At 42.9% G+C, this 246,875-nt stretch overlaps 2 protein-coding genes, 2 long non-coding RNA genes and 1 pseudogene across 12 annotated transcripts; 3 read left to right on the forward strand and 2 right to left on the reverse strand.

The window, feature by feature from the left end:
- Positions 1-47,339: 47,339 nt before the first annotated feature.
- On the forward strand, positions 47,340-49,651 carry LOC145528463 (nucleolar RNA helicase 2-like; annotated as a pseudogene). Its single transcript, XR_014070444.1, has 2 exons — positions 47,340-48,726; positions 48,889-49,651. The product of XR_014070444.1 is annotated as a nucleolar RNA helicase 2-like (transcript).
- A 72,253-nt stretch (positions 49,652-121,904) lies between these two features.
- Positions 121,905-181,399, reverse strand: LOC145528465 (uncharacterized). Its single transcript, XM_081546822.1, has 6 exons — positions 181,296-181,399; positions 180,603-180,807; positions 165,342-165,451; positions 164,624-164,739; positions 155,155-155,264; positions 121,905-122,155 (listed from the first exon to the last, which is right to left on the reverse strand). The coding sequence occupies exons 2-6, from the start codon at positions 180,804-180,806 to the stop codon at positions 122,123-122,125; spliced, it is 573 nt and encodes a 190-aa protein (XP_081402948.1). The 5' UTR covers position 180,807; positions 181,296-181,399; the 3' UTR covers positions 121,905-122,122.
- A 13,156-nt stretch (positions 181,400-194,555) lies between these two features.
- LOC145528464 (ADAMTS-like protein 3) lies at positions 194,556-233,671 on the forward strand. 8 transcript variants are annotated; one of them, XR_014070445.1, is made up of 7 exons: positions 194,556-194,663; positions 205,948-206,136; positions 206,647-206,830; positions 210,506-210,710; positions 211,028-211,132; positions 214,649-214,783; positions 214,890-215,201. XR_014070445.1 is itself a non-coding variant. In XM_081546820.1 (7 exons), the coding sequence occupies exons 4-7, from the start codon at positions 206,688-206,690 to the stop codon at positions 214,685-214,687; spliced, it is 492 nt and encodes a 163-aa protein (XP_081402946.1). In that variant the 5' UTR covers positions 194,556-194,697; positions 194,846-195,029; positions 199,066-199,236; positions 206,647-206,687; the 3' UTR covers positions 214,688-214,830. The 8 variants fall into 8 exon arrangements, 3 of the variants coding, with proteins under 3 accessions (XP_081402946.1, XP_081402944.1, XP_081402945.1); XM_081546820.1 differs by lacking the exons at positions 205,948-206,136; positions 214,890-215,201 and adding exons at positions 194,846-195,029; positions 199,066-199,236 and having other exon boundaries at positions 194,556-194,697; positions 214,649-214,830; XM_081546818.1 differs by lacking the exons at positions 205,948-206,136; positions 214,649-214,783 and adding an exon at positions 194,846-195,029 and having other exon boundaries at positions 194,631-194,697; positions 214,890-216,917.
- On the reverse strand, positions 214,173-220,410 carry LOC145528466 (uncharacterized). Its single transcript, XR_014070450.1, has 2 exons — positions 220,314-220,410; positions 214,173-219,445 (listed from the first exon to the last, which is right to left on the reverse strand). It is a non-coding gene; the product is annotated as an uncharacterized LOC145528466 (long non-coding RNA).
- LOC145528467 (uncharacterized) lies at positions 220,490-222,041 on the forward strand. Its single transcript, XR_014070451.1, has 2 exons — positions 220,490-220,603; positions 221,989-222,041. It is a non-coding gene; the product is annotated as an uncharacterized LOC145528467 (long non-coding RNA).
- Positions 233,672-246,875: the final 13,204 nt, after the last annotated feature.

Genomic DNA, 246,875 nt, shown 5'->3' on the forward strand with positions numbered 1-246,875 from the left:
GAAACCAATTTGGGCTCAACATCAGTTAAGAGTCAAGTCTTACCAAGATTGGATTCTGAGTTAGATGGTATAGCTTAGATATGTTCATTGAGATCCAGGTCAGAATCACAAAATTGACAGACTTCTTCTAAAACTGTGTATAGATAGATAGATAGGTATAGATGATATAGATACAGATAGGGGCTTCCCAGGTGGCTCAGTGATAAAGAATCTGCCTGCTAATCAGGAGACATAGCTTCCATCCCTGGGTCGGGAAGATCCCCTGGAGAAGATAATGGCAGCCCACTCCAGTATTCTTGCCTGGACGATTTCATGGACAGAGGTGCCCTGGGGTTGCAAAATGTCAGACATGACTTAGTGACTAAACAGCAACAACATAGGTATGTATGTGTAGATACAGATATAGCTTTCTCATTTGTAGGTTAGTGTTTATGCACACAGAATTTGGTGTCAGATAAATTTGAATTTAAATTCTAAATACTAACCGTTGGCAAGTTGTTTAATTGTATCAGAGAAGGAAGGGCATCATAGATGTATCTAATTTACAAGGTTGTTAAGGAGATTAAATGCACAGAAAGCAGTAGGAAATAGTGAAGATCTCAATGGATATTATCTGTGATTAATTTATCACTATCTTTGAATACCAAATATGCTAAGCATTTTAACCTACATCTTATTTGGTCTTTGTAATAACTGTCAAATTATGCCAAATCACTTTAACATTCAGTGAACCAGGCTTAATTTGTTAAATAAATCCTCTATTATTCAGCTAGGAAATTGGGGGATCACAGTTTAAATCTGGGTCTATTTGATTCAGAAACCATTGGGAATTTTCACTACATGTGGCTGAATTATATTTCAGGTCATCCAGAGAATTTATTTCAAAATGAAGCAGTGCCTAGATATGGATTAATTTTATTAAGTACTGAGTTCAATTTTTGTCTGAGTATTGTTTTTCCTGCTTTAATAAAGATGTGAGTTTTTAAAGGAAATGTGAAAAATCAGGAATGAAAGGAACAAACTTCATGGATTAATAAACAAGTGAATGGAACTTACTCTTTAAAATATAGTTTTATTATAAAAGCTTTCATATATTCAAATGATACGGAGAATGTGTGTGTGTGTTAGTTGCTCAGTTGTGTCCAATAGTTGCTCAGTCATGTCCGACTCTTTGCAGCCCCATGGACTGTAGCTCACCAGGCTCCTCTGTCCAAGGAATTCTCCAGGCAAGAGTACTGGAGTGAGGCGCCATTCCCTTCTCCTGGGAATCTTCTTGACCGAAGGGTCAAACCCAGGTCTCCTGAATTTCAGGAGGATTCTTTACCATCTGAGCCTCCAGGGAAGCCCATGATACAGAGAATAGTACTTGACACATGTCAACAATTTTCCATATTTTTTAAGAAGCAAAGCATCACTGATAGAGTTGAACCTTTAATCTCATTGTCCATTTCACCTTTCTTTCCCAGGAGTAATGACCCCATCTTGAAGCTGGTATATATCTTTGTCCAGCTTCTCTTTGTAGAAATAATTGTTTCCTTGACTTTAAATTTCATATAAACTATCAGACTGTACATATTCTATAACTTGCTTTCATTTGTCCAATATCTGTTATAGTTGATATATGTTTTATATATAATTGTAATGCATTCATTTTTTACTGTGTTATACTATCCATACAAAATGTAGTATATCTGCACATTTTGCTACAAATTAGCTTGTTCTACTATTGTTGGGCCTTGGAGCTGTTTCCAGTTTTTGTGTTGTAACAGTGACAGTGCACACCTTGGCAAGCGTCTCCTTTAATATGTGTCTCTAACTGTGGGGTGCTAGGGTCCTAGTGCATTTCCTTCTTCGGGTGAACTGAGTATCTCCTGGATATTGTAACTTTGTTCCAAATTTTAACCCTTATAATGAGAGTCAGTGATGTATACTTTTGTATTCTTTTCCCATGACTTTCTTAATTGGTTTACTTGTTTTTCCCCTACCTCCTAACTCCTTCCCAACTCTGTCGGTTTTCAAACTCCTTCCCAACTCTGTCGGTTTTCAGTTGCTAAGTCATGTCCAACTCTTTGTGACTAAAAAAGCAATTATTTGTAGGGACTTGCTCCAACATTATTGAATATTAAATAACCTATACTTTCCCACAGTAGGCAAAGTGAAGCTACTCCACTACTTTTTTATGATGACATTTAATAAATATGTAAATTTTGCTGCACCCTGTAATCTAACTCAGAAAGAGGAGAGTACACAGCGGTGACCAGGTGGTCCAGTGTCCTTTTAAGAGATGCCCTCTACTCCATCTTCTCACTGAAGCTGTCCTGTACTCTGTATTTCCTGGAAAGAACACTCAATCTTGTAAACTTGAGAAACATTGCCATGTTTCATTTCACCAAGATAGTGAGTCTTCAGGTAGTCACATGAAATTTAATCTGGAGGAGAACAAAAATCTCTCCAATGCATTTTATGTCTGGTGTGTAAGGAAGTCAGAACGTGCACACTTTTTCCTGAGCCTTCACCATCTGTGTGTTATGAACATAATCTAAGAGGAGAAATCATGCCAAAGTTACAAGGCTTTTCCTCAAAGTAAATTTTTCTGTCACAGGTGGTCTGACGACTTCATTTCCAGCACTGTGAAATCTTCTAGTTTTTCCTGAAGTCAGCCAACCAAGCTTTTATCCTGTTCATGTGTACTTTCAACTTTATTAACAAGGAGGACTTATACCAAATAAAGCTTTTCAAAAGCAGCAAAATCAATGATTTTCCTTCACTCTGACTCTTGGAGGATGAAAAAAATGGAGCCTGATTAATCATGTTCCTACCACGTGTATTTCTTGGAAAGCTAGGCATGGGCGTGTGAGCTTTAAAAATGGTTATTAAGAAAAGCTAGTGCACATTTTCATCTGCATACATAATTTATGCTAATGGAATATATTTTCCATGGGTATGAACAAAAATCTAGCACGTTGAATCATGTTAGTGGATAGATAAAATCAGGACCTTGTGTCCAGGGCATTTTCCTCTCCTGCAATTTCAAATTTGTAATAGAAAACCCAGAATGACTGAACAATGACTATAAATGCGTGCTACATGGCAGAGATAACTGCTTTTTCACTTTGTCTGTTATTTGCTAGCATAATCTTCTCTCAATGTGGATTTCTTCCCAAATGACTTCCAAATGGGTATTTAAAGTCACCGTTTACAACTCACCACAAGCTCCCACTTCACTGCAGTCAGGCAATATTAGAATACTTTATGCACTGGCATTTCTCAAATTCTGTGTGGAAAGAAACAAGTCTTTTTCCACCCAATGTATCACTGACCAATCATCTTGAAAAAGATAACAAAAGTGAATTGTTATAGAGATGAAATTTAAAAGATACAAAATAGGGACTTCCCTGGTTGGTCCAATGGTTGAGGCTTCATTTTCCAATGCTGGAGATGTCGGTTCAATACATGGTCGGGGAGGGAGCTCAGATCTCACATGCCTCATGGCCAAAACACCAAAAACCATAAAAAACAGAAGCAAAAATTGTAACAAAATTCAATAAAGACTTTAAAAATGGTCCACATAAAAAAAGTCTTCCAAAAAAAAGGTACAAAACATAATCCTCAGAGATTTGTTTTAATGTTTAAATTAAATAGACATCACTCACTCTGTCAGATTACTGTTAAAGTTCTAACAATTACTTCCAATTCCTATATTTATCTCACTGCAGGTCAGTGACAAATATTTCAGGAGGGGCTCGTATTCCAAAGCCCTATTTTGAGAAGCACTGCCCTAGATAATGACTGATAAAAGAACACGTGTGACTTTCAAGGTCTACTCTGTTGGGCGATGTTTAGAAAGTTAATAAAAATGTCCCCATCTTTATCTAAACCATGAAAGCTTATATGAGCTGTTAATTTGCCCTTGACTCTATTTCTGATGCGCTAGCTAAGATCAGAAAGCCACTAGGTTCAGGATATTTTTTCCAAATCATGTTTGGATAACCATATGAGGATGTAAATGCATTTCTTTGAGATCTTGTTAAAGAAGCAGAATTTAGGAAAAAAACTTTCTGAGACTGGGTGTTCTCCAAGTATAAGTCGTTGTTGCTGTTTACTCGCTAAGTCATGTTCAACTTTTTGCGACCCCATGGGCTGTAGCCTGCCAAGCTTCTCTGTCCATGGGATGTCCCAGGCAAGAATACTGGAGTGGGTTGCCATTTTCATCTTCCTGAAGATCCCCTGGAGAAGGAAATGGCAACCCACTCCAGTATTCTTGTCTGGGACATCCCATAGACAGAGGAGCCTGGCGGGCTATAGTCCATAAGAGTCACAGAAGAGTCAGATACAACTTAGTGACTAAACAATAACATATAGGATATTATAGGAGCAGAGAGATGAGCACAGTTCCTATTTTTCTGGGGGGACTGGCAAGCATTAGTAAAGATGATACATGTCATCTGCCCTTGAAGAGGGAGCCTGTTTCTCTAGCAGATATGCTAAAGCGCAGCATGGCCCTGACCCGGCCCTCTGATCTCAGCGCCCCTGGCGTCTTTTTCCTTCCTAAATGTGTGCCTCAGTTAGGTGAGGGAGTAAAGATTACATTTCACTCTTGGCTACAAAAATCAGAGAAACAGCCTTTTAAAAGGCTTCTGAGGAATTCAACACTACAATGGACTACATCTAATGCTGGGGTGAGAATCTAAACTCAGTGCAAAAGGTTAAAAGAAAAAGTATGCAGCCAAATACACCCTAGGGGGGCAAAAAAAAAATTGTCTCCTTCAAATTATTAGATATCAGGCCCTTGAAGTTCAAAAGACATGATTTACTTTTTCCTTTATTGTTCTGTACATTTAAAGTGATGCCTTTCTTCTCCTTCTAGCATTTGGGGAAAAGTCCTTGGGAAGGCAAATGAGCAGATAAAAGGATTCTCTCAGCCTCTTTCTCTCCAGTCTCAGAGATGAATTTGCCTGAACTGGATACTCAAGTGATGTGATTTCACTCCCATCACTTGCAAAAATAAAGCAAGTAATTGAAAACATTTAAAGAATTTAAAGCAAAAAAGAAGACAAAAATATATATTAATACCATGAACCAAAATACAAACCAAAGGGAACTATGAAACACATAAGTCATATGAAGTCATATGAAAGGAAATACAACAGATATCAGCATATGAACACATTTAAATATAATTATACATTGTATATTTGCATATGCATAAACAGAAAATCCACTGTAATCCAAAGTGTTAACAGTGCCTATATCTGTGGAATATAAACAGAAAGAAAAATAGAAGAGCATTCATTTTTAACTGTATCTAGTATCATATTATCTGAGTTTAAAAGCATGGCTTACATCCTCAGGTTAAGTAATTATTTAAAATACGAACACTTAGTGTAAGCTTTTAAATAGTTCTGTATTTGTTTTCAGTGCATCTTTGCTCTTTGTTTTTGTTTTAGAAATATTGCTTTATTTAAGAAACTTACTTCCAAATTACTTTTATGTGTTTTAAAAACTCTCAAAGACAACCTAAGAAGGATGCTCTGTCCCTCACATTCATGTAAGTGGGTATAGATGGAATCTGAAAGATTAACCATTTAACCAAAAGAAAAGGGAATATGCATGAAATTTTATAAAGTTCATAACTTGCCTCCAGCAATTCAGTGAAAGTGGGGGAGCCAGAAAAACTAGATAAAAACTAAAATTAAATTTTTTCACTGCAAATCCGATTATAATTGAGTAGAGACCTAATATACATATATATCTACCTAACCAAACTTTTCAAAAGATATCAGAATAACAAATGTAAATAGATGAAAGCATTTATGTAAAAGACAACCTCATAGACTACGTGAAAAATGTAAACCTAAGTTTATACTATTTAAAAAAGAATATTTAAAAACAAGGGAAACAAATGGATTTGTATTAGACGGATGAGTATTACATTTGAAAATAAAGGTGAAAAGCATTTAATGATATAAAAGAAGTAATTTATTGGAAAGAGATTAATTGAAATGAGAAACTATCTATTGTCATAAACTTTTATGCAGTGAATAATATATCCTCAAAGTAAATAAAGCAATTTTTAAAATTTTATTAAAAAATTCACAGCAAAGTGTGATTGATGTCTTGATTTTATTTTTCTTCCTGAAAAAAAAAAAATTCCCAAAAGTATGTTTCTATCATGACACTTGCATGCTATTTGTTTATTTATACCCTGGAATGTTTTGTCGTTTCCGCCTTTGGTCCTTAAATGTGTGTAGCCTTATATTCTCCCCCTCAGAGCTGAGGCTCTCCCTATAGATAACCAGACCCTATTCCATCTGACCAGTCCCAGGACTTCCCTGGAGGTCCAGTGGTTAAGACTCTGCTCTTGCAATGCAAGGGGCACAGGTTCGATCCCTAGTCAGGGAACTAAAATCCCACATGCTGCAGAGTGAGGCCAGAAAAAAACAGATTCTGTTCACATTTGACTGGCCCTGAGGGAGGAGATGGACCTGAAGCCCATGGGAACCCCTGTAATAGCCCTTCTCTTGGGCAGAATTTCCCTCACTTTTGGCCTGTGCTTTCTGCTCTGCCTGATATGGCAGGGCCTCCTTCCTGGTGCAGCAATAGTCTCACACTATCTTGGACTTTTTACACAAGCTGTCAAACTTTGCCATGGAAAAGGAGTCTCTTTGAAAGCCATTCTCTAGAGTCATTGCTGTGGCTTTAGCTAGTTCTATAATCATCTGCAGTCAGAGTCCTCAGACCTAATTCATAATAACAAATGAAAACGAATCAAAGTACAAGGCAAAACTTCACAGAATTTAAAATTCATACATAATTTAGAGGGGACATTTTTAAGCCTTTTACTGGAGAACATGAAAGACTTAGGGGAAAAAAAGAAAATATTTTATATATGGAAAGACACACCATGTTCCTATATGCAGAAAGTCAACATCCTTCTTAATCAATTATTGTTCTTCTAAAAAATAATATATTCATTTAATGCAACTCCTGTCATATTTCCAGCTATTTTGGGGGGGTATGGGGATGGGAATGGGGGTGGAGGCAAAAATGTAAGAAGGTTGGATACAAAAGTTTTTTTAACACAAAAAAATTATGGCATTTTTCTCAAAGCAATAAAAACACAGTATTGTAGAGCAATTATCCTTCAATTAAAAATAAGTGAATTTTTAAAAAGGAAAAAATAGAAAATTTAAAGGAATTTAGAAAGTTTTCATAAACAAATATAAATTTAATTTATAAAATAAAATTAAGGGTAAGCCCAGCAATATAATGCTAATAAAAAGATTTCAAGAGAAAAGGCACTGAATGAAACAAGAAGGTGATATTAATTTTCTAAGATAAACTTGGAAATGAAGATGTAATTTTTATGACTCTTTGAATTAAATAAAATCATTTTCATGTTTTACCCTCCTGAAGATTACTCTCCATCTTGATTGGAGTTGTGGATGTCTCTCAAATTCACATCATGGGAACACGGGTAAGCTTTGGGCTTGATCCCTCAGATGACTAATTATAATCCGTGTGCCTGTGTGGCTCTTATCGATTTATATCCAAGTGTTGGAGAGGACTTTTATTTCCCCCTCCAGATAATGACAACAGGTGTCAAAGTATGTACTGGTTTTTTGAAATGTGATTTCCCTGTCATTGTTGTTTAATTGCTAAGTGGTGTCCAACTTCTTTGAGATCCCATAGACTTTAGCCCTCTCCTCTGTCCATGGAATTCTTCAGCAAGAATACTGGAGTAGGTTGTCATTTCCTTCTCCAGGGGATCTTCTGGACCCAGGGATTGAACCTGCATCTCCTGCGTCGGCAGGTGGATCCTTTACCACTGAGACACTGAAGCTCTTTACCACTTTACCACTGAAGCCTCAAGGTTGCCCTAGATGGACTTAATCAATCAATTTTTGAATAGTGTAAGCCAGGCTTCACATCCTCTGTGTTATTTTTCTGAATAGGAAGAAAGACGGTAATAAGGAAGAATTGTTGGGTCTGTGGTTCACTTCCAATGAGGTGACACTGTTAGATAGTTATATCAGAATACCACTGAGATGAGTCAGAAGGAATCAAAGAAAGAAACAAAGAATCATGGTAGATTCATGATGCGGTGGACAGGGGATGGAGGCAGCTGGATCATCTTGTAGAAGACATACATTGCTTTCAGGACTTGCCACAAACATAATCCTCGTTTACATCATTGAAACATGTTCAGACCTTAGTTATTGCAGATGTATTTTGCAATAGTAGCAGAAACTGCTACAGGAAATAAAAACCTTGAAAAGAGAATTTAAAAAGCCATATCTAGGTTAGATGAGCATTTCGTTTTCCGTACAAAAAAGTCCAGAACAGCGAAAGAAGCCTGCTGGCTTTTTCATCTTTTTTTCTGCTGCATTGATTCAAGCATCTCTGAGAGTTATTTCAAGAACTATTTTCACACATTCACTGATTTTTGTTTCTTTTTTTAAGCTTTCTGGAAGCAAAATCCAAGCTGTCAGTTGCAGCCATGGAGATAAACAGAGATCTGAAAGCTATCATTTTGAAGTCTTCGTCTCTTTTAACTATTTGTAATAGGATGAAGCTACCCTGGCTGCCTGAGAGGTCACCTGGAGAGTTTTTCAAAAACCCCAGATGCTCAGAAAACATTCAAGGCCAATTAAATCAGAACCTTTGAGGTGTGCGTGAGGCATGGTAGGAGTAGACACCTCCTGGTAGCAACATTCACTTGGGACCCAGATTCAGGGATATTTTCTAGGTCATCTTAATAAGCCCTTCTGCTGGAATAGCTTTCCCTTCTCTCACAAATATTATCTCATTTAATCCTCACCACAAGCTGTGCAGTAGGTCATACTCCCCAGTTTTACAAATGAGATTAAAGTTCAAATGAACTTGTAAGCATCAGACTCAAGCGTGTAACCCAGTGACCTAAATCTAAGGGAAAACTAAATCTTCCTGACCTTTCCCTGGTGACTTTATTCTCACAATCCTGGCTTCCCAGGTGGCTCAGCAGTAAAGAATCCTCCTGCATGCCAGAGGCTCGAGTTTGATCCTGAGGTCAGGAAGATCCCCTGGAGAAGGCAATGGCAACCCACTCCAGTATTCTTGCCTGGAAAATCCCATGGACAGAAAAGCCTGGTGGGTTACAGTCCATGGAGTCGCAAGAGTCAGATATGACTTAGCAACTAAACCACCACCACCACCACACATTGCTGGTGGGAATGTAATACAGTTGCTTTAAAAACCAAGTGAGGCAGTTCTTCAAATGGTTAAATACAGAGTTCTAGGGACATTCCTGGCGGTCCAGTGGTTAAGACTTCACCTTCCAGTGAAGGGGCTGTGGGTTCGATCCCTGGTCAGGGAGCTGAGATCCCACATGCCTCAGTGCTAAAAAAAAAAAACAGAACAGGAAGCAACAGACACAATATTATAACAAGTTCAGTGAGGACTTTAAAATGGCCCACACCAAAAAACAAAAATCTTTAAAAATAAATAAATAAATATAGAGTTCCATATGATCCAGCACTTCCACACTTTAGCTCCTACCTAAGAGAAATGTAAATGTATATGTATGCAGAAACTTGCATGCAAAGGCTTATAGCAGCATTATTCCTAGTATCCCCCAAAGTGGGAACAACCCAAATGCCCATCACCTCATGAATGGATAAGTACAATGTGGTATATCCTTACAATGCAATGTTACTCAGTCACAGAAAGAAATCAAGTTCTAATATACACTGTAAAGTGAGTTACCTTGAAAATGGTATATGAAGCGAAAGAAGCCAGATACCAAAGTCACATACTGTATGATTCCTTTTATATCCAGGAATATCCAGAAGAGGCAAATCCACAAGGACAGAAGGTGGATTAGTAATTGCCAGGAGCTGGGGGAAATGAGAAACAGGGAGTGACTGCTAATGGGTATGGCTTCCCAGGTGGTTCAGTGGTAAAGAACCCATCCGCCAATGCAGAAGGCACAGGAGACTCAGGTTCGATCCCTGGGTGGGGAAGATCCCCTGGAGAAGGGAACGGCAACCCACTCCAGTATTCTTGCCTGGAGAATCCCATGGACAGAGGAGGCTGGCGGCAGGCTAAAGCCCATGGGGTCATAAAGAGTCGGACGTGACTGAACACACACAACACACTAACGGATGTAGGATTTCTTTGGGGGAAAATGTTCTGGAATTCGTGATGATGGCCTGAACAACTTTGAAATGATACTAAAAACCACTGACTTGTACACTTTAAATAGATTAATTTTATGTCATCTGTATTATTTCTCAATTTTTTAAAAAAGGGAACAATTTGTGTTGAGCAGAAGTATACAAACAAAAAAAATCCCATTTAAATAAAATTTAAAAGACAAAGCTAAACTACAGGGTCAAGGAATACATACATAGGTAGTAAACCATAAAAAAACTATTTTAAGTGATTATCATAAAATTCAGACTAATGATTATCTTAGACTTTAGAAGTTTGGGGTTTGGAGGGAATATATGAAGAGAATTAATGAGGTGCTGGTAGTGTTTCATTTTCTGGTGTAGTTGGTAGATATCTGGCTGTTCATTTTATGATAATTCAGTAAATTGCAGCACATTTATATAGTGTACACTTCTCTATTATGTGCTATGTTTCACAATACATGTTCTTTTTGATTTGTTAGGGGAAAAAAAAAACAGAATTAGATGCTCTACAATTTACTTAATCATTCCCATATTGTTGACATTTCGATTGCTTCCAATTTTTCATTATTCTTAACAACACTGCAATTAACATTTTTGGGCAAAAATCTCCTCCCATGTTTTTTATTACTAACTGGGGATAGATTTACATATGTGGGCCTGCAGAGACAAAGGATTCAAATATTTTGCAATGGATACTATGAGCCCTCAGATGTAGTTTTCCTTTTTTGTGTGACATGTGGTTTCTTTCAGCTCAATGTTCCAGTTTTCCAAGGCCTTTCTGAATTCTGATTCTGTCCTCAGCTATTGAGCTATCCTCTCTCCCTGCAAGGCGTTTCTATCTTCCTCTCAAGTGGGCTCTCAATCTCTCATTGCAAGCCCAGGTTCTGCAGTGAGCTTGGTTCTGCCTCCTCCCAGTTACTTACATCAATATTCATGACCAATGGCAGAGCACTTCTGATAATGGAGATGCTCTCCTGTATCGAGATCTGTAGCCCGTGGTTTCTAGGCTAACTCTGCTCTGCAAAGGACTCTTCAAATCATGATGCAATACCATCTGCATGTAAAATGACAGCGTTTGCGACTCTCATACAAATATAGAAGGACCATGTGCCAGATATTTTTTTAACTTAATTCATGAGAGACCAGTAAGATGGTGAAACTGGTTTATAGAACAATTCAAAGACTGAAGATTGATGGAGTCAGTCAGTCCAAGAAAGGCTGGAATGAATTTGCTAATAGATATAAAACTATGTAGGCTTCCCAGGTAGATCAGTGGTAAAAAAATCCTCCTGCCAATGCAGGGGATGAGGGAGAAGCAGGTCTGATTTCTGGGTCTGGAAGATCCCCTGCAGTAGTAAATGGCAACCCGCTCTAGTATTATTGCCTGCACAACCCTATGAACAGAGGAGAATGGCAGGCTACAGTCCATGAGGTCGCAAAGAACTGGACACAGCTGAGCACACACACACACACACAAAACTATGTAGAACTGTACAGACTAATCAAACAAAAGTAATCTTTAGAACTGTCTTTTTACCAGAGGCAGAAATACACAGGTCAGCATGTAACTTCACAGTGTGTGGATTCTATTTAAGGGGTAACAAGGTCAAATTTAGGTGTATTTTGCTAGATGATAAATCACCTTTAGGGGAAAGATTGTGAAACAGTGTCCTAGGATGACATTTAAAGGACTCGAAGCCATCCTCTGTCTTTATTTACAAGTGTTGGATAATTTTCTAACCACATTTTTTCAGTGGCCCTGAAAATAATTACTGGGTCTGTCTTTTGCTATTTCAAAAATGCTGAAAGACTTGGGTAGATTACATTGTAAAATCTAAGTCACTACATAGAAAAAAATTTTTTTTCTTTCTAAGGCCAGCTCAGTTCATTTTGCATTATCTGAAAGCCCACAAAAAACCAGTTCTGTTTTGTTGAAGTCATCAATGTTTTGCAAGATGTAAGAAACCTCACATCTTCAAGTGTCGATGGAGGGGGCATATACCCATGAGTCTCCTGAAACTGTGTTCAGATTATTGGTATAGGCACACGTATGCATTTTGCTTAAAAAGGAAGCAAATTTCCATGATCTCAGAGGGTTAAGAAACACTGCCAAGTACAGCTTCTGCAACTAGTATTTCCATGGAATTAGCCACCTTATTGCAGGGTGCATTTTCTTCATGCATGTCCTATTTCCTTCTTTAGAATCACTGGTTATAAACGCTGCTTTTAGTCACATCCCTCCCACCCACCAGCCTGTGAGCAGCTCCATCCTTCCTATGGGGAAAAAAAAAGGCATCCATGATGCTCTGCTGCTGTACCAACCCAGACATGCGCAGAGCAACATCTCTAAAGACACACAAAGGTAACATATTCTTGGCTGTTACATTTTGCAAAACAAACCAGCCAATCAACCAATAGCCCAGCTGCTAATGAAGCACTGCTCATTTGTTACTGTAATTTCTTCTCTTCTAAATTTTATTTGCAGCCTTGTTAAGAATTCAAATGTACTCTATCATTTGCATTTATGTGAACATATATTTAACATAAAGCTATTTCAATATACCAAGTGTAATGGATGGTAAGGTTAGATTTCCTATGTAAGCTATTAAATAACAGTCCAAACTCCATCTCAAGGCAGGAACAATCCATCAGCCTGCTGCTTGTATAGGATAGCCACGTTGTCCTTTGGTCAATCCCAAACAAGTACCTCAGAAAAGTCATTAAAGGCTTCTTTCAACTCACAAATTTTATTTTAATTAGAGACTAGAGTTGGTTATTAAATGAATTGTGCCTATAGTAAGTTTTATATTTAAATACACTCTGATACGCTATTTTTACCATGTTTACTATTTTTTAAATTTGAGAAAGAGGATTAGCATTACAGGTACCCAGAAGATAGGCGATAGGAAAGATAAAAGTGACAAAAAGCAAGATTTCAATTTCTCTCCAGTGATGGATAAATAACATTTCACAGTGTAGCAAAAATAATAGCAGGTACTGTTTACTGGACACTTAATATATGGCAGTCATTGTGCTCTGTGCCTGACATATATTTAGTCATTTATTTATTTAATTGTCTATTAAATGCTTAATAAATATGTGCCTTAGCCTATAAAATACAGTTTCTGCCTCATAGTATTTATATGCTATAGAGAGGAGAGACCATGAACACAGAAAGAAATACAAATACACACACACACACACACACACACACACACTTTTTAAGACCACTTTATTAGTCCTGAATATTCACTGAAAGGACTGAAGCTAAAGCTGAAGCTCCAATACTTTAACCACCTGATGCAAAAAACTAACTCATTGGGAAAGACCCTGATGCTGGGAAAGATTGAAGGCAGGAGAAGAAGGGGATGACAGAGGATGAGATGTTTGGATGGCATCACTGACTCGATGGACATGAGTTTGAGCAAGCTCCAGGATTTGGTGATAGACAGGGAAGCCTGGGTGCTGAAGTCCATGGGGTCACAAAGAGACAGACATGACTTAGCAACTCAGCTGAACTGATTTGAGTGTATAATTGACGTACAAAACACTGTACCTACTTAGTGTATACAATTGGGTGAATTTGAAGATAAGCATATACCCACAAAACTATCACCACAATCCATGCCATAAATATATCCATCACCTTCAAAAAGTTTCCTCCTGTCATTATTATTATTATTATTAGTGATAAAATGGTTAACATAAGATCTACCTTCTTAACAAAATTTTAAGTAGATATTACTAACAATACTAGTGTTGTTAACTACAGGCACAATGCTGAGCAGGAAATCTCTAGGAATTTTTCATCTTACATCACTGAAGGCTTATACCTTTTGACTATGCGTTCATGCTCAGTCGCTTCAGCTGTGTCCGAGTCTTTGCTACTATAGCTATGGACTATAGCCTGCCAGGCTCCTCCATCCATGGGGATTGTCCAAGCAAGAACACTGGAGTGGGCTGCCATGCCCTCCTCCAGGGGATCTTCCTGACCCAAGGATAGAACCCACGTCTCTCAGCTCTCCTGCATTGGCAGGTGAGTTCTTTACCACTAATGCCACCTCCCAATTACCTCTCTCCCCAGTACAGCATTCTACTCTCTGCTTTTGTGGGTTTGACTATTTTAGATTACTCATGTAAGTGAGATCTGGGCTTTCCAGGTGGCGCTAGTGGTAAAGAACACACCTGACAATGTAAGAGACATCAGAGACATGGGTTCTGGAAGATTTGTAATGATATATATCAGAATTAACTAATGCTTAAGGAATCACCCTCACATCCCAATAGTAAAATGTAAAAGAAACCAAATACTCTAAAGGGAGATTTGAAATTTTATTTTCAATCACCTTCACAATATACACTTTGGGATTGGAATGAAAACTGACTTTTTCCAGTCCTGTGGCCACTGCTGAGTTTTCCAAATTTGCTGACATATTGAGTGCAGCATTTTCACAGCATCATCATTTAGGATTTGAAATAGTTCAACTAGAATTCCATCATCTTCACTAGCTTTGTTCATAGTGATGTCTTCTAAGGCCCCCCTGACTTCGCATTCCAGGATGTCTGGCTCTAGGTGAGTGATCACACCATGGTGATTATCTGGGTCATGAAGATCTTTTTTGTATAGTTCGTCTGTGAATTCTTGCCACCTCTTCTTAATATCTTCTGCTTCTGTTAGGTCCATACTTTTTCTCTCCTTTATTGTGCCCATCTTTGTATGAAATGTTCCCTTGGTATCTCTAATTTTCTTGAAGAGACTCTAGTCTTTCCTATTATATTGTTTTCCTCTATTTCTTTGCACTGATCACTGAGGAAGGCTTTCTTATCTCTCCTTGCTATTCTTTGGAACTCTGTGTTCAAATGGGTATATCTTTCCTTTTCCCCTTTGCTTTTTGCTTCTCTTCTTTTTCACAGCTATTTGTAAGGCCTCCTCAGACAACCATTTTGCCTTTTTGCATTTCTTTTTCTTAGGGATGGTCTTGATCCCTGTCTCCTGTACAATGTCATGAACTTCCATCCATAGTTCTTCAGACACTCTGTCTATCAGATCTAATCCCTTGAATCTATTTCTCACTTCCACTGTATAATCATAAGGGATTTGATTTAGGTCATACCTGAATGGTCTAGTGGTTTTCCCTACTTTCTTCAATTTAAGTCTGAATTTTGCATAAAGAGTTCATGATCCAAGCCACAGTCAGCTCCGGGTCTTGTTTTTGCTGACTGTATAGAGCGTCTCCATCTTTGGCTGCAAAGAATATAATCAGGATGATTTTGATATAGACCATCTGGTGATGTCCATGTGTAGAGTCTTCTCTTGCATTGTTGGAAGAGGTTGTTTGCTATGACCATTGCGTTTGCTTAGCAAAACTCTATTAGGCTTTGCCCTGTTTCATTCTGTACTCCAAGGTCAAATTTGCCTGTTACTCCAGGTGTTTCTTGACTTCCTACTTTTGCATTCCAGTCCCCTATAATGAAAATGACATCTTTTGGGAGTGTTCATTGTAGAAGGTCTTGTAGGTCTTCATAGAACCTTTCAACTTCAGCTTCTTCAGCATTACTGGTCAGGGCATAGACTTGGATTACTGTGATATTGAATGGTTTGCCAAAGAAAGGCAATGCCAATGAATGCTCAAACTACCACACAATTGCACTCATCTCACACACTAGCAAAGTAATGCTCAAAATTCTCCAAGCCAGGCTTTAACAGTACATGAACCATGAACTTCCAGATGTTCAAGATGGATTTAGAAAAGGCAGAGGAACCAGAGATCAAATTGCCAACATCCACCGGATTATTGAAAAAGCAAGAGAGTTCCAGAAAAACATCTATTTCTGCTTTATTGACTATGCCAAAGCCTTTGACTGTGTGGATCACAATAAACGGTGGGAAATTCTTAAAGAGATGGGAATACCAGACCACCTGATCTGCCTCCTGAGAAATCTGTATGCAAGTCAGGAAGCATCAGTTAGAACTGGACATGGAACAACAGACTGGTTCCAAATCAGGAAAGGGGTATGTCAAGGTTGTATATTGTCACCCTGCTTATTTAACTTATATTCAGAGTACATCATGGGAAACGCTGGGCTGGATGAAGCACAAGCTAAAATCAAGATTGCTGGGAGAAATATCAATAACCTCAGAGATGCAGATGACACCACCCTTATGGCAGAAAGTGAAGAAGAACTAAAGAGCCTCTTGATGAAAGTGAAAGAGGAGAGTCAAAAAGTTGGCTTAAAACTCAACATTCAGAAAACTAAGATCATGGCATCTGGTCCCATTACTTCATGGCAAATAGATGGAGAAACAATGGAAACAGTGAGAGACTTAATTTTTTGGGTCTCCAAAATCACTGCAGATGGTGACCGCAGCCATGAAGTTAAAAGATACTTGCTCCTTGGAAGAAAAGTTACAACCAACCTAGACAGCATATTAAAAAGTAGAGACATTACTTTGTCAACAAAGGTCCGTCTAGTCAAAGCTATTGTTTTTCCAGTAGCCATGTATGGATGTGAGAGTTGGACTATAAAGAATGCTGAGTGCCAAAGAATTGATGCTTTTGAACTGTGGTGTTGGAGAAGACTCTTGAGAGTCCCTTGGACTGCAAGGAGATTCAACCAGTCCATCCTAAAGGAAATCAGTCTTGAATATTCATTGGAAGGACTGATGTTGAAGCTGAAACTCCAATACTTTGGCCAACCGATGTGAAGAGCTGACTCATTTGAAAAGACCCTGATGCTGGGAAAGATTGAACATGGGAGGAGAAGGGGACAACAGAGGATGAGATGGTTGGATGGCATCACCGACTCAATGGACATGAGTTTGAGTCAACTCCGGGAGTTGGTGATGGACAGGGAGGCCTGGTGTGCTGCAGTCCATGGGGCTGTAAAGAGTCCAACACGACTGAGCGACTGAACTGAACTGAATATACACTTTCTCCAGCAATTCTGTCTCTTGGGAAATATTCTAGAAAAATCATCAAATATGAGATAGCTGTACATTCAAAAATCATTCATTGCTATAATAATAAAGGAAACTTAGAAACAATTTAAATATTCAATAATAGCAAAAGTGGTTTAAAAATATTATGATACAAACATTTATGTGGTCATTACAATCATATTTTGTAACAATTTTTGTAATTATAAAATGATTGTGATGTAAATAATAAGTTCAAAAAGCATGATAAAAAATTTTACATGCACTGTGACTTCCCTGGTGGTCCAGTGTTTAAGATATCACCTTCCAATGCAATGGGTGCAGACTCAATCCCTGGTTGGGGAACTAAGATCCCACATGCCTCATGGCCGAAAAACCAAAACAGAAAACAGAAACAATATTGTAACAAGTAAAGACTTTTAAAATGGTTCCACACAACAGCAATGACAACAGAAACTTCACATACATGAACATGTCTATGCCCACAAATAACAGGAAGTAGAAAGCTAACGGGTTACTAATGGCTTTCTCCAAGAGGTCAGATGATAGCTGATCATTTTCAAAATATCCACAGTGAATATGTATTCCTGTTTTCCCCCAGCTTTACTGAAGTATGACTGACAAATAATAATTATATGTACTTCAGGTGTACAGTGTGATGTTTTGATATATGTGTACACTGTGACATGATGGAGTGTTATCATCCCAAATTGTACAACCCTCAAGAAATCCAGGGATATTTCTGGGTTGCGATATCATGACACTTGCTTTCAAACAAAGCCTGGCAATTTCCATGGACCCCTGAGGATAGTGCTTCTGCCTGAGTCTGTCTCTCTAATCTCAGGGAAGTTGGCAGGGATCTCCAGGGAGACCCTCACATCCACTCTTGTGCTGGATTCTCTTTCCCATGTGACTTACGTGTATTGACTGGCTTTTCCCTTCAACTGACCTTGGCTGCAAAAATTGTGCTGAAATGTCTTGGAGGCGTGCTTCCCTGTGGCTCATGCTGGTAGAACACTTCCCTTCTTATGTGCTGTTCCTGATTTAAGTGGAAACACGTGAGAGGTGGAATCAATTCGCTGAGTCCATTTGCCTATGGTGCCCTAGTACCCAGGCCTCTCCATATCTCCTATCTGCCAAGTTCCCTCATGTACCAGCAGGAGAACAGGGGAGAAAGAGCAGAGAGCCATTTTATGAGGATTCAGGACACTTGTTTTTGCTACTCTCTCTACTTCTATCTCACCAAATCAGGGTGCCTTTATTTTCTAATATGTGTAAAGCTGAGAAACCAATGAAACCAAAGATACACTACAAACATCTTTTGTCACAACAGCCACATCTAGCCAGCTGCAGAAGTGTATATACAATTGATTCTTTGGTGTCCAAACACACAATAGAAACCAAATTTTCAACCTATTTTGGATGCATGTGTTATTTAGTGGCTAAGTCTTATCCAACTCTTTGAGACCGCACGGACTGTAGCCTGCCAGGCTTCTCTGTCCATGGGATTTTGCAGGCAAAAATACTGGTGTGGGTTGCTATTTCCTCCTCCAGGGGATTTTCCTGACCCAGATACAGAACCTGCACCTCCTGCATTGCAGGCAGATTCTTTACCAATGAGCCATCTGGGAACAGTCTGACTTAAAGGATCATGAGGGTAAATCAGTAAGTTTTCCCAGGATGATCACACCTAATGATTGCAATGTTCCTTGTATCAATTCTACAATTTTACTTAATTTTATTTTATTAAAGCCTTTTGTGAACAACTTTCCTTGCATGATCATGACAGCTCATGTGGGTTTTGGAGGAGGAGTGATACCATGAAAAGGTGGTTGCTGAAGGGTAATTTAGTCAGCAGTCTCATAAATTACACATGTTTTCTGTCTGATTTGCCAAGAAGGAAATGTCTCAGGACACAAAGAGTGTCCTCCATATTTTAGTTTGATTTCCAGGCCTAATTATGTTTGCTTAAACTCAACACACTTGTGATTCCACAAGGAGGATATTGTTGTATGATGTTATTTCAGCTTTTAAAAATGTCTAAAGTTGATTTCCTTTCCTGAAAATTGAACTCCTACTGTCATCCAAAGATATATGCATCTAAGGGAACCTACTTTGATCACATATGAAAGAAAAGATTCTGTCTTACAGAGTGAAGTAGGTCAGAAAGAGAAAAACAAATCTCGTATGTTAATACATACATGTGGAATCTGGGAAAATGGTACTAATGAACCTATTTACAAAGCAGAAATAGAGACAGGGACATAGAGAACAAATGTATTCACATCCAGGGAGGAAGAGAAGGTGAGATAAATGGGGAGATTGGGATTGATGTATATACACTACTATGTATAAGAAAGATAACTAATGAGAACCTACTGTAAGCACAGGGAACTCTACTCAGTGCTCTGTGGTGACCTGAATGGGGAGGAAATCCAAAACAGAGGAGATTCACAAAGTGAATAGCTGGTTTGCCTGGTGTACAGCAGAAACTAACAAAACATTGTAGAGAAACTATATGTCAATAACAATTGATTAAAAATAAAAAGTAAGATTAATACTCCAAGAATGAGACCAAAAAAAGAAAAGATTTAATGTGAAGTTGATCAATTTAACCATACCCTTTTTCAAAAAATTATAATGGAATATGTAACTAGAATTACCAAATAAGAGCAATAGATGAAAAAGGGCCAACTCTGCCAGTCCTTTCACATACACTAGCTTACACCTCCTCCCAAAAGGCACCAGTTATCACTAAAGGTTTTCAAATCCTGTCAATTTCTTTTGAACTGCATTGCACAATTTCTCAGACCTTTTCATTACCAAATTCTATATCAAACCTTCAGTATTTTTTGCAAGCTTGAACTATTACAGCGTCTTGTATCTCCTCTGTCTAGTCTCTCACCTATTAATCTATCCAACTCCTAAATCCTCACTTTTGATATTTAAGTTACCTAATTAAAATATCCATCATCATCTTCCCAGTAAAAATCTTCTCAACATTGGTTAATTCCAGTGTACCAGATCCACAACTGAGGAAGTAATGTGACGATGGGTGATGGAGCATTTGCAAGAAAACAGACAGGGTCTCCATTTTCCGTGAGGAGAGGAAACTGCCTGAACTCTGAGCTGCAGGCCCTCAGGAACCAATGCTTCATTTTCTTGGTCTTGGTCATGTTCAGAAATATGAATTCAAACTCCAGGAACTGCCCCGCTGAGATCATTCTAAGAGTCAAAGAGTAAGGAGAGGTCACAGTAACCAGAGGCTCATGTTACAGTTTGAAGCCAAAAGTTAAACAAAAAAGGCAGATTAGCGGAGTAAAGCCTTTTTCTTGCATCTCCCAGATATGCCCAACCAGGAGGGTATAGGGTAATGCTATTTTTGAAATCACATCCAAGGAAATAAGGGTTAAATAGGACCTACTACAGCACTTGCTGGTGCCCTTTCTTTCTTAGAAAGTGGACAAGAAAATATTTAATTTTTCAACGAGACTACATATGGAAACCACCTGGAAAACTGGGACATATGCTTACTTAGTGTGAGTCAGCTGGGGCTGCCACAGCAGAATTCCACACATGGGGTGGCTTAAAAAGCAGAGATTTATTTTTCACAATTCTGGAGGCTGTGAATCAGATTGAGGTGTTGGGCAGGTTTCATTTCTTCCAAGCCCCCTCTCCTTGGTTTGCCAATGCAGGAGATGCAGATGTGGTTTTGATCCCTGAGTCGGGAAGATCCCCTGTAACAAGAAATGGCACCCCACTCCAGGATGCTTGCCTGGGAAATCCCATGGGCAAAGGAGCCTGGCGGGCTACAGTCCATAGGGTTGCCAAGAGGTGGACATGACTGAGCAACTGAGCACTCAGCACGCACAGCTTCTCGCTATATCCTCACATGGTTTGTGGGTATGTGTGTCCTACTCTCTTTTTATTTTTTACTTTATTTATTAGACTTTTTAGTTTGTATTGGTGTATAGCCAACTGACAGTGCTGTGATAGTTTCAAGTGAACAGCGAAGGGACTCAGTCATACATATGCATGTATCCATTCTTTATCAAATTCCCCTCCCATCCAGGCTGCCACGTGACATTGAGCAGAGCTCCCTGTGCTATACAGGTCCTTGTTGGTTATTCTTTTTTATTTTTTAATTGAAGGATAATTGCTTCACAGAATTTTTTTGTTTTCTGTCAAACCTATCAGCCATAGGTATACATATACCCCCTCCCTTTTGAACCTCCGTCCCATCTCCCTTCCCATCCCACCCCTCTAGTTTGATACAGAGCCCCTGTTTGAGTTTCCTGAGCCATACAGCAAATTCCCATTGGCTATGTGTTTTACATATGGTAATGTACGTTTCCGTGTTACTCTTTCCATACATCTCCCCCTCTCTTCCCCTCTTCCCATGTCCATACGTCTATTCTCTATGTCTGTTTCTCCATTGCTGCCCTGTAAATAAGTTCTTCAGTACCATTTTTCTAGATTCCATATATATTTCTTAGAATACGATATTTATCTTTCTCTTTCTGACTTACTTCACTCTATATAATAGGTTCTAGGTTCATCCTCCTCATTAGAACTGACTCAAATGCATTCCTTTTTATGGTTGAGTAATATTCCATTGAGAGTCCTTTGGACTGCAAGAAGATCCAACCTGTCCATCCTAAAGGAGATCAGTCCTGGGTGTTCATTGGAAGGACTGATATTGAAGCTGAAACTCCAATACTTTGGCCACCTCATGCGAAGAGTTGACTCATTGGAAAAGACCCTAATGCTGGGTAGGATTGGCGGCAGGAGGAGAAGGGGACGACAGAGTATGAAATGGTTGGATGGCATCACCGACTCAGTGGACATGGGTTTGGGTAGACTCCGGGAGTTGGTGATGGACAGGGAGGCCTGGCGTGCTGCGATTCATGGGGTCGCAAAGAGTCGGACACAACTGAGCAACTGAACTGAATATTCCGTTGTGTATATGTACCACAACTTCTTTATCCATTCATCTGTCGATGAACATCTAGGGTGCTTCTACGTTCTAGCTATTGTAGATAGCTAATGAACAGTGCTGCAATGAACAATGGGATATATGTGTCTTTTTCAGTTTTGGTTTCCTCGGGGTATATGCCTAGGAGTGGGATTGCTGGTTATTCATTTTAAATAGAGCAGTGTGCACATGTCCATCCCAGACTCTCTTAACTATCCCTTCTCTCACCCTTCTTCCCAACAAATTGTTTCCATGGCTTTACAATTTTATCGGGTAGATGACAAATGACATCAGAGAGGAGAAAAATCTCAGATCCCTCATACCAGTATTTCAGGAGTCAAATCTTACACCTGTTAGGGTGAACAGTAACTTCTCATTAGTTACCAGTTTAAACATAGTATCACTAGTGTACATGGGTCAATCCCAGTATCCCAGTTCATCCTCCCCACTCTTGGTGTCCATATGTTTGTTCTCTACATCTGTGTCTCTATTTCTGTTTTTATGAGGACATCAATAGGGTTAGGTTAGGGTCCACACTAATGGCCTCTTCTCATTTTACTTTTATTGCGCCTATAAATGTCTTATCTCCAAATACAGCCACATTGTAAGGTGTTGGGGGTTAAGACTTCAGCATACAAACTTGGAGAGGATACAAATCAGCCCATATCATGAAGTTAGAGGTGGTACTATCAGAGCTGGTATCCTGAAATAAAAATCATGCCAAGATGGGCATCAGTTCATGATAAAACAGACTCAGCTTGAAGCAGTCAAGCCTTGAAGGATGTGTCCCTAAGATTTGCCTAAATTGTCCCAATCTGTTTTTATTTTCATAATCTCAGAGGCTAAATAATCAAAATGTCATATGGTAATATGATTGAAGTGTCTTTATTAGCCTTCAAAGCTAATGCGTTTATAGAATTCCATTTGGGGGTATTTGATGCATGTGTTTTTAAATTCCTAAGCACATGATGCATATTTCATTATCGTTGTGTTATTACTGTCAAGTTTCATTGTACTATGATGACACAATGTGTCCTGTATGAAAATAATTATTTTAACTATGTTGAGGCTTGCTTTATGGCTTAGGACTTATCTGAATTTTGTAACTGTTCCATGTGTATTTGAGAAAAATTGTATTCTTTGTCAGATGCTAAATATGTCCATTGAAATATACCTGATTAACTGTGTTAGCAAAGTATTCAATTTGGGTGATGTATGGATGTCTATGTGTGTCTGTGTGTTTGGCTTACAATTATTACTGATACGGGCAGTGAAATGTCCTAATATAATGATGAATTGGTCACCATTTCCTTATAATTAGTTTTAAATCAGGGAGAGATAATTCTAAGCACAATCAAAAAATATATATTTTGATGCAATTTTAGGTGATAGTGTTTAAAATTATCTCTCTCTCATGAAGTGACATTTTTTGTCATTCATTAGTAATATTCCACACTTACTGACATTTTGTCTTAAAACCTTTTTTGTTTGATATTAGTAGACATCAGCTCTCTTTTGGTTAACATTTGCCTGGGGTATCTCTTTCCACCCTTTACTTTTGCTATTTCTGTCATTTCAATGTCCTTATGTGGTATTTTAACCTCTTATAGTCAGCAGATAGCTAAACTTGGTGTCTTTTTAATCTTATAGCACAGTTTGTGCCTTTTAACATATGGGTTTAGATCATTCATCTTTTTTTAATTTTTAGTTATTTATTTTTGGCTGTGCTGGGTCTTCATTGCTGCACAGGCTTTTCTCTAGTTGCAGTGAGTGGGGGCTACTCTCCAGTTGTAGTGTATGGGCTTCTCATCTCGGTGGCTTCTCTTGCTGCGGAGCTCGGGGTCTAGGGCATGTGGACTTCAGTAGTTGCAGCTCCAGAGCTCTAGAGCACATAGTTGTGATGCACGGAATTAGTTGCTCCATGGCATGTGGGATCTTCCCAGATTAGGGATGGAACCTGTGTCTCCTGCTTTGGCAGGTGGATTCTTTACCAGGGAAGCCCAAGACCCTTCATCTTTTTATGTTACTAACTATTTAGTTGTATTTGTCTGAAAATATTTTGTTATGCTAATATTTTTGTATTCTTTTCTCTTTTTGCTTTCATTCCATTCATTGCCCACATGACCATCTTTTGTCTGTGTGCTATATTCAGTCTCTCAGTTGTGTCTGACTGTTTAAGATCCCATGGATTGTAGCCCACTAGGCTCCTCTGTCCATGGGGATTCTCCAGGCAGAATACTAGAGTGAGTTGCCACGTTCTCAATACTGGAGTGGGTTTGCATGTCCTCCTCCAGGGGATCTTCCCAACCCAGGGATCGAACCTAGGTTTCCCACATTGCAGGCAGATTCTTTATCGTCTGAGCCACCAGGGAAGCACAAGAATACTGGGGTGGGTAGCCTATCCCTTCTCCAGGGGATCTCCCTGACCCAGGAATCGAACCAGGGTCTCCTGCATTGTAGGCAGATTCTTTACCAGCTGAGCTACCAGGGAAGCCCCATCTTTTGTCTACTCTTGGAAAATGTATACACTATTTTTATTCTTTTAAGAGTTCTGCCAATCCTCAAATTGATAGCAGTTGGTTTGGCACCTATTTTTTGTTTCTGAGGTTGTTCTTGGCTAAATGTATCCTCTGGGAACCCCAAGGGCTCTGAGTGGAGAATCCTTTTCTCCAGAGAGGATCTGCCTTCGCTTCTGTTTAGTGTCAAGGCCACTACCAACCCGATACCATTGTAATTTCATTTTCTTAGCTGGGAATTGTCATGGCCCTGCCGGCAGCAACTATTCACACCCCAAGTTCCAATGAGGTCTCTCTTCGGGTTACAGTTTTTTTGAGTGGAAAAGGTTGTTTTGTTTTGAGTTTTGATTTCTTGTCTGTCTGTTTGTTCTCTGTCATCCAGAGCCTTGTGGAGATGAGCAGATTTCCTCATTGATGCTCTGCAACAGCAGGCATAGAGGTTTTCAGTCCCTTTTTGAGGGACTATCCCTTTGAAGGACCCTAATGTCTCAGGTTCATCTCCCTTCCTCTTCGTGCAATGTGTTAATCTCTTGTTCTCCCCTTAGCTGTCCTCAGGGATTCTCCTAGATCTGTGCATTCTTATATCCTGGATTCAGTCTCCACTAGGGAAGTTTAACCCTTTAGTTTCTGGAAAGTTCAGCAGTGCTTGTACAATATGCTCATTCTCATTTATCCAACAACTAGTTTATTTTGCAATAGCAGAAGTTTTCTAGGTTCTAGACCACCATACTGATGGAGGCAGAAGTATAAGAAGCAGACTTTTTTGATGATGGATTCATGCTGATGTATGGCAGAAACCAACACAAGATCGTAAAGTAATTATCCTCCAATTAAAAGTAAATACTTTTTAAATTAAAAAAAAACAGAAGTGTAAGAAGCACTTTTCATCAGGTTTGATACTAAATCTGATCAAATGCCTTTTCATCCTCTATTGAGAGAAGTTTCCTCCCTTTCCATCGACTAATTAATTATTAATAGCAAATTAATAATTAATTATTCATTAATAATATTTATAGAGAATTTACAATGTGCAAGGCACTGTGCATTGTGGTTTATGTGATCTATCCTATCTAATCTTCAGATCCTCAAAACCTTGAAAGGCTGTCACAGATCATTACTCTCCAGAGATGAGACTGGCTTCCAGGCATTTCTTGATCAAGACCTTTTATTTCCACAATAATCCACACAACTCAGTGAAGGAGAAATGCAGAATGAGATGGCCTAGGAACGAGTAAGAATCTGAGAAAGCTTCCTTGAGATACTGACAGATGATTGTTTCCAGCTCATCTGGAAGGCTGTTAGAATGCAATCTGCAATGTACAAGACTGTAAATACAGACAGAATCCACGGCGTTTCCCACCCTTTCTTGATTGGTGAGTTAGTGGAGGTTCCGTGTGGTTGTTCAACTCTAGATAAAATAGCAAAATAAACCTGAGACTGTGACAACCTGACTCTGCTCTTATTGAGCCCAGATATACTTATTTTGGGGCTTCCCTGGTGGTCCAGACAGTAAAGAATCTGCCTGCAATGCAGGCGACCTGGGTTCGGCCCCTGGGTTGGGAAAATCCCTTGGAGAAGGACATGGCAACCCACTCCAGCATTCTTGCCTAGAGAATCCCCATGGACAGAGGACCCTGGCAGGCTACAGCTAATGGGATCGCAAAGTGTCAGACATGACTGAGTGACCAAGTACATACTTATTTGCATAGGAATGTACACGCTTTTGTGCAACTGTTCATCAGCAGGAGTCTTATGCATTTGGATTCTCTTTTTTTATCACTGTTCAAAAAATGTTCCATGGCTCCATTGCCAGAGAAAATATATTCTTTTAGGTTATTGACAATCCCCTCTTGTTGCACGCTATCTTTTGCTAAGGCAGAATTCAGTTATTTATGTGGATATTTATTCTCTGGCAATGGCTTTGATCCCAGACCATGTTTTAATCCAATTTCATAGCCGGAAGAAGATAAAGAAGTGAACCAGCCTATCATTCACTCCTTTATTCAATCCACCCTGAGCCCTCTTCAACATGTCCAGGCTGGAAATACAGGAGGAGGCAGACTGAAGTGTTCCTGCCTGCTGCAACCATAAACTCTAGGAATATGAGGCAGACACACATAAAATGAGATTTTTTTTACTTTGCAAAGGGCTAGATGAAAACAAGAAGGGAATGAACCTAGAGAGTGTCATGTGCTAAGTCGATTCAGTTGTGTGTTCTTTGCGACCCTATGGACTGTAGCCTGCCAGGCTCTTCTGTCCATGGGATTTCCCAGGCAGAAATACCGGAGTGAGTTGCCATGCCCTCCTCCAGTGGATGTTCGTGACCCAGGGATCGAACCTACATCTCTTACGTCTCCTGCATTGGCAGGTGGGTTGTTTACCAGGAACGCCACCTGGGTCAAGTAAGTCAGAAAGAGAAAAACAAATGTTGTATAATAACGTGTATATATGGAATCTAGAAAAATAGTACGGATGAACTTACCTGCAAAACAGAAATAGAGACACAGACGTAGAGAACAGGAGTATGGATACTGGGGGAAGCAGGTAGGATGAACTGGGAGACGGAGACTGACCTACATACACGACTGATGTGTGCTCGTACCTGCTCAGTTGTCTCAGCCACGTCTGACTCTTTGCGACCCCATGGACTGTACCTCTCCAGGCTCCTCTGCCCATGGGATTCTCCAGGCAAGAATATTGGGATGGGTTGCCATGCCCTTCTCCAACACTATTAATACTATGTATAAAACAGATAACTAATGAGAACCTGCTGTATAGCACAGGAAACTCTACTCAGTGCTCTGTGGTGACCTAAATGAGAGGGAAATCCAAAAACGAGGGGATATATGTGTACCAAGAGCTGATTCATTTTGTTGCACAGCAGAAACTAACATAACATTGTACAGAAACTATACTCCAATAAAAATTAATTTAAAACACACGTACACACAAAGAAAATAAGAAGGGAGACTGAGAGAGTACTGGAAATCATTTTAGAGAGAACAGTCAGGAGCGATCCCTCCAGTGAGGTGACCTGTGAACTGAGAGATGAGACGGAGCCAGGAGGCAAGCCAGAGATGGCAGCTTCCAGGAAGGTCTTCCCTTGCATGCTGGGGTCTGGCTATAACAAGTGTCTCAGTGTTACAGTGTTCAACAATGCATGTAGGATCAAAGGTGCTCATGCTGCTGAGCAGTGGAGGGGAACTTTGACTGTATCCGTGAGTCCCTAGCATATGACTTCCTCACGGAAGGCTAGATGTGCAGTATAGCAGGGGTGGGGTGCAGGTGGGGGTGCCTCTTTGGTTTCTTTGGGTAGAACCCATGTCTGCAAGTTCAGCTAATAACAGGGACTTCCCTGGTGGTCCAAGAACTCCAAGCTCCCAATGCAGGGGGCCCGGGTTCAATCCCTGTTCAGGGAACTAGATCCCACTTGTTGCAACTAAGAGCTCATATGTCACAACTAAAGATCCCACACGCCACAACTGAAAAAAAATACAAAAATCCACATGCCACAATGAAAATCGAAGACCTTGGGTGTGGCAATGCCCAGCACGCTCAGTGGATTCAGTTGTGTCTGACTCTCTGCAACCCCTTGGAATGCAGCTCACCAGTCTCCTCTACCCCTGGGGTTTTTCAGGCAAGAATACTGGAGAATACATGTCCTCAATACTGGAGTGAGTTGCCATGTCCTCCTTCCGGGGATCTTCCTGACCCAGGAACTGAACCCAGGTCTCCCACACTGCAGGCAGATTCTTTACCTTCTGAGCCACCAGGGAAGACCCAAGACCCAGCACAGCCAAATAAATAAAATAAAATATTTAAAATATCAGCTAATGACAGATGGAGGATGGGAAGGTAGGAAGCAACTATTGGTGGGAGCTGCCAGTTTCCCTGTCCGCTCAGCCAGGCCTTTTCCTTCGTGGGCTTAGGAGACAGTGTGCAGGTCTCTGAGACAGAGTGTGTGCCCGTTGATGCAATCAAATTCACCCTGCAGTTAGTGAATCATCCGCCAGACTTGTCACCACCTTCAGTTTTCAATCTGGTCTTTTTCCGCCATATGATAAACACCATAGCGGGACTTGTTATCTCAAAAGAGAAGAAATCACAGGAAGTCTAAATTCACGCAGACCTTTTGTGTTCCTGCTTTTCTAGCAGATGTTTTTGGAGATCTGACTACCTTGCAACAAGAATGTCCATAAGTCAGCTCTGCAGTGACAGATCTCTGAGCACTTCCCCAAGTGTGATTCGAAGAGAGTAGAGAGAATCCACCTCTAGAGGTTAGGGTTGGGGTTTTTTGTTTGTTGGTTTTTGTAATAACACATCAATCTTTATTGAAAACTGCAGCATTAATGGCTTCCATGGTAGCTCAGTGGTAACAAATCCACCTGCCGAGGCAGGAGACGCGTGCTCAATCGCTGGGTCAGGAAGATCCCCTGGAGGAGGAAATGGCAACCCGCTCCAGTACTCTTGCCTGGGAAATCCTATGGACAGGGGAGCCTAGAGGACAACAACCCATGTGGTTGTTGTCGGCAAAGAGTCGACATGTCTGAGCGACTGGGCACACAGGCACGCAGTATTAATGGATACATTTCTTGTTACAATAAACATGCTTTTAAGAATTTTAAGTCTGAGCTCATCTACTTCTCAGACTGCATAAAATATTTAAATTGCATGAATTTACACATAATGGAATTGGCTCAGGATGGTCGTTCCATTTCTTTATATTGACTGACACCTTAAGTTCAATGCAGAGGTGAAGCGTGCCTTTAAAACTGAAGACAATGCTGACTTAAGAACTAAGACAAGATTTTTTCAGTTTCCTGATTTGGGTGAAGTGCGGAGCTCAGTGATGATTTCTTCTTCAAGAAATGTACATCCTAGTTCCTGCACAAGGGTGAGCCCCCTGTCCAATGATGAGAGACCCTGCCTGTGTGTAACCTGTGCCTCCTGGGAGACCAGGCCTAACTAGTTTGAACCCCACCAAGTTCCGTCTACATGGTAGATTTAGACCTAAGTCCTGTCTACACTGATGCTGTTTAGACGAGACTATGCGCTTTCTGCAATGAGAACATTCAGACCTGACCTCGTGCTCTGTGCACTAGGACATGGAGACCTGGGTAGAGACCTAGCCTGGCCTCTGTCTGGAAAACTCTGTGCCTGTGTCTGAATGTCAGTGCTCAGATGTCTGGGGTCTGGGGCTAAGGTGGGCTTCTCTGGGTAACCGTGCTCCTCTCTGAGCGGGGCTCCATGGTCCTCCCGGGGGTCAGTGCTGCGGTCGGGCTTCTAGTCTGTCCCCCTGCCAGGTTCACCTTCCCTGGGGCTCCTGCAGACCCCTCAGGTGGGCTACCTGGTAATCATTCCAATGTTCCAGCACATTCAGGTTGAGTAGGGAGGCAGGTTCACCTGGTGAATTGGTTCCAGGTTCAGGGATCAGGCAAAAAGTCAATGGGCAGCAGGTGAGGCTGCGGCTGTGCTCTCCTTCCAGTCGACTCTCTCCTCCGAAGAGAACAGAGCTGCCCCTCATCTCCCAGCCCAGCTCTCCTGTTTTCTCAGCGCCTCAGCGGGACAAGAAAGACAGAGCCTGCCAGAACCGAGGTAGTGTGTTCACCTCTAGCATGAGCTTTCAAACCAGCAAAAAGTCACACAGAACCAGAGTGAAAACAGACAGGAGGGGCCTGACTTCTCAGGTACAGCTGAGGGGAGAGGAGACCAACCCTAGACTCCTTTCTGGGATCCCCAGAGGTCCCAGGGACCTGGCTTGTTTACACATTGGGGGCCGGCTGACCACACCCATGGTTTCCTTGTCCTGACTGAGGGGACACATGACCCCAGGTGGGGGCTCTGGGGACTGTGTGAGTCTCACCCCTTCTGCATGGGTCAGGATCACATGTACAGGGAGACCACACACACACACACACACAAAGCTAAGAAAAAGGGAAGAATACATGAGAGCATCACTGGTGTTTAGGAATTAATGCTTTACAGTGTTCACTTTATACAGGCCTGTGCCTGTTTGCCTCTTCACCCCCGAGAGGTTCACCCTCCCTGGGGCTCCTGGAGACTCCTCAGGTGGCCACCTGGTAAGTTTCCCATTTTCCAGCACGAGCCTGGCGGGAAGGGAGGCAGGTTCACCTGGTGAGTTGGTTGCAGGGCACACAGATCAGGCAAAGAGCCAACGGGCAGCAGGTGAGGTTGCTGCTGTGATCTCCTTCCAGTTGACCGTCCCTCCTCAGCAGAGACCAGACCTGCCCCTGGTCTCCCAGCCCTGCCTCTGGCATGCTTTCTCCACACCTCAGTGGAATAAGAAAGAACCAAGCATGCCAGATCCAAGGTAGTGTTCAACATTTATCATGACAGCTGTAAAAACAATTAATATCACATAGAACCAAAGGGAAAAGAGGAGGGCTTCCCTGTGACAAGAGTGGGGAGAAGAAACCGACCCTACACTTCTATCGACCATCCCAGAAGGAACCCACTTGCTTCCACCTTAGGGGCCCAACCAGCAGAGGCCTGGTGTCCTAACCAAAGGTCGTGGGACCCCAGGTGCAGGGTCTGGGGATTGTGTGGGTCTCACATGGGTCAGGATCCTGTACCTGGAGACCACATATCTGCTCTTTACCTGCAGTGTGTCTTGTCGCCTCTGAGACTTCCAACAACATCTGAATTGAGGGTTTTCCCTGATTAACCTGTGGTCCTTTTTCTTCTGTTCACATTGTCACATTCACAGGAGGTCAGGCACCTTTGGGTGGGTTGCTGCTCTGTGTTCTGCTGAGTGACAACTTTTGGAGGTGTCATATTAATATCATAACATATCACATGTCTAATTCACAGGGTCACCACTGTCTGGTTTCCCCTACACCAAGCTCAGGTAATTTAATTTGTAATTTAATCTTTATTTTATAGTGAAGTAGAGTTGATTTCCATTGTTTTGTTGGTTTTAGGTGTACATAAATTTGATTTTTACATAGAAGTATGTCTATTCTTTTTCTGTTTTTTTCCTCATATAGGTTACTACAGTTTTTTCAGAAGAGTTCCCTGTTCTATTATTCAGTAGGTTCTATTTGATTATCAATTTGATAAATATTAGTGTTTATATATTAATCAAAATTCTTAATTTATCCCTCCCTTCTAATTTTCTTTTGATAATCAGAATTTGTTTTTCTCAGTCTGTGAGTCTGGTTATGTTTTGTAAATTAATTCATTGGTATGAATTTATAGATCTCACCTGTATATGATATCTTAGGATGTTTGTCTTTTTCTCTCTGATTTACCTCACTTGGTTTGAAAATTTCTCAGTCCATCCATGCTGCTGCCAATATCATTATTTTATTCTCTTTAATGGCTGAGTAGTACTCCAGTGTATAGATATACCATGCAGTCTTCATTTTCTGTCAGTGGGTAATTTTTGTGGATTCTATGTCTTGGCTATTGTAAACAGCGCTAGCCTGAAAATTGGGGTGCACATGTCATTTCGAATGATGAATTTCTCCATATCTAAACCCGGGAGTGGGATTTCAGGACCATATGCTGCACATATGTTCAAGGAAACTGTGTTCAAGGAAACTGCATGCTGTTTTCAATAGTGGTTTCACCAATTACATTCCCACCAAGACTGTGGGATCCCCTTTCCAAGATCCCTTTTCTGTACGTCCTCTGCAGTACTTATTCTTTGTAGATCTTTTCATTGATGGCCATTGTGACCATTGTGAAGTGATACTTCACTGTAGTTTTGATTGGCATTGATTTAATAATTACTGATGTGGAGTATGTTTTCGTGTGCTTTTGTTTTTTTATACCTTGTGAGTACAATTTACTTCTTGAATCTGCTTTCCTGAAATTGGCCCTGTTTGGAATTCTTTTCTGATGATTTACCCCAGAACATTTCTTGAGGGCGGGTATCATTGACAGCCCTTTCAGACTTGTGACTATTAAGACCCCTTCAGCATGTTTTTTTATGGTATATATATTAACCTGAACCAGCTAATTGCTCTCTGCCCCCTCAGCTTTCTTCTTTGGTAACCATAAGTTTCTTTTTTAAGTCTCTGAGGCTGATTCTCTTTTGTAAAAAGTTCATTTGTGTCCATTTTTAGGTTCCACCAGAAATGATATCCTGTGATTACCTGTCTTTCCTTGTCTCACTTAGTTCACTTAGTATGATCATCTCTAGTTTCTTCCCTGTAGCTGGAAATGGCATTATCTCATCCCTCTTTATTTCTGAGTATTAGTGCATTGTGTACATGTACCCCATCTTCTGTATCCATTCATCTGTCCTTGAACACTTAAGTTGCTTCCCTGTCTTTGCTGTTGTACCTAGTGCTGCTGTGATCATTAGGGTGCCAGGTGTCTTTTAAAATTTTGGTTTTCTCTAGATCTATGCCTAGGTATAGAATTGCTGGGTCACCTGGTACTTCTCTGTTTTGTTTTTATGTTTAGTTTTTAAAAGAACCTCCATAATGTTCTCCCTAGTGGATGTATCCATTTGCATTCCCACTAATGGTGGGAGGGTTTTCTTCTCTCCACAACTTCTGCAGAATTTATTGTAGATTTTTGAGATGGTCATTCTGATCGATGTGAAGTGACATCTCATTAGACAACTGACTTGCCTTTCTCAAAGAACTAATGATGCTAGAATCTTTTCCTGTACTTTATGGCCATCTCCATGTCTTCTGTGGAGAAATGTGCATTTAGATCTTTGGCCAATTTTTTATTAGATTGTTTGTTTTTGATATTGAGCTGTACAAGTTGTTTGTATGTGTAGGGAGAAATTCCCTGTGGCTATCTTCATTTAAACGAATTTTTTCCATTCTTGGTTGTCTTTTTTTCTTTCACTGATAGTTTCCTTTGTTGTGCACATGCTTTTAACATCTATTAGGTCCCATTTGTTTATTTTTGTGTTTTATGTCCTGATTCTTAGAGGTGGATCAAAAAAAGATCTTCCTGCATTTTATGTCAAAGTGTGTTCTGCTTTTTTCCTCAAGAGTTCCACTGTATCTATCCTTTTATTTAGACCTTTAATCTACTTTCAGTTTATTTTTGTGTATGGTGTTAGGGAATCATCTAATTTCAATCTCATTTTCACGCCAGGGAAGCTGCCTGGTGTCCTCCACAGTGGCTGCTCCCAATTTCCATTCCCAGCATCAGTGTAGGAGGGTTCTCTTTGCTCTTCACCTTCGCCAGGATTTACTGTTTGTAGAGTTTCTGCTTATCGCCATTGTGACTGGTGTGAGGAGATACCTTGTTGAAGCTTTGATTTGCACTTCCCTCATACTTAGTGATGTTGGCATCTTTGCATGTGATTTTTTAAAACTGTGAGTTAAACTCACTCAAACTGGCTTCTTGAATGACTTCCTTGCTTTAGTATTTTTCCAGTGACCTCCCCTAGGACATTTCTTGAGGGCAGGTGTTTTTTTACTTACAGCCCCTCGGGCCTTGAGAATGTTAAGTGCCCATGAGCACTGGTTTCAAAGTTGTTGTTACGGAAATAGCCACAAGGTGGCAGCATGTCTTTATGCCCAATTCTGGTTGCTGGGGGAACCACCAGAGCCTTGGGAAAATCCTGTTCCTGGACTGCCAGTTAGACTGGAATATGCCAGAAAAAGCACTTAAAGCTTGTGGCCCATTCCTTCTTCCTTCCTTACCCCTGTCCCCTGGGCAAATCACAGTTCCTGCAACACCACTCTGGGGAGGGTGCTTTCATCCATAGGTGGGGTGACCCTAAGAAAGGAGGTTGGAGGCGGAAACCCCAATACCAGGAGACATGGAGCCCACGGGGCTTTTCAGAGTTCTTCCAGCCCAGAGGTTCCACATCCTTTGGATGCAGTAGACGTAGCTTCACTGCAAGAGGATCTGCCTGCATCTGGAGGCTGGAGGCTGATGCAGAGGGGAAGAGGCTCACCAGGTCCATGGGGCAGGGCTCATGGGCTGGCACATCCTTCCCAGCTCCGTCAGCCCCATGACAGTCCATCCTTGGGAAACAAGCCTGCCCAGGCTTCAGGGATGTGACAGCAGCCCAGGTCACCAAGGCCTGAGAAGAATAGAATTGACATTCACTCTTCGTAATTTGTATCTTGTATTGGTATATAAGTGACTTACAATGTTGTAGGGTGTTTTTGTTTTTTGTTTTAGGTGGACAGCAACATAATTCACTTATGCATAGACGTGTACATGTCATTTTTTGGATTCTCTCCCATATAGTTTATTATGCAGGGTTGAGTAGGGGTCCTCATTGGTTATTATAAAGAGTTCTGTGTATATGTTCATCAGCACCTGCTCATTTCTCATCGCCCACCATCTTTCCCTTTTGGTAACTATAAGGTTCTTTGCTATGTTGTGAGGCCATTACTGCTTGGTAAAGAAGTTCATTTGTATCCTTTGTTAGAATTTACCACCAAGTGATATCATGTGATACTTGTCTTTGTCTCACTTCACTTACTATGATCGTCTCTACTTCCTTCCTTGTTGCTGGACATGGCATGATGTCACCCTTAGTATGGTGAGTAATACAGAACTGTGTATGTGCGTTTACCCCATCTTGTTTATCCATTCATCTGCCCTTATCCATTTAAGTTGCTTCCATGTCTTGGCTGTTGTACACGGTGCTGTCATGAACGTCACATGCACTTGTATTTTAAAATAATGGTTTTCTCTGAATCTATGCCCAGGAATGGGATTGCCGGGTCCTATGGTACTTCTCTGTTTAGTTTTTAATGAACCTTTGTTCTGTTCTCCTTCATGGATTTCCTACTTTCATTCCCACCAACAGGGAGGAGGGTTCCTTTTCCTCTAAATCCTCTCCAGCATTTATTGTTGTAGATTGTTTTGTGCTGATCATTCTGGCCGTGTGCGGCGACACCACATTGTTCTTCTTGTTCATTTTTCTCTAATACTTACAGGTGCTGAGCATCTTTTCATGCACTTCATGGCCACCTTTATGTCTTCATCAGAGAAATGTCCATTTAAATCTTGTACCCCTATTTGATTGGATTTTTTCTTTGATACGGAGGTACATAAGCTGTTTGTACATCTTGGAGATAAATTCCTTGTTGGTGTCTTTGCAAATATTAGTTCCATCATGAGGGCTGTCTTTTTGTTGTGTTTATGGTTTCCTCTGCTGTTACAACGCTTTTAAGGGTAATTAGGTCCCATTTATTTTTGTTTTATGCTTCATGATTCTAAGAGGTGGGTCAGAAAAGGACTTGCTGCATTTTATGTCAAAGCGTGTTCTGCTCTTTTCCTCAAGACTTTGATTATATCCATCTTTTTATTTAGGTCTTTACTGTATTTGGAGTTTATTTTTGTGGATCCATCAGGGACTATTCCAATTTCATTCTCATTATCATTTCTTTAAAAACCACACCATTCTCCACAGTGCCTGTTGCTAATTTGCCTTTTCACTAAGAGTGTAGGAGGGTTCCCTTTTTTCCACACTTTTTCTAGCATTTATTGTTTGTCAACTTTTGGACAATGGTGATCGTGAATCATGTGAGGAAATACCTCATTGGAGTTTTGATTTGCATTTATTTAATATTTAGCAATGGTGACATCTTTTAATGTGATTTTTTTAAAGGGTGTGAATTAAACTTACCACCTGAAATCGGCCACTTGAACACCTGCCTTGGTTTGAATTCTTTATCAATGACCACTCCTATGACATCCCTCAAGTGTATGTGTTTTTTCTTTTTTTTTAATTTATTTATTTTAATTGGAGGCTAATTACTTTGCAATATTATAGTGGTTTTTGCCATACATTCACATGAATCAGCCACGGGTGTACATGTGTTCCCCATCCTGAACCCCCCACCTCCCTCCCCATCCCATCCCTCAGGGTCGTCCCAGGGTACCAGCCCTGAGTGTCCTGTCTCATGCATCAAACCTAGACTGGAAATCTATTTCACATATGGCAATATACCTGTTTCAATGTTATTCTCTCAAATCATCCCACCCTCGCCTTCTCCCACAGAGTCCAAAGTCTGTTTTTTACATCTGTGTCTCTTTTGCTGTCTCTTATATAGGGTCATCGTTACCATCTTTCTAAATTCCATATATATGCGTTAATATACTGTATGGGTGCTTTTCTTTCTGACTTACTTCACCCTGTATAATAGGCTCCAGTTTCATCCACCTCATTAGAACTGCTTCAGATGCATTCTTCTAAATAGCTGAGTAATATTCCATTGTGTATATGTACCACAGCTTCCTTATCCATTTGTCTGCTGATAGACATCTAGGTTGCTTCCATGTCCTGGTTATTGTCAACAGTGCTGCAATGAACATTGAGGTACACGTGTCTCTTTCGTTTCTGGTTTCATCAGTGTGTATGCCCAGCGGTGGGATTGCTGGGTCGTAAGGCAGTTCTATTTCCAGTTTTTTAAGGAATCTTCACACTGTTCTCCATGGTGGCTGTACTAGCTTGCATTCTCACCAACAGTGTAAAAGGAATCCTTGTGAATATTACGTGCCGACAGCACAACTCTTCATTATGTAATTGCAGAACATGGCCACAAGGTGGCAGCACTTCTTTATGCCACACGGTTTTTTGGGTTTGGTTTTTTTGGTTGGTTTTTTATTGTAATTTCCTTGCTATTTTATATTGGAATAGACTCGATTTCTGATATGGTACTTGTTTCCAGTGTACAGGAATTCAATTTAGTTATATATAGACGTTTCAGTTCAGTTCAGTTGCTCAGTCGTGTCTGACTCTTTGCGACCCCATGAATCGCAGCACGCCAGGCCTCCCTGTCCATAACCAACTCCCGGAGTTTACCCAAACTCATGTCCATCGAGTCGGTGATGCCATCCAGCCATCTCATCCTCTGTCGTCCCCTTCTCCTCCTGCCCCCAATCCTTCCCAACATCAGAGCCTTTTCCAGTGAGTCAGCTCTTTGCATCAGGTGGCCAAACGATTGGAGTTTCAGCTTCAACGTCAGTCGTTCCAATGAACACCCAGGACTGATCTCCTTTAGGATGGACTGGTTGGATCTCCTTGCAGTCCAAGGGACTGTCAAGAGTCTTCTCCAACACCACAGTTCAAAAGCATCAATTCTTTGGCGCTCAGCTTTCTTCACAGTCCAATTCTCACATCCATCTAGACGTTTATCTATCCTCTTTTAGGTTCTTTTTTGCATATAGGTGATTACAGTGTGTTCAATAAACTTCCCTCTGCTTTTCAGTAGTTCCTTTTGGATCATCTCTTTGATACAAATGTGTATATGTTAATTCTAAACTGTTAATTTCTCGCGCCTGTATCTGGAGGCGCTGCAGAGGGCAAAGGCACTCCAGGCCCACTGTGGAGGCACACTGCCTGCCACATGCTCGGAGCTCCCTCAGCCCTGGGCCGCTCCAGCCTTGGGACCCAAGCCAGTCAGGCTCCGGGGATGTGACCACAGCCTAGGTCACTATGACCTGAGGGGAACAGAGTCAGCGTTTCTTTTTATTTTTCTTTTGATGTTTTTAACCTATAATTTGAACTGGAGTATATAGGTGAATTACAATCATGTGGGTCGTTATTTTTTTTCTTCCTTTTCAATCCATGATAACTTGATTCACTTCTACATAGATGTATATACATTATTTTTCAGGGGAGAGGGTTTCATGTAGGTAATCACACAGTGTTGCGTATGTTTACCTGAGTTACACAGTAGGTTCTGATGACTTTATAAATAGTAGTGTGTATATATTAGTCTGAAGCAGCTCATTTCTCCCTCATCCATAGCCTTCTATGTTGGAGAGCATTTGTTTCTTTTCTGTGAGGCTATGTCTCTTTAAGAAAGAAGTTCGTTTTCATCCGGTTTAGATTACACCTAGAAGGGATATCATATGATGCTTGTCTGTCCCTGTCTCCCTTACTTCACTTCTAATAATCATATTAACTTTCTTTACTGTGACTGGATTTGGCATTATTTCCTACTTCTTCATGGTTGAGAAATATTCCATTGTGTATATGTACCCCATTGTGTATCCATTCATCTGAAATTTCTGCAATTAGCTTGCTTCCCAGACTTGGCTGTTGCAACTTGTGGGCCAAGACTGCAGGGGTGTCTTTTACAGTTTTTATTTTCTCTGGACTTATACCCAGGTGTTGGATTGCTGGGTCCTAAAGTACTTCTGTGTTATTTTTCAAATGAACCTCCTTACTGTTCTCCCTACTGGATGAACCTATGTACATTGTGATCAACAGTGCAGGAGGGCTTCCTTGTCCCTACACCCTCTCCAGCGTTTACTATTTTCTAAGCAATTTTATTTAATGATTATTCCTTGGTTGCAGAAATCCAGCTCTCTCTGTCTGCAGTGAGCAGGGGCCACTCTCCAGTTTTACTGTCACAGTGAGGCTTCTCATTGTGGTGGCTTCTGGCTGCAGAACGCGGGCTCTAGAGCACAGGCTCCGTAGTTGTGGCACATATGGGCTTAGTGGCCCCACCTATGTGGAATCTTCTGAGACCATGGTTCCAATCCGTGTCTCCTGCATTGGCAGGCATATTCTTCACACAACACCACCAAGGAAGTCCTAGAATTTATTCTTTAAGATGTTTTAAGATAACCATTCTGACCAATGTGAATGCTTAGCTCATTGGACTTTGATTTGTGTTTTTCTAATAATTAGTGATGCTGAGAATAGTTTCATGTGCCTAAGTGCAATCTGTAGGCCTTCCCAAGATAAATAACCATCTCAATCTTTGCCCCATTTTGTTTTTGGTTGTATGTATTGTTGACATTAAGTTGCGCAAGCTGTTCGTATGTTTTGGAGATGAATCCTTTCTGGGTATCTTCCTTGGCAAATATTTTTTCCTATTTCAAATATTTATTCCTGATCTCAAAAATGGCAGAATGATCTCTGTTTGTTTCTAAGGCAAATCATTCAGTATCACAGTAATCCAAGTCTATGCCCCAACCAGTAATGCTGAAGAAGCTGAAGTTGAACATTTCTATGAAGACCTACAAGACCTTTTAGAACTAACACCCAAAAAAGATGTCCTTTTCATTATAGGGGACTGGAATGCAAAAGTAGGAAGTCGACAGATACCTGGAGTAACAGGCAAGCTTGGGCTTGGAGTAAAAATGAAACAGGTCAAAAGCTAACAGAGTTTTGCCAAGAGAACACCCTGGTCATAGCAAATACCCTCTTCCAACACACAAGAGAAGACTCTACACATGGACATCACCAGATGGTCAATACCAAAATCAGATTGATTATATTCTTTGCAGCCAAAGATGGAGAAGCTCTCTACAGTCAGCAAAAACAAGACCGGGAGCTGATTGTGGCTCAGATCATGAACTCTTTATTGCTACATTCAGACTTAAATTGAAGAAAGTAGGGGAAAACCACTAGACCATATAGGTATGACCTAAATCAAATCCCCTATGATTATACAGTGGAAGTGACAAATGGATTCACGGGTTTAGATCTGACAGAGGACCTGAAGAACTATGGATGGAGGTTTGTGACACTGTACAGGAGGCAGTGATCAAGACCATCCCCAAGAAAAAGAAATGCAAAAAGGCAAAATGGTTGTCTGAGGAGGCCTTACAAATAACTGAGAAAAGAAGAAAAGTGAAAGGCAAAGGAGAAAAGGAAAGATATACCCATTTGAATGCAGAGTTCCAAAGAATAGCAAGGAGAAAGAAGAAAGCTTTCCCCAATGATCAATGCAAAGAAATGGAGGAAAACAATAGAATGGGAAAGACTAGATATCTCTTCAAGAAAATTAGAGATACCAAGGGAACATTTCATGCAAAGATGGGCACAATAAAGGACAGAAATGGTATGGACCTAACAGAAGCAGAAGTTAAGAAGAGGTGGCAAGAATACACAAAAGAACTATACAAAAAAGATCTTCAAGATCCAGAATACCACGATGGTGTGATCACTCACCCAGAGCCAGACATCCTGGAATGCAAAGTCAAGGGGGCCTTAGGAAGCATCGCTATGAACAAAGCTAGTGGAAGTGATGGCATTCCAGTTGAGCTATTTCAAATCCTGAAAGATGATGCTGTGAAAGTGCTGCACTCAATATGCCAGCAAATTTGGAAAACTCAGCAGTGGCCACAGGACTGGAAAAGGTCCGTTTGCATTCCAATCCCAAAGAAAGGCAATGACAAAGAATGTTCAAACTACTGCACAATTGTACTCATCTCACACACTAGCAAAGTAATGCTTAAAATTCTCCATGAGGCTTCAACAGTACGTGAACCATGAAATTCCAGATGTTCAAGCTGAATTTAGAAAAGGCAGAGGAACCAGAGATCAAATTTCCAACATCCGTTGGATCATCGAAAAAGCAAGAGAGTTCCAGAAAAACATCTACTTTTGCTTTATTGACTATGCCAGAGCCTTTGACTGTGTGGATCAAAACAAACTGTGGAAAATCCTTAAAGAGATGTGAATACCAGACCACCTGATCTGCCTCCTGAGAAATCTGTATGCAGGTCAAGAAGCAACAGACTGGTTCCAAATCGGGAAAGGAGTACGTCAAGGCTGAATATTGTCACCCTGCTTATTTAACGTATATGCAGTGTACATCATGAGAAACGCTGGGCTGGATGAAGTACAAGCTGGAATCAAGATTGCTGGGAGAAATATCAATAACCTCAGATATGCAGATGATACCACCCTTATGGCATAAAGCAAAGAACTAAAGAGCCTCTTGATGAAGGTGAAAGACGACAGTCAAAAAATTGGCTTAAAACTCAACATTCAGAGTACTAAAATCACGGCATCTGGTCCCATCACTTCATGGCAAATAGATAGAGAAACAATGGAAACAGTGAGAGACTTTATTTTGGGGGGCTCCAAAATCACTGCAGATGTGATGTGACTGCAGCCATGAAATTAAAAGATGCTTGCTCCTTGGAAGAAAAGCTATGACCAACCAAGACAGCATATTAAAAAGCAGAGACATTACTTTGCCAACAAAGGTCGGTCTAATCAAAGCTATGGCTTTTCCAGTAGTCATGGATGGATGTGAGAGTTGGACTATAAGGAAAGCTGAGCACCAAAGAATTGATGCTTTTGAACTGTGGTGTTGGGGAAGACTCTTGAGAGTCCCTTGGACTGCAAGGAGATCCAACCAGTCCATCCTCAAGGAAATCAGTCCTGAGTGTTCATTGGAAGGACTGATGCTGAAGCTGAAACTCCAATTCTTTGGCTACCTAATGCAAAGAACTGACTCCTTGGAAAAGACACCGATGCTGGGAAAGATTGAAGGCAGGAAGAGCAGGGGATGACAGAGGATGAGATGGTTAGATGGCATCACCGATTCGATGGACATGAGTTTGAGTAAGCTCCAGGACTTGGTGATGGACGGGGAGGCCTGGCACGCTGCAGTCCATGGGTTCGCAAAGAGTCAGACACGACTGAGCGACTGAACTGAACTGATTTTGAGGATTATCCTTGTCTTTCCTTGAGGATTTCCTTTAGGTGTGCAAATACTTTTAAGGTTAATTCAGTCCCACTTTCTGATTTGTGGTTTATTTTTCATTATTCTAGGAGGTGGGCCCATAAAGAACTTGCTGCATTTTATGTCAGATTGTGTCCTGTTTATATTTTTCTCAAGAATTTCATAGCTCCTATCATTACATTTAGATATTTGTGCACTCTGGGGTTTATTTTGTGTTTGGTGTTGGGATGTTTTCTAATTTCATTCTCATTTTCATGGATGAAGGAATCCTCACAGTGTCCTCCAGAGTGGGTGTTCCCCATTTACATCCCAAGCAACCGTGGAGGAGGGATCCCTTGTCTGCACACCCTCTCAGCACTAATTGTTTGCAGAGTGTTTGGCAACGGCCATTCCTCCTGGTGTGATGTGATATTTCATTGTAGTTTAGAATTGCATTTCTCTAAAGTTTAGTGATGTTGACATCTTTTCATGTGATTTTTTAAAAACCCTGTGATTTAAACTTACAACTTGAAATTGGCTTCTTTAACGCCCGCCTCGTTTTGGATTCTCTTTGGATGACAAAGAACATTTCTGGAGGGCAAGTTTTTACTTATAGCCCCTGGATCCTTGTGAATGTTAAATTTCCACAGCACAGCTCTGCATGGTGTTATTACAGAAAATGGCCACAAGGCGGCAGCAGTACTTCATGCCGATTCTTTTTTTCTTTTTTTTTTTTGGTCTGTAAATTCCTTGTTATTTTCTGTTGGAATACAGTGGATTTCCAATGTTGTGTTTGCTTCATGTTACAGGAACTCGATTCAGTTACACATCGACATTTATCTATTCTCTTTAGGGTTCTTTTTCGCATATAGGTGATTATAGTGTGTTCAATAAACTTTCCCATGCTATTCATGGGTACTTTAAATCGTCTATTTGATATATATTAATATGTATATGTTAATTCCAATCTCTTAATTTATCTCACCTGTATCTGGAGTCTGGGGGCTCTCCTGGCCCCGCAGACCTTGTGAATTGGAGGTGCAGGTAAGCACAAAGATTGAGTTGTAGTTTCAGGAAATGTCCAGAAGGAGGCAGCAGTTTTTCATGCCGAACTCTAGCTCCATCCGCGACCAGAGCCTTAGGGAAGGTTGGTTTCCTGGCCCAGTGAATTAGAGTGACATATGTCTGAGCAAACACCCAAGTGCTTGAGTCTCACTACTTCTTTCCCCTAAAGCTTTACCCCTCCCCTCAAGGTTCATGCCTGCCTGGGGTACCACTCCCTGCTGAGGTGCCTAGGAAGCTGCCCTCTCAGGAAGGAGGTTTCAGCAGGGGACCCCAGTGCCAGGGCCCTGGATACTTGGTGGCTTTACCCTGTATCCTCGAGGCCAGTGGACTATGTCAGTATCGTTGGGTGCAATAGGGATGCTTGCCCCAGCCAGAAAAAGCCAGACAGTACAGGTTTAAGAGGCATCTCTATGAAGGGCACCCTGCTGGGCTGTCTTGACCCCATCCCAGTGCAGCCCTGGGACACCAGTCTACTCAGGGCCCAGGGAGGGGATAGCAGCACAAGTCAGTGAGGCCGGAGGGGATATAATAGGCATTACTTTTCTGTTTTCTCTAATCTCATGCCAATGCTATGTTGAAGTATAGTCAATTTGCAGTTTTGTGATTCTCAGCGTACAGTCCACTGATTCAGTTAAGACATATATATATACAGTGTATCTGTTCTTTTTATCAATTCTTTTGCCATAGAGGTTATTGAACAAGGTTGAATAGAATTCCTGTGCTGAAAATCAGGTCCTTGTGGATTATCTATTACAGATATAGATTTCTGTATATAAGGTAGTAGTAACCTCCTAACATGTACTTGGCTCTTTCTTTCTTTCTTTTTAAACAGTTCTTTGTGTTTGATCTGAGTCTATTTTTATGTTGTAAATTGCTTCCTTTGTATGTCTTTTTTTTCAACTTTGCCCTCCAGGGACTTCATCTGCTATTTTCTTCCTCTGTTGCTGACTTCACTTAGTGTATTTTCTCCATGGTCCATGCTTGTGGGGACCACTGACATAGTTTCATAATTTCAGTGGTGATGTTTGAAGTCTGAGTAATAGCTCCTTATATATATGTACCACATTTCTTTAAGAGTTTATCTGTCAGTGGACTTTTTCTTGGGTCTGTGTCTTGGCAGTTGGAGGTACCACTACCGTGAAAGTTGAGGTGCATGTGTAATTTTGAATGAAGGTTTTTCATAATGTAGGCCCAGGTATGGGTATTATAATTTTAGCTTTAGTTCTCTTGACTGTTTTGTTTAGGCCTGTGCAGGCTGTCCCTTCAAAGGGCTGTTGCTAGTGTCTGTTTTCAGGGAACACGAAGGGGGTTTCCATCATCTCCCGGCTCTCTCCTCCATGTACTATTCGCAGACAGTTAGGATGGCCATTCTGTCAGATGATATTTGATTTCTTGTTGATTTCTTGTTGTCATTTTGATCGGCATCACTCCTGTAATGATTCAAGATGCTGAGCATCTTGTCCCGTGGTTGTTTGGGTTCTTTTTTCTTTCCTTAAAGGGTATTAGGAAAATTAACCTTTGAAATTGGTTTCTTGTAAGCTGATTGTGTTTGGAATTTATCTCTAATACCTGCCGCAGGACCTTTCTGAGGGCAGCTGGCCTTAACAGCCCCATAGGCCTTCCTAATTGCAGGTGCCAGTCTGCACTGGTGGGCAAGTTGTTCTTACAGGAAATTTCCACAAGGGGGCAGCACTTCGTCATGCTCAACTCTGGTTCCACCTGCAACCGGAGCCTTAGGGAAAGTCGACTTCCTGGGCTGTGAGTTAGAGTGGAGTGTGCCTGAGCAAACACCCAAGCCCTTCTATCTCACCACCTCTTACCCCCTGAAGTTTCACCCCTCCCCTCTAGCTTCATGCCTACCTGGGGCAGTGCTCCCTGCTGGGGTGCCTAAGAGGCCGCACTCTCAAGAAGGAGTCTTGAGCTGAGGACCCCAGCACGGGGAAACCTGGGATCTGGGCAGTTTTCTGTGTTCCTCCAAGTCAGAGGGTCGGGCCATCAGGATTTCAGTTCACTAAGGATTCTGGTCCCAGCCAGGGCAAACCTGCTCGGCTATCTCGACACCATCCCCTTCCATGCCTGGTTTAAGCCTACTCAGCTACCAAGATTCGGATAGCATCCTAAGTTAAACAGATTGGAGGAAATAAACTAGACATTACTTTTCTTTCTTTTACTTCATGCCAATGCTATGTTGAAGTCCAGTCTATTTGCAGTTTTGTCTTTGTCTGCAGTGTACAATGGACTGATTCATCTAGGACACATATATTATGGGCTTTAGTACTTTTTATTGATTATTTTGCCATACCGTTTATTGAACAAGGTTGAGTAAAGTACTCTGTGCTGAACATCAGGTCCCTGTGGAACATTTATTAGAGGTACAGTTTCCTTGTACATGTGCAAGAAATGAAGGAAGGAGATAGTCCTTCCTTTAATTGGGTGGGTGTTCAATTACAGCTACAGATTTCTTTGTATATGTTAGAGATAAATATTTCTCTAGATATGTGCACAGAAGGAAGGATGAAAGGTGAAAAATAACCCTTGTTGCTTAGCTAATACCAATACATATCTCCACGGGTATATTAGAAATCCTGGAGAAGGAAATGGCAACCCATTCCAGTATACTTGCCTGGGTAATGCCATGGGCAGAGGAACCTGGCAGGCTACCATCCAAGGAGTTTGCAAATTTTCTGACACAACTTAGCCACCAAACAACAACAATGTTAGAGGTATACATTTCAGCGCATGTGTGGAAGGAAGGAAGGAGATAATTCTTGTGTATAATCTATTACAGATACAGATTTCTGTGTATATGGTAGTAACAACCTCCTAATTCATCCCTGGAACTTTCTTTTTTTTTGGAATATTTGTGTTTGAATCTCAGTCTCATTTTATGATGCAAATTATTTTCTCTGTATGTCTTCTGTTCAATTTTGCCCTCCAGGGACATCATCTGCTATTTTCTTCCTCTGTTGATGACTTCACTTAGTGTATTTTCCTCCAAGGTCCATGCTTGTGGGACCATTGGCATAGTTTCATAATTTTATTGGTGATATTTGAAGTCTGAGTAATAGCCCCTTGTATATATGTACAACATTTCCTTAAGATTTAATCTGTCAGCGGACCTTTTCTTGGGTCTGTGTCTTGGCAGTTGAGGTTCATGTGTCATTTTGAATGATGTTTTTTCGTAATGTAGGCCCAGGTGTGGGTATTAGAATCCTAGGTTTAGTTTTCTTGACCTGTTTGTTCTGCCCTGTGCAGGCTGTCCCTTCAAGAGACTTGCCAATGTCTGTTCCCAGGGAACATGAAGGGGGGTTTCCATCATCTCCCAGCTCTCTCCTCCATTTACTGTTTGCAGACAGTTAGGATGGCCATTCTGTCCAATGGGGTTTGATTTCTTGTTGTCATTTTGATCAGCATCACTCCTGTAATACTTCAGGATGCTGAGCATCTTGGCCTGTGGCTATTTGGGTTCTTTTCCTCTCTTTTCTTTTTCTCTTTCCTTAAAGGGTGTGAGGAAAATTGACCTTTGAAATTGGCTTCTTGAACATAGGTTGTGTTTGGTGTTCATTTCTGCAGTACCTGCCTCAGGACCTTTTCTGAGGGCAGCTGTCAACTGCCCCACAGGCCTTTTGAACTGGAGGTGCCAGTCAGCACTGGTGGGCAAGTGTAGTTATAGGAAATGTCCACAAGGGGGCAGCACTTCTTCATGCTCAACTCTGCCCTGCACCCAAAGCCTTAGGGAAAGTCGACTTCCTGGCTTTGAATTAGAGTGGAAGGTGCCTGAGCAAACACCCAAGGGCTGAGTCTCCCTACTTCTTCCCCCTAAAGCTTCACCCCTCCCCTCCAGACTCATGCCTACCTTGGGCACCACTCCCTGCTGAGGTGCCTAGGAGGCTGCACTCTCGGGAAGGAGGCTTCAGCTGGGGACCCCAGCACCAGGGCCCTGGATACTTGGTGACTTTACCCTGTATCCTCGAGGCCAGAGGGTCAGCCACCATCATTGGAGGCACTAGGGATTCTGGCTCCAGCCAGAGAAAACCAGACAGCACAGGCTTAAGAGGAGTCTCAAAGCAGGGCACCCTGCCTGGCTGTGTCAGCCCCACACCAGTGCAGCCCTGGGACTGAGTCTACTCAGGGTAGCAGCACAAGTCACAGAGGTCGGAGGGCATTAACTAACATTATATCTCTTTCCTTTCCTTTTGTCTCGTGCCAGTGCTATGTTGAAGTCTAGTCAATTTGCTGTTTTGTGCTTGTCCTCAGTGAGCAACTGAGACTGGTCGGCCTACACAGCTTGTGTGAGTGATGTCAGGGAAACTTCTTAGTGACGCATATTTGGAGTCAGACTCAGCCGTGGCAAAAGTGGAAATGCCACGAAAGCAAAATGAGAAGAAAGGTAAAAAAGAGAAGCCAAAATCTAGTAAGACCTAAGAGGAAGCAGAAGAAAAGGAAGAAATGATTTCTCCCAAAGCTAAAAAGGTCAAAAAGAAAGTAGAGTCTTCTGAATTCTCCTAAATCTAAAAAGTCAAAAAAGAAAAAGGAGCCATCTCGAGATGACATTATTTCTCCTAAAACCAAAAGTTTGAAAAAATCAAAGGAGGCTTGTGAAAAGACAATTGTTTCTCTTAAAACCAAAAAAGTTATAAAAACTGAAGAGCCTTCTGAGGAAGAATTGGGTACACCTAAGCCCAAAAAGATGAAGGAAGAAAAAGAAATAAAAGGAGAAATTTGAAAGAAAAGCCCCAACCTCAAGAATGGATTCCCTGATTCTGGACCTGACTCCAACTCCAAGGAAGCTGCCAGTGAGGAAAACAGTGAGTTAGAGCAGGAAATGACTGTGGAGCAAAAAGAAGGAGCTTTCTCTAATTTCCCTATGTCTGAAGAAACTGTTAAACTTCTCAGAGCCCATGGGGTGACCTTCCTGGTTTCCTATACAAGTAAAGACTTTCACCATGTCTATAGTGGGAAGGATTTGATTGCACAGGCGCAGACAGGAACTGGAAAAACATTCTCCTTTGCTATCCCTTTGGTTGAGAAATTCTTGGAGAGCTGCAAGACTGGAAGAGAGGTCATGCCCCTCACATACTGGTTCTTGCACCCACAAGGGAGTTGGCAAGTCAAGTAAGCAGAGACTTCAATGACATCACAAAAAAGCTGGCAGTGGCTTGTTTTTATGGTGAAACACCTTATGGAGGACAAATTGAATGGATGCAGAATGGGATTGATATCTTGGTTGGGACACCAGGTCATATCAAAGACCACCTGCAGAATGGCAAGCTAGATCTCACCAAACTTAAGCATGTTGTTCTGGATGAAGTTGACCAGATGTTGGATATGGGCTTTGCTGATCAAGTGGAAGAGATTTTATGTATGGCATACAAGAAAGATTCAGAAGACAATCCCCAAACATTGCTTTTCTCTGCAACTTGCCCCTACTGGGTGTATAATGTTGCTAAGAAATACATGAAATCTATATATGAACAAGTGGACTTGACTGGTAAAAAGACGCGGAAAATGGCAATAACTGTAGAGCATCTGGCTATCAAGTGCCACTGGACTCAGAGGACAGCAGTTATTGGAGACGTGATCGAGTGTACAGTGGTTTTCAAGGGCGCACTATCATATTTTGTGAAACAAAAAAATAAGCCCAGGAGTTGTCACAGAATGTGGCTGTAAGACAGGATTCCCAGTCATTACACAGAGACATTCCACAGAAGCAAAGGGAAATTACCCTGAAAGGTTTTAGAAATGGTGATTTTGGAGTTTGGGTTGCAACCAATGTTCTTGCACGTGGGTTAGACATCCCCGAGGTTGATCTGGTTGTTCAAAATTCTCCACCAAAGGATGTGGTAACCTACATTCATCGTTATGGGCGAACAGGTAGAGCTGAGAAGATCGGGGTTTCCATCTGCTTTTACCAGCGCAAAGAAGATTACCAGTTAGCCCAAGTGGAGCAAAAAACGGGTATTAAATTTAAACGAATAGGTGTTCCTTCTGCAACAGAGATAATAAAAGCTTCTAGCAAAGATGCCATCAGGCTCTTGGACTCTGTGCCTCCCACTGCAAATGGTCACTTCAAGCAGTCAGCTGAGAAGCTGATTGCGGAGAAGGGAGCTGTGGAAGCCCTGGCAGCCGCCCTGGCCCACACTTCCAGTGCCACATCGGTAGACCAGCACTCCTTGATCAACTCCAAAGTGGGCTCTGTGACCATGATCTTGTGGTGCTCAACTGAAATGCCAAACATTAGTTATGCTTGGAAAGAACTTAAAGAGCAGCTGGGTGAGGATGTTGATTCCAAAGTGAAGGGAATGGTCTTTCTCAGAGGAAAGCAGGGTGTTTGCTTTGATAGCCCTACTGCATCAGTAACAGAAGTACAGGAGAAGTGCCGTGATTCACGGCGCTGGCAGCTTTCTGTGGCCACAGAGCAACCAGAGCTAGAAGGTCCACGGGAAGGATATTGCAACTTCTGAGGACAGCGGGAAGGCAATTGAGGCTTCAGGGAACAGTGGGAAAGAAGTAGGAGCTTCAGAGGACAGTGAGCAGGAAGTGGTAACAAGAGTAACAGATTCCAAAACAAAGGCCAGAAGTAGAGTTTTAATAATGCATTTGGACAGTAATTTGAAGTAGAGGATTTATTTGGCAAAAACAAAACTATGTTCAGCAACTTGGGACTGAACATTATTTTTCATACAAAGTTAAAAGCACATTGTGTTTCCTTCCTGACCACTTGCCCAGTCCCCATCTCTTCGAGAGAGAAAAGCTTCATCTAAATTATTTCATCTGATTGATGACTGTCATTTATAACTTCATTGCTACTTCTGTCTTGGTATTCTTTTGGAAAAGGTGTATGGATTCATTACATATTCATTACATTCAATATAATGTATTGTCTATAGATTATAAGATAAAGTCAAGCATGTATCTGCTGATACTTTTTAAGTTGACCTGTCTTTATACTTAGAAATATCTCTTAATAGTAGGCTTCCCTGGTGGCTCAGATGGTAAAGACTCTCCAGCAATGCAGGATCCCTGGATTGGGAAGATCCCCTGGTAAAGGAAATGGCAACCCACTCCAGTAATCTTGCCTGGAGAATTCCATGGACAGAGGAGCCTAGCAGGCTACAATCCATGGGGTTGCAAAGAGTCAGGCATGACTGAGCAACTATCATTCACTCAGTGAGCAACAGACTGATTTACTTATGACAGATACATACAACGTATTTGTACTTTTAAAAAAAATTTTTCCCAGAAACTTTATTAAACAAAGTTTATAAACTTCTCTGTGCTGAATATCAGGTCCCTGTGGACTCTTCATTAGAAATACAGATTTTTTGTATATGTGCAAGGAAAAAAAGGAGATAGTCCTTGCCGATTATCTATTACAGCCACAGATTTCTATGTATATGTTAGAGAGAAATGTTTCCCTGTATATGAGCATAAAAGGAAGAAAGTAAGGAAGGAGATAATCCTTGTGGATTAGCTAATGCAGATACAGGTTTCTGTGTATACACCAGTACCGACCTCCTAATTCATCCCTAGCCCTTTCCTTTTTATCCCCCTGCAATTCTTTGATTGTGTATGAATCTGAGTCTCCTTTTGTGTTGTAAATTACTTCCACTGTATCTCTCTCTCTCTCTTTTTTTTTACTTTGCCTAGAAGGGACATCATCTGCTGTTTTCTTCCTCTGTTGCTGAATCCACTTACTGTATGATCCTCCAAGGTCCATCCTTGTGACCAGTGGTATAGTTTCATAATTTCAGTGGCAATTTTTTTATATCTGAGTGACAGCCCGTTGTATATATGTACCACATTTCTTTAAAATTTAATCTGTCGATGATATTTTGTTGAGTCTGTCTTGGCTATTGGAAGTAGCACTGTGGTGAACATTGGGGTGCATTTGTCTTTTTGAATGATGATTCTCTCAGGATTTAGGTTCACATGTGGGAAATCAATATCCTAGGCTTAGTTTTCTGGAAAAGTTGTTTTTTCTGGCATGGGGAAGCTGTCCTTTCTAGCGGCTGTTGCCAATGTCCATTCCAATGTCCATTCCATGTCCTCCCACACAGGGAGGTTCCTTCGTCTCCCAGCTCTCTCCCACATTTATTATTTGTCGACTTATGAGGATGGCCATTCTGACAGGTGGAATTTGATTTCTTGTTGTCGTTTTGATTGGCATTCCTCCGGTAATATTTGGGGATGTGGAGCATCTTGTCCTGTGGCCATCTGGGGTTTTGGTGTTTTTTTTTTTTCTTTTCTAAAGGGTGTGAGGAAGATTAACCTGTTGCAAGCTGCTTCTTGAAAGTCAGTTATGTTCAGGATTGATTTCTGCAATATCCGCCCCAGGACCTTTCCAGGGGGCAGCGGTCATTAACAGCCCCACAGGTGCCCGTAAACACCAGTGGGCTAGTTGTAGTTACAGGAAACGTCCACATGGTGGCAGCACTTCGTCATGCCCAACTCCGGTTCCAACTGCAGCCAGGGCCTTAGGGAAGGTCGGCTCCCTGAGCCATAAATTTGAGTGGAATGCGACTGAGCAAACACCCAAGACCCTGTGTCTCATTGCTTCTTCCCCGGAAAGCTTCACCTCTCCCCTCCAGGCTCATGCCTACTTGGGGCACTGCTCCCAGCTGAGGTGCCTAGGAGGCTGCACTCTCAGGAAGGAGGCTTCAGCTGTGGACCCCAGCACCAGGGCCCTGGATACTTGGTGACTTTACCCTTGCCCTTAAGTCCAGAGGGTCAGGCCACCATTAATAGGTTGCACTAGGGATTCTGGTCCCAGCTAGAGAAAACCAGACAGTACAGGATTGAAACAGATCTCAATGAAGGGCATCCTGCCTAGCTGTCTAGACCCCACCCTAGCCCAGCCCTGGAATTCAAGCCTAACCATGTTCCTGGGATCAATAGCATCCCGAGTCCAGCAGGTCAGAGGGAATAAACTAGACATTACTTTTCTTCCCTTTTCTTTACTCTCATGCCAATGCTACGTTGAAGTCTAGTTGATTTGCAGTTGTGTGCTTGTCCTCAGTGTGTTGCTGGACAAAATCTTGGCCTCTCTGCCCACTGAAGCCGAATGAAAAATACGGAGATAGAGTTTGGAGGAAATAGAAAGGTGGCTTTAATTCTCAGCCGGCAGAGAGCGGACCGCAGTAGTCTCGTGTCTCAAGGACTGTGCCCCCGCTCCATGAGGAGTCTAGGGGCGCATATAAGATGAGGGACAAAGGTGTGAGTTAGCATCTTGATTTCTTCCTCGTGCACCCTTTTGTCGACTAAAAAATATAGTCACAACCTGAAAGTAGTTATTTTGTTTAGTGGGAATGTTTAGGACTCCAAACCCAGGAGACAACATCTCAGTAGCTCTGAGAAAACTGCTCCAAGGAGGCAGAGGGTAAGTCAGGCTATATACAAGTTTGCAACAAAGAGAGTATGCAGTCTGCACATCAAAGATCAGGTATCAGGTTGTGGAATTTAGCATTCTATGTATGGGAAGATGCAAGCCTCTGGGCTCACTGAATTCATTCCTTTCACATGCACCTCAGCTACCTGGGGCCAATCCTGTTTCCTTGTTCACCTTGCTTCTTGCATCCTCCCAGCTCTTCAGCAGTCGCCATGGGAGGGGGGTGGCAACACCCCCTGGATCGCAGTTTGGGGAGCCCTCATTCACATTTGGAGGCCAGGAATCACTGATGGTGGTGATATTTCTTGTTTATTAATATGGCAGGAGATGTTTTCATTTAACGGTTTCAAAGACAGTCACCGGCTGGCGTCAGTAACTCAGTAATTTTGTCTGGCAGTTCAGTGGCTCTGTGGCCTACTTTCTGATGTATAACTACAAGGGAAAGGGTGTTGTAAGCAGATAGGAGATGTATTTAACATAGAGTCAAAAGAAAAAATGTGAATTGTAGCTCCTGCAGAACTAGGGAGGAGAAAAGCAAACTTAGTTACAGACCTGCAAAGTTAGGAGCAGTTAAATTAAAAAAAAAAAAACCAAAAAACGAATATTCAGGCAGGCCTGCTCACTGTTCTCTTTATCTTCTTTGTTCTCAGGAAAGGGAAAGAGAAAAACCTATTCCTCCTTTTCCCCTTTCATTGCACTGTGTACAATGGACTGATTCAGTTATGACATAATCATACAGCATATTTGTACTTTTTATTGATTCTTTTGCCATAGAGTTTATTGACCAAGGTGGAGTAAAATTCTCTATGGTGAACATGAGGTTCCTGTGGAGTAACCATTAGAGATACAAATTTTTTTGTATGTGCAAGGAACGAAGGAAGGAGATATTCCTTGTGGATTATCTATTACGGTGACAGGTATTTATTTATATGTGAGAGATAAGTGTGTATGTAAATGGAAGAAAGGCAAAAAGGAAGGAAGGCAGGCAGGAGATAACCCTTGTGGATTAGCTAATACAGATACAGATTTCTGTGCATACATTAGTACCAACCTCCTAATTTATCCCTAGCCCTTCGCTTTTTTTCCCCCCTCAATTCTTTTTTGTGTTTGAAGCCGAGTCTCCTTTGGTATTGTAAATTACTTCCGGTGTATCTCTTTGTCTACCTTTCCCGAGCAGGGGCGTCACCTGCTGTTTCCTTCCTCTGTTGCTGACTCCACTTAGTGTTTGCTGCTCCAGGGTTCAGCCCTGTGGTGACCAGTGGCATAATTTCAGTGGCGGTTTTCATGTCTGAGTAATGGCCCACTGAATATATACACCACATTTCTTTAAGATTTAATCTATTGTAAGTAGTGGTACAATGAAGGCGGTGGTGCACATGCCTGTTTGGATGATGGTTTTCTCAGGACATTGACCAGGTGTGGGAACGTCAGATCCTAGGGTTAGCTGTCTCAAGGGGCTGTCTCTACCCCACCCTAGTCCTTCTTCCTTCCTTGTTTATTATCTATTTACCTTTTTCCCCAGGTTTGTGTTTCGATCCTTACCAAATTTTAATGGAGCTGTTTGGTATAATTTGAGTCTAGATCCTTTATCTGATATGTGTTTTGGAAATAGTCTGTTTCAGTTTGTGGTTCATTATTTGAGTTACTGAGCAAGATGTTTCATAGAGTAAAAGTTTTTAATTTTATAAATAATCTTATAAGTTTTATTTTTCTGAGGAAATTTTTAATTTTCTGGGGAGGTTTTTAGTCGTATGAAAGTGAGTAATTGTATGGAAGTGAGTAATATGAAAACTAAGATCATGGCATCCAGTCCCATCACTTCATGGCAAATACATGGGGGAAAAAATGGAAACAGTGAGAGACTTTATATTGGGGGGCTCCAAAATCACTGCAGATGGTGACTGCAGTCATGAAATTAAAAGACACTTGCTTCTTGGAAGTAAAGCTATGATCAACCTAGACAGCATATTAAAAAGCAGAGACATTACTTTGCCAACAAAGGTCTGTCTAGTCAAAGCTACGGTATTTTCAGTAGTCAGATATGGATATGAGAGTTGGACTATAAAGAAAGCTGAGTGCTGAAGAATTGATGCTTTTGAACTGTGAGATTGGAGAAGACTTTTGAGAGTCCCTTGGACTTCAAGGAGATCCAACCAGTCCATCCTAAAGGAAATCAGTCCTGAATATTCATTGAAAGGACTGACGCTGAAGTTGAAGCTCCAATACTTTGGCCACCTGAAATGAAGAACTGACTCATTTGAAAAGACCCTGATGCTGGGAAAGATTGAAGGCAGGACAAGAAGGGGCTGACAGAGGATGAAATGGTTGGATGGTATCACCGACTCGATGGACATGAGTTTGAGTAAATTCCAGGAGTTGGTGATGAACAGGGATGTCTGACGTGCTACAGTCCATGGGGTCATGAAGAGTTGGACATGACTGAGTGACTGAACTGAACTGAGTAATATGAATGTTATTAATTGTATGAAAGTTATTAATTGTATGAAAGTTATTCAATTTATGCCAGTTATTCAGTTTATGAAAGTTATTTTTATGGAAGTTTTAATTTTATGGAATATCTATCTACATATATATATATATATATATATATATATATATTTATCTACCGAGAGATATAAATATCTACCCACAGATGTTAAAAATCTACACAGAGATATAAAAATTATATCTTGATAAAAATATCTCTGTACATATCTGTTTGTATTCTTTGGCTAGGTGTGTTTTTCAGTCTTTACCAAATGTAAATGGGGCTGTTTGGTCTAATTTGAGTACAGATCCTTTATTTGACATGTGTTTTGGAAATGATTTCTTCCAGTCTGTGGTTCATCTTTTGGTTTTCTGAATAAGGTGTCTCATGGAGTAGAAATTTTTAATTTTATAAATAATTTTATAATTTCAGTATTATGAGGAAGTTTTTAATTTGATGAAGTAGTTTTTAATTTCATGAAGTTTTAAATTTTCAGAAACTTGTTCATTTTATGAAAGTTTTTCATTTTATGAACCTTTTTAATTCTTTGTTGCTGTTGTTCAGTTGCTAAGATGTGTCCAACTCTTTGTAACCCCATGGACTGCAGCATGCCAGTCTTCTCTGTCCTTCACCCTCTCCTGGAGTTTGCTCAAACTCATGTCCATTGAGTCAGTGATGCCTTCCAACCATCATGTCCTCTGTCGCCCTCTTCTCCTCCTGCCCTCAATCTTTCCCAGCATCAGGGTCTTTTCAAATGAGTCAGTTCTTCTCATCAGGTGGCCAAAGTATTGGAGCTTCAACTTCAGATTCAGTCCTTCCAATGAATACTCAGGGTTGATTTCCTTTAGGATTGACTGGTTTGATCTCCATGCTGTCCAAGGATCTCTCAAGAGTCTTCTCCAGCACCACAGTTCAAAAGCATCAGTTCTTCCGTGCTCAGCCTTCTTTATGGTCCAACTCTCACATCCATTCATGACTGCTGGAAAAACCATAGCTTTGATTATACAGACTTTTTCAGCAAAGTGATGTCTCTGCTTTATAATATGCTGTCTAGGTTTGTCATAGCTTTTCTTCAAAAGAGCAAATGTCTTTTAATTTCATGCTGCAGTCACCATGAAATTTGAAGCACGGTGATTTGGGGGCCCAAGAAAAGAAAATCTGCCACTGTTTGCATTTTCCCCCATCTATTTTCCATGATGTGATAGGACTGGATGCCATGATTTTAAGTTGAGTATGAAGTCAGTTTTTTCACTCTCCTCTTCCACCCTCATCAAGAGGCTCTTTAGTTCTTCTTATTTTTCTGCCATTAGGGTGGTATCATCTGCATATCTGAGGTTGTTAATATTTCTCCCAGCAGTCTTGATTCCAGCTTGTGATTCATCCAGCCAGGCATTTAGCAAGATGTACTCTGCATATGGCCTTCTATATAGTTCATGAGGTTCTCAGGGCAAGTATACTGGGGTGGTTTTCCATTCCTTCCTCCAATGGATCATGTTTTGTCAGAACTCCCTGATATGACCCATCCATCTTGGGTGGCTTTGCATGGCATGGCTCATAGTTTCATTGAGTTATACAAACCCCTTTGCCACAACAAGGCAGTGATCCATGAAGGGGATTCTTCATGTTGTTGACCCTTTTTCAACAACACAAGGGATGATTTTACACATGGAACTCACCAAATGGTCATTACTGAAATCAAATTGATTACATTCTTAGTAGCTGAAGATGGAGGAACGGTAGACAGTCAGCAAAAACAAGACCTGGAGCTGACTGTGGCTCATATCATCGGATTCTCACAGCACAATTCAGGCTTAAACTAAAGAAAACCTGGGAAAAACACTAGGCCAGCCAGATATGACTTAAATCAAATGCCATATGGATTCACAGTAGAAGTAATGAATAGATTCAAGGGACTAGATCTAGTTAAGAGTGTGCCTGAAAAACTATGGACAGAGGTCTGTAATATTGTATAGGCGGTGGCAAACAAAACCATCCCAAAGAAAAAGAAAAGCAGGAAGGTAAAGTGATTATCTGAGGAGGCTTTACAAATAGTGGAAGAATGAAGAGAATCAAAAAGCAAGGGAGAGAGGGAAACATACATCCAATTAAACACAGAGTTCCAAAGAACAGCTAGGAGAGATAAGAAGGCCTTCTTCAATGAACAGTGCATAAAACTAGAAGAAAACAGAAGGGGGAAGACTAGAGATCTCTTCAGGAAAATTGGAAACATCAAGGGCGCATTCCACCCAAAGATGGGCACAATAAAGGATAAAAATGGTAGAGACCTAGTAGACAGTGAAGAGATCAAGAAGAGATGAAAAGAATACATGGAAGAACTGTATAAAAAAGACGTTAATGAACTGCATCACTACGATGATGTGGTTAGTCACCCAGAGCCAGACATTTGGGGGTGTGAAGTCAAGTGGGCCTTAAGAAGCACTGCTGTTAATAATGCTAGTGGATACAAAGAAATTCCAGCAGAATTATTCAAATCCCTAAAGGATGATGCCATCAAGATTTTGCATTCATTATGTCAGCAAATCTGGAAACCCAGCAGCGGCCACAGGACTGGGAAAGGTCAATCCTCATCCCAGTTCCCAAGAAGGGTAGTACCAAAGAATGTGCTAACGATCTGACAGTTGCACTCATGTCCCATGCTAGTAAAGTCATGCTTAAAATCTTGCATGCTAGGCTTCAGCATTATGCGAACCAAGAACTTCCAGGTGTCCATGCTGGGTTTAGAAATAGAAGAGAAACTGGAGATCAAATTGCCAACATTTGCTGGATTATAGAGAAAGCAAGGGAATTTCAGGAAAACATCTATCTCTGTTTCATTGACAACACTAAAGCCTTTGACTATGTGGATCATGACAAACTGTGGAAAGTTCTTAAAGAGATGGGAATACAAGACCATCTTATCTGTCTCCTGAGAAACCTGTGTGCAGGTCAAGAAGCAACAGTTAGAATCCTGTATGGAACAACTGACTGGTTCAAGATCGAGAAAGGAGTACAACAGGGCTGTCTGCTGTCACCCTGTTTGCTTAACCTGTACTCCGAGCACATCATGAGAAAGGCTGGGCTGGATGAGTTACAAGCTGGAATAAAGATAGATGGGAGAAACAACAGCCTCAGATATGTGAATGATACCACTCTAATGGCAGAATGTGAAGAACTAAAGAGCTTCTTGATGAGCGTGAAGGAGAGTTAATGAGCCAGCTTAAGACTAAATATTAAAAAAACTAAGATCATGGCTTCCAGCCGTATTACTGCATGGCAAATAGAAGGGAAAATTGGAAGTAGTGACAGATTTCCCCTTCTTGAGCTCGAAAATCACTGCAGTCAGTGACTGCAGCCATGAAATCAGAAGACAATTGTTTTGGTAGGAAAGCAATGACAAACCTAGACAGTGTGTTGAAAAGCAGAGACATTAATTCTGCCAACAAAGGTCCATATAGTCAAGGCTATGGTCTTCCCATTGATCATGTATGGTTTTAACAGCTGGACTATAAAGAAGGCAAAACGCCAAAGAATTGATGCCTTCAAACTGTGGTGTTCGAGAAGACTCTTGAAAGTCCCTTGGACAGCAAGGAGATCAACCCTGAATAGTCACTGGAAGGACTGATGCCGAAGATGAAGCTCCAGGATTTTGATTATCTGATACAAACAGATGACTCAATGGAAAAGTCCCTGATGCTGGGAAAGATTGAGGGTAGAAAGAGAAGGCGTCAGAGGATGAGATGGCTGGCTGGCATCACTGATGTGATGAACATGAACTTGGGCAAACTCCAGGAGATGGTGAGGCACAGGGGGGCCTGGTGCGCTGCAGTCCACAGAGTCACAAAGAATCAGACACAAATGGGCAACTGAACAACAACACCACTGCATATAAGTTAAATAAGCAGGGTGACAATATACAGCCTTGATATACTCCTTTCCCAACTGGAACCAGTCCATTGTTCCATGTCCCATTCTAATTGTTGCTTCTTGACTTGTATCCAGGTTACTTAGGAGGCAGATAAGGTGGTCTAGCATTACTATCTCTTTAAGAATTTTCCACAGTTTGTTGTGAGCCACGCAATGAAAGGCTTTAGTTGTTTGAAAATGTTTAATTTATGAAAGTTTTTAATTTTATGAAAGTTAAATTTCATGATATAAAAATATATACCTCTATTTTCATATATGAGATATGTACATATATTGTCAAAAAATATACCAATATTTTCGTAAGACATACATATCTATATTGCCATATATGAAATATATATAGAATATTACTCAGCAAAATAGCAAAATAAAAGTGGAAGATCTTTAAAAATATAAGATTCTATTAGGAAACTAATTTTGATGAGAATTTTTAAAAATCACATAAAGTAGTTTTCCTCTTAATTTTTTCTTTACAAAGAATTTCAGTCAACTGTAGCCAATGAATCTAATTACAGGATCAGTTCTGTTCAGTTCAGTTGCTCAGTTGTTTTCGACTCTTTGCAACCCCATGGACTGCAGCACACCAGGCTTCCCAGTCCATCACCAACTCCTAGAGCTTACTCAAACTCATGTCCACTGAGTCGGTGATACAATACAACCATCTCATCCTCTGTCATCCCCTTCTCCTCCTACCCTCAATCTTTCCCAGCATCAGGGTCTTTTCTAACGAGTCAGTTCTTCACATCAGGTGGCCAAAGCATTAGAGTTTCAGCTTCAGTCCTTCCAATGAATATTCAGGACTGATTTCCTTTACGATGGACCGATTGGATCTCCTTGCAGTCCAAGGGACTCTCAACAGTCTTCTCCAGTACCACAGTTGAAAAGCATCAATTCCAGCACTCAGCTTTCTTTATAGTCCAACTCTCACATCCATACGTGACTACTGGAAAAACCATAGCTTTGACTAGATGGACCTTTGTCAGCAAAGTAATGTCTCTGCTTTTTTTTTTTTTTTGTCTCTGCTTTTTAATATATTGTCTACGTTGGTCATAGCTTTTCTTCTAAGGAGCAAGCATCTTTTAATTTCATGGCTGCAGTCACCATATGATCCAGCAATCCCACTCCTAGCCATACATCCAGACAAAGCTATAATTTGAAAAGATACATGCAACATTCTAAAAGAATGTGTGCATACCAGCTGCATATCTGACAGGTAACCTTTACTCTCACATCTGAGATATCAAATTTGTCTTCACATATTGCCCGCTATATGTAGACTATTGGTTCATACTCTATGTAATCACACACTGTCATAATTAAATCCTATTTGAATTTTAGCTTTATTTTTAGGATGTGCTTTCCCTGTAACAGCATAGGAGCATTCCTTCTTCTCCAGGCCCTGTTTCCTTGGTGTATGACATTTCAACCCTCAAAAATGTTACCTGTTGATATGAATATCAATTGCATCCTAGCTCCCTTTGAACAGAGAAGCAAAAAATCAGGGGGCCTATGTTTTTTGTTTTCTTCGTGGAGAAAAATGAAACTGCAAGAAGAAAAAGTACCTGTAGCTCATGTGCTCCTTGAATCAGTAATTGTTGGCAGGGACTTTCTTTTATTTTTAAGTGTGACCCTTCATTCATAATGTAACAAATAACAGAATTAGATGAAAGTAGTTTGGAATGATGGCTTGCTTCTACCCAGAAAATCTGAAACAAAGGAAACAATGGAAACCTCAAAGATGAGGGTGCTAAGCTTTTAAGGACGTTTTAGGTTTGCAAGTAGTAACTAGTATGCTTGAAATTTCAACAATATATTTTTATACTGATAAAGAAAGTATTTTCCAGAAAACTTCCAGAGTAGTCACCTCCTGCTGGAAGCCTGGGATGCTGGAATCAGGCCACTTCCTGTCTGTCTTTACAGGACACTGGGCTGCACGCTGAGAGATCCCTGGATCCTGACCATCATGTGACCAGAGAAATTGCTAACATTGTTGTTTTGCTTCTTAAAATGTTTAATGACACAGATTCTTTCAGTTTCCTGATGTGAATGAAGTGAGGAGTCACGTGATTTCTTCAAAAAATGTACATCCTAGTTCCCACACGAGGGTGAGCCCCTATCCAACAATGAGAGACCCTGCATGTGTGTGACCTGTGCCTCCTAGAGAGCAGCTTTATGCTAGTCTAAACCCGACCAAGTTCTGTCTACGTGGTAGATTTAGACCTCTCCAAGTCCTGTCTACACTGATGCTGTTCAGACGAGACTGTGTGCTTTCTGCAATGAGAACATGTAGACCTGACCTTGTGCTCTGTGCACTAGGACATGGAGACCTGGGTAGAGACCTGGCCTGGCCTCTGCCCTGGAAAACTCCGTGCCTGTGTCTGAATGTCAGTGCTCAGATGTCTGGGGTCTGGGGCTGAGGTGGGCTTCTCTGGGTGACCATGCTCTTCTCTGAGCGGGGCTCCATGGCCCTCCCGGGGGTCAGTGCTGCAGGAGGGCTCTTATTCTTTCTCTTCACCTTCCCTGGGGAGCCTGGAGACCCCTCAGGTGGGCTAACTGGTAATCATTCCAATTTTCCAGCACATTCAGGTTGAGTAGGGAGGCAGGTTCCCCTGGTGAATTGGTTCCAGGTTCAGGGATCAGACAAAAAGTCAATGGGCAGCAAGTGAGGCTGTGGCTGTGCTCTCCTTCCAGTCGACTCTCGCCTCCGAAGAAAACAGAGCTGCCCCTGGTCTCCCAGCCCAGCTCTCCTGTTTTCTCAGCGCCTTAGCGGGACGAGAAAGACAGAGCCTGCCAGAACCGAGGTAGTGTGTTCACCTCTAGCATGAGCTTTCAAACCAGCAAAAATCACACAGAACCATAGTGAAAACAAGAGGGGCCTCACTTCTCAGGGACAATTGAGGGGAGAGGAGATAGACCCTACACTTCCTTCTAGGGTCCCCGGAGGTCCCAGGGACCGGGCTTGTTTACACCTTGGAGGTTGGCTGACCACAGCCATGGTGTCCTGACTGAGGGGATGTGTGACCTCAGGTGGGGAGTCTGGGGACTGTGTGAGTCTCACCCCATCTGCATGGGTTAGGATCACGGGTTAGACCACAAACAAAGTTAAGAAAAAGGGAAGAATATATGAGAGCGTCACTTGTGTTTAGAAATTAATGCTTTACGGTGTTCACTTTATACAGGCCTGTGCCTGTTTGCCTCTTTACCCCCGCGAGATTCACCCTCCCTGGGGCTCCTGGAGACTCCTCAGGTGGCCACGTGGTAAGTTTTCCATTTTCTAGTACGAGCACAGCGGGAAGGGAGGCAGGTTCACCTGGTGAGTTGGTTGCAGGGCACACAGATCAGGCCAAGAGCTAATGGGCAGCAGGTGAGGTTGCTGCTGTGATCTCCTTCCAGTCGACCGTCCCTCCTCAGCAGAGAGCAGACCTGCCCCTCGTCTCCCAGCCCTGCCTCTGGGGTGCTTTTTCAACACCTCACTGGAACAAGAAAGGACCGAGCCTGCCAGGACCAAGGTAGTGTGTTCAACATCATCATGACAGCTGTAAAAACAGTAACTATCACACAGACCCAAAGGGAAAAGAGGAGGACTTCTCTGGGACCAGTGTGGGGAGAGGAGACCGACCCTACCTCTTTCTAGCATCCCAGCAGGTTACAGGAACCCACTCGTTTCCACCTTAGGGGTCCAAACAACAGAGACCTGGTGTCCTAACCAAGGGTCGTGGGACCCCAGGTGCAGGGTCTGGGGATTGTGTGGGTCTCACCCCATCCACCATGTGTCAGGATCCTGTGTCCACAGAGCCCACATATCTGCTCGTTACCTGCAGTGGGTCTTGTCCCCTCTGAGATTCTCAACATCTCAATTGTGGATGTTGCCCTGATTAACCTGTAGTCCTTTTTCTTCATCTTGTCACATTCATAAGAGATCAGGCACCTTTGAGTGGGTTGCTGCTCTGTGTTCTGCTGAGTGAAAACCTTTGGAGGTGTCATATTAATATCATAACATATCCCATATCCAATTCATAGGGTCACCACTGTCTGGTTTCCCCTACATCAAGCTCAGGGAATTTAATTGTTATTTTATATTGGAGTAGAGTTGCTTTCAGCTGTTTTTGTTTGTTTTGGATGTACATGAACTTGATTCAGTTATATGTAAACATATATCTGTTCTTTTACTTTTTTCCCCCTCATTTGTGTTGTTACAATTTTTTCAGTACTGTTTCTTGTTCTATTCAGAAAACTTAATATATTATCAATTTGATATATATTAGTGTGTATATTTTCATCCCAAACTCCCTTCTAACTTTCTTTATTGATAATTGGAATTTGGTTTTCTCAGGCTGTGAGTCTGTTCGGTATATTAGCTCACTGGTATGAATTTATATATTCCACCTACACATATCACATATTTGTCTCTGACTTACCTCACATAGAACTATAATTTCTTGGTTCATCCATGCCACGGCCAATATCATCATTTCATTTTGTTTTATGGCTGAGTAGTACTCCGGTGTGTAGATGTACCACATAGCCTTCATATTTCTGTCAATGGACACTTTGGTGGATTCTATGTCTTGGTTATTGTAAATAGTGCTGCCCTGAATATCAAGGTGCATGCGACATTTTGAATGATGATTTTGTTTGGAATCTAAGTCCAGGAATGAGATTGCAGGATCATATGATACCTCTATGTTTAGTGTTTCAAGGAGCCTCCATGCTGGTTTTCATAGTAGCTTCACCATTTACACTCCCACCAAGATGGTAGGAGGGTTTCTTTTTCCGTATGTTCTCTACAGTGTTTATTCTTTGTCGATCTTCTCAGTGATGGCCACTGTGACTAGTGTAAGGTGATACCTTATTGAGGTTTTGATTGGCATTGATTGAATAATTATTGATGAGAATCTTTCCATGTGTTTTGATTATTTTACACATTGTGAGTACAGTTTACCTCTTGAAACTGGCTTCTAGAAACTTGACCCTGTTTGGAATTCCTTTGCGATGACTTACCCCAGGACATTTCTTGAGGGCAGGTGTCATTTAAAGCCCTATGGAACATTTAAGAGCCCTGCACCCCATGTTTTACGGCTTCCCTGCTGGCTCAGTGGGAAGGGATCCGCCTACAATGCAGGACACTTGCAGGAGACATGGATTTGATCCCTGGGTGGGGAAGATCCCCTGGGGGAGGAAATGGCAACCGACTCCAGTGTTCTTGCTGGAAAACCCCATAACAGAGGAGCCTGGCAAGCTACAGTCCACGGAGTTGTAGAGTCGGACACAACTGAGTGACTAAACAACAGCACCTGTTTTAATGTGTATGTATTGATCTGAACCAGCTAATTACTCCCTGCCCCCGACCACATTTCTTTTTTGGTAAACTCAATTTCTTTTATTAGTCTATGAACCTGTTTCTCTTTTGTAATGAAGTTCATTTGTATCCGTTTCTAGATTCCGCCGGAAGTGATATCCTATGACTCTTTTCTTTCCCTGCCTCACTTCACTTAGTATGATCGCCTCTGGTGTTTTCGCTGTAACTGGAAATGTCCTCGTTTCACCCTCATTTCTGAGTTATGCTGCACTGTGCGCATGCGCCCCGTCTTCTGGGTCCATTCCTCTGCTTCGTGCACTTAACGTTGCTTCTGTGTCTTTCCTCCTGCACCCAGTGCTGCCATGATCTTTGGGATGCAGGTGTCTTTTTAAAGTTTGCTTTTCCCTGGATCTACGCCTAGGTATGGTATTGCTGGATCACTTGGTACTTCGATGCTTAGTTTTCTAAGAACCATAATGCTCTCCCTCGTGGGTGTACTAATCTACATTCCCACCAACAGTGTAGGAGGGTTCCCTTCTCTCAGAGCCTCTGCAGAATTTACTGTGGTAGGATTTTTGATGTGGCCGTTTTGATCAATGTGAGGTGATACCTCATTGTATATCTGATTTGCTTTTCTCTAAGAACTCGTGAGGCTGAGCATCTTTTTACCTGCTTTATAGCCATCTCTACACCACTTTGGAGAAACATGCATTTAGACCTTTGGTTGATTTTTTGTTGGATTGTTTGTTTTTTGATATTGCACTGTACATGTTGTTTGTATGTGTTGGAGATAAACTCCTTGTGGGTATCTTTGCAAGAATTTTTTTTTTCCATTCTGAGGGTTGTCTCTTTTCTTTCACTTGTGATTTCCTTTGCTGTGCAATTTTTAACATTTATTAGGTCCCATTTGTTTATTTTTGTTTTATTTTTCCTGATTCTGAGAGATGGATCACAAATGCTACATTTTATGTCAAGGTTTGTTCTGACTTTTTCTTCAATAGTTTCATAATATCTGTCCTTTTATTTAGATCTTTAACCTATTTGCAGCTTATGTCTGTGTATGGTGTTAGGGAGTCTAATTTCCTTCTCACTTTCATGCTAAGGAACCTGCCCCGTGTCCTCCACAGTGGCTGCTCCCAATTTCCAGTCCCAGCATCAGTGTGGGAGGGTTCCGTGTGCTCTACACTCGCTCCAGCATTTATTGTTTGTAGAGTTTCTGCCTCTGGCCATTCTGATCAGTGTGAGGTGATACCTCATTGAAGTTTTGATTTGCCTTTCTCTCATATTTAGTGATGTTGACATCTTTTCACGTGTTTTTTTATAAACAGCGTGAGTTAAACGTACTTATTCAAGTTGGCTTCTTGAATAAATATTCAAAACATTTTCCCTGTTTTGAATATTCTGATGACCTCCCCTAGGACATTTCTTGAGGGCAGGTATTTTTTACTCACAGCCCTGCAGGCCTTGGGAATATTCAGTGCCCCTGAGCAATGGTTTCAAAGTTGTTGTTATGGGAAATGGCCACAAGGTGGCAGCATGTCTTTATGCTCATCTCTGATTACTGGGGGAACCAGAGCCTCGGGGAAAGTCCTGTTCCTGGATTGACAATTAAGCACTTAAAGCTTGTGTCCCATTCCTTCTTCCTTCCTTACCCCTGTTCCCTGGCCAAATCCCAGTTCCTGCAACACCACTCTGGGGAGAGTGCTTTCACCCACAGGTGCAACGACCCTAAGGAAGGAGACTGGAGGTGGAAATACAACCACCAGGAGACATGGAGCCCACGGGGCTTTTCAAAGCTCTTTCAGCCCAGAGACTCCACATCCTTTGGCTGCAGTAGGCATAGTTTCACTGCAGGAGAACCCTCCTGGATCTGGAGGTTGTGGGCTCATGCAGAGGGGAGTAGGCTAGCCAGGCTCATGGCGCAGGGCTCATTGGCTGGCACATCCTTCCCAGCTCCGTCACAGCCCCGTGACAGTCCATCCTTGGGAAACAAGGCTGCCCAGGCTTCAGGGATGTGACAGCAGCCCAGGTCACTATGGCCAGAATGGAATAGAGTCAGCATCTTTTGTTGTTTATTCTGTTTTTATCCTGTCATTTGAACACTCCGTTTTCAATTCAAACTTCATCCCAGTTTTTCTAGTGGTGTATGCATTTTTTGATACTGAGTGGCCAGGGCTGTTTGTATATTTTGGAGATGAATTCCTTGTGTTCATGTTTCATTTTTTATTTCCTTTTGTATTCAAGTGCTTTTAAAGCTGATCAGTCCCTTTTTCTGGTTTATAGCTTATTGTTCATTATCCTAAGATATGGATCCACAAAGAATTTGCTGTAATGTATGTCAAATCATGTCCTGTTTATATTTTTCTCAAGAATTTCCTAGTATCCGTCCTTGTCCTTAGATACACTATTTGGAATTTTTTTTTTTTTTTAATAAATTTATGTATTTTAGTTGGGGGCTAATTACTTTACAATATTGTAATAGTTTTTGCCATACATTGACATGAATCAGCCATGGGTTTACATGTGTTCCCCTTCCTGGACCCCCCACCCACCTCCCTCCCCATCCCATCCCTCTGGGTCATCCCATTGCCCCGGCCCTGAGCCCTTGTCTCATGCATCGAACATGGAATGGTGTTCTGTTTCACATATGATAATATACATGTTTCAGTGCTATTCTCCCAGAACGTCCCACCCTCACCTTCTCCCTCAGAGTCCATAAAATTGTTCTATTTTTGAGTATGGTGTCAGGGAGTATTCTAACCTTACTCCCATCTTTATGGCTGAAGAAACCTTCCGAGTGTCCTTCATAGTGGCTGCTACCAGTTTACATCCCAGGCATCAGTGGAGAAGGGTTCCCTTCGTCTCCACACCCCCTGCAGCACTTGTTGATTTTAGAGTGTTTGACAAGGGCCATTCCTCCCGGTGTGATGTGATACCTCGCTGCAGCTTAGATTTGCATCTCTCTTTATTCTGGGATGTTTCCATCTTTTCACGTGATTTTTTTTAAAGGGTGTGAATTAGCTCTTGGAGTTGGGTCTTGAACGCCGTCCTCTTTTGAATTCTTTTTCAGTGACCACTTTTAGGGCATTTCTCAGGGGCAGGCGTTTTTTGCTTCCAGCCCCTGGATCTTTGTGAGTATTAAATACCCGGCAGCACAGCTCTGCATGGTGTTGTTACGGAAAATGACCACACGGCGGCAGCACTTCTCCAAACTACAATCTTTCCTTTTTTTTTATTCTGTAATTTCCTTGTAATTTTATGTCGGAATATAGTTGATTTCTGATGTTTTTGTTTCAGGTGTACAGGAACTCGATTCAATTATGCATAGATGTTTATCTATTGTCTTTCAGGTCCTTTTTCGCATTTAGGTGATTACAATGCGTTCAATAAACTTCCCTCTGTTTTTTGGTAGTTACTTCTGGATCAACTATCTGACACGTACTAATGTGTATATGTTAACTCCAAGCTCTTAATTTCTCCTGCCTGTATCTGGAGGTTGGGGGCTCTGCAGAGTATTTAAATAAATACTCTATTTAATTATCACAAAATATTGGCTTTATCTCAGTCTGCTGTATACTATGTCATATTAGTTTATTTTACAGATAGCAGTGTGCATCTCTTATTCCCCTACCCCTATCTTGCCCCCCCACCTCCCTCTCTGCACTGATAACTGTTAGTTCTCTATATCAGTGAGTTGGTTTCTGTTTCATAGATAAATTCATTTGCATCGTATATTAGATTCCACATATAAGTGAAATCATATGGTATTTGTCATTGTCTTTCTGACTTACTTAGTAGAATAATCTCTAGGTCCATGTTGCTGAAAATGGCATTATGTTAATATTTTCTATATTTCATATATGAAATTTTGTGTGCATATTTCATCTCTGAAAAGGGAATTTTCTATATTTCATATGAAAATAGAGGTCCATATATCATATATGAAAGTGGTGGAATTTTCTATATTTCATATATGAAAATAGGCACAAATTGAAAAGTAAAATTTTCTATATTTTATATATGAAATGAGAGCTGCATATTTCATCGATGAAAGTGGCAGAATTTTCTCTATTTCATATATGAACAAGGAAGTGCATATTTCATATATGAAATTGGTAGGATTTCTTTTACTTCATATATGAAGTGTATATATACATATATATATAGTCTACGCTGATTATGTTTGGATGAGAGCGTGTGTTTTGTGCAATGAAAACATTTAGACCTGACTAATCTGTGTGCACTAGGACATGGAGACCTGGCCTGTGCCCTGGAAAACTCCATGCCTGCGTCTGAATGTCACTGCTCAGATGTCTGGGGTCTGGGGCTGAGGTGGGCTTCTCTGGGTAGCCGTGCTCTTCTCTGAGTGGGGCTCCATGGCCCTCCCAGGGGTGAGTGCTGCGGTTGGGCTCTTAGTCTTTCCCCCTGCCAGGTTCACCTTCCCTGGGGCTCCTGGAGATTCTTTAGGTGGGCTGCTGCTGTTGCTAAGTCGCTTCAGTCGTGTCCGACTCTGTGTGACCCCATAGACGGCAGCCCACCAGGCTCCCCTGTCCCTGGGATTCTCCAGGCAAGAACACTGGAGTGGGTTGCCATTTCCTTCTCCATTAGGTGGGCTACCTGGTAATCATTCCAATGTTCCAGCACATTCAGGTTGAGTAGGGAGGCAGGTTCCCCTGGTGAATTGGTTCCAGGGCACAGGGATCGGACAAAAAGTCAATGGGCAGCAGGTGAGCCTGCGGCTGTGCTCTCCTTCCAGTCGACTCTCTCCTCCGAGGAGAACAGAGCTGCCCCTCGTCTCCCAGCCCAGCTCTCCTGTTTTCTCAGCACCTCAGCAGGACGAGAAAGACAGAGCCTGCCAGAACCAAGGTAGTGTGTTCACCTCTAGCATGAGCTTTCAAACCATCAAAAAAATCACACAGAACCAAAAGAAAAAGAGGAGGACTTCTCTAAAACAACTGAGGGGAGAGGAGACAGACCCTACACTTCTTCCTACCATACCAGGAGTTTACAGGAACCCATTCATTTCCACTTTAGGGGTCTAACCAGCAGAGACCTGGTGTCATAACCAAGGGTCATGCAACCCCAGGTGCAGGGTCTGGGGAGGTGGTGTCACCTTGGAGACTGTGGATGTGTGTCCCCAGGTGCAGGCTCTGGGGATTGTGTGGGTCTCCCCCCCGTCCATGTGGGTCAGGATCCTGTGTCCACAGAGACCACATATCTGCTCTTTACCTGCAGTGTGTCCTGTCTCCTCGGAGACTCCCAACATCTGAACTGAGGGTGTTTCCCTGACTAACCTGTGGCCCTTTTTCTTCTCTTCATCTTGCCACACTCGCCTGAGGTCAGGCACCTTTGAGTGGGCTGCTGCTCTGTGTTTTGCTGAGTGAAAACCTTTGGTTGTATCATATTAATATCACAGCATATCACATGCTGATTCACAGGGTCACAACTGTCTGGTTTCCCCTAGACCAAGCTAAGGTGATTTAGCTTGTAATTGAATTGTTATTTTATATTCGAGTAGAGTTGATTTCCGATGTTTAGTTTTAGGTGTACATGAACTTGATTCAGTTATACGTGGATGTATATATATTCTTTTTCTGTTTTTTTCTCATATAGGTTATTATAGTTTGTCGGGAGAGTTCCCTGTTCTCTTCAGTAGGTCCTTTTTCATTATCAGCTTGACATTTTTCATGTGTATATTTCCATCCCAAACTCCTAATTTATCCCTCCCTTCTAACTTTCTTTTGATCAGAATTTCTTTTTCTCAGGCTGTTTCTGTTTTGTACATTAGTTCAATGGTGTGAATTTATATATTCTAACTGTACATGATATCTTAAGATGTTTGTCTTTTTAACTTACCTCACATAGAATTATAATGTCTTGGTTCATCCATTGCTGCTGCCGATATGATTATTTCATTCTGTTTTAAGGCTGAGTAGTATTTTAGTACATAGATGTACAATGTAGTCTTCATAATTGTGTCAGTGGACATTTTGGTGGATTCTAAGTCTTAGTTATTGTAAACAGTGCTGCTCTGAAAATCGAGGTACACGTGTCATTTTGAATGATGATTTTCTTTGAATCTAAGCCCAGGAATGGGATTGCAGTATCATATGATACCTCTATGTTTAATGTTTCAAGGAACACCCATGCTGCTTTCCATCATGACTTCAGCAGTTACATTCCCACCAAGGTTGTAGGAAGATTCTATTTTCTGTACATTATCTACAGTATGTATTCTTTGTAGATCTTTTTGATGATGGCCATTGTCACTAGTGCAAGGTGATAGCTTATTGAAGTTTTGATTGGCATTGATTTAATAATTGTTAATGTGGAGTATCTTCCCATGTGCTTTTATTATTTTATACCTTGTGAGTACAATTTACCTCTTGAAAGTGGCTTCTTGAAACTTGGCCCTGTTTGGAACTATTTTGCAATGATTTTTCCCAGGACATCTCTTGAGGACGGGTGTCATTTAAAGCCCTGTTGGACTTGTGACTGTTAAGAGCCCTTCAGCACCTGTTCTATGGCTTCCCTGATGGCTCAGTGACTGAGAATCCACCTGCAGTGCAGGAGACATGGGTTTGATCCCTGGGTCAGAAAGCTCCCCTGATGGAGGAAATGGCAACCCACTCCAGTATTCTTGCCTGGGAATTCCCATGGACAGAGGAGCCTGATGGGCTACAGTCCACGGGGTCGCACAGAGTCAGACATGCCTGACTAAACAACAGTAGCACGTGTTCTAACGTGTACACATTGATCTGAGCCAGTTAATTATTCCCCGCCCCCTCCACATTTCTTTTTTAGTAACCGTAAGTTTCTTAGATTCTAAGTCTGTGAATCTGTTTCTCTTTTGTAAAGAAGTTCATTTGCATCCATTTTTAGATTATATCTAGGAGTGATATATGATACTTGTCTGTCCCTGTATCCCTTACTTCACTTGAAATGATCACCTTGACCTTCTTTTCTGTGGCTGGACTTGGAATTATCTCCTACTTCTTTATGGTTGAGAAATATTGCATTGTGTGTATGAACCCCACTGTGTATCCATTCATCTGTACTTTCATCAATTAGCTTGCTTCCCAGACTTGGCTGTTGTACCTTCTGGGGCCAAGATCGGAGGGGTTCCTGTAACTTTTAAAATTTTTATTTTCTCCAGATTTATGCGCAGACGTGGGATTGCTGGGTCCTGAGATACTTGTATGTTATTTTTTAAATGAACCTCCATGTGTTCTCCCCCCTGGATGAGCCTGTGTACATTGCGATCAACGGTGCAGGAGGGTTCCCTTGTCTCCATACCCCCTCTAGCATTGATTCTTTTTAAAATAATTTTATTTATGCATTTATCTTTGGTTGCACTGAGTCTTAGTTGCTGAGCATAGGTTTTCTCTATCTGCAGCAAGCGGGGGCTACTCTCTAGTTTCACTGTGCAGCTTCTCGTTGTGGTGGCTTCTGCTTACAGAATGTGGGCTGTAGAGCACCAGGCTTCAGGAGTTGCATTGTGAGGGCTCAACAGTTGTGGTTCAAGGGCTCTAGAGCACAGGCTCCACAGTTTTGGGCCATGGGCTTAGTTGTCCCACATATGTGGAATCTTCTCAGACCAGGGATCAAACCCGTGTCTCCTGCATTTGCAGGCTGATTCCTAATCACTACACCACCACGGAAGTCCTAGCATTTATTCTTTAAGATGTTGTGAAATGGCCATTCTGACCAATGTGAGTGCTTAGCTCACTGGACTTTTCATTTGCGTCTCTCTAATAATAGCTCAGTTGGTAAAGAATCCACCTGCAATGCAGGAGACCCTGGTTCCATTTCTGGGTCAGGAAGATCCCCTGGAGAAGGGACAGGCTACCCACTCCAATATTCTTGGGCTTCCCTTGTGGCTCAGCTGGTAAAGAATCCACCTGCAATGCGAGAGACCTGGGTTTGATCCCAGGGTTGGAGTATTCTGGCCTGGAGAATTCCATGGGCTGTATAGTCCATGGGGTCACAAAGAGTTGGACATGACTGAGTGAATTTCACTTTAGGGCTTCCCTTGTAGCTCAGTTGTTAAAAAGTCTGCCTGTGGTGCAGGAGACCTGGGTTCAATCCCTGGGTCGGGAGGATCCCCTGGAGAAGGAAATGGCAACCCACACCAGTATTCTTGCCTGGAGAATCCCATGGACAGAGGAGCCTGGCATGCTACAGTCCATGTGGTTGCAAGAGTCGGACATGATTTAGCGACTAAAGAGAGAGAGAGAATAATTAGTAATTCTGAGTATCTTTTCACGTGCCTAACTCCAATCTGTAGGCCTTCCTCAGAGAAATAACCGTTTCAATCTTTGGCCCATTTTGTTCTTGGGTTGTATTTATTTTTGATATTGATTTGCATGAGCTGTTTGTGTGTTTTGGAGATGAATTCCTTTTGGGTGTTTTTGTTTGCAAATCTTTCTTCCTGTTCTGAGGGTTGTGCTTGTCTCTCATTTAGGGTATCCTTAGGTAGGCAAATGATTTTCAGGTTAATGAGGTCTCATTTTCTGATTTGTGGTTTATTGTTCATTATTCTGAGAGGTAGATCCACAGCAGACTTGCTGCATTTATCTCAAATCATGTTCTATTTATATTTTTCTCAAGAATTTCATAGTATCCATCATTACCTTTAGACCTTTGTACTATTTGGAGCTTATTTTGTGTATGGTTTTAGGAAGTTTTCTAATTTCATTCTCATTTTCATGTCTGAAGGAACCCTCGCTGTGTCCTCCATTGTGGCTGTTACAATTACATCCCAAACACCAATAGAGGAGGGTTCCCTTGTCTGCACACCCTTTCTAGCACTTACTGTTTGTAGAGTGTTTGGCAGTGGCCATTCTGACCAGTGTGATGTGATGCCTTGCTGTAGTTTAGATTTGCATTTCTCTGATGTTTAGTGATGTTGACATCAATTCATGTGATTTTTTTAAAAGGGTATGAGTTAAACTTATATCGTGACATTGGCTTCTTTAATGCCTACCTTGTTTTGAACTCTATTTTCATGACCACCCATAAGACATTTCTTGAGGGCATGTGTTTAATTTTTTAGAGCCCCTTGATCCTTGTGAATATTAAATAACAGCAGCACAGCTCTTCATGGTGTTATTATAGGACGTGGCCACAAGATGGCAGCACTGCTTCATGTCCAGCTCTGGTTCTTCAGGCAAACTGAGCCTTTGGGAAAGTTGGCTTCCAGGGCTGTGAATAAGAGTGGAACGTGCCTAAGCAAACACCCAAGAACTTGTCTCACTACTTCTTCCCCTTAAGGCTTCACCCCTCCCTTTCAGACTCATCCCAGCCTGGGACACTGCTCCCTGCTGAGGTGCCTAGGAGGCTGCACTCTCAGGAAGGAGGCTTCAGCTGGGGACCCCAGCACCAGGGGACCTGGAGGATAGTGACTTTACCAAGGTCCTTGTTGCCAGAGGGTTGAGCCACCATCCTTTGGGTGCGCTAGGGTCTATGGTCCCAGCCAAGGCAAAACCTGTAACTACAACTTGTTGATGTAGTTACTTAAGATCAGGCTCAATTAAGGGCACCCAGTCTGGCTGTCTCAACCCCTCTCCTGCCCAATCATGGGACTCAGCCTGGTCAGGTTACAGATGTGGCGAGCGGCCCAAGTCAGGGAGATTAGAGGAAATAAAATAGACATTAATCTTTTCTTTTCTTTTCTTTAATCTCATGCCTATACAATGTTGACCTGTATTTGATTTGCAGTTTTGTGCTTGTCAGTGTAAGGGCTCCTGATTCTGTTACGACATATACATACAGCATATCTGTTCTTTTCTCACTTCTTTGCCATAGAGGTCATTGAACAAAGTTGCTGGGGTCCCAAATTCAAGGCCCTTTGAAGGGAGTGCAGCCTTCTAGGCCCCTCACCAGGGGCTGTGGCCAAGCCTGGGATGAGTCTGCAGAGGAAGGGAGAAGCTTAGAAGTAGTGAGACATAAGCCTTTGAGTGTTTGCTCAGGCACATTCCACTCTAAATCACAGGCCAGGAGACCCGCTGCCCCTAAGGCTCTGGCTGCCCCAGGACCAGAGTTAGGCATGAAGATGTGCTGCCCCCTTGTGGACATTCCCTGTAACTACAACTTGTATACCTGTGCTTACTGGTACCTCCATTCACAAGGCCTGTGGGGCTGCTAATGACAGCTGCCCTCAGGAAAAGGTCCTGGGCGGGTATTGCAGAAATAAATTCCAAACACAACCGACTCAAGAAGCCAAGTGCGACAGGTAACTCTCCCCAAATCCTTTAGGGAAAAAAAGAAAAAATGGCCACAGGACAAGCCGTTCAGCATCTAACTATTGCAGGAGGAATGATATACTAGGTCCAGCTTGTCCGAAAGGTTTTTTCCCTTTGGCTTGTGCAGACTGTCTTTTCTAAGGGCTACTGGCAATGTCCATGCTCACCAACCATGTAGTGGGGTTCAACCATCTCCTGGCTCTCTCCTACCTTTACTGTTTGTAGACATGTGGCGATGTCCGTTCTGACTGATGGGATTTGATTTCTTGTTATTCTGATTGTCATTTCCCTCACTGATCATCATGTCCTGTGGTTGTTTGGTTTTTTTTTTTTCCACAATGAATTTCAGCTCTTTAACTGTCATAGTGGCTGTTTGAATGTCGATTCTGTTTGGAATGTTTCTGCAACACCTGCCCAGATCTTTCCTGAGGGCAACATGTCATTAACGGCCCCCCAAGAATTGTGAATTGGAGGGGCAAGTGCACACTGCTGGTCAAGTTGTAATTACAGGAAATGTCCACGAGGCAATAGCAGCTCTGCATGCCCAACTCTTGTTCCCCTTGTGAGGAGGTCCTTATGGAAAAGCAGCTTCCTGGGTGGTGAATTATAGTGGAAAGTGCCTGAGGAGACACTCAAGGGCATGGTCTCAGTACTTCTTCCCCCTAAATCTTCACCCCTCCCCTCTAGCCTCCTCCCAGCCTGGGCCACAGCACCCTGCCGAGGGGCCGAGGAGGCTCCACTGTCAGGAAGGAGGCTTGAATTGGGCACCCGAGCACCAGGAGACCTAGAGTCTGGGTGGTTTTCCAAGGTCCTGGAGGTCAGAGGGTTGGGCCACCATCCTTTAGGTGCCCTGGGACATTGTTCCCAGCCACGCAAACCAGACAGTACAGTTTTGGAGGGGGGTAGCTCTATTACTAGCACCCTGCCTGCTGTCTGTACCCCAACCAGTCCAGCATGGGCACCCACGCCTGCTCAGGATCCAGGGATGGGATAGCAGCCCTAGTCAGGGAGGTTGGAGGGAACAAATGGGCATTCCTTTTCCTTCTTTTCATTTAAGTAACTCAGTCGTGTCCAACTCTTTGCAACCCCATGGACTGCAGCACGCCAGGCTTCCGTGTCCTTCACCAACTCCTGGAGTTTACTCAAACTCATATCCATCAGTGATGCCATCCAACCATCTCATCCTCTGTCAGCCCCTTCTCCTCCTGCCTTCAATCTTTGCCAGCATTGGGGTCTTTTCAAATGAGTCAGTTCTTCACATCAGGTGGCCAAAGCATTAGAGTTTCAGCTTCAGTCCTTCCAATGAATATTCAGGACTGATTTCCTTTACGATGGACCGATTGGATCTCCTTGCAGTCCAGGGGACTCTCAAGAGTCTTCTCCAGTACCACAGTTGAAAAGCATCAATTCCAGCACTCAGCTTTCTTTATAGTCCAACTCTCACATCCATACGTGACTACTGGAAAAACCATAGCTTTGACTAGATGGACCTTTGTCAGCAAAGTAACGTCTCTGCTTTTTAATATATTGTCTACGTTGGTCATAGCTTTTCTTCTAAGGAGCAAGCATCTTTTAATTTCATGGCTGCAGTCACCATATGATCCAGCAATCCCACTCCTAGCCATACATCCAGACAAAGCTATAATTTGAAAAGATACATGCAACATTCTAAAAGAATGTGTGCATACCAGCTGCATATCTGACAGGTAACCTTTACTCTCACATCTGAGATATCAAATTTGTCTTCACATATTGCCTGCTATATGTAGACTATTGGTTCATACTCTATGTAATCACACACTGTCATAATTAAATCCTATTTGAATTTTAGCTTTATTTTTAGGATGTGCTTTCCCTGTAACAGCATAGGAGCATTCCTTCTTCTCCAGGCCCTGTTTCCTTGGTGTATGACATTTCAACCCTCAAAAATGTTACCTGTTGATATGAATATCAATTGCATCCTAGCTCCCTTTGAACAGAGAAGCAAAAAATCAGGGGGCCTATGTTTTTTGTTTTCTTCGTGGAGAAAAATGAAACTGCAAGAAGAAAAAGTACCTGTAGCTCATGTGCTCCTTGAATCAGTAATTGTTGGCAGGGACTTTCTTTTATTTTTAAGTGTGACCCTTCATTCATAATGTAACAAATAACAGAATTAGATGAAAGTAGTTTGGAATGATGGCTTGCTTCTACCCAGAAAATCTGAAACAAAGGAAACAATGGAAACCTCAAAGATGAGGGTGCTAAGCTTTTAAGGACGTTTTAGGTTTGCAAGTAGTAACTAGTATGCTTGAAATTTCAACAATATATTTTTATACTGATAAAGAAAGTATTTTCCAGAAAACTTCCAGAGTAGTCACCTCCTGCTGGAAGCCTGGGATGCTGGAATCAGGCCACTTCCTGTCTGTCTTTACAGGACACTGGGCTGCACGCTGAGAGATCCCTGGATCCTGACCATCATGTGACCAGAGAAATTGCTAACATTGTTGTTTTGCTTCTTAAAATGTTTAATGACACAGATTCTTTCAGTTTCCTGATGTGAATGAAGTGTGGAGTCACGTGATTTCTTCAAAAAATGTACATCCTAGTTCCCACACGAGGGTGAGCCCCTATCCAACAATGAGAGACCCTGCATGTGTGTGACCTGTGCCTCCTAGAGAGCAGCTTTATGCTAGTCTAAACCCGACCAAGTTCTGTCTACGTGGTAGATTTAGACCTCTCCAAGTCCTGTCTACACTGATGCTGTTCAGACGAGACTGTGTGCTCTCTGCAATGAGAACATGTAGACCTGACCTTGTGCTCTGTGCACTAGGACATGGAGACCTGGGTAGAGACCTGGCCTGGCCTCTGCCCTGGAAAACTCCGTGCCTGTGTCTGAATGTCAGTGCTCAGATGTCTGGGGTCTGGAGCTGAGGTGGGCTTCTCTGGGTGACCATGCTCTTCTCTGAGCGGGGCTCCATGGCCCTCCCGGGGGTCAGTGCTGCAGGAGGGCTCTTATTCTTTCTCTTCACCTTCCCTGGGGAGCCTGGAGACCCCTCAGGTGGGCTAACTGGTAATCATTCCAATTTTCCAGCACATTCAGGTTGAGTAGGGAGGCAGGTTCCCCTGGTGAATTGGTTCCAGGTTCAGGGATCAGACAAAAGGTCAATGGGCAGCAGGTGAGGCTGCGGCTGTGCTCTCCTTCCAGTCGACTCTCTCCTCCGAAGAGAACAGAGCTGCCCCTCGTCTCCCAGCCCAGCTCTCCTGTTTTCTCAGCGCCTTAGCGGGACAAGAAAGACAGAGCCTGCCAGAACCGAGGTAGTGTGTTCACCTCTAGCATGAGCTTTCAAACCAGCAAAAAATCACACAGAACCAGAGTGAAAACAAGAGGGGCCTCACTTCTCAGGGACAATTGAGGGGAGAGGAGATAGACCCTACACTTCCTTCTAGGGTCCCCGGAGGTCCCAGGGACCGGGCTTGTTTACACCTTGGAGGTTGGCTGACCACAGCCATGGTGTCCTGACTGAGGGGATGTGTGACCTCAGGTGGGGAGTCTGGGGACTGTGTGAGTCTCACCCCGTCTGCATGGGTTAGGATCACGGGTTAGACCACAAACAAAGTTAAGAAAAAGGGAAGAATATATGAGAGCGTCACTTGTGTTTAGAAATTAATGCTTTACGGTGTTCACTTTATACAGGCCTGTGCCTGTTTGCCTCTTTACCCCCGCGAGATTCACCCTCCCTGGGGCTCCTGGAGACTCCTCAGGTGGCCACGTGGTAAGTTTTCCATTTTCTAGTACGAGCACAGCGGGAAGGGAGGCAGGTTCACCTGGTGAGTTGGTTGCAGGGCACACAGATCAGGCCAAGAGCTAATGGGCAGCAGGTGAGGTTGCTGCTGTGATCTCCTTCCAGTCGACCGTCCCTCCTCAGCAGAGAGCAGACCTGCCCCTCGTCTCCCAGCCCTGCCTCTGGGGTGCTTTTTCAACACCTCACTGGAACAAGAAAGGACCGAGCCTGCCAGGACCAAGGTAGTGTGTTCAACATCATCATGACAGCTGTAAAAACAGTAACTATCACACAGACCCAAAGGGAAAAGAGGAGGACTTCTCTGGGACCAGTGTGGGGAGAGGAGACCGACCCTACCTCTTTCTAGCATCCCAGCAGGTTACAGGAACCCACTCGTTTCCACCTTAGGGGTCCAAACAACAGAGACCTGGTGTCCTAACCAAGGGTCGTGGGACCCCAGGTGCAGGGTCTGGGGATTGTGTGGGTCTCACCCCATCCACCATGTGTCAGGATCCTGTGTCCACAGAGCCCACATATCTGCTCGTTACCTGCAGTGGGTCTTGTCCCCTCTGAGATTCTCAACATCTCAATTGTGGATGTTGCCCTGATTAACCTGTAGTCCTTTTTCTTCATCTTGTCACATTCATAAGAGATCAGGCACCTTTGAGTGGGTTGCTGCTCTGTGTTCTGCTGAGTGAAAACCTTTGGAGGTGTCATATTAATATCATAACATATCCCATATCCAATTCATAGGGTCACCACTGTCTGGTTTCCCCTACATCAAGCTCAGGGAATTTAATTGTTATTTTATATTGGAGTAGAGTTGCTTTCAGCTGTTTTTGTTTGTTTTGGATGTACATGAACTTGATTCAGTTATATGTAAACATATATCTATTCTTTTACTTTTCCCCCCTCATTTATGTTGTTACAATTTTTTCAGTACTGTTTCTTGTTCTATTCAGAAAACTTAATATATTATCAATTTGATATATATTAGTGTGTATATTTTCATCCCAAACTCCCTTCTAACTTTCTTTATTGATAATTGGAATTTGGTTTTCTCAGGCTGTGAGTCTGTTCGGTATATTAGCTCACTGGTATGAATTTATATATTCCACCTACACATATCACATATTTGTCTCTGACTTACCTCACATAGAACTATAATTTCTTGGTTCATCCATGCCACGGCCAATATCATCATTTCATTTTGTTTTATGGCTGAGTAGTACTCCGGTGTGTAGATGTACCACATAGCCTTCATATTTCTGTCAATGGACACTTTGGTGGATTCTATGTCTTGGTTATTGTAAATAGTGCTGCCCTGAATATCAAGGTGCATGCGACATTTTGAATGATGATTTTGTTCGGAACCTAAGTCCAGGAATGAGATTGCAGGATCATATGATACCTCTATGTTTAGTGTTTCAAGGAGCCTCCATGCTGGTTTTCATAGTAGCTTCACCATTTACACTCCCACCAAGATGGTAGGAGGGTTTCTTTTTCCGTATGTTCTCTACAGTGTTTATTCTTTGTCGATCTTCTCAGTGATGGCCACTGTGACTAGTGTAAGGTGATACCTTATTGAGGTTTTGATTGGCATTGATTGAATAATTATTGATGAGAATCTTTCCATGTGTTTTGATTATTTTACACATTGTGAGTACAGTTTACCTCTTGAAACTGGCTTCTAGAAACTTGACCCTGTTTGGAATTCCTTTGCGATGACTTACCCCAGGACATTTCTTGAGGGCAGGTGTCATTTAAAGCCCTATGGAACATTTAAGAGCCCTGCACCCCATGTTTTACGGCTTCCCTGCTGGCTCAGTGGGAAGGGATCCGCCTACAATGCAGGACACTTGCAGGAGACATGGATTTGATCCCTGGGTGGGGAAGATCCCCTGGGGGAGGAAATGGCAACCGACTCCAGTGTTCTTGCTGGAAAACCCCATAACAGAGGAGCCTGGCAAGCTACAGTCCACGGAGTTGTAGAGTCGGACACAACTGAGTGACTAAACAACAGCACCTGTTTTAATGTGTATGTATTGATCTGAACCAGCTAATTACTCCCTGCCCCCGACCACATTTCTTTTTTGGTAAACTCAATTTCTTTTATTAGTCTATGAACCTGTTTCTCTTTTGTAATGAAGTTCATTTGTATCCGTTTCTAGATTCCGCCGGAAGTGATATCCTATAACTCTTGTCTTTCCCTGCCTCACTTCACTTAGTATGATCGCCTCTGGTGTTTTCGCTGTAACTGGAAATGTCCTCGTTTCACCCTCATTTCTGAGTTATGCTGCACTGTGCGCATGCGCCCCGTCTTCTGTGTCCATTCCTCTGCTTCGTGCACTTACGTTGCTTCTGTGTCTTTCCTCCTGCACCCAGTGCTGCCATGATCTTTGGGATGCAGGTGTCTTTTTAAATTTTGCTTTTCCCTGGATATACGCCAAGGTATGGTATTGCTGGATCACTTGGTACTTCGATGCTTAGTTTTCTAAGAACCATAATGCTCTCCCTCGTGGGTGTACTAATCTACATTCCCACCAACAGTGTAGGAGGGTTCCCTTCTCTCAGAGCCTCTGCAGAATTTACTGTGGTAGGATTTTTGATGTGGCCGTTTTGATCAATGTGAGGTGATACCTCATTGTATATCTGATTTGCTTTTCTCTAAGAACTCGTGAGGCTGAGCATCTTTTTACCTGCTTTATAGCCATCTCTACACCACTTTGGAGAAACATGCATTTAGACCTTTGGTTGATTTTTTGTTGGATTGTTTGTTTTTTGATATTGCACTGTACATGTTGTTTGTATGTGTTGGAGATAAACTCCTTGTGGGTATCTTTGCAAGAATTTTTTTTTTCCATTCTGAGGGTTGTCTCTTTTCTTTCACTTGTGATTTCCTTTGCTGTGCAATTTTTAACATTTATTAGGTCCCATTTGTTTATTTTTGTTTTATTTTTCCTGATTCTGAGAGATGGATCACAAATGCTACATTTTATGTCAAGGTTTGTTCTGACTTTTTCTTCAATAGTTTCATAATATCTGTCCTTTTATTTAGATCTTTAACCTATTTGCAGCTTATGTCTGTGTATGGTGTTAGGGAGTCTAATTTCCTTCTCACTTTCATGCTAAGGAACCTGCCCCGTGTCCTCCACAGTGGCTGCTCCCAATTTCCAGTCCCAGCATCAGTGTGGGAGGGTTCCGTGTGCTCTACACTCGCTCCAGCATTTATTGTTTGTAGAGTTTCTGCCTCTGGCCATTCTGATCAGTGTGAGGTGATACCTCATTGAAGTTTTGATTTGCCTTTCTCTCATATTTAGTGATGTTGACATCTTTTCACGTGTTTTTTTATAAACAGCGTGAGTTAAACGTACTTATTCAAGTTGGCTTCTTGAATAAATATTCAAAACATTTTCCCTGTTTTGAATATTCTGATGACCTCCCCTAGGACATTTCTTGAGGGCAGGTATTTTTTACTCACAGCCCTGCAGGCCTTGGGAATATTCAGTGCCCCTGAGCAATGGTTTCAAAGTTGTTGTTATGGGAAATGGCCACAAGGTGGCAGCATGTCTTTATGCTCATCTCTGATTACTGGGGGAACCAGAGCCTCGGGGAAAGTCCTGTTCCTGGATTGACAATTAAGCACTTAAAGCTTGTGTCCCATTCCTTCTTCCTTCCTTACCCCTGTTCCCTGGCCAAATCCCAGTTCCTGCAACACCACTCTGGGGAGAGTGCTTTCACCCACAGGTGCAACGACCCTAAGGAAGGAGACTGGAGGTGGAAATACAACCACCAGGAGACATGGAGCCCACGGGGCTTTTCAAAGCTCTTTCAGCCCAGAGACTCCACATCCTTTGGCTGCAGTAGGCATAGTTTCACTGCAGGAGAACCCTCCTGGATCTGGAGGTTGTGGGCTCATGCAGAGGGGAGTAGGCTAGCCAGGCTCATGGCGCAGGGCTCATTGGCTGGCACATCCTTCCCAGCTCCGTCACAGCCCCGTGACAGTCCATCCTTGGGAAACAAGGCTGCCCAGGCTTCAGGGATGTGACAGCAGCCCAGGTCACTATGGCCAGAATGGAATAGAGTCAGCATCTTTTGTTGTTTATTCTGTTTTTATCCTGTCATTTGAACACTCCGTTTTCAATTCAAACTTCATCCCAGTTTTTCTAGTGGTGTATGCATTTTTTGATACTGAGTGGCCAGGGCTGTTTGTATATTTTGGAGATGAATTCCTTGTGTTCATGTTTCATTTTTTATTTCCTTTTGTATTCAAGTGCTTTTAAAGCTGATCAGTCCCTTTTTCTGGTTTATAGCTTATTGTTCATTATCCTAAGATATGGATCCACAAAGAATTTGCTGTAATGTATGTCAAATCATGTCCTGTTTATATTTTTCTCAAGAATTTCCTAGTATCCGTCCTTGTCCTTAGATACACTATTTGGAATTTTTTTTTTTTTTTAATAAATTTATGTATTTTAGTTGGGGGCTAATTACTTTACAATATTGTAATAGTTTTTGCCATACATTGACATGAATCAGCCATGGGTTTACATGTGTTCCCCTTCCTGGACCCCCCACCCACCTCCCTCCCCATCCCATCCCTCTGGGTCATCCCATTGCCCCGGCCCTGAGCCCTTGTCTCATGCATCGAACATGGAATGGTGTTCTGTTTCACATATGATAATATACATGTTTCAGTGCTATTCTCCCAGAACGTCCCACCCTCACCTTCTCCCTCAGAGTCCATAAAATTGTTCTATTTTTGAGTATGGTGTCAGGGAGTATTCTAACCTTACTCCCATCTTTATGGCTGAAGAAACCTTCCGAGTGTCCTTCATAGTGGCTGCTACCAGTTTACATCCCAGGCATCAGTGGAGAAGGGTTCCCTTCGTCTCCACACCCCCTGCAGCACTTGTTGATTTTAGAGTGTTTGACAAGGGCCATTCCTCCCGGTGTGATGTGATACCTCGCTGCAGCTTAGATTTGCATCTCTCTTTATTCTGGGATGTTTCCATCTTTTCACGTGATTTTTTTTAAAGGGTGTGAATTAGCTCTTGGAGTTGGGTCTTGAACGCCGTCCTCTTTTGAATTCTTTTTCAGTGACCACTTTTAGGGCATTTCTCAGGGGCAGGCGTTTTTTGCTTCCAGCCCCTGGATCTTTGTGAGTATTAAATACCCGGCAGCACAGCTCTGCATGGTGTTGTTACGGAAAATGACCACACGGCGGCAGCACTTCTCCAAACTACAATCTTTCCTTTTTTTTTATTCTGTAATTTCCTTGTAATTTTATGTCGGAATATAGTTGATTTCTGATGTTTTTGTTTCAGGTGTACAGGAACTCGATTCAATTATGCATAGATGTTTATCTATTGTCTTTCAGGTCCTTTTTCGCATTTAGGTGATTACAATGCGTTCAATAAACTTCCCTCTGTTTTTTGGTAGTTACTTCTGGATCAACTATCTGACACGTACTAATGTGTATATGTTAACTCCAAGCTCTTAATTTCTCCTGCCTGTATCTGGAGGTTGGGGGCTCTGCAGAGTATTTAAATAAATACTCTATTTAATTATCACAAAATATTGGCTTTATCTCAGTCTGCTGTATACTATGTCATATTAGTTTATTTTACAGATAGCAGTGTGCATCTCTTATTCCCCTACCCCTATCTTGCCCCCCCACCTCCCTCTCTGCACTGATAACTGTTAGTTCTCTATATCAGTGAGTTGGTTTCTGTTTCATAGATAAATTCATTTGCATCGTATATTAGATTCCACATATAAGTGAAATCATATGGTATTTGTCATTGTCTTTCTGACTTACTTAGTAGAATAATCTCTAGGTCCATGTTGCTGAAAATGGCATTATGTTAATATTTTCTATATTTCATATATGAAATTTTGTGTGCATATTTCATCTCTGAAAAGGGAATTTTCTATATTTCATATGAAAATAGAGGTCCATATATCATATATGAAAGTGGTGGAATTTTCTATATTTCATATATGAAAATAGGCACAAATTGAAAAGTAAAATTTTCTATATTTTATATATGAAATGAGAGCTGCATATTTCATCGATGAAAGTGGCAGAATTTTCTCTATTTCATATATGAACAAGGAAGTGCATATTTCATATATGAAATTGGTAGGATTTCTTTTACTTCATATATGAAGTGTATATATACATATATATATAGTCTACGCTGATTATGTTTGGATGAGAGCGTGTGTTTTGTGCAATGAAAACATTTAGACCTGACTAATCTGTGTGCACTAGGACATGGAGACCTGGCCTGTGCCCTGGAAAACTCCATGCCTGCGTCTGAATGTCACTGCTCAGATGTCTGGGGTCTGGGGCTGAGGTGGGCTTCTCTGGGTAGCCGTGCTCTTCTCTGAGTGGGGCTCCATGGCCCTCCCAGGGGTGAGTGCTGCGGTTGGGCTCTTAGTCTTTCCCCCTGCCAGGTTCACCTTCCCTGGGGCTCCTGGAGATTCTTTAGGTGGGCTGCTGCTGTTGCTAAGTCGCTTCAGTCGTGTCCGACTCTGTGTGACCCCATAGACGGCAGCCCACCAGGCTCCCCTGTCCCTGGGATTCTCCAGGCAAGAACACTGGAGTGGGTTGCCATTTCCTTCTCCATTAGGTGGGCTACCTGGTAATCATTCCAATGTTCCAGCACATTCAGGTTGAGTAGGGAGGCAGGTTCCCCTGGTGAATTGGTTCCAGGGCACAGGGATCGGACAAAAAGTCAATGGGCAGCAGGTGAGCCTGCGGCTGTGCTCTCCTTCCAGTCGACTCTCTCCTCCGAGGAGAACAGAGCTGCCCCTCGTCTCCCAGCCCAGCTCTCCTGTTTTCTCAGCACCTCAGCAGGACGAGAAAGACAGAGCCTGCCAGAACCAAGGTAGTGTGTTCACCTCTAGCATGAGCTTTCAAACCATCAAAAAAATCACACAGAACCAAAAGAAAAAGAGGAGGACTTCTCTAAAACAACTGAGGGGAGAGGAGACAGACCCTACACTTCTTCCTACCATACCAGGAGTTTACAGGAACCCATTCATTTCCACTTTAGGGGTCTAACCAGCAGAGACCTGGTGTCATAACCAAGGGTCATGCAACCCCAGGTGCAGGGTCTGGGGAGGTGGTGTCACCTTGGAGACTGTGGATGTGTGTCCCCAGGTGCAGGCTCTGGGGATTGTGTGGGTCTCCCCCCCGTCCATGTGGGTCAGGATCCTGTGTCCACAGAGACCACATATCTGCTCTTTACCTGCAGTGTGTCCTGTCTCCTCGGAGACTCCCAACATCTGAACTGAGGGTGTTTCCCTGACTAACCTGTGGCCCTTTTTCTTCTCTTCATCTTGCCACACTCGCCTGAGGTCAGGCACCTTTGAGTGGGCTGCTGCTCTGTGTTTTGCTGAGTGAAAACCTTTGGTTGTATCATATTAATATCACAGCATATCACATGCTGATTCACAGGGTCACAACTGTCTGGTTTCCCCTAGACCAAGCTAAGGTGATTTAGCTTGTAATTGAATTGTTATTTTATATTCGAGTAGAGTTGATTTCCGATGTTTAGTTTTAGGTGTACATGAACTTGATTCAGTTATACGTGGATGTATATATATTCTTTTTCTGTTTTTTTCTCATATAGGTTATTATAGTTTGTCGGGAGAGTTCCCTGTTCTCTTCAGTAGGTCCTTTTTCATTATCAGCTTGACATTTTTCATGTGTATATTTCCATCCCAAACTCCTAATTTATCCCTCCCTTCTAACTTTCTTTTGATCAGAATTTCTTTTTCTCAGGCTGTTTCTGTTTTGTACATTAGTTCAATGGTGTGAATTTATATATTCTAACTGTACATGATATCTTAAGATGTTTGTCTTTTTAACTTACCTCACATAGAATTATAATGTCTTGGTTCATCCATTGCTGCTGCCGATATGATTATTTCATTCTGTTTTAAGGCTGAGTAGTATTTTAGTACATAGATGTACAATGTAGTCTTCATAATTGTGTCAGTGGACATTTTGGTGGATTCTAAGTCTTAGTTATTGTAAACAGTGCTGCTCTGAAAATCGAGGTACACGTGTCATTTTGAATGATGATTTTCTTTGAATCTAAGCCCAGGAATGGGATTGCAGTATCATATGATACCTCTATGTTTAATGTTTCAAGGAACACCCATGCTGCTTTCCATCATGACTTCAGCAGTTACATTCCCACCAAGGTTGTAGGAAGATTCTATTTTCTGTACATTATCTACAGTATGTATTCTTTGTAGATCTTTTTGATGATGGCCATTGTCACTAGTGCAAGGTGATAGCTTATTGAAGTTTTGATTGGCATTGATTTAATAATTGTTAATGTGGAGTATCTTCCCATGTGCTTTTATTATTTTATACCTTGTGAGTACAATTTACCTCTTGAAAGTGGCTTCTTGAAACTTGGCCCTGTTTGGAACTATTTTGCAATGATTTTTCCCAGGACATCTCTTGAGGACGGGTGTCATTTAAAGCCCTGTTGGACTTGTGACTGTTAAGAGCCCTTCAGCACCTGTTCTATGGCTTCCCTGATGGCTCAGTGACTGAGAATCCACCTGCAGTGCAGGAGACATGGGTTTGATCCCTGGGTCAGAAAGCTCCCCTGATGGAGGAAATGGCAACCCACTCCAGTATTCTTGCCTGGGAATTCCCATGGACAGAGGAGCCTGATGGGCTACAGTCCACGGGGTCGCACAGAGTCAGACATGCCTGACTAAACAACAGTAGCACGTGTTCTAACGTGTACACATTGATCTGAGCCAGTTAATTATTCCCCGCCCCCTCCACATTTCTTTTTTAGTAACCGTAAGTTTCTTAGATTCTAAGTCTGTGAATCTGTTTCTCTTTTGTAAAGAAGTTCATTTGCATCCATTTTTAGATTATATCTAGGAGTGATATATGATACTTGTCTGTCCCTGTATCCCTTACTTCACTTGAAATGATCACCTTGACCTTCTTTTCTGTGGCTGGACTTGGAATTATCTCCTACTTCTTTATGGTTGAGAAATATTGCATTGTGTGTATGAACCCCACTGTGTATCCATTCATCTGTACTTTCATCAATTAGCTTGCTTCCCAGACTTGGCTGTTGTACCTTCTGGGGCCAAGATCGGAGGGGTTCCTGTAACTTTTAAAATTTTTATTTTCTCCAGATTTATGCGCAGACGTGGGATTGCTGGGTCCTGAGATACTTGTATGTTATTTTTTAAATGAACCTCCATGTGTTCTCCCCCCTGGATGAGCCTGTGTACATTGCGATCAACGGTGCAGGAGGGTTCCCTTGTCTCCATACCCCCTCTAGCATTGATTCTTTTTAAAATAATTTTATTTATGCATTTATCTTTGGTTGCACTGAGTCTTAGTTGCTGAGCATAGGTTTTCTCTATCTGCAGCAAGCGGGGGCTACTCTCTAGTTTCACTGTGCAGCTTCTCGTTGTGGTGGCTTCTGCTTACAGAATGTGGGCTGTAGAGCACCAGGCTTCAGGAGTTGCATTGTGAGGGCTCAACAGTTGTGGTTCAAGGGCTCTAGAGCACAGGCTCCACAGTTTTGGGCCATGGGCTTAGTTGTCCCACATATGTGGAATCTTCTCAGACCAGGGATCAAACCCGTGTCTCCTGCATTTGCAGGCTGATTCCTAATCACTACACCACCACGGAAGTCCTAGCATTTATTCTTTAAGATGTTGTGAAATGGCCATTCTGACCAATGTGAGTGCTTAGCTCACTGGACTTTTCATTTGCGTCTCTCTAATAATAGCTCAGTTGGTAAAGAATCCACCTGCAATGCAGGAGACCCTGGTTCCATTTCTGGGTCAGGAAGATCCCCTGGAGAAGGGACAGGCTACCCACTCCAATATTCTTGGGCTTCCCTTGTGGCTCAGCTGGTAAAGAATCCACCTGCAATGCGAGAGACCTGGGTTTGATCCCAGGGTTGGAGTATTCTGGCCTGGAGAATTCCATGGGCTGTATAGTCCATGGGGTCACAAAGAGTTGGACATGACTGAGTGAATTTCACTTTAGGGCTTCCCTTGTAGCTCAGTTGTTAAAAAGTCTGCCTGTGGTGCAGGAGACCTGGGTTCAATCCCTGGGTCGGGAGGATCCCCTGGAGAAGGAAATGGCAACCCACACCAGTATTCTTGCCTGGAGAATCCCATGGACAGAGGAGCCTGGCATGCTACAGTCCATGTGGTTGCAAGAGTCGGACATGATTTAGCGACTAAAGAGAGAGAGAGAATAATTAGTAATTCTGAGTATCTTTTCACGTGCCTAACTCCAATCTGTAGGCCTTCCTCAGAGAAATAACCGTTTCAATCTTTGGCCCATTTTGTTCTTGGGTTGTATTTATTTTTGATATTGATTTGCATGAGCTGTTTGTGTGTTTTGGAGATGAATTCCTTTTGGGTGTTTTTGTTTGCAAATCTTTCTTCCTGTTCTGAGGGTTGTGCTTGTCTCTCATTTAGGGTATCCTTAGGTAGGCAAATGATTTTCAGGTTAATGAGGTCTCATTTTCTGATTTGTGGTTTATTGTTCATTATTCTGAGAGGTAGATCCACAGCAGACTTGCTGCATTTATCTCAAATCATGTTCTATTTATATTTTTCTCAAGAATTTCATAGTATCCATCATTACCTTTAGACCTTTGTACTATTTGGAGCTTATTTTGTGTATGGTTTTAGGAAGTTTTCTAATTTCATTCTCATTTTCATGTCTGAAGGAACCCTCGCTGTGTCCTCCATTGTGGCTGTTACAATTACATCCCAAACACCAATAGAGGAGGGTTCCCTTGTCTGCACACCCTTTCTAGCACTTACTGTTTGTAGAGTGTTTGGCAGTGGCCATTCTGACCAGTGTGATGTGATGCCTTGCTGTAGTTTAGATTTGCATTTCTCTGATGTTTAGTGATGTTGACATCAATTCATGTGATTTTTTTAAAAGGGTATGAGTTAAACTTATATCGTGACATTGGCTTCTTTAATGCCTACCTTGTTTTGAACTCTATTTTCATGACCACCCATAAGACATTTCTTGAGGGCATGTGTTTAATTTTTTAGAGCCCCTTGATCCTTGTGAATATTAAATAACAGCAGCACAGCTCTTCATGGTGTTATTATAGGACGTGGCCACAAGATGGCAGCACTGCTTCATGTCCAGCTCTGGTTCTTCAGGCAAACTGAGCCTTTGGGAAAGTTGGCTTCCAGGGCTGTGAATAAGAGTGGAACGTGCCTAAGCAAACACCCAAGAACTTGTCTCACTACTTCTTCCCCTTAAGGCTTCACCCCTCCCTTTCAGACTCATCCCAGCCTGGGACACTGCTCCCTGCTGAGGTGCCTAGGAGGCTGCACTCTCAGGAAGGAGGCTTCAGCTGGGGACCCCAGCACCAGGGGACCTGGAGGATAGTGACTTTACCAAGGTCCTTGTTGCCAGAGGGTTGAGCCACCATCCTTTGGGTGCGCTAGGGTCTATGGTCCCAGCCAAGGCAAAACCTGTAACTACAACTTGTTGATGTAGTTACTTAAGATCAGGCTCAATTAAGGGCACCCAGTCTGGCTGTCTCAACCCCTCTCCTGCCCAATCATGGGACTCAGCCTGGTCAGGTTACAGATGTGGCGAGCGGCCCAAGTCAGGGAGATTAGAGGAAATAAAATAGACATTAATCTTTTCTTTTCTTTTCTTTAATCTCATGCCTATACAATGTTGACCTGTATTTGATTTGCAGTTTTGTGCTTGTCAGTGTAAGGGCTCCTGATTCTGTTACGACATATACATACAGCATATCTGTTCTTTTCTCACTTCTTTGCCATAGAGGTCATTGAACAAAGTTGCTGGGGTCCCAAATTCAAGGCCCTTTGAAGGGAGTGCAGCCTTCTAGGCCCCTCACCAGGGGCTGTGGCCAAGCCTGGGATGAGTCTGCAGAGGAAGGGAGAAGCTTAGAAGTAGTGAGACATAAGCCTTTGAGTGTTTGCTCAGGCACATTCCACTCTAAATCACAGGCCAGGAGACCCGCTGCCCCTAAGGCTCTGGCTGCCCCAGGACCAGAGTTAGGCATGAAGATGTGCTGCCCCCTTGTGGACATTCCCTGTAACTACAACTTGTATACCTGTGCTTACTGGTACCTCCATTCACAAGGCCTGTGGGGCTGCTAATGACAGCTGCCCTCAGGAAAAGGTCCTGGGCGGGTATTGCAGAAATAAATTCCAAACACAACCGACTCAAGAAGCCAAGTGCGACAGGTAACTCTCCCCAAATCCTTTAGGGAAAAAAAGAAAAAATGGCCACAGGACAAGCCGTTCAGCATCTAACTATTGCAGGAGGAATGATATACTAGGTCCAGCTTGTCCGAAAGGTTTTTTCCCTTTGGCTTGTGCAGACTGTCTTTTCTAAGGGCTACTGGCAATGTCCATGCTCACCAACCATGTAGTGGGGTTCAACCATCTCCTGGCTCTCTCCTACCTTTACTGTTTGTAGACATGTGGCGATGTCCGTTCTGACTGATGGGATTTGATTTCTTGTTATTCTGATTGTCATTTCCCTCACTGATCATCATGTCCTGTGGTTGTTTGGTTTTTTTTTTTTCCACAATGAATTTCAGCTCTTTAACTGTCATAGTGGCTGTTTGAATGTCGATTCTGTTTGGAATGTTTCTGCAACACCTGCCCAGATCTTTCCTGAGGGCAACATGTCATTAACGGCCCCCCAAGAATTGTGAATTGGAGGGGCAAGTGCACACTGCTGGTCAAGTTGTAATTACAGGAAATGTCCACGAGGCAATAGCAGCTCTGCATGCCCAACTCTTGTTCCCCTTGTGAGGAGGTCCTTATGGAAAAGCAGCTTCCTGGGTGGTGAATTATAGTGGAAAGTGCCTGAGGAGACACTCAAGGGCATGGTCTCAGTACTTCTTCCCCCTAAATCTTCACCCCTCCCCTCTAGCCTCCTCCCAGCCTGGGCCACAGCACCCTGCCGAGGGGCCGAGGAGGCTCCACTGTCAGGAAGGAGGCTTGAATTGGGCACCCGAGCACCAGGAGACCTAGAGTCTGGGTGGTTTTCCAAGGTCCTGGAGGTCAGAGGGTTGGGCCACCATCCTTTAGGTGCCCTGGGACATTGTTCCCAGCCACGCAAACCAGACAGTACAGTTTTGGAGGGGGGTAGCTCTATTACTAGCACCCTGCCTGCTGTCTGTACCCCAACCAGTCCAGCATGGGCACCCACGCCTGCTCAGGATCCAGGGATGGGATAGCAGCCCTAGTCAGGGAGGTTGGAGGGAACAAATGGGCATTCCTTTTCCTTCTTTTCATTTAAGTAACTCAGTCGTGTCCAACTCTTTGCAACCCCATGGACTGCAGCACGCCAGGCTTCCGTGTCCTTCACCAACTCCTGGAGTTTACTCAAACTCATATCCATCAGTGATGCCATCCAACCATCTCATCCTCTGTCAGCCCCTTCTCCTCCTGCCTTCAATCTTTGCCAGCATTGGGGTCTTTTCAAATGAGTCAGTTCTTCACATCAGGTGGCCAAAGCATTAGAGTTTCAGCTTCAGTCCTTCCAATGAATATTCAGGACTGATTTCCTTTACGATGGACCGATTGGATCTCCTTGCAGTCCAGGGGACTCTCAAGAGTCTTCTCCAGTACCACAGTTGAAAAGCATCAATTCCAGCACTCAGCTTTCTTTATAGTCCAACTCTCACATCCATACGTGACTACTGGAAAAACCATAGCTTTGACTAGATGGACCTTTGTCAGCAAAGTAACGTCTCTGCTTTTTAATATATTGTCTACGTTGGTCATAGCTTTTCTTCTAAGGAGCAAGCATCTTTTAATTTCATGGCTGCAGTCACCATATGATCCAGCAATCCCACTCCTAGCCATACATCCAGACAAAGCTATAATTTGAAAAGATACATGCAACATTCTAAAAGAATGTGTGCATACCAGCTGCATATCTGACAGGTAACCTTTACTCTCACATCTGAGATATCAAATTTGTCTTCACATATTGCCTGCTATATGTAGACTATTGGTTCATACTCTATGTAATCACACACTGTCATAATTAAATCCTATTTGAATTTTAGCTTTATTTTTAGGATGTGCTTTCCCTGTAACAGCATAGGAGCATTCCTTCTTCTCCAGGCCCTGTTTCCTTGGTGTATGACATTTCAACCCTCAAAAATGTTACCTGTTGATATGAATATCAATTGCATCCTAGCTCCCTTTGAACAGAGAAGCAAAAAATCAGGGGGCCTATGTTTTTTGTTTTCTTCGTGGAGAAAAATGAAACTGCAAGAAGAAAAAGTACCTGTAGCTCATGTGCTCCTTGAATCAGTAATTGTTGGCAGGGACTTTCTTTTATTTTTAAGTGTGACCCTTCATTCATAATGTAACAAATAACAGAATTAGATGAAAGTAGTTTGGAATGATGGCTTGCTTCTACCCAGAAAATCTGAAACAAAGGAAACAATGGAAACCTCAAAGATGAGGGTGCTAAGCTTTTAAGGACGTTTTAGGTTTGCAAGTAGTAACTAGTATGCTTGAAATTTCAACAATATATTTTTATACTGATAAAGAAAGTATTTTCCAGAAAACTTCCAGAGTAGTCACCTCCTGCTGGAAGCCTGGGATGCTGGAATCAGGCCACTTCCTGTCTGTCTTTACAGGACACTGGGCTGCACGCTGAGAGATCCCTGGATCCTGACCATCATGTGACCAGAGAAATTGCTAACATTGTTGTTTTGCTTCTTAAAATGTTTAATGACACAGATTCTTTCAGTTTCCTGATGTGAATGAAGTGTGGAGTCACGTGATTTCTTCAAAAAATGTACATCCTAGTTCCCACACGAGGGTGAGCCCCTATCCAACAATGAGAGACCCTGCATGTGTGTGACCTGTGCCTCCTAGAGAGCAGCTTTATGCTAGTCTAAACCCGACCAAGTTCTGTCTACGTGGTAGATTTAGACCTCTCCAAGTCCTGTCTACACTGATGCTGTTCAGACGAGACTGTGTGCTCTCTGCAATGAGAACATGTAGACCTGACCTTGTGCTCTGTGCACTAGGACATGGAGACCTGGGTAGAGACCTGGCCTGGCCTCTGCCCTGGAAAACTCCGTGCCTGTGTCTGAATGTCAGTGCTCAGATGTCTGGGGTCTGGAGCTGAGGTGGGCTTCTCTGGGTGACCATGCTCTTCTCTGAGCGGGGCTCCATGGCCCTCCCGGGGGTCAGTGCTGCAGGAGGGCTCTTATTCTTTCTCTTCACCTTCCCTGGGGAGCCTGGAGACCCCTCAGGTGGGCTAACTGGTAATCATTCCAATTTTCCAGCACATTCAGGTTGAGTAGGGAGGCAGGTTCCCCTGGTGAATTGGTTCCAGGTTCAGGGATCAGACAAAAGGTCAATGGGCAGCAGGTGAGGCTGCGGCTGTGCTCTCCTTCCAGTCGACTCTCTCCTCCGAAGAGAACAGAGCTGCCCCTCGTCTCCCAGCCCAGCTCTCCTGTTTTCTCAGCGCCTTAGCGGGACAAGAAAGACAGAGCCTGCCAGAACCGAGGTAGTGTGTTCACCTCTAGCATGAGCTTTCAAACCAGCAAAAAATCACACAGAACCAGAGTGAAAACAAGAGGGGCCTCACTTCTCAGGGACAATTGAGGGGAGAGGAGATAGACCCTACACTTCCTTCTAGGGTCCCCGGAGGTCCCAGGGACCGGGCTTGTTTACACCTTGGAGGTTGGCTGACCACAGCCATGGTGTCCTGACTGAGGGGATGTGTGACCTCAGGTGGGGAGTCTGGGGACTGTGTGAGTCTCACCCCGTCTGCATGGGTTAGGATCACGGGTTAGACCACAAACAAAGTTAAGAAAAAGGGAAGAATATATGAGAGCGTCACTTGTGTTTAGAAATTAATGCTTTACGGTGTTCACTTTATACAGGCCTGTGCCTGTTTGCCTCTTTACCCCCGCGAGATTCACCCTCCCTGGGGCTCCTGGAGACTCCTCAGGTGGCCACGTGGTAAGTTTTCCATTTTCTAGTACGAGCACAGCGGGAAGGGAGGCAGGTTCACCTGGTGAGTTGGTTGCAGGGCACACAGATCAGGCCAAGAGCTAATGGGCAGCAGGTGAGGTTGCTGCTGTGATCTCCTTCCAGTCGACCGTCCCTCCTCAGCAGAGAGCAGACCTGCCCCTCGTCTCCCAGCCCTGCCTCTGGGGTGCTTTTTCAACACCTCACTGGAACAAGAAAGGACCGAGCCTGCCAGGACCAAGGTAGTGTGTTCAACATCATCATGACAGCTGTAAAAACAGTAACTATCACACAGACCCAAAGGGAAAAGAGGAGGACTTCTCTGGGACCAGTGTGGGGAGAGGAGACCGACCCTACCTCTTTCTAGCATCCCAGCAGGTTACAGGAACCCACTCGTTTCCACCTTAGGGGTCCAAACAACAGAGACCTGGTGTCCTAACCAAGGGTCGTGGGACCCCAGGTGCAGGGTCTGGGGATTGTGTGGGTCTCACCCCATCCACCATGTGTCAGGATCCTGTGTCCACAGAGCCCACATATCTGCTCGTTACCTGCAGTGGGTCTTGTCCCCTCTGAGATTCTCAACATCTCAATTGTGGATGTTGCCCTGATTAACCTGTAGTCCTTTTTCTTCATCTTGTCACATTCATAAGAGATCAGGCACCTTTGAGTGGGTTGCTGCTCTGTGTTCTGCTGAGTGAAAACCTTTGGAGGTGTCATATTAATATCATAACATATCCCATATCCAATTCATAGGGTCACCACTGTCTGGTTTCCCCTACATCAAGCTCAGGGAATTTAATTGTTATTTTATATTGGAGTAGAGTTGCTTTCAGCTGTTTTTGTTTGTTTTGGATGTACATGAACTTGATTCAGTTATATGTAAACATATATCTATTCTTTTACTTTTCCCCCCTCATTTATGTTGTTACAATTTTTTCAGTACTGTTTCTTGTTCTATTCAGAAAACTTAATATATTATCAATTTGATATATATTAGTGTGTATATTTTCATCCCAAACTCCCTTCTAACTTTCTTTATTGATAATTGGAATTTGGTTTTCTCAGGCTGTGAGTCTGTTCGGTATATTAGCTCACTGGTATGAATTTATATATTCCACCTACACATATCACATATTTGTCTCTGACTTACCTCACATAGAACTATAATTTCTTGGTTCATCCATGCCACGGCCAATATCATCATTTCATTTTGTTTTATGGCTGAGTAGTACTCCGGTGTGTAGATGTACCACATAGCCTTCATATTTCTGTCAATGGACACTTTGGTGGATTCTATGTCTTGGTTATTGTAAATAGTGCTGCCCTGAATATCAAGGTGCATGCGACATTTTGAATGATGATTTTGTTCGGAACCTAAGTCCAGGAATGAGATTGCAGGATCATATGATACCTCTATGTTTAGTGTTTCAAGGAGCCTCCATGCTGGTTTTCATAGTAGCTTCACCATTTACACTCCCACCAAGATGGTAGGAGGGTTTCTTTTTCCGTATGTTCTCTACAGTGTTTATTCTTTGTCGATCTTCTCAGTGATGGCCACTGTGACTAGTGTAAGGTGATACCTTATTGAGGTTTTGATTGGCATTGATTGAATAATTATTGATGAGAATCTTTCCATGTGTTTTGATTATTTTACACATTGTGAGTACAGTTTACCTCTTGAAACTGGCTTCTAGAAACTTGACCCTGTTTGGAATTCCTTTGCGATGACTTACCCCAGGACATTTCTTGAGGGCAGGTGTCATTTAAAGCCCTATGGAACATTTAAGAGCCCTGCACCCCATGTTTTACGGCTTCCCTGCTGGCTCAGTGGGAAGGGATCCGCCTACAATGCAGGACACTTGCAGGAGACATGGATTTGATCCCTGGGTGGGGAAGATCCCCTGGGGGAGGAAATGGCAACCGACTCCAGTGTTCTTGCTGGAAAACCCCATAACAGAGGAGCCTGGCAAGCTACAGTCCACGGAGTTGTAGAGTCGGACACAACTGAGTGACTAAACAACAGCACCTGTTTTAATGTGTATGTATTGATCTGAACCAGCTAATTACTCCCTGCCCCCGACCACATTTCTTTTTTGGTAAACTCAATTTCTTTTATTAGTCTATGAACCTGTTTCTCTTTTGTAATGAAGTTCATTTGTATCCGTTTCTAGATTCCGCCGGAAGTGATATCCTATAACTCTTGTCTTTCCCTGCCTCACTTCACTTAGTATGATCGCCTCTGGTGTTTTCGCTGTAACTGGAAATGTCCTCGTTTCACCCTCATTTCTGAGTTATGCTGCACTGTGCGCATGCGCCCCGTCTTCTGTGTCCATTCCTCTGCTTCGTGCACTTACGTTGCTTCTGTGTCTTTCCTCCTGCACCCAGTGCTGCCATGATCTTTGGGATGCAGGTGTCTTTTTAAATTTTGCTTTTCCCTGGATATACGCCAAGGTATGGTATTGCTGGATCACTTGGTACTTCGATGCTTAGTTTTCTAAGAACCATAATGCTCTCCCTCGTGGGTGTACTAATCTACATTCCCACCAACAGTGTAGGAGGGTTCCCTTCTCTCAGAGCCTCTGCAGAATTTACTGTGGTAGGATTTTTGATGTGGCCGTTTTGATCAATGTGAGGTGATACCTCATTGTATATCTGATTTGCTTTTCTCTAAGAACTCGTGAGGCTGAGCATCTTTTTACCTGCTTTATAGCCATCTCTACACCACTTTGGAGAAACATGCATTTAGACCTTTGGTTGATTTTTTGTTGGATTGTTTGTTTTTTGATATTGCACTGTACATGTTGTTTGTATGTGTTGGAGATAAACTCCTTGTGGGTATCTTTGCAAGAATTTTTTTTTTCCATTCTGAGGGTTGTCTCTTTTCTTTCACTTGTGATTTCCTTTGCTGTGCAATTTTTAACATTTATTAGGTCCCATTTGTTTATTTTTGTTTTATTTTTCCTGATTCTGAGAGATGGATCACAAATGCTACATTTTATGTCAAGGTTTGTTCTGACTTTTTCTTCAATAGTTTCATAATATCTGTCCTTTTATTTAGATCTTTAACCTATTTGCAGCTTATGTCTGTGTATGGTGTTAGGGAGTCTAATTTCCTTCTCACTTTCATGCTAAGGAACCTGCCCCGTGTCCTCCACAGTGGCTGCTCCCAATTTCCAGTCCCAGCATCAGTGTGGGAGGGTTCCGTGTGCTCTACACTCGCTCCAGCATTTATTGTTTGTAGAGTTTCTGCCTCTGGCCATTCTGATCAGTGTGAGGTGATACCTCATTGAAGTTTTGATTTGCCTTTCTCTCATATTTAGTGATGTTGACATCTTTTCACGTGTTTTTTTATAAACAGCGTGAGTTAAACGTACTTATTCAAGTTGGCTTCTTGAATAAATATTCAAAACATTTTCCCTGTTTTGAATATTCTGATGACCTCCCCTAGGACATTTCTTGAGGGCAGGTATTTTTTACTCACAGCCCTGCAGGCCTTGGGAATATTCAGTGCCCCTGAGCAATGGTTTCAAAGTTGTTGTTATGGGAAATGGCCACAAGGTGGCAGCATGTCTTTATGCTCATCTCTGATTACTGGGGGAACCAGAGCCTCGGGGAAAGTCCTGTTCCTGGATTGACAATTAAGCACTTAAAGCTTGTGTCCCATTCCTTCTTCCTTCCTTACCCCTGTTCCCTGGCCAAATCCCAGTTCCTGCAACACCACTCTGGGGAGAGTGCTTTCACCCACAGGTGCAACGACCCTAAGGAAGGAGACTGGAGGTGGAAATACAACCACCAGGAGACATGGAGCCCACGGGGCTTTTCAAAGCTCTTTCAGCCCAGAGACTCCACATCCTTTGGCTGCAGTAGGCATAGTTTCACTGCAGGAGAACCCTCCTGGATCTGGAGGTTGTGGGCTCATGCAGAGGGGAGTAGGCTAGCCAGGCTCATGGCGCAGGGCTCATTGGCTGGCACATCCTTCCCAGCTCCGTCACAGCCCCGTGACAGTCCATCCTTGGGAAACAAGGCTGCCCAGGCTTCAGGGATGTGACAGCAGCCCAGGTCACTATGGCCAGAATGGAATAGAGTCAGCATCTTTTGTTGTTTATTCTGTTTTTATCCTGTCATTTGAACACTCCGTTTTCAATTCAAACTTCATCCCAGTTTTTCTAGTGGTGTATGCATTTTTTGATACTGAGTGGCCAGGGCTGTTTGTATATTTTGGAGATGAATTCCTTGTGTTCATGTTTCATTTTTTATTTCCTTTTGTATTCAAGTGCTTTTAAAGCTGATCAGTCCCTTTTTCTGGTTTATAGCTTATTGTTCATTATCCTAAGATATGGATCCACAAAGAATTTGCTGTAATGTATGTCAAATCATGTCCTGTTTATATTTTTCTCAAGAATTTCCTAGTATCCGTCCTTGTCCTTAGATACACTATTTGGAATTTTTTTTTTTTTTTAATAAATTTATGTATTTTAGTTGGGGGCTAATTACTTTACAATATTGTAATAGTTTTTGCCATACATTGACATGAATCAGCCATGGGTTTACATGTGTTCCCCTTCCTGGACCCCCCACCCACCTCCCTCCCCATCCCATCCCTCTGGGTCATCCCATTGCCCCGGCCCTGAGCCCTTGTCTCATGCATCGAACATGGAATGGTGTTCTGTTTCACATATGATAATATACATGTTTCAGTGCTATTCTCCCAGAACGTCCCACCCTCACCTTCTCCCTCAGAGTCCATAAAATTGTTCTATTTTTGAGTATGGTGTCAGGGAGTATTCTAACCTTACTCCCATCTTTATGGCTGAAGAAACCTTCCGAGTGTCCTTCATAGTGGCTGCTACCAGTTTACATCCCAGGCATCAGTGGAGAAGGGTTCCCTTCGTCTCCACACCCCCTGCAGCACTTGTTGATTTTAGAGTGTTTGACAAGGGCCATTCCTCCCGGTGTGATGTGATACCTCGCTGCAGCTTAGATTTGCATCTCTCTTTATTCTGGGATGTTTCCATCTTTTCACGTGATTTTTTTTAAAGGGTGTGAATTAGCTCTTGGAGTTGGGTCTTGAACGCCGTCCTCTTTTGAATTCTTTTTCAGTGACCACTTTTAGGGCATTTCTCAGGGGCAGGCGTTTTTTGCTTCCAGCCCCTGGATCTTTGTGAGTATTAAATACCCGGCAGCACAGCTCTGCATGGTGTTGTTACGGAAAATGACCACACGGCGGCAGCACTTCTCCAAACTACAATCTTTCCTTTTTTTTTATTCTGTAATTTCCTTGTAATTTTATGTCGGAATATAGTTGATTTCTGATGTTTTTGTTTCAGGTGTACAGGAACTCGATTCAATTATGCATAGATGTTTATCTATTGTCTTTCAGGTCCTTTTTCGCATTTAGGTGATTACAATGCGTTCAATAAACTTCCCTCTGTTTTTTGGTAGTTACTTCTGGATCAACTATCTGACACGTACTAATGTGTATATGTTAACTCCAAGCTCTTAATTTCTCCTGCCTGTATCTGGAGGTTGGGGGCTCTGCAGAGTATTTAAATAAATACTCTATTTAATTATCACAAAATATTGGCTTTATCTCAGTCTGCTGTATACTATGTCATATTAGTTTATTTTACAGATAGCAGTGTGCATCTCTTATTCCCCTACCCCTATCTTGCCCCCCCACCTCCCTCTCTGCACTGATAACTGTTAGTTCTCTATATCAGTGAGTTGGTTTCTGTTTCATAGATAAATTCATTTGCATCGTATATTAGATTCCACATATAAGTGAAATCATATGGTATTTGTCATTGTCTTTCTGACTTACTTAGTAGAATAATCTCTAGGTCCATGTTGCTGAAAATGGCATTATGTTAATATTTTCTATATTTCATATATGAAATTTTGTGTGCATATTTCATCTCTGAAAAGGGAATTTTCTATATTTCATATGAAAATAGAGGTCCATATATCATATATGAAAGTGGTGGAATTTTCTATATTTCATATATGAAAATAGGCACAAATTGAAAAGTAAAATTTTCTATATTTTATATATGAAATGAGAGCTGCATATTTCATCGATGAAAGTGGCAGAATTTTCTCTATTTCATATATGAACAAGGAAGTGCATATTTCATATATGAAATTGGTAGGATTTCTTTTACTTCATATATGAAGTGTATATATACATATATATATAGTCTACGCTGATTATGTTTGGATGAGAGCGTGTGTTTTGTGCAATGAAAACATTTAGACCTGACTAATCTGTGTGCACTAGGACATGGAGACCTGGCCTGTGCCCTGGAAAACTCCATGCCTGCGTCTGAATGTCACTGCTCAGATGTCTGGGGTCTGGGGCTGAGGTGGGCTTCTCTGGGTAGCCGTGCTCTTCTCTGAGTGGGGCTCCATGGCCCTCCCAGGGGTGAGTGCTGCGGTTGGGCTCTTAGTCTTTCCCCCTGCCAGGTTCACCTTCCCTGGGGCTCCTGGAGATTCTTTAGGTGGGCTGCTGCTGTTGCTAAGTCGCTTCAGTCGTGTCCGACTCTGTGTGACCCCATAGACGGCAGCCCACCAGGCTCCCCTGTCCCTGGGATTCTCCAGGCAAGAACACTGGAGTGGGTTGCCATTTCCTTCTCCATTAGGTGGGCTACCTGGTAATCATTCCAATGTTCCAGCACATTCAGGTTGAGTAGGGAGGCAGGTTCCCCTGGTGAATTGGTTCCAGGGCACAGGGATCGGACAAAAAGTCAATGGGCAGCAGGTGAGCCTGCGGCTGTGCTCTCCTTCCAGTCGACTCTCTCCTCCGAGGAGAACAGAGCTGCCCCTCGTCTCCCAGCCCAGCTCTCCTGTTTTCTCAGCACCTCAGCAGGACGAGAAAGACAGAGCCTGCCAGAACCAAGGTAGTGTGTTCACCTCTAGCATGAGCTTTCAAACCATCAAAAAAATCACACAGAACCAAAAGAAAAAGAGGAGGACTTCTCTAAAACAACTGAGGGGAGAGGAGACAGACCCTACACTTCTTCCTACCATACCAGGAGTTTACAGGAACCCATTCATTTCCACTTTAGGGGTCTAACCAGCAGAGACCTGGTGTCATAACCAAGGGTCATGCAACCCCAGGTGCAGGGTCTGGGGAGGTGGTGTCACCTTGGAGACTGTGGATGTGTGTCCCCAGGTGCAGGCTCTGGGGATTGTGTGGGTCTCCCCCCCGTCCATGTGGGTCAGGATCCTGTGTCCACAGAGACCACATATCTGCTCTTTACCTGCAGTGTGTCCTGTCTCCTCGGAGACTCCCAACATCTGAACTGAGGGTGTTTCCCTGACTAACCTGTGGCCCTTTTTCTTCTCTTCATCTTGCCACACTCGCCTGAGGTCAGGCACCTTTGAGTGGGCTGCTGCTCTGTGTTTTGCTGAGTGAAAACCTTTGGTTGTATCATATTAATATCACAGCATATCACATGCTGATTCACAGGGTCACAACTGTCTGGTTTCCCCTAGACCAAGCTAAGGTGATTTAGCTTGTAATTGAATTGTTATTTTATATTCGAGTAGAGTTGATTTCCGATGTTTAGTTTTAGGTGTACATGAACTTGATTCAGTTATACGTGGATGTATATATATTCTTTTTCTGTTTTTTTCTCATATAGGTTATTATAGTTTGTCGGGAGAGTTCCCTGTTCTCTTCAGTAGGTCCTTTTTCATTATCAGCTTGACATTTTTCATGTGTATATTTCCATCCCAAACTCCTAATTTATCCCTCCCTTCTAACTTTCTTTTGATCAGAATTTCTTTTTCTCAGGCTGTTTCTGTTTTGTACATTAGTTCAATGGTGTGAATTTATATATTCTAACTGTACATGATATCTTAAGATGTTTGTCTTTTTAACTTACCTCACATAGAATTATAATGTCTTGGTTCATCCATTGCTGCTGCCGATATGATTATTTCATTCTGTTTTAAGGCTGAGTAGTATTTTAGTACATAGATGTACAATGTAGTCTTCATAATTGTGTCAGTGGACATTTTGGTGGATTCTAAGTCTTAGTTATTGTAAACAGTGCTGCTCTGAAAATCGAGGTACACGTGTCATTTTGAATGATGATTTTCTTTGAATCTAAGCCCAGGAATGGGATTGCAGTATCATATGATACCTCTATGTTTAATGTTTCAAGGAACACCCATGCTGCTTTCCATCATGACTTCAGCAGTTACATTCCCACCAAGGTTGTAGGAAGATTCTATTTTCTGTACATTATCTACAGTATGTATTCTTTGTAGATCTTTTTGATGATGGCCATTGTCACTAGTGCAAGGTGATAGCTTATTGAAGTTTTGATTGGCATTGATTTAATAATTGTTAATGTGGAGTATCTTCCCATGTGCTTTTATTATTTTATACCTTGTGAGTACAATTTACCTCTTGAAAGTGGCTTCTTGAAACTTGGCCCTGTTTGGAACTATTTTGCAATGATTTTTCCCAGGACATCTCTTGAGGACGGGTGTCATTTAAAGCCCTGTTGGACTTGTGACTGTTAAGAGCCCTTCAGCACCTGTTCTATGGCTTCCCTGATGGCTCAGTGACTGAGAATCCACCTGCAGTGCAGGAGACATGGGTTTGATCCCTGGGTCAGAAAGCTCCCCTGATGGAGGAAATGGCAACCCACTCCAGTATTCTTGCCTGGGAATTCCCATGGACAGAGGAGCCTGATGGGCTACAGTCCACGGGGTCGCACAGAGTCAGACATGCCTGACTAAACAACAGTAGCACGTGTTCTAACGTGTACACATTGATCTGAGCCAGTTAATTATTCCCCGCCCCCTCCACATTTCTTTTTTAGTAACCGTAAGTTTCTTAGATTCTAAGTCTGTGAATCTGTTTCTCTTTTGTAAAGAAGTTCATTTGCATCCATTTTTAGATTATATCTAGGAGTGATATATGATACTTGTCTGTCCCTGTATCCCTTACTTCACTTGAAATGATCACCTTGACCTTCTTTTCTGTGGCTGGACTTGGAATTATCTCCTACTTCTTTATGGTTGAGAAATATTGCATTGTGTGTATGAACCCCACTGTGTATCCATTCATCTGTACTTTCATCAATTAGCTTGCTTCCCAGACTTGGCTGTTGTACCTTCTGGGGCCAAGATCGGAGGGGTTCCTGTAACTTTTAAAATTTTTATTTTCTCCAGATTTATGCGCAGACGTGGGATTGCTGGGTCCTGAGATACTTGTATGTTATTTTTTAAATGAACCTCCATGTGTTCTCCCCCCTGGATGAGCCTGTGTACATTGCGATCAACGGTGCAGGAGGGTTCCCTTGTCTCCATACCCCCTCTAGCATTGATTCTTTTTAAAATAATTTTATTTATGCATTTATCTTTGGTTGCACTGAGTCTTAGTTGCTGAGCATAGGTTTTCTCTATCTGCAGCAAGCGGGGGCTACTCTCTAGTTTCACTGTGCAGCTTCTCGTTGTGGTGGCTTCTGCTTACAGAATGTGGGCTGTAGAGCACCAGGCTTCAGGAGTTGCATTGTGAGGGCTCAACAGTTGTGGTTCAAGGGCTCTAGAGCACAGGCTCCACAGTTTTGGGCCATGGGCTTAGTTGTCCCACATATGTGGAATCTTCTCAGACCAGGGATCAAACCCGTGTCTCCTGCATTTGCAGGCTGATTCCTAATCACTACACCACCACGGAAGTCCTAGCATTTATTCTTTAAGATGTTGTGAAATGGCCATTCTGACCAATGTGAGTGCTTAGCTCACTGGACTTTTCATTTGCGTCTCTCTAATAATAGCTCAGTTGGTAAAGAATCCACCTGCAATGCAGGAGACCCTGGTTCCATTTCTGGGTCAGGAAGATCCCCTGGAGAAGGGACAGGCTACCCACTCCAATATTCTTGGGCTTCCCTTGTGGCTCAGCTGGTAAAGAATCCACCTGCAATGCGAGAGACCTGGGTTTGATCCCAGGGTTGGAGTATTCTGGCCTGGAGAATTCCATGGGCTGTATAGTCCATGGGGTCACAAAGAGTTGGACATGACTGAGTGAATTTCACTTTAGGGCTTCCCTTGTAGCTCAGTTGTTAAAAAGTCTGCCTGTGGTGCAGGAGACCTGGGTTCAATCCCTGGGTCGGGAGGATCCCCTGGAGAAGGAAATGGCAACCCACACCAGTATTCTTGCCTGGAGAATCCCATGGACAGAGGAGCCTGGCATGCTACAGTCCATGTGGTTGCAAGAGTCGGACATGATTTAGCGACTAAAGAGAGAGAGAGAATAATTAGTAATTCTGAGTATCTTTTCACGTGCCTAACTCCAATCTGTAGGCCTTCCTCAGAGAAATAACCGTTTCAATCTTTGGCCCATTTTGTTCTTGGGTTGTATTTATTTTTGATATTGATTTGCATGAGCTGTTTGTGTGTTTTGGAGATGAATTCCTTTTGGGTGTTTTTGTTTGCAAATCTTTCTTCCTGTTCTGAGGGTTGTGCTTGTCTCTCATTTAGGGTATCCTTAGGTAGGCAAATGATTTTCAGGTTAATGAGGTCTCATTTTCTGATTTGTGGTTTATTGTTCATTATTCTGAGAGGTAGATCCACAGCAGACTTGCTGCATTTATCTCAAATCATGTTCTATTTATATTTTTCTCAAGAATTTCATAGTATCCATCATTACCTTTAGACCTTTGTACTATTTGGAGCTTATTTTGTGTATGGTTTTAGGAAGTTTTCTAATTTCATTCTCATTTTCATGTCTGAAGGAACCCTCGCTGTGTCCTCCATTGTGGCTGTTACAATTACATCCCAAACACCAATAGAGGAGGGTTCCCTTGTCTGCACACCCTTTCTAGCACTTACTGTTTGTAGAGTGTTTGGCAGTGGCCATTCTGACCAGTGTGATGTGATGCCTTGCTGTAGTTTAGATTTGCATTTCTCTGATGTTTAGTGATGTTGACATCAATTCATGTGATTTTTTTAAAAGGGTATGAGTTAAACTTATATCGTGACATTGGCTTCTTTAATGCCTACCTTGTTTTGAACTCTATTTTCATGACCACCCATAAGACATTTCTTGAGGGCATGTGTTTAATTTTTTAGAGCCCCTTGATCCTTGTGAATATTAAATAACAGCAGCACAGCTCTTCATGGTGTTATTATAGGACGTGGCCACAAGATGGCAGCACTGCTTCATGTCCAGCTCTGGTTCTTCAGGCAAACTGAGCCTTTGGGAAAGTTGGCTTCCAGGGCTGTGAATAAGAGTGGAACGTGCCTAAGCAAACACCCAAGAACTTGTCTCACTACTTCTTCCCCTTAAGGCTTCACCCCTCCCTTTCAGACTCATCCCAGCCTGGGACACTGCTCCCTGCTGAGGTGCCTAGGAGGCTGCACTCTCAGGAAGGAGGCTTCAGCTGGGGACCCCAGCACCAGGGGACCTGGAGGATAGTGACTTTACCAAGGTCCTTGTTGCCAGAGGGTTGAGCCACCATCCTTTGGGTGCGCTAGGGTCTATGGTCCCAGCCAAGGCAAAACCTGTAACTACAACTTGTTGATGTAGTTACTTAAGATCAGGCTCAATTAAGGGCACCCAGTCTGGCTGTCTCAACCCCTCTCCTGCCCAATCATGGGACTCAGCCTGGTCAGGTTACAGATGTGGCGAGCGGCCCAAGTCAGGGAGATTAGAGGAAATAAAATAGACATTAATCTTTTCTTTTCTTTTCTTTAATCTCATGCCTATACAATGTTGACCTGTATTTGATTTGCAGTTTTGTGCTTGTCAGTGTAAGGGCTCCTGATTCTGTTACGACATATACATACAGCATATCTGTTCTTTTCTCACTTCTTTGCCATAGAGGTCATTGAACAAAGTTGCTGGGGTCCCAAATTCAAGGCCCTTTGAAGGGAGTGCAGCCTTCTAGGCCCCTCACCAGGGGCTGTGGCCAAGCCTGGGATGAGTCTGCAGAGGAAGGGAGAAGCTTAGAAGTAGTGAGACATAAGCCTTTGAGTGTTTGCTCAGGCACATTCCACTCTAAATCACAGGCCAGGAGACCCGCTGCCCCTAAGGCTCTGGCTGCCCCAGGACCAGAGTTAGGCATGAAGATGTGCTGCCCCCTTGTGGACATTCCCTGTAACTACAACTTGTATACCTGTGCTTACTGGTACCTCCATTCACAAGGCCTGTGGGGCTGCTAATGACAGCTGCCCTCAGGAAAAGGTCCTGGGCGGGTATTGCAGAAATAAATTCCAAACACAACCGACTCAAGAAGCCAAGTGCGACAGGTAACTCTCCCCAAATCCTTTAGGGAAAAAAAGAAAAAATGGCCACAGGACAAGCCGTTCAGCATCTAACTATTGCAGGAGGAATGATATACTAGGTCCAGCTTGTCCGAAAGGTTTTTTCCCTTTGGCTTGTGCAGACTGTCTTTTCTAAGGGCTACTGGCAATGTCCATGCTCACCAACCATGTAGTGGGGTTCAACCATCTCCTGGCTCTCTCCTACCTTTACTGTTTGTAGACATGTGGCGATGTCCGTTCTGACTGATGGGATTTGATTTCTTGTTATTCTGATTGTCATTTCCCTCACTGATCATCATGTCCTGTGGTTGTTTGGTTTTTTTTTTTTCCACAATGAATTTCAGCTCTTTAACTGTCATAGTGGCTGTTTGAATGTCGATTCTGTTTGGAATGTTTCTGCAACACCTGCCCAGATCTTTCCTGAGGGCAACATGTCATTAACGGCCCCCCAAGAATTGTGAATTGGAGGGGCAAGTGCACACTGCTGGTCAAGTTGTAATTACAGGAAATGTCCACGAGGCAATAGCAGCTCTGCATGCCCAACTCTTGTTCCCCTTGTGAGGAGGTCCTTATGGAAAAGCAGCTTCCTGGGTGGTGAATTATAGTGGAAAGTGCCTGAGGAGACACTCAAGGGCATGGTCTCAGTACTTCTTCCCCCTAAATCTTCACCCCTCCCCTCTAGCCTCCTCCCAGCCTGGGCCACAGCACCCTGCCGAGGGGCCGAGGAGGCTCCACTGTCAGGAAGGAGGCTTGAATTGGGCACCCGAGCACCAGGAGACCTAGAGTCTGGGTGGTTTTCCAAGGTCCTGGAGGTCAGAGGGTTGGGCCACCATCCTTTAGGTGCCCTGGGACATTGTTCCCAGCCACGCAAACCAGACAGTACAGTTTTGGAGGGGGGTAGCTCTATTACTAGCACCCTGCCTGCTGTCTGTACCCCAACCAGTCCAGCATGGGCACCCACGCCTGCTCAGGATCCAGGGATGGGATAGCAGCCCTAGTCAGGGAGGTTGGAGGGAACAAATGGGCATTCCTTTTCCTTCTTTTCATTTAAGTAACTCAGTCGTGTCCAACTCTTTGCAACCCCATGGACTGCAGCACGCCAGGCTTCCGTGTCCTTCACCAACTCCTGGAGTTTACTCAAACTCATATCCATCAGTGATGCCATCCAACCATCTCATCCTCTGTCAGCCCCTTCTCCTCCTGCCTTCAATCTTTGCCAGCATTGGGGTCTTTTCAAATGAGTCAGTTCTTCACATCAGGTGGCCAAAGCATTAGAGTTTCAGCTTCAGTCCTTCCAATGAATATTCAGGACTGATTTCCTTTACGATGGACCGATTGGATCTCCTTGCAGTCCAGGGGACTCTCAAGAGTCTTCTCCAGTACCACAGTTGAAAAGCATCAATTCCAGCACTCAGCTTTCTTTATAGTCCAACTCTCACATCCATACGTGACTACTGGAAAAACCATAGCTTTGACTAGATGGACCTTTGTCAGCAAAGTAACGTCTCTGCTTTTTAATATATTGTCTACGTTGGTCATAGCTTTTCTTCTAAGGAGCAAGCATCTTTTAATTTCATGGCTGCAGTCACCATATGATCCAGCAATCCCACTCCTAGCCATACATCCAGACAAAGCTATAATTTGAAAAGATACATGCAACATTCTAAAAGAATGTGTGCATACCAGCTGCATATCTGACAGGTAACCTTTACTCTCACATCTGAGATATCAAATTTGTCTTCACATATTGCCTGCTATATGTAGACTATTGGTTCATACTCTATGTAATCACACACTGTCATAATTAAATCCTATTTGAATTTTAGCTTTATTTTTAGGATGTGCTTTCCCTGTAACAGCATAGGAGCATTCCTTCTTCTCCAGGCCCTGTTTCCTTGGTGTATGACATTTCAACCCTCAAAAATGTTACCTGTTGATATGAATATCAATTGCATCCTAGCTCCCTTTGAACAGAGAAGCAAAAAATCAGGGGGCCTATGTTTTTTGTTTTCTTCGTGGAGAAAAATGAAACTGCAAGAAGAAAAAGTACCTGTAGCTCATGTGCTCCTTGAATCAGTAATTGTTGGCAGGGACTTTCTTTTATTTTTAAGTGTGACCCTTCATTCATAATGTAACAAATAACAGAATTAGATGAAAGTAGTTTGGAATGATGGCTTGCTTCTACCCAGAAAATCTGAAACAAAGGAAACAATGGAAACCTCAAAGATGAGGGTGCTAAGCTTTTAAGGACGTTTTAGGTTTGCAAGTAGTAACTAGTATGCTTGAAATTTCAACAATATATTTTTATACTGATAAAGAAAGTATTTTCCAGAAAACTTCCAGAGTAGTCACCTCCTGCTGGAAGCCTGGGATGCTGGAATCAGGCCACTTCCTGTCTGTCTTTACAGGACACTGGGCTGCACGCTGAGAGATCCCTGGATCCTGACCATCATGTGACCAGAGAAATTGCTAACATTGTTGTTTTGCTTCTTAAAATGTTTAATGACACAGATTCTTTCAGTTTCCTGATGTGAATGAAGTGTGGAGTCACGTGATTTCTTCAAAAAATGTACATCCTAGTTCCCACACGAGGGTGAGCCCCTATCCAACAATGAGAGACCCTGCATGTGTGTGACCTGTGCCTCCTAGAGAGCAGCTTTATGCTAGTCTAAACCCGACCAAGTTCTGTCTACGTGGTAGATTTAGACCTCTCCAAGTCCTGTCTACACTGATGCTGTTCAGACGAGACTGTGTGCTCTCTGCAATGAGAACATGTAGACCTGACCTTGTGCTCTGTGCACTAGGACATGGAGACCTGGGTAGAGACCTGGCCTGGCCTCTGCCCTGGAAAACTCCGTGCCTGTGTCTGAATGTCAGTGCTCAGATGTCTGGGGTCTGGAGCTGAGGTGGGCTTCTCTGGGTGACCATGCTCTTCTCTGAGCGGGGCTCCATGGCCCTCCCGGGGGTCAGTGCTGCAGGAGGGCTCTTATTCTTTCTCTTCACCTTCCCTGGGGAGCCTGGAGACCCCTCAGGTGGGCTAACTGGTAATCATTCCAATTTTCCAGCACATTCAGGTTGAGTAGGGAGGCAGGTTCCCCTGGTGAATTGGTTCCAGGTTCAGGGATCAGACAAAAGGTCAATGGGCAGCAGGTGAGGCTGCGGCTGTGCTCTCCTTCCAGTCGACTCTCTCCTCCGAAGAGAACAGAGCTGCCCCTCGTCTCCCAGCCCAGCTCTCCTGTTTTCTCAGCGCCTTAGCGGGACAAGAAAGACAGAGCCTGCCAGAACCGAGGTAGTGTGTTCACCTCTAGCATGAGCTTTCAAACCAGCAAAAAATCACACAGAACCAGAGTGAAAACAAGAGGGGCCTCACTTCTCAGGGACAATTGAGGGGAGAGGAGATAGACCCTACACTTCCTTCTAGGGTCCCCGGAGGTCCCAGGGACCGGGCTTGTTTACACCTTGGAGGTTGGCTGACCACAGCCATGGTGTCCTGACTGAGGGGATGTGTGACCTCAGGTGGGGAGTCTGGGGACTGTGTGAGTCTCACCCCGTCTGCATGGGTTAGGATCACGGGTTAGACCACAAACAAAGTTAAGAAAAAGGGAAGAATATATGAGAGCGTCACTTGTGTTTAGAAATTAATGCTTTACGGTGTTCACTTTATACAGGCCTGTGCCTGTTTGCCTCTTTACCCCCGCGAGATTCACCCTCCCTGGGGCTCCTGGAGACTCCTCAGGTGGCCACGTGGTAAGTTTTCCATTTTCTAGTACGAGCACAGCGGGAAGGGAGGCAGGTTCACCTGGTGAGTTGGTTGCAGGGCACACAGATCAGGCCAAGAGCTAATGGGCAGCAGGTGAGGTTGCTGCTGTGATCTCCTTCCAGTCGACCGTCCCTCCTCAGCAGAGAGCAGACCTGCCCCTCGTCTCCCAGCCCTGCCTCTGGGGTGCTTTTTCAACACCTCACTGGAACAAGAAAGGACCGAGCCTGCCAGGACCAAGGTAGTGTGTTCAACATCATCATGACAGCTGTAAAAACAGTAACTATCACACAGACCCAAAGGGAAAAGAGGAGGACTTCTCTGGGACCAGTGTGGGGAGAGGAGACCGACCCTACCTCTTTCTAGCATCCCAGCAGGTTACAGGAACCCACTCGTTTCCACCTTAGGGGTCCAAACAACAGAGACCTGGTGTCCTAACCAAGGGTCGTGGGACCCCAGGTGCAGGGTCTGGGGATTGTGTGGGTCTCACCCCATCCACCATGTGTCAGGATCCTGTGTCCACAGAGCCCACATATCTGCTCGTTACCTGCAGTGGGTCTTGTCCCCTCTGAGATTCTCAACATCTCAATTGTGGATGTTGCCCTGATTAACCTGTAGTCCTTTTTCTTCATCTTGTCACATTCATAAGAGATCAGGCACCTTTGAGTGGGTTGCTGCTCTGTGTTCTGCTGAGTGAAAACCTTTGGAGGTGTCATATTAATATCATAACATATCCCATATCCAATTCATAGGGTCACCACTGTCTGGTTTCCCCTACATCAAGCTCAGGGAATTTAATTGTTATTTTATATTGGAGTAGAGTTGCTTTCAGCTGTTTTTGTTTGTTTTGGATGTACATGAACTTGATTCAGTTATATGTAAACATATATCTATTCTTTTACTTTTCCCCCCTCATTTATGTTGTTACAATTTTTTCAGTACTGTTTCTTGTTCTATTCAGAAAACTTAATATATTATCAATTTGATATATATTAGTGTGTATATTTTCATCCCAAACTCCCTTCTAACTTTCTTTATTGATAATTGGAATTTGGTTTTCTCAGGCTGTGAGTCTGTTCGGTATATTAGCTCACTGGTATGAATTTATATATTCCACCTACACATATCACATATTTGTCTCTGACTTACCTCACATAGAACTATAATTTCTTGGTTCATCCATGCCACGGCCAATATCATCATTTCATTTTGTTTTATGGCTGAGTAGTACTCCGGTGTGTAGATGTACCACATAGCCTTCATATTTCTGTCAATGGACACTTTGGTGGATTCTATGTCTTGGTTATTGTAAATAGTGCTGCCCTGAATATCAAGGTGCATGCGACATTTTGAATGATGATTTTGTTCGGAACCTAAGTCCAGGAATGAGATTGCAGGATCATATGATACCTCTATGTTTAGTGTTTCAAGGAGCCTCCATGCTGGTTTTCATAGTAGCTTCACCATTTACACTCCCACCAAGATGGTAGGAGGGTTTCTTTTTCCGTATGTTCTCTACAGTGTTTATTCTTTGTCGATCTTCTCAGTGATGGCCACTGTGACTAGTGTAAGGTGATACCTTATTGAGGTTTTGATTGGCATTGATTGAATAATTATTGATGAGAATCTTTCCATGTGTTTTGATTATTTTACACATTGTGAGTACAGTTTACCTCTTGAAACTGGCTTCTAGAAACTTGACCCTGTTTGGAATTCCTTTGCGATGACTTACCCCAGGACATTTCTTGAGGGCAGGTGTCATTTAAAGCCCTATGGAACATTTAAGAGCCCTGCACCCCATGTTTTACGGCTTCCCTGCTGGCTCAGTGGGAAGGGATCCGCCTACAATGCAGGACACTTGCAGGAGACATGGATTTGATCCCTGGGTGGGGAAGATCCCCTGGGGGAGGAAATGGCAACCGACTCCAGTGTTCTTGCTGGAAAACCCCATAACAGAGGAGCCTGGCAAGCTACAGTCCACGGAGTTGTAGAGTCGGACACAACTGAGTGACTAAACAACAGCACCTGTTTTAATGTGTATGTATTGATCTGAACCAGCTAATTACTCCCTGCCCCCGACCACATTTCTTTTTTGGTAAACTCAATTTCTTTTATTAGTCTATGAACCTGTTTCTCTTTTGTAATGAAGTTCATTTGTATCCGTTTCTAGATTCCGCCGGAAGTGATATCCTATAACTCTTGTCTTTCCCTGCCTCACTTCACTTAGTATGATCGCCTCTGGTGTTTTCGCTGTAACTGGAAATGTCCTCGTTTCACCCTCATTTCTGAGTTATGCTGCACTGTGCGCATGCGCCCCGTCTTCTGTGTCCATTCCTCTGCTTCGTGCACTTACGTTGCTTCTGTGTCTTTCCTCCTGCACCCAGTGCTGCCATGATCTTTGGGATGCAGGTGTCTTTTTAAATTTTGCTTTTCCCTGGATATACGCCAAGGTATGGTATTGCTGGATCACTTGGTACTTCGATGCTTAGTTTTCTAAGAACCATAATGCTCTCCCTCGTGGGTGTACTAATCTACATTCCCACCAACAGTGTAGGAGGGTTCCCTTCTCTCAGAGCCTCTGCAGAATTTACTGTGGTAGGATTTTTGATGTGGCCGTTTTGATCAATGTGAGGTGATACCTCATTGTATATCTGATTTGCTTTTCTCTAAGAACTCGTGAGGCTGAGCATCTTTTTACCTGCTTTATAGCCATCTCTACACCACTTTGGAGAAACATGCATTTAGACCTTTGGTTGATTTTTTGTTGGATTGTTTGTTTTTTGATATTGCACTGTACATGTTGTTTGTATGTGTTGGAGATAAACTCCTTGTGGGTATCTTTGCAAGAATTTTTTTTTTCCATTCTGAGGGTTGTCTCTTTTCTTTCACTTGTGATTTCCTTTGCTGTGCAATTTTTAACATTTATTAGGTCCCATTTGTTTATTTTTGTTTTATTTTTCCTGATTCTGAGAGATGGATCACAAATGCTACATTTTATGTCAAGGTTTGTTCTGACTTTTTCTTCAATAGTTTCATAATATCTGTCCTTTTATTTAGATCTTTAACCTATTTGCAGCTTATGTCTGTGTATGGTGTTAGGGAGTCTAATTTCCTTCTCACTTTCATGCTAAGGAACCTGCCCCGTGTCCTCCACAGTGGCTGCTCCCAATTTCCAGTCCCAGCATCAGTGTGGGAGGGTTCCGTGTGCTCTACACTCGCTCCAGCATTTATTGTTTGTAGAGTTTCTGCCTCTGGCCATTCTGATCAGTGTGAGGTGATACCTCATTGAAGTTTTGATTTGCCTTTCTCTCATATTTAGTGATGTTGACATCTTTTCACGTGTTTTTTTATAAACAGCGTGAGTTAAACGTACTTATTCAAGTTGGCTTCTTGAATAAATATTCAAAACATTTTCCCTGTTTTGAATATTCTGATGACCTCCCCTAGGACATTTCTTGAGGGCAGGTATTTTTTACTCACAGCCCTGCAGGCCTTGGGAATATTCAGTGCCCCTGAGCAATGGTTTCAAAGTTGTTGTTATGGGAAATGGCCACAAGGTGGCAGCATGTCTTTATGCTCATCTCTGATTACTGGGGGAACCAGAGCCTCGGGGAAAGTCCTGTTCCTGGATTGACAATTAAGCACTTAAAGCTTGTGTCCCATTCCTTCTTCCTTCCTTACCCCTGTTCCCTGGCCAAATCCCAGTTCCTGCAACACCACTCTGGGGAGAGTGCTTTCACCCACAGGTGCAACGACCCTAAGGAAGGAGACTGGAGGTGGAAATACAACCACCAGGAGACATGGAGCCCACGGGGCTTTTCAAAGCTCTTTCAGCCCAGAGACTCCACATCCTTTGGCTGCAGTAGGCATAGTTTCACTGCAGGAGAACCCTCCTGGATCTGGAGGTTGTGGGCTCATGCAGAGGGGAGTAGGCTAGCCAGGCTCATGGCGCAGGGCTCATTGGCTGGCACATCCTTCCCAGCTCCGTCACAGCCCCGTGACAGTCCATCCTTGGGAAACAAGGCTGCCCAGGCTTCAGGGATGTGACAGCAGCCCAGGTCACTATGGCCAGAATGGAATAGAGTCAGCATCTTTTGTTGTTTATTCTGTTTTTATCCTGTCATTTGAACACTCCGTTTTCAATTCAAACTTCATCCCAGTTTTTCTAGTGGTGTATGCATTTTTTGATACTGAGTGGCCAGGGCTGTTTGTATATTTTGGAGATGAATTCCTTGTGTTCATGTTTCATTTTTTATTTCCTTTTGTATTCAAGTGCTTTTAAAGCTAATCAGTCCCTTTTTCTGGTTTATAGCTTATTGTTCATTATCCTAAGATATGGATCCACAAAGAATTTGCTGTAATGTATGTCAAATCATGTCCTGTTTATATTTTTCTCAAGAATTTCCTAGTATCCGTCCTTGTCCTTAGATACACTATTTGGAATTTTTTTTTTTTTTTAATAAATTTATGTATTTTAGTTGGGGGCTAATTACTTTACAATATTGTAATAGTTTTTGCCATACATTGACATGAATCAGCCATGGGTTTACATGTGTTCCCCTTCCTGGACCCCCCACCCACCTCCCTCCCCATCCCATCCCTCTGGGTCATCCCATTGCCCCGGCCCTGAGCCCTTGTCTCATGCATCGAACATGGAATGGTGTTCTGTTTCACATATGATAATATACATGTTTCAGTGCTATTCTCCCAGAACGTCCCACCCTCACCTTCTCCCTCAGAGTCCATAAAATTGTTCTATTTTTGAGTATGGTGTCAGGGAGTATTCTAACCTTACTCCCATCTTTATGGCTGAAGAAACCTTCCGAGTGTCCTTCATAGTGGCTGCTACCAGTTTACATCCCAGGCATCAGTGGAGAAGGGTTCCCTTCGTCTCCACACCCCCTGCAGCACTTGTTGATTTTAGAGTGTTTGACAAGGGCCATTCCTCCCGGTGTGATGTGATACCTCGCTGCAGCTTAGATTTGCATCTCTCTTTATTCTGGGATGTTTCCATCTTTTCACGTGATTTTTTTTAAAGGGTGTGAATTAGCTCTTGGAGTTGGGTCTTGAACGCCGTCCTCTTTTGAATTCTTTTTCAGTGACCACTTTTAGGGCATTTCTCAGGGGCAGGCGTTTTTTGCTTCCAGCCCCTGGATCTTTGTGAGTATTAAATACCCGGCAGCACAGCTCTGCATGGTGTTGTTACGGAAAATGACCACACGGCGGCAGCACTTCTCCAAACTACAATCTTTCCTTTTTTTTTATTCTGTAATTTCCTTGTAATTTTATGTCGGAATATAGTTGATTTCTGATGTTTTTGTTTCAGGTGTACAGGAACTCGATTCAATTATGCATAGATGTTTATCTATTGTCTTTCAGGTCCTTTTTCGCATTTAGGTGATTACAATGCGTTCAATAAACTTCCCTCTGTTTTTTGGTAGTTACTTCTGGATCAACTATCTGACACGTACTAATGTGTATATGTTAACTCCAAGCTCTTAATTTCTCCTGCCTGTATCTGGAGGTTGGGGGCTCTGCAGAGTATTTAAATAAATACTCTATTTAATTATCACAAAATATTGGCTTTATCTCAGTCTGCTGTATACTATGTCATATTAGTTTATTTTACAGATAGCAGTGTGCATCTCTTATTCCCCTACCCCTATCTTGCCCCCCCACCTCCCTCTCTGCACTGATAACTGTTAGTTCTCTATATCAGTGAGTTGGTTTCTGTTTCATAGATAAATTCATTTGCATCGTATATTAGATTCCACATATAAGTGAAATCATATGGTATTTGTCATTGTCTTTCTGACTTACTTAGTAGAATAATCTCTAGGTCCATGTTGCTGAAAATGGCATTATGTTAATATTTTCTATATTTCATATATGAAATTTTGTGTGCATATTTCATCTCTGAAAAGGGAATTTTCTATATTTCATATGAAAATAGAGGTCCATATATCATATATGAAAGTGGTGGAATTTTCTATATTTCATATATGAAAATAGGCACAAATTGAAAAGTAAAATTTTCTATATTTTATATATGAAATGAGAGCTGCATATTTCATCGATGAAAGTGGCAGAATTTTCTCTATTTCATATATGAACAAGGAAGTGCATATTTCATATATGAAATTGGTAGGATTTCTTTTACTTCATATATGAAGTGTATATATACATATATATATAGTCTACGCTGATTATGTTTGGATGAGAGCGTGTGTTTTGTGCAATGAAAACATTTAGACCTGACTAATCTGTGTGCACTAGGACATGGAGACCTGGCCTGTGCCCTGGAAAACTCCATGCCTGCGTCTGAATGTCACTGCTCAGATGTCTGGGGTCTGGGGCTGAGGTGGGCTTCTCTGGGTAGCCGTGCTCTTCTCTGAGTGGGGCTCCATGGCCCTCCCAGGGGTGAGTGCTGCGGTTGGGCTCTTAGTCTTTCCCCCTGCCAGGTTCACCTTCCCTGGGGCTCCTGGAGATTCTTTAGGTGGGCTGCTGCTGTTGCTAAGTCGCTTCAGTCGTGTCCGACTCTGTGTGACCCCATAGACGGCAGCCCACCAGGCTCCCCTGTCCCTGGGATTCTCCAGGCAAGAACACTGGAGTGGGTTGCCATTTCCTTCTCCATTAGGTGGGCTACCTGGTAATCATTCCAATGTTCCAGCACATTCAGGTTGAGTAGGGAGGCAGGTTCCCCTGGTGAATTGGTTCCAGGGCACAGGGATCGGACAAAAAGTCAATGGGCAGCAGGTGAGCCTGCGGCTGTGCTCTCCTTCCAGTCGACTCTCTCCTCCGAGGAGAACAGAGCTGCCCCTCGTCTCCCAGCCCAGCTCTCCTGTTTTCTCAGCACCTCAGCAGGACGAGAAAGACAGAGCCTGCCAGAACCAAGGTAGTGTGTTCACCTCTAGCATGAGCTTTCAAACCATCAAAAAAATCACACAGAACCAAAAGAAAAAGAGGAGGACTTCTCTAAAACAACTGAGGGGAGAGGAGACAGACCCTACACTTCTTCCTACCATACCAGGAGTTTACAGGAACCCATTCATTTCCACTTTAGGGGTCTAACCAGCAGAGACCTGGTGTCATAACCAAGGGTCATGCAACCCCAGGTGCAGGGTCTGGGGAGGTGGTGTCACCTTGGAGACTGTGGATGTGTGTCCCCAGGTGCAGGCTCTGGGGATTGTGTGGGTCTCCCCCCCGTCCATGTGGGTCAGGATCCTGTGTCCACAGAGACCACATATCTGCTCTTTACCTGCAGTGTGTCCTGTCTCCTCGGAGACTCCCAACATCTGAACTGAGGGTGTTTCCCTGACTAACCTGTGGCCCTTTTTCTTCTCTTCATCTTGCCACACTCGCCTGAGGTCAGGCACCTTTGAGTGGGCTGCTGCTCTGTGTTTTGCTGAGTGAAAACCTTTGGTTGTATCATATTAATATCACAGCATACCACATGCTGATTCACAGGGTCACAACTGTCTGGTTTCCCCTAGACCAAGCTAAGGTGATTTAGCTTGTAATTGAATTGTTATTTTATATTCGAGTAGAGTTGATTTCCGATGTTTAGTTTTAGGTGTACATGAACTTGATTCAGTTATACGTGGATGTATATATATTCTTTTTCTGTTTTTTTCTCATATAGGTTATTATAGTTTGTCGGGAGAGTTCCCTGTTCTCTTCAGTAGGTCCTTTTTCATTATCAGCTTGACATTTTTCATGTGTATATTTCCATCCCAAACTCCTAATTTATCCCTCCCTTCTAACTTTCTTTTGATCAGAATTTCTTTTTCTCAGGCTGTTTCTGTTTTGTACATTAGTTCAACGGTGTGAATTTATATATTCTAACTGTACATGATATCTTAAGATGTTTGTCTTTTTAACTTACCTCACATAGAATTATAATGTCTTGGTTCATCCATTGCTGCTGCCGATATGATTATTTCATTCTGTTTTAAGGCTGAGTAGTATTTTAGTACATAGATGTACAATGTAGTCTTCATAATTGTGTCAGTGGACATTTTGGTGGATTCTAAGTCTTAGTTATTGTAAACAGTGCTGCTCTGAAAATCGAGGTACACGTGTCATTTTGAATGATGATTTTCTTTGAATCTAAGCCCAGGAATGGGATTGCAGTATCATATGATACCTCTATGTTTAATGTTTCAAGGAACACCCATGCTGCTTTCCATCATGACTTCAGCAGTTACATTCCCACCAAGGTTGTAGGAAGATTCTATTTTCTGTACATTATCTACAGTATGTATTCTTTGTAGATCTTTTTGATGATGGCCATTGTCACTAGTGCAAGGTGATAGCTTATTGAAGTTTTGATTGGCATTGATTTAATAATTGTTAATGTGGAGTATCTTCCCATGTGCTTTTATTATTTTATACCTTGTGAGTACAATTTACCTCTTGAAAGTGGCTTCTTGAAACTTGGCCCTGTTTGGAACTATTTTGCAATGATTTTTCCCAGGACATCTCTTGAGGACGGGTGTCATTTAAAGCCCTGTTGGACTTGTGACTGTTAAGAGCCCTTCAGCACCTGTTCTATGGCTTCCCTGATGGCTCAGTGACTGAGAATCCACCTGCAGTGCAGGAGACATGGGTTTGATCCCTGGGTCAGAAAGCTCCCCTGATGGAGGAAATGGCAACCCACTCCAGTATTCTTGCCTGGGAATTCCCATGGACAGAGGAGCCTGATGGGCTACAGTCCACGGGGTCGCACAGAGTCAGACATGCCTGACTAAACAACAGTAGCACGTGTTCTAACGTGTACACATTGATCTGAGCCAGTTAATTATTCCCCGCCCCCTCCACATTTCTTTTTTAGTAACCGTAAGTTTCTTAGATTCTAAGTCTGTGAATCTGTTTCTCTTTTGTAAAGAAGTTCATTTGCATCCATTTTTAGATTATATCTAGGAGTGATATATGATACTTGTCTGTCCCTGTATCCCTTACTTCACTTGAAATGATCACCTTGACCTTCTTTTCTGTGGCTGGACTTGGAATTATCTCCTACTTCTTTATGGTTGAGAAATATTGCATTGTGTGTATGAACCCCACTGTGTATCCATTCATCTGTACTTTCATCAATTAGCTTGCTTCCCAGACTTGGCTGTTGTACCTTCTGGGGCCAAGATCGGAGGGGTTCCTGTAACTTTTAAAATTTTTATTTTCTCCAGATTTATGCGCAGACGTGGGATTGCTGGGTCCTGAGATACTTGTATGTTATTTTTTAAATGAACCTCCATGTGTTCTCCCCCCTGGATGAGCCTGTGTACATTGCGATCAACGGTGCAGGAGGGTTCCCTTGTCTCCATACCCCCTCTAGCATTGATTCTTTTTAAAATAATTTTATTTATGCATTTATCTTTGGTTGCACTGAGTCTTAGTTGCTGAGCATAGGTTTTCTCTATCTGCAGCAAGCGGGGGCTACTCTCTAGTTTCACTGTGCAGCTTCTCGTTGTGGTGGCTTCTGCTTACAGAATGTGGGCTGTAGAGCACCAGGCTTCAGGAGTTGCATTGTGAGGGCTCAACAGTTGTGGTTCAAGGGCTCTAGAGCACAGGCTCCACAGTTTTGGGCCATGGGCTTAGTTGTCCCACATATGTGGAATCTTCTCAGACCAGGGATCAAACCCGTGTCTCCTGCATTTGCAGGCTGATTCCTAATCACTACACCACCACGGAAGTCCTAGCATTTATTCTTTAAGATGTTGTGAAATGGCCATTCTGACCAATGTGAGTGCTTAGCTCACTGGACTTTTCATTTGCGTCTCTCTAATAATAGCTCAGTTGGTAAAGAATCCACCTGCAATGCAGGAGACCCTGGTTCCATTTCTGGGTCAGGAAGATCCCCTGGAGAAGGGACAGGCTACCCACTCCAATATTCTTGGGCTTCCCTTGTGGCTCAGCTGGTAAAGAATCCACCTGCAATGCGAGAGACCTGGGTTTGATCCCAGGGTTGGAGTATTCTGGCCTGGAGAATTCCATGGGCTGTATAGTCCATGGGGTCACAAAGAGTTGGACATGACTGAGTGAATTTCACTTTAGGGCTTCCCTTGTAGCTCAGTTGTTAAAAAGTCTGCCTGTGGTGCAGGAGACCTGGGTTCAATCCCTGGGTCGGGAGGATCCCCTGGAGAAGGAAATGGCAACCCACACCAGTATTCTTGCCTGGAGAATCCCATGGACAGAGGAGCCTGGCATGCTACAGTCCATGTGGTTGCAAGAGTCGGACATGATTTAGCGACTAAAGAGAGAGAGAGAATAATTAGTAATTCTGAGTATCTTTTCACGTGCCTAACTCCAATCTGTAGGCCTTCCTCAGAGAAATAACCGTTTCAATCTTTGGCCCATTTTGTTCTTGGGTTGTATTTATTTTTGATATTGATTTGCATGAGCTGTTTGTGTGTTTTGGAGATGAATTCCTTTTGGGTGTTTTTGTTTGCAAATCTTTCTTCCTGTTCTGAGGGTTGTGCTTGTCTCTCATTTAGGGTATCCTTAGGTAGGCAAATGATTTTCAGGTTAATGAGGTCTCATTTTCTGATTTGTGGTTTATTGTTCATTATTCTGAGAGGTAGATCCACAGCAGACTTGCTGCATTTATCTCAAATCATGTTCTATTTATATTTTTCTCAAGAATTTCATAGTATCCATCATTACCTTTAGACCTTTGTACTATTTGGAGCTTATTTTGTGTATGGTTTTAGGAAGTTTTCTAATTTCATTCTCATTTTCATGTCTGAAGGAACCCTCGCTGTGTCCTCCATTGTGGCTGTTACAATTACATCCCAAACACCAATAGAGGAGGGTTCCCTTGTCTGCACACCCTTTCTAGCACTTACTGTTTGTAGAGTGTTTGGCAGTGGCCATTCTGACCAGTGTGATGTGATGCCTTGCTGTAGTTTAGATTTGCATTTCTCTGATGTTTAGTGATGTTGACATCAATTCATGTGATTTTTTTAAAAGGGTATGAGTTAAACTTATATCGTGACATTGGCTTCTTTAATGCCTACCTTGTTTTGAACTCTATTTTCATGACCACCCATAAGACATTTCTTGAGGGCATGTGTTTAATTTTTTAGAGCCCCTTGATCCTTGTGAATATTAAATAACAGCAGCACAGCTCTTCATGGTGTTATTATAGGACGTGGCCACAAGATGGCAGCACTGCTTCATGTCCAGCTCTGGTTCTTCAGGCAAACTGAGCCTTTGGGAAAGTTGGCTTCCAGGGCTGTGAATAAGAGTGGAACGTGCCTAAGCAAACACCCAAGAACTTGTCTCACTACTTCTTCCCCTTAAGGCTTCACCCCTCCCTTTCAGACTCATCCCAGCCTGGGACACTGCTCCCTGCTGAGGTGCCTAGGAGGCTGCACTCTCAGGAAGGAGGCTTCAGCTGGGGACCCCAGCACCAGGGGACCTGGAGGATAGTGACTTTACCAAGGTCCTTGTTGCCAGAGGGTTGAGCCACCATCCTTTGGGTGCGCTAGGGTCTATGGTCCCAGCCAAGGCAAAACCTGTAACTACAACTTGTTGATGTAGTTACTTAAGATCAGGCTCAATTAAGGGCACCCAGTCTGGCTGTCTCAACCCCTCTCCTGCCCAATCATGGGACTCAGCCTGGTCAGGTTACAGATGTGGCGAGCGGCCCAAGTCAGGGAGATTAGAGGAAATAAAATAGACATTAATCTTTTCTTTTCTTTTCTTTAATCTCATGCCTATACAATGTTGACCTGTATTTGATTTGCAGTTTTGTGCTTGTCAGTGTAAGGGCTCCTGATTCTGTTACGACATATACATACAGCATATCTGTTCTTTTCTCACTTCTTTGCCATAGAGGTCATTGAACAAAGTTGCTGGGGTCCCAAATTCAAGGCCCTTTGAAGGGAGTGCAGCCTTCTAGGCCCCTCACCAGGGGCTGTGGCCAAGCCTGGGATGAGTCTGCAGAGGAAGGGAGAAGCTTAGAAGTAGTGAGACATAAGCCTTTGAGTGTTTGCTCAGGCACATTCCACTCTAAATCACAGGCCAGGAGACCCGCTGCCCCTAAGGCTCTGGCTGCCCCAGGACCAGAGTTAGGCATGAAGATGTGCTGCCCCCTTGTGGACATTCCCTGTAACTACAACTTGTATACCTGTGCTTACTGGTACCTCCATTCACAAGGCCTGTGGGGCTGCTAATGACAGCTGCCCTCAGGAAAAGGTCCTGGGCGGGTATTGCAGAAATAAATTCCAAACACAACCGACTCAAGAAGCCAAGTGCGACAGGTAACTCTCCCCAAATCCTTTAGGGAAAAAAAGAAAAAATGGCCACAGGACAAGCCGTTCAGCATCTAACTATTGCAGGAGGAATGATATACTAGGTCCAGCTTGTCCGAAAGGTTTTTTCCCTTTGGCTTGTGCAGACTGTCTTTTCTAAGGGCTACTGGCAATGTCCATGCTCACCAACCATGTAGTGGGGTTCAACCATCTCCTGGCTCTCTCCTACCTTTACTGTTTGTAGACATGTGACGATGTCCGTTCTGACTGATGGGATTTGATTTCTTGTTATTCTGATTGTCATTCCCCTCACTGATCATCATGTCCTGTGGTTGTTTGGTTTTTTTTTTTCCACAATGAATTTCAGCTCTTTAACTGTCATAGTGGCTGTTTGAATGTGGATTCTGTTTGGAATGTTTCTACAACACCTGCCCAGATCTTTCCTGAGGGCAACATGTCATTAACGGCCCCCCAAGAATTGTGAATTGGAGGGGCAAGTGCACACTGCTGGTCAAGTTGTAATTACAGGAAATGTCCACGAGGCAACAGCAGCTCTGCATGCCCAACTCTTGTTCCCCTTGTGAGGAGGTCCTTATGGAAAAGCAGCTTCCTGGGTGGTGAATTACAGTGGAAAGTGCCTGAGGAGACACTCAAGGGCATGGTCTCAGTACTTCTTCCCCCTAAATCTTCACCCGTCCCCTCTAGCCTCCTCCCAGCCTGGGCCACAGCACCCTGCCGAGGGGCCGAGGAGGCTCCACTGTCAGGAAGGAGGCTTGAATTGGGCACCCGAGCACCAGGAGACCTAGAGTCTGGGTGGTTTTCCAAGGTCCTGGAGGTCAGAGGGTTGGGCCACCATCCTTTAGGTGCCCTGGGACATTGTTCCCAGCCACGCAAACCAGACAGTACAGTTTTGGAGGGGGGTAGCTCTATTACTAGCACCCTGCCTGCTGTCTGTACCCCAACCAGTCCAGCATGGGCACCCACGCCTGCTCAGGATCCAGGGATGGGATAGCAGCCCTAGTCAGGGAGGTTGGAGGGAACAAATGGGCATTCCTTTTCCTACTTTTCATTTCAGTCACTCAGTCGTGTCCAACTCTTTGCAACCCCATGGACTGCAGCACGCCAGGCTTCCGTGTCCTTCACCAACTCCTGGAGTTTACTCAAACTCATATCCATCAGTGATGCCATCCAACCATCTCATCCTCTGTCAGCCCCTTCTCCTCCTGCCTTCAATCTTTGCCAGCATTGGGGTCTTTTCAAATGAGTCAGTTCTTCACATCAGGTGGCCGAAGTATTGGAGTTTCAGCTTCAGCATCAGTCCTTCCAATGAATATTCAGGACTGATTTCGTTTAGGATGGACTGGTTGGATCTCCTTGCAGTCCAAGGGATTCTCAGGAGTCTTCTCCAACACCACAGTTCAAAAGCATCAATTTTTCAGCACTCAGCTTTCTTTATAGTCCAACTCACACATCCATACACGACTACTGGATAAACCATAGCTTTGACTAGATGGACCTTTGTTGGGAAAGTAATGTCTCTGTTTTTTAATACGCTCTCTAGGTTGGTCATAGCTTTTCTTCCAAGGAGCAAGCATCTTTTAATTTCATGGCTGCAGTCACCATCTGCTGTCATTTTGGAGCCCCCCCAAAAATAAAGTCTCTCACTGTTGCCATTGCTTCCCCATCTATTTGCCATGAACTGATGGGACCAGATGCCATGATCTTACTTTTATGAATGTTGAGTTTTAAGCCAACAGTTTCACTCTCCTCTTTCACTTGCATCAAGGGGCTCTTTAGTTCTTCTTCACTTTCTGCCATAAGCGTGGTGTCATCTGCATATCTGAGGTTATTGCTATTTCTCCCAGCAATCTTGATTCAGCTTGTGATTCATCCAGCCCAGCGTTTCTCATGATGTACTCTGCATATAAGTTAAATAAGCAGGGTGACAATATACAGCCTTGACGTACTCCTTTCCCGATTTGAAACCAGTCTGTTGTTCCATGTTCAGTTCTAACTGTTGCTTCCTGACCTGCATACAGGTTTCTTAGGAGGCAGGTCAGGTGGTCTGGTATTCCCATCTCTTTAAGAATTTTCCACAGTTTGTTGTGATCCACACAGTCAAAGGCTTTGGCATTGTCAATGAAGCGGAAGTAGATATTTTTCTGAAACTATCTTGCTTTTTCGATGATCTTTTACTTTTCTTTAATCTCCAGTTTTGCACTTCTTGTCAGTAACCGCTGCCTAATTCAGTGATGGCACATACATACAGCCTATCACTTTTGGGGGGATTATTTTGCCATAGGTTATTTCAGAAGGTTGAGCAAAGTTCGCTCTGCTGAATATCATGTCCTTCTGGATTATGTATTAGATATACAGACTTTTTTGTGATTGTGGAAGAAAGGAAGGGAGGGGATAATCTTTGTGAATTATCTATAAGAGATAGTTATAACACTGACAGAGAGAGATTTCTTGTATATGTTAGAGATACAGATTTCTGTGTATATTTGAAAGGAAGAGAGTAAGGAGAGGATAATCCTTGTGGTATCATTGTTGTTCAGTTGCCCAGTCATGACTGACTCTTTTTTTGTGTGTGCGTGAAGATGACAATTCTTTTTTATTTGTAAATTTATTTATTTTTATTGGAGGCTAATTACTTTAAAATATTGTAGTGGTTTGTGCCATACATTCATATGAATCAGCCATGAGTGTACATGTGTTCCCCATCCTGAACCCCCCTCCCACGTCCCTCACTATCCCATCCCTCAGGGTCGTCCCAGTGTACCAGCCCTGAGTGTCCTGTCTCATGCATCAAACCTAGACTGGAAATCTATTTCACATATGGCAATATACCTGTTTCAATGTTATTCTCTCAAATCATCCCACCCTCGCCTTCTCCCACAGAGTCCAAAGTCTGTTCTATACATCTGTGTCTCTTTTGCTGTCTCACATATAGCGTCATCATTACCATCTTTCTAAATTCCATATATATGTGGTAATATACTATATTGGTGTTTTTCTTTCTGACTTACTTCACTCTGTATAATAGGCTCCAGTTTCATCCACCTCATTAGAACTGATTCAAATGCATTCTTTTTAATGGCTGAGTAACATTCCATTATGTATATATACCACAGCTTTGTTATCCATTCGTCTGCTGATGGACATCTAGGTTGCTTCCATATCCTGGCTATTGTAAACAGTGCTGCGATGAACATTGGGGTACATGTGTCTCTTTCATTTCTGGTTTCCTCAGTGTGTTTGCCCAGCAGTGGGATTGCTGGATCATATGGCAGTTCTATTTCCAGTTTTTTAAGGAATCTCCACACTGTTCTCCATGGTGGCTGTACTAGTTCACATTCCCAGCAACAGTGTAAAAGGGTTCCCTTTTCTCCACACCCTCTCCAGCATTTATTGTTCGTAGACTTTTTGATAGCAGCCATTCTGGCTGGCGTGAGATGGTACCTGTTTGTGGTTTTGACTTGCATTTCTCTGATAATGAGTGATGTTGAACATCTTTTCATGTGTGTGTTAGCCATCTGTATGTCTTCTTTGGAGAAATGTCTGTTTAGTTCTTTCGTGGCCAAATCTTTTCAACCCCATGACCTCAGCATACCAGGCCATCCTTGGCACTGACCATCTCCCAAAATTTGCCCAAGTTCATGTTCATTCTGGTGTTCTTACCTGGAGAATCCCAGGGACTGGGGAGCCTGGTGGGCTGCCGTCTATGGGGTCGCACAGAGTCGGACACGACTGAAGCGACTTAGCAGCAGCAGCAGCAGCATGTCCATTGCACTGGTGATTCCATCCAACCATCTCATCCTCTGACACCCTCTTCTTCTGCTCTCAATCCTTCCCAGCATCAGGGACTTTTCCAATGAGTCAGCTGTTTGTATAAGATGACCAAAATTCTGGAGCTTCAGCATCACTCCTTCCAATAAGTATTCAAGGTTGATTTCTATTAAGATTGGTGTGATATCCTTGCTGTCCAAGGGACTTTCAGGAATATTCTCCAGGACCATAGTTTAAAGGCATCAATTCTTTGGAGTTCTGCCTTCTTCATGGTTCAGCTCTCACAACCATATGTGACCAAAGGGAAGACAATAGCCTTGACTATTTGGACCTGTGTCGGCACAGTAATGTCTCTGCTTTTCAACACACTTTCTGGGTCTGTCATAGCTTCCCTGCCAAGAAACGATCATCTTCTCACTTCATGACTGCAGTCACCATCCACAGTGATTTTGGAGCCCAAGAAGAAGAAATCTGTCACGACGTCCACTTTTTCCCCTTCTATTTGCCATTAAGTAATGGGGCCGGATGCCATGATCTGAGTATTTCTAATACAGAGTTTTAAGCTGGCTCTTTCACTCTGTTCCTTCACCCTCATCAAGAGGCTCTTTAGTTCCTCTTCACTTTCTGCCCTTAGAGTGGTATCATCCACATATCTGGGATTGTTGATGTTTCTTTCGCTTATCTTGATTCCAGCTTGTAACTCATCCAGCCCGGCATTGCTCATGATGTGCTCAGCATACAGGTTAAAGAAACAGGATGACAACAGTCAGCCCTGTCATCCTCCTTTCTCAATCTTGAACCCATCAGTTGTTCATACAGGGCTCCAACTATTGTTTCTTGATTAGCATCCAGGTTTCTCAGGAGACAGGTAAGATGGTCTGGTATTCATTCCTATCTCTTTAAGAGCTTTCCACAGTTTGTTATGATCCACACAGTCAGTGTAGTTGGTGAAACAGAGGTAGATGTTTTTCTGGAATTCCCTTGCTTTCTCTATGATCCAACGAATGTTGGCAATTTGATCTCTAGTTCCTCTTCTTTTCCTAAACCCAGCTTGGACATCTTGAAGTCCTTGATTCGCATAATGCTGAAGCCTAGCATGCAAGATTTTAAGCATTGATCTTACTAGCATGGGAGATGAGTGCAACTGTCTGATAGTTAGCACATCTTTAGTACTACCCTTCTTGGGAATTGGGATGAGGATTGACCTTTTCCAGTCCTGTGACCACTGATGGGTCTTCCAGATTTGCTGACATATGGAATGCAACACCTTGAGGGCATCATCCTTTCTGGTTTTGAATAGCTCTACTGGAATTCCATTGCACTCACTACATTCTTTAACAGCAGGTTCATGAGCTTCTCACGGCAAGTAGACTGGAGTGGTTTGCCATTCTCTCCTCCAGTGCATCACGTTTTGTCAGAACTCTCCGGTATGACCCATTCATCTTGGGTGGCTTGGCTCACAGCTTCAATGAGTTATGCAAGTCCTTTTGCCACGACAAGGCAGTGATCCTTGAAGGGGGGATCATCATTACAGATACAGATTCCTGTGTATGTGTTATTCTGGACCTCTGATTTTATCCCTGCCCATTTATTGTTCCTTTTTTGAGATTGATTGTGACTGAATTCTCAGTGAGTATTTTGTGTTTTAAATGAAGTCCTTTGTATATTTTTAAAATTTTGCCTGTGATAGATATCATATTATTTTATCTTCCTCTGTCTCTAGCTGACTTCACTTAGTGTATGATCCTCCAGGGTCCATTCTTGTAGTGACCAGTGGCATAATCTCATAATTTCAGTGGTGGCTTTTCACGGATGAGGGATAGCCCACTATATATGTGTCCCACATTTGCTTTCATCTTTAATCTGTCGGTGGACATTTTCTCATGTCTGTGTCTCAGCTGCAATAAGTAGTGCTGCAGTGAATGTTGGGGAGCATGTCTTTTGGAATAATGTTTTTCATGGGATATATGAGCAGGTGTGGGTATGTCAGATCCTAGGCTCGACTCCTTCGAAAGTTTTTTTTTCCTTGCATGGGGAGGCTGTCCTTTCGGTGGCTGTTGCCAATGTCAATCTCAGCGACAGAGTCAGGCAGGGAGCAGGGGGTGTTACATCTCTTGCCAGCCCACTACTGCATTTATTTGTAGACTTCTTAGTATGACCATTCTAACTAGTGTGATTAGATTTCTTGTTGTTATTTTGATTGATATTCCTCATGTAATAATTAGGGATGCTGGCATCTTGTCCTGTGTCCTTTTGGGGATTGTTTATCTTCTTTATTTTTCCTTAAAGTGTGAGAATAAAATGTACCTGTTGCAGTTGGCTTCTTGAAAGTCAGTTGTGTTTGAACTTTATTTCTGCAATAACTGCCCAAGGACCTTTCCTGAGGGCAGTTGTCATTAGCAACCCCACAGTCCTTGTGAATGGAGGTGCCAGTAAGCAAGGTGTTTAAGCTGTAGTTACAGGAAATGTCCACGAGGCGGCAGCACTATTTCATGTCCAACTTGGTGCTTAGTCCCTCAGTCGTGTCCCACTCTTTGCAACCTCATGGACTGTAGCCCGCCAGGCTACCCTTTCCATGGGGATTCTTCAGGCAAGAATACTGGAGTAGGTTGCCATGCCCTCCTCCAGAGGATTAGCTCAACCCAGGGATCAAACCCAGGCCTCCCTCACTGCAGGAGGAATCTTTACCAGCTGAGCCACCAGGGAAGCCCAAGAATACTGGAGTGGGTAGCCTTTCCCTTCTCCTGGGAATCTTCCTGACCCAGGAACCAAACCGGGGTCTCCTGCATTGCAGGCAGATTCTCTACCAGCTGAGCTAGCAGGGAAGCCCCCAGTCCAACTGTGGTTCTTCAGGCAAGCTGAGACTTCAGGAAAGTCAGCTTCCTGGGCTGTGAATAAGAGTGGGATGTGCCTGAGAAACACCAAGGCCTTGTGTTTCACTGCTTCTCCCCCTTAAGGCTTCACCCTTCCTTTCAGACTCATCCCAACCTGGGACACTGCTTTCTGCTTAGGAGCCTAGGAGGCTGCACTCTGGAAAGAGATTTCAGCTGGGGACCCCAGAACCAGCAGACCTGGAGGCTAGGTGACTTTTCCAAGGTCCTTGTGGCTGGAGCATCAAGCCACCATCCTTTGGGTGCACTAGGGTCTATGGTCCCAGCCAGAGCAAACCAGATTGGTTTAAGAGGGGCTCAATTAAGGGCACCCACCCTGACTGTCTCGACCCCTCTCCAGGCCAATCATGGGGACCCAAGCCTGGTCAGATTCCAGGGATTGGAAAGCAGCCCAAGTCAGGGAGATCGCAAGGTATAAAATAGGCAACAGTCATCTCTTTAATCCAGTGCCGATACAGTGTTGACCTATATTTGTTTCGCAGTTTTGTGCTTGTTGTCAGTGTACAGGCTCCTGATTCAGCTATGACATACGTACAGCATATCTGTTCTTTTTTCAATTTTTTGCCGTAAAGATTATTGAACAAGGTTGAGCAAGCTCCCTGTGCTGAATACTATGTCCTTCTGAAGTATCCATTCTGACTGTATGCGACACCACGGACTGTAACCCTCTGGGTTCCTCTTTCCATGGATTCTCCAGGCATGAAAACTGGAGTGGAGAGCCATTCCCTTCTGGAGATCTTTTAGATCCAGGAGTTGAATGCAGGCTCCCACATTGCCGTCATATTATTTACCTTTGAGCCACCAAGGAACCCCTAGTATCTATTAGAGATACAGATTTTTTGTATATGTGAAAGAAAGGAGGACGGAAATAATCCTTTGAATTATCTATTTTTTGTTATTCAGTTGCTCAGTCATGTCTGACTCTTTGTGACACCATGGACTGCAGCCCGCCAGGCTTCTCTGTCCTTCACCATCTCCCGGAACTTTCTCAATCTCATGTCCACTAAGTTGGTGATGCCATCCAACCATCTCATCAGGTATAGGTTTGTGTATATGTGGAAGGAAGGAAGGAGATAGTCACTGTGAATCATCTATTACAGACACGGTTTTTGGTGTATATGTTAGAGATACAGACTTAAGTGTATATGTGGAAGGAAGGTAGATGGAAGGAGGGACGGGAAGGAAGGAGAGAATCCTTGTGAAATACCTCTTACAGATACAGGTTTCTGTGTATACAGTAGTCCTTAATTCATAATTCATCCCTGGCTATTTATTCTTTTTTTTTTTGGTAATTCCTTGTTTCTCTTTAAATTTTCAGAGTCTCTTTTGTGTTGTAAATTAGTTTGTATATATCACTTTTTTATTTGCCTAGAAGGAACATCATACGCTCTCCTCTTCCTGCCTGGCTGAATACAGTTAGTGTATGATCTCACATAGTCCATAATTTCATCATTTTACTGCTGCTCGTGTGAGTCCGACTAGCACCAAGGTATTTGTGTGCCGCGTCTGCAATCAGCTTTATTCTGTCAGAGGACCCCTTGCGGCTCTGTGTCTTGGCTACAGCAAGCAGTGCAGCAGTGAATGTTGGGGTGCACGTGTCTTTCTGAATGACGGTTTTCTCGGGGACACAGGCCCCGCCGTGGATGCGGATACCAGGCTTTGCTCTCTTCACCGTGCTGAGGCTGTCTTCTCTGAGGTGATGGCCGTGTCCATCCCCACCACCCGTGCAGTGGGGTTCGGTCATGTCCTGGCTCTCTCCTGCTTTTACTGTTTGTAGACCTTTGAGGATATCCATTTGGACTGGTGGGATCTGATTTCTTGTTATTGTTTTGATGATCATTCCTCCTGTAATAATTACGATGCTGAATATCTTGTTCTGTGGCCATTTGGGTTTTTTTTTTCTTCTTTCTTTTCCATAAAGGATTTGAGGAAATTGATATGTCCTAATTGACTTCTTGAAAATTGAATGTGTTTGGAAATTTTTCTGCAGTACCCACCATAGGACATTTCCTGAGGGCAGCTCTTATTAAAAGCCCCCTTTGTCTTGTGAACTGGACATGCAGTTAAGCACTGCTGGTCAAGTTGTATTTATAGGAAATGTCCAAAAGACAGCAGCATTTCTTCATGCCCAACTGTTGTTCCTGGAGCAAAGAGATCTTTAGGAAAAACCAGCTTCCTGGGCTGTGAATTACAGTGGAAAGTGTCTGAGCAAACACTCAAGGGCCTGTGTCTCACTACTTCTTCCCCTAAAGCTCCACCCTCCCCTTTAGACACCTCCCCACCTGGGCCACAGCAGCCTGCTGAGGTGCCTAGGAGGCTGCATCTCAGGAAGAAGGCTAGAACTGGGGACCCACCATGAGGAGATCGGGAAGTGAGGTGAATTTTCCATGGTCCTGGAGGTCAGAGGACTGAGCCACCATCTTTTGGGTTTAGAAGGGAGGTCAGTTAAGGACACCCTGCCCGGCTGTCTCATCCCCATCTAGTCTAGCCATGGGACCCAAGCCTACTCAGGCTCCAGGGGTGGTTAACAGCCCAAGTCAGGGAGTTCAGAGGAAAGAAAATAGGCATTCCTTTTCTTTCTTTCACGTTTCTTTAATCTCTAGTTTTTTGGTTCAGGTTAGTGTACAGCCTCCTGATCCAATTATGACATACACAAACAGCGTACCTTTTGTTATGGGACCTCTAAGCAAAGGTTGACCACGTGTTTGACTATAAGGCTTCTAGGCAGATGCTCAGCTCATGTTTATCTAGAGGCCTCAATGCTCTTGCTCAATTCATGTGTGTCTATGAGGCCTCAAGGCAGACGCTCACCTCATCTGTGACTATGAGGCATCTAGAAAGACTCTCAGCTCATGTCCTCATCTTGTCGTGTAGGCATTTGGGTTTTTCTTTTTTTTCCTTTCCTAAAAGGGTTCAAGGAAAATTGACCTTTGAAATTAGCCTCTTGAAAGTCAGTTGTGTTTGAAATTCATTTCTGCAATACCTGCCCCAGGACCTTTCCTGAGGGCAGCTGTCATTAGCAGCCCCTGCTGCTGCTGCTGCTGCTAAGTCTCTTCAGTCGTTTCCGACTCTGTGCGACCCCACAGACGGCAGCCCACCAGGCTCCTCCGTCCCTGGGATTTTCCAGGCAAGAATACTTGTGTGGGTTGCCATTTCCTCCTCCAGTGCATGAAAGTGAAAAGTGAAAGTGAAGCCGCTGAGTTGTGTCTGACTCTTTGCGACCCCATGGGCTGCAGCCTACCATGCTCCTCCGTCCGTGGGGTTTCCCAGGCAAGAGTACTGGCGTGGTGTGCCATTGCCTTCTCCTAGCAGCCCCATAGGCCTTTTGAATTGGAGGAGCCAGTCAGTCAGTACTGGTGGGCAGGTTGTTGTTACAGGATATGTCCACAAGGCGGCAGCACTTCTTCATGCCCAACTCTGGTTCTACCTGCAACCAGAGCCTTAAGGAAAGCCGACTTCCTGGGCTGTGAGAGTGGAATGTGCCCGAGCAAACACCCAGGCCCTTCTGTCTCACCACTTCTTTCCCCCTGAAGTTTCACTCCTCCCCTCTAGCCTCATGCCTACCTGGGGCACCACTCCCTGCTGAGATGCCTAGGGGGCTGCACTCTCAGGAAGGAGTCTTGAGCTGGGGACCCAAGCACCAGGAGACCTGGGGTCTGGGTGATTTTCCGTGTTTCTCAAAGTCAGAGGGTCGGGCCAGTAGGATTTGGGTTCACTAGGGATTCTGGTCCAAGACAGGACAGGTTTAAGAGGAGTCACTATGATGGGCACCCTGCTGTTCTGTCTTTACCCATCCCCAGTACAGCCCTGGGACTCAAGCCTACTCAGGGTCCAGGGATGGGATAAGAGCCCATGTCTTGGAGGAGGCAGGGAATAATGTAGGCATTACTTTCCTTTCCTTAGTCTCATCCCTATGCTCTGTTGAAGTCTAGTTCATTTGCAGTTTTGTGCTTGTCCTCAGTGTACAATGAACTGATTCAGTTACGACAGATACATTCAGCATACGTGTAGTTGTTTTGATATTTTTCCATGGAGTTTATTGAACAAGGTCCAGTAAAGTTCTCTATTCTGATCATCAGTTCCCTGTGGACTATTTATTAGAGATAGATTTTTTTGTACATGTGCAAGGAACCAAGGAAGGAAATAGTCCTTGTAGATTATCTATTCCAGCAACAGATTTCTATTTCTGTGTTAGAGATAAACACTTCTGTGTATATGTGAAAAGAAGGAAGGAAGAAAGAAATCAAGGAAGGAAGGCCGAAGATAAGTCTTATGGATTAGCTCATACAGATAGAGATTTCTGGATATATGTTGGATATACAGATTTCAGTGCCTATGTGAAAGGAAGGAAAGAAGGAAGGAGGAGATAATCCTTGTGGATTACCTATTACAGACACAGATTTCCGTGTATACATTAGTACTGACTTCCTAAATCATCCCTGACTCTCTCCCTTTTATTTTTATTTCCCCCCCTTTGGAATTCTGGGTTTGTGTTTGCATCTCAGAGTCACCTTTTACATTGTAAATGACTTCCTGTGTTTCACCTTTTTGCAGTTTTGCCCTCCAGGGATATCATCTGCTATTTTCTTCCTCTGTTGCTGATTTCTCTTAGTGTATTATCCCCCAAGGTCCATCCTTGTGGGGACTGTTGGCCTAATTTCATAATTTCAGTGGCAGTTTTAAAGTCCAAGTAACAGCCCATTGTAAATATGTAGAACATTTGTTGAAGATTTAATCTGTTATTGGCACTTATCTTGGGTCTGTGTCTTGGCAGTTGGAGGAACCACTGCAGTGAACGTTGGGGTACGTGTGTCATTTTGAATGACAGTTTTTCGTAATATAAGCCCAGGTGTGGGTATTAGAATCCTTGGTTTTGCTGTCTTGAAATTTTCTCTTCTGGCCTGTGGAGGCTGTCCCTTCAAGAGGTTGTTGCCCATGTCTAGTCCCAGGGCACGTGAAGAGGGGTTCCATCATCTCCTGGCTCTCTCCGCCATGTACTGTGTGCAGACACTTAGGATGCCCATGCTGTCAGATGGGATTTGATTGCTTGTTGTCATTTTGATCGGCATCACTCCTGTAATAATTAGCAATGCTGAGCATCTTATACAGTGGCCGTCTGAGTTCTTTCTTTTTTTTCTTTCCTTAAAGGGTGTGAGGAAAACTGACCTTTGAAATTGGCTTTTTGAAAGTCAGTTGTGTTTGGAATTCATTTCTGCAATACCTACCGCGGGACCTTTCCTGAGGGCAGCTGTCATTAACTTCCCCACAGGCCTTTTGAATTGGAGGTGCCAGTCAGCACTAGTGGACAAGTTGCTGTTACAGAAAATTTCCACAAGGTGGCAGCACTTCTTCATGCCGAACTCTGGTTCCACCCACAACCAGAGCCTTAGGGAAAGTCCAGTTGCTGTGCTGTGATTTAGAGTGGAATGTGCGGGAGCAAACACCCAAGGGCTTATATCTCACTACTTCTTCCCCCTCGACGCTTCACCACTCCCTCCTCTAGCCTCATGCCTACCTGGGGCACCACTCCCTGCTGAGGTGTCTAGGAGGCTGCACTCTCAGGAAGGAGTCTTGAGCTGGGGACCCCAGCACCAGGAGACCTGGGGTCTGAGTGATTTTCTGTGTTCTTCCAAGTCACAGGGTCGGGCCATTAGGATTTGAGTTCACTAGGATTCTGGACCAAGCAGGGCAAACCAGACAGTACAGATTTAAGAGGGGTATCTATGATGGGCACCCTGCTTGGCTGTCTCGACCCTACCCCAGTCCAGCCCTGGAACTCAAGCCTACTAGGTTCCAGAATTTGGATAGCATCCCAAATCCAACAGGTGCAGGGAATAAACTAGGCATGATTTCCTTCCCTTTTTTTTTTTTTAATCATTTCATGCCCATGCTATGTTGAAGTCAATTTACAGTTTTGTCCTGTGCACAGTGTACAATGGACTCATTCAGCTATGACATACACATACAGGCTTTACTACTTTTTGTTGATTCTTATGCCATAGAGGTTACTGAGCAAGGTCACGTAAGTTCTCTGTGCTGAACATCAGATGCCTTTAGGACATTATTAGAGGTAGAGCTTTTTTGTACATGTGCAAGGAACGAAGGAAGGATGTAGGCCTTGTGGATTACATATTACAGCTACTGATTTAATTGTTTATGTTTGAGATAAATATTTCTCTGTATATGTGCATGAGGGAGAGGAGGCAGGCAGGCAGGCAGAGGAGAATCCCTGTGGATTAACTAATAGAGATACATATTCCTGTGGGTATATTAGAGAAGAAAATGGCAACCCACTCCAGTATTCTTTCCTGGGAAATCCCAGGGGCAGAGGAGCCTGGCAGGCTAGAGTCCATGGGGTTGCAAAGTGTCAGACACAACTTAGCGACCAAAGAACAATAAGCATGTTAGAGATACAGATTTCAGTGCATATGTGGAAGGAAGGAAGGAGATAATCCTTGTGGTTTATCTATTACAGGGATAGATTTCTGTGTATGGTTGGTAACAACTTCCTAACTCATCCCTGGCAGTTTCCTTTTATTTACTTTTTGGGGGGAATCCTTTGTGTTAGAATGCCAGACTCTCTTTTTGTGTGGTACTTTACTTCCCCGTACCTCTATTATTTGGCTAGAAGGGACATCATCTGCCTGTTTCTTTGTCCGTTGCTGGCTTCACTTAGTGTATGATGCTCCAAAGTCCATTCTGTGGAGACAGTTGACCTGATTTCATAATTTCAGTGGCAGTTCTTCAAGTCTGAGAAATAGCCCATTGTATATATGTACCCCATTTCTTTAAGATTTCATCTGTGGATGGACCTCTTCTCGTGTCTGTCTCTTGGCATCTGGAGGCCCCACTGCAGTGAACGTTGGGGTGCATGAATCATTCTCAGTGATGGTTTTTCATAACAGAGGCCTAAGTGTGGATATTAAATTCCTAGGCTTAGCTCTCTTGAAATTTTTAGTTCTGGCCAGTGGAGGCTGTTCTTTCTAGGGGCTATTGTCAATGTCCATTCCCACGGCACTTGTTGGAGGGTTCTGTCATCTCCCTGCTGTCTCCACCATTTACTGTTTGCAGACAGTCAGGATGGTTGTTCTGTCAGATGGGATCTGATTTCTTGTTGTCATTTTGATTGCCATTCCTCCTGTCATAATCAGGGCTGCTGAGCATCTTGGTTCTGGCTGATTGGATTTGGGTTTTTTTTTTTTAAAGGGTGTGAGCAAAATTTACCTGTTGCTATTGGCTTGTTAAAAGTTGGCTGTTTTTGGAATTTATTTCTGCAAAACCTGCTGAAAGACCTTTCCTGAGGGCAGCCATCCCTAAGGGCATCACAGGCCTTCCCTGTGAATTGAAAGTGCGGTTAGAACCGTCGTCACGTTGTGGTTACAGGAATGTCCACGAGGCGGCAGCACTTCTTCATGCCCATGTTTGGTTCCACCTTCAACCAGAACCTTGGTGGAGTTGGCTCCCTGGGCCGTGAATGAGAGTGGAATACGACTGAGCAAACACCCAAGGGTTTGCGTCTCCCTACTTCTTACCCCTAAAGCTTTACCCCTTCCCTCCAGACTCATGCCTACCTGGGGCACTGCTCCCTGCTGAGGTGCCTAGGAGGCTGCACTCTCGGGAAGGAGGCTTCAGCTGGTGTCCCCAATACCAGGACCCTGGACACTTGGTGACTTTACTCGGTATCCTCAAGGCCAGAGGGTCAGGCCACCATCGCTGGGGTGCACTAGGGATTCTGGTCTCAGCCAGAAAAAACCAGACAGTACAGGTTTAAGAGGCTTCTCTCTGAAGGGCACCCTGCCGGGCCATCTCGACCTGCCACAGGCCAGCCCTGGGACTCAGGTTTCCTCATGGTCCCGGAAGGGGATAACAGCCCAAGTCTCGGAGGTTGGAGGGAATAAAGTAGGCGTTACTTTCCTTTCCTTTTCCTTAGTCTCATCCCCATGCTATGTTGAAGTCCAGTCCATCTGAAGTTTGTGCTGTCCTCAGAGTACAACGAAATGATTTGGTTATGACAGATACATTCAGCATATGTGTAGTTGTTTTGGTTTTTTTTCCATGGAGTTTATTGAACAAGGTCCTGTAAGGTTCTCTATTCTGATCATCAGGTCCCTGTGGACTATTTATTAGAGATACAGATTTTTTGCACATATGCAAGGAATCAAGGAAGGAAATAGTCCTTGTAGATTATCTGTTCCAGCAACAGATTTCTATGTATATGTTAGAGATTAATACTTCTGTGTATATGTGCATGGAAGGAAGGAAGGCCGGAGATAAGCCTTGTGAATTAGCTCATACAGATAGAGATTTCTGGATATATGTTGCATATACAGATTTCAGTGCCTATGTGAAAGGAAGGATGGAAGGAAAGAAGGAAGGGAGGAGGAGATAATCCTTGTGGATTACCTATTTCAGACACAGATTTCCATGGATACATTAGTACTGACCTCCTAATTCATCCCTGGCTCTCCCCCCCCGCCCCCCTCCCCGTCCCCTTTGGAATTCTGGGTTTGTGTTTGCATCTCGGCGTCTCTATGTTGTAAACGACTTTCTCTTTTTTTTTCAGTTTCACCCTCCAGGACATCTGCTATTTTCTTCCTCTATTGCTGATTTCTCTTAGCATATTTTCCTCCAAGGTCCATCACTGTGGGGACCATTGGCCTAATTTCATAATTTCAGTGTCGATTTTTCAAGTCTGAGTAAATAGCCCATTTTATATTTGTACTACATTGGTTTAAGATTTCATCTGTCACTGGACCTTATCTTGGGTCTGTGTCTTGGCAATTGGAGGTACCACTGCAGTGAACATTGGGGTACGTTTTTCCTTTTGAATGATGGTTTTTCTTACTATAGGCCCAGGTGAGAGTATTAGAATCCCTGGTTTAGCTGTCTTGAAATTTTTTCTTCTGGCCTGTGGAGGCTGTCCTGTCAAGGGGTTGTTTCCCATGTCTGTTCTCAGGGAACATGAAAGAGGGTTCCTTCACCTTGTTGCATCAGTTCAGTTGCTCAGTTGTGTCTGACTCTGCTAGCCTGAGGACTGCAGCACGCCAGGCCTCCCTGTCCATCACCAACTCCCAGAGCTTGCTCAAACTCATGTCCATCGCGTTGGTGATGTCATCCATCCGTCTCATCCTCTGTTGGCCCCTTCTCCTCCCACCTTCAATCTTTTCTAGCATCAGGGTCTTTTCAAATGAGTCAGTTCTTTGCATCAGGTGGCCAGAGTATTGGAATTTCAGCTTCAGTATCAGTCCTTCCAATGAATATTCAGGACTGATTTTCTTTAGGATGGACTGGTAGGATCTCCTTGCAGTCCAAGGGACTCTCAAGGGTCTTCTCCAATACCACAGTTCAAAAGCTACAATTCTTCAGTGCTCAGCTTTCTTTATAGTCCAACTCTCACATCCATACGTGACTACTGGAAAAAACATGGCTTTGACTAGACGGACCTTTGTTGGCAAAGCAATGTCTCTGCTTTTTAATATGCTGTCCAGGTTGGTCATAACTTTTCTTCCAAGGAGTGTCTTTTAATTTCATGGCTGCAGTCACCATCTTGTTGCATGGAGAAAATCAATTCTGACTCCATGTTGAAAACTTTTTTTGACTTGCTTTTCATTGCTTTAATTATTATAATTGCACTCAAAGGTTTGCCTGAAGGTCCCTACCCCCCTGCTTGACTGTAAACTAAAGTGCCTTTGTTCAGCTCAGGGAGAGTTTGTCCCTGCCCACCTGTAAATAGAAGAGATTAACACACCCTTTCAGAAGGCTTTTCGGTCCCTTGGAAATGTTTTCCAAGACTGAAGACCCTCTCAATTTACTTCCCCACTGCATCTCCCTCTCCTTCTGCCTTTTGATTTTAGTTCCTCATTGCTTCTTTCTCTCTGGCCTATAAAACAACCTGGCATCCAGACCCCAATACGATGGTTAATTTGAGGCGCTAGCCTGCCATCTTCTCAGTCTGCTGGCTCCCCGATTAAAGTCCCTTCCTTGCCTCAACACCTCATCTCTCAGATTCATTGGCCTATTGTGTGGTGAGCAGAGTGACCTTGGACTTGGGAACAATTGGGCTTAGCCTGCCCCGATCAGGGAATACTGGGGCAAGACCCTAGCAGCTGCTGGGATCATTTGTTGTCCTGAAGTTCTTTCCTTCACAATTCCCTGAAGTGGCACCAGCCACCCCCAGCACTTGGCAGTTGAGACAAGGAACTGACAAACTTCTAGAGTCAAAGGACTCAATTTCATTTGTAGGGTAAGTATACGCAATTCGATAGCAATTCAGCCAGTATGTTTTTTTGTGTCCTTTTGTGTTAAGAGCCAATCAGTTCGATTTTGGAGGGCAAGTTGCTCCAGTGTGCACATGGAAACATATTTTCTCCTCAATCTGGGCTTTTCTTTTACAGGATAAACAAATTCGGTTGGGTTCCCATTTGCAGAGGAGAAGTGTTGCTGGACTCTACCTTGAACAGGTTCATTGGGAACTAGTCCTCTTGGGGCATGCCTACCATAGTTGCAAGTAGCTCAGTTGTAGGGTAACTGTATTTACCTGATTTGGGAACTGGTCCAGTTGGAATTGGTTCTGCTGCTGCTGCTGCTAAGTCGCTTCAGTCGTGTCCAACTCTGTGCGACCCTATAGATGGCAGCCCACCAGGCTCCCCCGTCCCTGGGATTCTCCAGGCAAGAACACTGGAGTGGGTTGCCATTTCACTTTTCACTTTCATGCACTGGAGAAGGAAAGTGAAGTCACTCAGTTGTGTCCGACTCTTCACGACCCCGTGGACTGCAGCCTACCAGGCTCCTCCGTCCATGGGATTTTCCAGGCAAGATTACTGGAGTGGGGTGCCATTGCCTTCTTCAGACTGGTTCATTTGGGAGGTAAATCTTGTGGGGGTGGGGTAGCCTAGTGGGAATAGTTCGTTTGTTTTATAGGGTAAATTTATTACCCAATCTGGGAATCAGTTCATCTGGATGCATTGATGCTAGAATGTGTGCCGGTTTTTTTGGAATCTGTCTGGGTCTTCTGTGTTTGGCATTATACAGCTGATAAAAGTGGGAAAACGTTCATCTATCCCAAAGGTAAGATCTATGGGGTGCACATTAGATACGTTAAGATCAGGAGAACAAAGCCCCTGAATGGTTCAAAATTAAACAATCTGGCCTCATAGTCACCCACGAGCTGAGTGTCAGACCTCTAGTTAGACACAGGCTGAGCATTTGCCCAGGTGCCTCATAGACAACATGAGCTGAGCATCTGCCTAGAGGCCTCACAGACACACACAAGATGAGGGTCAGTCTTTAGGTCTGTAGTCTGACGGGAGCTGAGTGTCTGCCTACAGGTCTCACAGACACACATGAGATGAGCATCTGCCTGGAGGCCTCAAAGATAAACACAAGCTTCGAATCTGATAAGAGGCCTGTGTATAGACAAAGTCTAAGCGTCTGCCTAGAGGCTACATAGACCCACACAAGCTAAGCGTGTGCCTAGAGAACTCATAGACACACACGAGCTGAGCTTCTGAATGGAGGCCTCATAGAAACACAGGAGGTTAGCATCTGCCTAGAGGCCTCAGACACACACATGAGCTGAGAGCCTGACCAGAGGCCTCACGGACAGACAATAGGTGGGTGTCAGCAGAGAGGTCTCAGAGACACACACGGGTTGAGCATTATTTTCAGATCTCTAGATAAACACGAGCTGAGTGTCAGCCTACAGACTTCACAGACACACACAACCTGAGCGTCGGCTAGGGCCTCTATATAGACACAGGCTGAGCATTATTAGAGATCTGATAGTCACACTGAAGTTGAGCGTCAGTGAGAGGCCACTGTAGAGACACAGGCTGAGAATCTGCCTAGAGGTTTGTAGACGCACACGAGCTCAGCATCTGCCTAGAGGCCTTGCAGACACATAAGACCCGAGGGTCTGCTTAGAGGTGTCATAGCCACACAAGAGCTGAGGGTCTGCCTAGAGATGTCATAGACACACAAGAGCTGAGGGTCTGCCTAGAAGCCTCACAGACACACACAAGCTGAGCCTTTGCATCGAGACCTCATAGACACACACAAGTTAAGTGCACAGCCAAAGGCCTCATAGACAAGAGCTGAGCATCTGCCTGGAGGCCTCATATACACACATGAGCTGAGCTTATGCCTATAAACCTCATAGACGCACATCATCTGGGCATCTGCTTAGAGGCTTCATAGAAACACAGGAGTTGAGCATCTGACTAAAGGCCTCATAGACACACGAACTGAGCATCTGCCCAGAAGCCTCACAGACACACAGGAGCTGAGCATCTGCCTAGCGCCCTCACGGACACACTGAGCTGAATGTATGGCCAGAGGCCTCAGCAGACAACTGCCCTCAGGAAAGGTCCTGTGGCAGGTATTGCAGAAATTCCAAACACAGCCGACTTTTAAGAAGCCAATTGCAAAGGTCAGTTTTCCTCACAACCTTTAAGGAAAGAAAAAAAAAGGAAAGAACCCAGATGGCCACAGGATAAGATGCTCAGCATCCTGAATTATTACAGGAGCAGTACTGATCAAAATGACAACAAGAAGTCACATCCTGTCTGACAGAATGGCCATCCTAATTGCTAATAGGTATATAACTTCTTGCTAAAAACTAGCAAGGGGGCACTTTTTCTTGCCGCCTTCTGATGTCTATGTCAGATGCTTTCTCTATCTCTTTTATACTTTAATAAAACTTTATTACACAAAAGCTCTGAGCGATCAAGCCTCATCTCTGGCCCAGATTGAATTCCTCTCCTCTGGAGGCCAAGAGTCCCGGTGTCGTTCATGGCTCATTGTGGCAACCTTTCACTTCCATGCATATATACACAGAAGTATTTGTTTCTAACATATTCAGAGAAATCTATCGCTGGAATAGATAATCTACAAGGACTACTTCTTTGGTTCCTTGCACATGTACAAAAAAATCTGTATCTCTAATACATACTCCACAGGGACCTGAAGATCAGAATAGAGAACATTACTGAACCTTGTTCAATAAACTCTATGGCAAAAAAATCAAAACAAAAAAACACTACACATATGCTGCATGTATCTGTTGTAACTGAATCAATCAGTTCATTGTACACTGAGGACAAGCTCAAAACAACAAATGGACTAGACTTCAACAGAGCATCGGAATGAGACTAAGGAAAAGGAAAGGAAAGTAATGCCTACGTTATTCCCTGCCTCCTCCAAGACATGGGCTCTTATCCCATCCCCGGACCTGAGGAGGTTCAGTCCCAGGGCTGGACTGGGGATGGGTAGAGACAGCACAGCAGGGTGCCCATCATAGCGACTCCTCTTAAACCTGTACAGTTTGGTTTGTCCTGTCTTGGACCAGAATCCCTAGTGAACCCAAATCCTACTGGCCCGACCCTCTGACTTTGAGAAACACAGGAAATCACCCAGACCCCAGGTCTCCTGGTGCTTGGGTCCCCAGCTCAAGACTCCTTCCTGAGAGCACAGCCCCCTAGGCATCTCAGCAGGGAGTGGTGCCCCAGGTAGGCATGAGGCTAGAGGGGAGGAGTGAAACTTCAGGGGGGAAGAAGTGGTGAGACAGAAGGGCTTGGGTGTTTGCTCAGGCACATTCCACTCTAATTCACAGCCCAGGAAGTCGACTTTCCTTAAGGCTCTGGTTCCAGGTGGAACCAGAGTTGGGCATGAAGAAGTGCTGCCGCCTTGTGGACATATCCTGTAACAACAACTTGCCCACCAGTACTGACTGGCTCCTCCAATTCAAAAGGCCCACGGGGCTGCTAATGACAGCTGCCCTCAGGAAAGGTCCTGGGGCAGGTATTGCAGAAATGAATTCCAAACACAACTGACTTTTAAGAGGCTAATTTCAAAGGTCAATTTTCCTTGAACCCTTTTAGGAAAGGAAAAAAAAGAAAAACCCAAATGCCTACACAACAAGATGAGGACATGAGCTGAGAGTCTTTCTAGATGCCTCATAGTCACAGATGAGGTGAGCGTCTGCCTTGAGGCCTCATAGACACACATGAATTGAGCAAGAGCATTGAGGCCTCTAGATAAACACGAGCTGAGCATCTGCCTAGAGGCCTCTAGACAGACCTGAGTTGAGCATCTGCCTAGAAGCCTTATAGTCAAACATGTGGTCAATATTTGCTTAGAGGTCCCATAACAAAAGGTACGCTGTTTGTGTACGTCATAATTGAATCAGTAGGCTGTATACTAACCTGAAGCAAAAAACTAGAGATTAAAGAAACGTGAAAGAAAGAAAAGGAATGCCTATTTTCTTTCCTCTGAACTCCCTGACTTGGGCTGTTAACCCATCCCTGGAGCCTGAGTAGGCTTGGGTCCCATGGCTGGACTAGATGGGGATGGGACAGCCGGGCAGGGTGTCCTTAATTGACCTCCCTTCTAAACCCATACTGTCTGAATTGGTTGGCTGGGAACAAGTCCCCATGGCACCCAAAAGATGGTAGCTCAGTCCTCTGACCTCCAGGACCATAGAAAATTCACCTCACTTCTTGATTTCCTCATGGTCAGTCCCCAGTTCCTGCCTTCTTCCTGAGATGCAGCCTCCTAGGCACCTCAGCAGGCTGCTGTGGCCCAAGTGGGGAGGTGTCTAAAGGGGAGGGTGGAGCTTTAGGGGAAGAAGTAGTGAGACACAGGCCCTTGAGTGTTTGCTCAGACACTTTCCACTGTAATTCACAGCCCAGGAAGCTGGTTTTTCCTAAGGATCTCTTTGCTCCAGGAACAACAGTTGGGCATGAAGAAATGCTGCTGTCTTTTGGACATTTCCTATAAATACAATTTGACCAGCAGTGCTTAACTGCATGTCCAGTTCACAAGACCAAGGGGGCTTTTAATAAGAGCTGCCCTCAGGAAACGTCCTATGGTGGGTACTGCAGAAAAATTTCCAAACACCTTCAACTTTCAAGAAGTCAATTGGGACATGTCAATTTCCTCAAATCCTTTATGGAAAAGAAAAAAGAAAAAAAAAAACCCAAATGGCCACAGAACAAGATATTCAGCATCATAATTATTAAAGGAGGAATGATCATCAAAACAATAACAAGAAATCAGATCCCACCAGTCCTAATGGATATCCTCAAAGGTCTACAAACAGTAAAAGCAGGAGAGAGCCAGGACATGACCGAACCCCGCTGCACGGGTGGTGGGGATGGACACGGCCATCACCTCAGAGAAGACAGCCTCAGCACGGTGAAGAGAGCAAAGCCTGGTATCCGCATCCACGGCGGGGCCTGTGTCCCCGAGAAAACCGTCATTCAGAAAGACACGTGCACCCCAACATTCACTGCTGCACTGCTTGCTGTAGCCAAGACACAGAGCCTCAAGGGGTCCTCTGACAGAATAAAGCTGATTGCAGACGCGGCGCACAAATACCTTGGTGCTAGTCGGACTCACACAAGCAGCACTAAAATGATGAAATTATGGACTATGTGAGATCATACACTAACTGTATTCAGCCAGGCAGGAAGAGGAGAGCGTATGATGTTCCTTCTAGGCAAATAAAAAAGTGATATATACAAACTAATTTACAACACAAAAGAGACTCTGAAAATTTAAAGAGAAACAAGGAATTACCAAAAAAAAAAAAAAAGAATAAATAGCCAGGGATGAATTATGAATTAAGGACTACTGTATACACAGAAACCTGTATCTGTAAGAGGTATTTCACAAGGATTCTCTCCTTCCTTCCCGTCCCTCCTTCCATCTACCTTCCTTCCACATATACACTTAAGTCTGTATCTCTAACATATACACCAAAAACCGTGTCTGTAATAGATGATTCACAGTGAATATCTCCTTCCTTCCTTCCACATATACACAAACCTATACCTGATGAGATGGTTGGATGGCATCACCAACTTAGTGGACATGAGATTGAGAAAGTTCCGGGAGATGGTGAAGGACAGAGAAACCTGGCGGGCTGCAGTCCATGGTGTCACAAAGAGTCAGACATGACTGAGCAACTGAATAACAAAAAATGGATAATTCAAAGGATTATCTCCGTCCTCCTTTCTTTCACATATACAAAAAATCTGTATCTCTAATAGATACTAGGGGTTCCTTGGTGGCTCAAAGGTAAATAATATGACGGCAATGTGGGAGCCTGCATTCAACTCCTGGATCTAAAAGATCTCCAGACGGTAATGGCTATCCATTCCAGTTTTCATGCCTGGAGAATCCATGGAAAGAGGAACCCAGAGGATTACAGTCCTTGGTGTCGCATGCAGTCAGAATGGATACTTCAGAAGGACATAGTATTCAGCACAGGGAGCTTGCTCAACCTTGTTCAATAATCTTTATGGCAAAAAATTGAAAAAAGAACAGATATGCTGTACGTATGTCATAACTGAATCAGGAGCCTGTACACTGACAACAAGCACAAAACTGCGAAACAAATATAGGTCAATATTGTATCGCCATGATATTAAAGAGAAGGGAAGACTGTTGCCTGTTTTATCCCCTCCGATCTCCCTGACTTGGGCTGCTTTCCAATCCCTGGAATCTGACCAGGCTTGGGTCCCCATGATTGTCCTGGAGAGGGGTCGAGACAGTCAGGGTGGGTGCCCTTAATTGAGCCCCTCTTAAACCAATCTGGTTTGCTCTGGCTGGGACCATAGACCCTAGTGCACCCAAAGGATGGTGGCTTGACGCTCCAGCCACAAGGACCTTGGAAAAGTCACCTAGCCTCCAGGTCTGCTGGTTCTGGGGTCCCCAGCTGAAATCTCTTTCCAGAGTGCAGCCTCCTAGGCTCCTAAGCAGAAAGCAGTGTCCCAGGTTGGGATGAGTCTGAAAGGAAGGGTGAAGCCTTAAGGGGGAGAAGCAGTGAAACACAAGGCCTTGGTGTTTCTCAGGCACATCCCCCTCTTATTCACAGCCCAGGAAGCCGACTCTCCTGAAGTCTCAGTTTGCCTGAAGAACCACAGTTGGACTGGGGGCTTCCCTGCTAGCTCAGCTGGTAGAGAATCTGCCTGCAATGCAGGAGACCCCGGTTTGGTTCCTGGGTCAGGAAGATCCCCTGGAGAAGGGAAAGGCTACCCACTCCAGTATTCTTGGGCTTCCCTGGTGGCTCAGCTGGTAAAGATACCTCCTGCAATGGGGGAGGCCTGGGTTTGATCCCTGGGTTGAGCTAATCCTCTGGAGGAGGGCATGGCAACCTACTCCAGTATTCTTGCCTGGAGAATCCCCATGGAAAGGGTAGCCTGGCGGGCTACAATCCATGAGGTAGCAAAGAGTGGGACACGACTGAGGGACTAAGCACCAAGTTGGACATGAAATAGTGCTGCCGCCCCGTGGACATTTCCTGTAACTACAGCTTAAACACCTTGCTTACTGTCACCTCCATTCACAAGGACTGTGGGGTTGCTAATGACAACTGCCCTCAGGAAAGGCCCTTGGGGAGTTATTGAAGAAAAACAACTGACTTTCAAGAAGCGAACTGCAACAGGCACATTTTCTTCTCACACTTTAAGGAAAAATAAAGAAGATAAACAATCCCCAAAAGGACACAGGTCGAGATGCCAGCATCCCTAATTACTACATGAGGAATACCAATCAAAATAACAAGAAATCTAATCACACTAGTTAGAATGGTCATACTAAGAAGTCTACAAATAAATGCAGTAGTGGGCTGGCAAGAGATGTAACACCCCCTGCTCCCTGCCTGACTCTGTTGCTGGGATTGACATTGGCAACAGCCACCGAAAGGACAGCCTCCCCATGCAAGGAAAAAAAAACTTTCAAAGGAGTGAAGCCTAGGATCTGACATACACACACCTGCTCATATATCCCATGAAAAACATGATTTCAAAAGACACATGCTCCCCAACGCTCACTGCAGCACTACTTCTTGCAGCTGAGACACAGAAATGAGAAAACGTTCACCGACAGATTAAAGATGAAAGCAAATGTGGGACACATATATAGTGGGCTGTTCCTCATGCATGAAAAGTCACCACTGAAATTATGAGATTATGCCACTGGTAACTACAAGAATGGACCCTGGAGGATCATACACTAAGTGAAGTCAGCTAGAGACAGAGGAAGATAAAATAATATGATATCTATTACAGGCAAAATTTTAAAAATATACAAAGGACCTCATTTAAAACACAAAATACTCACTGAGAATTCAGTCACAATCAATCAATCTCAAAAAAGTAACAATAAATGGGCAAGGATAAAATCAGAGGTCCAGAATAACACATACACAGGAATCTGTATCTGTAATGATGATCCCCCCTTCAAGGATCACTGCCTTGTTGTGGCAAAGGGACTTGCATAACTCATTGAAGCTATGAGCCATGCCACCCAAGATGAATGGGTCATACCGGAGAGTTCTGACAAAACGTGATGCACTGGAGGAGAGAATGGCAAACCACTCCAGTCTACTTGCCGTGAGAAACTCATGAACCTGCTGTTAAAGAATGTAGTGAGTGCAATGGAATTCCAGTAGAGCTATTCAAAACCAGAGAGGATGATGCCCTCAAGGTGTTGCATTCCATATGTCAGCAAATCTGGAAGACCCATCAGTGGTCACAGGACTGGAAAAGGTCAATCCTCATCCCGATTCCCAAGAAGGGTAGTACTAAAGATGTGCTAACTATCAGACAGTTGCACTCATCTCCCATGCTAGTAAGATCAATGCTTAAAATCTTGCATGCTAGGCTTCAGCATTATGTGAACCAAGGACTTCAAGATGTCCAAGCTGGGTTTAGGAAAAGAAGAGGAACTAGAGATCAAATTGCCAACATTCGTTGGATCATAGAGAAAGCAAGGGAATTCCAGAAAAACATCTACCTCTGTTTCATCAACTACTCTGACTGCATGGATCATAACAAACTGTGGAAAGCTCTTAAAGAGATAGGAATGAATACCAGACCATCTCACCTGTCTCCTGAGAAACCTGGATGCTAATCAAGAAACAATAGTTAGAGCCCTGTATGAACAACTGATGGGTTCAAGATTGAGAAAGGAGGATGACAGGGCTGACTGTTGTCATCCTGTTTCTTTAGCCTGTATGCTGAGCGCATCATGAGCAATGCAGGGCTGGAGGAGTTACAAGCTGGAATCAAGATAAGTGGGAGAAACATCAAGAATCCCAGATATGCAGATGATACCACTCTAAGGGCAGAAAGTGAAGAGGAACTAAAGATCCTCTTGGTGAGGGTGAAGGAACAGAGTGAAAGAGTCAGCTTAAAACTCTATATTAGAAATACTCAGATCATGGCATGTGGCCCCATTACTTAATGGCAAATAGAAGGGGAAAAGGTGGAAATCATGACAGATTTCCTCTTCTTGGGCTCCAAAATCACTGTGGATGGTGACTGCAGTCATGAAGTGAGAAGATGATGATTTCTTGGCAGGGAAGCTATGACAGACCTAGAAAGTGTGTTGAAAACCAGAGATGTTACTGTGTTGACAAAGGTCCAAATAGTCAAGGCTATTGTCTTCCCTTTGGTCACATACGGTTGTGAGAGCTGGACCATGAAGAAGGCAGAACTCCAAAGAATTGATACCTTCAAACTATGGTCCTGGAGAATACTCCTGAAAGTCTCTTGGACAACAAGGATATCACACCAGTCAATCTTAAGAGAAATCAACCCTGAGTACTTATTGGAAGGAGTGATGCTGAAGCTCCAGAATTTTGGTCATCTTATACAAACAGCTGACTCATTGGAAAAGTCCCTGATGCTGGGAAGGATTGAGAGCAGAAGAAGAGGGTGTCAGAGGATGAGATGGTTGGATGGAATCACCAGTGCAATGGACATGCTGCTGCTGCTGCTGCTAAGTCGCTTCAGTCGTTTCCGACTCTGTGAGACCCCATAGATGGCAGCCCACCGGGGTCTCCCGTCCCTGGGATTCTCCAGGCAAGAACACTGGAATAGACATGAACTTGGGCAAGTTTTGGGAGATGGTCAGTGCCAAGGATGGCCTGATATGCTGAGGTCCATGGGGTTGCAGAGTCGGCCATGAAACAACTAAACAGACATTTCTCCAAAGAAGACATACAGATGGTTAACACACACATGAAAAGATGTTCAACATCACTCATTATCAGAGAAATGCAAGTCAAAACCACAAAGAGGTACCATCTCACGCCGGCCAGAATGGCTGCTATCAAAAAGTCTACAAAAAATAAATGCTGGAGAGGGTGTGGAGAAAAGGGAACCCTTTTACACTGTTGCTGGGAATGCAAACTAGTACAGCCACCATGGAGAACAGTGTGGAGATTCCTTAAAAAACTGGAAATAGAACTTCCATATGACCCAGCGATCCCACTGCTGGGCAAACACACCAAGGAAACCAGAATTGAAAGAGACACATGTACCACAATGTTTGTTGCAACACTGTTTACAATAGCTGGGACATGGAAACAACCTAGATGTCCATCAGCAGATGAATAGATAAGAAAGCTCTGGGACATATACCCAATGGAATATTCAGCTCAGTTCAGTCACTCAGTCATGTCCGACTCTTTGCGACCCCATGAATTGCAGCACACCAGGCCTCTCTGTCCATCACCAACTCCCGGAGTCCACCCAAACCCATGTCCATCGAGTCGGTGATGCCATCCAACCATCTCATCCTCTGTCGTCTCCTTCTCCTTCCGCCCCCAATCCTACCCAGCAATAGGGTCTTTTCCAATGAGTCAACCCTTCGCATGAGGTGGCCAAAGTATTGGAGTTTCAGCTTCAACATCAGACCTTCCAATGAACACCCAGGATTGATCTCTTTTAGGATGGATTGATTGGATCTCCTTGCAGTCCAAGGGACTCTCAAGAGTCTTCTCCAACACCACAGTTCAAAAGCATCAATTCTTTACTCAGCTATTAAAAAGAATGCATTTGAATCAGTTCTAATGAAGTGGATGAAACTGGAGCCGATATACAGAGTGATGTAAGTCAGAAAAAAAACCACCAATATAGTATATTAACACATATATATGGAATTTAAAAAGATGGTAACAATAACCCTATATGTGAGACAGCAAAAGAGACACAGATGTAAAGAACAGACTTTAGACTCTGTGGGAGAAGGCGAGGATGGGATGATTTGAGAGAATAACATTGAAACAGGTGTATTACCATATGTGAAATAGATTTCCAGTCCAGGTTTAATGCATGAGACAGGGCACTCCGGGCTGGTACACTGAGACAACCTGAGGGATGGGATAGGGAGGGAGGTGGGAGGGGGGTTCAGGATGGGGAACACATGTACACTCTTGGCTGATTCATGTGACTGTTTGGCAAAAACCACTCAGTTCAGTTCAGTCACTCAGTCATGTCCGACTCTTTGCGACCCCATGAATTGCAGCACGCCAGGCCTCCCTGTCCATCACCAACCCCCAGAGTCCACCCTAAACCATGTCCATCGAGTCAGTGATGCCATCCAACCATCTCATCCTCTGTCGTCCCCTTCTCCTCTTGCTCCCAATCCTTCCCAGCATCAGGGTCTTTTCCAATGAGTCAACCCTTCGCATGAGGTGGCCAAAGTATTGGAGTTTCAGCTTCAACATCAGACCTTCCAATGAACACCCAGGATTGATCTCTTTTAGGATGGATTGATTGGATCTCCTTGCAGTCCAAGGGACTCTCAAGAGTCTTCTCCACCACCACAGTTCAATAGCATCAATTCTTCAGTGCTCAGCTTTCTTCACCGTCCAACTCTCACATCCATACATGACCACTGGAAAAACCATAGCCTTGACTAGATGGACTTTTGTTGGCAAAGTAATGTCTCTGCTTTTAAATATGCTATCTAGGTTGGCCATAACCTTCCTTCCAAGGAGTAAGCGTCTTTTAATTTCATGGCTGCAGTCACCATCAGCAGTGATTCTGGAGCCCCCAAAAATAAAGTCTGACACTGTTTCCCCATCTATTTCCCATGAAGTGATGGGACCAGATGCCATGATCTTAGTTTTCTGAACGTTGAGCTTTAAGCCAACTTTTTCACTCTCCTCTTTCACCTTCATCAAGAGGCTCTTTAGTTCTTCTTCACTTTCTGCCATAAGGGTGGTGTCATCCGCGTATCTGAGGTTATTGATATTTCTCCTGGCAATCTTGATTCCAGCTTGTGTTTCTTCCAGCCCAGCGTTTCTCATGATGTACTCTGCATATAAGTTAAATAAGCAGGATGACAATATACAGCCTTGACGTACTCCTTTTCCTATTTGGAACCAGTCTGTTGTTCCATGTCCAGTTCTAACTGTTGCTTCCTGACCTGCATACAGGTTTCTCAAGAGACAGGTCAAATGGTCTGGTATTGCCATCTCTTTCAGAATTTTCCACAGTTTCTTGTGATCCACACAGTCAAAGGCTTTGGCATAGTCAATAAAGGAGAAATAGATGTTTTTCTGGAACTCTCTTGCTTTTTCGATGATCCAGCAGATATTGGCAATTTGATCTCTGGTTCCTCTGCCTTTCCTGAAACCAGCTTGAACATCTGGAAGTTCACAGTTCACATATTGCTGAAGCCTGGCTTGGAGAATTTTGAGCATTACTTTACTAGCATGTGAGATGAGTGCAATTGTGCGGTAGTTTGAGCATTCTTTGGCATTGTCTTTCTTTGGGATTGGAATGAAAACTGACCTTTTCCAGTCCTGTGGCCACTGCTGAGGTTTCCAAATTTGCTGGCATAATGAGTGCAGCACTTTCACAGCATCACCTTTGAGGATTTGAAATAGCTCAACTGGAATTCCATCACCTACACTAGTTTTGTTCGTAGTGATGCTTTCTAAGGCCCACTTTACTTCACATTCCAGGATGTCTGGCTCCAGGTGAGTGATCACACCATCGTGATTATCTGGGTCGTGAAGATCTTTTTTGTACAGTTCTTCTGTGTATTCTTGCCACCTCTTCTTAATATCTTCTGCTTCTGTTAGGTCCATACCATTTCTGTCCTTTATCGAGCCTATCTTTGCATGAAATGTTCCTTTGGTATCTCTAATTTTCTTGAAGAGATCTCTAATCTTTCCCGATCTGTTGTTTTCCTCTATTTCTTTGCACTGATCGCTGAGGAAGGGTTTCTTATCTCTCCTTGCTATTCTTTGGAACTGTGCATTCAGATGGGAATATCTTCCCTTTTCTCCTTTGCTTTTCGCTTCTCTTCTCTTCCCAGCTATCTGTAAGACCTCCTCAGACAGCCATTTTGCTTTTTTGCATTTCTTTTCCATGGGGATTTTCTTGATCCCTGTCTCCTGTACAATGTCACGAAACTCTATCCATAGTTCATCAGGCACTCTGTCTATCAGGTCTAGTCCTTTAAATCTATTTGTCCCTTCCACTGTATACTCATTAGGGATTTGATCTAGGTCATACCTGAATGGTCTAGTGGTTTTCCCTACTTTCTTCAATTTAAGTCTGAATTTGGCAATAAGGAATTCATGATCTGAGCCACAGTCTGCTCCTAGTCTTGTTTTTGCTGACTGTATAGAGCTTCTCCATCTTTGGCTGCAAAGAATATAATCAATCTGATTTCGATGTTGACCATCTGGTGATGTCCACGTGTAGAGTCTTCTCTTGTGTTGTTGGAATAGGGTGTTTGCTATTACCAGTGGGTTCTCGTGGCAAAACTATTAGCCTTTGCCCTGCTTCATTCTGTACTCCAAGGCCAAACTTGCCTGTTACGCCAGGTGTTTCCTGACTTCCTACTTTTGCATTCCAGTCCCCTATAATGAAAAGGACATCTTTTTTGGGTGTTAGTTCTAGAAGGTCTTGTAGGTATTCATTGAACCATTGAACTTCAGCTTCTTCGGCGTTACTGCAATATTGTAAAATAATTAGCCTCCAATAAAAATAAATAAATTTACAAATAAAAAAGAATTGTCATCTTCACACACACAAAGAGAGTCGGCCATGCCTGGGCAACTGAACAACAATGATACCACAAGGATTATCCTCTCCTTACTCTCTTCCTTTCAAATATATACAGAAATCTGTATCTCCAACATATACAAGAAATCTCTCTGCCGATATTATAACTATCTCTTATAGATAATTCACAAAGATTATCTCCTCCCTTCCTTTATTCCATAATCACAAAAAAATCTGTATATCTAATAGATAATCCAGAAGGACATGATTTTCTGCAGAGTGAACTTTGCTCAACCTTCTGAAATAACGTTTGGCAAAATAATCCCCCCAAAATGTGATAGGCTGTATATATGTGTCATCACTGAATTAGGCAGCTGTTACTGACAAGAAGTGCAAAACTGGAGATTAAAGAAAAGTAAAAGATCATCGAAAAAGCAAGATAGTTCCAGAAAAATATCTACTTCTGCTTCATTGACTATGCCAAAGCCTTTGACTGTGTGGATCACAACAAACTGTGGAAAATTCTTAAAGAGATGGCAATACCAGACCACCTGACCTGCCTCCTAAGAAACCTGTATGCAGGTCAGGAAGCAACAGTTAAAACTGGACATGGAACAACAGACTGGTTTCAAATTGAGAAAGGAGTACATCAAGGCTGTATATTGTCACCCTGCTTATTTAACTTATATGCAGAGTACATCATGAGAAACGCTGGGCTGGATGAAGCACAAGCTGGAATCAAGATTGCCGGGAGAAATATCAATAACCTCAGGTTTGCAGATGACACCACCCTTATGGCAGAAAGCGAAGAAGAACTAAAGAGCCTCTTGATGCAAGTGAAAGAGGAGAGTGAAACTGTTGGCTTAAAACTCAACATTCATAAAAGTAAGATCATGGCATCTGGTCCCATCACTTCATGGCAAATAGATGGGGAAACAATGGAAACAGTGAGAGACTTTATTTTGGGGGAGGATCCAAAATGACTGCAGATAGTGACTGCAGCCATGAAATTAAAAGATGCTTGCTCTTTTGAAGGACAGTTATGACCAACCTAGACAGCATATTAAAAAGCAGAGACATTACTTTGTCAACATAGGTCCATCTAGTCAAAGCTATGGTTTATCCAGTAGTCGTGTATGTTAAGAGTTGGAGTATAAAGAAAGCCGAGTGCTGAAAACTTGATGCTTTTGAACTGTGGTGTTGGAGAAGACTCTTGAGAGTCTCTTGGACTGGAAGGAGATCCAGCCAGCCCATCCTAAAAGAAATCAGTCCTGAATATTCATTGGAAGGACTGATGCTGAAGCTGAAACTCCAATACTTCAGCCACCTGATGTGAAGAACTGACTCATTTGAAAAGACCCCAATGCTGGCAAAGATTGAAGGCAGGAGGAGAAGGGGCTGACAGAGGATGAGATGGTTGGACGGCATCACCGATGGATATGAGTTTGAGTAAACTCCAGGAGTTGGTGAAGGACAGGAAAGCCTGACGTGCTGCAGTCCATGGGGTTGCAAAGAGTTGGACATGTCTGAGTGACTGAAATGAAAAGTAGGAAAAGGAATGCCCATTTGTTCCCTCCAACCTCCCTGACTAGGGCTGCTATCCCATCCCTGGATCCTGAGCAGGCGTGGGTGCCCATGCTGGACTGCTTGGGGTACAGACAGCAGGCAGGGTGCTGGTAACAGAGCCCCCCACCCAAACTGTACTGTCTGGTTTGCGTGGCTGGGAACAAAGTCCCAGGGCACCTAAAGGATGGTGGCCCAACCCTCTGACCTCCAGGACCTTGGAAAACCACCTAGACTCTAGGTCTCCTGGTGCTCTGGTGCCCAATTCAAGCTGCCTTCCTGACAGTGGAGCCTCCTCGGCCCCTCGGCAGGGTGCTGTGGCTCAGGTTGGGAGGAGTCTAGAGGGGAGGGGTGAAGATTTAGGGGGAGAAGTACTGAGACCACGCCCTTGAGTGTCTCCCTAGATCCTGCACCTGGGGTTGCATGATCCTTGGTTAGGACATCAGGTCTCTGCTGGTTAGACCCCTAAAGTGGAAATGAATGGGTTCCTGTAAACTCCTGGTATGGTAGAAAGAAGTGTAGGGTCTGTCTCCTCTCCCCTTAGTTGTTTAAAGTCCTCCTCTTTTCCTTTTGGTTCTGTGGGATTTTTTTGCTGCTTTGAAAGCTCATGCTAGAGGTGAACACACTACCTCGTGTCTGGCAGGCTCTGTCTTTCTTGTCCCGCTGAGGTGTTGAGAAAACAGGAGAGCTGGGCTGGGAGACGAGGGGCAGCTCTGTTCTCCTCGGAGGAGAGAGTCGACTGGAAGGAGAGCACAGCCGCAGCCTCACCTGCTGCCCATTGACTTTTTGTCCGATCCCTGTGCCCTGGAACCAATTCACCAGGTGAACCTGCCTCCCTACTCAACCTGAATGTGCTGGAAAATTGGAATAATTACCAGGTAGCCCACCTAATGGAGAAGTAAATGGCAACTCACTCTAGTATTCTTGCCTGGAGAATCCCAGGGACAGGGGAGCCTGGTGGGCTGCCGCCTATAAGGTCACACAGAGTTGGACACGACTGAAGCGACTTAGCAGCAGCAGCAGCCCACCTAAAGAATCTCCAGGAGCCCCAGGGAAGGTGAACCTAGCAGGGGGAAAGACTAAGAGCCTGACCGCAGCACTCACCCCTGGGAGGGCCATGGAGCCCCACTCAGAGAAGAGCACAGTTACCCATAGAAGCCCACCTCAGCTCCAGACCCCAGACATCTGAGCAGTGACATTCAGATGCAGGCATGGAGTTTTCCAGGACAGAGGCCAGGCCAGGTCTCTAACCAGGTGTGCATGTCCTAGTGCACACAGAATAGTCAGGTCTAAATGTTCTCACTGCACAAAGCACATGATGTCATTCAAACATAATCAGTGTAGACTATATATATATATATATATATATACACACACTTGATATATGAAGTAAAGGAAATCCTACCAATTTCATATATGAAATATGCACTTACTTGTTCATATATGAAATACAGCAAAGTCTACCACTTTCATTGATGAAATATGCAGCTCTCCTTTCATATATAAAATATAGAAAATTTTACTTTTCAATTTGTGCCTGCTTTCATATATGAAATATAGAAAATTCAACCACTTTTATATATGATTTATGGACCTCTATCTTCACATGAAATATAGAAAATTCCCTTTTCAGAGATGAAATATGCACACAAAATTTCATATGTTAAATATAGAAAATAATAACATAATGCTATTTTCAGCAACATGGACCTAGAGATTATTCTACTAAGTGATGTAAGTCAGAAAGACAATGACAAATACCATATGATTTCACTTATATGTGGAATCTAATATATGATGCAAATGAATTTGTCTATGAAACACAAACCACCTCACTGATATAGAGAACTAATGGTTATCAGTGCAGAGAGGGAGGTGGAGGGGCAAGATAGGGGTAGGGGAATAAGAGATGCACACTGCTGCTGCTGCTGCTGCTGCTGCTGCTAAGTCGCTTCAGTCGTGTCCAACTCTGTGCGACCCCACAGATGGGAGCCCACCAGGCTCCCCTGTCCCTGGGATTCTCCAGGCAAGAATACTGGAGTGGGTTGCCATTTATCTGTAAAATAAATAAACTACTATGACACAGTATACAGCGGAGTGAGATAAAGCCATTATTTTGTGATAATTAGAGTATTTATTAATTGTGTGATACCTTTAAATAGAATATTCCATAAACAGATTGAATAACTATGTGGTACACCCAAAACAAATATAGGAAGGTAAATCAACTGTTCTTCTGTTTAAAAATATTGTTGATGGCTAGCTACAAACCGGAGAAGGCAATGGCACCCCACTCCAATGTTCTTGCCTGGAGAATCCCAGGGACGGCGGAGCCCGGTGGGCTGCCTTCTATGGGGTCGCTAAGAGTCAGACACGGCTGAGCGACTTCACTTTCACTTTTCCCTTTCATGCCCTGGAGAAGGAAATGGCAACCCACTCTAGTATTCTTGCCTGGAGAATCCCAGGGACGGCGGAGCCCGGTGGGCTGCCTTCTATGGGGTCGCACAGAGTCGGAAACGACTGAGGCGACTTAGCAGCAGCAAAGCAATAAAGATTATGGTCTTTGGACCATCAAAAACTCTGTCTCCTTTCTTTTCCTTTCGCCGACGCCGTTCATCCCTTGGGGACCCCTGGACCAGCTGGAGCGGGACTCCGGCAATGCGGTACACCCAAAACAAATATAGGAATGTAAATCAACTGTTCTTCTGTTTAAAAATATTGTTGATGGCTAGCTACAAACTGGAGAAGGCAATGGCACCCCACTCCAGTGTTCTTGCCTGGAGAATCCCAGGGACGGTGGAGCCTGGTGGGCTGCCGTCTATGGGGTCGCACAGAGTCGGACACGACTGAAGCAACTTAGCAGCAGCAGCTACAAACACAAAAAATAATCAACAACAAAAGTTAGCAACATAAAACTGGGGTATGTTTAAAAATAGAAGATTCCATCCATCAAGAAGTTAATTTTGATGAGATTTAAAATAACCATGTAAAGTAGTTTAGTCTGTTAAAATTTGCTTCACAAAGAACTAATTAGTCAAGTCAAGCCAATGAATCTAACTACAGAATATGGTTTTTTGAAAACTGCTTGTTTCAATGTTCTCTAACAAAAACTTTATTTAATGTTATTTTTGATGCCTACATATTGATTTCAGTTCACAATGCCCTATAAATAAAAGTCACTTAGCAATCTTCTCGGAAAAGACAATGGCAACCCACCCAGCACTCTTGCCCAGAAAATCCCATGGACGGAGGAGCCTGGTAGGCTGCAGTCCATGGGGTCGCGAAGAGTCGGACATGACTGAGCGACTTCACTTTCACTTTCCTGCATTGGAGAAGGAAATGGCAACCCACTCCAGTGTTCTTGCCTGGAGAATTCTAGGGATGGGGGAGCCTGGTGGGCTGCCGCCTATGGGGTCTCACAGAGTCGGACACGACTGAAGAGACTTAGCAGCAGCAGCAGCAGTCTTCTGGTTTCAAATTAAGACTTTCATATGTATTAAGACATAAGACAGTATACTTGACTTACAAGAGTTATTTTAAGTCTTTAAAAGCAGTACTCAAAAGGCACAATGATTTTCATTCTCTTCCCTGGACTGGTATTTGCAAATCTACTAAATCAAAAGCTCTGGAACTGCCATCTGACAATTTCAGTTCATAAGCCCTCCAGGTGATTCTGAAGCACTGAAGCACACTGAAGTTTGAGAACTATTGCCCTAGAAACCCAGGCAAAATTCACATTTTACCAAGCCCAAGCTGTAAGACTTAGTATCATTATAAATTACAGTAAATTTTTGATTCTTTTGCTTAAAGAACAATAACAAATGTGTTCACTCTACAAATGTAAATACCTATATTTTCATATATAAAATATAGAAAATTCTATTTTCATATGTGAAATATGCAGTGGTATTTTCATATATGAAATATAGAAAATTCCATTTTCACATGTGAAATATGCACCTATATTTTCTATATGAAATATAGAAAACTCAATTTTCATACTGAAATACATATTTTCATATGTGAAATATAGAAATTCTATTTTCATACATGAAATATGCACCTATATGTTCATATATAAAATACAGAAAATTCTACTTTCATATATGAAATATGCACCTATATGTTCATACATGAAATACAGAAATATAGACCTGGGTTTGATCTCTGGGTCAGGAAGTTCTCCTGGAGAAGGGAATGTCTACCCGCTCCAGGATTTTTGCCTGGAGAATTCAATGGACAGAGGAGCCTGGCAGACTATACTTGCTCCTTGTGTGGAAAGCTATGACCAAGCTAGACAGCGTTTTCAGAAGCAGAGACACCACTTTGCGGACAAAGGTCTTTGTAGTCAAAGCTAACAGCCAAGACAGGGAAGCAAGCTAATTATAGAAGCACACGTGATGGAGACAGGAGGTGGGGTCCATGTGCACAATGCAACACAGCTCAACCATACAAAGTAAGATATAATGCGAAGTCTAACCACAGAAAAGGAAGCAGACATGGTCATTCCAGATACCAGTATCACGTGACATCACTTCTAGGTGTAACCTAAAAATGGATACAAATGAACATCTTTCGAAAAGAGACACAGCCTCAAAGACTTAGAAGGGAAATTTCCAGTCACCAAGAATATAAGATGTGGGGCAGGGAGAAATGAGCTGCTTCAGACTAAGATATGCACATAACCATTTCTAAAGTAAGACTCCAGGACCCACTGCATAACACAAGGAATCTTACACAACACTAATGTAATCACGTATATGGAAAAAGAACCCCCCCAAAACACATATACATCTATGTGGAAGTGAACCAGCTGCAGCACGTTGAAAAGGGAAAAAACAAAACAAAAAACCAACAAGATTTTAATTCACCTATATACTCTAGTTCAAATAATAGATTAAAAACAAAAAAAAAAAAAAAAAAGGGAAAAAAATGCTAACTCTATTCCCTCTAGGCAATAGTGACCTGGACTGGAGTCACATCCCTGGAGCCAGATTGGCTTGCGTCCCAAGGCTGGAGAGTCCTGGAGCTGAGGGAAGTGGGAGCATATGGCAGGCAGTGTACCTCCAAAACGGACCTGGAGTATCTCTTCCTCTCTGCACAGCCCCCAACCTCCAGATACAGGCAGGAGAAATTAAGAGCTTGGAGTTAACATACACATTAGTACGTGTCAGATAGTTGATCCAGAAGTAACTACCGAAAAGCAGAGGGAAGTTTATTGAACACATTGTAATCACCTAAATGCGAAAAAGGACCTGAGAGACAATAGATAAACATCTATGCATAATTGAATCGAGTTCCTGTACACCTGAAACAAAAACATCAGAAATCAACTATATTCCGACATAAAATTACAAGGAAATTACAGAATTTAAAAAAAGGAAAGATTGTAGTTTGGAGAAGTGCTGCCGCCTTGTGGTCATTTTCCGTAACAACACCATGCAGAGCTGTGCTGCCGGGTATTGAATATTCACAAGGATCCAGGGGCTGGAAGCAAAAAACGCCTGCCCCTAAGAAACGTCCTAAAAGTGGTCATTGAAAAAGAATTCAAAAGAGGACAGCGTTCAAGACCCAACTCCAAGAGCTAATTCACACCCTTTAAAAAAATCACGTGAAAAGATGGAAACATCCCAGAATAAAAGAGAGATGCAAATCTAAGCTGCAGCGAGGTATTACATCACACCGGGAGGAATGGCCCTTGTCAAACACTCTAAAATCAACAAGTGCTGCAGGGGGTGTGGAGACGAAGGGAACCCTTCTCCGCTGATGCCTGGGATGTAAACTGGTAGCAGCCACTATGAAGGACACTCGGAAGGTTTCTTCAGCCATAAAGATGGGAGTAAGGTTAGAATACTCCCTGACACCATACTCAAAAATAAATTCCAAATAGTATATCTAAGGACAAGGACGGATACTAGGAAATTCTTGAGAAAAATATAAACAGGACATGATTTGACATACATTACAGCAAATTCTTTGTGGATCCGTATCTTAGGATAATGAACAATAAGCTACAAACCAGAAAAAGGGACTGATTAGCTTTAAAAGCACTTGAATACAAAAGGAAATAAAAAATGAAACATGAACACAAGGAATTCATCTCCAAAATATACAAACAGTCCCAGCCACTCGGTATCAAAAAATGCATACACCACTAGAAAAAAAAGGGATGAAGTTTGAATTGAAAACGGAGTGTTCAAATGACAGGATAAAAACAGAATAAACAACAAAAGATGCTGACTCTATTCCCCTCCGTCCTTGGTGACCTGGGCTGCTGTCACATCCATGAAGCCTGGGCAGCCTTGTTTCCCAAGGATGGACTGTCACGGGGCTGTGACGGACCTGCGGAGGATGTGCCAGCCAATGAGCCCTGGGCCATGAGCCTGGCTAGCTTACTCCCCTCTGCATGGGCCCACAACCTCCAGATCCAGGAGGGTTCTCCTGCAGTGAAACTATGCCTACTGCAGCCAAAGGATGTGGAGTCTCTGGGCTGAAAGAGCTTTGAAAAGCCCCGTGGGCTCCATGTCTCCTAGTGGTTGTATTTCCACCTGCAGCCTCCTTCCTTAGGGTCATCCCACCTATGGATGAAAGCACCCTCCCCAGAGTGGTGTGGCAGGAACTGGGATTTGGCCAGGGAACAGGGGTAAGGAAGGAAGAAGGAATGGGACACAAGCTTTAAGTGCTTAATTGTCAATCCAGGAACAGGACTTTCCCCGAGGCTCTGGTTCCCCCAGTAATCAGAGATGAGCATAAAGACATGCTGCCACCTTGTGGCCATTTCCCATAACAACAACTTTGAAACCATTGCTCAGGGGCACTGAATATTCCCAAGGCCTGCAGGGCTGTGAGTAAAAAATACCTGCCCTCAAGAAATGTCCTAGGGGAGGTCATCAGAAGAATATTCAAAACAGGGAAGATGTTTTGAATATTTATTCAAGAAGCCAACTTGAATAAGTACGTTTAACTCACACCGTTTATAAAAAAACACGTGAAAAAATGTCAACATCACTAAATATGAGAGAAAGGCAAATCAAAACTTCAATGAGGTATCACCTCACACTGATCAGAATGGCCAGAGGCAGAAACTCTACAAACAATAAATGCTGGAGCGAGTGTAGAGCACACGGAACCCTCCCACACTGATGCTGGGACTGGAAATTGGGAGAAGCCACTGTGGAGGACACGGGGCAGGTTCCTTAGCATGAAAGTGAGAAGGAAATTAGACTCCCTAACACCATACACAGACATAAGCTGCAAATAGATTAAAGACCTAAATAAAAGGACAGATATCATGAAACTATTGAAGAAAAAGTCAGAACACACCTTGACATAAAATGTAGCATTTGTGATCCATCTCTCAGAATCAGGAAAAATAAAACAAAAATAAACAAATGGGACCTAATAAATGTTAAAAATTGCACAGCAAAGGAAATCACAAGTGAAAGAAAAGAGACAACCCTCAGAATGGAAAAAAAAAATTCTTGCAAAGATACCCACAAGGAGTTTATCTCCAACACATACAAACAACATGTACAGTGCAATATCAAAAAACAAACAATCCAACAAAAAATCAACCAAAGGTCTAAATGCATGTTTCTCCAAAGAAGGCATAGAGATGGCTATAAAGCAGGTAAAAATATGCTCAGCCTCACGAGTTCTTAGAGAAAAGCAAATCAAATATACAATGAGGTATCACCTCACATTGATCAAAATGGCCACATCAAAAATCCTACCACAGTAAATTCTGCAGAGGCTGTGAGAGAAAGGAACCCTCCTACACTGTTGGTGGGAATGTAGATTAGTACACCCACGAGGGAGAGCATTATGGTTCTTAGAAAACTAAGCATAGAAGTACCCCCCCCCCCAAGTGATCCAGCAATACCATACCTCGGCGTAGATCCAGGGAAAAGCAAAATTTAAAAAGACACCTGCGTCCCAAAGATCACGGCAGCACTGGGTACAGTAGGAAAGACACAGAAGCAACGTAAGTGCACGAAGCAGAGGAATGGACACAGAAGACGGGGCGCATGCGCACAGTGCAGCATAACTCAGAAATGAGGGTGAAACGAGGACATTTCCAGTTACAGCGAAAACACCAGAGGCGATCATACTAAGTGAAGTGAGGCAGGGAAAGACAGGAGTCATAGGATATCACTTCCGGCGGAATCTAGAAATGGATACAAATGAACTTCATTACAAAAGAGAAACAGGTTCATAGACCAAGAAAATAAATTGAGTTTACCAAAAAAGAAATGTGGTCGGGGGCAGGGAGTAATTAGCTGGTTCAGATCAAAATATACACATTAAAACAGGTGCTGTTGTTTAGTCACTCAATTGTGACTCTACAACTCCGTGGACTGTAGCCTGCCAGGCTCCTCTGTTATGAGGTTTTCCAGCAAGAACACTGGAGTCGGTTGCCATTTCCTCCCCCAGGGGATCTTCCCCACCCAGGGATCAAATCCATGTCTCCTGCAAGTGTCCTGCATTGTAGGCGGATCCCTTCCCACTGAGCCAGCAGGGAAGCCGTAAAACATGGGGTTCAGGGCTCTTAAATGTTCCATAGGGCTTTAAATGACACCTGCCCTCAAGAAATGTCCTGGGGTAATCATCACAAAAGAATTCCAAACAGGGTCAAGTTTCTAGAAGCCAGTTTCAAGAGGTAAACTGTACTCACAATGTGTAAAACAATCAAAACACATGGAAAGATTCTCATCAATAATTATTAAATCAATGCCAATCAAAACCTCAGTAAGGTATCATCTTACACTAGTCACAGTGGCCATCACTGAGAAGATCTACAAAGAATAAACACTGTAGAGAACATACGGAAAAAGAAACCCTCCTACCATCTTGGTGGGAGTGTAAATGGTGAAGCTACTATGAAAACCAGCATGGAGGTTCCTTGAAACACTAAACGTAGAGGTATCATATGATCCTGCAATCTCATTCTTGGACTTAGGTTCCGAACAAAATCATCATTCAAAATGTCGCATGCACCCTGATATTCAGGGCAGCACTATTTACAATAGCCAAGACATAGAATCCACCAAAGTGTCCATTGACAGAAATATGAAGACTATGTGGGACATCTATACACCGGAGTACTACTCAGCAATAAAACAAAATGAAATAATGATATTGGCCGTGGCATGGATGAACCAAGAAATTATAGTTCTATGTGAGGTAAGTCAGAGAGAGAGAGACAAATATGTGATATGTGTAGGTGGAATATATAAATTCATACCAGTGAGCTAATGTACCGAACAGACTCATAGCCTGAGAAAACCAAATTCCAATTATCAAAAGAAAGTTAGAAAGGAGTTTGGGATGAAAATATACGCACTAATATATATCAAGTTGATAATATATTAAGTTTTCTGAATAGAACAAGAAACAGTACTGAAAAAATTGTAACAACATAAATGAGGGGGAAAAAAGTAAAAGAATAGATATATGTTTATGTATAACTGAATCAAGTTCATGTACATCCAAAACAAACAAAAACAGCTGAAAGCAACTCTACTTCAATATAAAATAACAATTAAATTCCCTGAGCTTGGTGTAGGGGAGACCAGACAGTGGTGATCCTATGAATTGGATATGGGATATGCTATGATATTAATATGACACCTCCAAAGGTTTTCACTCAACAGAACACAGAGCAGCAACCCACTCAAAGGTGCCTGATCTCTTATGAATGTGACAAGATGAAGAAAAAGGACCACAGGTTAATCAGGGCAACACCCACAATTGAGATGTTGAGAATCTCAGAGGGGACAAGACCCACTGCAGGTAAAGAGCAGATATGTGGTCTCTGTGGACACAGGATCCTGACACATGGTGGAAGGAGTGAGACCCACACAATCCCCAGACCCTGCACCTGGGGTCCCACGACCCTTGGTTAGGACCCCAGGTCTCTGTTGTTTGGGCCCCTAAGGTGGAAACGAGTGGGTTCCTGTAACCTGCTGGGATGCTAGAAAGAGGTAGGGTCGGTCTCCTCGCCGCACACTTGTCCCAGAGAAGTCCTTCTCTCTTCCCTTTGGGTCTGTGTGATAGTTACTGTTTTTACAGCTGTCATGATAATGTTGAACACACTACCTTGGTTCTGGCAGGCTCGGTCCTTTCTTGTTTCACTGAGGTGTTGAGAAAACACGCCAGACGCAGGGCTGGGAGACGAGGGGCAGGTCTGCTCTCTGCTGAGTAGGGACGGTCGACTGGAAGGAGATCACAGCAGCAACCTCACCTGCTGCCCGTTGGCTCTTTGCCTGATCCGTGTGCCCTGCAACCAACTCACCAGGTGAACCTGCCTCCCTTCCCGCCACGCTCATCCTAGTGAATTGGAATGATTATGAGGTAGACACCTGAGGAGTCTCCAGGAACCCCAGGGAGGGTGAACCTCTCGGGGGTAAAGAGGCAAACAGGCACAGGCCTGTGTAAAGTGAACACCGTAAAGCATGAATTCCTAAACACCAGTGACGCTCTCATGTATTCTTCCCTTTTCTTAACTTTGTTTGTGGCCTCCCTGTACACGTGATCCTGACCCATGCAGACGGGGTGAGACTCACACAGTCCCCAGAGCCCCCACTTGGGGTCACACATCCCCTCAGTCAGGACACCACGGCTGTGGTCAGCCGGCCTCCAAGGTGTAAACAAGCCTGGTCCCTGGGACCTCCGGGGACCCTAGAAAGAAGTCTAGAGTCAGTCTCCTCTCCCCTCAGCTGTCCCTGAGAAGTCAGGCCCCTCCTGTCTGTTTTCACTCTGGTTCTGTGTGACTTTTTGCTGCTTTGAAAGCTCATGCTAGAGATGAACACACTACCTTGGTTCTGGCAGGCTCTGTCTTTCTAGTCCCGCTGAGGCGCTGAGAAAACAGGAGAGCTGGGCTGGGAGACGAGGGGCAGCTCTGTTCTCTTCGGAGCAGAGAGTCGACTGGAAGGAGAGCACAGCCGCAGCCTCACCTGCTGCCCATTGACTTTCTTCCCGATCCTTGTGCCCTGGAACCAATTCACCAGGTGAACCTGCCTCCCTACTCAACCTGAATGTGCTGGGAAATTGGAATGATTACCAGGTAGCCCACCTGAGCGGTCTCCAGGAGCCCCAGGGAAGTTGAACCTGGCAGGGGGACAGATTAGGAGCCCGACCGCAGCACCGACCCCTGGGAGGGCCATGGAGCCCCGCTCAGAGAAGAGCACGGTTACCCAGAGAAGCCCACCTCAGCCCCAGACCCCAGACACCTGAGCACTGACATTCAGACACAGGCACGGAGTTTTCCAGGGCAGAGGCCAGGTCAGGTCTCTACCCAGGTCTCCATGTCCCAGTGTACACGGAATAGTCAGGTCTAAACTTCCAATAGCCAAGACACACAACCAGGAAAATCTCCACCGAGATTAAAGTTTAAGCAAGATGTTGTATGTATATCCAATAGACTATTTCTCACTCCTAAAAAACTACCACTGAAATTAGGGAATTATGACATAGGTAACCACAAGGATAGACCTTGAAGGATCATGCATTAAGGGAAATCAGTCAGGCAGAGGAAGTTTATGGCATATGAGATATCTTCTTGGAAAAAATAAAAATATACATATAAGGAAACAAATTCACAACTCAAGAAGGACTCTGAGAATTCAAAGTCAAATAAAGTGTTCCAGAAAAATAAGTGAAGGGCCTGAAATTAATTAGGAGGTAGGTATCTACATAGATAAGAAATCTGTATCTGTAATAGATAATCCACAAGGATTATCCTCTTCCTTCCTCCCTTTCAGATACACACAGAAATCTGTATCTCTATGAGATAGTCCACAAAAATTATCTCCTAACTTCCTTCTTTACATACAGGAAACTGTATCTAAGATAGATAATTCACAAGGACCTAATGAGGTAGATAATTCATAAGGACCTCTGCTTGACCTTCCATGGCAAAAAAGCCCCAAAAGGCAATAGAGATATAATACCCACATCTGTCAGCTGTGCGCTGACAACAAACACAACATTGCAAACTGACTGTACTGCAATGTAGCATCAGCAAGATGTTAAAGAAAAGGAAAGAAAAGCAGTGACTACTCTATTATCTTCGACCTTCCTGACTTGGGATACTATCCCAACCCTGGAGGCTGAGCAGGCTTGGGTCCCACTGCTGAACTGGGGTGGGGTTGACACAGCCTGGCACATTGCCATCCGTTGAACCCTTTTTAAAATTCTACTGTCTGCTGTGTTCTGGTGGGGACCAGAGTGCTAAGTGGGATCAAGGCCTCTCAGAGTTGGAGCGATAATCATGGAGCCTCCACTTCTCCTGGTTCTGGGGGTCCCAGCTCAAACCTCCTTCCTGAGAGTGCAGCCTCCTAGGCACATAGGCACCCTCAGCAGTGTGCTGTGGACCCAGAAGGGATTAGTCTGGACGGGGTGTTTGTGAGCTGCTTTAAGGGAGAAAGAAGTGAGACTCAAGCTCTTGGGTGTTTGCTTAGGCACATTCCACTCTAATTCACAGACCAGAAAGCCAACTTTCCTTAAGGATATAGTTGCCCCGGGATCCAAATGTGGGCAAGAAATTGTGCTGCCATCCTGCGGACATTTTCTGTAACTACAACTTGATCACCAGTGCACACAAGCACCTCAATTCACAAGGGCTGTGGTTCTGTTAATGACAGCTGCCCTCAGGAAATGCCCTGGGGCGGGTATGGGAGAAATACATTCCAAAACCAGCCAACTCCAGGAAGCCAACTTCCAAAGGTAAATTGTCCTCACACCCTTTAAAGAAAAAAACCAAAAAATAAAACTAAATCAAACTCCACCACGGGACAAGATGCTCAGCATCCCAAAGGGCTGCAGGAATGCCAATCAAAACGACAACGGACACCAAATCTCACCACTCACAATGGCCATCATCAAAAGTTGACAAACAACGAATATAGAGAGAATGTGGAAGAAAAAGAATGCCCTTAAACTGTTGGTGGTAATATACATTGGCTACAGCCAGTATATGGACAGACCCCGAATGTACAAAAAACAGCTATCAAGGAGGGTTAAGGTGAAAAAAGTGATGCTATCAAGAAGGGTGTGTGTGTGATGCTTTAAGAGGAAAAAGTAGTGAGACATAAGCCCTTGGGTTTTTGCTCAGGCACGTTCCACTCTATTTCACAGCCCGGAAGCCGACTTTCCCGAAGCTTCTGCTTGCCCCAAGAACCAGAGGTGGGCATCAAAAAGTGCTGCCGCCTTGTGGACACTTCCTGCAACTACATCTGACCGCTAGAACTTGGCACCTCTAATTCACAAGGGCTGGGCGGATGCTCATGACAGCTGTCCTCAGGAAATGTTCTGTGGCAGGTATTGCAAGATAAATTCCAAACACAAACGACCCCAACTGCCACAGGTCTATTTCCCTCACATCCTTAAAGGGAAAAAACCCCAACAAACCCCATACCTCCGCCACAGGACAGGATGCTCAGCAGCCCTAATCATTACAGGAGGAATGCCAATCAAAATGACAATGAGAAATCAAATCCCACCCGTCAGAATGGCCATCCTCAAGTCTACAATAAACACAGGAGTGAGTTTGGAGTAAGGGGAAACCTCCTATACTGTCGGTGGGAACGTACATCGGCAACAACCACAATAAAGGACAGTGTAGGCATGCCCGAATGAAAGCGATCAAGACAGTAAGCCTAGGATCTGACATTACCACAGCTGGGCTTATGTTATTCTATACGAAATACAAAAAGGTCCATTTTCATATATGAAATATTCAACATTTTCAACTATGATGTATAGTAAATTCTGTTTCATATATGAAATTTGCACCTATCTTTTCATTTATGAAATATAGAAAAGTCTCACATATGAAATATGCATCTATATATTTACCTATGATATATAGAAAATTCTCTATTCATATATGAAATATGCACCTATATTTTCATCTGTGAAATACAGAAAATTATGTTTTCATATATGAAATATACATATATTTTCCTCTTTAAAATATGAATATATTCATGTATGAAATATGCATCAATATTTTCATCTATGAAATATAGAAAATTTTATTTCTATGTATGACATATGCACCCATATTTTCATATGAGAAACATGGAAAATTCTATGTTCATATATGAAATAGGCACCCACAGTGTCATATATGAAATATAAAAAATTCTATTTTCCTATATGAAATATGCACCCATGTTTTCATATATGAAATAGTAAAAGTTCCATTTTCATTCATGAAATATACACTCATGTTTTCATATATTACATGTAAAAAGTTTTATTTTCATCTTGAAATACGCATCCATGTTTATATATATGAGCTGTAGAAAATTCTATTTTCATCTTTGAAATAAGCAACCATGTTTTCATATATGAAATATGGAAAATTCCATTTTCATCCATGAAATATGCACCCATGTTTTCATATATGAAATATAGAAAACTATATTTTATTCATGAAATATGCACCCACCTCTATATATAAAACATTGAAAATTCTATTTTTCATCAATGAAATATGCACCTTTTTTTTTAAATAAATTTATTTATTTTAGTTGGGGGCTAATTACTTTACAATATTGTAATAGTTTTTGCCATACATTGACATGAATCAGCCATGGGTTTACATGTGTTCCCCTTCCTGGATCCCCCACCCACTTCCCTCCCCATCCCATCCCTCTGGGTCATCCCATTGCCCCGGCCCTGAGCATTTGCCTCATGCATCGAATGTGGAATGGTGTTCTGTTTCACATATGATAATATACATGTTTCAATGCTATTCTCCCAGAACGTCCCACCCTCACCTTCTCCCTCAGAGTCCATAAGACTGTTCTATGCATCTGTGTCTCTTATTCTGTCTCGCATATAGGGTTATCGTTACCATCTTTCAAATTCCATATATATGCATTAGTATACTGTATTGGTGTTTTTCTTTCTGGCTTACTTCACTCTGTATAATGGGCTCCAGTTTCATCCATCTCAATAGAACCGATTCAAGTGTATTTTTTTTAATGGTTGAGTAATATTCCATTGTGTATATGTACCACAGCTTCCTTATCCATTTGTCTGCTGATGGACATCTAGGTTGCTTCCATGTCCTGGCTATTGTAAACAGTGCTGCGATGAACATTGGGGTACACGCGTCTCTTTCAATTCTGGTTTCCTCGGTGTGTATGCCCAGCAGTGGGATTGCTGGGTCATATGGCAGTTCTATTCCCAGTTTTTTAAGGAATCTCCACACTGTTTTCCATAGTGGCTGTACTAGTTTGCATTCCCACCAACAGTGTAAGAGGGTTCCCTTTTCTCCACACCCTCTCCAGCATTTATTGCTTGTAGACTTTTGGATAGCAGCCATTCTGACTGGTGTGAAATGATACCTCATTGTGGTTTTGATTTGCATTTCTCTAATAATGAGTGATGTTGAGCATCTTTTCATGTGTTTATTAGCCATCTGTATGTCTTCTTTGAAGAAATGTCTGTTTAGTTCTTTGGCCCATTTTTTGATTGGGTCGTTTATTTTTCTGGAATTCAGCTGCAGAAGTTGCTTGTATATTTTTGAGATTAATTGTTTGTCTGTTGCTTCGTTTGCTATTATTTTCTCCCATTCTGAAGGCTGTCTTTTCACCTTGCTTATAGTTTCCTTTGTTGTGCAAAAGCTTTTAATTTTAATTAGGTCCCATTTGTTTATTTTTGCTTTTATTTCCAATATTCTGGGAGGTGGGTCATGGAGGATCCTGCTGTGATTTATGTCGGAGAGTGTTTTGCCTATGTTTTCCTCTAGGAGTTTTATAGTTTCTGGTCTTACGTTTAGATCTTTAATCCATTTTGAGTTTATTTTTGTGTATGGTGTTAGGAAGTGTTCTAGTTTCATTCTTTTACAAGTGGACTAGTTTTCCCAGCACCACTTGTTAAAGAGATTGTCTTTTCTCCATTGTATATTCTTGCCTCCTTTGTCGAAGATAAGGTGTCCATAGGTGCGTGGGTTTATCTCTGGGCTTTCTATTTTGTTCATTGATCTATATTTCTATCTTTGTGCCAGTACCATACTGTCTTGATGACTGTGGCTTTGTAGTAGAGCCTGAAGTCAGGAAGGTTGATTCCTCCAGTTCCATTCTTCTTCCTCAAGATTGCTTTGGCTATTCGAGGTTTCTTATATTTCCATACAAATTGAGATAATTTTTTCTAGTTCTGTGAAAAATACCATTGGTAGCTTGATAGGGATTGCATTGAATCTATAGATTGCTTTGGGTAGTATACTCATTTTCACTATATTAATTCTTCCAATCCATGAACACAGTATATTTCTCCATCTGTTTGTGTCCTCTTTGATTTCTTTCATCAGTGTTTTATAGTTTTCTATATATAAGTCTTTTGTTTCTTTAGGTAGATAGATTCCTAAGTATTTTATTCTTTTTGTTGCAATGGTGAATGGTATTGTTTCCTTAATTTCTCTTTCTGTTTTCTCATTATTGGAGTATAGGAATGCAAGGGAATTCTGTATGTTAATTTTATATCCTGCAACTTTACTATATTCATTGATTAGCTCTAGTAATTTTCTGGTGGAGTCTTTAGGGTTTTCTATGTAGAGGATCATGTCATCTGCAAACAGTGAGAGTTTTACTTCTTCTTTTCCTATCTGTATTCCTTTTATTTCTTTTTCTGCTCTGATTGCTGTGGCCAAAACTATGTTGAATAGTAGTGGTGAAAGTGGGCATCCTTGCCTTGTTCCTGACTTTAGGGGAAATGCTTTCAATTTTTCACCATTGAGGATAATGTTTGCTGTGGGTTTGTCATATATAGCTTTTATTATGTTGAGGTATGTTCCTTCTATTCCTGCTTTCTGGAGGGTTTTTATCATAAACGGATGCTGAATTTTGTCAAAGGCTTTTTCTGCATCTATTGAGATAACCATATGGTTTTTATCTTTCAATTTCTTAATGTGGTGTATTACATTGATTGATTTGCGGATGTTAAAAAAACCTTGCATTCCTGGGATAAAGCCCACTTGGTCATGATGTATGATCTTTTTAATATGATGTTGGATTCTGTTTGCTAGAATTTTATTAAGGATTTTTGCATCTATGTTCATCAGTGATATTGGCCTGTAGTTTTCTTTTTTTGTGACATCTTTGTCTGGTTTTGGAATTAGGGTGATGGTGGCCTCATAGAATGAGTTTGGAAGTTTACCATCTTCTGCAATTTTCTGGAAGAGTTTGAGTAGGATAGGTGTTAGCTCTTCTCTAAATTTTTGGTAGAATTCCGCTGTGAAGCTGTCTGGTCCTGGGCTTTTGTTTGCTGGAAGATTTCTGATTACAGTTTCGATTTCCGTGCTTGTGATGAGTCTGTTAAGATCTTCTATTTCTTCCTGGTTCAGTTTTGGAAAATTATACTTTTCTAAGAATTTGTCCATTTCTTCCAAGTTGTCCATTTTATTGGCATATAGCTGTTGGTAGTAGTCTCTTATGATCCTTTGTATTTCTGTGGAGTCTGTTGTGATCTCTCCATTTTCATTTCTAATTTTGTTGATCTCATTCTTCTCCCTTTGTTTCTTGATGAGTCTGGCTAATGGCTTGTCAATTTTGTTTATCTTCTCGAAAAACCAGCTTTTAGTTTTGTTGATTTTTGCTATGGTCTCTTTTGTTTCTTTTGCATTTATTTCTGCCCTAATTTTTAAGATTTCTTTCCTTCTACTGACCCTGGGGTTCTTCATTTCTTCCTTCTCTAGTTGCTTTAGGTGTAGAGTTAGTTGATTTATTTGATTTTTTTCTTGTTTCTTGAGGTACGCCTGTATTGCTATCAACCTTCCCCTTAGCATTGCTTTTACAGTGTCCCATAGGTTTTGGGTTGTCGTGTTTTCATTTTCATTCGTTTCTATGCATAATTTGATTTCTTTTTTGATTTCTTCTGTGATTTGTTGGTTATTCAGAAGCGTGTTGTTTAGCCTCCATATGTTGGAATTTTTAATAGTTTTTTTCCTGTAATTGAGGTCTAGTCTTACTGCATTGTGGTCAGAGAAGATGGCTGGGATGATTTCAATTTTTTGGAATTTACTAAGGCTAGATTTATGGCCCAGGATGTGATCTATCCTGGAGAAAGTTCCATGTGCACTTGATAAAAAGGTAAAATTGATTGTTTTGGGGTGGAAAGTCCTGTAAATATCAATTAAACCTAATTTGTCTATTGTATCATTTAAAGTTTGTGTTTCCTTGTTAATTTTCTGTTTAGTTGATCTATCCATATGTGTGAGTGGAGTATTAAAGTCTCCCACTATTATTGTGTTATTGTTAATTTCCCCTTTCATACTTGTTAGTATTTGCCTTATATATTGTGGTGTTCCTATGTTGGGTGCAAAATATGCACCTTTTTATACATTAAAATTCACGCATACTTTTGTATAAGAAATATAGAAAATTCTATGTTCATTAAATTTGTACTTATCTTTTCATTCACAAAATAGGAAATATGCACATATGCTTTCATATATGAAATATAGAAAATTGTATTTTCATTCATTAAATTTGCACCCATGTGTTCATATAGGATATACAGAAAATTCTGTTTTCATATATGAAATAATCACCTGACTTGGGCTTCCATCCCATTCCTGGAGCCTCAGCAGGCTGTTTTCATGGCTGGACTGTGAAGGGGTTGAATCGACCAGGCTGGTTGCTCTTCATTAAGGCGCCTCTTAAATCTGTACTTTCTGGTTTGATCTGGCAGGGACCACAGTCCCTAGGGTACACAATCGATGGTGTCCTGACACTTTGGCCTCAATGACCTTGGAAAAGTCTACTAGCTTCCATGTCTCCTGGTGCTGGGTTCTCCAGCTCAAGCCTCCTTCCTGAGAGTGCAGCCTCCTTGGCACTTCATCAGGGTGCTGTGGTCCAGGGATTAGTCTGAAGGAAAGGGGTGAAGCTTTAGGGGGAAGAAGTGTTGAGACTAAGCCCTTGTGTGTATGCTCAGGCACACTGCACTTTAACTCACAGCTTAGGAAGCCAACTCTTCCTTAGGCTCTGGTTGCCTGAGGAATCCGAGTTGGGTGTGGAAAAGTGCTGCCGCCTTGTGGACATTTTCTATAACTACAACTTGACCACCTGCGCTTACCGGTACCTCCAACTCAACAGACCTCGGGGACTGTTAATAACAGCTGCCTTCAGGAAAGGTCCTGGGGAGAATAATGCAGAAAAAAATACAAACACAACTGACTTTCAAAAAAATCAACTAAAACTGGTAAGTTTTCCTCTCAACCATGAAGGAGGAAAAAAAAAAACCCGCCACAGGACCAGATGCTGAGCATTCCTAATTACTACAGGAGAAATGCCAACCGAAATGACAATCAGAAATCAGATCTCACCGGACTGGCCATCCTCACAAGACTACAAACAATAAATGCAACCTAAGCCTACCATTTGACATTCCCACACCTGGGCCTATATCCCGAGAAAACCATCTTTTGTTCACTTCAGCACTAGTTAAAGCAGCCTGAATGCAGACCCAGCAAAATGTCCACCTTCAGATTAAAGCCTAAAAGCAATGTGGCACATACAGAAAATGACCTAATACTCAGCCATGAAAGACTACCACCGAAATGATGAAATTATGCCACTGGTAGTCACAGGGATAGATCTTGGAGGATCATATACCAAGTGAAGTCAGCCAGCCAGAGGAAGACTATAACATGTGATGTCCCTTCTGGGCAAAAGAGATACAAAGGAATTTAAACATAAAATTTAAACATAAACATAATACATAAAACATAAACATAACATAAACATAAAACATAAGACAGAATTTAAACATAAAAAGAGACTCTGAGAATTCAAATACAAACAAAGAATTAAAAAAAAAATTAATAAAACCAAAGAAAAGCCAGGGATTAATTAGCAAGTCAGGACTAACATATACACAGAAATGTGTATGTGTAATAGATAATCTACAAGGATTATCCCCTTCCTTTCTTTGTTCCTTCTACAGAAATCTGTATCTCTACCATATCCACAGGAATCTGTATGTGTAACAAATAGTCCACAAGGACATGATATTCAGCACAGGGAACTTTGCTCCTCCTTCTGCAATAACTTCCACAGCAGATGAATCCGAAAAAGAATACATATGCTTTACATACATGTCATAACTCAATCAGGTAGCTGGATACTCACAACAGGCACAACATTGCACACCGACGATACTGCAGCATACCACAGGCACGAAATTAAAGAAAAGAATAAAGAAGAAAAGCCTTGCCGAGTTGGTTTCTGCTGACTTCCTGACACCGGCTGCTATCCCATGGCTGCAGCCCAAGCAGACTTCAGTCCAAGGCTGTACTGGGGTGGGGCTGAAGCCACCAGACAGGGTGCCCTTAATTGAGCCCCCTCTTAAACTTGTACCTTCTGGTTTGCTCTGACAGGGACCATAGTCCTCAGCACACCTAAAGGATGTTTTGATGACTGTCTGGCCTCAAGAACCTTGGAAATGCCACCCAGCTTTCAGTCCTCCTGGTGCTGGGGTTCCCAGCTTAAACCTCCTTCTTGAGAGTGCAGCCTCCTAGCACCTCAGCAGGGTGCTATGGCCCCGGTTGGGATGAGTCTGGAGGAAAGAGGTGAAGCTTTAGGGGGAACAAGTAGTGAGACACAAGCCCTTGGGTGTTTGCTCAGGTACATTCCACTCTAGTTCACAGCCTAGGAAGCCAATTCTTCCTTAGATTCTGGTTGCCCCAAGAACCAGAGTTGGGAATGAAAACTGCTGCCACCATGTGGACATTTTCTGTAACTACAACTTGACCACCTGTGCTTACCAGCCAGGCCTCTGCCCATGGGCTTTCCCGTGCAAGAATACTAGAGTGGGTTACCATTCCCTTCTCCAGGGGATCTTCCTGACCCAGGGATTGAACCTGGGTTTCCTGCATTGTAGACAGATTCTTTACCATCTGAGTCACCAAGGAAGCCTGACCTATGCCTACTGGCACTTCCAATTCACAACATTTTGGGGGCCGTTAATGATAGTTGCCCTCAGGAAAAGTCCTAGAGAGAATATTGTAGAAATAAATTACAAACACAACCCACTATCAAAAAGTTAACTACAACAGGTGTATTTTTCTCACAACCATAAAGGAGAAAAGAAAAAGAAAAAACCATACCTTCACAGGACAAGATGTTCAGCATCCTGAATTATTACAGGAGGAATGCTAATCAAAACAACTACAAGAAATCAAATTATACCAGTCAGAATGACCATCCTCACAAGTCTAAAAACAGTCAGTGGGGGAGAGGGTCAAGAGGAGAGGTGAACCCCCCCCCCCACACACACACAGTTGGTAGGAAGGGACACTGGCAATAGCTACTAGAAAAGACAGCCTTGACACGCCAGAAAAACTTCCAAGGGAAATATGCCGAGGAGCTGACATTCCCACACCTAGGCCTGGCATCCTGATAAAGCCATCATTCAAAATGACACACTGCAGCATTATTTACAACGGCCGAGACACACGACCATCAAAAGGTCCACCGACAGATCAAAGCTTAAAGAACATGCGGTACATATAAGCACATGGAACTTCGTTCTACCTTCTGCAGTAAATTCTATGGAAAAAGAATCCAAAGAAGAACAGACATACTGTATGTATATGTCAATACTGAATCAAGCGATGTACACTGACAGTAAGCACAAAACTACAAATCAACTATACTCCAACATAGGATCGGCATGAGGAAAAAAAGAAAGAAAAAAAGCAATGCCTAGTTTATTCCCTCGGAGAAGGCAATGGCACCTCACTCCAGTACTCTTGCCTGGAAAATCCCATGGACGGAGAAGCCTGGTAGGCTACAGCCCATGGGGTCTCTAAGAGTCAGACACGACTGAGCGACTTCACTTTCACTTTTCCCTTTCATGCACTGGAGAAGGAAATGGCAACCCACTCCAGTATTCTTGCCTGGAGAATCCCAGGGACGGCGGAGCCTGGTGGGCTGCCGTCTATGGGGTCGCACAGAGTCGGACACGACTGAAGTGACTTAGCAGCAGCAGCAGCAGTTTATTCCCTGCAAACTCCCTCTCTTGGGATACTATCTCATCCCTGGAGTCTGGAGTCTCATGTCTGCACTGGGATGGCATTGAGAAAGCCAGCTGGAGACAACCAAAATTTTAAAAGAGATGAGTCACCCTGCAATTCTGGCCCCACTACGTACAACAGCCAAGACAGAGAATCAAGTTAATTGTAGAACAGATGAATGGATAGATAGAGACAATGGGGTACATGTACACATGACAATATTTCTCAACAATAAAGAACTAGGAAATAATGTCAAGTTTGGCCACAGAAAAGAAAGTAGAGATGATCATTCCAAGTGAATTAAGGCGGACGGGGAGAGACAAGTATCATAAGATATCACTCCAGGTGGAATCTAGAGATGGATAAAAATGAACTTGTTGCCTGGAGACACTGCCTCATAGACTTAGAAATTTCCAGTCACAAAGATATAAAGATGTGGAGCATGGAGAAATGAGTAACTTCAGACTAATATAAGCCCAATACTGTTTATAAAATAAATGACCAAGACCCACTGTATAACACAATGAAACTTACTCCACACTCTGTAATAACCTATATGGAATAAAACCAAAATATATACACATTTATGTATTAATAGAAGTGAAACAAGTTGTAGTAGAAGAAAAAGGAAAAAAAAACACCACCAAGGCAGTAATTCACCTATACACTCCAGTTCAAACGGTGGGAAAAACGAAAAAGAAATGCTAACTCTGATCAGAGACACCGATGTAAAGAACAGACTTTTGGACTCAGTGGGAGAAGGCGAGTGTGGGATGATTTGAGAGAGAGAATAGCATTGAAACATGTACATTATCATATGGAAAACAGATGACCAGCGCAAGTTCAATGCATGAAGCAGGGCACCCAAAGCCAATGGTCTGGGACAATTCAGAGGGACAGGGTGGGGAGGGAGGCGGGGGGGGTTCAGGATGTGGGGGACACATGTATACCTGTGGTCGATCCATGTTGATGTATGGCAAAAACCATCACGATATTGTAAAGTACTTATTCTCCAACTAAAATAAATAAATTTAAAAAAATAAAAATTTTTTAAAAAGCAAAAAAAAAAAAAAAGACTGTTGTCACATATCTGGAGCCTGATTGGCTTGGGTCCCAAGGCTGGAGTGTCCTGGGCTGAGAGAGCTGGGAGCATGTGGCAGGCCGTGTGCCTCCACAATGGACCTGGAGTGCCCATTATCCTCCAGATGCAGGCGGGATAATTTAAGGGATTGGAATTAACATACACACATTAATATCCGTCAAATAGATGATCAACAAGTACCTACTGAATAGCATAGGGAAGTTTATTGAACACACCCTAATCACCTATATGAAACGAGAACCCAAACGAGAATAGATAAACATCATGTATTAATGAACCAAGTTCCTGAACACCTGAAACACACACATACAAATCACTCACACAGCTCAACATAAACAACAGCAACAACAAATCTCAATAAAAAATCGCCCACAGATCTAAATGCATGTTTCTCCAGAGGTCATAGAGATGGCCATAAAGAACATAAAAATACACTCAGCATCACCAGTTCTTAGAGAAAAATCAAATGTACAATGAGGTGTCACCTCACACTGATCAGAGTGGCCATATCAAAAAACCTACAGCAATGAATTTTGCAGAGGGTGTGAAGAGAAGGCAGCCCTCCTAAACTGTTGGTAGGAATATAAAATGGTACACCCACTAGGGGATACATTATAGAGGGTCTTAAAATACTAAACATAGAAATACCAAGTGATGCAGCAATTTCATACCAAGGCTTAGATCCCGAGAAAAACCAAAATTTAAAAACACACCTATATCCCACTACTGATCATGACAGCACTAGGTACAATAGCCAAGACAAGGAAGCAACTCGAGTGTACGAGGACAGAGGGACGGATACAGGAAACGGGGTACATATACCCAGCGTGTTATCACTCAGACATACAGAAGGATGAACACTGCCGTTTCCAGCTACAGGGAAGGAACCAGAGGTGATCACACTAAGTGAAGTGAGACAGGGAAAGGGAGATATCGTAGAATACCCCTTCTAGTGGAATCTAAAAATGGTACAAATGAACTTCATTACAAAAGAGAAACATCACAGACTTAGGAAAGAAAGTTATGGGTGCCAAAATGGAAAGGGGGAGCAGGGAGTAATTAGCTGGCTCAGACCAATATATACACAGTAAAACAGGTGCTGCTGTTGTTTAGTCGCTCAGTTGTGTCTGACTCTTTGTGACCGTAGGGACCGTAGTCCACCAGGCTCCTCTGTCCGTGGAATTCTCCAGGCAAGAATACTGGAGTGGGTTGCCATTTCCTTCTCCAGGGGATCTTCCCAACCCAGGGATTGAACCCATGTCTCCTGCAATTCTCCTGCATTGCAGGCGGATTCTTTACCAATGAGCCAGCAGGGAAACCATAAAACAGGTGCTGAAGAGCTCTTAATAGTCACAAGTATGACAGGGCTGTAAATGACACGTGCCCTCAAAAAATGTCCTGGGGTAAGTTATGAGAAAAGAATTCCAAACAGGGCCAAGTTTCAAGAAGTAAATTGTACTCATAAGGTATAAAATAATAAAAGCACATGGAAAGATACTCCACACCAGTAATTATTAAATCAATGCCAATCAAACTACAGTGAGATATTACCTCACACTGATCACAATGGCCATTGTCAAAAAGATCTACAATAATACTGCAGAGAATGTACAGAAAAGGGAATCCTCCCACAATCGTGGTGGGAATGTAACTGGTGAAGCCATTAGGGAAAACAGCATGGAGGTTCTCTGAAAAACTAAACACAGATGTATCATATGATCCTGCAATCCCTTCCCAGGCTTAGATCTGGAGAAATTCATCATTTGAAATGACACATGCACCCCAATTTTCAGGGTAGCACTATTTACAATATCCAAGACATAGAATCCACCAAAATGTCCAGTGACAGAAAAACAAAGACTACATGGTCATAAAACAGAAAAATAATATTGGGAGCAACATAGATGTACTAAGAAATTATTATACTAAGTAAGGTAACTCAGGGAGAAAAAGACAAATATCCTAAGATACCACGTATAGGTGGGATCTATAAATTCATACCAATGAACTAATGTACAAAACAGAGATTCACAGACTGAGAAAACCAAATTATGATGATCAAAACAAAGTTAGAAGGGAGGGGTAAATTAAGAGTTTGGAATGAAAATAAACGCACTAATATATACCAAGTTGATAATGAAAAAGGACCTATGGAATAAATAGAACAGGCAACTCTACTGAAAAAAATGTTAATATCCTATATGAGGCAAAAAACAGTAAAAGCATAGATATATGTCTATGTATAACTGAAGGAAGTTCATATATACCTAAAACAAAACATTGGAAATCAACTCTACTCAAATTTAAAATAACAATGAAGTTACGAATTAAATTACCTGAGCTCAGTCTAGGGGAAACCAGACAGTCATGACCCCTGTGATTAGACGTGTGATATGCTATGAGATTAACACGACACCACCAAAGATACTCACTCAGCAGATCACAGAGCAGAAACCCACTCAAAGGTGCCTGACCTCATATGACTGCGACAAGATGAAGAGAAGGAAAAGGACCACCGGTTAATCAGGGCAACACCCTCAATTCAGATGCTGGGAATTTCCGAGGAGACAAGACAAACTGCAGGTAAAGAGCAGATATGTGGTCTCCGGGTACAGGATCCTGACCCGTGGGGGCGGCGGGCGGTGAGACCCACACAATCTCCAGACCCTGTACCTGGGGACACATTTCCACAGCCTCCAAGGTGACACCACCTCCCCAGACCCTCCACTTGGGGTCCCATGACCATTGGTTAGGACACCATGTCTCTGCTGCTTGGGCCACTAAAGTGAAAACAAGTGGGTTCCTGTAATCTCCTGGGATGGCAGAATGAAGTGTAGGGTCCGTCTCCTCTCCCCACACTGGTCCCAGAGAAGTCCTCCTCTTTTCCCTTTAGTTCTGCGTTATATTAACAGTTTTTACAGCTTTCATGATAATGTTGAACACACTACCTTGATTCTGGCAGGCTTGGTTCTTTCTTGTTTCACTGAGGTGTTGAGAAAACACGCCAGACGCAGGGCTGGGAGACGAGGGACGGTCGACCGGAAGGAGATCACAGCAGCAACCTCACCTGCTGCCCGTTGGCTCTTTGCCTGATCCGTGTGCCCTGCAACCAACTCACCAGGTGAACCTGCCTCCCTTCTCACCAGGCTCATCCTAGTGAATTGGAATGATTACCAGGTAGATACCTGAGGAGTTTCCAGGAGCCCCAGGGAGGGTGAACCTCCCAGGGGTAAAGAGGCAAACAGGTACAGGCCTGTATAAAGTGAACACTGTAAAGTATTGATTCCTAAACACAAGCGAAGCTCTCATGTATTCTTCCCTTTTTCTTATCTTTGTGTGTGTGTGGTCTCCCCACACACGTGATCCTGACCCATGCAGATGGGGTGAGACTCACACAGTCCCCAGACCACCCAACTTGGAATCTACGTCCCCTTGGTCAGAACACCATGGTTGTGGTCAGAGGGCCCCCAGTGTGTAAACAAGCCAGGTCCCTGGGACTTCCTGGGACCCTAGAAAGAAGTCTAGGGTTGGTCTCTTCTCCCCTCAATTGTCCATGAGAAGTCAGGCCCCTTCTGGTTTCACTTTGGTTCTGTGTGATTTTTTGCTGGTTTGAAAGCTCATGCTAGAGGTGAACACACTACCTTGGTTCTAGCAGGCTCTGTCTTTCTTGTCCCGCTGAGGTGTTGAGAAAACAGGAGAGCTGGGCTGGGAGACGAGGGGCAGCTCTGTTCTCTTCGGAGCAGAGAGTCGACTGGAAGGAGAGCACAGCCGCAGCCTCACCTGCTGCCAATTGACTTTTTGCCTGATCCCTGAACCTGGAACCAATTCACCAGGTGAACCTGCCTCCCTACTCAACCTGAATGTGCTGGAAAATTGGAATAATTACCAGCTAGCCCACATGAAGAGTCTCCAGGAACCCCAGGGAAGGTGAACCTGGCAGGGGGACAGATTAGGAGCCCAACCGCAGCACTGACCCCTGGGAGGGGCCATGGAGCCCCGCTCAGAGAAGAGCACGGTTACCCAGAGAAGCCCACCTCAGACCCCAGACACCTGAGCACTGACATTCAGACGCAGGCATGGAGTTTTCCAGGACAGAGTCCAGGCCAGGTCTCTACCCAGGTCTCCATGTCCTAGTGCACACAGAATAGTCAGGTCTAAATGTTCTCATTGCAGAAAGCACACAGTCTCATTAAACATAATCAGTGTAGACAGGACTTGAAAAGTGAAAATGAAAGTGTTATCATGTTTGACACTTGTGACCCCATGGACTAGAGCCTGCCAGGCTCCTCTATGCATGGAATTCCACAGGCAAGAATATTGGTAGTGGGTAACCATTCACTTCTCCAGGTGATCCTCCCAACCCAGGGATTGAACCCGGGTCTCCTGCATTGCAGGCAGATTCTTTTCCATCTCAGCTACAAGGGAACCCCTAGACAAGATTTAGAGAGGCCTGAATCTACCATGTAGACAGAATTTGGTCAGGTTTAGACTAGCATAAAGCTGCTCTCTAGGAGGCACAAGTCACACACATGCAGAGTCTCTCATCATTGGACAGTGGGCTCACCCTCGTGTGGGAACTAGGTTGTACATTTCTTAAAGAAATCATCACTGGGCTCCACACTTCATCCACATCGGGAAGTGAAAGAACCTTTGCCATTAAACATTCCAACAGGCAAAACAAAACTGATACCAATTTCTGTGGCCCCCTGATGGTCCAGATCCTGGGGAGAGCCAAGATATTCTTAGAGTGCAGCCCAGTGTCCTGTAAAGACAGACAGGAAGTGGCCTGATTCCAGCATCCCAGGCTTCCAGCAGGAGGTGGCCACTGGAAGCCTTCTGGAAAAGTTTATTATTTATCAGAGTGAGAATATACTCTTGAAAAAACAAGCATACTAGTTATTATTTGCAAACCTAAAATATTCTTAAAAGCTTGGCACCCTGATCTTTGTGGTTCACATTGGTTCCTTTGTGTTCAGATTTTCTGAGTAGAAGCAAGTCATCATTTCAAATTAGTTTCTTCTAATTCTGTTATTTGTTATTATATGAATGAAAGATCACACTTGACAAAAAATTAGAAGAAAATTCCTGCAAACAATAAGTGACTCAAAGAGCCCACAAGCTGCATGTATTCTGTCTTCTAGCAGATAGGTATCTTCTACCTTTCTAGCAGAAAGGTATCTTCTAACAGATATCTTTCTCTCCCTAAAGAAACCTGAAAAAACTGGCCCCCTAATTTTTATTTTTGCTTCTCAGTTCAAACTGAGCTAAAATGAAATTGATAATCATATAAACAAGCAAGAGTCTATGAATTTTGAGATGTCATACCAGGGTGACAGGAGCTGAAGAAAATGGAACATTCCTACGCTGCTGGTAGGCAAACCACATCCTTAAAATAAAGCTTAGTTTCTAATTGTATTTAATTACCACAGTATGTGGTTACATGAAGTATGAACCAAGAGTCTAAATATAGCAGGCAGTGTGTGAAGACAAATTTGATATCCCATATGTGAGAGTAAAAGCTACTTGTTTTTCCAGCAGTCATATACAGATGTGAGTGTTGGACCAAAAAGAAGGTTGAGCCTGAAGAATTGAAGCTTTCAAATTTTGGTATTGGAGAACACTCTTGAGAGTCCTTTGGACGCAAGGAGATCAAACCAGTCAATATTAAAGGAAATCAATCCTGTCTATTCATTTGAAGGGCTGATGTTGAAAATAAAGCTCCACTATTTTAGCTACCTGATGCAAAGAGCCAACTCAATGGAAAAGACCCTGATGCTGGAAAAGATTGAGGGCAAGAGGAGACGGGGATGACAGAGGATTAGATGGTTGGATGGCATCACCAACTCAATGGACAGGAGTTTGAACAAACTCTGGGAGATGGTGAAGGACAGGGAAGCTTGGCGTGCTGCAGTCCACGAGTTCCCAAAGAGTCAGATACAACTGAGCAACTGAAGAAATGTTTGTCATAGCTTGTCTTCCAAGGAGCAAGTATCTTTTAATTTTATGGCTGCAGTCATCATCTGCAGTGATTTTAGAGCCCAAAAACATAAAGTCCGTCACTGTTTGCATTTTTTCCCCATTTATTTGTAATGAAGTAATGGGATCAGATGCCATGATTTTAGTTTTTTGAATGTTGAGTTTTATGCCAGCTTTTTCACTCTCCTCTTTCACCCTCATCAGGAGGCTCTTTAGTTCCTCTTCACTTTCCGCCATTAGAGTGGTATTATCTGCATATCTGAGGTTGTTGATATTTCTCCTGGCAATCTTGATTCCAGCTTGTGCTTCATCCAGCCTGACATTTCACATGATGTACTCTGCATGTAAGTTAGATAAACAGGGTGACAATATATAGCCCTGATGCACTCCTTTCCCAATCTGAAACCAGCCTATTGTTCCATGTCCAATTCTAACTGTTGCTTTTGACCTGCATACAGGTTTCTCAGGAGGCAGATAAGGTGGTCTGGTATTCCCATCTCTTAAAGAATTTTTCAGTTTGTTTTGATCCACACAGTCAAAAGTTTTAGTGTGTCAATGAAGCAGAAGGACATGTCCTTCTGGAATTCCCTTGCTTCCTCTATGATCCAACGAATGTTGGCAATCTCTAGTTCCTCGTCTTTTCAAAACCCAGCTTGTACATCTGGAAGTTCTCAGTTCACATACTGTTGAAGCCTAGTTTGACGGATTTTGAGCATTACCTTGCTAGCATGTGAAGTGAGTGCAATTGTACAATAGTTTGAACATTCTTTGGCACTGCCCTTCTTTGGGACTGAAATGAAAACTGACCTTTTCCACTCCAGTGGCCGCTGCTGTGTTTCCAATTTGCAGGTATAATGAGTGTAGCACTTCAACAGCATCATCTTTTAGTATTTGAAATAGCTCAGCTGGAATTCCATCACCTCCACTAGCTTTGCTCGTAGTAATGCTTCCTAAGGCCCACTTGACTTCACATTCCAGGATGTCTGCCACTAGATGAATGACCACATCTTTATGGTTATCGAAGTCATTAAGACCTTTTTTGTACAGTTCTGTGTATTCTTGCCACCTCTTCTTAATATCTTCTGCTTCTGTTAGGTCCTTGACATTTCTTTCCTTTATTGTGTCCATCTTTGCATGAAATGTTCCCTTGTATCTCCAATTTTCTTAAAGAAATCTCTAGTCTTTCCCATTCTATTGTTTTCCATCTATTTCTTTGCATTGTTCACTAATGAAGACTTTATTATCTCTCCTTGCTATTCTCTGGAACTCTGCATTCAGTTAATTGTATCTTTCCCTTTCTCCTTTGCCTGTCACTTCTCTTCTTTTCTCAGCTATTTGTAAGGCCTTCTCAGACAACCATGTTGATCTGTTGCAATTCTTTTTCTTGGGGATGGTTTTGATCACTGCCTCTTGTACAATGTTAAGAACTCCCATGCATAGTTCTTCAGGTACTCTGTCTGTCAGGTCTAATCCCTTAAATCTATTTGTCACTTCTACTGTATAATCATAAGGGCTTTGATTTAGGTCATACCTGAATGACATAGTGGTTTTCCTTACTTTCTTCAATTTAACTCTGAATTTTGCAATAAGGAGCTCATGGTCTTGCTTTTGCTGGCCGTATAGAGCATCTCCATCTTTGGCTGCAAAGAATATAATCAATTTGATTTTGGTATTGACCATCTGGTGATGTCCATGTGTAGAGTCATCTGTTGTGTTATTGAAAGAGGATGTTTGCTATGACCAGTGTGTTCTCTTAAAACACTCTGTTAGCCTTTGCCCTGCTTCATTTTGTACTCCAAGGCCAACCTTGCCTGTTACTGCACATATTTCTTGACTTCTTACTTTTTCATTCCAATCCCTCGTGATGAAAAAGACATCTTTTTTGTCGTGTTAGTTCTAGAAAGTCTTGTAGGTCTTTACACAACTGTTCAACTTCAGCTTCCTTGGCATCAGTGGTTGGGATATAGACTTGGATTACTGTGATGTTGAATGTTTTGCCTTGAAAATGAAGTGAGGTCATTCTGTCATTTTTCACAGAATGACAAATGTAATTTTTGACCCTTTAAAAAGAATCACATGAAAAGATGTCAACACTGTTAAATATTAGAAATGCAAATCAAAACCACAGCAAGTTATCACCTCACACCATTCAGAGTGGCCATTCTCAGAATCTCTACAAACAATAACCACTGGTGAAGGTGTGGAGAAAAGGGAATATTCCTCCCCTGATCCTGGGAATATAAATTGGTGACAGACACTGTGAAGGATGGTGCGATGGTTACTGAGGCAAAGAAAATAAGGTTAGAATACTCCCTAACACCGTACACAAAATAAACTCCAAATAAAACATCTAAATGTCAGGATGGAGTCTATGAAAGTGTTGATGAGGATAGCCAGGACACATGATAACATAAATCACAGCAGGGTCTTTTTGGATACACCTCTTAGATGAATGAAAAATAAACTAAAAATAAGAAAACAGTACCTAATTAATCATAAAAGCATTTGTACAACAAAGGAAACCCAAAATGAAAGACAACTGCAACCTGGAATGGGAAGAAATATTTGCAAATGAAGATACCCACAAGGAATTCATCTCCAAAACATACAAAGAGCCCCATACAGCTCAATATCAAAAACACAACAACCCAAGACACAAACAGGCAAAACACAGAAATGGGTATTTCTTGGAGGAAGACATACAGATTGTGATTAGGTACATGGAACTATGCTCAGCCTCACTCATTCTGACACAAAGGCAAATCAAAAGATCAATGAGATATCACCTTATACCAGTCCAGATTGCCATCTCAAAACACCTACAAAAAGATAAGTCTCCTGCATTGGCAGGCAGGGTCTTTACCACTAATACCACCTGGGAAGCCCTATTCCAATATAAAAAAACAATGAAAGTGCAGGAAAAGGTTAAGAAGAAAAAAGAAAGTGGGGCAAAAGAAATGCTGCTGCCTTGTGGCCATATTGGTAACTACAACTATAAAAGCATGTTGACGAGCATTTAATTTTCACAAGGTCCTGGTGTAGGGGGTTGGGGGTATAAGTAAACAACTGCCCTGCAGGAGTCTCCTAGGTCACTGAAAAGAATTCATAACTGGGTAGACCTTCACGAAGCCAATTTTAACAAGTACCCTTAATTCACACCCTAAAAAAAAATCTCATGAAAAGATGTCAACATCGCTAAATATTAGGAAAGCACAATTCAATCCTGCAGGGATGTATCATCCCAAACCTGTCAGAATGGACATTGTCAAGCACTCTAGAAAGGTTAATTCCACCAAATGCTGTGGAGAAAAGGGAGCTCTCCTCCTCCAACGCTAATAATGAAAATAGGTGACAGCCAATATGGAGGGCAGCCTGCTGCTTCCTTGAACAATAAAAATGAGAATGAAATGAGAACATTCCTCAAACCACACACAGAAATAAACTTCAAATGAGACAAAGATCTGAATGTAAGGACGGATACTATGAAATTATTGGGGAAATTATAGGCGAGACATGCTGTGACATCAATTCCATCAAGTGCTTTTGGGATCCACCTCTCAGAATAATGAAAAATAAACCAAAGGTTAGAAAATGGGGCCAAATTAATTTTAAAAGCATTTGCACAGCAAAGGAAACCCTAAACAAAAGAGACAGACAACCCTCAGAACAGGAAAATATATTTGTAATTGAAGATATCCATAGGAATTCGTGTCCAAAACATAGAAACAGCTCTTGCAACTTAATATGAAAACGACAAACAACCCAAGAAATCACTGGGCCAAAGATCAAAATGGATATTTCTTCTAGGAAGGCCTACGGAAGAAGAAATGCAAGAAGGCAAAGTGGTTGTGTGAGGAGGCCTTATAAATAGCTGAGATAAGAAAAGAAGAGAAAGCCAAAGGAGAAAGGGAAAGATACACTTAACTGAATGCAGAGTTTCAGAGAATAGCAAGGAAAGATAAGAAAGCCTTGCTATGTGAACAATGCCAAGAATAAAAGGAAACAATAGAATGGGAAAAACTAAAGATCTCTTTAAGAAAACTGGAGATACCAAGGGAATATTTCATCAAAGATGGGCACAATAAAGGACAAAAATGTCAAGAACTTAAGAGAAGCAGAAGAGAGTAAGAAGATGTGGCAAGAATACACAGAAGAACTATACAAAACAGTTCTTAATGACCCAGATAACCATGAAGGTGTGGTCACTCACCTAGAGCTAGATATCCTGGAGTGTGAAGTCAAGTGGACCTTAGGAAGAATTACTATGAATAAAGATAGTGGAGGTGATGGAATTCCAACTGAGCTATTTCAAATCCTAAAAGATGATGCTCTTAAAGTGCTGCACTCAATATGCCAGCAAATTTGAAAAATTCAGCAGCGGCCACAGGAGTGGAAAAGGTCAGCTTTCATTCCAATCCCAAAGAAAGGCAATGCGAAAGAATGTTCAAACTACCATGCAATTGCACTCATTTCACATGCTAGCAAGATTATGCTCAAAATCCTTCAAGCTAGTCTTCAGTAATGCATGAACCAAGAACTTCCAGATGTACAACCTGAATTTAGAAAAGGCAGAGGAACCAGAGATCAAATTGCCAACATCTGCTGGGTCATCGAAAAAGCAAGGGAATTCCAAAAAAAAAATCTACTTCTGCTTCATTGATTCAGAGAAGGCAATGGCACCCCACTCCAGTACTCTTGCCTGGAAAATCCCATGGACAGAGGAGCCTGGTAGGCTACAGTCCATGGGGTCGCTAAGAGTCGGACACGACTGAGCGACTTCACTTTCACTTTTCCCATTCGTGCACTGGAGAAGGAAATGGCAACCCACTCCAGTATTCTTGCCTGGAGAATCCCAGGGATGGCGGAGCCTGGTGGGCTGCCGTCTATGGGGTCGCACAGAGTCGGACACGACTGAAGCGACTTAGCAGCAGCAGCAGCTTCATTGATTATGCTAACGCCTTTTACTGTGTAGATCACAACAAAATGTGGAATATTCTTGAAGAGATGGGAATACCAGAATGTGTTACCTGCCTCCTGAGAAACCTCTATGCAGGACAAGAAGCAACGGTTAGAACCAGACATGGAACAGACTGGTTCCAAATTGGAAAAGGAGTATGTCAAGGTTGTATATTGTCACCCTGTTTATTTAACTTACATGCAGAGTACATCATGTGAAATGCTGGGCTGGATGATTCACAAGCTCTAATCAAGATTGGCAGGAGAAATATCAACAACTTCAGAAATGCAGATGATACTACTTTAATGGCAGAAAGTAAAGAGGAACTAAAGAGCCTCTTGATGAAAGTGAAAGAGGAAAGTGAAAAAGTTGTCTTAAAACTCAACATTCAAAAAAAGAAGATCCTGGCATCTGGTCCCATCACTTCATGGCAAAAAGATAGGGAAAATGTGGAAACAGTGTCAGATATCATTCCCTCAGGCTCCAAAATCAATGTGGACTGTTCCGGTGGCCACGAAGTTAAAAGACATTTGCTCCCTGGAAGAAAAGCTATGACAAACCTAGACAGTGTATTAAAAAGCAGAGACATGACTTTGCCAACAAAGGTCCGTATAGTCAAAGCTATGGTTTTTCCAGTGGTCATGTACAGATGTGAGAGTTGGTCCACAAGGAAGGCTGAGTGTTGAAAATTGATGCTTTCAAATTGTGATGTTGGGGAAGACTCTTGAGAGTCCCTTGAACTGTAAGGAGATCAAACCAGTCAATCCTAAAGCAAATCAGTGCTGAAAATTCACTAGAAGGTCTCAAGCTGAAACTCCAATACTTTGGCCACCTGATGTGTGAAGAGCTGACTCATTTGAAAAGACCCTGATGCTGGGAAAGATTGAGGGCAGGAGGAGAAGGGGATGACAGAGGATGAGATGGCTGGATGGCATCACCAACTCGATGGACATGGGTTTGGGTAGACTCTGGGAGTTGGTGCTGGACAGGGAGGCCTGGCGTGCTGCGGTTCATGGGGTCGCAAAGAGCTGGACACGACTGAGCGACTGAACCGAACTGAACTAAATATGAGCACACAGCAGTCCCACACCCGGGCACCATCCAGAGAAAGTCAAAGGTTTGAAAGACAGCGGTTACCCTGTGATCGTGGCGGCACTAGGTACCATAGCAAAGACACGGAGCAACCTCAGTATAGAAGGACAGACGAATGGATAAGGAAGACGGGAGTACATAGATGTGAAGCAACATCACTCGGCCATAAAGAAGCAGAACATAATGCTCTATCCAGCCTTAGAGAAGAAAGTAGAGATGATCATACCAAGTGAAGTGAGGGACACAGGGAGAGATACTAGCATATGATATTACTTCTAGTTGAAATCTAAAAATGGATACAAATGAACTTCTTTACTAAAGAGAAACAGTCTCACAGATTGAGAAAAGAAACTATGGTCCCCAGAAAAGAAAGGTGTGGGTCAGGGAGAAAAGAGCTGTTTCAGTCTAACATAGGGAGGGTAATATTATAAAAAGAAGCCACCAGGAACCACTGTGTAACACAGGAATCCTATTCAACATTCTATAATACCCTTCACTGGAGAAGAACATGGAAAAGAACCTATGTACATTCATGTATAAGTGAATCTAGTTGCTGTAGATCCAAAACGGAAGAAATAAAGAACCCACAACCTTGTCATTCAACTATATACTCCAATTCAAATTAGGGAATGAAAACACAAATAAAGAAAAGAAAAGAAAGAATGGTGACTCTCGCCCTCATGCCACAGTGACCTGGCCTGGTGTCACATCCCTGGAGCCTGAGCAGGCTTCAGTCTCAAGACTGGAGGCTCTCGGGGCAAATGGAGCTGGGAGCAGGAAATGTGCCCCCTATGATGGACCTGGAGGTCCTCTTGCTATCTGAATGAGCACCCAACCTCCAGATGCAGGCGGGCCCACCTGCAGAGAAACCACGCCTACTTCACTCCCAAAATGGTGGAGCCTCTGGGCTGGAAAAACTTTGCAAGGTCCCCTGGGCACCATGTGTCCCCTAGGCTGGATTTCCCAACTCCAGCCTCTGTCCTTATGGCTGCCCCTGTCCTTATGGCTGCCCCCTCTGTCCTTATGACAGATGGTAGCACCCTCTGTGTAGGCTGTGTAGGTGGCAGTGCCGCAGAAAGTATCTAGCTTCTCTCTTGGATTGTATGCATTGCTCAGACCAAAGTCTGAAATCTTCACCTTCTGGTTCTCATCGAGGAGCAAGTTGCTCAGTGTCAGGTCCCAGTGAATGATGCCCCGACTCTTTTGCAACCTCATGGACAGGACTTTAATCCACTAGGCTCCTCTGTCTCCATCCTCATATAACTCTTCTCTTTGTACACACAGAAAGAGAGTTCTGCCTGTCTCTTCCACTTCTTGTAAGGACACTTCCTATGGGATTAAGGCTCCACCCTTTGGCCTCATTTAACTTCTAACCTTCATATAGACCCTGTCTCCAAATATAGTCACATTGGTGGTTAGGACTTCAGTATATAAATTTTGAGGGGATACAGTTTGGTCCATAACATTTTGCCTTTTGGCCCCCAAAATTCATGTCCTTCTCATGTGCAGAATACACTCACCCCATCTCAACATCCCCAGAATTCTTAAGCCATTCCAACATCAATTCCAAGTCCAAAAGCTCATTAAAATGTCACCTGATCAGGTATGGGTGAGAAGTGACACACAAAATTAATCCTCACAGAACCCATAAAGAAAAACGCAACATATTGTTGAAACATGTAACAGAAAATCTGTGCAAGTCAAGGTCCTCTGAGTGCTATAAAGAAGCCCATTTCCTTAAATGAACTGGAACACATACTTCCAATTCAAATTGCTGTAGAATTCTTTTTTCAGAACTTCGCATAATTTTGACATTCATATGGGAGAGTGAGTAAGGACAAGAGATTTTTAGAAAAACAAATCATTAGGAGTATTGAAAGACTTTCCTTATCTGATGTCAAAGGGTCCTGCTAAGCTGTTGTAAGTAAAACGGTACAGCATCAGTGCAGAATAGACATGAGCTGTGGAGTATAATAAGAGTACGGAAACAGACCCATGTTAAATGACTTTAAAGTCCAAAATTTGTTAATCATAGAGTTTTAAAAAATGAACAGTATAAAACTACAGAAAGTCTTTTTTGAGGACATTGAAGAAAATGTGTTAGTCAGTCACGTCCAACCCTTTGTGATCCCATAGACTATAGCCCATAAGGCTCCTGTATTCATGGCATCCTCCAGGCAAGAATACTGGAGTGGGTAGCCATTCCCTTCTCCAGGGGATCTTCCTGACCTGGGGACCAAAGGCAGGTCTCCTGCATTGCAGATTCTTTACCATCTGAGCCACCAGAGATGCACAAGGACTATTAAAGAAGACCTAAATAAATGAAAATACGTTGTATATTTATAGATCAAAAGACTTAATATTATTCACGTGATAGTAAATTGATCTACAGATTCAACACTTAATATTATTCACGTGATAGTAAATTGATCTACAGATTCAACACAGTCCCCATCAAAACCCCAGCTTCTTTGCAGAAATTGGCAAGCTGATCCTAAAATTCATATGGAAATATAAAGGACCCAGGATAGCCAAAGCAATCTAGAGAAAGAACAAAATTAGAGGGCTTAGACATCTCAATTTCAAAACTTATTACAAAACGGTAATAATCAAGATAGTATAGTACTGATGCGGACTTCCCCAGTGGGTCAGCAGTAAAGAACTGGCAGGAGATGTGGGTTTGATCCCTGGGTCTGCAAGATCCCCTGGAGAAGGGAACAGCAACTCACTTCAGCATTCTTGCCTGGGAAATCTCATTAACAGAGGATTCTGGCAGGCTGCAGTCCACTCTGTCCATGGGATTGCAAAGAGTTAGACATGACTTAGTCACTAAACAACAACAACAACGTAGTGCTAACATAGCATAGACACATATATTAATTAAATTGAATTGAAAGTCTAGAGATAAATCCATATATCTATCTCAGTTGATTTTATACAAGGGTGACAATACTAATCCAATGGGGAAAGAACAGTTTTTTCATCAATGGTGAAGGACAGCTGAATTTGCACATACAAAAGAGTGAACTTTTGTTAAGAGTGGACTCCTAGCATACAATGTTTACAAAGCATTAACTCAAAATTTATCAGAAACCTAAATTTAAGTGCTAAAATAAAGCTCTTGGAAGAAACTGTAGCCATAAATCCTCAAGCTTTGGATTAGGAGATGGTTTCTTAGATATGACACAAAAAATACAAGCTACAACAATAACAAAAATAGATGAATGGGACTACATCAAAATTTAAAGCTTTGTTGCTACAAGGGACATAATCAAGAAAGTGGACAGCCATAGAATGGGAGAAAATATTTAAAAGTCATATATGTGAAAGGGAAATTGTTTCTAGGCCTAACAAATTTAGCCTAGGTACCCAGCAAACACAATAGACTATATAGTATTGCACTGTAATAGGTTTATAATACTTTTCACACAAATAACACATAAAAACAAACACACAAAACGTTTTTGATCTTACAGCACAGGACCTTGAAAAAGAACAGTAGTACAGTTATAATAGCTGACATACAGGGGCATATTCACGTCTTTGAAAGTTCTCAACTTGAAGGTTCATATGTAGGGGAGGGACTTACTGTAAAATGTATACATTAAGCAGTGACTTTTAGGGTATGTGAATTATATCTCAATAATGCAGGCAAATTAAAAAAATGATTGTATGAGGGAAATTGGTCAACTAATTTAAGAAAAATAAATAAAGTGAGAGCCCAAACTCACAGCATACAACAGAATAAATTCAGCCTTGATTAAAGTACTTCAGTGTAAAAGTCATTAAACTGGAATAGAACTACCAGGATGCAAAGGATCTTTTCAAGTATAAAACAAATGACAAGAAAAAATTGATATGTGTTATTAGTACAGAAAAATTTAAGAGCTGAATGTGAATTTTTTTTTTCTGTAATTGAACTCACCCCCTACACACAAGCCTCCATTTTTGCTCTAAGCAGGAAAACCCAAACTTGGCTATAGCTTATGGTTTTAAGCACAGTGATTTCTGAACCTTAACCTGGTCAGTTAGAGATTGGCCCTGTCTTTTCCGCCCCTTCTCCCCAAGGATGGTCTCAGTTTATGAAGATGAAAAGAGGATGAAAGGAAACTTAGGTGTCTGTCTGGCTCTGAAGGAGGGTAGTCTGATCCTCAGAGCTGGCCTTCCATCCCCCCTAACTTATCTGAATATTCACTGGAAGGACTGATGCTGAAGCTGAAGCTCTAATACTTTAGCCACCTAGTGCAAAGAACCAATTCATTGGAAAAGACCCTGATACTGGGAAAGATTGAGGGCAGGAGGAGAAGGGGGTGACAGAGGATAAGATGGTTGGATGGCATCACTGACTCAATGGACAGGAGTTTGAGCAAACTCCGGGAGACAGTGAAGTACAGCGAAGCCTGGTGTGCCACAGTTCATGGGGTCACAAAGAGTTGGACACAACTGAGCGACTGAACAACAACTTCCCTTGGGGACAGCTGACCTCCTGTAGCTCATCTCTGGCAATGCTGCCATAGCACATGGCTTTGGTACCCCAGCACACATGAGCTCACAAGGTGTTTTTTATAAGATCTGTCTTTATTTTGGCCACACTGTACAGCATGTGGGATCTTAATTCCCCATTAGGGATCAAACCCATGCCCCCTGCATTGGGAGCACAGAGTCTTAACCAGTAGACCGACAGGGAGGTTGTTCACAAGGTTGTTTATACTGCACTGTGCTTTCGTTTCAGTGCCCTGGACATTTCCTGGGTCACGTTGTGAGGATGCAGCAGTATCATGCAATTTGTCAACACCCTAAGAGTTCTGAGTCCCACTGTGATGACACAAAGAGGTACTGGCCCCATTATAGGGCAGCACACAACCTTTCCCACCTCAGATAAGGATTATGATGTCTGGAAATGGCATCATCCCTCCCGTACACTGCCTCTCATAATGCACAGTTCCTACTCAATTAGGACTTTTTTATGGTGCCATCCTCGATGGTATATGTTATGCTGTTGCTGTTCCATCACTAAGGCATGTCTGACTCTTTGCAACCCCATGGACTGCAGCATGCAGTCTGTAGGGAAGCCCTGTCCTTCAGCATCTCCTGAAGTTTGCTCAAATTCATGTCCATTGAGTTGGTGTTTCTTTCTAACCATCTCATCACCTTGATTTCCTTTAGGACTGATTGGTTTGATCTCCATGCTATTCAAGGGACTTGTAAGAGTCTTCTCTTGAAAGCATCACAATTTGAAAGCGTCAGTTCTTTCTTCAGTGCTCAGCCTTCTTTATGGTCCAATTCTCACATCCGTATATGACTACTGGAAAAAACCACATCTTTGACTGTACAGACTTTTGTTGGCAAGGTATGTTTCTGCTTTTTAATACACTGTCTAGGTTTGTCACTGCTTTCCTCCAAAGGAGCAAGTGTCTTTTAATTCCATGGCCACAGTCATCATCCTCAGTAATTTGAGAGCCTGAGAAAAGAAAATCTGTCACTGCTTCCACTTTTTCCCCTTCTGTTTGCCATGAAGTCATGGGACTGGACAACATGATCTTATCAGTTTTTTGAATGCTGAGTTTCAAGCTAGCTTTTTCACTCTCTCGTATCAGGAGGCTCTTTAGTTCCTCTTCACTTTCTGCCATTAGAGTGGAGTGGTATCATCTGCATATCTGAGGTTGTTGATATGTCTCCCAGCAAGGTTGATTCCAGCTTGTGCTTCATTGTGGATGATGTACTCTATGTGTAAGTTAAAGAAGTAGGGTGACAATATACAGTCTTGACATACTCCTTTCCCAATCTGGAACCAGTCCGTTGTTCCATGTCCGGTTCTAACTGTTGCTTCCTGACTTGCATACAGGTTTCTCAGGCGACAGGTAAGATGGCCTGGTATTCCCATCTCTTTCGGAATTTTCCACAGTTTGTTGTGATCCATGTGATCCACACAGTCAAAGGCTTTAGCATAGTTGATGACGCAAAAGTAGATGTTTTTCTGGAATTCTCTTGGTTTCTCTGTGATCCAGCAAATGCTGGCAATTTGATCTCTGGTTCCTCTGCCTCTTCAAAACCCAGCCTGTACATCTGGAAGTTCTCAGTTCACAGACTGCTGAAGACTAGCTTGAAGGATTTTTAGCATAACCTTGCCAGTATGTGAAATGAGCACAACTGTACAATAGTTTAATCAGTCTTTGGCATTGCCCTTCTTTGGGACTCGAATGAAAATTGACCTTTTCCAGTCCCATGGCCACTGCTGAGTGTTCCAAATTTGTCAGTTCTCTTTAATTTACAGATTAAATCTGGATCCTAGTGTTTTCAGTTATTCTAAACTGATTCCTCTGTTTAGAAACTGTTTGATTAGGATGTTGGGACAGTGGGTTGGCAGAGAATAAAATGAACTTTTATCTTGTTAAGGGGCTTACACAAGAAGAAGAATGCCTCTGTCTTAAATAAAAGTCTGAACTGGTAGATGATTTAGAGGGTAGAAGAGCTCTGCTCCCTGAGGTCACTCAAAGACCCAGATGCCTTCCATCTGGCGGCTCCACCACCCTAGAGGAATGTGCTCCAGCCAGAGGAAGTGAGGAGAGAGCCGAGAGGGCCACCAGTGGAATCTGGAGTTCTGCCACTCTCTTCTTGGTGTAACTTTGAACTTGCTAACTTCCTAATCGTCACAATGGGGTATTATTGTCTGTGTCGAATTATGGTTGGGAAGTTGTGTTTTAATTGAAGTGTAGCTGATTTATGATGTGTGTTAATTTCTACTCTATAGCCAAGTGATTTAGTTATACATATATGTACATTCTTTTTTAACATGCTTCTCCATTATAGTTTATCATAGGATATTGAATATAGTTCTCTGTGCTATACAGTAGGAACTTGTTGTTTATCCATCCTATATATAAAAGCTTACATCTGCTAACCCTAGCCTCCCAATCCATCCCTCCCCCAACCCCCTTCCCTTGGCAACCACCAGTCTGTTCTGTCAGTGATTCTGTTTCTGTCCATATGTAGGTTCATTTGTGTCATTGTTTAGATTCCATTCATAAGTGATATCACATGGCTTTGTCTTTCTTTTTCTGACTTACTTCACTTAGTATGATAATGTCTAGTTGCATCCGTGTCATTGCAGATGGCTTTATTTCATCCTTTTTTGTGGCTGAGTAGTATTCCGTTGTATATATGTACTACATCTTTATCCATTCCTCTGTTGATGGACGCTTAGGTTGTTTCCATGTCTTGGCTGTTGTGAATAGTGATGCTATGAACATATGGGTGCATTATCTTTTTAAATTATAGTTTGTCCAATATATACCCTGGAGTGGGATTGCTGGATCCTATGGTAATTCTTGTTAGTTTTCTGAGGAACCTCCATACTGTTTTCCACAGTGGCTGCACCAACGTACATTCCCACTAGCAGGGTAGGAGGGTTCCCTTTTCTCCACACCTTCTCTAGCATTTATTTGTAGACTCTTTAATGATGATCATTCTGACTGGTGTGAGGTGGTTCCTCATTATAGTTTTGATTTGCATTTTTCTAGTAATTAGCAATGTCAAGCATCTTCTCCTGTGCTTATTGGCCATCTGTATTGCTTTTTTGGAGAAATGTCTATTTAGGTCTTCTGCCTATTTTTGGATAGGTTTTTTTATTGTTGTTGAGTTGTATGAGCTCTTTGTACATCTTGAAAATTAAGCCCTTATTTATTGCATCATTTGCAAATATTTTCTCCCATTCTGTAGGTTGTCTTGTGTCTGGGAGGTTTTGATTAATTGGTTTAGTGTGAAGCACTTAAGTAGCCTGAGTCATAGCAGATGTTCACTCTGTGGCTGTTCCTTCCTCCTCCACATCATGTCTTGCTGGGGAAAATGAGACGACCTTGACCACTGGCTCAGTTTCCATTTTGAGCCTTCACTAAGGTTTGTCAACGTAGTGTCAGTTGCATTTCCTATTACCAGCACAATTCCAGCCAGAATCATTCTCCTTGAGTGGAAAATGTTCAGAACAGCTGCCCTGATTCTCAACAGAAAACCTAGTTTCCAGTTTTGTTTTAGTAGCTTATGGTGGATATCTGGACCCAACTGAGTGAGAAATCTATCTTTTGAGATCACTCTTCTCTCTTCACTTTTGGGATCAATCTCAGTGAATCTGTGAAGGGCTTCCCGTGGTCTATGTAGGAATTTACCAGGCTCTTCCTTCTCTTCTTGTTTTATTCTTGCCAGTTTGGCATAGTTTAAAGTTTTAGCATGTGGTCACCTGAGTTCTTCAAGAACACATCTGACAAAGTGACTCTGATCCCACCTTTCTTTAGCCGTGTTATAGTCTCAGTCTGGTTCTGTTGTCAGGACTGCCTGATTCCCAGTAGGGAGGGTGGCTATCATGTCCTCTATCTTTCCTGCTGATTCATTAGCAAGCCATTCACCCCATAGACAACAGCTTTCTTCAAAACTCGAGTTTTTGAGTCAGGAGTTAGCGTCTGTCCCAAGATATACATCACATCTTTCCAAGTAAGGTCATAAAGCAGAATAACACCCTTAAAGGCTCTAATATATTTCTCTGCATCCTCCAAATAGTTTCCTAGATCCTCCTTGATTCCTTGTATTTCTTGATAAGAAAAGGGGTGATTAACTCTCATAGACTGGTTATTCCTCCCAGTGGGTCCTTCCTGAAGAGGCAATAGCTTGTGTGGCTCTTCCTCAGCCTCTCTAGCTGCCCTTTGCATATGATCCCAGGGATAGATTGGAGAAGTCTATTTTTCCTATCACTGTCTCCTATCCTCCATCTCTTCCTCCATCTCATCTCCTTTCTCATCCTATATTTTACCCTTAGTTTTAGTTGCCTGAGTTAGACACCCAGGATTGATTTCCTCTAGGATGGATTGATTGGACCTCCTTGCTGTCCAAGGGACTCTCAAGAGTCTTCTCCAACACCACAGTTCAAAAGCATCAATTCTGCGGCTCTCAGCTTTCTTCACCGTCCAACTCTCACATCCATATATAACCACTGGAAAAACCATAGCCTTGACTAGATGGACCTTTGTTGGCAAAGTAATGTCTCTGCTTTTAAATATGCTATCTAGGTTGGCCATAACCTTCCTTCCAAGGAGTAAGTGTCTTTTAATTTCATGGCTGCAATCACCATCAGCAGTGATTTTGGAGCCCCCAAAAATAAAGTCTGACACTGTTTCCACTGTTTCCCCATCTATTTCCCATGAAGTGATGGGACCAGATGCCATGATCTTAGTTTTCTGAACATTGAGCTTTAAGCCAACTTTTTCACTCTCCTCTTTAACTTTCATCAAGAGGCTCTTTAGTTCTTCACTTTCTGCCATAAGGGTGGTATCATCTGCATATCTGAGGTTATTGATATTTCTCCCTGCAATCTTGATTCCAGCTTGTGTTTCTTCCAGCCTAGCATTTATACCTGTTAGCAAGCTGTTGATCACCGATAGAAGAAACACTTCAAGGTTGAGAGAGTTGCACCAGGTTTCTCTCCCACAACATACATATCTGCACAAGGGGAGTCCTCTCCAGACTAGATGTCTCTGGGTGAGATATATCGTATCCACAAAACAATTGACGTAAGTCTTGAAGGAAAACAAACCTCCAAACAAACACATAGTTTTATTAACATAGGTTAAGAAAAACTTTTTCATGAGTAAGATGCATTCTTTCTTTGGGCAATTAGCAGCTCAAGGTTTGGGGAAAAGGTACTTTCAGGTGGAACCCATTGTCATCATAGCAATGCAGGATTAAAAGGAGTCCTACTCACGTGACTAAAGTGGAAGCAAAGGAATGTAGGAAAAAAGGTCCACCGCCTGCCATTCATTTCCTCCTGCCGCTCGGGGACCTCCGGCCTCCCTAGCATAACTTGCCAAACGGTGGGGCCTTAATCAGATAGGAAACGTCCTTATAAGAAGAGGAAGAGACACCCAGAACTCTCCTTCTGTGTGTACACGGAGAAGAGGTCATGTGAGGATGGAGACAGAGGATCCTGGCGGGCTACAGTCCTGTCCACGGGGTTGCAAAAGAGTCAGATACGACTTGCGACTAAACAACAACAACAGTGTTGGAAGAGGGCTGTCTACAAGCCCGTAAAAGAAATCTGCTGAAACCAACCCTAACAACACCTTGATTTTGGACTTCAAGCCTCTAGAGTTGTGAAAAAATTAATTTCTGCTGTTTAAGGGATCCAGTGTGTGCTTTTCTTTTATGGTGCTCTGAAGACCACTGGGGCTTCCAGGTGGTGCTAGTGGTAAAGAATGTGCCTGCCAATGCAGGAGATGTAAAAGATGCAGGAGACATGGGTTTGATCCCTTGGGTTGGGAAGATCCCCTGGCAGAGGGCATGGCACCCAACTTCAGTATTCTTGCCTGGAGAATCCCATGGACAGAGGAGCCTGGCAGGCTACAGTCCATGGGATTGCAAAGAGTCGGACACGGCTGAATAACTAACACTACACAGACTACTACTACTACTACAGGGTCCTACAGGAATACCAGACCACCTGACCTGCCTCTTGAGAAACCTGTATTCAGGTCAGGAAGCAACAGTTAGAACTGGACATGGAACAACAGAATGGTTCCAAATAGGAAAAGGAGTATGTCAAAGCTGTATATTGTCACCCTGCTTATTTAACTTATATGCAGTGTACCTCATGAGATACGCTGGGTTGGAGGAAGCACAAGCTGGAATCAAGATTGCCGGGAGAAATATCAATAACCTCAGATATGCAGATGACACCACCCTTATGGCAGAAAGTGAAGAAGAACTAAAGAGCCTCTTGATGAAAGTGAAAGAGGAGAGTCAAAAAGTTGGCTTAAAACTCAGCATTCAGAAAACTAAGATCATGGCATCTGGTCCCATCACTTCATGGGAAATAGATGGGGAAACAGTGGAAACAGTGTCAGACTTTAATTTTTTGGGCTCCAAAATCACTGCAGATGGTGATTGCAGCCATGAAATTAAAAGACGCTTACTCCTTGGAAGGAAAGTTATGACCAACCTAGACAGCATATTAAAAAGCAGAGACATTACTTTGCCAACAAAGGTCCATCTAGTCAAGGCTATGGTTTTTCCAGTGGTCATGTATGGATGTGAGAGTTGGACTATAAAGAAAGCTGAGAGCCGAAGAATTGATGCTTTTGAACTGTGGTATTGGAGAAGACTCTTGAGAGTCCCTTGGACTGCAAGGAGATCCAACCAGTCCATCCTAAAGGAGATCAGTCCTGGGTATTCATTGGAAGGACTGATGCTGAAGCTGAAACTCCGATACTTTGGCCACCTGATGCGAAGAACTGACTCATTGGAAAAGACCCTGATGCTGGGAAAGATTGAAGGCAGGAGGAGAAGGGGACGACAGAGGATGAGATGGCTGGATGGCATCATCAACTCAATGGCCATGGGTTTGGGTGGACTCAAGGAGTTGGTGATGGACAGGGAGGCCTGGTGTGCTGTGGTTCATGGGGTCGCAAAGAGTCGGACACGACTGAGTGACTGAACTGAACTGAACACATTAAATATTTTTGTAGATTTTCTTTATTATAATGTTATTTGAGGTTGCATTTGGAATAGAGGGTTCTGAGACTTTTGTGCATCTATTAATAGTGGTCCTCGGTTCCTTTTCCTAAAGCCTGCTCTTATTGTTATTGCCTCGCATCTGTCTATCTTGTAGCTTCTGTTATTGAGCTGCTGTATTGAAAGGAACCTGACTCTGGCTTACCTTCATATTGGAGGACAAAGACACTACAATTTCCAAAAGCTCTCCTTGAGGTCAGACACATACATTCATTTTTAGAGACCAATCAGATTTTTTCTTCAGTCGTGTCCGACTCTGTGGGACCCCATGGACAGCAGCCCATCAGGCTTTTGTTGTGAGCGTTTTTGTTTTTTTTCCCTGCTTAGACATTAGGTTTTTCTTCATATACTTAAAATTAGAGGATTTTTCTAGAATAAGTCCAGGTATGATTTTCTTTTTAAAAATCTTGGTAAGCAGAATTTTTAGGACATAGATTCAAATCTTTCTTGGGTGCATGAAAGTTTTCTTCTATTGTACTTGTGCCTCTTTTCTATTGTTTTTCTATTTATTTTAAAGGTTCACCAACTCTCTGTATTGACTCTCTTCTCTGTTTTTAACACATGATACTTCCCTCACCTGTTTGTGTTTTTCTCCCTCTGTTTTGGATGCACATCTCCCCTTCAAACAAAACCACTTGCTGTCCTTATCATGAATGTATTTTCTACTACTCATTTGGATTTTCTTCTGGCATAGAGCAAACTTTGCATTATTTTGTATTTTTTTAGTCTTTTCTCAATGAAGCCAGAGATTTTTTTTCCAGCCATGTTTTGACTGTATTTTTTTCCCCTGCCGTGGTGTGTCTGCTCTGTGCTCTTTCTCTAGTTGCTCTGAGCAGAGGCTACTGTCTAGTTGTGGTCTGCAGGTTTCTCATTGCGGTGGCTTCTCCAGTTGCAGAGCACAGGCTCTAGGTGCACAGGTTTCAGTAATTGTGGCACATGGGCTTAGTTGCTCTGCAGCATGTGGGATCTTCAGGAATTGAACACTTGTCTCCTAAAATGGCATGCAAATTCTTAACTCCTGGACCATCAGGGAAGTTCATGTTCTGACTTTTTTAGTTTCATTGAAGGAGGAAACAGAACAGGCTCTATCTTGAAAGCAGGACTCCATCTGGGGCCAGACTGTGGACTTTGAGCTATATGCCCAGTATCTATGGAAACGACATACCAACTGGAAAACCAGGCCCCCGGAAGGAAGAGCCCCAGGGCTCTCCATCACCTAAAAGAATACCCTAATTACCTGTGTAACTGAATAGAATCATACATTCTATTATGCTTATTGGGGAATGACCACAAGCCTATTGATAATTGTCCACTATTAACTAGGCTTAAGGCATATGATCACGGGTTAACTTTGATTGTATCTTTCTTTTTCCTTTGTTCAGACTAGTTTCAGGGAACCTTATACACTTAGGGTATATAAGGTTTTCACAAAAAACTGTTCGGGGTCCTTGGCAAGGAGGAGACTCTGCCTTGGGCCTGCTGGTGTGATAAACTGCACTCCACTATCTGCATTGTCCTTCTGAGTGAGTTTGTTTCCCAGAATGTGGCTACAACATCATCATTTATCTTTTCTTTTATAGAATGTTTCCTTGAATTTTATTGTCATTAAGTTTTAAGGAGATGCTGTAACATTTCCTTCTGTTTCTGATGATATTTTTACTAAAATATGCTTTCCTTTCACTTATATATGTTACATTCTTTGTCTCTAATAGCAAAGAATTATTTTAACAAGTGGATATTGGTGCTTATTTATTTTTGAAATCAGAAAAATAAATGCCCCAAAATATTATTTTCGAATTTTCCTAGGATTCTTTCATTGTCACCTTGGATGATCTTAAATTGAATCTTTCACCTGTGATATTGCTGAGGCAGGGTAAAATAATGCCAGTAGTTACTATGTTATCTTTGATAAATTACCCTCAATTTCTTCATCTCTGGGCTTCCCTGTGGCTCAGCTGGTAAAGAGTCCACCTGCAATGTGGGAGACATGGGTTTGATCCCTGGAGAAGGGAAAGGCTATATCCACTCCAATATTCTGGCCTGGAGAATTCCACGGACGGTATAGTCCATGGGGTCACAAAGAGTCCGACACGACTGAGCAACTTTCACTCACTCCTCATCTGTGTAATGGGAATAATAATAATACTTCCTAATGGGGTTGTTGCTATGAGTAAATGATAAAATATATATGAAGTACATAGAACAGTATCTTACACAAATAACAATGCAATGAATGTTAGTTGTTGTCATTTTTGTTGCAATTATTGTGTTGTAGCCACGCGTTCTGGGAAACAAACTCACTCAGAAGGACAATGCAGATAGTGGAGTGCAGTTTATTGCACCGGCGGGCCCAAGACAGAGTCTTCTCTTAGCCAAGGACCCCGACCAGTTTTTTGTGCAAACCTTATATACCTTAAGCATACATGCCCAAACCCACCTCCCCAATTTCCCTGAAACTAGTCTGAACAAAGGAAAAAGAAAGATACAATCAAAGTCAACCTGTGATTCATATGCCTTAAACCTAGGTAGTTAACAGTGGACAATTATCAATAGGCTTGTGGTCATTCCCCAATAAGCATAATAGTATGTATGATTCTATTCAGTTACACAAATAATTAGGGTATTCTTTTAGGTGATGGAGAGCCCTGGGGCTCTTCCTTCCGGGGGCCTGGTTTTCCAGTTGGTATGTCGTTTCCATAGATACTGGGCATATAGCTCAAAGTCCACAGTCTGGCCCCAGATGGAGTCCTGCTTTCAAGATAGAGCCTGTTCTGTTTCCTCCTTCAATTGAACTTTTCACTCTGACATCTCATTTAATCCTTACCGAACCCCATGAGGTTGGTACTATTACCGTTCCTATATGACAGGAAATTATCGCCTTTGTATTTGAATAACAATTTGACTGGACATAATATTCTTGGGACCCCAATTCTCTCTCTCAAAACTTTTGTTCCATCTTTTTCTGGTTTTGAATTTTGCTGAGTTTGAAGTCCACCTGACTTTTTATTCTTATAAGGGACTTGATTTTTGTACCTAGATGCTTATGCATTTCTTTTTTTCATCCTCAAAGTCTTAATTTTTGAATACATTCATTTACATAAACTTACTTCCTTAACACAGCACAAATGTATTATCTCACAGTTCGGTAGGTCAGAAACCCAATAGATTCAGTGATTTCTATAGGTCCCACTAGGCTAAAATCATGGCGTCTGTCAGCCTGATCTCTTCTCTGGAGGCCTAGAGTGGAATCCACTTCCAGGCTCATTCAGGCAGTTGGCAGAGTGCAGATCCATGCAGTTGCAGAGCTGAAATCTCCATTTCCTTGCTGGCTCTTGGCCGGGAGCTGTTCCCACTTCTGGAGGCCTCCTGCATTCCTTGGCTCCTGGCCCCTTCCACCCCGGAGCCGCCACAGCGGGCTGAGCGCCTCTCATGCTCTCACTCTTGCCTCTTGTTATGCTGCATCTAACTCCAGCCAGAGAATTCTTTCTGTTTTTAAGGACTTGTGTGATTAGGCCCACTGGAATAATTGCCCTATCTTGAGATAACCTTAATCACATCTGCAGAATCCCTTTTGCCATGTAACAGCATATTCATATATTCTAGGGATTAGGGTGTGGGTATCTTTAGGGAGGGCATTCTGCTGAAAGCTCTAGGTTTTTACGTTAATCATTTTGTATCACTTTTTCCTGGAAGACAGTGTAACCTTTCCAGGCTGTATTTAAGGCATATTTTTCACATATTTTATTTATGAACTTTTTTTTTTCTGTTTCATGTGTTGAAACCTCTACTTGAATAATCCAGCTACCCTTAATATTGGATTCTCTCTCATTTTATCTCTAAATACTACATTAAAAATTGATTTTAGAGAGGTATTGTTTACAAACAAAAGCTGTGTCTATCTAAAGTGATGAGTTTTAACACATGGACCTGACCACAGAACCCCAGTCCCATTCATGATACAGAACATCTCCATCACCGAGAAGCTTCCTTTGTAGCCCAGCCCTCCGTTCACCCCTCTGATTGCTTTAAAACTTTTCTTTCTCTCTCTCAAACACTGCATTCACTTCCAAGTCTTGTTTCTGTGTCATTAATTTGACCTTAAGCCATGTTTCTTCTATTTTTTTCTCTTGGTTCTAAGTTAGTTTTTAATGATGTTATGTTTCACAGTTTGTTTCCTCAGCTCTGTAGTTTTCCATTTTATTCTGTGGTTTTATCATCTTATTCTTAAGCTCTCGTATAACTGAATTGTTGATCTTTTTTTGTGTTTTGGGGCTTCCCTTGTGGCTCAGCTGGTAAGGAATCCACCTGCAATGTGGGAGACCTGGATTCAATCCCTGGGTTGGAAAAATCCCCTGGAGAAGGGAAAGACTACCCACTCTGGCCTAGAGAATTCCATGGACTGTATAGTCCATGGGCTTGCAAAGAGTCAGACAGGACTGAGCGACTTTCACTTTCACTGGGGTGGGGGGTAGCAAAAAATACACTCTGTTCTACTTTGCAAATGATATCATATGCAACGTAGAACAAATATTCCAAAATCAAAAGGAAGCACTGGAAAACAATTAAGTTAAAGGCATAGGTGTACTTGGTGGAGTACAGCTGTGGACACAGCTGGTAGCTATTACTTACTTGTGATTATTACAAGACAATCTGGCACTTTCTGTGATCATACACAAATCTGTTTTCATCATGTTGTACCTCATCTTTTTACCCAGTGTCAAAAGGGAAGGGAAAGGCTGCTTGGAACAAGAACTAAAAGGAAAACAAGCCAGGATTATTGGAGGCGGTCAGCTTCAACTTTTCTAAAGGAAACTCCCATTTTCACCTTTCCAGAGGGCTCCATGACAAATTATTTATTCAGTTTCAGGACTCATCTGAAGTTGAGAAAAAGAATTAGTGGAGAAGTAAGAATGGAATTGAAATGTATCTTGACCCTGTCTGCTTAATCCCTGCTCCCTGCTAAATCATCTTTCATCTCTCTTGGTCTGATCCACTTTTGAGAAAGAGAACCCACTAGGGCATCCCCTGGAAAGACTCTCCTTTGTCCTCTTGTCTCTGCTTGGAGAGTCCTGTGGAGCCAGCCCACTGCACAGAGTATCTCCTCCTTCTCTGGGACTTTTCTGGCAGATACAGCTGGTCTGCGAAAGCCCTTCTCCCAGGCTATGGTCCAAGGGTTCCATCCTGGTTGCCCACCCTCCCCACCCCCCGCCAGGTATTACAACGAGCTAGTCAAGGGAAAATGAGATAAAGGACCCCTTTGCACCATCTGATGGTGGATTCTCTGTGTGCTACTCAGAGAACTTGACGGGGGACTAACCAGAAAGCAGCTCATGGTGGTCTTTGGCCGGGTTGTCTCCAGCTCTTCATCTCTTCTCCTCCAGTGGCCATCTGTGACATTCCTTTTCTTTCTGCAGAGACTATCTGGGAGCTTGGCAACTGGACTCATTGTTCTGACATGTGCGGCCACTTGGAAGCCCAGATTCAGAGACCCCAGTGCCTGATGGCCAATGGGCAGGAAGTCAGTGAGGCCTTCTGTGACCAGCTCCGGAAGCCACGGGCTGCGTTCCAGCCTTGTAACACCCAGGACTGCCCCTCGAGGTGTGTGCAGTCACTCTTCTCTGCTTGCTACCAGGGTTTCACTTGTTTTAAAAGGCACAGTAATTTGAACTGAATAACTCAACCACTAACATTTGTTTTACAAGGACTGTATGAGGTGCTCAGCTAAGCAGTTTATGTGGATCACCTCACAATCACCTATCAAGTTGAGATTATTCATTTTCTTTTTAAAAACTAAAAAAAAAATTTTTGGTTGTATTAAGCTGCATGCAAGATCTTAATTCCCTGACCAGGGAACCCGAGCCCCTTGCACTGGAAGCTGTCTTAACCTCTGGACCTCCAGGGATGTCGCCAGTGTTGTTCATTCTCTATTATACAGTTGGAAAAGGTCTCCTAGGCTACACAAGTAGGAGGGCCAGAATTCAAGTTGGGTTAGTCTGATTTCAGAGCTTCTGCTCTTAATTGTCACCCTCACCTGCTCCCTGCACTCACAATGGACCTTAAGAGCACAGGGAAACTGACTTCAAGGGTTCACCTAGGAGATATGGCAGTGGGTCAGCATCACAAGAGCTACTGGTGAAAATCACCGTTCCTTAGACTCTACCCCCAGGGTGTTGTTGTTCTTTAGTTGCCCAGTTGTGTCTGACTCTTTGTGACTCCATGGACTGCAGCACTCCAGGCCTTCCTGTCCCTCACCATCTCCCTGATTTGGCCCAAATTCATGTTCATTGCATTGGTGGTGCCATCCAGATATCTCATCCTCTGACGCCCTCTTTTCCTTCTGCCCTCAATCTTTCCTAGCATCAGGGACTTTTCCAATTAGTTGTCTGTTACATCAGATGACCAAAACTGGAGCTTCAGCCTCAGCATCAGTCCCTCCAATGAATTTTCAGGGTTGATCTCCCTCAAGATTGACTGGTTGATCTCCTTGATGTTCAAGGGACTTTTAGGAGTCTTCTCCAGCACCACAGTTTGAAGGCATCAGTTATTAGGTGTTCTGCCTTCTTGTAAGTCCATTTCTCACAACCATAGGTGACCACTGGGAGGACCATAGCCTTGACAATACAGACCATTGTCAGCAGAGTAATGTCTCTGCTTTTCAACACTGTCTAGGTTTGTCATAGCTTTCCTGCCATGAAACAATCATTTTCTGATTTCATAGCTATAGTCACCATCTGCAGTGATTTTGGAGCCTAAGAAGAGGAAATCTGTCACAACCTCCACCTGTTCCTCTTCTATTTGCCATGAAGTAATGGGGCTGGATGACATGATCTTAGTTTTTTTTTACTATTTATTCTTAAGCCAGCTCTTTCACTCTCCTCCACCACCCTCATTAAGAGACTCTAGTTCCTCTCACTTTCTCCCACTAGAGTGGTATCATCCTCACCCCCAAGAGTAAAACCATTAATAACCTTTCAATGTCATGGATGACACAAATCAATAGTTTTAAAGGTATTCTGCCGAAGTCCCGCTCCAGCTGGTCCAGGGGTCCCCAAGGGATGAACGGCGTCGGCGAAAGGAAAAGAAAGGAGACAGAGTTTTTGATGGCCCAAGGACCATAATCTTTATTGCTTTAGTCTCTATTTATATAGCACATGTTCTTCTACATAATGATTCTTACAATATTTTTCCATTCAGATCAACATCCCCTGATTCTAAGATGTGTTAAAAATTTTTTCCTAGTCTATTGTTACATTTTGGTTACTTGTTTACCCCAAAACGTATTTTTATTTTACTAAAACATAATCTATAAATCATATTATTCCATCTACTTATTTTGTACAGCCTACTACTACAGCGAGTACAGTGTCTTGCTTCAATGAATAAAAACTATAGCAGTGGCTAAGGGCAAAGTTTTTCATAGTACAGCCATTGTCAGTGGTGGCTTGTTTACCATCTACCCACATACCACAAGACTATTTCTGGCAGGGACAAGTCTTTTGCAGTTTACCTAGAAACTATTTACAATACAATTTATATATATCTTTTCCATTTATGCTTAGATTCTGAGGGGAAAAGGCAATTGGCTTAGTTTCTGTAATTTTCCCTGATACATGACCCAAGTTTTCCAGTCATCAATAACAATTTCCTCATGAGGCCAGGTCACAATAGGCTTAGGGCTTGTTTTCCAAATGATCATGGCCTTATTCCCTGGCTGAATATTAGGGACCCACCAGTCAGGGGCCTCAGTAGGTTTAATCATTTTTGGAATGTTTCTCTGGGGCAAGGGATCATTTTTCTTTTTACTGGACTCTCGTGATCTCATCATGGAAGCCCCTACAACTCCAGCCATCAAAGAATGAAACAGAGTTAACCACAACAAAAGCACAGAAACAGGAAGGAGTGAAGGTTCCGATCCTGGAGAGAAACTGTTGCAGTTTCTTCTTGATTGGTGCCATGACTTTGTCACCCGGCAGTAGTTCCAGAACGGCTCCCAACAGTATTCAAAATCAAGCTCATAATCTCCACCAAATCTGATCTGCCCCTAGTGTTCCAGATCACAATCACTACATCCTAAGCTACCCACGCCCCTTTCCTCTCACTTCCTTCCATTCCTGTCAGTTTCCCACTGTCACTGTCATTCCTCATGAATGCCTCGTCAGGAGCCTCCTGAGTTTTGTCTCCTTCCTAAAGTGCCCTCAGAATTCCCTGATAGCTCAGTTGGTAAAGAATCTACCTGCAATTCCGGAGAACCCAGTTTGGTTCCTCGGTGAGGAAGATCCCCTGGAGAAGGGATAGGCTACCCACTCCAGTATTCTTGGGCTTCCCTTGTGGCTCAGTTGGTAAAGAATCCACCTGCAATGCAGGAGACCTGGGTTTGATCCCTGGGTTGGAAAGATCCCCTGGAGAAGAGAAAGGCTACTCACTCCAGTATTCTGGCCTGGAGAATTCCATGGAGTGTGTCCATGGGGTCACAAAGTGTCAGACACAACTGAGAGACTTTCGCATAGAGTGCCTTGTTCACTCTACAAGCAGAAACATCTTTACTTTTTTTTTTTTTTGGAGTATAGTTGCTTTATGATGTTTGTTAGTTTCTGCTGCACAGCAAAGTGAATCAGCCCCATATATACATACATCCCCTCCTTTTTGGATTTCCTTCCCATTTAGGTCACCACAGAGCACTGACTAGAGTTCCCTGTGCTATACTTTGGAGTCTCATTAGTTATCTTATACATTAGTTATTTTATACATATCAGTGTATATATGTCAATTGCAATCTTCCAGTTCATCTTCCAAGATGGCGCTAGTGGCAAAGGATCTGTCTGCCAATGCAGAAGCTGAAGGAGACACAGGTTTGATTGCTGGGTTGAGAAGATCCTTTGGAGGAACAGATACCAACCCACTCCAGTGTTCTTGCCTGGGAAATCCCATGGACAGAGGAGATTGGTGGGCTACAGCCCATGGGTTGCAAAGAGTCAGACACAACTGTGCAATTGAACAACAAGAAGGGGCACATATGTGCTTCCTTTTTCTTCCCTTCGGTTTCAATGAGTTGAAATCCACCCACCCCCATGCTGTTGTCTCCACATGGCAATTCTGTTGCTTCTGAGTGAAAGGAAATCTGAGAGTATGGCTGGGAGTTATATGCGGTGCTGCCCATTCCCAGATACGTGTGTGTAGGCCCTGAAACAATTATAATGTTAGGATGGGCTTTTTCTTTGGAAGACAGTCCCCATAGGGTCTGACCTACTAAGTTCCTGTAGTTTTTGTTCTTAGGTGGCTCACAGGCACGTGGTCAGAGTGCTCTGTGTCTTGTGCTGAAGGATTCCGCAGTCAGCAAGTGACATGTAAGTGCACAAGAGCCAATGGAACGGTGCAGGCATTGCAGCCTAGAGCCTGCGTCCCCAGAGACAGGCCTCTGGGGAGAAGACCCTATTCCAGTCACCCCTGTGTTCAAGGGCTCGTTGAACAAGGGAACCAGGTAATGCTGACAAATCATGGAGGTGCTGGATTGACTGGGTCCCAGGGAGCTCGGCAGGGCTCTTTTTGTCTTGGTCAGTCATCATGGGTTGTTCTGGGCCTACTTTACTTGTGTGCCTACTTTACTTGGACACCAAGGCTCCACACATCCATGGGCGGGCCTGAGTACCTCGGCCCCAAGAAAATCTCAGGGGCTGGGAAGGCAGGGGTGCCGCAGACTGTAAGTAGCATCTCTGCAGGGTGATATTTGCAGCTCAGACCGAAGTCTTCAATCTTCACATTCTGGTCAGCATCAAGGAGCAAGTTGCTTGGTTTCAGGTCCCGGTGCACGATGCCTCGCTCCTAGCAGTGGTTCAGGGCCGAAAGGAGCTGCTGGAAGGGATGTTGGGCTTCCTTCTAGGTCATGCAGCCCTGCTCATCCAGGTAGGTTTGCATGTCTCCCCCACTCATGAATTTGGTAGCCATGATGATGGAATCTTCCGTATCAATGACATCGTATAGTTCGACGATGTTTTCATTGTCTAGAAGCTTCACACTTCTCCTCTCATGCGAGAACTGTCGGAGGTTGTAGACCATCAAGTTCCATTTCTTTATTACCTTAAGGGCCACCTCGGTCCCGGCCACAACATGCTGGGCCAACTTAACTGTCTAGAATTCTCTGTTCAGTTCCTTCATTTGAATAAATGGCCATTAGGCCCTGCATGCTGGTAAACCCTAAGTACTCTACCAGTTAACTACTCTACCGGCTATACTAACAAACACTATGCCAACTAAAGAAACAAACACTATCTATGCCAACTAAACTAACAAACGCTAACTATGACAACTATGCTAGCAACAAAACTATGCCAACTATACTAACGCTAAATATGCCAACTATACTAACAGGGCTAACTATGCCAACTACACTAACAATGCTAACTATGCTAATACTACCTATGCTAACTATGCTAATAAAATATTAACTATACCAAATACGCTAACTGTACCAATGATACTAACTATACTAATACTAGCAGCACTAACTAAAAAAATAAAAATAAAAGATAAAATGTGAACAAGAATTGAGGGGGGAAATGGGAAAAAGCAAAAATAAAAAAATGATAGAAATAAAAATTCTACAAATGAGAAAAACTAAAAGAAAAAATATGAAAAGAGAAGTAGAACTAAGGGGAAAAAACAAAAAAAAAAATTGGAAAAAGCCAAATGAAAGAAAAAATAAAAAGAAAAAATTTTAAATGAGAAAAACTAAAATAAGAAAAAATGAAGAACTAAGGGGAAAAAACAGAAAACAATGGAAAAAACAAAATGAAAGAAAAATGAGAAAAAGGGGAAAAAAATTTTAAATTAAAAAAAGGAAAAGAAAAATGAGAAAAATTAAAAAGAGGAGAGGGGAAAAAAAGGAAAAATAAAATCAACAGAATGGCAAAAACACAAGAAGAAAACACGCTAACTGTTGTGACAGAGACCCCAGGTGCCTCAAAGCCTAACAGGGCCCTTTATGGGAACAGCTTGCTGACCCTGTCCCAGAAGACAGTGGTTGTTGCAACCGCAGCAGCGAGGCTGGGAGCACTCCCAGCCCATGCAGCCCCTGTGCTCTACTTGTTGCCTCATTTACTCCCCTACCCACCCCAAGAGGGACAATATTTCCATTTTACAGATGAGAAAATGGAGGCTTGTTTTGCTTTGAATAACTAACCAAGTGGTGGGAACCAGCTTTGAACACCAGTGTTCTGATTTCAAAGCCACATCTCAACCCTGATCTCTAGAAAGTGGGGGTCCGGGTACTGGGGACCCTCTATCTTCCACACTTGAAGCCCTGCTCCAGGGCCCGCCATCCAGAGGCAGAATCAACACACTTAACTCACTTATTCTCACCCGCTTGGCCCTTGGCTGCTGCTCTCCTGCCACTGATACTTCAGCTGGCTGAGGTGCTACAGGTGACTCATCTCCACCTGCTGGCCCGCCCTGCCCTGAGGGGCAGCCCCTCCCCACCTCCTTATTCTAAATCCTTAGCTCACAAGTCTGCAGAACTGCTGACCAGCCCTGCTGGCCTGTGTGGAGGCCTTGATAAGGGGAGGGAGGGGGAGTTTGGGGTGGCCTCTAATATGGAAGGGACATGAAAAAGACAGTACTCATGTCCATAATTGGGCTCAGTTTGAAGCTAAGAACTTGGTCCCAGAGAGAAATAAAAGCTGAGGAGGGGCTGAAGGTTACAAGGATGCTGAGAATAGGGCTTGACTATGGGGTTGCAAGTGGGTGGTGCCAGTGGTAAAGAACCTGCCTGCCAATGCAGGAGACACAAGAGATGTGGGCTCCATCCCTGGGTCGGGAAGATGCCCTGGAGTAGGAAATGGCAACCCACTCCAGTATTCTTGCCTGGAAAATTCCACAGACAGAGGAACCTGGCAGGCTATAGTCCATGCGGCCGAACACAGCTGAGTGACTGAGCACACAATTTAATAAAAAATAATCAGGCCCCTGGATGATAACAATTTGGCCATTAAGGTCGGAATTGGCTACTTGACCTCAGTTCCCAGATGTGACTCTCTGGGAACTGGGGGGCCTTAACTAGGGGTGCTGTCCTCTCAACCATGGCCACACCTGTCCATGTGTGCACCCAGGGACTGTGGTCCCATGGGTCAGGGCACTCCTGTCAGGCCCAAGAGGCCCAGGTCATAAGGAATGGCACTTCTGTGGGGTCACCTGTGTGTCCCCTGCAAGGGTGAGCATCACGTGGAGAAGAGCCTTCCTTCCCCCCCATTCCCCAATCCCCAGGTCCAGTGCTGGGCGAGCATGCATCAGAGCCCATCTGTTTAGCAAACATCCTGGCTGGTGTCAGGAGGCTGCCCACTCTGATGTCATAAAGGGGATGATGGATTGAGATCCAAACCCCCAACTCACCAGTGAGTCCCTCACCAACATCCAGCCCCTGTTCTCTCCTCTATAAACTGGAACTCAGTCATCTTTACTGTCAGAGGTGTGGGCCCCTGTGTAAATTACAACACAAAGTGCTGGGTTATTTCAGGCACCCTGGGGTGTGCTGACCCTGAGGCCTGGAAGGTGGGAGAGGAATGGTGTGGGTATAGCAGGTGTCACAGCAGAGCTGTGTAAGAACCAGCTGAGTATGTGCTTTCTAATATCCAGAAATAGAAAGCTGCCACTAGCAAATGCATTCATTAGGGCCACGTTTACTCTCTCACCAGTTAAAATCATCTGCTTGAACAGAGCTTTCTGGAGTCTATCAGTGATATTTCTGACCATCACAGAATGTGCTGCTTAGCTCCTCAGCACAGGGGGCCTTGTGCACTGGAATTTCCGTCTGCTTCTGTCCTCAGTCTTGCTCAGCTCCTCTCAGCAGGTTCCCTTGGCCCAGGACCTGTCTGGCTCCAGGCAGAAAACACCATATGAGGTCCTGCCACCTTCCCCACCCAGGCTGTGTTTCTGCAGCAATGAGCCACCAGTGATCCCAGCTCTTCCTGGCACCTCTGCCTGTGCTGCTCTCCTGCACCCTTGCCTTTGAGCCATTAGCTCCCATGTTATTTCTCCTTTATGGCAGGATGGCTTTTACTGCTCACCCAGAAGATTTGCCCAGCCTAATCCACTTTCTTCAAGTGGATGCTCAATGTGGAGGAATAAAGGTTGGTCCAAATCTGTCATGGCAACTGCTTTCCCCACTGGTGATTGGTCAGGTCAAGGATTTATGACCCAGTTCTGGCCAGACCCTGTAGAGGAAGTCTGCAGGGCATTCTATAAGAGATTTTCCTTCCTGAAATGAGAGCTATGCAGGGAAAAAGGTGACCCTTGCTTTGGATGGAGGGTTAAATTTGCAGAGGTGATGGCTGGAGTGGAGGCAGCAACGTTGCATCCATGAGGGAGTGACACCCATGGGTGGGGAAGGTGACAGGACCTCATATGGTATTTTCTGCCTGGATCCAGACAGGTCCTGGGCCATGGGAAGCTGCTGAGAGGAGCTGAGCAAGACTGAGGACAGAAGCAGATGGAAATCCCAGTGCACAAGGCCCCCTGTGCTGAGGAGCTAAGCAGCACATTCTGTAATGGTGGAGTAGAGAGGTGGGTGAATTCTGATAAAACTGTTGGGCTACCAGACCTGCTCTGAATCTCGCACCTCTCTCAGTTTCTTTAAACATTAAATATTAGTTGCCTCTGTACTTGACAGATTTCCCAACCTCAGGATCCAGCAAAGGGACTGAGAATCCTCAGGGAATTTGACTTTGGAGGCCAGTGGGATTTGATTACAGAACTTCCACAGGACTGGGGTAACAGACTCTTGGAGGGCACAAACAAAATCTTGTGCACACCAGGAGCCAGGAGAAAGGAGCAGTGTCCCCACAAGAGACTGAGTGAACTTGCCTGTGAGTGTCCAGGAGTCTCCAGTGGAGGCATGGGTCTAGAGTTTGACCTCAGGCCAAACAACAGGGAGGGGACACAGTCTCATCAACAGAAAATTGGATTAAAGATTTACTGAGCATGGCCCTGCCCACCAGAACAAGACCCATTTCCCCCACAGTCAGTCTGTCCCATCAGGAAGCTTCCATAAGCTTCTTAACCTTATTCATCAGAGGGCAGACAGAATGAAAACCACAATCACAGAAAACTAAACAAACTTATCACATTGACCACAACCTCATCTAACTCAATGAAACTATGAGCCATTCCATGTAGGGCCACCCAAGATGGATGGGTCATAGTGGAGAGTTCTGACAAAATGTGGTCCACTGGAGAAGGGAATGGAAAACTACTTTAGTATTCTTGCATTGAGAACACCATGAACAGAATGAAAAGGCAGAAAGATATAACACTGAAAGATGAACTCCCCAGGTCTGTAGATGCCCAATATGTTACTGGAACAAAGTGGAGAAATAACTCCAGAAAGAATGAAGACATGGAGCCAAAGTGAAAACACTACCCAGTTGTGGATGTGATGGAAGTAAATTCTGATGCAGTAAAGAACAATATTGCATAAGAATCTGGAAAGTTAGGTCCATAAATCAAGGCAAATTGGAAGTGGTCAAACAGGGGATGGCAAGAGTGAACATCGACATTTTAGGAATCAGTGAACTAAAATGGAACAGAATGGGCGAATTTAATTCAGATGACCATTGTGTCTACTACTGTGGGCAAGAATTCCTTAGAAGAAATGGAGTAGCCCTCATAGTCAACAAAAAAGTCTGATATGCAGTAGTTGGGTGCAATCTCAAAATGACAGAATGATCTCTGTTCATTTCCAATGCAAAGCATTCAATTTCACAGTAATCCAAGTCTGTGCCCCAACCACTAATGCTGAAGATGAACAGTTCTATGATAACCTACAAGACCTTCTAGAACTAACATCAAAAATAGATGTTCTTTTCATCATAGGGAACTGGAATGCAAAAGTAGGAAGTCAAGAGATACCTGGAGTAACAGGCAAGTTTGGCCTTGGAGTATAAAATGAAGCAGGGCAAAGCCTAACAGAGTTTTGCTAAGAAAATGCACTGGTTGTAGAAAACACCCTCTTCCAACAACACAAGAGATGACACATGGACATCAACAGATGATCAATACCAAAAGCAGATTGATTAGATTCTTTGCAGCCAAAGATGGAGAAGCTCTATACAGTCAGCAAAAATAAGACAGGGAGCTGCCTGTGGCTCAGATAATGAACTCCTTATTGCCAAATTCAGACTTAAATTGAAGAAAGTAGGGGAAACAACTGAATCTGCCTACAATGCAGGAGACCTGGGTTCGATTCCTTGGTCAGGAAGATCCCCTAGAGAGGGGAATGGCAACCCACTCCAGTACTCTTGCCAGGAGAACCCTATGGACAGAGGATCTTAGCGGGCTACTTTCCCTGGGATCGCAAAGAATCAGAGACCATTCAGGCATGACTTAAATCAATTCCCTTATGATTATACAGTAGAAGTGGCAAATAGATTCAAGGGATTAGGTCTGGTAAACACAGTGCCTGAAGAACTACGGACAGAGGTTCGTGACACTGTACAGGAGGCAGTGATCAAGACCATCCCCAAGAAAAATAAATGCAAAAAGACAAAATGGCTATCTAAGAAGGCCTTACAAATAGCTGAGAAAAGAAGAGAAGCAAAAAGCAAAGGAGCAAAGGAAAGCTATATCCATTTGAATGCAGAGTTACAAAGAATAACAAGGAGAGATGAGAAAGGCTTCCTCAGTGGTCAATGCAAAGAAATAGAGGAAAACAACAGAATGGGAAAGACTAGAGATATCTTCAAGAAAATTAAAGAGATACCAAGGGAACATTTCATGCTCATGCAAAGATGGGCACAGTAAAGGACAGAAACAGTATGGACCTAAGAGAAGCAGAAGATATTAGAAGAGATGGCAAGAATACACAGGAGAACTATACAAAAAAGATCTTCATGACCCAGAAAACCATGATGGTGTGATCACTCACCTAGAGTCAGACATCCTGGAATGTGAAGTCAAGTGGGCCTTAGGAAGCATCACTTCAAACAAAGCTAGTGGAGGTGATGGAATTTCAGCTGAGCTATTTCAAATCCTAAAAGATGATGCTGTGAAAGTGCTGTAGTCAATATGCCAGCATATTTGGAAAACTCCACAGGACTGGAAAAGGTCAGTTTTCATTCCAATCCCAAAGAAAGGCAATGCCAAATAATGCTCAAACTATTGCACAACTGCACTCATCTCACACGCTAGCAAAGTAATGCTCAAAATTATCCAAGCCAGGCTTCAACAGTATGTGAACCATGAACTTTCAGATGTTCAAGCTGGATTTAGAAAAGGCAGAGGAACCAGAGATTAAATTACCAACATAGAAAAAGCAAGAGATTTCCAGAAAAAACATCCACTCCTGCTTTATTGACTAAGCCAAAGCCTTTGACTTTGTGGATCACAACAAACTGTGAAAAATTCTTCAACAGGTGGGAATGCCAGACCATCTTATCTGCCTCCTGAGAAATCTGTGTGCATGTCAAGAAGCAACAGTTAGAATGGGACATGGAACAATGGGCTGGTTCCAAATTGGGAAAGGAGAACATCAAGGATGTATATTGTCACCCTGCTTATTTAGCTTATATGCAGAGTATATCCTGTGATATGGTGGGCTGAATGAAGCACAAGCTGGAATCAAGATTGCTGGGAGAAATATGAATACCCTCAGATACGCAGATGACACCACGATTATGGCAGAAAGTGAAGAAGAACTAAAGAGCCGCTTGATGAAAGTGAATGAGAAGAGTGAAAAAGCTGGCTTAAAACTCAACATTCAGAAAACTAAGATCATGTCATCTGGCCCCATCACTTCATGGCAAACAGATGGGGAAACAACGGAAACAGTGACAGACTATTTTCCTGGGCTTCAAAATCACTTCCAATGGTGACAGCAGCCATGAAATTAAAAGACGCTTGCTCCTTGGAAGAAAAGCCATGACCAACGTAGACAGCTTATTAAAAAGCAGAGACGTTACTTTGCCAACCAATGTCCGTCAAGTCAAAGCTATGGTTTTTCTGGTAGTCATGTATGGATGTGAGAGTTGGACTATAAAGAAAGCTGAGTGCCGAAGAATTGATGCTTTTTAACTGTGGTGTTGGAGAAGACTCTTGAGAGTCCTTTGGACTGCAAGGAGATCCAACCAGTCCGTCCTAAAGGAAATCAGTCCTGACTATTCATTGGAAGGACCAATGCTGAAGCTCCACTACTTTGGCCACCTGATGTGAAGAATTGACTTATTGGAAAAGACTCTGATGCTGGGAAAGATTAAAGGCAGGAGGAGAAGGGGATGACAAAGGATGAGATGGTTGGATGGCATCATAGACTAGATGGACATGAATTTGAGCAAACTCCGGGAGTTGCTGATGGACAGGGAAGCCTGGCATGCTGCAGTTCATGGGGTTGCAAAGAGTCGGACACAACTGAGCCACTGAACTGATGTAGCTGAAGCTACTGTAAGTATGGATTTCTATCATTTCAGCCAAAGACATAACTAAATGCTGCTACTGCTGCTGCTAAGTCACTTCAGTCGTGTCCAACTCTGTGCGACCCTATAGACAGCAGCCCACCAGGCTCCGCCATCCCTGGGATTCTCCAGGCAAGAATACTGGAGTGGGTTGCTGTTTCTTTCTCCAGTACATGAAAGGGAAAAGTGAAAGGGAAGTCGCTCAGTTGTCCGACGCTTAGCAACCCCATGGACTGTAGCCTACCAGGCTCCTCCATCCATGGGATTTTCCGGGCAAGAGTACTGGAGTGGGGTGCCATTGCCTTCTCTGATAACTAAATGATGCAGCCCCAGATCTCAGTTGAAAACTGTCTGTCCTTAAGCAGTCCCCAGCAGACTTGAGTCTCTGCCTCTGCCCCCACACCCTTCACCCATGAAAGCAGCTCAGGCACTGTGGTGCCCTTTTGGCCTGGCCAGCTTGTCTATATGTGGTCTGTGAACACCTCCGGATAGGCCTCTGCCTTCTTTTCTCTGTGCACCCTGAGCCTGCACGTTGTGGGCCTTCAGAACCTCAGGGACCTTGCCCCATCCCTACCATGGCTGGACACCTGAGCTGTCAAAAGTCTTGTGGATTCAGTTTGGCCCAAGCACTGCTTCCAGACCCTGGGGGCTTCACTACTTCTATAGCATGAAAAGCAAGGCCCCTTGTAAGCAGAGCTTCCCAGCTGTCAGATCTCACCTCTCACCTGCCTTCCTGTGCTATTCTTTGTCAGCTGAGTCTCTCCTGTGGCACCACGGCAGGCTGCAATGTAGAGAAAGGAGGACCAGAACAGAGTTTCAAGGGAGATACGGAAAGGACAGTGATAGATGCATCCTGTTCAAACTGAGTGAGGTTCCCTGTATATTCTGGAAAAGGCCTCTGGTGTGTAAGAGGGGAATACAGCCCCTAAGACCCCAAAGAAGTCCCCAGGTATGATGGGGGGAGCATCCTCTTTAGCAGCTCCATATGGGAGCCAGTGACCTAGGAACTGTCCATGTGGTCACATGAGCATGACTATGTAATTGACAAGCAAAGGAGGAGAAAGGGGTACAGGTTTGGAGGGAGCTAGAGGGTGGAGTGGGGTCTGGTGAAGTAAGGTCCCCTTCTTCCTTCAGTGTGAATTGCTTTTTTTGAGTTCCAAAGCAGCCACATGGCAGTTTCCAATCCTTAGGCCCCCACAGTAGCCTGCGTGGGGCTGGGTGCCTTAGCCCCTTCACATGAACAAGCATCACCGTATGGCTTCCCAGAGCTCAAGGAGCAGGATTTGGGGGTTCTGTTGGCTGCACACTTCCTCACTGTAGCCTGGCTACCTTCTTTCTCTGAACCTCTATCTTGTCCTCTAATCGGGGACAGGAGTTGCTACCTTAACAGGACTAACTCTGTGAGGACTAATTAGGGGAATCCTAGAGTTAATAGCTGGCCCCAGCAGATTGAGTCTATTCAGATCTCCAGATTAAAATAAGTCTTGCAATGTTATCTGGAATTTCTTCCCCGAAGCCAGATGAAACCCACACTGTGGCAGTTCCAGGGTCTCCACTTAGCCAGTTGGACATCAAATCCAAAGGGGCTCAAACAGGAAAGAATGATCATAACTAAGTACAGAGGCAGACAGCTTCTGGCTGGACCATACCTGGATCTCAGGGACATCAGCAGGAATTATCTTTCCTCACCTCTCAGCTCTGCTTACTGCTGTCATCCTCACCCAAGTAGCTCTGCCTTTATGGAACAAGGCCACCAACTGCCACAAGCTGATGTCACATCCCTCCAACTGCCACAGGCTGACCTCACTTCCCCTCCAACTGCCACAGGCTGACCTTAGGTATCCCCTGTTACTTACAGAAATAAACCTCCATTCCCCAGGATTCCAGCATATGCCCTGATTAGTCACTTGTCCAGCCCTGAGTCAATCACAGGTGTCCGGTAGGATGGAACGTACTGATTGGTTGGGTGGGGGTCCTCTGACCACCCTCCCTGGGAAACCTGTGAGCTGTTCAGTATGTTTCAGGGAGGGAGACAGTGTGATGCCCCAAGAGCAGGGGTGAGGGCACAACTGAAGGATCTGCTGTGATGTGTTTCTGGGATGTACCAGCTTACATCCTCTTCACATACCCAGTTTCCCCTACTTACAAAATGATTTGTGATGGATCTCTTCCCTTCCCAAGCCCCATTTCACCCACTCACACCAAACAGGATCAAAACCTCCTGTTTGAAGACAAGATTGGGAGTCCCCTCCCAGCCTCAAGGCTTGCTTTTAGTGTGTGATTACAGTCATTTATTCAGTCAACAAACATCCACTGAGCATCATCACCTGCTGCTATGGGTTTACAGGACTGTTGGTTGAGTATTGGGCATTGCCCAGGGGCCTCCCAAAGGGAGTGAATTTTGTCTGAGGAGCACCTCAGACACAAATCACTGAATAACTGAATTGCTTTGCTATACCCCTGAAACTAAAACAGCCTCGTAAATCAAATTGAATTAAAAAAATTGTCCTTAAAGTTGTAAAGTTTTCCCTTTCAAATGTAGATTCCTAATGTGCCTGTAATTGCTTTTGGTGGTATTTTCTGAGGTAGGGAATCCAGTTTTGTTTTCCAATTGGATGCCAAATTGTCTGAGCATCATTTATTAAATGGGCCTCCTTTCTCCATTTACATATTAAGAATCCTTTTTCAAAAACCTAAGTATTAAGGGCCTTAGGTCTTTGGTAATTTGTAGAGCACCCCACAGTCATGCTCCTGTCTGTGCCTTCTCCCCTCTTTTTTACCACTGTAGTTTATAGTATGCACAAGTGCTCCAGAAAGCCCTGTGGATGTTTTTGTTAGGACAGGGGATGTGAGCATGGAGTCCATAATGATTATGTGACCATTCTGTGTGACCGCAACATGGGGCCTGGCTTCCTAAGTCAAGAGTCTGTGTATCTTTCTTTTGGTGTCTGGTTGTGCACAGTAGGGCTGATAGATTGGAACCTGGAGTTGTGGGGCTGGCAGTGGAGAGATTAGCCCTCTCAGCTTGCTTTTGCATTCATTTGCCTCCTATGGGCTCTGCATAGCTGGTGTGGAGATATTTCTGTCACCTTTATCCTAAAAGCCAGAGAGGTGCTCACTGCTTGTGCTTCTCATCCCCTGTCTCATCCTTCCTTGTGTCATGCTGACAGTAAGATACCTGTTGTTATGTGTTTTTAATAACAATGAAAAAAATGTAGGATTGATACAAGCATGGATGAACACTGACAACATTCTAAGTGATAGAAGCCACCCAGGAAAGGCCACCCAGATCACATGCACATCTGATGCTTTAAATTCATCCAGGATTTGAATATGAGAGAAAGTCTCAATCAAGTTTCCAGAAAAAAGAAAGAAAACCAAATCAGAATGAAAGAAGATAATACCATAGAGTTGGGACAGCTGGTGAAAGTTGAAGTGGATCTATGGATCAGATGATTAGAAGATAGTTTCACGATCCTCATTTCAGGGATATGTGCTGGATTCCTGGGAGAGTATCCTTGTTTAGGGTAAAACACACTGGAGTATTTTGTATGAAGGGGTAAATATGAGTCTTGCTATTGAAAATTTTCTGTAAGTTTGAGATGACTGAAAAATAAATTACTTCTCAAAACAACCATGTCAGTAGGACAGAAAAGTCAAGACAATATCAAATATGGCTAGAGAGGCCAAGTCCTACCCAGATCCTGCTCACCCAAAGTGATGGTACAATTCGCCCTTGTAGGATTTCATATGATTGTAAGGGACACTGTGGGAAGATTCTATTAGGAGTCACTATCTCTTGGGTGTTGTGGATGACCTGGATGTGGTAGAAACAGTGGGATTTCTAGCTCTAGCTTTTGACATCAATCCACCAAAAATCTCTTAGAATATATGAATTCAGTAAAGCTGCAGGACCCAAAATGAATATATAAATCTCAGCTGTGTTCCTGTACACAAATAATGAACCATCAGAGAGAGAAATTAAGAAAACAGTCCCATTTAAAATAACATCAAAAGAACAAAATACCTAGGAATAAAGACATCCAAAGGCATGAAAGACTTGAGCACTGAAATCATTAAGATATTGGTGAAGAATTTGAAGACTCAAATGAAGGAAAGAGATCCTGTGCTCATGGATGGAAAGACTGATTAGTGCTAAAATGTCCATTCTAACCCAAACAGCACACACATTCAATGCAATTCCAACCATACTTCCAATGGTATTTTTCACAAAAACTGAACAAACAATCCTGACAGTTGCATGGAACCACAAAGGACCTTGAACAGCCAAGGGGGTCCTGATAAAGGAGAACAGTAGCTGGAAGAAACTCACACCCTGACTTCAAACCATCTTATGCAGCTATGGTAACCGAACCATGTAGAAGGCACAGAAAGAGGAAACTAGCCAGAACATTAGCAGGGAGAACCAAGGAAAAAGACCTGCTAATGTGTGGTCAGTTAATTGATGACAAGTCTGCCAAAGACATACACCAGGGAAAGGATGGTCCCCTCAATAAATTGCCTGGAAAACAGAATATCACAAGCCAAAGGACACTGGACACTGTCTGCACTGCACACAAAACTAATCCAAACCCACAGTTTTCTACCTCAAGCCCTTCCTCTGCTGGATTGTCTGAAGACAGTGCCCGTCCAGAGAGCCAGCCAGGCACAGGAAGCTTCTCCTCACTGTTTCTTCACTTTTTCTTCCCATGGCCTCCTGTCAAAACTGAGCTCCTGAGGGAACTGAGCTCTTCTCAGTGTGGATGCAGCCCTGTGTTGTCCTGAAGCCAAACCCCAGGTAGGTCCTGAGTAGGCCTATGTCCTGTAGGCTGTGCACAGAGCTGAGTCTGGGGGCAGAATCGGGAGGCCCTGCACTGGTAAGAGAGGTGGGATTATCGCCTTCTGATGGCTAACTGGGAAACGCAGGCCATAGCCATTCCTAGCTCAGGGGAGGCCTAGATTCCTGCTGGTGGTCCTACTGAATCCACTGCATGTTGGAAATTCAAAAAGACGGAGGTAAATATCCTGGGACCTCTAGGAAAAATAGTTATAGAACAATTAGAAAACATACACAATGAAATGAAATTAGACACAAGCTTGACAACTTACACCAAAAGTCATTCAACACTGACCGCAAAAAATTTTAAAATAGTAAACTATAAACAATGCAGAACAATAATAAACAATAAACTGTAAACAATACAGAAGAAAACCTACATGATCATGGGTTTGGTTGCCTAGATCATGAGCTTTGACTTTTAACGCACCACACACACAGGACGCACACACATATACCATTCGTGTGTGTATACACACACATGCACATATACATGAATTCATGTATGTATAAATATATATACACATGAATTTGTGTGTGTGTGTGTATATACACACGCACATATACATGAATTCATGTGTGTATATATCATGAATTCATGTATATATATACACATATATATGTGTATATATATACACACAGCAAGAGTACTGGAATGGGTTGCCATTTCCTTTTCCAGAGGATCTTCCCAACCCAGGGATCGAACCTGGGTCTCCCGCATTGTAAGCAGATGCTTTACTGTGAGCCACCAGGGAAGTCCTGTGTGTGTATATATATACATGAAATTGTGTGTGTGCGTGTGTATATACACACATGAATTCCTGTATGTATATGTGCATGCATGCTAAGTTGCTTCAGTTGTATCTGACTCTTTGTGACCCTATGGACTGTAGCCCGCCAGGCCCCTCTGTCCATGGGGGTTCTCCAAGGAAGAATACTGGAGTGGGTTGCCATGCCCTTCTCCAGGTGATCTTCCCAATCCAGGGATCAAATCCAGGTCTCCTGCATTGCAGGCAGAGTCTTTACCATCTGAGCCATCTTTACCATCTGAACCACCAGGGAAGCCCGTGTGTGTCACACACACACATATATATGAATATATTATACACAAACATACATGAATGGTATTGACTGGAGATCCCAGAAATACACCATCCATTCATAATGAGCTCATTTTACACAACAGTCCACAGAACTAAATTGGGGGGAAATGGTGTTTTCAACAAATGGTGTTGCTAGGCAACTGGCTATCCACATGCAGCAGAATGAAATTGGACCCTTAGCTCATGCCACATACTAAAAAGTATCTCAAAATATATAAAAGGCTTACATGTAAAAAGTAAAATTTCAGTCAGCCCCTTGTATCCGTGGGTTCCACATCCATGGATTCAAACTCCAGATCAAATCTATGAGAAAAAAATTTTCCAAACAGTTTCAAAAGGAAAACATTCAATTTGTCACATACCAGCAACTATTTACATAGCATTCACATTGCATTTATAACATTAATACAGTGATTATATTGTATTAGTTATTATAAGTAATCTAGATTTTATTTGAGGTATACAAGAGGATATTTGCCCAGGTTATTTGCAAATACCATTCCATTTTATATAGGAGACTTGAGCATCCCCAGAGTTTGGTATACCAAAATTAGGGTATTCTGGAACCAATTCCCCAAGGGTACCAAGACATGACTGTATAAACTCTTCAATAAAACATGGGGGTAGGGCTTCCCTGGTAGCTCACTGATAAAGAATCCACCTGCCAATGCAGGAGACATGGGTTCGATCCCTGGTCCCACATGCCTCGCAGCAACTAAATCTGTGTCCCACAGCTACTGAGCCTGCTTGCTCTAGAGTCTGCTTGCTCTAGAGTCTGCATAACACAACTAGAGGCCCTGTGCACAATAGTGCACAATGAAAAGATACCTAATGACACAAGGAAGATCCTGCCTGCCCCAACTAAGACCTGATGAAGCAAACAAATAGTTTTTTAAGAAACATAAAAAAACAAATGCTGGCAACAATGCAGAGAAGTTGGAACCTTTAAACATCCTTTGTGCAAATGGAAAAGGATTCAACATATGTCTATGATATGAATGTAAAACTACCATACAGCTCAACAACTCGACTCTTGAATATATACCCCAAAGAAGTGAAAACAGGTGTTCACATATATTGATAGGAACACTCTTTATAAGACCCAATAGGTAGAAATGGTGCAAATGCTCACCAGTGGGTAAATGGATAAACCAATTGGAGTGGGTCCATAAACCACTATTATTTTTCCATAAAAGAAATCAAGTAAAATGGTGCGGGCTATGTAGAAAACAGTGTGCCAGTTCCTCAAAGCTTCATCATAGAATTGACCTGTGATCCACCACATCCACATCAGGGTGTACACCCAAAAGACTGAAAACAGGGGCTGGACACCTATGAGTACACCCATCCTAAAAGCAGTATTCATCACAGTAGCAAAAGGCGCAAGTGACCCAACTGTCCCTCTGTGGATGAGGGGATCAAATAAATGTGGTGGTATACACACAAAGGAATGGAATTCAGCCTAAAAAAAAGGGATTCTGACATGTGCTATTGCAAACACAAACCTTGAAGCCATTATAAATGAAGTAACTGTCACAAGCAGAACAAAATGACATAATTCCACTTAGATGAGGTACACACAGAAGTCAAATTCAAAGGCATAAAGTAGGGTGCAATGGCCAGGGGCTGAGGTAAGTTTGTCTTTAATGGGCACACAGTTTCACTGGTGAAAAGAGAAAAGTTCTGAACATGGATGGAAAAGATATTTGTACAACAATGTGAGTGTGGTTAATGCCATAGAAGAGTGTACTTTAAATGTTTTAAATGGTAAATAATCTGTACAATTAACCACACACACCTACACAAACACACAAAATACATAAAAGTACTGATACATGTTATAATACAGAAAAGTCCATATTTATCTTATGAATCAGGTCATATTTATCTTGTGCACTTTACATCCATCAGGGTTGTGAAAATGAGGGAAAGTATCAATCATGGTTCCAGGAAAAGAAACCTGGATCAGAATGGGGAAAGACTTTTCCCTAAAGTTGGGGCAGCTGGTGAAAGTTGAAATGGGCCTTGGGTTGGATTGTAACGTGGAAACCATGTAATTTCCTCGTTTGGATGCTACGTGCTGGTTCCCTGGAAGAACACTCTTCTTGTCTTGGGTAAAATGCACTGGAGAATCTTGTGTGAAGTGGAAAATGCACTCAAGTAAGAAAGGCTGGGAAATCTGAGCGTGCAGATACACAAGGCTTTGTTCTGCTACTGCAGGTTTCTGTAGGTTTGGAATTACGGCAAAGTCAAAAACTTTCCAAAACACCTTATCAATACCACACTAGAAAATCAGAGAAAACATCACACTTCCTAATAGAGGGCAAGCCTTGTTACCTAGATCCACTTCATACAAACTCATGAACCTGATCGCCCCTGTATGAGTTCACATGCAATTGACAGGTACTGTGGGAAGATGCTAGTAGGAGCCACTTTGTCTTCCATGTTGTGAATGACCTGGATGTGATAGAAACAGTGGGATTTTTGAGTTATAATTTTCTACATAATTCCACTAAAACACCATTGGAACTAATACATGAATTCAGTAATGGTACAAAATCAATACATACAAATCAACTGTACTTATAAACACAAAAAATGAACCATCAGAAAGAGAAAGAAAACAATCCAATTGACAATTGCATCAAAAATAACAAAATACCAAGTAATAAATTTAACCAAGGGCTTCTAAGACCTGCACGCTGAACACTTTCAGACGTTGATGAAGAAAATGAAGAAGAAACCAATAAATAGAAAGATATCCCATGCTCATGAAATGGAAGAATTAGTATTGCTAAAATGTCCATTCTTTGCAAAGCAATATCCACTGTGAATGCATTCTTTGCCTAACTTTCAATGGTATTTTTCACAGAGCAAATCCTCTTAATATTCATGTGGAAATAGTCAAAGGAACCCTCAGAAATGAGAACAGGCTGGAGGCATCTTATGCTTTGACTTCTAACAATATCATGAAGCTATGATCACCAAAACTGTGTAGGACTCGCCAGTGCACAGACCAGAAGATCAGGACATGTTACAGAGCTCAAGATCATTCTGCTCACTGCACAACAGGCCAATAAATTGGGAGAGAAAGTGTTGGAACAAGGAATAATGATTTTAATTGGAAAGCTAGCAGACCAAGAAGAAGGCAGACTAGCCACTCAATCCATCTTTTCTCAGACCCAATTTGGGCTCCTTTTATACACAAGGAGAGGGGTCAGTGCCCACTGCAATGCTGACAGTGGCTGTTTGGCACTGCAGCTCCACCTGCCCCAGCCCTATTACAACTGTATTACTTCAGATGGTGATAAGTGCCCTGCAGAGGATGAAGCCAGTCTACAGCCATAATACCCTGAATGCATTTCATCGCCTCTGGTCTTGGAAGCTAAGTTAGGGCTGGGCCTGGTTAGTACTTGGATAGGAGACCACCTGGGAATACTGGGTGTTGTAGGGTTTTGGGCTTCCCTGGTGGCTCAGATGGTAAACAATCTGCCTGCCACGCTGGAGACCTGGGTTCGATCCCTGGGTCAAGAAGATCTTCTGGAAAAAGGAAAGGCTACCCACTTCAGTATTCTTGCCTGTAGAATTCCATGGACAGAGGAGCTTGGCAGGCCACAGTTCACGGGGTCGCAAAGAGTTGAACACAACTGAGTGACTAACATTAACTAACTAACTAAGGGGATGAAGACTCAGAGAGCTGCTTTTTTTGGTGAGCTCCACAGAGAAGGTTCTCCAGGCACTAATGGTTGTGAAGGAACTTAATGGACCCCTTTCCTGTATGGCCTCTTTGATGCCAGGAGACAGGCTTTGCCAAATAACAGTCCAGAGACCAGCTTGTCATGGTAAGTTCATTCTGCTTTCTTGTTTCTTACATCTGACAATTCAAGAAGCCCTCACATGTGTTTTACCTCCTTACCATATCTTTTCTTCATTCAGGTTTCCATCTGTACTGGTCGTGCCTCACCTGCATCCATTCCTGCTTTGAGCCACAATTGCCCCTTTAAGCCACAGACCCCATCCTCCATGCTGCAGCAGGGTGGGCTGGGTCACCTGGAACATGGGTCCTGCCACTGCCATGAGTGATACTGCAGGATGCTCATCATCCTTTAAGTTTTCCCTGCTCAGCCCCTCACCACCTCCTGTCATCTGTGGGGCCAATTCTTCCAAGGGGGGTGGCAGGCTCTTCAGCTTCTTGTTGCCATGCTTTTTCTTCAGCTTGTTACCTTCCTTAGAAATGTTTCATCATCTCCACCAAATACCCATTTGGAACTTTTAAGATGGCACTTGAAACAGGCTCCTGTATCACGTCAGTGCCCCTACTCCCTCCTCGCTTGCCCCCATGTGACCTCTGGGCACTCCCCACCCCAAACCATAACAAACTTACCTTAGTTCCTGCCACAAAGTCCTTTTCTGCATCTCTGGCATCATCTCTCATCATCCTTTCCCCTCTGCACCCTCTTCCCTCCTTCGGGCTCACCTGGTTGCAGGTACAGAGAAAAGTGAAGCTCCCTGTGCCCCCAGAGACCCCTCTTCTCCCCAGCCCTCACCTCGTCCTCATCCCTCTGGATTTAGCATTTTGTCCTCTTTAACTGGGCATTACGATGAATTTAATTGCTGCTGTACACTCCTCTCCACCCCAACTTGATATTCAGTTTTCCTTTTAAATTTTTCAAATTATTTTTATTGTGGTAACAGTGATTTATAATATTACATAACTCTCACGCGTGCCTTATATGTTGACTTCACACACACTACAGCGTGCTCACTGCCATAAATTTAGTTTCAGTTCCTCACCATACAGTGGGCCCTTTACCCATTTCTCCCTCTTTCTTTTCATTTTTAAATGTCAGTTATGAGCACCAGGCCTTGGCACAGAGTAGATGACAAGCCAACGTATAGGTGATGAAAAATTTATAGTGAAAAATTAAATTAGACCTAAATTCAAAGATGATTTATGGAGAAAAAGCAAGTCTTTTCCATTAGCTTTTTTCCCCATTAGCTTCCATAGTGCTTTTCCATTAGCATCATGCTTCCTTTTTATTCCTTCTATTAACTTGTCTATATCCATCTCTTTGCACCATAATGTTCTCTGCCTTATTGTCTTCCCATAAAGCTGATGTAGGAGATAGATGGACTCCAGGTTAGACATTTACAACTAGCCTTCTGTTTACATTTCCTGAGACAAGAGATAGGTGGGCTCCAGTTGAGGCATTTACAATCAGCCTCCTGTTTGCCCTCTGAAATGGAAGTAACAACAGAAAGAGGGTAAATAGCCAGTTTTTGTCTCTTATAAACACTTTAAAGTAATAGTCATGGCAAGGACAAAGAGGGACAAAATCCTGCTTGAGTGAAGGATTAAGAGATCTCCCCTCCCCCCACTCCCTTTTGGGACAAGGGAAACACTACACATGCGCAGAAAGGTTCCTTGTGGGTCAAAAGTCAGGCGAAAATGCCAGACCATAATGAGTCTTGCTTCTCCCAGAAGCCTCCACTTCGAGATCCATCTTAGCTGAGGGGTGTGTGCACACCAGGGGAGAGTCCCAGGATAGGTCAGATGTGAAAAAAGAAACCAGAAAACTGGCGGAAAGGAAGACAAAGACCCAGAAGAACTGGCCTATATAAGTGACTTACTGCTACTGCTACTGCTGCTGCTAAGTCGCTTCAGTCGTGTCTGACTCTGTGCGACCCCATAGACGGCAGCCCACCAGGCTCTGCCGTCCCTGGGATTCTCCAGGCAAGAATACTGGAGTGGGTTGCCATTTCCTTCTTCAGTGCATGAACGGGAAAAGTGAAAGTGAAGTCGTCAGTCGTGTCCGACTCTTAGCGACCCCATGGACTGTAGCCTACCAGGCTCCTCCGTCCATGGGATTTTCCGGGCAAGAGTACTGGAGTGGGGTGCCATTGCCTTCTCCCCCATAAGTGACTTAACCACCTCTTTATTGTGCTCCTTCTCACTGGGGGGGGGGGGGGCACCCAAACCTTTCTCTCCAGGTGTGTATCTCTGTTTTGCTTCTGTCTTGACTAAACCAACTGTTTCTCTATGTCCTTTCCCACGTGTTGCTGTGCTTTGTCTCTAATAATAAACTTTGTAGCTGCATTTACAGTTTCTGCCTCCATGATAAATGCATTTTTCACTGGGGACAAAGATCCAGGGAAAATTAGCTTCTAGCCTCTAGCCCTTGCTGGCCTGGTGGCTAGGATTCCTGGTTTTCATTCAGGCTACCCAGGTCCAGTTCACGCCACCACTCACTGCTGGCTGCCTCACTGAGATCAACTCAATTTTTACCACCATTTAATCTACATCATATGAATTTTTGCAACTAGTTTGTAACTTTTAGAAAAAAGACTTCTTAGGTATTAACATACTGGTGTTTCCATAAGGGGGAAATACTTCTTGCCTAAAACTGCATTAAGAAAATTTGAACTTAAGAAAACATGTTTTGATGTAGCAGAATTATTATTTTATCTTTACAAACCAGCATTTGTTAAATACTTAACTGCTAATAACTGTTCAGGCTTCCCTGGTGGCTCAGCTGGTCAAGAATCCACCTGCAGTGCAGGAGACCTGGGTCCAATCCCTGGGTTGGAAAGATCCCCTGGAGAAGGGAAAGGCTACTCACTGTAGTATTCTGGCCTGGAGAATTCCATGGACTGTGTAGTCCATGCGTTCGCAGAGTCGGACACGACTGAGTGACTTTCACTATTCACTAATAACTGTTCAGCCAAGAATAAGAATTTTCAAAAATCTTCGGACACTGACACTGTAACTTAATTCCCCTCTGGATAAATATTTTGCATGTACTTTTAGGTTATATATACACAATAGGCACAGAACTCTTTTATTTTCATATAAATCAACATTCTAGAAAAATTAAAATAGAAACACTAAATACAGTATTGCACATAGCAATCTCTGTTAAATGCCCTATTGTATCATTGAAGAAGTTCATATACACATGGAGGGACTGAAGGAGACAGAAAGATAGCAGAACAGCAACCCAAGAGCCACTACTGTGTCTGTGCACATCAACTATAGACTGAAAGGTAAGGACAGTATTTTACATAAATAGAAACATAGTTACAATTCAGATTTTCTTTTTAAGTTGCTTCCATAATTGGTTTGCAATAGCAACAGATTGTTCCCTTTATTCATAGCCATACCCCAACACATATCATTTTTAAAAATCTATTACTGTTAGACAAAGCCATCACAATGCTTCAAGAGTGACTTTAAAATACTCTTAGAAAGAGTGGAGATGTACTTTTTTCCTCTCAAACTAAAATAAAATCTTTTCCTAGGCTCCTTGAGATCATAAACTCTTGCATACTCACTTCATAGCTTTTGATTAACTGCTGTAACACATAAAGAAAATCCCAATCAAGTCACAATACTCAGGCAGGTGGGTTTAATGAACAAGTCCTAGGTAGATCTCAATCCATCTAAAAGTTACTCTTTTTTTTTTTTCCAACAGTCATGTTTGGCAATTTTATGAGGATCATTTACAAGCACTGTGTCATGTTGTCATGTTTGGCAATTTTATGAGGATCATTTACAAGCACTGTGTCACGTTCTTTGAGAAGGGCAATGGTAAAAGTTACAGAGAGGCACAACTTTGGTTTAATTGACCTTTACTGCAGACTGGCTTTATGTAGGTCCTAAAGGACATGGTTGATAAAGGCCATCATTTAACTTAAAATTATGATTCCTGCCTATATTAAATGATGTATAGAAAGGGTTTTCCTTTTGCTATATTTTTTATATTTTTTATTTTTTTATTTTATTGTCTGATGAGTAAAAAAAAATGATAATCTTCTTTCACAAATATATAGTTACAGAGACAACCCAAGAACTGGGAAAGCCTTATCTATGAAATATATAAATAGTACCTCAATTTTAAAATAGAAAATTTATATGTAGATGTGAAACTGATACAAACAAGTCACTAGAAATAACATGTTAACCATAAATCTAAATGCAGTGACGTGGAGTACTGGTCATCAGGAGAAAGAGTGTTTCGCTATGACAGGGAATATTCTCACAACAGTAAGTTGGAGGTTACTGTTTAGCATATTCAGAATTAATGCAGATACTGCCTCTTACACATGCTGTTTTGGTCTATTGGTAAAATACCATAAACTTTTACAAAAAGAAAAGGTGTCACATTCTCCACTGGCCTACTGCTTTTGCATTTTTATATGAATACAGTGTAGAATTCAACAATCAGTAAATTGTCTGGAAAACATAAAGATTATGCAAGAGGCCAAGAAGAAATGTGATTAAAATGATGAGTTTCCTTCCTGCCCTCAGGCCGGCTGAATTCTGTGGAAGCGGTTGCAATGACTCATTTTTGTTCTGCTTTTCATTGGTCAGGTTTTCATGCTTATTTTTGCTTTCTGAAATAAATGCACCAGGTAACAGAAATGGTTAGAAGGCATAACTTTAAAGAATGTATGGAGTTTAGAATAGCATTTTCATTTGGATCAAATTCTTTGAGAAAGGGTTAAAGATCCACAAGCTCATAAATGAAAAAAGATATAAGTAAAATCTATTTATTTCTTAGAACTTTCACTAATGTTTTTGAGGGAAAAAAGGTTTAAAAATTTAGCTTCTAATCGATGTGAAAGAGTATCAGCTCACCTTTCTCATTTTCAGTCTTATGTACAAACACATAAATATGAAAATTGAACCGAGGCTTCATCTCATTGTTAATGTAATTTAATTCTCTTCTTTAATTCTCAGATGGTAAAGAATCTGCCCACAACACGGGAGACCTGGGTTTGATCCCTGGGTCAGGAAGATCCCCTGGAGAATGGAATGGTGACCCATTCCAGTATTCTTGCCTGGGGAATTCCATGGACAGAGGAGCTTGGCAGGCTATAGTCCATGGGGTCGCAAAGAGTCGGACACAACTGAGCGACTAACACATTTTCATCTCATTGTTAATATGATTTAATTCTCTTCTATCTTTATAACAGCATAATTGTGGTTAGTAAATAACTATTCCTTCTCATTCTACACATGTACTTGAAGATTTACTTTCATTAAAAAGACAGAACATAAACCAAACCATAATGTAATACTTGTTGTTCAATAAGATTTTGATACAGAGAAACGGAAGGGAAAATATCTTTTAAATGCAGATATAATTTCTAACTTTTTCTAAATAAACCTGTTTAATTGTGGCCCAATTTGGGTTATTTGAATATCTTCCATTTACACTATATTAGACTAACTCAATTCAAAATGCTGTTTTAAGGTCTAACACAACTTTTCATTTAAAATAGCATTTACTTACTCTGAAGTGCCAAGTGATAATCTCTCAAACATTCAACAAAACATAAGACAGTATCACATGGACTCATTGTGTCCACCAAACCCTTCCCTTCCTGGTGCACAACCTGGTGTTTTATTTTGAAGGGAGAAACGAGCAAAGAGGGAACAGCTTGGCTTGTTACACTCGGCTGTGGGCTGACAGCTGTTGGGAGCCCACTGTGTAGCCTGAGCCCTGGTCTGAGCAAAGAACAATGCTGCACCTGGCACTCCCTGTGTTAGGCCCCAAGGGTGCTCATGGGATTACAACAGCTGTGCTGTGACCCATGTTTGATGAGGAGGGTGAAAGATGGCCCCCGACTCCACCAGCAGCCCCCCACATATATGCGCCCCCTCAGTGGATCCATCTTGATGGTTAGGCTTTGAATGCTGAACACTGAGATTCTTTTAGCCTCTGGTACCTGATTACAGGCAGAAGGAAAAGGAGATTCTCTAAGTCGGAAGCTCACTATTTGTTCAAACTTAAGAGGAAGATGATTAAAATATTATTAGGTGAATTTGTATATTCTGAGAAAAGAGTGTTTAAAAGCCAGAGAAAAACCACAAATCAAAAAAAAAAAAAAGAATAAATACCTACAATTCCAGAGTCATGTCTTGGTTTTATTTTATAGAGTGACTTTCCCTTTTTCTGCCTACACACCTCTTCAGCTTCTTTTACTGTGAGTGGGGAGAAAACACATGATATAAACAAAGACTTACAAAGATCACTACAGTCCATCTATAGTAGGTGAGCAAGTATCATGAAGGATTTGAGTTATTAGAGAAAAATAATACCACATACACAGGAATGTTACCTGATACTTGATTTAAAAACATAATAGAGCTAGAGGTGAATTCATCCAGTGGCTCTTAACTTGGAATCAAAGAAGGTTGAATGGAATAGAACACAAGCACGTTTATATTTTTAGGCATACTAAAGGAGTCTTACACACAGGAAAATAAATAAATATCTGTCATATTCAGGTGAGGGTGCTGAGATTGGCTCCATTACATAAATGGGGATGGCACTACTACACAAATGAGAAGCATTAATGAAATAAGCAGTATCATATAAAAACTCATATGTTTATTTAAAATGATCTCAGATTCAGTTTCCACATTATGTTTCCCCAGGCATGGAAATCTATTCAATGAATACTTGGAACAGGTTTTTTGTTTTTTTTGTTTTTTTAAACTCAGCTTCATCAAGCATGGGAACCAGTCATTTGAAAACAGAAAATAGAGACTGAGCAGTAATGTTTGAACACATCTAGGATTTCCTTTTAAACACATGCTTCAAGGAAAACAGTATTGAATTTACCAGAGGAACAGTTAAAAGAGGACATCATTGGAAGGGAGGTTGCACAGCAAGTATGGCCCTGCTGTCTGATGCTGAGGTAGCATCTGTTCGCTTGGCCCCCTGTGTCCCTCAGGGAGGACAAGGGCTCAAGAATGCAGAACAGTATCACTACTAGGACTGCCAAGAGCTGCTGCAAACTCCAAAAAGTTTCACTTTAAGAGTTCTTTAGAGGGCTTCCCTGGTGATCCAGTGGCTACTCCCAATGCAGGGGCCTGGGTTCAATCTCTGGTCAGTGAACTAGATCCCATATACTGCAAGTAAGAGTTTGCATGCCACAATTAAAGGTCCCATGTGTGGCAACTAAGACCTAGTGCAGCTAAAAAAAAAAGGCACTAAAAGTTCTTTATAAAATGCTATAAAATGTTACGAATGCTTGCTTCTACTAGGCAAATAGTAAGAAATATGTGTGTTAGTTGTTCAGTTGTGTCCGACTCTTTGTGACTCCATGAACTATAGCTTTCCAAGTTCCTCTGCCCATGGAATTCTCTAGGCAAGAATACTGGAATAGGTTGCCATTCCCTTCTCCAGGGGATCTTCTCAACCCAGGGCTTGAACCCAGATCTCCTGCATTGCAGGCAGATTCTTTACCACCTGAGCCACCAGGGAAGCCCAAGAAATACGTAGACTGGAATTCTATTAATAAAAACAGGCGCCATTAGAAAGAAAATAACCTACTAGGTTAATTTATTTTTATTATTGTGATTCTCCTTGGGAATTAAAAATAGAGTACTTCTGGAGAAACTGACAAAGCTGTGATTTATCTTAATAAAGGACTTCTTATGGAGATCTTGAAGCCTGTTTCCTGAAAGAAATGAGTTATAAACATATTTCTTGAGCCTGATGGAAAAGTTTCTAATGATAGAATTATCTCCTATGCAGCTGAATGAATCCCTGTTTTTAAACAACAGAATGAAACAAATTGTTGAGTGCAGCAGCTATGAGGTTACTGTTACAGCTCACAGTAAGGCACGATGGATCAAAGTAACTTTTTTTTTTTTTTAGCAGTTAGTGAAAATCCAGTAGATCCTCTCTTAAATTTACTTGGAACTCTTTAAGGCATTTTGTAGTATTTTAAAAAAAATCTACTTCACAAGTATTTAGACCACCAAAGCATCTTAATTTTCTTACTATCTTATTTTCTAAGTGTCACAGAAAGCTCAGTCTAATACAAACATTTTAAGTTTTACACAGAAAACAAGTGTGGCCGTTCTTACAGCAGGAGAACTAAAGAGTGTGGTCAGGATGCCTGAGTTGGTGCAGGGCTGAGGGCCCTGAAACCCAGACAAGAGTCACAGGTGTGCGCAGATGCCAAGGATGTTGCCCCAGCTCAGGGTTCAGGGCAGTTGTGCCCCGAGGGGTTTCAAAGAGAAATCTTAGTTTTCCATACTTTCCTTAGAAGGGAAAATGGGGCTGAGAGCGAGGACTTTGTACGGAATAACCTGGGAGCGCTGCGGGGGACCCTGTTGCCCAAGGACTCCCCACAGAGGTCAGAGCTTCCTCCACCCTACTGGTTCAGGCTCTGGATATGAACATGACCGATGGGGCAAGTGGTTCCTGTGTCCCCAGACTCTTGGCTGCACACACAGCTGAGCTAGGAGCTGGGCACTGGGCACCAGATGGCCGAGAGGATTCTCAAAGTCAGATGCAGAGGAACTTTGGAAAAGCAGCTCCCGGGCCAAGTGGCTCTGTTCCAGGCCAGTCCCCTGGGATGTGCTTGCTTGGAAGCAGGAGATGTGGGCACTTGTGGGCAGCTCTACAAGCAGGCCCATCTATCCTAAAGCCTCCTAGCACATGCTTCTCCCAAATGCCAGTTCTCTTTCAACAAAACTCTGACAAGACTTTCCCCCACACTTTAGGCAGGAAAAAAGAATGTGTCCCTGGAGGTGAGCTGGCAGAAGTAAGAGGGAAAATACTGAGGGAAGCGGGGATGGAGAGGCCCCAGTCCCCTCCTGCTCAGGCCTTCCTCTGGGCACTGGGGGTAGTCCACGAGCTCCAAGTGCGAACCTGCTGATAACCCCCTTCCCTTCTGCCTCACCCCTCAGTCAATGACTCCTAAACTTTCTTAAACTGAGTAGGAAAGAGAAGTTCATTACATAACTAGATACTATGTGAAAAGGCACAGTGGTGATAACATTTCAAATAACAAACAAAAATGACCTACACGTCCAATTTGGAAAGGAGAAGGGGATAGGACCTCTTTCGCAAAGGGCTTCCCTGATAGCTCAGTTGGTAAAGAATCCGCCTGCAATGCAGGAGACCCTGGGTTGATTCCTGGGTCGAGAAGATCCCATGGAGAAGGGATAGGCTACCCACTCCAGTATTCTCGGGTTTCCCTTGTGGCTCAGCCGGTAAAGAATCCGCCCGAGACCTGGGTTTGATCCCTGGGTTGGGAAGATCCCCTGGAGAAGAGAAAGGCTACCCCCTCCAGTATTCTGGCCTGGAGAATTCCATGGACTAGTCCATGGGGTCGCAAGGAGTCGGACACGACTGAGCGACTTTCATTTCACTTCCCCAAGAGAGAAAGCAGCCTGGTGAGCAAGGAATAAGCCAGGGCTTGGCACTTGAGTTTAACTTCCAGTGAGGATGGGGGGTCTGTGGATGGTGTGCAGAGATATAACTCTTGCAAGATTCATGAAGATGATTTCTTTCTAATGTGGCTATGCCCTTGATTAAGGGCATTCCTTAATCAAAACTTTACCTTGTTAGTCAGTCTCCCACCAGAAATAAAAGCCATAGATACGCTGCTGTTGTCATTCAGTTGAAAGGGAAGGGAGCCTCTAACATCGAGCAGTAATAATCCAGTCTAAGTGAGTGTCCCAGGAGCCGGGTTCGAGCATCAGGTCGGGAGAAGAGAAGAGTCTTCCAACCACGGGCTGAGAGCAGTGTGCTCCTCCCCCACCAGCTTAGCAGAGTCACCTAGATTATTCGGTCTAAAAAATAATGCTACCTTTCCTTCTTTATAGTCTCTCTACTTTTTGTGATGCTGTTTTTCCAAAACCACTGGAAGTGATGAGAGAAGAATTTTCATTATCACATGGTTTGTTTTTGTTCATATTTTCTTTGTTTAGGTTGCTGACTAGAAGCTGCAGTTCTTAGAATTAGCCTGCCAAAGATGTCATCTGAAAAAATTTTACTTCCTTTTATAGTTCTCTATTGGCAGCCTATTAAGTTCAGTGAAAATATTTTAATCCAAAAGAGGGGGGAGGGGCTCTGGACGGAGGCTGGGTGGGAGCGGGGGTGCGGCTCCATGAGATAAGCAGGTATAGACGCCTAGCGGACTGAGTTCCGGTTCAGCCGGCCCTTCTTTATAACGGCGATGATCACACACCCACAAAAATCCTGAAAATACAGTAGAAACAATCAACCACAACATTTCTTATCACTACAGGTGAAAAGAACTTAAGTGTTGTCAGGGATATATTTCTGAATTTGAGTTGGATTTCCGAACTTTAACGCTGACAGTCTGACTCAGCGAGAGAAGCAACCACATCTGTGCCTCCAGAGGTGACGACGCAGTTAGAACAGCTCACAGCGACTTCGATCGACTCTTCTGACCAGACTTCATAGGAGCCTCAGAACTCTGAGGTACGAGCCTGTGGGACCCGCCTCGGGATGCTGGGCTGGCGGAAGGCAGCTCTGTGCAGCCCACACCATACGCGCCACTTAGCACGCAGACGCGCGAGGGGAGTCTGCCACTTAGTTAACAAGACTGCTCAACTTTGGGGACTATTCATAGTCCAGAGTCCAAGATTCCATGACAATTAGATATATATGTTTTGTGCTTATGCTCTAAAATATTTTTAGATGTGCTTATGCAAATATATTCCTCTCATGAGTATAAGGCCAATAAGCAGAGATGATGTACATCAGAGTTTCCTGAAACTGTTATTGTGGAGAAGAGGTGGGTCCAAAGAGATGGATCATTTCTTCATAAGAAAACACATTCAAGTTATCAAGTTAGTCCCCTAGATTCAGGATCTCTTTGATAACTGTCTAACGTTCTATAAATGTAGGACATTATAATTCATGGATGAGCTACTGCAGGAAGAAACAGCTGTTTCTTAGGTTTGGAAAGGCTGCAGGTAAGGAAAGATGGGTCCAGGGGACAAGGCTTTACGCTTACTTCAAGGCAAAGGAAACAAAATATCACACACATGCACATTTCAGAATAACCTCCTGAGGTACATATTGTTGTTACCCAACTTTTACCATGAAGAAACTGAAACTAAAAACGGTCAAATTACTCACTCGTGGTCAGAGTGAGTGGCAGATCCAGCCAGACACAGACAACACCTCCCCAGTCCAAGCTGTAAGCCTGGCTCTGTGTGGCCTCCTCACAAGGCAAATGCACAGGACAATGAAAATCATGGCCACCAAAGTCTTCCTCTAGTTATTAACATGAACATAGTTATTTACACTTATGCATTTATATTTATCATATATTTACATTCATTATAGTAATTTATACCTATTATATTTGTTTTTGTTTCTGTTTATTTAGAAGTATTTGATTCTGAAAGGCTGAATCTCCTAGAACTCTGAATATATAAAATGTGGCAGGTTAAAATAGTTTTTGATAAAAGAAAGTACCTGGAAAAATGGGTGCATGTGTTTTACCAGATCCTGGAGACTCCAGGTTTAATCTCTGGGTCTCCCACATTGCAGGCAGATTCTTTACTGTCTGAGCCACTAGGGAAGCCCAATCCTGGAGAGGAGTAGTCTAACTGGACAAATTCTGAACCTTATTCAAGGAAATGTATTAATGGAAACACAATGGGCTACAGTGTTCATTTTTGAAAAAGGAAAGCATATAAGATCATCCAGAGAAAACAAAACTACAACCACATTTTCTTGATTCTAATATGTGGGAAGAATTCTTGATGTGGCTGTCTACATAAGGGATGTGAACTGTAGTTAGTAAAAATGCAAAAATACAGAAGACAGAAACTTTTCCATTAGGCTTTTTGTTTGTTTACACAAATCCTCACTATAAACAGACTAAATTTTAAGCTTTAACTCGGTGAAGGCATTTGTGAGGAGAGGCAAGTCAGCACACACTTGGAGTGTGTAGTGCCCTTGCTTTTTGGTGATATAACCTGACAGAGGGATACAACTCTGAGAAACCTACAAGAACAGTGAGTACATTTCCCCTGTTATCCCAGATAATAGTGGTCTTACCCAAATGGCAGCCAGTAGGTGCTCATAGTCTCTTACAAGTGTTGAAAATTGCCAGGAGCCAGCACACGAGATCCCACCCATGACAAGGTCCTGAGGAGAAGACCTGATGAGCAAGGCAACTCAGGCCTCAGGGATTTCGATAAGCTGCCTTGGCGCTCACCTTAAAGATGATATCATTCTGATGCTTGCTATAATAGACTGCTCCCTAATTTCTGTGACTTAGGCAGAAGGCCTTCCCTGATCCTTTCCTAACCAGGTCAATTTAAAACTCTAATCAACATATCCCCCAAACGGTGGCACTCTATAAGATTATTCATAAAAAAGAGTATTTTAATCTAAGCTCCTTTTACTAGCATCTTAGTTTGCTTGACAAATGTGCCTGTACCTTTAGAACTAGTATACATGACTGCTCCTCAACAATAAACAGCACTGAGAGCCTGAAAGCATAAAAGGCCCCAATGGGCGCAGAGCCCTCTGAAGGGGAAAAAGCCTATTGGAAAAACATAAGAAATATTACTTTATAAAACTGTTATTCGGTCTATATTTACTTGCTATGTTTTTGCTTTTAATGCCCTGAGCCTATATAATAAAGGTATAGTAGTTAGAGACTTATAAAAATAAAGGTTTAGCCTTAATATAAAAATAATAAGACAGTTGTTAATCTAGCTGGTGATTTTTGTGAAAGAACTGACCTTGGTGCTACATTGTTTCAGCCTGCCGTACCATGACTTTATGGGACCACATTCTTTTCCCTTAAGCTCAAGGCAAAAGATAGATTATAAAAAACAGGTTTTACTTTGAAACTTTGAGTTGATGAATCCTTTCTTTGTCATAATCCACTGTGCCTGTATTCTTTAAAAAAATGTAGCTCTAGTACATTCTGTGCCTGATACAAAAATACTTTTAGAAAAAGTGTTCTGGCTGATCAACCCTTATCAATAAAGAGTCATAAGATGTTAACAGGCCTCCAGGCCAGAAGATGATGTAAACAACATGAGACTTTTGTAAATAAGATATACAAAAAAGTATCCTGGTTTTGATAAAGGCCAAAAACTGCTGACCCGTTAAGCTAATTTGGCATGACTCTACGTTTTACATTTTCCTCTATGTACAACTTAAGATATAAAAAGCTCCCTTTAAAAAATAAAGCTCAGACGCTGCCTCACACTTGCCTAGTCTCGCTGTCTTTTCTCTCCGCCGACGCCGTCCATCCTGAGGGAAACCCTGGACCAGCTGGAGCAGGACTCCGGCAGAAAATGCTGACATTCTGTGCTGCTGAACATGGGAGATGCATCTATTTTAGAGACTATATGATTAAACTGTAAGGTTCACACTCCACTGTGTAAATAAGACCCTGAGTTATATTCTGTTAAACCACAGCATCTTCTCCTATTCTTCCGTAAGAAATTTACTATGGTAGCTGAAAGTTGAGAAATCCGCAAGATGCCCTTTAGAACTTTTAAAAATGCTTGGATGATACATTTTAAACATTCACTGAAAATAGGAATATTTGTATTCATAAACATGTTGGGACTTTAAAACCCTGATAACATAGTTTTCATGGTAAATTTAAAATCTCTCGGGACTTCCCTGGTGATCCACTGGTTAAGAATCTGCCTGTCAACACAGTGGACATGGGTTGGATCCTTGGTTTGGGAAGACACCACATGCCAATGAGCAACTAAGCCCTTGCACCACAACTACTGAGCCCACAGGTTCTAGAGCCTGCGAGCTACAACTACCAAAGCCTGCACACCCTGAAGCCTGTGCTCTGCAACGAGAAGCCACTGCAATGAGAAGCCCGTGTACCACAAGGAAGAGTCGCCCCCACTCACTACAACTCGAGAAAGACTGAGCACAGTAACCAAGACCCAGGGCAGCCAAAAAACAAAAAAACCTCTCATTAAAAAAAAAAAAAAGAGCTTGCTTTTTCTTATGGCTTTTGTAGTGTCATTGGTTCAGTCACTCAGTCATGCCCGACTCTTTGTGACCTCATGGACTACAGCATGCCAGGCTTCCCTGTTCTTTACCATCTCCAGGAGTTTGCTCAAATACTTGTCCATTGAGTCAGGGATGCCATCCAGCTATCTCATCCTCTGTCATCTCCTTCTCCTCCTGCCTTCAATCTTCCCCAGCATCAGGGTCTCTTCCAATGAGTTGGCTCGTCGCATCAGGTGGCCAAAGTATTGGAGCTTCATCTTCAACATCAGTCCTTCCAATGAATATTCAGAGTTGATTTCCTTTAGGATTGACTGGTTTGATCTCCTTGTGTCCAAAGGACTCTCAAGAGTCTTCTCTAGCACCACAGATAGAAAGCATTAATTCTTCCATGCTCAGCCTTCTTTATGGTCCAACTCTCACATCCATACATGACTACTGAAAAAACCATAGCTTTGATTATACAGACTTTTGTCAGCAAAGTGATGTCTCTGCTTTTTAATACACTGCCTAGGTTTGTCATAGCTTTTCTTCCTATGAGCAAGTGTCTTTTAATTTCATGGCTGCAGTCACCATCTGCATTGATTTTGGAGCCTAAGAAAATTGGAATTCTCCAGGCAAGAATACTGGAGTGAGTAGCCACTCCCTTCTCCAGGGGATCTTCCCGACCCAGGGATGGAACCCAGGTCTCCTGCATCGCATGCAGATTCTTTACTGTCTGAGCCACCAGGGAAGCCCCCAAGGACTATTAGACATAGGAATGAGTTTATAGAGAGTTTATCACGTTTCCTCCTGTGACACTCAAAAGAGAGTACAACAGAGCTATTTATACCACAATGGTTTGGAATTATTTGAGACAAAGATGCGGGCGATACAAGGCAGGAGTGCATCTAGGAAACATGCATGTTAAGGAAGAACAAAACCACAATTTTTCCTCTACTGGATTATTCCTTTCAGGCTAAAATTATGCTGTTGATTCCTCCATAAAAAAAAAATCCTTCGCTCCTTCCCCCTCCAGCAAGACCTTCTTTCTCTGCTAACCTCCAAGTGTGCTGGCTCCTCCAGAAAGCTACCCATCATCCTCTTCTCCTGCACCCATCTAACCAGGCATCTGTCACTGACTACCTAATGGTGCCTGCCCTTGTGAACACAGTGATTCCTCCTGCTCCTGTGATCTGACCCAGCACCCCTCCATCCAGTCATCTTCCACCTCTTTCCTCCTGCCTACTCTGTTCAGGATGCTCACTGCATCTGCCTCCCTCAGGCTTTGCACTTGCCACTCTCCCTGGCTGGAATGTTCTACCTCCATAGCCCTTGGTTTATTCCTTCACTTCCTTCAAGTCCCTGCTTACCCATCACTTCTCACAGAATACTGCCTGACAGGCCCACATATACTACCATACCTCCTTTAACTCTCTCTTCCCTTTGCCCTGAGTCCCCAAAGGATAGGGCTGGCCTCTTTCCTCACTGAGCACCAACACAGGACACCTTCATTCCCCTCTGAGCCTTAGTTTACATGTTGTCAAGTGTAACCTCTGGACAACACGATGGCTCATGCTGGGAGAGGGCCACCTGCCCTTTGAGTAAATGCAGAGTGACCAGGGCTTGGTGGGGGAGGGTGGGGAGAAAGCTGGTGGATTATCCAGAGAATGTCAACATTGCTCAGTAAGATAAAATGGCACATGAAACTGATTAAAGTTTTCAAACTTAGAAAGAGACTCAAACTATCGAGGATCCTGGGTGTTTTATTACTGATTTTAATAAACAAACAAACAAAACACCCAGAAGCAAAATAAATCAAAATAGAATGAAATAAAATAAAATGCTCATGAGCTTCATGTAAGACAACATTCAGAAAGAGCAAACATGAGTTGGTGCAGTCACCATGGAGAACAGTATGGAGATTTCTCAGAAAAACAGAGCTACCATGAGATCCAGCAACCCCACTCCTGGGCATAGATTCAGAGAAAACTGTAATTCAAAAAGATACATGCACCCCAATGTGCACCCCAACAGCAGCACTACTTACAACAGTCAAGACATGGAAACAACCTAAGTGCCCACAGACAGATGAATGGGTAAAGAAGATGTGGTACGTATATATTCAATACAATGGAGTTTCACCATTCTCTAGGTCCATCTAGGAACATGGATGGGTGAATACATGGATGGGTGAATCCATACTAAGTGAAGTAAGTCAGATGGAGAAAGACAAATATCATATGATATCACTTATATGTGGAATCTAAAATAAGTCACAAATGAACTTATATATGAAACAAATAGATTTACATAGAGAACAGGCTTGTGGTTGCCAAGAAGGAGGGAGCTGGAGGAGGGATGGAGTGGGAGGTTGGGACTAGTAGATGCAAACTATTATATATAGAACGGATAAACAACAAGGTCCTACCGTATAGCACAGAGAACTGTACAGCACTGAGAATATGTATGTCAGGGTATGTATTCAATATCCTGAGATAAGTCATAATGGAAAAGAATATATATATGTATGACTGAGTTACTTTGCTGTACAGCAGAAATTAATACATTATAAATCAACTATACTTCAATTAAAAATTTAAAAAATAAAAAAAAGGAAGCAGACAAAAGTATCCGAATTTGAGTTTGATATGGAATTGTAATATGCAGATAAGAAATATTATGCATGTATAATAACTTTGATGATGATGATGACAACCATGGTGCCAATGATCTAAAGGTCCTTTTAAGGAGGAACAAATTATAAACAAGAACTTTCCACAGAAACTAAGGAGCATATACTGGAGGACACTTATTTTCCATGATGGCTGTTCATATGGACAGCTGAATAGACTAGAAGTGCCCATGTCTAAGGCCATGCTGCACTTCCATGGCCAGTTCCACAGCACCAGGATGGCCAGTCCTCACTGAGGGCCCACTGGCTAGGAAGCACCATATAAAAGGTCTGTCCTTGCCTCAAGAAATGTCTGCTTTCTTCACAAGGGCTCAAACTTTCTCTCCTGACCTAGCAGTTGCCCATGGTTCACGTTTCTAAGTCTGTTTATGATAAGTAGAAGCAAAGATCTTGAGCAGCGATTTGGTCAGGGGCCCATGGGGAGGAGTCCTCAGTGAAGATTCAGATGTTAAGCAAAGGGCGGTAGATGGGGACATTCTGGTGAGAGGGTGGAGGCCCAAGAAAACAGAAGTGAGAGATGGGGCTTTACCCCAGAGCAAAGGCAAACACATTTCTTCCCCTCTTTTATTTAGTTTAACCATTATCATAGCCACTCTTTGTTCCTAAGGAGTTATCTCTTCTCCATTAGAACTACAGATTGAGAAAACTTGGACAATCTGACTCCTCTCATGGAGATTAGATCTGAAAAAAGTGTATTTGGAATAGATGAGTCATTTCAGATCACATACACACATATTACCTATTTTGTGTGTGTGTGTGTTAACATGACTTAAAATTTCCTGAATCTGAAGTTTATACAGAAATACTGCTCATTTCATCACTATAGAGTCATTATTTAAATAGATGGAGATCTTTTAAATTTTGGAATGAACTCTGCTACTTGTTTTCCTACAAATTTGTGCCATCAGATTTATCTCTCAAATTTTGATTTAGCTCATTTAGTCATATTAGCAGTTGAAATACTTGGTTTCCTTGAGTGTTTCTCCTGAGCACAGGGGAAATGGCCAGGAGTGGACCAGGAAGGAAGAAAAGTAACCAACATACGATTTCAAAACTGTGACCAACCTGAACAGATTGCTGAGGGCAGGTGGGATGTTCAAAATTGTGGTCCATGATTAGGCCTAGTGGCAAATGTGAGAAATTCACTTGCTTTTAAAAAAAATAGCTTTATTAAGATATCATTAACATATTATTAAATGTCCACTTAAAGTGGACAGCTCACGGCACTGAACAGGGAATTCCCTGGTAGTCTAGTGGTTAGGACTCAGGGGTTTCACTGCTGACGGATGGGGAAGGATGAGGGAACTAAGATCCCACAAGTCGCATTATGTGGCCAAAACAAACAAATAAATAATAAAACAAACAACAGAAAACCCCATGCCCCACACCCCACAAGGCTGTGCAGCTGTCTATTCTTAGAACATTCCACCAACCAAAGGAACCTTGTCAGAGGTCAATTCCCATTCCTTTCTGACCCCAGCCCTCAACAAGGGCTAATCTACTTCCAGATCCTATATATATACTTGCCAATTTTGGGTGTTTCATGTAAATCAAATCACACCATATAGTCTTCTTCTGTGACCGTCTTCTTTCACTTAGCACAGCATTTTGAAGGCTCACCCGTGTTATAGCATTTATCAGTGCTTCATGTCTTTTCATCGTTGAATGCTATTCCATTGTAAGGATGTGCTGTATTTTATCTATCCATTCATCTGCTGATGGACATTTGAGTTTGTTTCCGGTGTTCAGACGTTATGAGTAACACTGTTGTATGCCCTCTACCACCGATCCCAGGAGGGAGCTGTGGACCT

Source organism: Giraffa tippelskirchi, chromosome 12 (genome assembly GCF_054371585.1).
Source record: "Giraffa tippelskirchi isolate mGirTip1 chromosome 12, T2T-mGirTip1v1.2.pri, whole genome shotgun sequence".
In the NCBI taxonomy this organism is placed as follows: domain Eukaryota; kingdom Metazoa; phylum Chordata; class Mammalia; order Artiodactyla; family Giraffidae; genus Giraffa; species Giraffa tippelskirchi.

Bases quoted from the DNA above. Each gene is read 5' to 3' on its own strand.
- LOC145528465 (XM_081546822.1), bottom strand. From the start codon at position 180,806: ATGAGCCTGGTGAGAAGGGAGGCAGGTTCACCTGGTGAGTTGGTTGCA. The intron at 165,452-180,602 runs GTAGTGTGTTCA...CTCTCCTTCCAG, and splicing joins CCAAGCCTGCCAGAATCAAG to TCGACTCTCTGCTCCGAAGA. The intron at 122,156-155,154 runs GTAGTGTGTTCA...CTTCCTCTGCAG, and splicing joins CAGAGCCTGCCAGACACGAG to ACTCATCCCAGGCTTGGCCA.
- LOC145528464 (XM_081546818.1), top strand. From the start codon at position 194,954: ATGGTCCAATTCTCACATCCGTATATGACTACTGGAAAAAACCACATC. The intron at 206,831-210,505 runs GTGTGTGCAGTC...TTTTGTTCTTAG, and splicing joins ACCCAGGACTGCCCCTCGAG to GTGGCTCACAGGCACGTGGT. The intron at 210,711-211,027 runs GTAATGCTGACA...GCTTGGTTTCAG, and splicing joins TCGTTGAACAAGGGAACCAG to GTCCCGGTGCACGATGCCTC.